Here is a 288358-nt window from a genome sequence, read left to right on the forward strand (position 1 = left end):
GTCACTCAAAGAGCAATGTGCTCACAGGGGTCATAAGGCAGAGCTGTTCCCAGCCTGTTGACTCCAGGAGCATTTGGTCATCCTCATTGACCACTGCTCATCCATCACTTAAAATAAGAACCTTGTCATCTGGATGACATTGGACCTCAAGGTTTTGGAGTCCTTCTGAGTGAAGGAGAATTTGTCACAAGGCTGATGACGACTCCCAAGGAAAAAGCCTTTAAAGCTAAAATATCTAATGAGACAGAAGGCATGTTGGTTCCCTTCTCTCTTAGACACTTTTCCAGCTGTTTGTGTTCTGTGGCATGCAGGCTAGCTGGTCATCAGGATCTCAGCTAAACTGGCACAGAAGCATCTTTGTTCAAGCTGCCATGGATGCTGTGGGTTCTGGAGGAGAAGGGATAGGGTAATTAATCTTGTGTTGTGTGACTCTTGATGGCAGAAAGGATTCTGCCAGAGATTCTAGAAGCTCAATGGGACCTTGACCCTGGCTCAATCCGATGCCCCACCTGGGGGTGTGGCATACTAATGAGGGGATACCAAGTGAGCGGTCACTCACAGCCATGGTAGCAGAATCAGGGACAGGTTACAGTTAAGCACTCAGGGATAGTGTCTTTTTGGATGTGACCATGGTGCAATTTCTGCTGCTTGGATCTCACTTGTTCTTGCCTGCTTTTGCTTTTTGAGTCTGGTTCTTTGTCTTTTCTTTCAATGTTATGAAATCCATCCAAAGAACTGCTTGTCTACTTAAGGTAGTTAGATCTGGCTTATCTTCCTTACAACCAAGACTTCTGATGTAGCTATTGCTATAGCAGTTCGTATTCTTCAGGTCTCAATTCTTTTTTTTCCCCCCATTGTAACTGAGTTTTCTTTTTCTGCACCTGCCTCAAGCCTCAGGGCAGCTCCATCCTCTCTTTATCTCATGCAAATAATCTCCTGAACCTGAAACTGTAACATTTTCTCAATATTTAAGGAACTCTCCTGCCTATTTCCTGGCTCTTTCTGGATATCTGTTCATCCTCAGGCCTCTGCACCTTTGCAGTATTGTTGGTCTTTCTTCCTACAAGGACATTGCTTAGAAGGGTGGATTTTCAAGTCGGAGTGCCTGGGTTCAACTCCAGGCTCTGCGATTTACTTCTGTATGACTTAGGACCCGATTCTTAATTTCTTCATGCCTCAAATTCCTCATCTGAAAAAGGGGCATCATAATAATATGTAGTTCATGAAGTCATGATAAGGGTTAAATTCATGAAGCCACATGAAGTGCTGAGGACAATGCTTGGCACATACTGAGTACTCAATAACAATAGCTATTTTTATTAATGCCTTGTTGACTTGCTATGTGGATTAATTAAGGTTCCTGACACATATTAGGTACTCAGTTGTTGTTCATTTTTGTCTCATCTTCTATCAGATGGACTCTTTCTCATCTTTCACATCTTGTCAATTCACCTCTGTGCCAAGCGTCCTGATCTTACCTGCCTTTGGTTGACTTAGCCCAAAGGAGCAAGTAGGAGTAAGATTAAAGAGATGTGATCTCGGGGTAGAATTTTAGGCGAGAGAGAGAAAAAAAATCTGCCTATCAACTTGGGCTCCCCTGGGATGATGGCATTTCTATTTGGACAGCCCTCTGATTCCATTGTAATGGAGAAAATCCATTAGCAGGTCCTTGTTGTGCTACTATTGTAGAATCAAATCCCAGTCCTCAGAGTATACTGCTTGTTTTCTGGATTTTGTTTGTTTCTTTTATTTCTTCAGTCTTCGTTTTCTTTTTTCTTTTTCCTCTTATTTGGTTTTAGTAAAGCTTGGATTACAGAATTCCAGCCTGCATGGGAGGACATTAAGGACATGAGACTTACACATTTTAAAGGCGGGGCATGGGGGCTGTAAGAGGTGAGGGGCCTTGGAGAGGGGGTGGGGTGGAAGAAGAGCTGAGATCTGCCTAGGAGTGGTCCACCCTTCTTACTCATCCCTGCCCCTATCCTGCCTGTTCTCCTTGCCACCCCATTTCCCTCCCCAACTCTTTCTCTTCCAATCTTTCCTTAGTTGAGAAGAATCGAGCTGGAAATACCTAGTGAAAGGATCATTTCTGCATTCTAGGGATCTTCAGAGAGAGGAATGTAGATGTTTCTAGTTAGTAGTAGGCTAGTGGGAGGAAGAGTTTGAGTAGGCAGTCACATATTTTGAACAAGATGGATTCAGTCTACAATCCTTGTCTGGTTACCCTCTGAGCTGCTGAGCTGGAATACCCCTTCCTGTCTTAGAATTCTCATCTGTGACTCACAGACAGTCTTTTTCCTTTCCTTTTCTTTTTTTGTTTAGGCAGAGTCTTGCTCTGTCACCCAGCCTAGAGTGCAGTGGTGTGATCTCGGCTCACTGCAATCTCCACCTCCTGAGTTCAAGTGATTCTCCTGCCTCAGCCTCCCAAGTAGCTGGGATTACAGGTGTGAACCACCAGGCCCAGCTAATTTTTGTATTTTTTTTTTTTTTTAGTGGAGACGGGGTTTCACCATGTTGGCCAGGCTGGTCTTGAACTCCTGACCTCCAGTGATCCACCCGCCTAGGCCTCCCAAAGTGCTGCGATTACAGGCATGAGCCACCATGTTTGGCCTCCTTTCCTTTTAAAATACTTCTCATCAAGTGCTATTGTACCAATAATGATGAAAACAATAATGATACCAGTGACAAACATATCTTGAGCATTTGTCATATTCTATGCACTTTTCGGCTTTTGCATGCATTATTTAATTTACTGGGTAACACCCTATATATCAAGTCTCATCGTTCCTATTTTGCAGAAAAGGAAACTGAGATTTACAGAGGTTAAATGACTTGCCCAAGGTCACATAAGCAGTAAATCGTAGAGTCAGGATTTGATTCCAAATAAGCTCTTAAGAATCTAACTCATGACAAGAAATTTACATGAAATTTGTACTACGGTTATGTACTAGGTTTGCCTATTTTTTAAAGGCCAGATTTTTTGAACTTGAAGGTCTTTATTCAAACACAGATTGCTGGGCCCTATTTCACAGTTTCTAATTTAGTAGGCCTAGGGTAGCTCAGAGAATATGGATTTCTGAAGAGTTCTTGGGTGATGCCCATCCTACTGGTCCAGAGACCTCAAGTTAAGAACCACCATCCTAGACTCCTAGTAACTGATGATTGTGTGTTGACTGGAAATATTCAACCATAAAGTCTTTGTTAATTTAGACACAACTTATAGGGATTTTCTAATCATTTGACTAGGGCTAAGACAGTTTGCGCAAAAAAGATAAGATCTTTCCAGCAAAGCATCAGCACACAGGGTTACCAAGAAGAGGTTGAAACTGTGAGAAAACAAACTGCCCTCTGGCACTTATGGCACAAAAACAATAATTTATCAGCACATTGTCTCCCTAAGAGGTACTATAAATTGTGCTCTGTTGTGGTGTTAAATAACATTGACCCACAAAATAAGAAAGTTACTCACTTTGCAGTTCTCTTTCAGTTCCAATTATGTCAATGAGAAGGCATCAGTTTTGTGCTATTTCCTTTAATGCCTCTAAAAACACTCTTTAATCTCCCCTTCAACAAAGAGAAAGTAAGCCTCAGGATAGGCAACAGTAACCAGAATTTAATACATTGTTTGTTTTTATTGATGTGCTTTATTTTGCCATTAACTTATATATACCCCATATAAACAGGTTGACACAAATTAGGAAAACAGACTGCCTTGGCTCTGCCATTTACCAGCTGTGCAATTGTGGGCAAAGTTCTCAACCTCTCTGTGTTTCAGTTGCCTCATTTAAAAACTGAAGGTAAAAACAACCTCTGCTTCAATATTGTTATAAAGATTAAAAGAGTTAATATTTATAAAACCCCTAGAAGATTGTCTGGAATATAGAAAGTGCTACATAAGTACTTGTAAATAAATACAAGTACCTGTATTTTTATAGAAGTAAATAATTCACTGAAGTATGAAAAATACTGTCTTAAAAGCAATGAAAGAGCAGAGACAGTGTTCTGGTAACCTGAGGCTGTCCTTGCCCCACCCTGCTCCCCCGCCCCCAGCCCATGCAGACATTGCAAATCCATGAAGGCAAGTTTCTAACTCAGCTGTCAGAAGTCACAGGCCACAGCCCTCCAGGTAGCCACAATAAATGGTTAAATGTTACTTAAGACCAAGATCTGTTTACAGACACTAGTTTGGCTACTGCAGAGCATCTGGGGCAGGGGCTCTGGTTGAGTGAGGGGTGGACCTTGATGGCTCCAGGCAGGGCAACCCCCACAGTGGTGAGACCCAACAGGGAAGCTGAGAGAGTACCACTGAGGTTCCAGCACCAGATTGACCATCATCCAATGGCCAGTTGTCTTCATGACCATGACCAGATTGTTTTCATCCACTGAGGGTCCTTAGGGGAACAGTGATCTGCTCTCCCCTTCAAAGCCAACCACTGTTGAGTCTAAGGATATGGGAAGGATATTGGAAATGAGGATGTTGGGGTCATGAGGGAGAAGGGGTGCGGCATCCATGGTGGGGATGGGGGCTATGGAGTCAGACAGGCACTGAGCTCCATGTCTCTCTGCTCCTCACTAGCCAGCCTTTGATTCAAGACTCAAAAATGAACTTAGTTTTCTCCATGAGCTTGCCTCAGTCAGGCCTTCCCGTAGTTACTGGGAACCTTATTTAATAAAAAGCAGATCTAGACCTACATTCCCAGAGATTCTGATTCAGCAGGATGTCTGCATTTTTAATAAGCACATTAGTGATTCTGATGCTGATAGTTCACGGGATACACTTTTGGGAATCCTGCTTCCGTTTCTTTTTAAAGGAGAATGTTCCTTTGTTTTTACTGTTTTAGGATCATCTGTGTAACTCTTTGCTGCAGCAACAGTCTCTTTTGACAAGAAGAAGTGAAAACTGCTGCCAGATCGAGATGAGTGATGGTGTTGCAAAGAAGGGTGAATTTATAATGTACAGAGAGCTTCAAAGACATTAAGTCACTTTCCCTGTTTGACCTTTTCATTCTTTGCATATTATGAAAAATTATATGAATTATTCTTAGGTTTTGAGCGGAACATTATATGTGCCTAAAATCTTTGGCTAAAATGAATCAGAGCTTTTAGTTTTCTATATTAAAAAGAGAACCCAGTATGAGTTCCTTTGCCAGATTTTTTGAAATAGGAAGCCTAGAGTATTATGCTATTACAAACTGGTCTTTTAAAAACAGTTTTTTCTCCCAACTTCTTACATCCAGTGGAATGTCCACTCCATGGGGCTTCTGACATAGAATAGTCAGTTGCCAAAAAATAACGCTTTGTCAGCCAGAGAAAACAAGGAGGTGAAAAATGCAAGCGGGAAAGCAGGGTATGTTACAATAATCAACAGTGTGAGCTGTGAGGGTTGCGGTGGATCATTGCTGTGCTTGGGGCTTTGGTCGATGTAAAGACATCAAGATGGGAAATCCCTCTGGTAGGGATTTTTTAAATTGTGGTAATATATGTAAAATAACATTTATCATTTTAACAATTTCTAAATATACAGTTTTATGGCAGTAATCACATCCGTAGTGTGTAACTTTCCACCATCCATCTCCCAATCTGAAACTCCAGACCCATTAAACACGAACTTCTCATTCTCCCATCTCCTGTCCCCTGGTAGCCATCATTCTACTCTCTGTGTCTATGAATTTGACTAGTCTAGGTACCTCATGTAAGTGGAGTCATGCAGTACTTGTCCTTTTGTGATTTGGCTTCTTTCACTCACCATCATGTCTTCAAAGTTCCCCCACGTTGCTGCATATGTCAGGATTTCCTTCCTTTTTAAGACTGAATGATATTTCATTGTATGTGTGTATATATATAACTTCTTTCTCACCTCCCCCCTTCCCAGTCTGTTCTGATATTCTACAGCTGGCAAGTGGCTGCTGGGTTACTTGAGTGACACTCAGCAGGAGATGGGCTGAGCAAATGGTTAAACTCCCAGAATCACTGCCTACGCTCTTAATGTTTCTGGAATTTTCTCATGTAGTTCATCGATTTAGAAGTCCTCACATGGACTCCCACAAGTAGAAGTTTAACACATCCTGTAAGTGATTTTTTTTTTTTCAAATTTCAGTTGATTGAGACCTAAAAATTCCTTTAGATGATTTGAAACCACAGAAGAGGATGATTCTGTTGATGCTGATGGGGTTGGAGAGGGTAATGTTGTTGTCAGCTTCAGGCTTTTGCATTAAATGTTGCTCCCTGTGTGTTGCATTTGCTTTGTTTCCAGTGAGTAATCTCAGGGTTGGCTAAACCAAGGTGGAGTGGAAGAGACCTCCTGGTGAATTCTGTTTGATGTTCAAGTAAGAGGCACAGGGTGCAGGCTGATCATTTGACAGATTTATAATGCTATGGATGTGACAGTCACTAGGTAGTGATGCCCTGCACCATAGAGGCAGGGCTTGTTATTCAGCAGTTCATAGAAATTCCACCCCCGCCCCATGCCAGTTAATCTGCAAGAACAAGAAATCAGATGAGAACAGTAGTATTGTATACATCCCACTTTCAAGGTTGTGTCTAAAAGGAATCATTGTCAATCTAGTCCCTTTGAAGGGTGGGTATTCAAAGTTGTAGAACTCTCTGGAAGAGTGGTGGGTAGTCAGACCAGAGCACCGGCTTCAGAGGAGACATTTTTCCTTCTGGTTCTGACCCCTGCAGGTGTCTGAACCTCACTCCTCTCTTTAAAACTGGCCTGCAGCAGCCCTCTCATGGAGTGCCTCCCAGGAGGCTAGGCTGTTTCCGAATTCAGTTTTCGAAAAGGGCTTTGGCAGGAGAATGGCATGAACCCGGGAGGCACAGCTTGCAGTGAGCCGAGATTGCACCACTGCACTCCAGCCTGGGCGACAGAGCGAGACTCCGTCTCAAAAAAAAAAAAAAAAAAAAAAGCGGGGGGGAGCCTTTGAAGATAAAAGGAGGCGTACTCTGTTCATGCTACTTCCCCCCTTAATTTAATCTGGTCTTGCAGCCTCTCCCTAAAACCAGCCTTCCCTCCCGCTATAGCAATTCCAGGAACTGTGGGGCTGGAGACGCCTGCAGCACGGGCCTCAGCCCTCCTCCCGGAGTGGGGCTTTGCTAATGCACCACAAGGATCCCACTCCGCAGGCCCTTCAGCCACGTTTTTTCTCTAGTTCTGAAACCAATCTAGCTGGCTTAGAGCTTCTGTAATGAGGAAGGTAACACTTCATTCGCCCAGCGCTGCCAAGAAATGGATAATCCAGATCATTGAAATAGACTCTTCCGAAGCGCAAACCTGAACGTCTCTTATGATTCTTGTGGGAAGTCTTTCAGAAACCACATCATATCCTTCTGTTCCTTTTAAAAGAGGAGGTGTTGAACACTACTTAACCTTTGCACAATCACTTGCATCGCACACTCATCATTAGGCTGTGCAACATTGCAGTGAGATTGCCCCTGTCGTCCCTGTGTGCTGAGACACAGCTGCCGCATGTCTGCCTGGCATTTTTTGTTTCAATTTGCCATGGGAGAGAAAGGTGGAATAATCAATCAGTTAGCATTATACATGAGAATAAATAAAACTGATGGTGGAGTGATAAAAAGGCAAGGATTCTGAAGTCACATGGCTTCAGGTTTGATGCTGAAGCTATAGTTTGTAAGATAGCATCAGGGGCTAGTTATTTAATCTCTCCAAGCCTCAGTTTCCTCATCTGTAAAATGGGGATAGAAATAGCACCTTTTTCATGGGATTGGTGTGAGGATCATGTGATGTAATATAGATAAGGCATCTGACACACAGAATTGCTAGCTGTCACTAAAAGTGGAGGAGACAAGGGAAAGAGGGGAGAGTGACGGATAATACTCACGCCTTGCCCATACCACCCTGCTCTACCCCTACCCCTCAGTATTCACCATCTCTTCTATGCCAGTCTCAGCTGCCAGCTGCAAGTACCTGTAACTTTTTGTTAAGTGCTTTCTCTGGCTGTTGTCCTCTGCTTGGCCGGAGTTCAGGGAAGGCCATATGTGCCAGGAGCTATCTTCTTGGCTCCCCAGAAGTGGCTCTCTACAAACCGACAGAGGTTGGTGAATGAAAACTCTGGCTCCAGGTGGGGCAGGGGCTGGGGGATGATTCTGAGGCACTGGTGTAGTTCCCCAGCAGGACTAAGTCTCATCTGCCCACAGGGGTCACCTACTTGCAATGCACCTTGAATTGCCTTTTCTTCCTTCCGTGTGTCATTTCCCCACTCACCTCTGGGCTCCCTGGATCACTTCCCAAATAAGCTCCAAGCACTTGTGCCCTTGTCTTAGGAATGGCCTCTAGAGGAACCCAAACTAAGACATTATTATGCCTACTAGATGCTATCTTATTTTCCTCTCCCTCTTCTTTCCCATTCACTTCTGTATGTGGTTTGGATTGTATGGAAGAGAAAAATTTCCATGTTCACACAGGTAGTTACAAATACTAACAATACATATTTGAGATCTTGCTTTGCAATCACAGTATATACTCTTCAGTAAAAATGTTCCAGAAGCATGAGAGATGGGTAATCACTGTTTTCAGAATTGGACCATTAACAGAATCTAATAACCGTTTCCACTCTTCAACTCTTAATCAAGCAAGAAGCGGTAGAACCTTTGAAGAGAAGCACAACCTGCTTGCAGCAGGCAGTGTTAACCTAGTGGGACGGCTGCACAGTTTGCATGGCATGAATGTCTGTACATTCGCCTGTCACTGCACGACTGACTGTTTCACGGTGACAAGGGCAAACACTGGGAGGCCAGAAATGTTAACATCAACAGTGCAGCATGCAGCGCTCCCATTTACCAGTACATTTATATGAAGGTCAGACCTACATAGAGATGGAAGGTGGGTTTTTCCCCCCAAAGTTTGCACAAAAATGAGTTTATGTGGCCACACCAGTTCATGCACTGGCAAGCTCTGATGTGTTAAGATTTAGTATGCCGCCCGAGGAGGCATATGTTCCTTTTTATTACAGTTGTTGGAGTGGTGAAAATATATTTTACAACTCCACCTGCTTGATTAGAGGCGCTTGAACCAGGTTTGAAACCCTCTCATTGTACCACGCAGCCTGCAGAAATGACAGCCCCTTCCTTCCTCCTTCAGTCGAACAGCTCCAGAGGAGACAGATGGACACACAGGCAAAGCCAAACTGCAGAAGAGGCTGGTTGAGAATCACCAAAGTGGCTTAGTGGAATGAACCTCTCTGCCTATCCACTCTGCTCCTGGCAATAAAATCTCGCCAAAATAATACCTGCTGCTCCGTTTCCTGAGCACAGGCCACGTGCCACGCCCTGTGCTCAGTGCTTACGTGCTTCACCTTGCTGTGTGCCCCAAGAGTTCTGCGAGGCAGGAGTAATTTTTAATCACCATTTTATAGAAACTGGAATATGGAGAGATTAGGTCACTTGCCTGAGGTCACCCAGTGACGGAGTGGCAGAGCTGGGCTTCGAACAAGATCTGTCAGACTCCAAAGGTTACATCAAGATCTTGTTTCTGATGGGTCTAATTGCAAAATGTGCACGCTTCCTTCTCCACTGCACAAATTTATTAACTGTTGTTAACGGCACAGATGAGGAAACACTGAAAATAAGAAAATTTCCCCTCTGGGAACAGGGTGTCTTTTTGTTTACATGATACTCATAGGATTCAATAAAAAACTGATGAATTGTGTACAATCATGTTCGCTATGTTTCAAACAAGTCATTCAATGAGCAGACTATACAGTATCTATTTCCGATAGAAGATCAACGTCCCCAAATTATTCTCTTTATGAGTAATTTTTTGGAATTGTGTTTACAATAAATACCACAAAAGACTGGGTGTGGTGGCTCATCCCTGTAATCCCAGCACTTTGGGAGGCTGAGGCGGGTGGATCACCTGAGGTCAGGAGTTTGAGACCAGCCTGGTCAACATGGTGAAACCCCATCCCTACTAAAAATACAAAAATTAGCTGGGCACGGAGGTGTGCACCTGTAATCCCAGCTACAAGGGAGACTGAGGCAGGAGAATCTCTTGAACCCTGGAGGCGGAGTTTGCAGTGAGCCAAGATGGCGCCACTGTACTCCAGCCTGGGCAACAGAGCAAGACTCCTCAGAAAAACAAAAACAAAAACAAAAACCCCCCAAAAAAGCCACTACAAAAATGATCTGATGGGCAGGAGCTGACTTTTACGGACAGATATCCGACTAGTTGGGTTATTTTATTTTTTTAAATTTACTTGCTTTAGAGTCAAATAGGGAACAGCTGGATTTCTCTCTGATGTTTCCAGTGGATTCCCTGGAACAAAGGAGACTCCTCAGGGTCTGGATTTGAAACTAAGACCAAAAGTGCAGTACTAGCTAAGAGATGCTAAGTAGAGAAACTGAGACTCAGAGAGATTGAGTCATGTGCCCAAGGTCCTGTGGCGGCAGAGTGGAGTTGGAACCCAGGTTAGGCAGACCCCCGGCTGCAAGACCTCTGGGTGTTGTACGTGGCTGTCGTGGAGATGGGGGAAAACTCGGGGTGGGTGGGCGGATGTTGGACCAGCCTGGTGTTATGAGTACCTGGTGTGATGCAACATAAGGTGCTCAGATGTCCCATGAGGTTGTATTGCCTAGGATGCTTAGCCTGAATCCAACCAAGTCTGTGGACTAAACTCCCAGCTCGATGGGATTGCCCAGGGGTGGGGGAAAGGAACAAACTCGATGCCACCAGGAGGAAACAATCAGATAAATCCAGAATGTTGTTCTGACAATCTTGGCATTCCCTGAGACAAGTGACCTGAGTTCTTCAAGATTTCAATATCACTAAATAAAATGGGAGGTGGGATTAAAAGAGGCCAAAGAGACATAGTAACTAAATGACATAGGCTGAGTCAAATTTTTTATTAATAGTAAAATGTATTTTGGAGATGTTTAAATGTAGACTGGATATTGGATAACGTTATGGGATTATTGTTGATTTTTCTTAGGTTTAATAGTGGTATTGTTGTTATGTAGGAAAAAATCCTTAGGAGATTCATGCTGAAGTTTTGGGGGTTAAAGTGTCATAATTTTGTCAATATATTTTCAAATGATTCAGGAAAGAAATGTATATGGACATACATACACAAACATACACACAGGTGTGTGTGTATATATATGCATACACACACCACACTTATGTATACATGTATATACATATGTACGTACATACATACATATGTATGGTGTGTGTATACATACATATATAGTGAGAGACAGAGAGAGAGAGAGAAAGAGGAGAATGTGGAAAAATGTTAATACTTGGTGCATCTAGGTATGGATGTTCACTGGGCTATTCTGTAAATTTAACATATTTTAAAATGAAAAAAAATCAGGAAAAAACAGATCTACATGATTTGAATTCTATTTCCAGTGCTAGTGCAGACCCATGCCCTGTGGGATGCATTCCTACTCTGTGTTTTGGTCACTGACCAGTGGCTGATCCACTCAACATCCTCCCTCCCTAACCTGGTTTCAGGGGATGGGATGGGGGGAGGGACCTGCTTTGGAGACAGCTGTTGGTGATTAAAGGGATAGCTGGCTGTCCTTCCTGATGACCAACTGTGACCTTGGCCTATTTATTAAACTTCTGCTTCAATTCAGCAGACACAACCAAAGCAAAACTTCTAGGTTGTTGGCATGGACTGAGTTACCACATCTCCATTTTTGCTTTTTCCTTGTGTAGATTAAAGACATTGTTGGTCTTTAATCTACACAAGGAAAAAGTAACATTAGACCAAAGCATAACATTAGACCTATTGATGATATGGAACTTGAAAGGGGGGAGACTGTTACCTTACGACTTTGACAAAGGTTGGAAAGAGAAGAGCTATGGCACCCGTTCTCATTAGCACCCTTTGCATGGAAAAGGGGAACACGTCTTGTGAATATCACTTATTACTCAAGTGTCAGAACATCTTGCATCCTGGAAAGTTCTAAAACAGACCTGTGAATTGAATAAGGAGATGAACTTCAGGTAAGACGGGAAAGGGTCAGCTTTGTCCTGACACCACTCTTTCCTTCTTTTCTCTGCTGACAATTCCTTGTCATGCACATGGATCACTAGAGGGCAAAGGAGAGAGGGAGTCACTCCAGAATGGAATTTTATTCTTCAGCCGACGAAGAACATCTCCAAAGTAGCCACTCTCTTCTTCCTCTTGCCAGTATCTGTGCCCTTTAAGGTGGCATTTAGTCATTAGCTTCTTGCTTTTTGGATACTGATCTTGCTTTCCTAACTAAGCCCCTGTAGCCTCTATACCTCCTGGGTCCCCCACATATCCCTCAAGGGTGCTTGCCACATGGTAGGTATTTAGCAAGTACTCTGTGGTTGATACAATACATTTTAATGATTCATTCAGGTCTCAGTGACAGAGAAAAACAACAACATCCAAATCAACCCGTCTTACATGAAATCAGGAATGCAGTGGCTCATATGACTGTAAGTCCAAGTATTAGTGGCTTTCCGCACAGCTTGCCTCGGGGACCCATATGGTGTCAGTAGAGCCTAATGTCTCCAAGTCTTATGCCTGCTCTCCTCCACATTAACTTAATTCTCAGGATCTACGTGGTGGCAAGATCCCTGCTCTGGTCCCACATCCTGTAGGGTCTAAGTCCAAAGGAGAAGAAAGAGGGCGTTTCTCAGCAGTAGGAGGAACTCTTGCATCTCGTTGGCTCTAAGTGGGTCATGTGTCCATCCCTGAACCAATCACTGTGGCTGGTTGAATGTCCTCTCTAATTGGCTAGACCCAAGTCAGATACACATCCCTTAAGCCGGAAGTGAGGTCAGCTTCACCGGAAGCATCCGATCTGAGAGTCGGGGTGGGGTTGTTGTCTTAGTCACCTCCTATTCACCTCATTGGCAAGGAAGGGCTCTCTGTCCTAAGGTTATGGAATGGCTGGCACATGAGTCCTGATACCGGACACATGAAATGAACAGCAGTTTTGTTGCCTGGGGGAGGAGGACGCTGTGTGCTATGCAGGGTGACATGGAGGATACACTTGAGAACAGTGAACAATCAGGGTCTGTGAGAGGCAGGCTTTGTAGTATCAAGGGGTGGGGTGACCCCTGGTTTCTTGGGGGAGGACGTGATTGGCCTGTTTGAGTAACTCTCAGGCTGGTTGGGAACGGAAACCTGACACTTGGGATAAGTAGAAACTGCTTCTTGTCCCATTTGTAAGGAGGACCATTTGGCTACGAGACCTTATCCATGGGGGCAGAGTGGGGAGGGAAACTTGTAGTTAGGCCATTCAAGCCCCTCCCAACATTGGACCTTAATTTTAGGCCTTACACTGTAGTGGTCCCCAGAAGAAAATTAGGAACTATTAGCACAAGAAGGGCAAATGGATGCTGAGTTTACTGGAGGAGTAATACGTGTCCACTATCTTTGAGTCAAGAAACCTCAAGAAAGGGGTCACTGGCAGCTGGTCATCAAATGCCATCTCTTTGTCTGGACTGGTCATTCTTATGCTCACCCAGTCTTCGGAGTCTCGCATAAATGCCTCTAGGGTCCTTATAGAGGAGATGAGGCAAGTAAATGTAGATGGCACTGGAAAAGCCTTGCGGATATCTATCCTGGGGAGATAAGTCATTTCTTTTGCAAAGATAGCCTTCGTTACAGACGGTATTTTGAAATGCCAGACTTCAGGGGCACCCTGGATGGGCCCGCTGCCCTGCTCCAGGCGACGTCCTTCCTCTTTCCTCATGTTCAGAGGCCCTTGCTAGGCCGAATATTTTGATAGACAGGGTCAGATACCTGGCTGGACCTGATTCCAAGTCTGATCATGGTAGGAAATCCGTTATTCAATTGGAACTCTTTTAAAAAGTGCCATCTAATGCATCTGGGGCAGTCCTGGAATTGCTGCTGATCAAATTTTAAGGGGGTCACAGGTAATTTGATGTGATAATTATAAAAGCAGAGATTCTTGACTTTTTTTCTATGAAGCTTTCTGAGAATAATATGAAAAACGATGGACTTTGAGAAATATAAACAAATACTCCAAACTTTACAAGCAATTTCTGGGGGCTTCATGTAGCCCCTACAATCCCAGCATTATACATACATTATGATTTGTGAACCCCATAGCTTTGAGAGTCATATTTGGAGAAATTGATTAGTATCAGGTCAGCTAAGGCAAGCTTTATTCCCAGGAGGGAGGCAGCTTTATGTTCTAGGTCTGCAAAGACTCTACATCCACAGGGCAAAAGCTTCGGAAATCGAGGTTGCCTGTGCTATTGGTCATTGGCAGTGCTTCACTGTGTCAACGTATATGTATATCCATCCATCACTGCTCTAAGCAAGTTGTTCCCCAGTAGCAGACTTTTAATATCTTTGAAGGGGAATAAAGAGTAAAAATGACATTTTTAGAAGTTGGGCTCTAAGATGCAGTCTTCATATATATATTAACTTGTGGAATTCATCAATTCCATGATGGAAAATAATATGGGCTGTCTGCTTTAAGTTCAACTGGCAAACAGACTTTCAGACAGGTGAGTTTAACATGACCAAGGATAGCTGCTGGAGGTACTGGGGACCCAACTCTTCCTTTTTTGGACGAGGGAAGAGAGGAGCAAAACAAAATTACATAATGCCCTATTTAGCAGATTCCCTCAGTGCTTGAAGCTCATTCATTTATTTGTTCATACAACAACTATTAATTTTTACTGAATTCTTACTCTGTGCCAGGTATTTTTCTAGGGGACATAGCGGTGAACATGACAAAGGTCCTGTTGTAATGGTGATTATCTTCCAGGGAGAGCCATGTGGTAGGCAGCTGAAACTTGTCTTCCAAACATCCCTTAATCTTCTGGTAACAGCACATGACATTAAAGATCTACCCTTTCTTCACTCTTAATCCTCTTGGTTTGAGGGATGGGTCTCTGACCCAGAGTTAATCCAGTCAGCATAATTGCACTGCAAACTCCAGCTGCGATAGCCACAGGACCCAAGCTGGTCTAATTAGGAAGAATCTAGGGATTTTTGAAGAAGTGATTGGAAAAAAAATGTGTGTGTGTGTGTATGAATATATGTATATATACATTCTTATTTCTTTTTAATTTTTTATCTGCTGAACTTGAACCTGAGAGGCTTTAAGTTGGAGCTACCAGCATCAACTTGCTGCAAAAGGAGACAAAATCTTGAGTATAGAGACAACAGAGGAGTATTGAGTGACATTGGCAAAAATACCGAGGCTTTGTAACATTGTTTGAGCCCCTCTGGACATTGCTGTCCAGGGCAATTTGAGTGGGGGTTTTATCAGTTAGTACAAGAGGAATCAATTGATTCACCTGCCCGTCTGGAAGACTTGGTGAAGTAGTTGTGGCTACAATCACATTCTGTACATCTAGTGTATGCAAGTTTCTCAGAGGACAGATATGCTTGGCAAAACTTTTGCCAGTGAAGGTGGGCCTGGTCCTCCCTTCCCTCCTGTCATGAGCCCCTTCTCCTTACCCCTAACACAACAGCCCATGCACTTTTCTTGCCTTTCCCAGGCACTGGTCCTGCATTCTATTTCTGCTGTCAGAGCAAGCAATCTCTACTTGAATAGTGAGGGCCAGGTGCCTTGGCATATGGAAAGAGCACACAACCTGCTATGGGAAGCCTTGCCCTTTAGTTCCTGCTCTGAAACTGCCCATCTTGGTGGTCTGGGTGAGCCATGTAACTGCTTGAGATTTATCTTCCAAAAAGATAGGTGGAAGTAATAGTAATAATAATAATAACAACAACAACAATAATACTTTCTCTTTTGTATGAGCTCCTGGTTGAGGGTCAATTGAGGTAACACATGGAAGTGTGTTATTAATAGCAAATTAACATGAAAAATAAGATGTTGTTAAAAAACAGTTGAATATATAATTTTACTTGGGAAATTCCACACTTTAAAAGGGGATCTTTGGTGAGGGAAGCCCCTTGATTCCTTATATGAAGGAAGCTATCATGGTGAAAGAAAAACCTTAGTAAGGGTTGATATTTTGAGGTTAAAAGGTTCTTTTTCACTGTCCAGTTATTCCTTGGTTTTGCAGCTGACTTCATTCCAAGGATAGCAGTTAAGACCTGGAGGTTCCTGTTTCATAAATGAGGATATTTTTCTTTTCATTGGTGGATATTTCTGCAGCACTCACAAGGCAAGAAGTGGTGTTGAAAAAGGATGGATCAAATGAACAGCCTGACCTCCCTTGACTCTAACAGGAGTGCAGGTAGGGAGCTGCGTAGAGCTGTCTTTTCCTTCTTCTGAAGATAAGAAAGTGACTGACAGGTGAAAGATACTAGGAAGAAAATTGCTAGTTAATGATGGCTAAGAACTTGAAAGCAAATGAAGAGTCATCCCAGAAGAATAGGCTGGGAAGTATTGAGCTCACAAGTGGGATCAGGTCAGTGGCCAGATTCCTGTTCGGTAGGAATGCTGGAGAAGGGACTCTGGTTTGAAGAGATGTTGGGAGGATGGTATACTGGTTCTCTCCAACTCAAAGATTCGAAGCTCCTGCATACCTCCAGCATTTAGCGTGCATGCAGTGGGAAGACAACATAGACTGTCTTATATTTCTTGATCCCTCTAACCAGCTGTAGCAAGAAACATACTGCTATATTTTGACTCACCATTTGAGGGTAAGCTTTTCTTTCAGAGTGCGTGTATTTCTGGGGAAATAATTTATACTGTTACCTGAGTGTGTCCTTGCAAGGAGCATTTGAGTAGCTTCCAAATACTTCCTGGAAGCAATCTTTTAGTTGGGGTCTCTGTGAGACAAACAGCATTATTTGTGGAGAAATCTAATCCCATGGCAAATAGAATGCTTGGACAAATTGAGGAGCTGGCATGGTTTTCTTGAGGGATTCCACTGAGAATTTACCTCCATATCCTGTGACTTACCTTGTTTTCCCTTTGTTCTTCCTCTTTTTTAAAAAATGAGATGTAATTGACACACAATACAATCACAAATTTTAAGTATAGAGTTAGATGGATGTTGACAAATATATGCATCCATGTCACCTGCATCTTAAGTAGGTACAGAATATTTCTAACACCTCCAAATTTCCCCATGCCCTTTTCTTTTCTCCATCCGGACGTAACTGCCATCTTGCTTTCTCTCACCATAGCTCAGTTTTGCCTGTTCTAGAACCTCATATAAATGAAACTATAGGGTAGAACTTCTTTTTTTTTTTTTTTTTTTTTTTTTTTTTTTTGAGACGGAGTCTCGCTCTGTCGCCCAGGCTGGAGTGCAGTGGCATGATCTCGGCTCACTGCAAGCTCCACCTCCCGGGTTCACGCCATTCTCCTGCCTCAGCCTCCCGAGTAGCTGGGACTACAGGCGCCCACAACCGCGCCCGGCTAATTTTTTGTATTTTTAGTAGAGACGGGGTTTCACCGTGGTCTCGATCTCCTGACCTTGTGATCCGCCCGCCTCGGCCTCCCAAAGTGCTGGGATTACAGGCGTGAGCCACCGCGCCCGGCAAGGGTAGAACTTCTTTTGTGTGTGGTTTTTGTGCTTAAAACAATGCTTCTGAGATTTATTCATGTGTTTTGCATGTATTAGTAACTATTTATATTATTGAGTAGTATTTCATTATATGAATATGCCACTATTTTTCATGCTTATGTTAATGAGCATTCGAGTCATTTCCAATATTTGATTATTATTAATAAAGCTGCTAGAAATATTTTGTACAAGTCCCTTGGCGTTGTCTATCACAGATCAGGACCCAAAAGAGATGAGTGGAAAAAATAAAAAGAATTGAGTGGACCCACACAAATGATCAGTTTTTGCCAAAGTGTCAAGGCAATTCAATGTGGAAAGACAATCTTTTCAACTAACAATACTGAACATCCTTACGAAAAAAAAGAAGAATCTCATCTCTCTTGCATGCCACATGCAAAATTAATCTGAGATATAACACAGACATAAATATGAAAGCTAATATTGTAAAGCTTTTAGAAGAAAACAGGAGAAAATCTACAAATGTGGAGTAGAGAAAGATTTCTTAGGACACAAAAGGTATACACATAAAGGAGAAAATTGATGAATTGGGCTTCATCAAAATTAAAAACATGTTTTTGTTGAAAGGTACTGGTAAGAAAATGAAAAGTTAAGCCACAGATGGAGAGAAGAAATTCATAATATGTATAACTAACAAAGGACTACTGTTCAGAATATATTGTACATTCCTTAAAATCAATAATAAAAAACAACAATCCAATTTTTAAAATAGGCCAAAGATAGGCATAGGTACTTTATGAAAATGAGAATGGCCAAAACACACATGAAAAGATGCTTGACAGGGCACATGGACACAGGGAGGGGAACCACACACAGGGGTCTGTGGGGGTTGGGGAGCGAGGGGAGGGAGAGCATCAGGACAAATAGCTAATGCATGCTGGGCTTAAAACCTAGGTAATGGGTTGATAGGTGCAGCAAACCCTCATGGCACATGTATACCTATGTAACAAACCTGCATGTTCTGCACATGTACCCTGAAACTTAAAATAAAAATAAAAAAAAGAAAAAGAAAAGATGCTCAACCTAATCATCCATCAAGGAAATGTAAATCAAAACCACAATGTCAAAAATCAAAACCAAATGTCACCCAAGATGCAGCTGGGACCATAAAAGAGCACAGGAGTGTAAGAGAGGGAATCTGGGTTCTGCTTCTGCCCCAGATCCTGTCCCTCCCTCCCTGGGGCATCTTGGCAAGGCTCTGGACTTCCAACAAATGAAGGAACAGAACTAGCTGTACATGAAGTACAAAGGTGTCTCTATTTTTTATGTTGTTCTTGCCCTAATATTCCTGGATTCTAGTTACTGCCACAGCATCTATGGGAGGGGTCCTCAACCCCCAGGCCACGACCCCTTAGAAATTGGGCTACACAGCAGGAGGTGAGTGATGAGTGCTGGGTGGGGTGTGAGCCAGCAAGCAAAGCTTTATCTGTGTTTACAGCCACTCCCCATCCCTGGCATTACTGCCCGAGCTCCACCTCTTATCAGATCAGTGGTGGCATTAGATTCTCCCAGGAGCACAAACTCCATTGTGAACTGCACATGTAAGGGATCTAGGTTATGTGTGCCTTATGAGAATCTACTGCCTGGTGATCTGTCAGTGTGTCCCATCACCCCAGATGGGACTGTCTAGTTGCCGGAAAACAGGCTCAGGGATCCCACTAATTCTACATTATGGTGAGTTGTATAATTATGTCATTATATTTTGCAATATAATAATAGAAATAAAGTGGACAATCAATGTAATGCACCTGAATCACCCTGAAACCATCCCCACCACCCTGTCCATGGAAAAATTGTCTTCTATGAAACAGGTCCTTGGTGCCAAAAAGGTTAGGGACTGCTGATCCACGGCAATGAGAATCCTGTTGGAGGCTCCCACACGATTCTTTCTGAATGAAGTAAGGGAAATGATACTCTGACTTTTCACATGATGAATTTGAAAATAATACACATAGTTCCGCACTTAAAGTTTTCTAAGAAATGAAGTACCAGCCAGGCGTGGTGGCTCACGCCTGTAATCCCAGCATTTTGGGAGGCTGAGGTGGGCAGATCACGAAGTCAGGAGATCGAGACCATCTTGGCTAACACAGTGAAACCCCGTCTCTACTAAAAACACAAAAAATTAGCCCAGCATGGTGGCAGGTGCCAGTAGTTCCAGCTACTCTGGAGGCTGAGGCAGGAGAATGGCGTGAACCTGGGAGGCACAGCTTGCTGTGAGCTGAGATCACACCACTGCACTCTAGCCTGGTGACAGTGAGACTCTGTCTCAAAAAAAAAAAAAAAAAAAAAAAAGAAAGAAAGAAAGAAAGAAATGAAGTACCATGTTTTTCCTGAAGATGTTATTAATTCATACATGTTCTCCTTTGAGAGAATGACACCTACTCTAAAGACATGAAATGGTTAATTTACTTTTACTGTGCTTTCCTTCTTCCCTGTAAGTAGGAAAATTACCTTTTATTATTATTATTATTATTATTATTATTATTATTGAGACACAGTTTTACTCTGTCACCCAGGCTGGAGTGCAGTGGCGCGATCTCAGCTCACTGCAACCTCTGCCTCTGGTTCAAGCAATTCTCTTGCCTCAGCCTCCCGAGTAGCTGGGACTACAGGCACCTGCCACCACATCTAGCTAATTTTTGTGTTAGTAGAGACAGGGTTTCACCATGTTGGCCAGGCTGGTCTCGAACTTCTGCCCTCTAGTGATCTGCCTGCCTCAGCCTCCCAAAGTGCTGGGATTACAGGCGTGAGCCACCACGCCTGGCCAGAAAATTACTTTTTATTATGTGGAATTTGGCCTAATGCAGTTCCGCATCAGGTCTATTGCCAATATTCTCAGGGTCTTATAAATATTGCTGCTTGAAAGAAGGTGAAACAAAGGAATATTTAGATTGGTAAAGAGAAGACTGTCTTCCTCCCTCTTGCTCTACGTATCTATCCCTATCTTCTTTTGTAGTTGTACGAGAATTAAAGGGCTATATTGTAGAAGAATAGACATTACATTTATTCTATGTGGCCCCCAAAGCACAATATGGGCCCATCAGTGTAGGCTGGAGGCAAATCTGTTTCTACTGAAACAACAGCTCTCTCTGGAAATGGAATGAGTGGAGTGATTTCTACGTCCCTGGAGGTATCACGCAGATATTTATTGAGACCATTATGGAAGATATTCATGGACCAGGCTGAAGTTGGTAACCTTCTGGAATCCCTCTTGGGTCGCAGGCACATCACCAAGTTCATGCCAGGCTTGGTTCATGCCAAGTTCATGCCAAGCTTGGATATAAAGGAAGCTTGGATATAGAGGAAAGCTTGGATATGTGCACCTCTGTGGATAAGGGTCACTGTGCTGGCTGCCTGTTACCAAGACAGCTCTTAGAGCAAGTGGGTAGGTAGCGCTCAGATACAAAGTATAACTTCTGAAAATGAGATGACAAGAAACTGTTGCAAGTTTGTGTTCTCTCAAGGTGGCTTTGGGTTTTGGAAACGGTCAAAAGTCTGGTCAATTTGGGGTCAGCCTGCTGGAAAAACTGTTCGGGGGTTTTCAAAAAAACTCTAACAACATAAGCAAAACTACAGAGGGATGGAATTTATTTTCTTGGCATGCCCACAAACTCAATATGAAATATGGGAGAGTTCCCCAAAGTGGCACTTTGAAAATGTGTGCAGCCACAAAAGCATTGGAGGAAGCTACACTCGATGAGTATCTAGATTCTGAAGTGATTTTTCAAAGATCAGCCTCACACTTTACAGCGATGGGTTCATCATGTCTTGGTAGGGGGATTGACATGTTTATTCTCTTTCTTACGATAAAGCATTTCTGACGCTGCTGAAGCTCTGACTCACGCTTCCTTCACCAGAGGACTCATCACATTCCATGGGGATCTTAAAAAGACCCAGCAGGGGCTGCCAAGCCTGACACCTGGGCACTCTGGCTGGATCACAGTATCTAACCTGGCTCTGCTTCTTGACTCCCTGTAAGCTCATTTGTCTGCTGGTGCAGCAATATGACACTTCAGGCGGGCTCTACCTGCTTGGCACATGCTCATAGCTGGACAGCTGCTAGAGCCAGCTACCTCTAAACATGTGAAAGGAATGTGGTGGTTGGCAGGGGGCGAGGTGGGGTGGCGGGTGGTGGGAGGTTGGGGTGGGCGTTGCTTCCTGCTTTTTGTGATTTGGGGCACTGAAGATGCCATCTGCAGTACTTTTCAGAGGTATCAGAGCCTATCTGCCCTTCAAGAAGGATCTGAATTAAATTATAGATCCTTCTGTGTAAGAGAGCCCCCAGAGACATCCTGATCCAGGTTTATATAATGAATAAGGTTAGAGCTTTCCCTTGACAGCAGGCTTTGGCAAATGGAAAAAGGGATCATTAGAGGAGATAACAGGGTTGCCAAAGGGACTGGAGAAAGAAGAGACTGGGCAGCTGAAGACAAGCATCAAGGATGACATCATAGCTTTGTTTAAAGCCACCTTCAGAGAACACAAACTTACAACAAATTGCAAGTCTGTATTGACAATTGTAGAAATTGGGCAACCTTATCATGGAGCACCAAGAAAAACTCCCTTTTACTGGTTAATGATCGTGGAGTTGGACAAGAATGTAGGGAGGAACACTGGTTGTCTTGAATCTGCATGGTTGGGGATGACCCCACCATGCAGCACGGAACAGGATGGCCCCTGGTTGTTTACCTTCCCATCAAACATTTTCCCTGCTCCAAAGCATCAGCCCTCTATATGTCGGGCCGTCTCTCCCCAGTCTCGGAAGCTTTGGGTAGGGATGAAGCATGTGACCAGGCTTGAGACAATCAATCCATCATGGTTCCCTGACTACAGTGATTGGTTCAGGGTCGGCAGCAACGATGACATTCTGTGACACTTTTGCTGGGAGTGCTGGGACGTAGGCAGAGGTCTTTCTAGCCAGACTTGAACTTGAGAGGGTGTAAAACTGGAATGCTTGCAGCCATCTTGAAACTACCAGGAGCCTGAGACTGAAGTCAATGCGGTGCAGACAGAGCAGAGAGTTGGAAAGAACCAGGTACTGATGACATTGCTTGCACTCAGAATTCAGTCATGCATGAAGGCTGACCTTCCACTGGACTTTTCAATCATCTTTTCTTAAATAAGTTTAGGTTGAGCCATCTGTTGTTCATCACCATAGAAGCATTGACTGTGACAGTTCCAAGTAGCTGGTGGGACAGGACTAATGCAATGATGTAAGTTGCAAGGTGGTGTGTAGCAGTTCCCTGTAAGGAAATGCTTTTGAAAGAGCCGTCTGAAGAGGGTACAGGCTCCCTCAAGGGTGAATGCCTTCTCAGTGGCAGGATTTGCACCCTGCACTGGATGAGGACTTGGAGGAGATAATGGAGAATAAATTCCAGCAAAATAGGGGTTTAATTGGGCAGTTCTTTAGATTTATGTGTTTCAGAGTCACTTAATGACCATGAAGTGAAGTTACATGCCCCTTCTGACTCCCTCTCCGGGTATCTCTACACAAATAAACTTAGATTCTCACTGTGACCCTGGTAATAGACCCTGATAGGCAGGATTGTCACGACTAGGTCTCCTCCACCAACCTCACCTCGGGATGTTGCTCTGCTCTGTCAGACGAGTCAACTCATTATGCCCTACCAAACCACTTCCACCTTCTGCTCCCTTGCACCTACTTTCTTGCCCCTACCAAGAATTTCTTCCCCTGATTTTTTCTTTCTTTGCCTTACAAAAGCCAGCTCCTTTTTTTTTTTTTTTTTTTTTTTTTTTTTTTTTCCAGATGGAGTCTTGCTTTGTTGCTCAGGCTGGAGTGCAGTGGCACGATCTCGGCTCACTGCAACCTCCACCTCCTGGGTTCAAGCGATTCTCCTGCCTCATCCTCCTGAGTAGCCAGGACTACAGGCGTGCACCACCATGCCCAGCTAATTTTTGTATTTTGAGTAGAGATGGGGTTTCACCCTGTTATCCAGGATGGTCTCGATCTCTTCACCTCATGATCCTCCCACCCTGGCTGGGATTACAGGCGTGAGCCACCGCGCCTGGTCCAAAAGCCAGCTCCTTTCCGTGAGGCTGTGTCCTCAGGCTATCTCAGACGGATGATGCGATTCCAACTTCTGACCTCTAAGCAATCCGGTTCTCTGAAGCACATGTTTGTGACTTATTAATACTGCTTTGCATAGTTCCCTGATGTCTCCTTGTGATCTATCAGCTCCCTGTCTTTTTGAAGGCAGAGATGGATTATGAATCATGTCACCTAGCACACAACTTTGCACAGGCTGCACTCACGCTCAGCGGATGCTTATAGGTAAGTGATGCCCCAATGTCAGGGGCTATTGTCAGTATGCCCTGCTGGAATATGGCCACCTGACAATCTCAGATCCAGATCATCAGAGTTCACTGGGCTGCCTATGGGCTCTCCTACACCACTTTGCCAACCCATGGGAGTCGAGATGTCTAAGGTAGTTGCTGGGCCCAAGTTACAGAGGAGACAGAAACATACCTCCTCTCTCCAAGACCTTCCTACTCTACCTGCACCTGACACCTCGTGTGCCTGATGATATATATGGCCATATATTATATGAATGAATATATCATACATAGCCATATATATATATATATGTTTGAATATATACTTATCCATTTGCTAAGTACCAACCAGGTATTCACAGTGTGCCGGGCACTGGACATAGAATGATGAGGAAAGCAGATGCAGCTCCTGCCTGCGGTGCCTCAGGGCTGGAGTCCCTCCCACACAGAACCTGGGTTGTTCCTACTCCCTCTGCCTCTCTCTCCCTAGCCCCTGAGATGTCTGGGGTCAGGTATCTCTGATCTGCACGTGTTTCCTTTGAAGGTAGGGTCTGTTTGCCCTTTGCTGAGGGCAAGGGCCTCCTCCTAAGTTCTTTCTACCCGCTCCCCCTTTTATCCAGGACTGAGCCGTAGCTCCTCGGTCCCAGGAACCACCTTCTAATCCGTGTCCTCTGCTCACACAATTTTGGCTGGGTCTCTCCTAAAATCCAAGAGAGGCCTGGGCTCCCCAGGAACAACCTAATGGTTATAATCACTGTGTGTTTTTGCATTTTAAATGTCTTCTTGGTTTAAATTAGTGAAGCCAAGAAGTTCAAATTCTAAGAAAAGTAAGATAAAATCCTGACAGCTTTGGGGAAAGCAAATCCAAGCTCCTGCTGGGCTCCAGCTGGAGGGCGTGACCCCTAGGCCTGCTGCGATGCTTGGACTTTTGGCTCTGAACCTGAGGATGAGGCTCTGAAGTTCTACCTGCTGCCTGGCTGACGGCTGGTTGAATGCTGTGTCAGCGACAAGAGACCCTGACCTCCCACACGCCGGCCAGGCACGGTGGCAGGAGCTTTTTCATATTCCACAGCTCAGCAGCCCCAAGCTGCTGGGGGCGGGGGACAAGTAGTGGGGGAGAGAGGATTCGGCCCCCAGGGGCCACCTGGCGCTGGTGGCATGGTGGGGAGCCAGGCTCGCCTTTGCTCTCTCTCTGTGCCACAGCCCTGGACCCTGGCTGGCATCTCCTGAGAGCAAAGCGAAGCCCGCGAGTGATCTCTGGGGGAACTTCCTAGAAAAAAGAATTTCAGGTTCGAACAGTGTAGGGAGGGCCGAAGAGGGAGGAAGGGAGCGCTCCTCGGCAGTGACCGAGGTTGGCCAGGGCTGCCCTGAGCCCTGGAGAATCCCCAGAGCGCTCGTCCACTACATGCCCACGTGCGTGCGTGTGCCAGGGAGCGAGAGCCCGGACAGCGGGTGTCGGAGGCAGGACCAGGAGCTGCAGAGGTGCCGCGGGCAGAGTCCCAGTGAGCGCGCTGCCCGGGCGCGGAGCCCAGGGGCCGCCCACTGGCGGGGGAGGCGGGGAGCGCGCAGGGAGGCGGCGGCGGCGGCGGTGGGGCTTTCCCGGGCTTCCCCTCCCCGGGCCGCGTGTGCCCGGCGCGGGCCCAGGACGCGGAGGCGGTTCCCGGGGAGAGGGAGCCCGGAGTCCCCGAGGCGGCCCCGGCTCCGCACTAGGACGCTGGATCCGCAGCATCGCGAGCGGTCGGCGCGGCTTCCCGGAGCCCCGGAGCCCGAGGCGGGAGGTTTGGGCTGAGCCCTCCCCGGCGCCTGCCCCCGCCCGGCGCCTGCCTCCGCCCCCGCCCGCGGCCTGGAGCGCGCCTCCCTCGCCTCCCAGGGTCTGGCGAGCCGACGCCGGCTGAGCTGCGGGAGCCGCGCAGAGCGCCAGCCGTCGCCGCGGGAGCTGCTCCGGCCGCACCATGCGGGAGCTGGCCATCGAGATCGGGGTGCGAGCCTTGCTCTTCGGAGTCTTCGTGTAAGTAGTGGCGCGCCGCGGGCAGGGCGCACTGACGCGGGGGACCCACCGACCAAGCCTCTCTGTGCCCTAACTTAGTTTGCGCCGCCGCTTCCCACCGGGGCCTGGGTTCCAGGTCCCTTCCCCGCCAAGTGCCCGCAACGTGCCCTATGGGACCAAGAGAGACCCTTCCTCTCTCCTTCCTGGGATCCTAGGCGCGGAGCGACCCCCGCGCGCCGACGCTGAGACCTGCGCCGGGTCTCACCGGGCCCGCGCCTGTCGCCAGCCCCGCACCACCTGCCCAGGGGATCCAGGGCTGCACCTCTGAACAGGGACGCGCACCCTGGCCCGTGTCCTCGGGAAGTTTCTCCTTCTGTGTGATCTTTAAGGCCCACGTTGGAAGTCTTTGCACCTGGCCCCATCTGCGGTTCCTCCCCGCTGTGCTGAGGGACCGGACTCCTTCCATGTCCCCGGCTTTAGCGCCCGAGGTCCTGCGGAGCGTTTTCCCAGCGGGCGTTTGCAGCGCTTCTCCTACTGAGAAACTGTTGCTGCGGAGGCTTGAGAAGTCAAGGGGCTGCAGCTGGGGGTGGGATACACACACCTGGAGCTCTGTGCCCAGTCGATGTCCGCTTTGGGGGCGGAGGCCCTCCAGGGCAGCCGTGAAATGCCCAGGGTGGCTTTGAGCGGCTGGCACTGGGAACAGCGATCCCAAAAAGAGGAAGGAGTGGTGGCGCAGGTTCTTTCAGAGATGTCTGAGCCTGCTCTGTGAGCCCAGGGACCCACCGCTCAATGACCTCCTGGGCCCAAGCTGCAGGGAGCTGTCGCATCTCTCTCTTTCAGATCTGAGCCCAGAACACCAGCTCAGAGCCACCCCACAGCCTCCCGTGAGCTGCTGCCACCTGGGCACCCACACCTGCACTGGTCCCTCCATCAGTGAGCCAAATTCTCTCCCCCTCTCTGCCCATGGATGTTTTCTGCCACATTCTAAATATTAAAGTTGCATGAACTTTTTGGATTTGCCATGCATTTATTTGTTTGTTTTTGTTTTCGTTTCTGGAAAAGCCCTCCCGAGCCAAACAGGAGGCCCTGTCTGAATTTCTGCCTCAATCTGAAGTCGTCCATGGCAGGTGTGCTGTGTCAAAGATGACTTCTGTTCTGGGCAGCCCAGGGTATACACATGGAAAGAAATGCCCTTTCTTGCATGTTTTTCTTTACCAGGGATTAAATTCATCCAGAGTATTTATTCACACCATCAGAAAAGGCCACGAGCTCCCCCAGATGCAAGCAAGCCCCCCTCTCCCGCCTTCTGCCCGAACACTGGTGTTATTCACTGAGAAGAAGGAACGAGAACTTCAGTTGGGTTTTGATGCATTTGGAAAAACAAAACACTTTTCCCTTCTCTTACTCTATTTTCTACCTTTGGAATGTACGTTAAAACTAGTGATTGCTGTGTGATCAGATGGGGACAGTTTCTAATTAGCAGATAGGCTGAAATCTCATTAAATTATTATGTAATAGAAATGATAAGTTTTTGGTGCACAGTAGAATTTAACATTTGTTGGGTGAATGTAGGAAGAATGCTGAGATAAAGTGAGATAGACTCTTACACTATCTCATTATCTGGTTTGACTGCTGCTGGGGGTGCTCAGATAAAAAAGGATCCAATAATGTGTAAAAATATTTGTCGTTTTCAGGTGTCCCTTCCAATATCCCCCCAAATATTTATGAGATGTTTACAAATACACAATGGTCTATGCAGTAAATTTGAAAACTTGGTAATTATTGCTTATGTGCGTCTTGCTTTTTCTAAGGGTGTTATGTAAAAACTGGACAGGCAGTTTATGTTCTGTTCTCTGAAGTTCCCTCTTGTGTTACTTAATAGGGGATCTGCTGTCACACATGGACATTGATGGCATTTTTGGATGATTCCCAGGTTTCTTATCGAATTGCTAACAGTGTGTCCAACTTGTGGTTCTTTTACCTGCAAAAACCAGCTTTGGTATTGATGCGAGCCTCCCTAGGGGGGCAGCTCTTGGATGCTCAGATGCTGTTAATATCAGGCATGTACTGACTTCTGGGAGGACGGCTGGGAGCATGCAGAAACAGATGACCCTTTGTTTTCTCAGATAAGCGTCTGGCACCTTGACAGAGACTGACTTTTGGGGGAAGTTTAATTCTTCCTTTTGCCAGCACTGGAATGATGGCAATATTCAGTGGGTTGTACCCACCTCTGCTCACGAAGATGGTGGTCTCAGCGGCACAGGGGTTTAGAATGTCCCATGGGCAGGCTGAATCTGATTTCTCTGTTGCAGCCAGTGTCCAATTCAGCCAGTATAACGCATCATCTAGTTTTGCTTGGTATTTCTACCCTATTGCTCAGGATGAAAGAATTTTTTGGGGGGAGAGGGGGTATCTTGCTTCTTTGCAAACTTCTGCCGCTGGAGAAACATCACCTGTAGATGTGCCTGTTCTCTGACTACATTTGCTCTGCATGAGAGCAGGGATCTTGCTGCCCGTAGCCCATATGCTCCTCAAAGATTCGAAGTTAGAGCTAATAAAATGCATTTTGGGCCCGTGGGTAGTAGGGATGCAAACTTTTCCTTACTGACTCTTAAAGATCCCATTTTCTGTTTCTAGACTAGGCACAGTGCTGAGGTTTTGTGTATTCAGAATTCGGAGAGGATGCTCTCCAGGCCCTCCCCGCCCCCGCCCCCGCAACCACCCCATAGATGCTCAGTCCTGCCTAAGGACTTCAAATCGTTGGGAAGGAAATTAGTAGAGTAATGCAAATCAAGGCTGGCATATAAAGTTTAACATAACAGAAGATAAATTGGCTACAGGAACCCAGTGTTTAGGAAAAATAAAAGTGAAATGTGAAGTTTTGAGGCTGCATTTAGTACCATGAAGTGTGTGGGCCTTGAGGTCCTATTGCTCTTACTCATGGATTGTGGGCAGAGCAGGAAGGAGAAGCACTTTTGGGCTTTTTCTGTCCTGCTGCTACCCAAGACTCCAGGAGAGATTCTTTTGAGTATTTCTGCAAATGCCAAGGCTAGCAACAGACCTTACTCAGCAAGCACATAGTGTAGAAATGAGATGGCTGGTTAACACCCAGCAGACCAATAGTGCACTACTAGGAGCATGCTACTCACTTTGACCACTATCACCAGTACAATAGCAATCATTTACTGAGATCTCACTGTGTGTCAGGCACCAGTGAAAACTATCTCATATGCCATTTAGCCTGATGAAGGGGGTATATTGATATTTCTTTGTCATAGATGAAGAAACTGAAGCACAGTAAAATTAAGGAACTTCCCAAGTAACAGGGCTAACAAGGGCAGCTCTGAGACCTAAATCTAGATGCTCCATCTGCAAGGTCTGGACTCTCAATCACTTTGCTTCATAAAAAATAGCAGCCAGTTTTGGTCAGTCTAGGGCTTACTGCATGCAAAAGGCATTCCATGTGATTTCTCTTTTAAGCCTCATCTCACTGGATTCTGTTCATTATTCCCACTTTACAAATAAAGAAACCAAAGTTTAGAAAGGTTGAGTAAGTTGCCTGAAGTCACTCAGCTAGCAGGAGGTGTAACCCTGATTCAAACAGGCGGTTGACCCCATGTCCCTGAGTGGTCATCCTCTGAGACAGAAGACATCCAGCTTCCAGACTGCTATGAAACTGGCCACATCCTGTGAGCAATTCCTTCCTTGACTCCTTATCTCCTAGCAAGTGCACATTGCCTGGAGTGATGTGTGGGAAGCTGTCACTCGAGTTCTAAAATCACATGCTAGGATGACACCTCAAAGGTGGAGGGATGGCAGTGGTGGTTCACACTTCCTAAAAGATGGGATTTGATCATGGCATGGATTTTAAGGGTACGATGTGGTGAGTAAATTGCCAGTGAGAACATCAATCGTGGTAGTAAGAAACTAGGGATACACTGCTTTCTTTTGCTGTTTTTGGCCGTCTTCTCCCAGGACATCAATTAGTTCAAGCACTCTGTATTTACAACATTGGAGAAAGGACTCTAGAAAGATGATGACAATCTCATGTGCTGGGCTGGGGGAAAGGTGGTCTGTCTGTTTCACTTGTAGGCTTGAGTTCCTTGGGGTCTTATCTTCCTCTTTCCTTCCTTCCATGTGCCCTTCTCCCCATCCCTCTCTGTCATTTCTGGTGGCTCTCTGTCTGCAGGGTCCCCCCAGGAGCTGCTCAGGATGCCAGGGTGCACAGGTAATGGTGTTTACCTCCCCTTAGATAATCCAGCATCCTTCTTTGAGCTCCTAGGATGCAAGAGGCCTTTGCCAGGCACTGGAGATGAGAGGAGAGAGAAGGCCCGGTGGCCCCCAGTAGCTCACAGTCCAGCAGGGAAAGCACACAGAGGGCCACCATTTATTATTTTCTCCAATGCAATTACTGGTTTTGAAAGTTTTCCCTCCAAGCATTTCTCTTTCATTGTTCATCCACTTGACGGATATTTGGCACCTTCTAGGTGCAAGCATTTGTGATAGTCGTTTCCTTTCCCTTTCATTGGTACGCTTTGATTGGTGTAATTCCAGCAAGACACAGGGAAACTTGGTGCTTTACCTGGTCCAGGTGACTTGCTTGAGGGCACTGGATGTCAGGTAGATTTTTGAAACATGGACACAAACTAACAGATTCATCTGCCCCTAGGAGCCCAGTGTAAGACTCCATGCTGGGGACCGTTGGAGCAAGGTGCTTGGTTTTACTGAGAAGGAGGATGTGTGTGCCAGGGAAGGCTGCCCAGGGCTGAGCACTGAATACCAGGTGTGCAGATCCTAGGCCTAAGGACATTCCTGCAGGCTAAAGGCCCGGAGGTGTGGAGGCATATTTTGGGTGGGGATGAGGTCACCAAGTCTGGCCTCAGTGTGGGTTTTGGGGTAGGTGGGTGTAGCAGTGGCAGGAAGCGAACCTGGATGGAGAATGCAAGTGGCCTCAGGGCCCTGCAGGGCAGTGGTCATTCCCACAGAGGCAAAACTGGGGGAGCCTGGAGGTTTGAAACAAGACCGTACCATGCTCAGATGTTTGCCCTGGGGTGGAAAGGAACCATTTGGCTGGACGCGCAGGCTTTGCTGACCGTGATGGGCTTCGTGGCCACAGCCCTGCTTCATGGCTCTCCAGGACAAGTACTCTCTGCTCTGCGTTGTGGTTAGCTGTCTGCATCTTTAACTTCTTTGCTTTCTCCTTCTCCTAGCTTGGCCTTGGCACAAGCATGGTCGGTGCCTCCTGACTCAGTTTCCCAGGATAATTTTTACAGACCTGAGCATTCTGCATCAGTCCAAAGCAAAGCTACTTAAGGGGCGGATGGCTGCTGAGCACCTACGTCAGGATTACACGGGGCCCAGGTCAGGCTAACTGAATTGAAATAGAGATCAAGGCCCTCAGAATCTGCATTTTGAGCAGGCGCTCCTTCCATCCACTGCCTTTGGGAAATACTTATGTGCAGTCTAGTGAATGGATGGCAGCACCACAGGGTAGAGGCAGCAGGCGGTGGCCCTGGAGAATCCTGTCACTAGAGTGGCCTTTGTAAGAGGGAGGGGGACTTTTTGTGTTCACTGAAGTTTTGGGGTTGATTGGCTACTGTACCATCAGTCCTTTCTATCTAACGAATACGGTCAGAATCATTCTGCTTGCTCTCTAGAAATACGTTTCTTTTTTTTTTTGAGATGGAGTCTCGCTGTCGCCCAGGCTGGAGTGCAGTGGTGCGATCTCGGCTCACTGCAAGCCCCGCCTCCCGGGTTCATGCCATTCTCCTGCCTCAGCCTCCTGTAGCTGGGACTACAGGCACCTGCCACCACGCCCGGCTAATTTTTTGTATTTTTAGTAGAGACAGGGTTTCATAGTGTTAGCCAGAATGGTCTCGATCTCCTGACCTCGTGATCCACCCGCCTCAGCCTCCCAAAGTGCTGGGATTACAGGTGTGAGCCGCTGCACTTGGCCTAGAAACAAGTTTCAAATGAGTTATTTGAGGTAAAGAGCTATAACTAAAGACCTCGGGCTTTGGAGCCAGGCAGGTCTGTGTTTGGGTTTTAGCTGTGCCACTAACTAACAAGTTGCCTTCAATCTCTGAACCTCAGTTTCTTCATGTAGGAAATGGAGCTAATACTTACTTCACTGGATTTTATCAGATAAGGTACTTTAAGTGCCTGTGGTACATATAACAAAAATTAGTAGCTTCTCACCACCCTTGTTAATCCCTATTACATACATGTAGTGTCTAAAAATGACAGCACAGCACAGTGGTTACGACAGTGGCATTTGGCATCAGGTTACCAGGGCTTAAATCCTATTTTGTTTTGTTTTGTTTTATTTTTAATACAGAGTCTCTCTCTCTTGCCCAGGGTGGAGTGCAGTGGTGCAACCATAGCTATTCCCCTTAACTCCAGCCATCTCCTTGGGCCCTGCTCTTATAGGCCCAGAGGATTCTTTTTTTGAATATATAGATAGAGTCTTGCTCTATCACCCAGGCTGGAGTGCAGTGGCATGATCACCACTTACTGCAGCCTCAACCTCCCAGCCTCTCGAGGAGCTGGGACTACAGGTGTGTCATTGCAGCCAGCTGTTTTATTTTTTGAAGAGGCGGGGTCTGTGTGGCCTAGGCTGGTCTTGAACTCCTGGGCTTACGAGATCCTCTCACTTCAGCCTCCCAGAGTGCTGGGATTACAGGTGTGAACCATTGTGCCTAACCAAATCCTGGTTTGCAACTTATGTGCTGTGTGACCTTTGGGAGAAAGTATTTATCCCCTTCTGTCATTGTTTCTCCTTCTGTTCAATGGGAATGTCCATCGTATTCATGAATGTAAGAATATGTTAAAAACATATTTTATTGAAGTATCAGTTTGAATCATATTAAACGTATTTTATTGAAGTATTGGGAGTATTAAATGGGACAGTATCCAGCTCATTGTAGGTGCTCAGCAAATGGTGATGTTATTATTATTATCCTTTTGTCGAAATGAATCCATAATATACGCTAAAGAGAAACACCGTAGGTGTCTAATGATGTTCTTTTTACAAATGATTTGCCACAGGATTTCTAGACAAGAATCAACTCCTGGAAGTGTATTCCTAATGATTCCTTTTAGGCCTCAAAAGGGAGGGATGTATCTTGCCGTAAGTTTGTCCAGTGAGTCAGAACCCCAGAGCTTGCTGTCTGGTGGGGTGGGCCGGCCTCAGCCTTGCAGTTTCTCAGTGGTGGCTTAAATTGCTGGCCCTTTACAACAGGGATTCTAGGAGGTCGAATTAAAGTGCTATCAGCATAGCTGCATTAGATAACATACTGGAAAATGCTATGTTGTGTTCTTAGATGACATAACATAAGGAAAATGCTATGTCCCCATTGTTTTTTTTTTTTTTTTTTTTTTTTTTTTTTTTTGAGACGGAGTCTTGCTCTGTCACCCAGGCTGGAGTGCAGTGGCCGGATCTCAGCTCACTGCAAGCTCCGCCTCCCGGGTTTACGCCATTCTCCTGCCTCAGCCTCCCGAGTAGCTGGGACTACAGGCGCCCGCCACCTTGCCCGGCTAGTTTTTTTTTTTTTTTTTTGTATTTTTTTTAGTAGAGACGGGGTTTCACCGTGTTAGCCGGGATGGTCTCTCGATCTCCTGACCTCGTGATCCGCCCGTCTCGGCCTCCCAAAGTGCTGGGATTACAGGCTTGAGCCACCGCGCCCGGCTATGTCCCCATTGTTAACTTTGCACACAGGGCTCAGTTAGAAGCCACGTCCAGGGGGTGCTTTTCTTCAGGTACCCCCTCAGCCCATCTGTGCATGCTGTGCAATGGTGCCCGAGTGTTTCTGCTCCCCTCCCTGAGAAGGTGTCTGCCTTGTCGTCTGATAAATGGGGCATCCTTCTGTTTGAAATATTACTTGCCACTGTAAAATGAGTTGGCTGTACCCAGAATTCTGAGAATTGATGATGTTTTCCCACAGGGAGATAAATGCTCCCGGCACTGCAAAAGAAATGCATGGTTGCATAACTTGTGGATAAAGTTACCTCAATTAGTTGTAAAGATTATACCTTTTGTGACACATGCAAGGCTCATAAAAGCTCACTACCTCTATTTTTCGATGATAGCATTTGTAAATAGAAACATTATCTTGGTAATAGTGCTTCTTTAAAAATATTATCTTGCTGTTCTATGTGGATGAAATAGAAACACTGTTTTTACAGCGAGGAAGCTCCTTCTGACAAGACTGTTGCCTGCCAGTGGGCCCTCATCATTCAACCAGAAGCCGTGCAGGTGTTAAGAGCAAGGTTGGGGATTCCTGGGATGAGTGAAAGAAGGCTGAGAGGAACTGGGGCTGCAGAACCCAGGGGCAGCTTCATCACAGTCTTTCAATACGTAACTGTGAAACATTATCCCACAGAAAGGAGGAATTAGTTATTCTGTCTCCACTAAAGACAAAGCAAGACAAATCGGCAGAAAAACAGGGCGAGAAGTGGCAGGAGCATTTAGGCTGGTTTCTAGAAAGGTAGCAGTCTGCCAATCAATGCTAGATGTTTCTTTCTTCTTTACCAGAGGGTTTTAAAAAACATATTTTATTGAAGTATTAGTTTGAACCATATGAAATTGCTGATATTTCAGTATTTTGACCCATAAAACCGGGAATTTCATTCAGTTCAACCTAAAATAACATACACAAAGAAATGTGCACTATTTATAATTGTACAGCTGCCCAGAAAACTCCCCAATCTACCAAGCCCCCTTCCACCACCCTGACTTCTAACATCATTTGAACTCTATAGAAATGCAGCCATAAAGTGTGTGTTCTTTTGTGTGACTTTTTTTGTTGAACATGTTTTTGAGATTTTTCTCTGTTGTCGTGGGTGGCGGCAGTTTGTTCATTCTCATGTGCTCCAATTTATTTCTTCGTTTTACCCATGGATATATGGGATAGTTATCATTTTTGCCTATTAAGCGCAATGCTGCTATTGGTTTTTGGTGAACATTTTGTAATTTCTTGTAGGGATATACATAGAGGTGGAACGGCTGGGTTTTTCATCAGAAGTTCTTAAGGAAGGATTTGGCCTCTCTGTCCAGCTATACCTCTGAAAGCAATATTTAGCCTGTATGATGCTGTAATCTCCATCTGCTGAGCAGCTACCTTGTAGAAAGCGTGCAGTGGGCCTGGCAAGTGACAGGGCCTGGCAAATGGGTCCCATTCTGCAGGCAGATGGGCAGCATGGCCCACTTCTGATGAGAAACCCAGCCGTTCCACCCCTATGTAGATCCCTACAAGAAATTACAAAATGTTCACCAAAAACCAATAGCAGCATTGCGCTTAATAGGCAAAAATGATAACTATCCCATATATCCATGGGTAAAACGAAGAAATAAATTGGAGCACATGAGAATGAACAAACTGCCGCCACCCACGACAACAGAGATAAATCTCAAAGACATGTTCAACAAAAAATGTCACACAAAAGAGCACACGCTTTACGGCTGCATTTCTATAGAGTTCAAATGATGTTAGAAGTCAGGGTGGTGGAAGGGGGCTTGGCAGACTGGGGAGTTTTCTGGGCAGCTGTATAATTATGAATAGTGCACATTTCTTTGTTTATGTTATTTTTAGGTTGAACTGAATGAAATTCCCAGTTTTATAGGTCAAAACACTGAAATGGTGAAGACGTGACACCCTGACTCTGCTGATTATAAAGATGTGTCCGAGCCTCCTCATCTGTAAAATGGGGACACTATCTCATCTCCTAGGGAGGTTGTAAAGATGCGGTGATGTGAGATGTGCCAGGTGCCTTGCACAAAGATGGCACATAGTAGGTGCTAAGGTGAGTCTCTTTTCCTTCCTCCACCTGCCTCCTTCCTAGAACTGAGGTGAAGATACAGGTCAATTAAAAGATGCCTGACATCACAGTGTAATAATAATGATGATAAAATAGCGTAGCTCTCAAAACTGCCGGCGAGAGCTGAGCCTTCAACTAGGATTTAGAAATTTCCTAGAAGACATCTGAATCATAATCCAAGAAAAAGAAATTGCTGATATATAAGTGTGTGTAGGTTTTTTTTTTTTGAAATGGAGTCTCGCTCTCTTGTGCAGGCTGGAGTGTAATGGCACGATCTTGGATCTCGGATCTCAGCTCGCTGCAAGCTCTGCCTCCGGGGTTCACGCCATTCTCCTGCCTCAGTCTCTTGAGTAGCTGAGACTACAGGCGCCCGTCACCACGCCTAGCTTTTTTATTTAAAAAAAATTTTTTTTTAGTGTAGACGGAATTTCACCATGTTAGCCAGGATGGTCTCGATCTCCTGACCTTGTGATCTGCCTGCCTCGGCCTCCCAAAGTGTTGGGATTACAGGCGTGAGCCACTGTGCCTGGCCTGTGTAGATATCTTATAATTGACATCTATTGCCACCTTGGTCATAGGAAGGCAGGGAGGTGGAGGAGACACCTGCTAGCTACTAAGAAAGAACACTTTAATGCCTACTATGTGCCACCTCTGTATTTGGCACTTGTCACAATCGTATGCTTTAATTATGACACTTCTCAGGTCCTGATTTACAGAGTTAGGAGTTAATGCTCCCTCATTCAGAGAGCTCTTACCAATTGACAAGGAAAGAGGAGCTCATCAACAGAAAAATGGGCAACAGATATGAGCAGAAAACTAACAAAAGTTCAAAAACTGCCACACTTTAAATCTGTGATTTTTTAATGTTAACTTTTTTTTAAGTTCAGGGGTACATATGCAGGTTTGTTACAGAGGTAAACTCATATTACGGGGGTTTGTTGTGCAGATTATTTTGTCACCCAGGTATCAAGACTAGTACCTATTAGTTACTTTTCCTGATCCTCTTCCTCCTCCCACCCACCACCCTCCAGTACGCCTCAGTGTCTCTTGTTCCCCTATATGTGTTCATGTGTTCTTATCTTCCACTTATAAGTGAGAACATGTGGTACTTGGTTTTCTGTTCCTGCATTAGCTTGCTAAGGATAATGATCTCCAGCCCCATCCATGTGCCTGCAAAGGACATGATCTCATTCTTTTTTGTGGCTGCATAGTAGCTCATGGTGTATATGTACCACATTTTCTTTATCTGGTCTATCATTGATGGGCATTTAGGTCGATTCCATGTCTTTGCTATTGTGGCTAGTGCTGCAATGAACTTAGTGTGTACGTGTCTTTATTATAGAATGTAAATCTGTGATTTCTATAGCAATGCAAGATATGCATCTGAAAACAGCAAAATAACAATGAATATACATTAGTAGAAGCTTTTTATGTGCTACAATGGAAGAATGTGCAGCTATTAAAATTAGTTATATAATAGGTAGTTATTTGTTAACTTGAGAAGGCATCTATGAACCATTGTTACATAATAAAAGCAGCTTACAAAAGTGTGCATGATGCTAGTTTAATGTGGTAATGTAATAAAATCAATTGTGCCTACATCTCTATAAAGATACACAATACAGTTTTAACGGTGGTTATTTTGTGCTGATAGGACTATGTACTATTTGCTTTTTAAATGTTGTTTATGTCTAAATTATTTTATAGTAAGCATTTATTATTTCATACACAATCAAAAATCAATATAGATGTTTTCTGTTATGGAAAGAGGCCAGTGAAATATTCCAGGATAGGGCACTGAATGATTTTTTTGTGATTGCTTTAGAAATATTTAAAGTGACAATGTGTCAAAAAATCAACCTTTCTACATTTTATATCAACTAAAGTATTTAAGAAAAATCAGAAAGTAAAGATTACTATGCAGAATGTATAGGTTTGTGTTTTCAAATGTGATCAGATGCTCAGGTGGAATAGTAAATGGGTACAACTGTTTTGAAGAGCAATATTACAGTACACAAATAGCCATAAAATTATTCCTGCCCTTTGATTTAGAATTCTTGGTAAAAAATACATGGAGGCACTAATGGAAGAGATACCAAAATCCTCATATATAAAGATTCTTTTTGCTGTGTTCCATACAAAACAAAGTAAATGTATTTGTTAAATAAAAATTAAATTAAAACTCAAATGGTCAACATTTGAAGATGATTTGCTAGATTGTGAACACACAGAATATTATCTAGTTATTGGAAGAATCATTTGAAAATCATGAAGAAATGTGGTGAAATTTTATGATGTAATAGTTAAGGAAAAACACTATACAAAAAATATGCCTTGGAATTGCAACTATTTGAAGTATGTCTGATTTGCACAAATACTAGGAAGGATTACACCAAAATGAATGTGATGGAAATGAATGTATTTCTCCTCACTTAAATTTCTTTCAGGATTATAAAATACTTGTGAAAATTAAAGCAATACAAAAAGTGTAAGGCTCCTGGAACCACTTCAACTTTCTTTGCCTATTCTATTCTCTTCACTTTTTATACACATTTGTATATAATTAACAAAACCACTGGAAACACATTTTATTTATGGCTTAATTTTTAAACTCATCTCTTTAAGATATTATATATATGAACACATACTTGATTGTTTTTTACTGGCTGTGTGGTGTTCCATTGTATTAACCTATTCATGGAATCTTAGGGTATTTTCATTTTTTGCTTTGAAAAACAGTGTTGCAATTGTTGCATACATTGTAGTGCACCTGTTCAAGTACTGCTTCATGATAAACTCTTACAAATGAATTTTCTGGGTCAAGACCACATGCATTTTTTTTTAAGAGACGAAGTCTGGCTCTGTCACCTAGGCCAGAGTGCAGTGGTGCGATCTTGGCTCACTGCAAGCTTCGTCTCCCACGTTCACGCCATTCTCCTGCCTCAGCCTCCTGAGTAGCTGGGACTACAGGTGCCCGCCACAAGGCCCAGCTAATTTTTTTTGTATTTTTACTAGAGACGGGGTTTCACCATGTTAGCCAGGATGGTCTCGATCTCCTGACCTCGTGATCCGCCCGCCTTGGCCTCTCAAAGTGCTGGGATTATAGGCATGAGCCACTGCGCCCGGCCCACATGCATTTTAAATTCAGATGAATACTGCCAAATTGTCCACCCAAAGAGCTTCACATACTTACATTTCACCGCCGTGTGTGAAGGTGTCTGTTTTTATGCATCCTTGCCAATGTTGGATGTTTTGTATTTCTGCCATGGCCTGGAATATAACATTTACTTCACTTTGCATTTCTCTATGTTTAGTATTGAGCATCTTTTCACAAGCATATTGGCAATTTGTATTTCTTCAGTGAAATATCTGTATTTTCCTTTATCCATGTTTCTGTTGGATCTCTGAATTAATCTTACTGATGTGTAGGTGTGCTTTATGCCTTATAAATACGGATCTTCTCTTTCATATATTGCAAATATTTTTCCAGGTCTATGGTTGATTTTTGAGTTTCTTTATAATTTCTATTATTGTATATGTTTTAATTTTATGTAGTTAAATCTATGAGTCTTTCTTTGTTTCAGTTTCAGTCCTATTTAGAAAGTCCTTTCCCATCTAAAACAGAAATGTTCTTCTGTATTATCTAGTGTTTTATACTTTTGTTCTTTAATTTTAATTTGTTAGTGGTTTGGTTCTTTATTTGTTACTTGTCCCACTCAAATGGTTTGTTGGTTATGGAATAGTCCATTATTTTCTTGCATCTTATGGGATTGCAACTAAATTCTATTCTGAATATCTATTTGCCTGGTATTGTCTCAAGTAACATTTTAATTATTGTAATTTTATAGTATTTTTAGATATCTGTAGGGAAAATTTACCCCCACTACACTCACCCCACTCCACCCACTGGGAAGGAGTGGAGTACAGTGGTTAAGGTTTCAGGCTCTAGTGCCAGGATACCTAAATACAAATCTGCTACTTACTGGCTATCATTTGGGTAGGTTGCTTTATGTCTCTGTGCTTTAGTTTCCTGACGTTTAAGGCAGATAATGATAGTGCTAAAATAGTTTTATTGTATTGAGACCAGAGACTGTGGCTTGTATGATTTCTATATTTTATAACTGATTATGATTTTCTGTGTGGCCTCATACATAGTCATTTTTTTGGCTGTAAATTTATATAGATTGAACATAATGAATAGTTTGGTGAGTGTAAAGTTCTAAATATAGTAAAAGAAGGTAGCCATGCTATTAAAATTTTCTATAGTCTTATTCTTTTAATTTGGTCTTTTTAATTTGAAGGTATGCTATCTCTGTCAAACAAGAATAATTAGAGCCTTCACATTGTTTTTTGGAAATAATTAATATTTTGTGTTATTAAAACCAACTTATTATGTGTTTTCTTTTTATGGTGCTTTATTTTTATGTTTTATCCCCTTTGTTTCTTTCTTTTAGCTGAATAGCTCAAGCGTTCTTTGCTACCCTCCTTTTTTACTTTAGTAATTTGGATGTCATAATTTCTATGTCTATATTTCTAGTTAGTATTCTTAAATTTTATCTCCTTCTGATGCTTGAGCTTTTATTATTATAAAATTTCTATTTGTCTTTGTATTAATATTATTATCTTAAGGTCTACTTTAACATTAATATATTACTACATTATATTTATTGAGGTTAAAGTCTGCATAGAGTATCTTTTTCCATCCTTTTACTTTCAACTTATCTGTATCTTTATTTTTAACATACGGCTTTCGTAAATAGCACTTAGTTATATCTTTTAACTTTATCTGTCTGGCCAATCTCTGCCATTTAATTGGAGTGGTTAAGCCATTTACAGTTAATGCAATTATTAATATGGTTGAATTTAAATCTACCACCTTTTACTATTTGTTGCATGTGTTCCTTGTCTCTCTTTTTTCTTTCTTCTTTTAGATTAACTAGAAACTTGTTTGTTTTCCATTTTATCTCCTATATTGAATTGTTAGCTATATCTCTTTAAAAAATTTAGTAGTTTATTTCACAATTATAATATGCACTTTTTACTTATTACCACCATCTTCCCTGTGTCATTTATTATACCATTTCATGTACAATGTAAAAATCGTATGTCAGCGTACTTTCATTTCTACTCTCATGCCTTTGGTATATTGTTATAGATTTTACTTCTATATATAAATCTCACAAAACATTTAAATTATTTTTACTTTAAACAATCAACATACTTTGACAGCAATTAAAATTTTAAAAAATTTGCCGACATAGTTATCATTCTCAATGTTCTTTATCAGTTCTGTTAGATTTGGTTTTTCCCTTTGGGATTATATCCCTTCAGCCTGAATAACTTCCTTTAGCATTTCTTATAATGCAGATTGCTGGAAAGAAATTCTCCTGGCTTTTGTTTTCTTGAAATTATTAATATCTTTATTTTGCCTTTAGTTTTGGTTGGATGTAGAATTCTCAGTTGACAGTCGTCATTCAACACTTTGCATTGTCTTGTGGATCCCATTGTTTCTGATGATAAGTCAGCTTGTACTGTTATTGCTGCTTTTATGAATGTAATGCATTTTTGCTCTTGATTGTTTTTAAAACTTTCTGTTTATGTTTTACTTTCAGCAATTTGATTGTGATGTGTCTAGGTTGGACTCATTTGTATTTTTCCCATTTCTTTTCATTGAGATTATTGGAGATACGGTTTGATGTCTTTCATCAATTAAATAGTCCTAAGACATTATTTTATCCAATATTTCTTCTACCCAATTCTGTTGCTCCTGTACTTTTGGTTCTTCATGTACATATACATATATATTAGACTGTTTAATAATGTTCTACAGATCTTGGATGCTCTATTCTATTTTTAAAGTATTTTCCCTCTCTGTGGCTCAGTTTAAGATAATTTCTATTGATTTGCCTTCGAATTCACTAATTCTTTATTCTACTGATTCTACTGTGTCTATTCTGTTGGTATGTTCATGCAATAAATGTTTTATTTCAGATATTCATGAGTTCAGATCTAGAATTTTCATTTGGTTGTTTTTTAGAGATTTAGTTTCTCTGTTGAAGTTTCCGTCTGTTATCCATTGTGTTCATCTTTCCCTGTCATCTTTTAACATATTTATAATGGAAGATCCCTTTGCACCAATTCCCACATCAAGATGATCTTTACCTTTGACCTTCTCTGTTGATGGTGGGTCACGTTATCTCTCTTCCTTTGCATGTCTAGTAACTATTACATATTGGACATTGTGAAACATACATTGTAGAGATTCTGGATTGTTATTTTCCCCTAAGAGTATTGACTTTTGTTTTAGCATGCAGTTAATATACTTTTGGGTCATTTCAGTCTTCAGAACTTTGATTCTAGGCTATTGTCGGGCAAATCCATCTTGTTTTTTTCCCTAGATTGTATCCCTTAATCTGGGATGTGATTTTTTTACTTCTATGGTTTTGCCCTTCTGAGGTTTCAGTAGAAAGCCTAACTTGGATACATTTCAGTCCCAGACTGTATCTCCTAGCACTGGCTAGGTGCTGAAATCTCTGCTTGGCTCTTTAGACTGTGACTGTTACTTTCCACTGGGGGTTCTTGGAGTCTTTTTCTGCACATTGCAATTTCTGAGTTAGCCAAATAGTTTGAAGGAAATTTATATATAGAACTTGGGTTCCCCTTCTGAGGCTGATATGGTTTGGCTCTGCATCCCCACCCAAATCTCATGTCGAATTGTAATCCCCACATATTGAAGGAGGGGCATGGTAGGAAGGAGGTGATTGAACGATGGGGTCAGACTTCCCCCTCGTTATTCTCGTGATACAGTTCTCATGAGATCTGGTTGTTTGAAAGTGAGTAACACTTCCCCCTTCACTCTCTCTCTCCCCTGCTGCCGGGTGAAGATGTGCTTGCTTCCGCTTTGCCCTTCTGCCATGATTGTAAGTTTCCAGGGGCCTCCCCAGCCATGCTCCCTGTACAGCGGAACCATGGACTAGGTAACCTCTTTTCTTTATAAATTACCCAGTCTTAGGTAGTTTTTTTTCAGCAATGTGAGAACGAACTAATATAGAGGCCAACCTCCTTTATATGGAGGTTTCTTCTTCGTTGTACTATGTATTTTTTTTTCTATCTGGTTTATCTTTTTCATAATTTTTTCCCCTTCTTCTTTACTGATTGGTACTCTTTGAGGCTCTTCAACCTGTATATGGATTTATGTTTATGTTTTTATTACTTTCAGTGGTGTTTCAAGAGGGTAGAGAGACAAAATATATGAGTTCAATCAGCCATCTTGACCTAGATGTCTCTTTGAAGAGATTTAACATTTTTTCTTTGACACAGGTTTACATTTTTTACGTACAAAATTATAGTTTTAAAAAATCCATCAATTTTTACTTTTACCATGACTATTTTTATGGTTCTCTGAGTTATCCTTCAAATGGCCTCATTTTGTCTATCTAAAATTTACCTGTTTTACAAAATTCAGCTCAGAATTTACTTTTCTGTGGTGTGTTGTTTGAAATATCAGCCCCGAATTAATGTACATAATACTGATGACAGTTATATAGAAGTCCCACATTTATTTTTATTTATTTTTTGATTATGGAAATACATCATTCCTGAATATATTATGTTTTCATTCATTCTTGTGGGCCAGTAAAAAGATCTTCAGTCATATAATATTAAATTAGACTTTTAAATATTAATGCTTTATTTATGAAAACCCTTGTGAAACATTGATGCTTTGCTTTTATTTATCCTGACACAAAAAAATCTTATTGTTCATTAAAAGCAAACTGGGGTTGTTTGGCTCTAGAGATGATGATATGATAATGATGAGAACAATGGCAGTAATGACTAATATTTATTGAGTATTTTCTATATGCCAGGCAGTGGCATAGTTAAGGCAGTTTACTCCTTGACTATTCAAACAACTCTATGAGGTAGGAATTTTATCATCCTTTCATTTTTTTGGATGAGAAATTCAAAGCTTAGAGAGGTTAAAGATTTCACCCAGTGTCACATTGTTAGTAAATAAGATGACAGTGTTTTGAGTGAAAATTTTAAATTGAGTATTTTATGTCTTGAAACAATTTACACCAGATTTGGATGGGGCGGGGGAAGAAAGGGCTGGTAGTGAGGCTTTCTTATAATTAGATGACCCTAGTGACCTCAGTGAAATCATAGATACAAAGGGGATTGACAATTCCCGAGCAAGCGGAGCTTTGATATTCACCAGATGGCCCCCAGCATGAGTGATGTTATACCCAGCAGCTCCCTGGGGGAATCCTTAGGGATTATTATATCCATTTCCTTCTTTTTCTTTTTAAGAAGATTTTTCTGTTTTTCCCTCTTAGCCAAGGGCCTTACTTAGAGCCTCCTTGTTGTTCAGTGGCACCTCGGTGTCTTGACTTTTGGCCCCACAGGCCTGCGTTAGCATGGGACTTCTTCCCTTCCTAATAATGCATGGGTTCTGCACATTTGGCCTTGTTCTTTTCCCATTCATTGGAGGTTATATGAATGCAGCTGTGTTTCTAGATAGGCTTTGTGGGGCAGCTACTTGGGAGAGCTGCTCTTTATTACAACAAACTCTTGCTCTAAGGGAAGTCCTGGCAGTCCCCTTCTGTGTATTTATCATACTTCTGTGGGATGCATGAGGCAGACGTGTTCACAGGTCCAGAGAACAACATGAGATGATGAGTGAGCCTGGCCTTTGAGTGGTATATTCTCCCGCAATGGTCTCCCTGGCCTGAGGTTTCCTGTGGATTTTGTTCTAAGTATCAGGAAAAGGGATGGAACCTGAAGTTCAGGGGGGCGTGTTCCTGGAGGTGTTTTTTCTACGAAGACCAGCTTGAAAACCCAGAGGGCACCACATGTCACGCTGGGAATAGCTGCACTTTGGGAAAAATATCTGCAGATGGTAACACTGACCTTCTTTGTTCCAGGTTCTTATCCTGGCATGATGTGGGCAGGGGGCACAATGTCCACCACCCTCACTTAAGATAATGTCTGAAATCACTTCCATTCCTCCATTCCTGCAGCCTCAGACATGCATTGATTGGGTCCTATTGTGCCAGGCACTGTATCAGGCCCAGGGAACATGGAGATAAATAGTGGCATGTGCCTGTGTCACAACTGTCCACACGGACAGCAGGACCCTTGGAGATCTGGGCTGTAGTGGAGCTGGGACTTGGGTGGGAAGAATGGTGGCTCTCAGAGCTAAGAGCAAAAAGGGAGTGGAGGACATTAAGGACGCGTTTTGCCTGGGGCCAACTGTGCCCCCCTGTGCAGGCCTTGCCTCCAGCTCTCCAGCCCCAGGGCCAGCTCTTTGGACTCTTTTCCATAAATTATAACAGCTGCTGCTTCTTTTTGTTGTTATTGTTGAGGGCTTACTCTGTGCCAGGTAATGTTTTTGTGCTTTGTGTGCAATTATCTCATCTAAACCTTACACCACCACCATGATGTAGATGCTGTCATTTTTCTCACTTTATAATTGGGGAAACTGATACTCGGGGAAGGAAGTCATTTGCCCATAGTCATTTGTCAATAGGTGGCACAGATGGAATTAGAGTCCAGGCTGACTTTCAACTTCCTTGTTCACATTGCTCTGTTGCTGCAGTTGGGTGGGGTGACACTTTGTCCCCAGCTTTCCACATACTGGCCTGCCCACTGCGGGTCACAACAAACCCACACTCAGATGCAGTCCAGTCTAGTGGTGATGATCCCAGGATCAGGAGCCAGAATTTGTGGGACTAAATGCTGCTTCTACCTCTACTTGGGTTACTCTAACCTCTCCTCCCTAGAAATAGTGCCTACTGGATGGGGTTCTCAGGGCACAGATGCTAGCGGGGTGGTACCTGGCATGCAGGGAGAACACCACAAGTGTAAGCCCTTACATTGCCTTCATAGGTGCTTGGCTAAAGCTTCCCTTACCCTTCTTGCCTCTGTCTTGAGAGCACCATGTTTTTCTATGCCCTCTCCCAATGGTCTTCTTGTCACCCTGACCTTGTCCTGCCTATGAGAGCCACTTGTTTATAAGAACTATCTTAGTTCACCGTAATCTTGGCTTCTTTCTTTAACAAATCAAACCTCTCCCTGGATGTCTGCAGACTTGTAGGAAAATAGTGTCTGCCTTAGAATAACCAATGTAAAAAGCATCAAGAGACTCGGACGAAACTTGATTAATTATCTGTGTACTTTATGCCGAAAGAGTGAATCATGGTCTTCATTTTCCTCTCAAGAATGTGAGCTGCCTGCTTTGAATGAATCCAGAATGGTGTTTCCAAAAAAAAAAAAAAAAAAAAATTCTGCTGTATCGGCATTTGGAATTACTGCCTGAGGCTTTTCTTTTTCTTTCTCAGAGAATCTAAAGGTATGTCAAATAATTCTTGGATTAAATGTAATTATTTCAAGTTAAAAAAAAGCAGAAGAAAATAACTTTGTGAAGATTGTGCTCCAGAAAGAAGTGTTCCCGTCATCAGTTTTGTCTGTCTGTTTCTGAGCAAGGTGCTTTGAAAATCACCCCCCATTTTTCGGCTGGCTGAGCTGGAAATCACAAACTCTTGCCTCTGATGGGAAATCAGAAAGCGGTTCTTGGTCTGGACTGAGCTGGGTCCGATGCCACACTGAACAGAGTCAGGTTCTGTGTAAGAATCAGTGTCAGAGAGAAAGCAGTCTGGGTGTCATTTCCCGGCACGGCCTTGGGCTAGGAAAGCATCTGCCCCTCTCTACAGTAAGTCCCTTGGGAGGAGGGGCCTTGGCTATTGTGTTCACCTTGTCTCTGTCACCCCCGATATATGCCTGGCACATAGTAGATGCTCAGGAAATACCAAGTGAATGAATTGACTGCAGTGAGGGAATTTTAGATCACGCTTCTGCCTACTGGAGGAACGGGCTCTCCCCATGGGAATCTCCTGGGCCTGAGTATAGGAGATAGGGGCCATAGCTTGCCCTGCTGACATGCAGAGAATCTTAGAGGACAAGTTGAGGAGGGCATGAATCACTGAAGGAGGACAATTTTCTTCTCCAGGAAGACACGCAACAAGGAAAGGGTGACGGGTTTCGTTGAGATGCCCTTTGGGTCTGCCACTCCATCAGCTGCCTGTAATGGGTAACCCCTGGCCCGCCCGCATTGCACTTTGCCACTTAGAGGCTGTGCAGGGTTGGATCAAGGAGGGAGAGGGCAAAGGTGACAGTGGGGTAGTGTGGGTTTGTGCACACTTGATTAAATGTCAGGACACATGCCAAGGTTTTCCACATTTTCATTTCTCATCATGACCCATGCCTAGAGCTGACTGTCCCACCTTCTCGTGAGGGGTCCTTAATGGAGTCTGGCCCATTTCCTCAGGTGCATCTTCCAGGCCCAGATACTTAGCACATCTTCCGGGAAGGGAGCTGTCCAGGGTGCCTGCTTTGCCCTCATAGCTGAAACTCACCTCTTCCAAAACCACAGCTTCTAAACAACTTATCTTTGCTGGAATTCTTTCTCTTATTTTAACTCAGCTATTTGGTAAAATTATGAAACAAGCATAGGCTCGATGTAGGAAACTTATATGATACACAGATAAAATGGATAGAAAATAAGATTATTTATGATCCTACTACCCAGAGAAAACCACAGTTAACATTCTTTTGTGTGTGGTCTTTCACTCTTATGCCTGCTCCCATGATAATACATAGTACTTTCTCTACACAAGAGATATGTCTCATCTGAAATAACGTTTTGTAGTCTGCCTTTTTCCCTTGGTTTTATGCCCTCAGCATTTTTCTATGCCAAATATTCTTTCTTGACTTGTTTTTTAAAAAACTGCAACACAGTGCATTAAATGAAAGCAAATAATTTAATACAGCCAGCCTGCTGGTGTTGGACACCCAGGTTTTAGTTGATGTAGTTAACACCGTAATGAACAACCTGGAGCATTCATTGCTGTGCACACCTTTGTATGTTCTTAGGCTTAATTTCTGGATAAGGAAATCCTGAGTCAAGAAACTGGCCAGGCGTGGTGACTCACGCCTGCAATCCCAGCACTTTGGGAGGCCGAGGTGGGTGGATCATGAGGTCAGGAGATCGAGCCCATACTGGATAACATGGTGAAACCCGTCTCTACTAAAAATACAAAAAATTAGCTGGGCATGGTGGCAGGCACCTGTAGTCTCAGCTACTCGGGAGGCTGAGGCAGGAGAATGGCATGAACCTGGGAGGCGGAGCTTGCAGTGAGCCGAGATTGTGCCACTGCACTCTAGCCTGGGCGACACAGCGAGACTCCGTCTCAAAAACAACAAAAAACAAAACAAAACAAAACAAACTTCTCATCCCCCCCCACTGCCACCAGTTTTGCCAAATTGCCCTCCAGAAATGATTTTCCGATTTACATTCCTCCCAGTAGTGCCTGATCTGGCTGGTATCCTCATGGGACCTGCTCAAATGTTCCTTGCTGGATAAACTATCACTGAGCAGCTGTCCCGTGTTCCATTATCACATTCCTCTGTTTTGTTTTTCTTATGGCATTTATTGCGATCTAAAATGATGCTGTCCGTTATTTATTGGTGTCCCTGTTTATCATCTGCCTCTGCTCAGCAGGCTGTATGTTCTGTGGGTGCAGGAACCTTGCCTGTTGGGGTCATTGCTGTCCTGCACTGCCTTCCCACCATTTCCAGGATCTGGCTCAGCATGGTGTGCAGGAGGTGTTTGCTGAATGAATGTTTACTCACACCATGAATAACACTCATATTATCATGCATTTTTAAATAAAAATTGTTGCCTTCATTCTAAAACAAATGTTGTCAAAGATAATTTAACCAATGGCTGGAGATGAAATGGTGACAGATGGCCCTCAGGTAGTCACGTAATTCCTTCTTGTTCTGATGAGGCATGAGGTCCTTTTCCATGAAATAACTGGAGGTTGTAACTATTTTGGTTTGTTTCTTATAGTTTAAAATGTTTTCTCTGTTCTTGAAAGGCTGTGGATGGTGTGCTGTCTAAAGCAAGTTAGTTTCCATTTCTGATTTGCAGCTGATAATCTGATAAGGCCTTGAAAGGAGATAGTCACCTTGTTAAAATTGTATGTAAAGTAAGATCACTCTTATTTCATATATAGGTTTAGCCTGAGTATCTGAACAGCTGCAGGGTTTAGGTGCTGGAGGATTCTGCATGCCTAGACCTTTTTGATTACTGACTTGTTCTTAGAGAGGGACAGTTTTGGTAGTTGAGTTCCTAGTGCATGAGGTTTTACCATTCTTGTTACTGAGTGTGTTGCCCCCTTGAGTACAATAGCAGAACGTCTTCTGATGAATCCAGTAGTTAGAGGCTGAACAAGGAGTGTATCCAAGGATTATTGGCTGTGGATGTGCATCTGGGGCAAGGGTGGGGAGGCTGTCCAGGGCCATGCCTCAGGACCCTGAATCTGACCTCCTCTGTCCGAGGTTTTGATCAGCAACTTGGATAAAGACATAGAGGGCAGTCTTATCAAATTTGCGAATGACAGAAGACTGAGATGCAAAGCTAATATATCGAATAATAGAATCAGGATTCATAAAAATCTTGACAGAGAGGATGCATCTGAAACTAACAAGGTAAATCCTAACAGGATTACACATGCAGCCGGCAGCTCACTTCAGCAGAGCTGGCAGCAGCCGCCAACGATGGGAAAGAGCCAAGGCAGTTTGTGGGGTTAGTAAGGTCCTGGGTTTCCTAAATGTTGATTTTTAAGATTACTTCTTCCTTCTATACTATTAACAGCAGTAGGGCACATAGACCTAAAGGGTGCTAATCTGCCCCCAACACTGCTCCTGCCCCCTCATCTTTCCTTTCTTGCTACAACAACACTCTCCCCACTGTCCTCTGCTTCCTCACCCAACCCATTTGATTTTCAGGCCCAAGTTGGGCTCTACTTATTCTGAGGAGCTTTCCCTAAGTCTCAAGGCAGAGTAAGTTATGCTCTTCTTCCAAGCACTCTGACAGTACCCCGTCTTCCCCATCAGGGTGCTCACCAAACCATGTGACCACTGTCTGTCTGATTGTACATCTTCTCTTTGGATTAAGGACTCCTGGCGGGCAGGTGAGATGCCCCACCCTGAGCTGTGACACAGTGACTGGCACAGACAGATCCCAGTGGACACTTTGGTTGGTGGCATACATTCCTGGAGCGTGGGATGGAGTCTAGGCCCCACACTGTTGGATCTTGTACCTCTGTAGGCCATCCAGGAGTGGCAGCTTTCTAGCCCTTGTGCTATGGAAAGCACATGGTGGAACTGCAGGTGCCTAACCAGAACACGAAAGGACGTGGTGAGGACTGTACCATGTGCAGGCTGTCAAGGATGGAGGGTGTGGACTATTTTGAGGGGCTTCAGAGCAGCACAGGGGACATCAGGCAGAAGGGATAACTCAGTTCCTAGAATGGAAAGGGTTTAAAACCATTGTAGCTCCAACCATCTATGGACTGCTTGCTTGGTAGGAATCATCCATTCACTGCAAATGTTGAATTGTGGAGAGGATTTTTAAATTGGAAGTGGAAGAGTTGAAATATGATAATGGCAACAACAATGTCAACAGCTACCTCTTCCTGGAAGCTCCCTGGGCATCAGATGCTTTATACAACTGGGTCCTTACAGCCTCCCTGAAAGGTGTCTGGTGCTCTGTGACCTCAGTGGGGGAGATAAGGAAACAAAAACCATGATCAAAGTTTCCTGGCCAGTAAGGAGCTGATAACTGAAGCTTGATCCCACTCTGAGGGCATCTGATGCTGAGATTCTACTGTGCTGCTGTTTAGCAACTGATACGGTTTGGCTGTGTCCCCACCCAAATCTCATTTTGAATTCCCATGTGTTGTGGGAGAGACCTGGTGGGAGGTAATAAAATCATGGGGGCAGGTCTTTCTTGTGCTCTTCTCATGATAGTGAATAAGTCTCACAAGATCTGATGGTTCTATAAGGGAGAGTTTCCCTGCACAAGCTCTCTCTTTGCCTGCTGCTATCCATGTTAAGACATGACTTGCTTCTCCTTGCCTTCCACCATGATTGTGAGGCCTTCCCAGCCACGTGGAACTGTAAGCCCATTAAGCTTCTTTCTTTTGTAAATTTTCTGGTCTTGTGTATGTCTTTGTCAGCAGTGTGAAAACGGACCAATACAGTAAATTGGTACCGGCAGAGTGGGGTGCTGCTGAAAAGACACCTGAAAATGTGGAAGCGACTTTGGAACTGGGTAATAGGCAGAGATTGGAACAGTTTGAGGGCTCAGAAGAAGACAGGAAAATGTGGGGAAGTTTGGAACTCCCTAGAGGCTTGTTGAATGGCTTTGACCAAAATACTGATAATGATATTGACTATAAAATTCAGGCTGAGGTGGTTTCAGATGGAGATGAGAAACTTGTTGGGAACTGGAGCAAAGATGACTCTTCTTATGTTTTAGCAAACAGACTGGAGGCATTTTGCCCCTGCCCTAGAGATTTGTGGAACTTTGAACTCAAAGGAGATGATTTAGGGCACATGGCGGAAGAAATTCCTAAGCAGCAAAAATTCAAGAGGTGATTTGGGTGCTGTTAAAGACATTCAGTTTTATAAGGGAAGCAGAGCATGAAAGGTTGGAAAATTTGCAGCCTGACAATGAAATTGAAAAGAAAAATCCCATTTCCTGAGGAGAAAGTCAAGCTGGCTGTAGAAATTTGCGTAAGTAACAAGAAGCCAAATGTTAATCCCCAAGACAATAGGGAAAATACCCCCAGGGCATGTTAGAGGTCTTCATGGTTGGTCCTCCCATCAGAGGCCCGGAGGCCTAGGAGGAAAAAGTGATTTCGTGGGTCAGGCCCAGGGTCCCTGTGCTGTATGCAGCCTAGGGACTTGGTGCCCTGCATTCCAGCTGCTCCAGCCATGGCCGAAAGGGGTGAACATAGAGCTTGGGCCATGACTTCAGAGGGTGAAAGCCCCAAGCTTTGGCAGCTTTCAAGTGATGTTGAGCCTGCCAGTGCATAGAAGTTAAGAATTGGGGCTTGGGAAGCTCTGCCTAGATTTCAGAGGAGGTATGGAAATACCTGGATGTCCAGGCAGAAGTTTGCCACAGGGGTGGGGCCCTCATGAAGAACCTCTGCTCAGGCAGTACAGAAGGGAAATGTGGGGCCAGAGACCCCACACAGAGCCCCTACTGGGGCACCACCTAGTGGAGCTGTGAGAAGACAGCCACATTCCTCCAGACCCCAGAATGGTAGATCCACTGACAGCTTGCACCGTGCACCTGGAAAAGCTGCAGACCAAAGCCTGTACCCCCACTGTATGTAGGAAGTAACTAACTTACTTTTAATTTTACAGGCTCATAGGTGGAAGGGACTTGCCTTGTCTTATATGAGACGTTGGACTGTGGACTTTTGAGTTAATGCTGAAATGAGTCAAGACTTTTGGGTACTGTTGGGAAGGCATGATTGGTTTTGAAATGTGAGTGACTTGTCCTCCTTGCCACATGCCATGATTGTGAGGTCTCTCCAGCCACTTGGAACTGTAGGTCCATTAAACCTCTTTCTTTTGTAAATTGCCCAGCCTTGGGTATGTCTTTATCAGCAGTGTGACAATAGACTAATACAGTAACACTTCAGTGTCTGATGTGTGTAGACTTTTTTTGTTGTTGTTGTTAGTAGCTGCAGACTTGGTGTCTGTCTCATGGAGTCTTCTCCTGGCTCCTCTGTTGATGTTTGTGGGTCAGCAGCTGACCCTTGACTGCCTCAGTGTATGTCCCACTCTGAAAAGTTCCTGCCACCCCAGAGACAGCAAACAGCCAACCTTGTCTGCATGGTTAACACACAGACATTATTCTCTGGTGGACCCTGAGGCAGCATGGAGTGACTGGAGAAACTCACAGATTGAAAGACAGCCATGGACTTGGGTTCCTGTTGCCACTTACTGGCTGCATGACTACAGTTCAACCACTTAACCTCTCTGAACCTCAGCTGTAAAATGTAGAATTAATCTCCAGTTCTGTAAAGCACTTGACCTGGGAGCCCAACTGACAAAGATGGTCGTAATTCCCATCTGCTTTGAGGTTCTCAGCTGTGCAGCTTGGGTTTAAGGTGGTTAGAAATCTGTTGTCCAGATAAGCTGAACATTTCCACAAAAAACAGTTGACTTACAATTTCCACACAGTGTAGGTAACTGACAGAGCTTTCCCTGCCTAGTAGTGAGATATCAGAGCAGAGGAAAAAGAATCAAATTGTCAAACTTTCCTGGCCTCAGGCTGCCCTGCCAGTCTGCTGGCTTCCCCACCCTTGGTCATCCTGCCTATGCATGGCTTTCCAGTAAGTGTATGTGAGTTTTCTTCTCTTTGAAATTATAGAGAGGGATCATTGATTTACTCAAAACATTTCTTTGAACACCTGTTAGACACCAGGCAGAATTCTAGACTCTAGTTATACAGCAGTGAACAAAACAGGTAAAGTTCTTGCCCTCTTGGAGCTCATATTTCTAATCTGGTGAGGAAGACTATGAATAAGCATGCAAGGGGAGATATTGCGTGTTGGATGTTGATGAATGATAAAAAAAATTAAGGGTGTAAAGGACAGGAATGGCTAGTTTGGGTAGGTGTTGCTATGTTATATAGAAATGTCATAGTAAATCTGGCTGATAAGATGCTATTTAATCAGAGACCTGAAGGAAATGAGGAGCAAGCCATGCAGGTGTCTGGGGAAGAGCATTCCAGGTAGAGGGAACAGCAAATCAAAATTCCTGACATTGAAGCATGCTTGGCAAGTTCAAGGAACCTCAGGGAGGCCAGTGTGACTGGAATAGAGTGAGAGAGTAATGAGGACAATAGCAACATTGATTGATTGGAAAGTAGATTCCAGGGCTTGTATCCAGCTGGCTTGTGCATGTCCTGAAGTCCTCACTGTTCAACCCTTGGAGGCAGAGACCGTGGTTCCAACTAAGACTCAGGGTGGGCAAGTGATATGCCCAGGATTCCACCTCCAAGTGGCAGAGCCATGATTCTAACCCTGATTCACATGGCTCCAGAGTCCTTGCACCTTCCATTGTGCTGGGCTGGTGTAGACCCCCACTCCCTCTCTTCTCACCCAAATCACTCTCTTGTTTTCCACGCTCCATCCAGCCTGGAGACTTAGCCCTGCTCCTTCACACCACTCTGTGTCGTATCACTGCCAAGTGGTATGGGGTGGGTTTCTGGAGATTTCATTCTCATCTGTAATATCTCTGAGAAGAGTCTTTATGCAGGTCAGAATTAGAATACATTGGGAATTATTATTTGGAAACAGAACATGGCTTCGGTACTGGCCTCTATTAGGAGAAGCAGGTGAGTAGGCCAAATTACTCTTTTGAGGGCTCTGAGGGTGCCTTTGGGACAGTTGGGCTAGAGTAGTTTGCTAAAGGGCAAATTGTGGAATGTAGTAACATTGCCCCTTGTGATAGTTAATACGGAGTGTCAACTTGATTGGATTGAAGGATGCAAGTATTGTTCCTGGGTGTGTCTGTGAAGGTGTTGCCAAAGAAGATTAGCATTTGAGTCAGTGGACTGGAGGGGCAGACCCACCCTCAGTCTGGGTGGGCACCATCTAATCAGCTGTTAGTGTGACTAGAATAAAGCAGACAGAAGAACGTGGAAGGACTTGACTTGATGAGTCTTCTGGTCTTCATCTTTCTCCCATGCTGAATGCTGCCTGCCCTTGAACATCAGACTGCAAGTTCTTCAGATTTGGGTTCTTAGACCTACACCAGTGGTTTGCCAGGGACTCTCAGACACTTGGCCACAGACTGAAGGTTGCACTGTGGGCTTCCCTACTTTTGAGGTTTTGGAACTCTGGCTGATCCACCACTGGCTTTCTTGCTCCTCAACTTGCAGACGGCCTATCATGGGACTTTACCTTGTGATGATGTAAGTCAATTCTCCTGAATAAACTCTTCTTCATATATGCATCTATCCTATTAGTTCTGTCCCTCTAGAGAATGCTGATTAATACATTCTCTTAGGGGTCTTGTGAGAACTGAGTGAGTTAATGAAGTTAATGAGTGTAAAGCACTTAGAATGTCCCAGGCATACACTAAGTCTTTGGGCATTCCACTGTGGTCACCACCATGGGCCTCGAATCCCTCCAGTGATGGAGCCCTGGAATAGAAGATTCTGTGATTTGAATATTTGACTCGTCCAAACGTCATGTTGAAATTTGATCACCACTGTTGGAGGCGGGGCCTAATGGAAGGTGTTTGGGTCAAGGGATTGGATCCCTTAAGAGTAGATCAGTGCCCTCCTGGGGGGTGGGGTGAGTTCTCACTCTATTAATTCCCATGAGAGCTAGTTGTTAAAAAGAGCCTGACACCTCCCTGCTTTCTCTTACTTTCTTTCTGGCCATGTGATCTCCGCACGCGGAACTCCCCTGGGCCTTCTGCCATGAGTTAAGCAGCCTGAGACCCTCAGCAGATGCAGATGCCCAATCTTAAACTTTCCAGCCATCAGAATTTTGAGCAAAATAAACCTTTTTTCTTTATAAATTATGCAGCCTCAGGTATTTCTCTATAGCAACACAAAATGGACTAACACAGAGGGAGAGAGAGACAGATGAGGGCTCTGCAGTCATGGAGCTTCCAGGCTGGTGGGGATGACCAGCAATGAGCAAGTATCTGTATAAGTGCTACAGGAAATTTCAAGTGTGATGTGCTAGTAAGTGAGCGGATGTTACTATTGTTAACATTTTGGGGATTTTCTTTTTGTCTGTTTTTTTTTTCTTTGCACATGTGCATGTTATATAAACAATAACAACATTAACAAAAGGGAGAGCACAGGATCTGCTATATTCTTCCCTTTTACCTAATAGTATATCATTGCAAATGGTCAGTCACCACATATGGTCAGTGTATGGCTGTCTTAGTCTGTTTTATGCTGCTATAACAGAATACCTGAAATTGGATAATTCATAATAAACAGAAATTTATTGGTACATGTTTCTGGAGATTAGGAAGTCGAAGATCGAGGTGCCAGCATCTGGTGAGGGTCTTCAGGCTGCACTATCCCATGGCAGAAGGTGAGAGGGCAAGAGAATGTGAAAGAGGGTAAAAGGGGGTGAATTTGTGCTTTTATAAGGAACCCATTCCTGCAATAATGGCATTAATTCATTCAATGGGGCAAAGCCCTCATGGCCTAATTACCTCTTAAAGTTCCCATGTCTTAATATGTTGCATTAGGGATCAAGTTTGTTGCAATGGGGATCACCTCTTAATACTGTTGCACTGGGGACCAACACATGAACTTTGGGGGACACATTCAAACCATAAAAATGGAAGAATAATGTTTCCCCAGGGATGTCCACATCCTCATTCCTGGAGCCTGTGAACATATAACCTTACATGGCCAAGGGAATTAAGGTTACAGATATAATTAAGGTTCTATTCAGATGATCTTGAGATGGAGAGATTATTCTGGATTACCTGGTAGGCCCAGTGTAATCATATGAGTCCTTAAAAGATGAAAAGAAGAGGCAGAAGAGGGGGTCAGAGAGATGCAATGTGTGCAGGACTCAACCTGCCATTGCTAGCTTTGAAGATGAAGGGGCCACAAAGCAAGGAATGAGGGCAGCCTCTAGATGCTGGAAAAGGCAACGAAGTAGATTCTCTTCTAGAGCTTCTGGAAAGGAATGCAGCCTTGCTAGCACTTTGACTTTAGCCCAGGGAGATCTGCATCAGACTTTTGACTTCCAGAACTTGTGTTATTTAAAGTCACTGTGTTTGTAGTCGTTTGTTACAGCAGCAATAGGAAACTTATACCATCTGTTTCTAAACTTGTGCCTTCCCCCTAGAGCTCCCTGAAGGCAGGGACTGTGCCTTATTCACTCTGGGACCAAGTGCCTGGCACAGGCTTTGAGCTCAACAAACATTTGCTAAACTCTTTGCACCTACTCAGGAGCTGAGCCTCTGCATTAGGACTGGAGGGGACCCCTTTGTCTCTCTTTTCCATACCCAAACCCCAGTCTTGATATGGCCCACTAGGAGTGGCCTCCAAGGCCTATAGACCTACTTCCAGCCCAGGCCAGCCTAAAGTGAGGGCAAGCCATACAGAAAGAACACTGCCTGCTGCCGTAGCTCTCACCAAGTAGCACCTCCTTCAGAAGGGGAATCCCTGTTAAGTAGAAGGGTTCCTAAGTGGAACTCAAAACATGCACATGGTTTTTGATGCTGGATACTGTGAATTTCTTGCCAGATTTTTACAAAAGAACCATTATTGATTCATTCAGCAGGGAAATAAATGAGGTAGAGACAAAAATCAAAAAGAAAATTGAAATAAAAGAAAAGAACAAGAAAAGCAAAAAGAATACAGTGATGAGAACTGTTCACCTCCTGAGTTGCTGCTTGCCCGTCTCTCCTTGTAAGGTGACTGCAACAGTAGGCCTGCCCCACGCTGGCTGCCCTGAGATTTGTATTAGTTAGCCTAGGGTGAGGCAGGGGCAGTGACGTTTTTAAAAGCTCAATGATCGAGCCTAGTAAGCAGCTGGGGGGGACACCCACTGCTGCACAATATTCTTGCTCTGCTCTGGTCTCAAGTTAGAAGCTCCCAAACCCTAAAACTGAGTGAAGGATGCTGCTTGAAAACCAGCCAAGCAGCCCTCTCATCTTATACATGGAGAAACCAAGATTTAGAAACACAGATGCCAATCCCACAGTCGTGCAGTGTGGCACCTGGTGTCCGGGTTGAGGCCAGGGCCTGCTTCTGTGGATTTATCATGCCCACCATCAATCTTACTAGTGTTGCCAACAGTCTTAAATCGGGACAGCTCCATCAACCTCCATCTGTGAGAGGCTTTCCTCTTATTTATTTTAAGTTTTTTTTTTTTTCCTCCTCAAATGCTCCTTTGAAAGATCTGCTTTTGATGGGAGACATGGACTCGCCCTGCCTCCGCCTCCATGTCCACCGTCCCCTAGATGAGGCAATACCAATTAGCTAGTATGAACATGGGCTCTGGAGTCACTCAGGTGTGGCTCTGAAATTTGGCTGCACTAATACTGTGTGGTGCCTGAAAGCCTCAGTTTGACCAGCTGTAAAATGGGCTTAATACTAGTACATCATTCATAGTGGTTGTGAGGTTGAAAAGACATGGAATACATTGAAAGTGCTCAGAACTACGTGTGACACATAAATGCCAGCTGTTATACATTATATTATTGTTTTAAATTACTACTGCTATAGGGAGGAGAATGTGGTTTCAGGTGTCAGAGTCAGTAAAGAACATCGACAGACATTTTTGCCGTTGCTTACTGGCTTCCTTTGGGATGTATGTGGCGTTGGTCAGTGGTGTCCACTCCTTGACCAGACAGGCACAAGTCCTCTCTTGGGGTCTGGTAACAGTGAGCTTCCAAGTGAATGCATGGTGTGATGAGCTTGTTAGCCTTGGAGCAGAGGCTCCCTGGGCTTTTACCTCTTACCTACCTTGCCCACCTTAAGGTCAGCCCACATGGGCTGCCTCCTGCAGGGGTCCTAGGTGTATGGACAGACATGAGTCCTTGCTTACTGTGGGATTCAGAAGGGGTTTGCTGACTTTTCCTTCACTGTCTCCATTACAGAAACATTTTCCATGCAAGTAATTGCAGAATGAGATAACAAGGAGGAAGATGGGGCAGATGATAATGGATAAACTAAACTAACTTGATTACGATCTTTCCCAAACTTGTTATCCACACTTGCTGTGCTGTGCAAAATCTCAAAAGCCAATTAAGACCTTACAATCACAACTGCAGGTTCCAGAGAAGTCTCCCTTATAAGTCTAGCAGATCTGCCAACAGATTGAGAATGTTGAGAGTAACTCTTCTGCTCTGGATTTTTGTATTTCAGTGAGAATAGGGAGTTTTATTGTTACGCTTTTAAACAAAGCTATTAAACATCCAGGCGGGAGGGCAGCTCTTCCGCTGATGTGGTGTGTAGTGATTTAGGTGAACCTTTGGTATTTTAGAGTGGGATCGTTCTGATTGGTAACATTGTCAATTGCACAGATAACTGATTCATTTTAAGACATGTTGATGCCACTTACAAAATCACAAGTTAAAGGACTTTGGGAAATCATTTAAGTCAGAGAAGCAACATTTCATTTATTTCTCAGCTTACTATTAGCTTCCTTTTATCAGTATTACTTGACCTTTGAATCAGTTTTTTAATAGACAAGATAACCTTATAGGGTCATGGTAAGTGTGAATGAAATAATGAATGTTAAGTGTATAATTCAGCACCTGGAATATAGAAGGGGTGCTGAAACTTTTGGTTTCTCCATTGTTTGGGAGGGAGATTCATAGCATTTGGACAGAAAAAAAACTCTACAGTCATCCAGTCCAGTTCCTTAATGAGAAAAATGAGGAACACAGAAAGAGAGAGAACTGTAAATGATTTACTCAGATTGTTTTAGCAGCTAAGCCAAGAATAGAACGTGAATGTCCTGGCTTCCAGAGTTGGTAGCTGCTTCTTACCTGGTCCTTGACCATTTCCCATGCCAGCAGGAAACCCAAAACTCTCAACCCGGAGGCACCTGGAAATCCAAGACAGGAGAGGGCAGGGGAACTAAGGGATGGAGACCATGATGAGAAAAGGCTCCAGAAGTCAGGGGCTCCCTGGGAGCAGATGTAGTCCCCACTGGAGAAGGACCATATCCCAAGATGGCCTTGTGGGGTGACATTATTCAGGAAGGGTGTGGGTGGAGGGAAGAGGAGCTTGGGGAAAAGAATGAGCAGGGAGAGTGATCAAAGAACAGAAGGGCAGTGCCAGGAGCCCAGAGTCAATGCCAGCCCCCCTTGAGTGGTTTATAAAGCATTTTCACATTTATTATCTTATTTGAAGCCCTAAAACAGTTCTGCCATGTGGGTGGAATGTCAATATGTGCTGAATGAATGAGTGAGTGAATGAATGAATGAATGATGACTGAAAGCTAACATTTATTAAACCTGCTTACTATGTGCCAGTCATTGCATGTATAATAAGCCTTTTACAGGTGAGGAAAGTGAGGCACACAGAAGTAAAGTGATTGGCTAAGGTCAAATCCTAGGAAGCATATTTCAGAATTCATGCTTTTCATTTCATTTAACTATCTTGCCATACTGCAAATGCATGAAAGAAGAGTAGGTGGATGAATTTCCATTTTACCAACAAAGAAGTAGCAACATTGAGGGGCAAGAGGCTCCTACAGTTGTAAAGTAATCAGTGGTCGAGTCACTGCTAGTTAGTTATTTTGATCTCTAGTCCAACATGCTGCTAACTAGCTCCAGCTTGTATCCCACACTACTTGGGCAGGCTCTGGGTCCTCCCACCACACACCGAGTCAAGCTGTTGTCTTCAGCCCACCCATCGTCCCACCCCCACCTCAGTGTGCTCTTGCCCCACATTTTCAAAAATGGTTGTAATGGAAATAGCCCAGGATTGTTGTTAGAAGTCTAAGTTCCAGTTTTGATGCTTGTTAGCGGAGTGACTTTGGGCAGGGCAAGAAACCTCTTTGAGACTCAGCTTCCCTCTCTGGAAAATGGAGATAACAGTGCCTACTTTTCACTTGTAAGGATTGAGATAAGATGTAAGAAGTGTCTAGCAGCTTCCTGGCAGGTAGGAAACACTCAGTAAATTGATCACCTGATCCTTCCCTGCCTCCCTACTTCCTTTTCTCCCTCTAGGTGCCTCTGAAGATGTCTCATGTACTGCATGAATAAGGAGCAGTTCAGGCAGTCTGTGATGTATCAAACCCAGTTCTCAGTGAGTGCAGCAGGGCTGGTATAGCTCCATCAGCTGGGATAGATGATGAAGAATGCAAGGTCTGCAAGTTGATCTTTCATTGGAGAATTGGTGGTGATAGTGGTGGTGGACAGGGACACTCTGACCACACAAATGCTGTGGACCACTTCGTCTTAATGAAACACTTGGCGAATGAGTACCCAGCAAAGGCCAGGATCCCTGAGAATAGACATGCATTTGTTCACAGGGGAGCAGACTTCAGAGAGTGGGACTGAGGGGCCCTGGTGACTGTTAAATACCCACCACTTCCCAGACCAGCTAGCAGCCAGTCTGAGCAGCCGTGAGAGGTGGTGTGAGCACAGGGTCACACTGCACAGCTGGAGTAGGAGTGGGCCACAAACACATGAGTGTGGCAGTCTGGATGGGGAAGACCTTGGGGTGAGCATTTGCCTTGTCCAAAGTGGGCAGCTGCTTCTTAGTTTTTTGGACTGAGTGCTGCCACGGGGAGATGCAGACTCAAGGTTGCCAGATCAAATGCTTCATCAGAAGCCAGAAATTCAGATGTTAATGTAAGAGCTCCTGTTTTTAAAATATTGGCCATGAGTTACATTTAAAAAAAAATTTTTTTTTTTAACATGGAGCAGCTCAAACCAAATATGCAGCAGGCTGCAATTAGTTCAGGCTGCCAGCTGCCAGCTTCCGATTAAAGATTCCATGTGGCAGAGGCTTGGGTCTTTATTGGAACAGCTGACATGGATTTATTTGTTCAGTCATTGATTTAACAAATATTTATTGAGCACCTACTGCATGCCAGGCACTATTCTAAGTGTTGGGGATACAGCTCAGATCACAAGCACACAAGAATGCCTGCTGCCCTTGTGGAGCTGGTGTTCTGCTGTGACCCCTCCATTCTGCCTGGGGGCACTGAATCTTTGCAGTAGTAATGATGATCATGACCCAGTTATCCTCTATCCTCTTCTGCGGGAGACTCAAAGTGAGCAGCTCAACCTCAATCATAAAGCCCAATTGTACCAAACGGGCAGCCATTCCTGGTCCTTGACTCAGGCAGTGGCCGCTGGTGGGGACAGAGACACCACCTTGGAGATGTCTCCAGCTGTCCAAAGTCAAGACCAGTTCTATAGGCCACGTGGGTGAGATGCCTCCATTTGCATTTGAATTGAGAAGTTCAGAGTTTGCAGTACAGGTGGCCATGAAAACATCTACCGATATCCACCATGAGCAAAAACTTTTGGGGCAAAAATGAGGGCTCCTTCTCTGCTTAAAAACCACAGCCCCTACCATTCCTCAGGGTGGAAGGAAGCTCCTGCGTTCTTCAGAGCTCAACCACCAAGCGGGTGAACATGCTGTGGGAAGCTGCATTCCAGAGCCTCATTGAATGCTCATGTGTTTGCAACCCTGTCCTGGATGCCTGCCCTCAGCCTCTCCTCTAATCATGGACTGTATTTGTGGCTGTTTCATCTTACACATCTGATTCCTCTCACCTGCCAGACTATTCTAGAACACAGCCTTGTTCCTCCATGGGGGAACAGTAGGTCAGAGAAATGGTCAGGGGTGTCACGTCAGGATTGTGCTGATTTCTGCCAAGGACTCGGGTGAGATCTCGAGGGAGCAGCAGAAAGGCCTGATGCCACCTGTGCTGCTGCTCACTGGAGCCAGAGGAGTTCAGATGACATTACAAGGATGGAAAATCTTAAAGACACCTCTCAGGCCGTATTTAGGAAAACGTGCTCTCTGTATATTGTGTTTTAATGAAAATGGCAGCTCAAAAGCACCTTCAAACTAACTTCTATCTTTCACTGTTTTCTCCTGAGTGATAAGTAGCATTCTTTCCTGTCCTCGAGCCCCTATCTCTGCTCAGGGTCATATCCTAGAGTCTTGTTGTGTTCTGGTGCAGGGTATGCATAGACTGTCCCAGAGTGCTTTAGGCTCTGGCTAAATTCCTAAACGCTCCTATTTAATCTTGGAATGAACACTTTACTAGGTATTTTAGAGTTAAAGATTAGTTGGAGACTGAGATCTCATAGCAAGGAAATATACACTTTCCCCTTGTCCCTCCTTTGCTAGGTATGTCTTTCTGTGTCTTTCCATGGCTCTTCGTTTGCCTGTGGCTCAGGTACAGCCAAGTGGTCCGTGCACCAAACATCATTTCCCATTGGGAAATTTATTTGGCCAAGAGAGGAGATGAGTTCTGGAGGTCTCTGGGCTGCTGGCCCTGCTGGGTGAGGGGACCTGGCTTGTGCTAAGGTGGATCTGGGCTCTGGGATGCCCAGGAAGCCAGTAGGAGGTGAATTATGCAGGTTTCCCTGAGTCATAACCTCACTGGTCTGGTTCTGCCTCAAGTCACCTGCCACTGTGATGCTCACTTTCACCAGTACCTCATCACTCAAAGTTATTAAGCAGCTGCTTTTGGAGGCATGCAGGGCCACATCTGAGCCAGGGAGAGGGCTCCTCAGTGCCCCAGGCTGCAGGGCACCAGCATCTTTAACCTGAGGCTTTTCTAAGTGGCTCATTTTGTGATTGACCCAACCTCTTTCCAGCTTCTCTTTCCTTTTGTTTCTGATATTTCTTATCCTGCCCTTCCTTTTACTTTGTAATTTTTCTCAGTACTCTTCCCATTGTCTTCACTGAAATCTAGATGAAGCTAAACATTTCCCAATAATAGGCTGTTGCTTTAGTTGATAAAACATCTAATTTTGTAGCATCTCAATGGCCAATGGGCACAGTTGTTTTACGGAACTTTTTGATGTGAAAATTTTTAAATACCCTCCACTAATTATCAGCACTTTTGTTTTATCTGCTTCCCTCTCTCCCTTTTTTGGTGAAGTCTATTAAAGCAGATCCTGGATATGGCATCCTGTCTGTAAACACTTTGATATGGAATTTTAATCTATAAGAACCACAACAAAAAACATACAAGCAAACAAAAATACCCAAGTGATCTCCCATTACTATTGTAATACCTGATGAAATTAATAATAATTTCTTTGAATCAGGATCCAAATAAGGTCCACACATATTTGGTATACAAGCTTTTGGAAACCATTTGTTTTTCATTTAGAATGTTTTGGTAATTAGTATTACTATTAATGCCAGTTGCTGAGTGCCTCTTGTGAGATCTTGACAATTATCTCAAATCTTCACCACCTCCTAGCAGTGTGCTCTGCCCATTTTACAGATGAGCAGGGCAACTTAACTGCTTGACCCAGGTTATGAGGCCTCGACTGGATCCTGCTCTGTCAGCCGCTGCACCCAGGTTTATGTGGACCAGGATTTTCTGTTTGTGTTCAGACAATGAAGACATTTTCAGTCTTCTGTTGTTTACTCCCAAAGGAAAGGCACCCTCTGTAGAAATGTTCGAAAGTAGTTGTACTAAATATTTGGACTTCTGGGGTGATGCATGTGGTTTCTGCACACTGTGTTGCTGCCACATATGCTTACGTTTACACCATGCGCCATAGCAGGCATGTTTGAATGTGTTTTGCTGTTTTTATTATGAGGCAGAAGTGGTTTTGAATACCCTGTTGCTGCTGAAGACAACTCCGGCAGGAAGCGAAGGTATATAAGCACAGAACAGCCTGGCTCTTCACGTCCATTCTGTATTACCTCACTGCTTACTCCTCCCCACAGCCGCTGAGATAGTGGCAGTTATCTCCATTTACAGAAGAGGGCTCAGAGAGGACATATACCTTGCCCAAGTCACACCATGAGTAAGAGGCAAGGGCAGCATGCAGGGTTTTCAACTCCGCAGCTCTGGCTGCCAGCTGTTGTACTTTCAGAGCAACACTGTCTTCCTTGCTATGTCCCCACTTTTGAGGTCCTGCTTCTGGACCTTTCTATGCCAACGTTTTTATACTGAAAAATTCCAAATATTTAGAAAGGTTGAAAGAGTAGAATGATCCCCTATATACTCTACCTAGATTTAGCAATTGTTAACATGTAATCATATTGGTTGGATATCTCTATTTATTGTTTATATATGCATTTTTCTGAACTACCTGAAAGTAACTACTGATATATAAGGCTCCTAAACCCCCCCTAAATGTTTCAGCTGCTTCTCCTACAAAGAAGGCATTCTTCCACATACCCATGTCATTACTGCACTGAAGAAAATTAGTATACTTCCTATCACCTAAAATCTAATTCATTCTTTAATCCCACAATTTCTCCAATCATCCCCAATGTTTCTTTTTAATAGCTTTTGGTTTGTTTTGACCCAAGATTTAGTCAGAGCACATATGTTTCATTTTTGGTTGTTTTGTCTCTTTAGGCTCTTGTAATCTGGAACATTTAGCTTTATTCTAGCTTTATTCCTGGGTTCACCTAATTGTTCATTGAGGGTGTTTGACTTGTTCCTCTTCCCCTGTTGGGTCTAAGGATTTGATGAGATCCAGAGTATGCATGTTTGGGAAGAATGCTCAGTGGGTTGCCATGGCCTTCCCGTCTCCTTGTGTTGGGGGCACAGAAGAAAGGGTCAGTAGTTCCAGTGTCAGGGGCCACAGGTAAAGAATGCAAGTTAGGGTCATTTTTCTAAAAGCTGAAGAAGAGTTGGCATGAGCAGGCAGAGGCCTTGCATTGGGAGCTTTGCTTCACCTGCACGGCCTGTTCTGGTCCTCTCTCTGCCAGTGCCGCTGCCTTCCATGCCCTAGGAGCTGGATAGATGGATGACATCTCCAGGCTTGGGCCACACATTTCCACACTCTCCACTCACCAATCCACACCCATCCCACCCCAGTGTGTTTAGGAGGGTACAGCAGTAAAGTACATGTTTTCATTGTCTCCTATACACCTTTTTGTCGAGGGAGGGATTCCTGCCCTAGGGTTATGAGGACGGTCATACATGACACTCAACACTGGGCAGATGAGATCAACGGCAGCTTATTCCTCACATATACTCACAGCCCAGGGGAGGAGTACACTGCACACCATGCAGGGACACAAGGAACAGAGTGAACAGCCAGGGACTATGGGAGGCAGGCTTTGTAATGTATCAGGAGGGTGGGGTGGTCCCTGGTAATGGCAGGAGGATGTAATTGACTTATTGAATAATTCCACAAGCTAGCAGGAAGCTGAGACTCACTATTCAGAGATAGGCAGAAACTGTGCCTGGTCATGTCAATAAGAAAGGTTATTTGGCTACAGGACCTTATTTGTGAAAGCAGAGTAGGGAGGGGAACTTGTGGTTAGGACATTTGAATCCATTTTTGTTTCAGGTGTCAAGACAAGACATAACATTGGGCCTCAATTTTAGACTTTACACTGCTCAAATTTAACACCTTCATTATTCATTCACTATGTGTACTCATCCTCCTATCCTCCTAAGCACTTCATATGAACTAATTCATTTAATCCTTACACCAACCCTCTGAGGTAGGCGCTATTATCAGCATCACTTCAGAGATGAGGCAACTGAGGCCTGAGAGGTCTCTTGCCCAAGGTCACGTGGCTGGTAAGGAAAGAATCAAAATCCAACCCAGGAGAGCTGCCTGCAGAATCTGTGCCCTCACATTTGAAAAGGGCATGAGATTTAGAGTGAGGGCACGAGGACATGAATCCTGGCTCTGCCTTGGGTTTGCATTTATGCTTGCTAAGCCTCAGTCTTTGCATCTGTTGGGAGGCTTATCACAGAGCAAGAAGAACCATCGCCAAGAGGGGGTGGTAATTCCGGGAGCTGTTCCTGGTCTGGTCCAGGGCTGGTCTCTGCATGCCATTCTTCCTCATCCAGGCGAGTGGTGGATTATTTGATTAAATCAGCTGCTGTAAAGGAAGCCCCTCTTTGGATTATAGGTACAAGAGAGTTGGTGGGAGCAACTTCTTGGGGTCTTCATTTCTTTTTCCACCTCCTTCCCTGTGCATTGTTTCTTTCCCTTCTTTCCAACAAACATCAAACTTTGCTCTGCAAAAATCTGATCTCAGTCGTCCACACTGAGACTGGAGATCGACATGTTGCAGTTCCCGAGTAAGGTCACATCTCTATATCTCTAATTGGGGAAAAGTCTGTGTCTTATTAAAATAATTGCAGATAACACTGAGCTGGTGGGGAAAGCATGTATGTGTGTGTTGTGTGTGTGTATTGTGTATGACTGTGTTGCTTGATTTCCTTAAAAGTCCAGTGCATGTACGGAGGAATAGTGCACCCTGTGCCATATAGACGTAGGCAAGACATCTGACATCTTGTAGCTTCAGTGCCCTCATTTCTAAAATAGGAATAATGGTAATTCCTGCCTTATAGGGTTCTTATGAGGATGAAGTCCTGTTGGAAAGCAGCAAATGAAAGGCTTGGCATAAGATATCTGCAATATCATAACTATGATTATTATTCTAATTGTTAGCTTTGTTTTGGGGGATAGCCAACTACTCCAATTCACAGTAAAGACTTGTCTGAGGGCAGTTTGCTGGCCCACAGGCTCACAGAGATAATCCAGCAACATGTTCTCCCTATAACCACACCCACCCCTTGTTCCCAGGACTAATGAGTAACCTGATACGCCTCCTTTCCTGCCAAGAGTGGAGTGGCCGGCTTGTTCTGACCACATCTGATGCCTGTTTATAAGAGCTTTTTCCTGTTGCCCGAGAGTGGCTGACTAGGGAGGAAAAGTCAATAGTGCAATAAGGAAACATGCTTTCCTTTTGGCTCTCACCTGGAAAACTTTTTTTGTTTATCATGTGTCTTCAAGTGTTGTTATTTTTTTTCTTCAGATCTCAATTGTTGAAAGTGACTTTCTGGGCCATTGTTTGCTCATAGAATGACCAAATGATGCAGACTTTTGTTGCCATTCTTCTATCTGCTCCCTTTCCCCAACACACAACCTCACTACCCTTAGGTGGGGCTTAAAGAAGGTGGGGCAGCCTTCTCACACCCAGCATATTCACATGTGTAAGAGAAACAGTCACCGTTTATGGAGGCTTTCGGTGCTCTAGGTGCTGTGCTGGACCCTAACTTATTACTAAACAGAATGTTCACAATGGCCTTGGAAGGTATGGCAGCGTCTTGGGGGACAGGAGGAAGATATGTAGCTTCAGAGAGGTCAAGTGACTTTTTTCAAGCCACCCTGACAGCAAACACCAAAGCAGGGATTTGGACTAAGTCTAATGATCTGATTGGGTTTATATTTCAGTATAATCTTGTGTTATTTATAGTTGGGGAAAAGGATGGTGAGATCTGGCATCCTAGTACTTGACTTCAAAGTCCCCTGGAGTTTTAACCTATCTTGAAAAAGGCCTGTCATTCAGGCACATGGGCTAAGGGCATTGGCAAATCCATGAAATCTTTTAGAAGCTTATAGGGATCCTCTGGGGCTTTGGGCACTTGACTTTGAATTAGAAGAGGCCCAGGGGGACAGTGGCATCACTGTCCCTTGTCATGGACTTGCTGTTTCTGCTGATGTGATGTCAATATCAGCCATTCCTTTGGATTCCCAACTTTGGGTTGCACCTGTTGCCACATTTGACATGTGGACTGTGATAGATACATACCTTGGAACATCCCTAGAGGACCAGGGTCCTCACAGGTGGCTCTGTTGGGGAGGCTATTTCATGAGACCAACTACTGGGGCACTCCAATCTAGACATCTTCTTAAAGCAGAGTGCAGTGGCAAGCTCATGTGTTCTGATGTGTACAAGGAAAAACCTCAACAACCAATTCCACGATCTGTTGTGACCCAGATTATACAATCTGTAATCTCCATAAGAGTTGGGACCGTATTTGTATTCACCAGTGTTGTAGAACAGTACTTGGCACATCATGGACACTCAGTAAATATTTGTTGAATGAAGAAAACTTTGGCAAAGATGATAGTCCACTTTCTGTCCCCTCCTGTGGCCTTTCTGTGTAACAAGATACGTATCCTGGGTCCTTAAGTCATGTTGAGCTATGGAAACAGAATTAACTAACAAGAGCATGGGAATGAGACAGAGAGAGAGAGAGAGAGAGAGAGAGAGAGAGAGGAAGAGGGACAGAGAGAGAGAGAGAGAGAAAGAGAATGTGTGGGTGTGTGTGTATGTGTGTGTGTGTGTGTGTGTGTGTGTGTGCAGGTGAGCATATGTGAGTGTAGTTCTTATCTGTCATGAGTCTAGATGCTGCCCTATCTAGCCCTAGTCTGGGGATCCTCCTAGGGGCAGGACCATATTCTAACTTGATGCCAAGTCAGTTAAAAGCCTGGAGAGCCCCCAGTGATGCCACGTGTGCCTCTGGAATTGCATCTGCTGCTTGTAGGTGAAGATTCAGGTGACCAAAAAAAGGTATTAGGTGGTGCTTTTGTGATTTAGCAGTGAAAGCCACTGGCAGCCACGGTTTGCTTAAAGGGGAGAGGTGTGTGGTTTTCTGTTATATTTTGCTTTCAGATCACTCTGACTTCAGTTTTCTTCTTGCTTTTCATTCTTAGTCAATGTCAGATCCTCCTTTACCTCTTTTCCATTTTGGTTAATTTTAGTGGATTCTCCCTGCATCTTAAATAATTGCATCCTTTTATTTGCCTTCCACTCACTTAATTTCAGGCAGTGTGTGTGTGTGTGCACACACGTGTGTGTTTATGTGTGTGGGGTGTGTGTGTGTGCATTTTGTGTGTATATATATGTAATTATAAGCTCTATCCCCTTTAAACATCTGAACCACACATGAACAATGCACAAGAGAAAATTGCTTGGCATAAAGTTAGAATTACATCTTTGAATTTTCATCATGAATTTTTTTTTCTTGTCCTGTCTTATGGTGCTGAGTGAATGTGTCTTAAGGTCTTCAAACTATATCATGGGAAAATTAAGGAGAAAATACGTAAAACTGCCCCCACTTTGCCCAGGAGAAATTAAGATATAAATAGATTAAGATAACTGTCCAGATGGGTGCAGTGGCTCACGCCTGTAATCCCAGCACTTTGGGAGGCCGAGGCAGGCAGATAATGAGGTCAGGAGATCGAGACCATCCTAGCTAACATGGTGAAACCCTGTCTCTACTAAAAATACAAAAAATTAGCCAGGTGTGGTGGCGGGTGCCTGTAGTCCCAGCCACTCAGGAGGCTGAGGCAGGAGAATGTCATGAACCTGGGAGGTGGAGCTTGCAGAGAGCCGAGATTGCACCACCGCACTCCAGCCTGGGCGACAGAGCAAGACTCCATCTCAAAAAAAAAAAAAAAAAAAAAAAAAAAAGATAACTGTCCAATTTAAACAGCAAAGAAATAGAAGTATGTCTTGGATTAAAATCTAACAACAATTTACCTGACTTTGGGCAGTTAAAATTATCATTAAAGAAAATAATATGTTTACTTTGGTAGTAACTTTGCTTTTCAATGTAGTAACATTTGACCTGCACAGTCTAGACATTTTATTTTTAGTTTGAATCCCTATTAAGTGAAATGATGTTGACAATAGTTAACAATTCATGAATGCTTGTAATGGGGGAAGTCCGTGATTTTGGGGTTAGACTGGCATGGCTGCTGAACTAGAGTTTATTGATAACAATGAAGAAAATATTGCATTCACACCTATACAGTCTCATTAAATAGCATTTTTCCTTTGAAATGATTCATAAATGCTACCTTGTAATCTGTTAGAATTTGTAGGGCTGTTTATTTTTGGTCATCAAACCTGATGAAGTTTTAGGAGCCTTACTCTACTCTTAAACATATTGTGAGATGCAATGGATAACTAGTGCGATTATCCACATGATTTGAGTACAGAGGGCCCCGAGTTATGTACACAGACACACCAGCTCTTCTATTCTTTTTTTTTTTTTTTGAGATGGAGTCTCACTCTGTCACCCAGGCTGGAGTGCAGTGGCATGATCTTGGCTCATTGCAACCTCCACCTCCTGGGTTCAAGCAATTCTCTTGCTTCAGCCTTCCAAGTAGCTGGGATTACAGGCACGCACCACTACACCTGGCTAAGTTTTTGTTTTTAGTAGAGAAGGGGTTTTGCCATGTTGGCCAGGCTTGTCTCGAACTCCTTGCCTCATGTGATCCACCCGCCTTGGCCTCCCAAAAGCTCTTCTATTCTTAATGAAGGCTTTGCAGAGAAGGGAAAAGGCCTTCACAGTGAGAACAACAGGCCTGACCCTCATCCCCAAAGGACCTCTGCATCCTTGGATCTGTCAGAGCCTTCTGGGCTTTATTTCTGTATTTATTGGAAATAAAAGTAAACTAAATGGTTTTACCCACCTTCTAGTGGTCAAAGAGTTGCTGCAATTTCTTTAACTTTTTCTTAAAAAACTCAAGGACGTCCGTAATTACGCTGGCCAGGAATATACTGACACTTGCGAGCTACTAAGGCTGGCCGGGCTATAGTCCTCTACACTGAATGGCTTCAGGTTTCGGTGCCTTTGAGTTTTCATTTTGTTTTCTATATTTTTTTCTCCCCGCATGACACAAGTGGTGCTTGAGATGATTTTAATGGCTTTGTTAGGTGGGTTTAGATTTAGATTGTACTGGGTTGGTACATAGGCAATTGGGGGTTTTGCTATGCTTTAAAAAAAAAAATGGCAACAACCACAATTACTTTTGCACCAATGTAATACATGGATGTGACCCACATTCTACCACAGTCATGGAGAAGATTCCCTGGGGATCATGTTAAATGCAGACTCTGATCTACTGGGTCTGGGGTGGGGCTGGAGATTCTGCATTTTTAACAAGATCCCACAAGATGCTGCTGCCTTGGACCCTTGTGACTCAAGGTTTGATCTACAAATCGGCAGCATGGCACCCCCAGGAGCTTGCTGGAAATGCTAGCTCTAAGGTCTTTTCTGAACCTGCTGTCTCTGTATCTGCAGTCACAAGCCTCCCAGTGATCCCTGGACACATTAAAGTTTCGGAACCGCCAACGTAACACACTGCTGGAGACCACGCCTTCACACTTTCCCTAGAAGCAGGGATCTCATTTCTTGGATTCCAAACCACTTCCAAAGAGCTTGTGGAAGGATGTTTCCAGGCCTGGGCATGTTCTCTCTTGGGAACACCTTTAACCTCTCCAGGACTTTCCATTCCACTCTGTGCCCTCCTCTGTCCCTGTTAAGATCCTTAAGCTTTATGAAGACCTTGGTCCTCTGCATATTAGCTCCACTGTCTGCGTTCTTTGAGACAGACGCCAGTGGCTGAAGCATGGCTGGAGAAGGGACATCGATCTTTCTTAGTACTGCTGTTCCTAGAGGATATAATTTGCTTGATAAATGGGTTCTGGCTGCAGCTACTCAGGGTGGAGTGAGGGATTGTGCAAAATGCTGGGTGCACCAGGCTTTAGAAAAATTGCCAGGAGGATAATAAAACCTGAAAGACAAACAAGACGAGGAAGGAAGGTGCTCTGTGGTGTACCTGGTCCCATTGCCCTGTGGCCAGCTGTGTGAGAAGAAAAAATAGGAGTCAAGGTTCTGGGGTCTCACAGAGTGGGAGTGTGTGGCCATCACAGTGTCAGTAGCACCCTGTGGGTGGCAGAGTATATTTCAGAGGTGGCTGCAGCCATATCCCTCATTCATCTGCTTTTCTATAGTAAGAACTTGCCACACCCCAGTCAATGGGTGGAGTCATTTCCCCTCCCTGGAATCCAGACTGACCTTAGGATTCACTTCTGACTGGAGATGACACTACACAACTTCTGAGACTAGGTTGGAAAAAGCCATTGAGCTTCTGCCTTGTTCTCCTGGGATACCTGCTGTGGGGGAAGCCAGTAGCTATGAATAATTCTGACCACCCTGAGACCACAGTGCTGGAGAGGAAGGGTTTTTCTAGGGGTGGAGGGATGGGGTTCGAGATCTTTTATTTTCAGAGCTTGCAACAGTTGGTTAGCAACGCTAGCTAAGTTGGTATGATCCGAAGGCCAATCACCTTTCTCTTTAGGCACTCAACCAACAGAATCTCTTTCTTACAAACAAGATCATTGACCAGTTGGGATCTGTCTCAACGTGTGTGTGGGAAGAGGTTCTCTCCCCCTACTTCTCCCAACAAGATTGTTTTATAGCCGAATGAAACTCAAATCCATAATACAGCAACTAGTCATCTCCTGTGTCACTGATTCCCCCCACCCCCAGAATAGGAAGTTGAGGTAAGAGGGGAGAGACTGTGTCCTGTTATACGAAAAACAACAGCAGGGGTTCCAGCTAACAGCCTGGTCAGTGGACAGCCGTTGACTGTGCCCACATGAGAGATGCTAAGTGGGAACTACCTAGAGGATGAGCCCCTCTCAATTTCCTGATCCACAAATTCATGAGCAAAATAAAATGTTTTGAAGTAATTTGTTATGTAGCTACAGAAACTGGAGTATTCTGAAGCTTTGGTTATCAGAGAGACACTACACATTCTTAAAGACATCCTTCAAGCAAAATTTATTTCATTTCACTTCATTTCATTATGTCTTAAAAACACTTGGGAGCAGGGAGTAGGTTGTCACAAAATCAAACAAAGCCCGAAAACCGTCTAATAAAAACATGCGGCTTTAGGCTAGAGTAAAATGATAATAGTAATACAATTCTAGTTTTTGTTTCTCTTCTGTCAGGCCCTACATATATATTCCATCGTTGAACTTTCATTCCAACTCTGTAAGGTGTGTCTCTTTTAGAGATGAAGAAACTGAGGCTCAGAAAATGTTAAATGACTCACCATGTGCCAGAGTTGGGGTTTGAACGCTGCTGGACCTGACTCTAGAGCCTGTCCTGCAGTGGGTGGAAGAGTTGTTAATGAGAAGAGTTAAATTACAGGATGTCCTGTCCTTGGATCCTAGGCTCTGGGACCCTTAGGTGTCATTTAGTTCAATGCTGGGGACTCCTGGCCCATCATAGTGTTTTAAAATCCACATTACCAGACTCTGTTCACGTGGAGTCTTAGGTCTGTGGTAGGGTGTTTTCTAGAAGGTTCTGACCCTTCTCAAATTGAAGTCTTGGATTTAGTTCAGCCTCCCCCATTGCAGAGGCCCTGGGAGAGGAAGCAGCTTGCTCCACAGCACGGAGCAGCTCAGCTGGCGAGCTGGGGCAGAGAGCAGGTTTCTGATGCCCAGAGAGGGTGCTCCTCCAGGCAGCTCTAGAGGAGGTTTGGAAGACTGATAGCAGAAGTGACTTGCACCCCAGTGAGGGGATGCAGTAGGGATTCTGTAATGGAAGTGCTCCAGGTTCAGGGTTGGTGAAGGGTTGACTGGGTTCTGTGATGATGGCACTGCAGGAGTCCATTCAGTCATCTAGCAAATAGCTACCAAGAGATGCCTGTGTGCCAGGCAGAGGCGCTGGGGGCCCAGTGCTGAGCAGAACGGTCATGGGTACCACTGCTTTTCGAAATTACATAAATATACAGACTTTTAGGACTTAAAACGTCACAGAGGAGGCAGGGAGAGAAGGGGAAAGAGAAGGAGGGAGGGAGAGACAGGGAGAGAGACACAGAAGATGGGTGGATTTTAGGTTTCTTAGATACACAATAGAATTGAGAGTCAGGCTGATCAAAGTAAGAATAGTTTCAGTGTCACCTGTTCAAAGTCCCAAATAGATGTTAACTTCCGTGGTCTCTGAGTGCCTACAGTGGCCCAGCCGTGCTACTGGGCTCTGAGGTGACAGCCCTGGAGTGGCTCCTGCCCTCATACCCTCACAGGGGAGCTGAAGCTGCAAACAGAACATACTCGTACAACGTCCCAAATCTGGGATAGAAACCGGGGCTGTGGGACTCCTGATTCTGTCTGGAGACTGGGATGGCTTTAGGTGACCAACTGTCCTGGTTTGCTCAAGACTGAGGGGTTTCCTGGGATATAGGACTTTCAGTGCTAAAACTGGAAAAGTTATGGACAAACCAAGACTGCTGGCCACCCTAGAGGGTTTCCTAGAGGAGGAGAAAGCTGAGCTTCTCCTCCTCTCCTGCTCCCCTGCACTCTTCATCTTGGATCATGGGAATCCTTTTCCCAGAAACCCAAACCAGAAGCCTAGGAATCAGCTTCAGCCACTCCTGCCCACAGGTTCTCCATGCCATCCATTTCCTCTCCAGTCTGCTAGCCTCTCTTGCAGGGACAGCTGCCACAACCTCAGCACCTCCCACCTTGCCTTCTATTCTCTCTTCCAAGTTCCATCCTCACCATGGCCAGGGCCACCATTTTGAATTGGAATTCCCATTCCATGCTCCTTTACCAAACCTCTCCTTGGCTCAAAATCAAAGTCCTCTAGCCTGGCACTCAAAGCACCAAATGACCTGGCTTCTTTTGCCCTCTCCAACTGCATCTGAAGTGGTGCTGAACTTAGTTCCTCAGGTAAAGATTGGCTGGAGAGCTGGGAGGTGGCCTGATGGCTGAGATCTGAAAAAGCAAACCCCTGCATTTCTAACCCTTTCTTAGTTTTTCTCTTGGCAGTAACTGCTTTTCATTGCCCAACCAATGAAGACAGCACACGGGCAGCTGTGCCAGTTACTCCCTCGCTTATGTTCCACCTCAAGCCTGTTTTGTTTTCAAGAGACCACACTGCTGCCCTGGCCTTGCCCCATTCTGACTTCAGTTTCCAGTTTACTTTGGAACCCCAAGTCCTTAGAGTCTTTGTACACACAAAGCTACTCCCTTATGCATGGAATTTGTCCTGGCTGGCAGGTGGTGATGGAAGAGTCTGTAAAGTCTCAGTGATTCTTTCAGTCCTTCCCAAGCCTTTGAACCAGTGAGAACTGACAGCAGGGCCTGTCTCTTTCCCCCTCTGCAGCAGTCTGGATTCTCCCCACTGAGGGTGCATAGTGGGGGGCCTCCTTGGGAACTTCCCGCAGCAACAGAACGCTTAACCTTTATGTACTTTTCTTTTTACGTTTCAGTTTTACAGAGTTTTTGGATCCGTTCCAGAGAGTCATCCAACCGGAAGAGATCTGGCTCTATAAAAATCCTTTGGTGCAATCAGATAACATACCCACCCGCCTCATGTTTGTAAGTACCATGATTTCATGCCTTATTTGACTGCTCTCTCAAAGATGAACCAAATGAGTTTTCATCTTTGCTTTTCTAACCCTGAAGACAGTGAGTGGCCTGAGAGAAAGAGAAGGTGAGCAGCCCATCAAATTAAAATCCAGTTCCTTGTCATGATAGGAGCTGCTTGGTCATGTGAGAAGGACTCTGTTAGAAATGCTTGTTCCCTGGTGCCACAAAGAAATAGCACACGAACATAGATTTAATTCTCTCAGCAAGACAATGTTTACTTTCTGCAGAAAGCGTGCTCATCACAGATGGAACGATGGTGAGAACATGCCTGAACAAAGGAGGCAATTTTTATCCCTTATGCAGCTTGTCCCTGCTACTGTGTCCTGTCTCCATTGGCTGGAGCTGGACCTCACAGTCAAAACTAATACCTGATTGGCTAACAGCTTAAAACTTTCTTAAATAGGTAAAGGCAAGGGAGAATAAAGGAAAAGAGAAAGTTGCTTATGAAGGATTTAAAGAAGCAATAACGTTTCCAAATAAGGAAGGGGCATAAGCTATAAGCTAAGACTTGCCTCGGCCTGTCTAGACATGCCTGAACAAGCCAAAGCAACTAACTGGGCTGAAGTGTAAGAACTAACAGTTGATAGGAGGCTTTAGGGTAAGAAGCTGTTATTCCTAGTGCCTATTTTATTTTAAAACTAAGACGAGCTTTGAAGAGGAATTTTTCTACTTTCTACAAGTCATCGCCCAATATTGTAGAATGAGAAAGGACTTGCTTGTCTGGGCTATGCTGAGTTACAGTAAAGGAAGACTAGAAGCCAGTGATGAGAATTTTCTGTCCACTCTCTTTTTAGGATAAGCCTTGATTCTGCCCAAATGAAAGTACCCAGATAGCTCTGTTAACCTCTTTTCTGGTTTTAGCTGGTCAGTTGTTGGCCACTAATAAGACCACCCTGTGCTTCAACCTCTTGAGAGTGTCTTGTGTCTCTCTCCTTCTAGAATAAATGGGCAAGCACCCATGGAGCTGGTGAATATATTGAGATAAATTTTACCCCCCCCCCACCCCCAATGCCACATGGCAATTGCCACAACCTTTTACATTTCACTGCCTATATGCCAGGCTTGTTGCTGAGAGCTTAAGAAATGATGGTCTAATTTAATTCCACCCAGCATCCCAGTGAGGAAGATGTCATTGTTGTCCACATTTCACAGATGCAAAACTGCATTCCAAGAGAGATGAGGGAACTTGCCCGATGTCACATAGCTAGTGAGCACAGCACCAGGTTCTAGCAGCCAGCTCTTGGAGCTCAGCTCTCAGCCAACAGGCTGCCCTGAGGGTTGGAGGCAGTGTCTGGGACTCCTTGCTGATGCTAATGAAGCCCTGGAGAATTGGAGAATCACCATCCAGCCTTTCTGGAGCAGAGGAAATATTTAAGCTCCTCTTTGTTATGGAACGATAATGTCACTTTTGGATGGGCAGCCTCCCAACAGTTTGAAGGTTGTTCCTGTTGACCTGCCATGGTGTCTCGTGCCTCTCTGGGAACTGCTCCAGAAACTTCATAGACACACAGGGAACATTTTTGTATTTTGAAAGAAATCCCTCTGATTTTGTGGAGGAAATTTTGTTAATTAGTGATGATTGGAAAGATCTGTGTTTTTGCAAACTCTTGGAAATGCCCATAATGCCAGCGAGCATTAAAGTATTATTTTAATTGCTTCTTAATAATTACTTTTCTACTGGAAAGTAAACTGGATTTTTATAAATCTTAGGGAAATTGACAAATTAGGGTTGTTGTGAGTAGGGAATTACTAACACATGGCTATTAAAATCAGGCTTTTTTCATTTCTGCTGTAACTCAAATCTTCTATAAATCCTAGAAATAAAGGAAGCAGTGTATGTGTAATGAGTTTACTCAATGGCTTTAATAGGGAGAAGCTTCTATTTATCAGTTACTCCTATTTTTCATAACATTTTACATTTCATGTGTTGTAAAAACACAATTTGGAGATGAATGTTCATATGGGATGTTGTGAGAAATCTGTGGCTGTGTCCTAGATTTATGAACAATGGATTGTTTTGAAGTCTAGATACAAATGCCACAAATATTCTGGCTACAGGCACAAATAGGATGGAGCAATTTGCATGCTGGTGGTGGTAGAAATTAGTCAGTAGAGGGCTTATTCAGCACTGGGGTTCTCAGAGAACAGAAGGATATTCAGCCACACATACTGATTCATACCCTCTATTCTCCTAATGAAATAAGTTCAACCTTTTATTTCATTAATAGCAGTTGATGAATTTCATTCATTTGGTTGCACGATTTAGTACAATTCCATAATAACACAAGGAAAGCAGTAGATACATTTATAATACCTATAACGCAAAGATGAAAAATATTTTGTCACCCCATAAAAAAGATTTGTTCTCCTGGGTTTTAAGAATTTAATATAAAGCATTGTATTATTTTGGTACTTTAAAACCTTCAGACGTTGGTAGAATAATTGGTAATAGAACATCCATTTTCACTGATGTATAAAATGGCTTGATTTTCTTTGAAAGCTTAAATTTTTTTATTTACTACATAAAAAAGTCCTGGGGTCTCCTTTAATTTTGGTTGGAATGTTTTAATCAAAAGGTGAACTTTCTAACTTTCTTACCAAGGTGTTTTTTAGAAGCAGCTGGTATTGACTTGGATTTCTTTTATTGGATAATTAATGCTTCTAGAGTCATGTGTGTGCAAGTTAGACGAACCAATTGGGCAAATGTAACAAGAAAATTAACAGAATAATGGTTAGGGAATTAAGTGCAGAGTAAATGGCAATAATGTCACTGGAAGCCTCCTAACTTGCACTTTCGCTGTCTGTGGCGCCATTAGCTCAGGTGATGTCTGTCACCCTGAAAGTTGGGTGTAGTTAGAACTGTTTGAATCCAAGAGCTTGTTTCCCTTGACAACCCAGTGTTCCTGTTGACCAGAGACTGGCTGAGAATTCTTTTCAGATGCACTCAGAAGTCTTGCTTAGCATTTCAGGTATATGCCCAAGGCCTTTATGGAAGGCTGTTTCCTTATTCAAAAGAGGTACCGGTTGCTTGCTGAGTGTGAGGGGTTTATCAGAACATTTTTAAAAACCTACTTTTTGTGTAGGACAACTTCATTGGTATTAGTTGTTGCTTTTTGGTACACGTTTTGTTATCTGTAGTAGTTGTTTCTTTGTACATTCAGGGGACATTTTCAGGGAGTCTGCTATGGGTAAAGAAAACCATAGGGGCTATAGTGGATAAGAAGTCCAGTGAGACTTGGGGTGTACCTTCAGGGACCCTCCAGGATCGCTGGTACATTAGGATGGTACTCTAATACAAAATGGAATCTGAAAAGGGCCAGAGGAGAGGCCCAGGTAAACTTCTAGGGAACTACTTCTTCTTCTTCTTCTTCTCCTTCTCCTTCTCCTTCTCCTTCTTCTTTCTTCTTTCTTCTTTCTTCTTTCTTCTTCTTTCTTCTTCATCAGCTACAACAGTAAACATTTCTTGAATTCAGGGGCTGTGCTTATAACTTTATAAAGAACATCTCAGTTAATCTTCAGAATCAAAACTAGGGAAAACAAAACTAGGGAAATTACACAACTTGTCCAAGATTATACATCCGTCAGTGGCTGGACCAGGATCTGAGCACCGGCTGTGAGTGCAAACTCTCACTTGGAGGCACTCTGCTTGATGCCTCTTTGGTGATTGGTTAGGTGGAGAGGCGTGTAAAGGCAGAGAAATGGAGAGTGAGCCCACGTGGGTCCTGTCAATAGAGTCTGTTTGGAGTATCTATGTGTAAGGGCTAAGAATGGGGCATGGATAGAGCTAGACTGAGGATAGCTTTGGATTGGTTAATTACAACCTAATTCAGTGGATGGTTATGAAACACTTGCCATGAGGAAAGATGAATAAGATATGGTTTCAAGTCTAGGGAGGGGCACAGACATGAACACAAGGTGGACAGTGCTTCACTAAAAAGCCTTGAGGAATAGGTAAGACTCAGTAAGGAGTTTAAGGAATGATAGGTTTTGCAAACTTTTTTCCTTGGCTTCCAAAAGAAATCCACCCAAGCCCTATTCTTTGCCCTCTTCTCTTTTTGCTTCGACCGTGATAGGTCCAGATTTATTCTCATAGACTATTACTGATAGATACTGTGTTGATTTGATACCAGGGTTTTCTATTCTGGGATAGGATGCTTCTAAGGAAGACAGAAATAAAGTCATTTTGGGGAGGAAGAAGGAAGAAAAAGAGACAAGGCTGGATCATGATAGACACTTTAATTTTTAGGGTCTTTTTAAGAGTCTTAGACAGCTCTTTTATCTGTGACGGAATGTAATTGTTTACCCACAGCAGGGCCTTTTCCAAGTGTCTGAGTGTCTTAAAGTTGTCTTTATAATCACTTTGCAACACACCTTTCTGTCAAAAGCCAGAAATGAAGGCACTTTGGGCCCACTGTTTTGTTTTGTCTGACGTGAATGAACCTTAGTGACAAGCTCCTCTCTAGCTAACACCCTCACATCAGGGCTGCTCTGGCTTCGATCTCTTCTGGTTGTTAGAAGTCCTTGGCATCCTCATGCCATCCCCCCTCAAACACACTGCTCCACATTTTGTGGTTTCCCGGAAGTGCCCAGGCAGCATGGTGCACGGTGCCTTGCATCAGCACATGAGGATGACCCACTTTCTGGGTGTAGAACTGGCCAGGGATTGGCGCCCCTTCCTGTGTTGATTCATGGGTGGATGCTCCATACCCTAGTTGGTCATTTAGGGTATGGTCAGGGTGCCTGGGAGAATTAGGCTCCCTTTTCTGTCCCCAGCTTCCTTCCTTTACTCAAAGGTGCACACTACTCAGATTTCAGGGTGCAGGTGGGCTTGAACTGAAAATCCTTCAATCCTATATGTCTGGTGACAAGATCCTGATACCCTTTTAACAATCTTTTCCAGAAAATAATGAAATACTAGTCAACAACCAGCATTTGCTGGATGGTAGCTCTCTGTTGGACCCTGTTGGTGGGCAGTTGGTATGGGCTCCATAGTGGCCTACTACGGGTCAACTCCCAGCTTGCCACTCACTAGCTATGCAAATGTGGAAGATCACGTCCCCTCCTAGCACTTTACTTTCTTCATCTGTGAGAGGCGTCTTTAAGAACATGTCTCATCAAGCTGTAGAGAACATCAAATGGGGATGACAGACCTATGGCACTTTACTTAGTGCATGGTACCTAATCAGCATTCCATAATTGCTGGTGAATTGAAATCCTGCGAATAATACCTGTCATAGATATTATTATCATCATACCCATTTTATAGATAAGGAAACAGAATTAATGAGGTTAAGTGACTTGCTCAAGGACAAAGAACAGATAAGTGTCAGAGCTGGGGCTTAAACCCACCTCTCCTTAATCTGAGACCATTCCACACACATTTTTTTTTTTTTTTTTTTTGTACAGAGCTCTGGCTTCCCAGCCTGTGGAACAAGCTACATACAAAACTAGCCACATCCCAGATCCTGCTTAATGATGCATATGCTATCTCTTTATGTGGGCACTGTGCAGTACAATTAGTAACTTTAAAGGTGGTGTTCAATATATAATCTCTGTCAGCCTCATTTTCCCCATCTGTAAAATAAAGCTTTTGGGCTAAGGGAATCACTGAGATTCAAGACTCCAACCCAGGAGCATGGCAACCCAGTCTGGGAGTCTTGTTCCCACTAGCTGTGTGCATTTGTGTGTTTACTGACCTCTATGATTTTTAGTTTGGTTATTTGTACAATGGGAATAATATTTTCCACAACAGAGTAGTTAGAAGATTGGAAAGTGTGAGGTAAGTCCTTAACACATAGTAGGTGCTTAAGCTGTGACAGCTGTCACTGAAATTTCTTTGACTTATCTATGACCTGGACCTGGAAACAAGCCGCCTTACCTTTCTTTTTTAACTTGGAAAAAAGCGTGCACTGTATTTTATTTAATGTTTACTTTCTAGGGTAGGAACTGCTGTAACATTGTGGTTAAAAGTGTAGAACTTAATTTAGGTGACCTGGGTGCAAATCCTCATTTTACCACTTGATTAGTTGTGTGACTTCCAGCAGGTTGCTGAACCTCTCTGTGCTTTAGTTTCCTATTCGTTAAGTAAGGAGCCTTTTCCACCTAGGATTGCCTGAGAATTGAATGAGTTAATTTGCATGGGGTGTCTAGAATAGACCATAGTCCTTAGTAAGTTCTCAGTACACATTAGCCTTTGTTATTCTAACCTAGGTATGTACATTCAGCAGCCCCATACTCATAACAAGTGAGCAGAACTCAAGTCCAAGAAGGGTTCAATATGTTCTCTGAATTCTGCAGCAGTGTTTGTCTGGAATTCTTTGTTTTCTCTCAGGTCTCATTTAATAAGCACTGACCACTCCCCATCTTCCTACCCTGGGCTCATCCTAGGATTTCCTTGGGTTTGATTCTTTTAAAATTAGACATGGAAACATTAACAGAAGAGAAAACAATACCAAGGGAGATTTTGCTTGCTCATGTTTTCCCCCCATCTCTGCCCATGTGTGGAGGTACAAGGGAACATCCCCAACTTATGTCCCTCTGTCCATCGTCATCTGCTCCCCTGGCCCGAGCAGCAGAACCGCAGCTACCAATGGCCTTTGTCCGAAGAGTGGAATGCATATGCACTGGCTTCAATTCAATCTGCTTTGCTGAGTGAAAGTGAGGTGGTGGGGTGCTTACTCTCTTCATTCCTCCTTCACTCAGTTCACAGGTGTTTTGCCCCAGGAGGAGGTTGTTTTCCCAATGTGTTGGCTTCTGAAGTTCACCTCTTAATTCCAACTTTCAGTTAAAAAATGTTTGTATACAAGGGGGTGAATGATACATGTAACTATGTCTCTATCCATCCTGATTCATGGACCCTGCTACCCAAGGATATGGCTGATACATTTCCAGAAGAAGAAATGAGACACCAGGGCCCATTGCTGTTAGGATGAGAGGAGGAAACAAGCCACATCTTGCAATCACACAGTCACCTCTGCTGAAGCCACTCTGGCTGCAGCCACACGGCACTTTGAAGGCTGCATTTCCTCGCCTGGGAAGCTCTTGAGGTGGGGAGGCTTGGGCCCTCCTGGGTGCTTAGCCTTGGCTCAAGAGCAGTTGATAGTGGTCCTAGACACCAAAATACATCTACCTAGGGAAGTTGTAGCATGAGTTAAATTAAGTCCAGCCTTGTTGGGGAAGTAGAGGTGAGGGTCCAATTAGGAAGAGGCAAGTTGAGGCAGGCAACGGTTCTAAAGGAGATCACTGGACCATCAGGCCACTAGCTTGGAGTCATTGAGCAGCTCTAATGAATTCTTCAGCCTGCACACTTGACCTTGATCCTGAGCACCTCCCACCTGGCACCCACATCTCTTGTGTGGGCAGTGACTTTCTGCTCTGGAGTTTCCTTTGGAAGCCTCATTGGGAAAGTCATCCCAACTCAAATTTTTTTCTAGGGTTTCATTATTGCCTAACCTTAGATTATACCAGCTGGGATTGTCTTGAAATATTTCCTTCAGAATCATGTTGTTCTCCTATATAAACGCTGAATTGGTGGTCATTACTGGGCCATCCCCTATTTGGTGAGTTGCTTTCTCCTATTTGGGAGCACATTGCCTGGTCTGTATGCAGTGCTTGAAGGGACAGAAAACAGAAAGGTAAGCTGGTGGGCTTCATGTTTGGATTTGGAGAAACAAGGACTTCTTTGGCCTTGACCATAACGTTGGACTTCAGTAAGTGGTGCTTCAGTTCTTGTTCTTTAAGCACTAAATGCGTGAATCAAAAGTCTAAGGCATAATTCTCAATCATCAGCATCAGTACCATTTGAGATACTGTTAAAAATATACATTTCTAGACCTGCTATATAAGCATGTTTGAGGAAATCAGTACTTTAACAAGCCATGTAGTTATTTAGGTGTGAGAGCTGCCCAATAACTTATGGCAACTTTCACAGACTTACTGGACCTCTTAACTCATGAGTGTTGCCCTTCTGAATAGCCCCCAAGGGAATCCTCTGCTTTCTCTGTAGCGGTTCTGAATCTCCTCTCATGCATCTGCCTTTAGCACCTGAATACCCTCCATGGTGGCAAGACTTGCTTATTTGACTTTTAAACCGTCTAAATCATTCAGGGCCACAGCTGAATTGTCAAACTGGTTACTACCACTTCTGGTCAGAAATAAATGGTGACAGGTAAGGAGAGGGCTTTTTTCATGTCTCATACAAGTGGCGTCTGAAGACAGTTCCCAAAGGGGAGTCCCCAGGATGATTTGAACTCTAGCTGTCTGATTGTAGTAAGGATGTGGAGCATCTCAAATAATTTTAAAAGCCTGCATTCATTTGGGTGAATTCTGTTTTTACAAAAGAAGAGCTCCTGGTCAACATAGTGAAATCCCATCTCTGCTAAAAATACAAAAATGAGCTGGGCATGGTGGTGCACACCTGTAGTCCCAGCTACTCAAGAGGCTGAGGCAGGAGAATTGCTGGAACCCGGGAGGTGGAGGTTGCAGTGAGCGGAGATCATGCCACTGCACTCCAGCCTGGTGACAGAGTGAGACTTCATCTCAAAAAATAAAAAATAAATTTAAAAAAGAAGCGCATCTTCCAGCCATGCCTTAGTCCCATCAGGAAGCCCCTCTCCAAAAAGTGACGGCTTGCTAGAGTGGAGAGGGAGATTTCCAGAATTATGAACACTATTGGTTAACAGTTACATCCCAGCCCTCCCACGACTGACTGGTAGGCCGATTCTGGATTTGTAAGATGTTCAGTCTCTTCTGATGTTGTTATCCTGAGATGTTATAGTCATAAGGAAGTAACATAAATACCTTTTATATGGTTGGTGGAATGTTGAAAAACAATTTACTAATTATGGAAAGCTGGAATAAAGACTCAATATGGGAAGGGAAACATTGTCCCCAAATCCTGGCCTCGCCCCTCTCCAGTTCTGTGTTCCCAGGCGCATCACCTAGTCCTCAAGCCTGGAGGAGGCAGTCACAGAGCTATCATGAGGATGTAAGAGTCTCCTGGACTTGATGGTAACTACCATGGTTTCCACTTCACAGTAGGTTTTGTAATGAGTGTTGGTTGCATCTGAATCCCACCAGTTTAACTCATTAAGTCTGAGTTGAGCATCTATGTGGAGGAAAGGGGATAGAGGAAGGGAAGAGGAGAGGCTTTATGCAAACAGACTAAACTCTGCTTTGCAGAAGAGATAAATATTCAACAAAAGAACACCAAAAAAGAATGAATTGATTGACTCTAAGTGAGTCCCAAATGCACTCGTGTTTCCAGAGAGATGGGAGTGGGAAGCCAAGGGTTCTTCACCCTTCCACAGAGGAGAGCATGAGGGGAATTACTGGCAAACATGATTCATTGTAATTATAGACTATTTTTTTCCATTTAAAAAGTCACTGCTTTAAACATGGCTCTCAGCAATTACAAATCAATTATAACCTACAATCAGATCTTCCATTTTTAAAGTCTGTGTAGTCTCTAAGCACAGACATACATCATCCTTTTTCTTTGTTTGTTTGAGGTCAGGAGTTCAGTAAGATTATTCAACTAGGGAGTCTAAATGAAGCTAACGGGAACTAATTATCAATCAGCCCTTCTGATAGCAAACTGATGTCCTCATAAGGGATTGTTTGTTATTTCTTCCAGGCAATTTCTTTCCTCACACCCCTGGCTGTTATTTGTGTGGTGAAAATTATCCGGCGAACAGACAAGACTGAAATTAAGGAAGCCTTCTTAGGTAGAGTATTCACAGTTCCTGCTTTAGGGAATGGGGCTGGCCTTAATTAGATGATCGCATTTAAGAAATCTCAGTTGCATCCAACTGATTTTTTCTTTTGGTCAAATTAAGCTGGGGAGGAATAACATAAAATAAAGATAAACTTTAAGCCCAAATAAGAGCCAGTGTGCAGTCCTAAATGGAGGATGGTCAGACGCCGCCCGCTGTCGCTGTCCGTTGTGCTGAATGCTCATAACACCCCGTACACACCAGAGAGCTGTGCTGCTCAGGCGCACACTCTGGGCAGCTCTTGGCAGTAGGCAAAGTAAATCTAAAACTTGGTTACCTCCGACTGTCCAGTCTCACATTTTTGGCTAATAGACCCACATTATGGGCAATTCAGGAATCAACAACAGACTCCTCAACCAAACACTGTTGGCTAGAGGCAATAATGGGCAAATGCGGGTGTAAAATAAAATAGATATTACAAACAAACTCTATAACTCATCTGAAGTTTGAAGACATTTTGGTAGTTAAGTGTTCACTATTATGTGAAGAGTGTTATGATCTTTGTCATTGATTATAACATCATTGTTATAAATTCTTCCCAAGCTAAGCCATGTCTGCAGGGCACAAGAGTTTGACGTTTCAGGATTAAATGTGTTTTTCTGGTCTTCATGTTAATCAAATCCTGAGTAAATGACGGCACCAAGAGATAGCCAAAACTACTTGGCTTGTTTAGCAAACAAAATAAACTAGCCTGTAGCCAAGTTTTCAGCTTTTTGACCATGAGAAAAACCAAAAAAAAATCAGGTTGATTTTTTCTTTTTTTGACAGTCACCTAAAAGTTACCCAAATCCTCAGCCTAAATTTTGTTTTTGGTGTGTTATATGGACTTACCATTCAATGGCACAGTAAGTCTGGAAAATGAGAGCCTTCACTTAAGGGTGTGTTTGTTAATTATTGGGCTTTGAGGAAATGAAAATGTAGCAAAATATGGTCCTCCCTTTTTCATGGTAAGGGAGTGAGTGTGAGAGCTGCATCTAGGGAGTGTGGGACAACAAGCAGCTCCTGCCCTAAAGCAGCACACAGAATGCTTCCTATATAACCAGGCTTCTGTTAGGCCCTATCTAGGTGAAAGGAACAGAATCCCTCTCAAATTAGCTCAAATAAATTAGGGGTTTAATTACAGGGCTCTGATAAGCAATCTCACAGACATCCAAGAAAAAAGGGGGAAAAGTTCAGAGGCACCTCACAGGGACTGGAATGGGGAACTGGGCCATCAGGAGGGGAGACCTCCCTCTTGGCTCATGACCACTGCAGTATGCCTTCCCTCTTCTCCTGACACTCCCAGCCTGATTCCTCTGCCTCGACTTTGTTTCTGCTGCCCCATGTCTCTGGTGTATGTGAGACTTGGGCTTGCAGTGGTGGTGGCTTCTGCCCCCAATCTGTCTGCTTGTTCAACTTTGATGCCCACCCACCAAGCTTCACTGTGTTTCTTGGTCCAGACTTCCTGGACAGAGTCTCTGTACTTCCTAGATAGAGTCAGCTCATTTCTCCAGCCTGGCCACAAAAACTGTGAGTCCCTGACCAGCCTGTCGATGCCCTCCCTCAGGTCAGGTGTGTACCGCAGGCTGCCCTTGTATGGCTTGGCCTTTTGGTCACAGGTTTCAGTCTCCTCAGCTGAGGTGGGAAAAGGTCACATTCTCCAAGGACGCAGGTAGGTGTCCATTCACACATGGCTTGAGTGGCCAGGCAGTGTTTGGATGGATATCACCCTAGTCTCCAAAAAGTACTGTTGGGAGCCCTCTCAGTTCACTTGGAAATCCCTTTAGTTCATACTTTATTCTAGTAGCTCCCCTGGCATGGACTCTCAAGATAAGTGGCTGTGGGTAAGAACTGTCTTTCGTGGTTGTGGTTCTCACTGACGGCTGGCTTTTGGAGTAGGGCTGCTGTCATAGCAGTAAGTAGCTCACAGTTGCCTTCTCCAGACTTTTCATTCTGAACGAAATCTCCCTTAGGGTGACATTTCAAAACTGAACATCATACTCTGTCTGCTATATGTTAACAGAGAAGGTGGAATTATTGGATGTTCTGTTTGCCTAAATAAATGACAGCCTGCCCTATAAAAATGATGAACAGCCTCCCATTGTGTGTAGAGGTTTTTTTTTTTTTTAAATTGCTACTTTTAGGAAGCCTTGGAAGTAGGGGGTGGAGATGGGTGATCTTTAAAAGCCAAGGATAGAAAAGTGGGTGTAGATTTTCCAGTGTTGTCTGGAATTCAGGACTCTATCAACCAGGAGGTTTAGTTCTCAGTGCTCTTCTTTACTCAGATGTCTTCAGCAGACTTTAACCCAGGCTTCCAAACCTGGATCCCAAGTGCTGCCCTCATCTCCAGGTAAACAGTGGCCATGTTTGTGCATCTGGCATTGGTTGAGAGGAGTGAGGTTTGCCCCATGCAGCATTGGGCTTTTAGGAATTCAGGCTGCAAAACAGTCAGGTCTGTATACTCTAGGAACCCTGTTATAAAAGCACAATAGTACTGATTTCCTACAGCAACGAAAGTAACAACAAAAGCCCTCTAATCCCCTGGAATGCTTATAACCAGTAGTGTCCTGAGTACAGGCTGCTTACAAGCCAACTCACGGGACACGTTGCTTTGAAATTTTTTATCAGATGCAGTATGGTTTGTCTTTTTGACTCTTCTCTCAAACCCACAGTGCTGTGGGATGCTGTAAAAACAGAACAGCCTTTATGACCAGACCCACTGGGTTATTGTTAATGAACAAGCATTCCTGATGGGGGCCATTTATTTTCCTGTTTGTCCAGCCTTTTATGGGTCTGATCCCAGCACAGCTTTCTCTCTAGTATCAGTGAGGGGCTCCTGCATTGATTCCCAGAGGGTTGTGCTATTCCGATAAAAATATTAAACAGTTTAGGTTCCTGCTATAATGCTGAAATGACTGTGTTAAATATCATCACCAGCTTCCTACCTTTCTGCTTCCTTCAGGTGTTTGGATCAGACAGGAAAATTGCCAATTGGTGGTGGTTATAACACATCCATACATTTTCCAGCTTAGCTACTTCAGACTTTTTAAAGAACGGCTCTGTGCTGTGATAAGCCCACCAGGCTCAGAGGCTGGGGAAGTGATCCATGTGGCTGTGTATGAAGTTCACCAAGATCTATGTGGGGCGATAGGGAATTGGCCAGGGATGCTTGTTCCCAGAGAGGCCATGCTAGGACCAGGATGAGAATGAGTCCAGCCCCACTGGGAAAACACAGCAGTGAGCCTGGCAGGCCAGCCCTAACAGAGAAAAGACCACAGTAATTTCCCGGCAATCTCACAACCTGTTAATTATCAGGGTTTGTGGAGAGAACATGGCAAAGATATTCTAGGGAATTTTTTCTCCCCTCTTGGAGAGAGGCCTCTCCACAGTGCTCTGAGCTTGCCAGAGAGAAGGGGAGCTGGCATTTGAGGAAGGAAGGGTCTATGTGTTCAGAATGCAGTCAGTGGATCTTTCCAAGTTCCCTCATATCAGTTCCAATTTCTGCACCCCCATTTCATGCTCCGTGTTTTAATGGCAGTGCTGTGCTGCTGATTCACGCTCTGCCCTCCAAGTCTGTGGCCTGTCCCTCCTTTCTGCCACACTCGGATATGGCCAGTTGCCCCCATCTCACACGTAGGTGATTTGTTTCCCTTTGACAAAGATGTTCATTTGAATGTGTCCCTCCCATTCTCTCTGCTTCAGATGACTTGTTAAAAACAGGTGGGTTGTGTTCCCATCTCTGTGGCTCATGCTCTTAGTGGTACTGGCCATTCCACAGTACTTTCTGCTCATAGAACAACCTATTTGTCTCTCTCGATGGGCCGTGAATTGCCCTAGGCAGCTCCTTCCCGAAAATGCCCCCATTCACTGCTAAATTCTTATATAAATCTCAGCTAGTATTGAACAGTTAATATTTGCCGAAGGGAAATGGTAGCTCACATGCTTTATTATTCAACAAAGCAGTGGAATGGGGCATCAATAGGTTTTTATTGCTTCTGTGAGGCATTTGACCTTCTATCACATTGATGGTGATGACTCTGCCTTTTATGCACTCTCAATAAACCACAGGAGAGAGGTGCAAGATCTTTGCAGTGAAAGCTCTGTGACTCATGTTACCTGCCACCTTCGGGACAATCTGTGCTGCGTCTGGCAAAGTCTTCCCAAACTGTTTAGAGAAAGTCCCTGTGCTCTGTATGATCAAATAATGTATCCCAGAAGTTCTTGCTGTTTTAGATGGCAAAAAGCACCGCCTGGGCAGACCTTCTCCAAAGCCAGTGAGGCTTTTGGACTCTGCACCTTTGCAGAAACAGTGATTTGTTTGATAATAAATGGACAGCTGTCGGCCGGTGATGGGTCAATAATGAGGTAATTGCTGAGTGGGGACGTCCTTTTCTGCAGTAGGATTCCAGCAGCTGCTCTGATTAGAATTATGTCTGAGAAGGTTGCCAGGAGGAAATAAAAAAAGTTATGTTTCTTGCTACCAGTAAAAGAAATTCTACATGCTGTGGTATTAAATCTGTTCATATCAGGCCAGAAAATGATGGATGAGCTCCTCTGTGATTGTGAAAATTTCAGTCAAGGCGGAGAGATAAATTTCATGACACAGGGGCCTAGAATTTTATGAGTCACTCTCCAAAGTCCTGGCGTAATTATATTTTGCTCTAGCAACCCAAACGTATCTCTGTTTTCAAAGTATTCATGCCTATTTCTATGGTCATTAAATAGTATTATAATGTAACAGTGATGATGATGATAATGATGATGATGATTTTGATTTGAGAGCCTGCTTGCTATTTTTCTGTCTGTTGGTTTTGTTTTGTAGCGGTGTCCTTGGCTCTTGCTTTGAATGGAGTCTGCACAAACACTATTAAATTAATAGTGGGAAGGTAAGTTCCAAGAAGAATGAAATGGTGACTTAGACTATGAAGGTCATCTGTATAGGAAGCTGGGCCAGCAGACACTGGATGGGACAGATTTGAGCTCATCTAGCTCTCCCTTAAACCGTCCTTCTGAGCTTTCCATCCTTAGCACAGATCTTTCCTTTGAATTACGAACTCACTATTTTAGAAAGCAGGAGATCACTAGCAAGGAAATGCCCACTGACCATACTTTCTTGTGGGACAAAGCTCACTGCTGGCGTTTCCAGTTCCTTCCACTGCCAGCCCAAGGCCTCCCCTGACACCCTCTCACTTGTCAGTTTTGGTCTCTAATAAATAAGTAGGATTTCTTACCTATCATTCTCTTCAGGATGAGACATATGGATTGGCATCTGAGCCTAGGCTTACGGCACATTTCTCTTACTGCCCCTGAGAAATGATTTCTGTTTTCCATTTATCTTTCCTTCTCTTCTGACTACTCTGGTGAAGAGCCGGTCTCTGCAGACATGAGCCGTCAAAATATCTGAATACAAGACCTAACTAACTCTAGCTGGCTGTTGGCCTGGGACACACTAGATCCCCTCTCAGAACATTAGTATTTATTTTATCTACTGGATGCAGGCCAGGGACTGAGGGGGCAGGAAATAGATAAAAATCAGGCAGTACGTGGCCTGTTGCTGCTGTATTCCCTTAACTTTGTGTGCTTAGAGCTACCACAGTGCCCTGACCAGTGCTCACTGTCAGGCCTCGGCCCTCTGAGGTTCTGGTGCATTAGGTGGACATCCATACTTGGAGAAACGCTGGCTGAGTACTGGAGAGACAGAACCCCAGCTGTTCTGGTAGACTGCTTAGGCCCTACCTGAGTTGCAGAACTGAAGGACCGGCGATCAGGACTGTGACTTGGAGTGCTCAGAAAGCAGGTGCTGTGTTTCTAACATTAGCTAAGCTTCACCCACGGTAGGTGCTCAGCGAATATTAGTTGAGTATGAATGTGAGGTGATAGGCCATCACCTACCTGTGTAAGGACCCTCATTCGAGTGAGGCAGTAAAGCATGCGGTGAAGTATGTTGGCACAAAGATCCAGGCACTGGTGTTCAGAGCTCGTCTTTGCCACTTACTGGATGTGTGTGACCTTGAGCAATGAAGAGCCTTCATTTTTGCACGTGTGAAATACAGACAGCCCCAGGCTCTGCCTCAGGGTTCTCCTAAGGATTATATGGCACAATGGGTGTGTGGACCTTAGCACTGTGTCTGAAGCCCAGTAAGCACTCAGGACTTCCTTCAGCTGTGATTGCTGCAGGAGGCTTGACTTCAGGCCCAGGGCCACCCCTATGTAGAGGTCTCTTTCCCATGTCCTAGACCAGAGAGGCCAACCTGGGGCACTGTGTCTTCTGCATCATGGAGCTGAATATTTAAGGTCTCTCAGTAAGGCCGGGTGAGGCCTGCCATTTCAGGAAGGGCAAGTGGCCACCCAAATTCAGGATATATGGACACGAGGCGCCTGGAGTCTTGGATCCCAGAGGCAGCCTCTGAAATAGATCAAGCAGTAGAGCGGTAGATAAATAGGATTACTTATTTATCATTCTCTTCAGGATGAGACCTATGGATTGGCATTTGAGCAATCCATGCCAATATCCAACAATAGAGCGGTAGATCAAGACAGGAAGTAACTTTTAGTCTACGGGTGGCATGAAGCCTTCCTTTTCACACCTGTCAAACAAGGAGCTTAAGCCAGAGGACACTGCTTAGGTGCCTCCTGTACGTCATGTCATTTTATCCTTAGGACCTCAGCTTTGGGTCAGTATTGATTTCCCCCTTCTACAGATGTGGAAACTGAAGCTGGGGGAGACCAAGTGACCTTCCCAAGGTCATAAAGCGAGTAAGTGGTACGTGGGAGCGCCAACTCAGATTTTTCTGACACCAAAGCCTGAGTTTTTCCTCAAATGCCTGTGTCTAGAAGATTCTGTGGGGAGCTCCAGTGTTGACGGCCAAGGGGGCTGAGGAAGGAGCTAGGGGCAGTGGGGAGTTGGGGGTTCAGCTTGGGGTCATTTGTGATGGCAACATTTTATATTGAAAATGTCCATGGTGTCTTTTGTAGACCTCGCCCCGATTTCTTTTACCGCTGCTTTCCAGATGGAGTGATGAACTCGGAAATGCACTGCACAGGTGACCCCGATCTGGTGTCCGAGGGCCGCAAAAGCTTCCCCAGCATCCATTCCTCCTGTAAGTTCATGGCTGGGATGCTCTTAGTGCCCCCAGTCATGTTTCCTGCTCACTGTCTTTGGGAATTTAGGTGCAGAGCAAAGCACTTGTATGTGAATGTCAAGCGCAGTTCATTTTTCTTCACTGTACGGCGTTTGGCTTAGAAACAAGATTATTCAACAGGAAGTAATAAGCCTGGAATGAGGCTCTGGAGCTTATAAAACATTGTATGTGTTGCTTTCATGAGCTTGGCAGAGCGTAACATGTGATGCTTTATCCCTGCACAGTACGATTCAGGACAAGGGAATTCTCCATGCTCCCTGGGACCCTCCATTGTTTAGGTCATTGTTCCCTCTAGTTTATTTCTTCAATTGAGGTGTTGCGCATGTGTGTACACAAATATATAGCACATATGTATACATATATAGACATACATATGTACATGCATATACATATACATCTCCCCATACCTCCAGTTTATAGTCTGACTATAGATGTGTGAACACCTTAAAACAAAGACTTAATACTGTGAATCAGAAGCAGTGCAATGTAGCTGAAAAGGACACAGGTCTTTGAAGTCTAACAAACCCTGGCTCTGCCAGGTATTAGCTGGGGGACTTCACCTCCCTATGCCTCAGTTCGTGCTATAACATGGGAATAAGAATGCCTCCTTTATGGGTTGGAATGAGGATTAAAATAAGTGGTGATGATCCCTCCCATTTCTGGAGCAGCAGCTCTGCCAAAATAGTAACATAAATTATCTTATTTAATCCATGCAGTATATGTAAAGCACTTAGTATTGTGACTTTCAATAAACAGTAGTTATCTACGTGATTGTTGATGATCAGAGCTGAAGTTTCCTGAGCATTCTGGCTCATGTCATCATCCATTCATCAGTTCATATTGCATGACTCAGGTGCCAGGCACTGTGCCAGGCATGGGGGATGCAAGGATAAATAAGATGCCGCTCATGTCCTGGGGAGTGCCCAGGTAGTGAGAGATGGTGTATTTAAATTGATGATTCCTGGGATAATTGGAGAACTATGGTCACAAGTGACCATCTTGAATATGACAGGCTCTTCTCATGATGCCAAGTCCTTAATTCTCCCACAAGTCTGATTATTATTTACCTTTAGCAAGCCTGCTATTTTAGCCTCTTTTTTTCCCTAAATACCCGAGACACATCCTACTAATGGCTGAATCAAGAAATAACTGAACGCTGTTTCCTGGAGAGTGGCTGTTGGACATGTTGCTCAAAGCCGTTGAAAACTAGGGCCTGTCAACCACACATTAGCTGGGGGCAGACACTCTAAATGAATCTCTGTCAACTTGCTCAACAACCTACCAGGTGAGGGATTGTCTCAGTTTCACACACAAAGGCAGTGAGGATCAAGCAGGCTTGGTAACTTGTCGAAGGACACCAGCTCTGACAGGAATATCTGTAGGTACCAGCTGGAGGAATTCCTGCTGTCTTGGGACTTTCAATGATCAAATACAACAAAGCATTTACAGTCCATGTTTATTTAAGTAAATAACTAATTTTCTTCTCTAGTTTGTTGGAAACTGTGGTGAGTTGAGTAGTTGCCTCCAAAAAGATACGTTTAAGTTCCAGCCCCTGGAACATGTGAGTGTGACCTTATCTGAAAAAAGGGTCTTGTTTGATAATACTACGACCCTGTAGACTGGAAATTTGCTAAGAGAGTAGATTTCAGGTGCTGTCATCACAAAAAAAAAATAAACCATGTGATGAGATGGATATGGTAACTTGTTTGACTGTCGTAATCCTTTCGCTATGTATATTTTTATTTGAAAGAATGAACACTGATTTACATGCCAAAAAAGAAAAAGGAAAAGGAAAAGGATCTTGGCACATGCAATTAAGTTCAGAGCTCGAGATGAGATCATTTTGGATTTAGGGTGAGCCCTAAGCCCAGTGGCAGGTGTCCTTATAAAAGAAAGGCTCAGCCAGGTGCAGTGGCTCATGCCTGTAATCCCAGCACTTTGGGAAGCCAAGGCGGGCAGATCACGAGGTCAGGAAATCAAGACCATCCTGGCCAACATGGTGAAACCCATCTCTACTAAAAACACATACACACAAATTAGCTGGGCTTGGTGTGCATGCCTGTAATCCCAGCTACTCAGGAGGCTGAGGCAGGAGAACAGCTTGAACCAGGGGGTCAGAGGTTGACCCAAGATCGTGCCAGTGCACTCCAGCCTGGCAACAGAGTGAGACTCCGTCTCAAAAAAAAAAAAAAAAAAAATAAGGCTCAGGGTTCTTGTAGGCTCCATTCCTATGACTTAAGGCAGAACACCCATTTGGAGTTGCTTCCTGCCTCAATATGGTTTTTTCTCTATGAAGTCCCATTTTAAGTGATCACCTGTTTTGGAGGACTTGTAGTTACCAGCTGGAGGAATTCCTGCTGTATTGAGTTACTGTCTCCTTGTTTCCAGGGAGTCCCATGCTGGCATTGTTTAGAGGTACCTGGAATAGTATTCACCTGGGATCAGCTCCCATCTGCTCTCCATCTGTCTCCTGGTAGAGTCATTGAAGTTCTCTTAGCTTTTTTCTTCCTTTGTTCTCTTCTCCTTTCCTTCTCTTCCTTCTTTCATTCCTCCCTTCTCCCTCCTGTCACTTTCTGTCCTCCCAAAGACTTGGTGCTGAATCTTAAGGGGCTTCAGAAAGTAAAAGCACCCAAGAAGTGAAACTCTAAGAAAAACCTTAATATTGGCTTTTAGAATGGTTGGTGGGGGACTGTAGCACAATTTACTGTCTACTGTTGCATTTGAACTTGGGAACGAAATAGCTGTCATGTGAATCTCTCAAGCTGTCAGGCTACTGGACCTCGGAGATTAGAAGCTGGGCCCCACAAAAATGTTGATTTTAGATGCACATCCTCCCTTCCAACCACCAGGAAGCATTTTCTGACATGGCTGGCTTTCGGCTGCGTTGTCAAATGCGTGGCTGACGTCTGATCGGTGCTAGACCAGCTTTTTGGCAGAGGCAATTAGATCCTTTGCTTATGATGCTACTTAAAATGTTACACACTTTTACTCCTTGGCAGACACAGAATTCTACCCAGCCTCTAGGCTTTGATGGTGGTATTTTCGTTTATTTTCTCATTTTTTTTTTTTTAAATGACAGGTTAGTGATTGGCTTGGAGGGAGTGCCATATCCACTTAAAAAAACCACCAGTGCTGTTTTCTGGATTTCTTAGTAGCTAATAGGAAGCCTAGTAGTTGATGTGACTGCATCTCAGAGGGGGTGACCTAAGTGGACTCCCATTTTGATATAAACACTCTTTTATTTTCCTTAAGAAATCAATTTCGTAGGCTGGACTTGAGTGGCTGGGCAGGGGAGTTCTGGACTGAGGGATCGCCTAAGACTAATTCTCCATGCTAGGTAGACGTGGGTTTTGCTTCTGCTGTGTTTGCAGATAATTGGCGGCTGGAATGGAGTCCGTGTCCTCATATCGTCCTTAGAACAGTTGGTTTTCTTTGAACTTAAGAACAAACATTGATTTCTTTTGGAAACAAAGGATCTTGTTCTTAATCTACCATAAGCAGCCAAACAACGCTTGTCTGAAGGGCTTATGTGTCAAACTCTCAGCAAACAGCAGTTCCCCATGGCAGCATTCTTATGGGGCTTGCTCTGTAAGGCAGCCTAAGCCACCCTTGATTGGAAAAGCAGAGACCACAGTTTCAAAGAGCAAGTGATTTTCATCCAACCTAAAAGAAGCTTAGGCTTAAAAGTGGAGAAAGGCAGTGTACCTTCCCATAGTTCTTAAAGCAGGGATATTCTGAAAAGAGAATTTGTCTCTCAGAGCATAATCTCGATTTTTGATTGAGTATTGATTCAACTTCCAGAGAGAGGATAGATTTAAGAGAGAAAAATAGAAAAACCAAATTATTAATGCTACGTCAAGGTATTAAGAAACTTCTTTCCTATGAAGATGGTGGGAATAAATAAAGCATTACTCTCGTCCAGGTGTCAGCGAATGACAGCATGCGGACCAAGTCCAGTGGCTGCTGGTTTTCATAGGTAGAGTTTTACGGGAACACAGAGATGCCTGTTCGTTTCCATGTTGTCTATGGCCTCTCTCACTTTACAATGGCCATGCTGAGGAGTCGCGGAAGAGAAACATGGTCCACAAAACTGAAAATATGTATTATCTGGCCCTTTACAGAGAAAATTTACTAACTTTGCAGTCGTCCCTGCTCCAAACAGATAGTATTAAAAAGCTTTACTAAAGCAAGACGAGTGCACTCAAATTGTGCACATGTTTCCATTTTAAACATTTTAAACTCTATTACAGTGTAAAAAGGGGCAGTTGTTGCTTGTGGAATACAGTTTTTAAATGACAGAGAAAATCTAAAAGGTATTCCTGGCTGATAAAGATTCAACAGGTGCTTCTTGAGTTCTTTCTGTTAGGTATGTACCAGGCTGAGCCCTTGGGGACAGTACAAGGGTGATCAGACATGGCACATATTTTCCTCCAGGATGAAGTCAAACATTAAGTTGTTGAACACCACACTCTGGGATTGGGGAGCTGAGAATTCCAATCAGGGGACACGGAAAGCCTCCAGGGAGGAAAAGCCCTTTATCTTATAGTTTCCCATAAATGAGTACATACAAGTTACATGTTTTGAGATGTTTAGTTATGAAATGTCTTAATTCTATTCTTTAGCTGCATGTAGAATTCTAGGAGGAAAATCATTTCCATGCAGGATTCCAGTTCACACTGTGCTTGAGAAGTCTGACTGCGTTCCTTGCCTTTGCTTTGTTTTTCTTTCTCTGGAAAGTTTGATGGTTCTTTCTCTGTGTCTCACCATCTAAAGTCCACAATGATGTACCTTACCGGGATTTGTTTTTTGTATTTATCGTTCCGCTCACTCTGTAGGTCTTTTAAATCTGGAACTGCATGTACCTCACCTTTGTATCCCCTGTTTCTTCTCCCTGGAATTGTATTAGGCAGATGTTGAGTCTCCTGGACTGATCTTTTTATTATCTCTTCTTTCCTACTGTCTCTTTGTCTTTTTTATTCATCCGTCAGGGAGACTTTAAAATTTTCATCTACTAAAGCTTCTACAGAATTTTTATTATGATTTTTATATTTTTAATTTCCAAGAGCTCTTTCTTGAACTCTGATTAGAAAAATCATTAACATCCTGTTTTTGTCTTTTCATGGATACGTCATCTCTTACCCTGCTTTGTTTGCAGGTTTCACCTGTGCCCTGCCTTCCCTTTATTTGTGTGTTTTTGTGTCTAGCTTTCCTTAAATATCTGGTACCTTTGCTGTATGCTGTTATTTAAGGTTGAATCATAAAGCTAATTGGGCAGGGCTTGTTAACTGGGCTTCACTGAGGGTGAGTGGAGTGAGCTGGGTTTTCATTGGTTGACCTCCAGTGTTAGCATCTGGCCTTTACTTTGAGGCTGTTTGATTCCCTAGAGGAGCCTCTTCATTCTCCTGCCTGTTGTATGTGAACCTGGCATTCTGGAAGCTGTGCAGAAGGGTGTAGGCACTCACAGGTCAGTTCTTAGTCTTTCACATCATCTCCCTATTTTCCATCTGTTTGTTCAACCATGCCCTCTACTCATCTGTGTTTCCAAAACCAGAGCCTCAGATAGTTAAAACTTCTGTCTTCCTCAAGAGTTGGAAAGGGGATGGCTTCCTGGCTTTGAAGGAGGTGTGGAAACCTGGAGCGTTTAGCTTCTCTTTATCGGCACTTTCCACCTATTTGCCTGTTTCTAGCCCCATAGTTCACATCCTGCCTTCTGCAGTACCTGGTGCCTCTAGTTTCAAAGGCACCAGGGCCTTTGCAGGGCCCTGCCTGGTGAATGGGCTGCCTCTCATCAGCACTACCCCCTGCAGGTGTGTAGATTGATCTGCCTTCAGTTCAGCAAGTCAGTATCTACTTTGCCACCTGCTTCCCATCTTCATAGAGTGGTGTAGTGTTCAGGTGCTCCTAGATGGAATGTGTGTTCCTGTTTGCATTAGTGAGGGCTCTCTGGAGAAACAGAACTGGTAGGATGTCTGTCTATCTGTCTGCCTATCTGTAATACCCATCAATCAATCATCAGTCATCTATCTATCTTAGCAATCTGTCAATTGATTGATTTATTTTAGGGAATCGGTTCATGAAATTGTGGTGGCTGGCAAGTCTGAAATCTGTAAGGCCAGGGTGGCAGGCTGGAAATTCAGGTAAGAATTGATGTTACATTGTTGACCCCCCAAATATGCAGACCAGCAGGCTGGAACTCAGGTAGGATTTCTACACTGCAGTCTTGAGGTAGAATTCCTTCTTATCTGGGAAACCTCAATCTTTACTCTTAAGGCCTTCAACTGATTGGATGAGGCCCCTCACATTATAAAGGGTAATAAATCATAACCTCCATAATTGCTTACTTAAAGTCAATTGGCTGCAAACATTCCTCACTGCTAAAAATACCTTCACAGCAACATCTAGGCTGGTGTTTGTTTGACTAAACAACTGGCCACCATAGTCTAGCCAAGTTGACACATGAGGTTACCGATCACACTGTTCTTCCTTTCTTCCCCCATCATTTTAAAGTCACAAATACCATCATGATGCTCTAATGCATTCATTGTAGAGGAATCATTTTTAAGAGAGTTCTTGCTTTGCCTCAGTGTTATTACTATTGATAGCAGAGTCCTTAAGGGTGGAGCATACAGACTATATGGTCTTTTACCAGCTACGTGTCTGGGAGTCTGCTTTTGCTGAGAGTCTAAGTAGGTTTTAACTATGAATTGAGAAATTATCACATGATAGCATCTATGCCAGGTTTAATGCCATCGAGCATGAATATTCAATATTATAAACCAGCTGTTCTTAGAGTGGTTAGGCAGGCCTTTGTGTGAAGAAAGAGGAAACAAGAGAGTAGGGGAAATTGCAAGAATTGTTTGTTTTGCATCATTTGATGGAATGAAATTGCTGTCAAGGGGTTTTGCTGGTAGATGGGAAATTTGAAAAATACCACTCTCTTTTCTTTTAAGAATTGTATAAAATGGCATGGACTGCTTAGGTCATTTGTTCCAACAGGACACATTGGTGGCCATGTGTCTGAGGTCACCTCAACTTGTGTGGTTTCTCTTATAACTTAAAAATGAAAATTCCGGGTTCACTAATATGTCAAGGGATATCAGCGAACTTGGCAAGATCCCCTCAGGGTTTTCTCCCTGAATTTTTATAACCCTACATCTCAAGCTTTCAAGACAATTGCAGAGGTTCTGGGAAGCAACCACAGTTGTTTTTGCCAAATAAAGGAAGACCCCTCCTAGATCCTGGGAGGCTTGCTTTGGGCATGTCAAACCCCTGGAGGGAATGGTGGTTTAAAACCGACAGACCTCTTTGGAGGGCAGTGCTTCTCAACTTGGTTTTTTTGTTTTGCTTTGTTTTGTTTATCACTCCCTCCTCCCCATGGAGCCTTTTTAGATTCTTTTTTTTTTTAATAATTCCCACCATAAAATGTTAATGCCACAGATATATATCTGTTTTATGTCTTAAAAATACAAGCTTTTAGGTTCACAGTCATGTGAAGGGACATCAGCGTACTAGGCAAGAGCCCCTCATTTTTTAAAATTTCCTAATGATTTTTTTCCCTAAATAATTGTAATATCTAAGATTTTAAGATCTCCCCAGGAACCAATTTTCATCTCCTCAGGGGACATACGGGAACGCATGTTCTAGGGCAGTGGTTCTCCACCAGGCAGTTTTGCATCCCCAGGGGACATTTAGCAACGTCTGGAGACATTTTTGATTGTCACAAGTGTGCGTGTGTGTGTGTGTGTGTGTGTGTGCATGCATGTGTAACGGGGGGTGCTATTGGCATCTTGAGTACAGAGGTCAATGCTGCTGAATATCCTGCGGGGCACAGGACAGCCCCTGTGGCAAAGAATTATCTGGCCTCAAATGTGAATAGTGACCAGGCTGAGGAAGCCTGTTCTAGGGTAATTAGGCAAATATATGGAAGAAATTGATCACTGTGTTAAATTCATCCACTCTCCAAATTCCTGGTCTGAATAAGTAGAATATTTTTAGCAATGGATACTGTGTAATTAATTCAAAATACTCTTTCTCAAAGAAATAGCTCACTATTTGATTTCTATGAAAAAAAGATCAGAGTCAGATTAAAGGTTATAATTAAAACCCAATGCAAAGCCAGAAATCATGGCTCATGTCTGTAATCTCAGTGCTTTGGGAGGCTGAGGCAGGAGGACCACTTTAGACCAGGAGTTCAAGACCAGCCTTGGCAACATAGTGAGACCACGTCTCTAGAAAATATTTTCTTGTGTGCAGCAGAGTAGCTCCTTTGCTGAGATCTATTGAAAGTCAGCCCTTAACACAAGGGTTTGTAAAAAAGATAAAAAAAAAGTAATAAAAGAAACAAAAAAATGTTTTAAAAAAGAAGCCAGGGATTGTGGCGCACACCTGTAATCCTAGCTATTCGGAGGAGGGAAGATCGCATGAACCTGTAAGTTTGAGGCTGAAGTGAGCTATGATTGCACCTCTGCATTCCAGCCTGTCTCAAACAAACAAAAACCCAATGCCTCTTTGTTTCAGCTTTTTATTGTACAGCATTTCAGACTATAAAAGACAGCAATGTCTAGTGAATCCTCATCTCCTCCAGGTACAGCATTCTGCCCTTCTTGTATGCTGTCCCGTTTCTTACCACCATTCAATGATGATGATTCTTAATGTTACTTTAGCATTTTAAGGTAAAATTAACATCAAAATGCATAAATCATAACCATTCAGTTTTTACAGATGGACACACTGTGTAACCTATATTCCTATCACAATGCAGAATATTTCCATAACACTGAAATCTCTTTTTTGTCCATTTCCAGTCAATTTTCATCCCCGTGAGGCAGCCACTGTTCAGGGTTTTGTTGTTGTTGTTGTTGTTGTTGTTGTTGTTGTTTTTTGCCTTTTTTAAACTTTAGATTAGTTTTGCCTGTTGTAGAACTTCATAGAAATGGAATCATATAGTATGTGCTCTTTTGTATCTGACAGCTTTGGCTCAGTATGTCTTGAAATCCATCCATGTTAAGTATCAATAATGTATTCTTTTTTATTGTTGAAATGTATTTCACTATAATGAGTATCACACACGTTCTTTATCCATCTTTGCTAAACATTTGGGTTGTTCTAGTTTGTTCAGTTGTGAATAAAGCTGCTCTGAACGTTTATGTACAATTATTTTAGTGGCCGTATGTTGTCATTTATCTTGGCTAAGTATGAATGGTGTTGCTTGGTTAAAAGTGAGGTCTGTGTTTAACATTGGAAGAAACCATCCAGCCTTTTTACTAAATGCTTGTGTCTGTTGGCATTCCCATGGGCCATCTGTGAAAATGCTAGTTCTCCATTATCTTCACCGACATTTGGTGTCATCACTCTTTTCAATTTTAGTCATTGTGGTGGGTGTATAGTGCTATCTCTGTAGTTGTAATTTGCATTTCCCTGATGACTAATGATGCTGTGCACCTTGTCATTTGTATACAGGCTGTTCACTTATCTTACTATATTAATTGGTGGAGTTTCTCCATATTCTGTTTGCAAGCCTTCTGTCAGATAATTGTTCATGCCTATTTTCTTCTATCGATAGCATGTCTGTCATTTTCTTTTCTTTCTTTTTTCTTTTTTTTCTTTTTTTTGAGATGGAGTCTCGCTCTGTTGCCAGACTGGAGTGCAGTGGCGTGATCTCGGCTCACTGCAACCTCCGGCTCACTGCAGCCTCCACCTTCCAGATTCAAGCGATTCTCCTGCCTCAGCCTCCCAAGTAGCTGAGACTACAGGCACATGCCACCACGCCCAGCTAATTTTTGTATTTTTAGTAGATATGGGGTTTCACCGTGTTGGCCAGGATAGTCTGGATCTCTTGACCTCGTGATCCGCCCGCCTCGACCTCCCAAAATGCTGGGATTACAGGCGTGAGCCACCACACCTGGCAGCCTGTCATTTTCTTAATGATGTCTTTTGATGAGCAGCAGCTTTTAATTTTGATTAAATCTAATTTACTACTTTCTTCTTTTATGGCTATTGTGCTCTCTGTCCTAAGAAACCTTTTCCTGCCCTCAAGTTATAAATCTGTCTTCATATGTTTTCTTTAAAACTTTATGGCTTTGGCTTTTATATTTAGGATTTTCTCTAATTTTTGTTTATAGTATGGGGTAGAGTTTGAAGTTCATATTTTTTCATATCAGTATTCATGTATTCAGCACCATTTGTTGAGATTACTTTCACTATCAAATTACTTTGGCGCCTTTGCAAAAATTAATAGTCTATAAGTTTGGGTCTACTTCTGCACTCTGCATACTATTCATTAATCTGTGTTCCTATCCTTATGTAAGAACCACACTACATATATATATATATATGTGTGTGTGTGTGTGTGTGTGTGTATATATATATTTTATTATACTTTTAAGTTCTGGGATACATGTGCAGAACGTGCAGGCTTGTTACATAGATATACACGTGCCATGGTGGTTTGCTGCACCCATCAACCCATCATCGACATTAGGTATTTCTCCTAATGCCATCCTTCCCCTAACCCCTACGCCCCCAACAGGCCCCAGTGTGTGATGTTCCCCTCCCTGTGTCCATGTGTTCTCATTGTTCAACTCCCACTTATGAACGAGAACATGCGGTGTTTGGTTTTCTGTTCCTGTGTTAGTTTACCTAAGAATGATGGTTTCCAGCTTCATCCATGTCCCTGCAAAGGACATGAACTCATCCTTTTTTATGGCTGCATAGTATTCCATAGTGTATATGTACCACGTTTTGTTTATCCAGTCTATCATTGATGGGCATTTTGGTTGGTTCCAAGTCTTTGCTATTGTGAATAGTGCTGCAATGAACATATGGAACCACACTATATTAATTAGTATAGCATTATATTAGATCTTGACATCAGGCAAGATCTTTATTTAATTACATTCATTTGAAATAAATTTTATATATGATTCAATTCACCCATTTAAAATGGTTTATGGTATATGTTTTTAGTATATTGTTTATTGTATAGTCACAGCATTTGCACAATCACCACAATCTAATTTTACAACATTTTTGTCTCTCATAAAATAAAACCTGAATCTATTAGCTCTCTCCCTCCACCTGTTCCCACCTTCTGTATCCCCAGACCTAAGCAAACATTAATTTACTTTCTATCTCTATAATTTGCCTACTCTGGACATTTCATATAAATGAAATAATACAATATATAGTCCTTTGTGACTGATTTGTTTCATTTGGCATAATGTTTTCAAGATTCATTGATGTAGCATGTATTAGTACTTCATTTTTTATTGCTCAATAATCTTTTATTATGTGGATACAGATCACATTTTATTTATCCATGAATCTAAGTCATTTGACGGACATTTGGGTTGTTTCCAGCTTTTGGCTATTATGAATAATGCTGTTATAAAAATAGTATACAAGTTTTTGTGTGGATATATGTTTTCTCTTGGGTATATATTAGATGGGTGCAAAAGTAATTGTGGTTTTTGCTATTGAAGGTAATAATAACTAAGAATGGAATTGATGGACATACGGTAACTCTGGGTATAAATTTGAGAAACTGCCAACCTGCTCCATTACAACTGCCCATTTTATATTCTGACCAACTGACTGACATCTAAGATTTCCACATCCTTGCCATCATTTGTTATATTCCATCTTTTTTATTATAGCCATGCTAATGGGTATGAAATAGTATCTAATTATGATTTTGATTTATGTTTCCCTAATGACTAATGAGGTTGAAGACATTTTCATGTGCTTATTGGCCATTTGTTTATCTTATCTGTAGAATTTTCTATGCAAATCCTTTGCCCATTTTTAAATCCGGTTATGTGTCTTTTTATTATTGAAGTTTAAGTGTAGTTTTACATATTGTAGATACAATACCATTCTCAAACATATGATTTGCAAATATCTTCTCCCATTCTGTGGGTTGTATTTTTACCTCATGGTAGTATTGTTTACAGTAAAAAGCTTTAAATTTTGATGGAGTCAAATTTATCTATTTTCCCCTTTGTTATCTGTGCTTTCGTCATAATATCTAAGAAACAATTTCCTAACCCAAGGTCGTATATTTCCTATATAGATCTCTTACCTCCTCCCTATCTTGATGCTGCTATTACTGTACATATTGTATCTTTATATATTACAAACCCAATAATATATTGTTACAATTATTATTTATATAATTGTATGCCTTTTAAAGAAGCTGAGAGAAAAAAGGAGAGCAAACATATATATTCCTAGAATTTGTTATATTTACTTTCTTAACATATTTGATTCTTTTCATTTGTTCCTGTGGATTTGAGTTACCATCTGGTTTCATTTCCTTAGTCCAATCCGGCTTTGCTCCCACCCACTTCTTTTGTGCTGCTATTAGCAAATATATTATCTTTCCATATGTTGTAGGAACAACAATGCAATTACATAGGTATCGTTCTTTATTACTGCTTTTTAAATCAGTTAAGAAAGCAGAAGAAGAAAGATGCATTTATACTGTCTTTTATAATTACATAATCAACTTTATTGGTGTTCTTTGTTTTTTTGTGTAGGATTTCAAATTGCTATCTGGGATCACTTGTTTTTGGTCTAAAGACTTTAGCATTTTTTGTAAGGTGGGTCTGCTAGCAATGAATTCTCTCAACTTTGGTTTTTTTTTTTTCTCTGGGAACATCTTTATTTTGCCTACAGATTTGAACAATGATTTTGTCTTGATTGACATTTTTTTTCTTTGAGTATATTGTTCTGTTTTCTTCTGGAGTTGTTTCTGTTGGGAAGTGAGCTGTTTATCCTATTAGGGTCCCTTGTAAGTGACAGATCATTTTTCCTCTTGTTGCTTTAAATATTTTTTCCTTTTTTGTCATTTCTTATTCTTATTATGATTTATCTGTATGTGGACCTTTTTGTATTTATCGACTTGGAGTTCATTGAGCTCCTTGGATGTGTACATTAATGTTTATCATCAAATTTAGGATGTTTTCAGCCATTATTCCTTTGCATATTTTTTTCTGCTCCTCTTCATCTCTTATCACTTCTTCAGGTACTTCCATTACATCTACATTAGTATGCTTAAATGTGTCCCATATTTCTGTGAGACTGTTTATTTCTCTTCATTCTTTTTTTCCTTCTATTTATTGGATTCCAAAATCGCTATCAAACTATCTTAAATTTGCTGATCCTTTCTTCTTTGTTTCCAATCTACTGCTGAGGCCCTCTAGTAAATTTTTCCCTTTGGTTATTGTACTTCTCAATTCCAGAATTTTTATTTGGTTCTCTTTTATAATTTGTTTCTTTTCTTTTTTTTTTTTTTTTTTTTTTTTGAGACGGAGTCTCGCTCTGTCGCCCAGGCTGGAGTGCAGTGGCCGGATCTCAGCTCATAGCAAGCTCCGCCTCCCGGGTTCACGCCATTCTCCTACCTCAGCCTCCCGAGTAACTGGCACTACAGGCGCCCGCCACCTCTATTGATATCCTTTTTTTTTTTTTTTTTTTTAACTTCTTGAGAGCAAGGAGAACATTTTATTTATTTCTTGTTTATAAACAATGTATAACGCAGTGCCTTACACATTTTCTTTTTTTTTTCCTAGTTTTTTTTAAAAAAATTATTATTATACTGTAAGTTCTAGGGTACATGTGCATAACGTGCAGGTTTGTTACATATGTATACTTGTGCCATGTTGGTGTGCTGCACCCATCAACTCGTCGGCACCCATCAACTCGTCATTTACATCAGGTATAACTCCTAATGCAATGCCTTCCCCCCTCCCCACTCCCCATGATAGGCCCCGGTGTGTGATGTTCGCCTTCCCAAGTCCAAGTGATCTCATTGTTCAGTTCCCACCTATGAGTGAGAACATTCTTTATTGATATTCTTAATTTGATGAGACATTGTCATCATCCCTTCCATCCCTTCCTTAGGCATGCTTTCCTTTAGTTCTCTAAATAGAATTATAATGACTACTTTGAAGTCTTTGTTAAATCTGACATCTGGTGGCCCTCACAGGCAATTTCTTTTGCCTCCTTTTTCTCCCGGTGTATGATCAGACTTTCCTGTTTCTTTGCGTGTCTCATTTTTGTTGTTGTTATTGGAGACCAGTGAATTTAGTTAATAGAGCCATTCTCAGTACTATTCACCTTGCATTCTAAAGCTTATTATTGTCATTTGCTTAGTGAATGGCTGGATTATTTTAGTGAAGTCTATTTTCCCCACAATATGAGGCCTCTGGTGGTGTTATTATTATGATGTTCAAGTATTTTCTACATTCCCTTGTGATTTCCTTTATCTGTGGGCTATTTAGGAGTTGATTGTTTACTTTCCAAATATTTAAGGCTTCCCTACTTAAGATTATAAATTTTTAATTTAGTTTTATTGTGAATAGAAAACATGATATGTGAAATTTTAGTCTCTTGAAATTTATTGAGATTTGTTTTATTGCTCACTGTATAGTTTATCTTGGGGGATGTTCTATGCACACCTGAAAATTTATTCTGCATCTGTTGGGTGTTGCATTCCATGTGTCAATTACTCAGGATGATGATGTTCAGAGATTTGTGTGTGTGTGTCTTATTCTATCAGTTACTGAGAGTAGAGTTTGATAGTCTTCAACTATGGTTGTAGATTTGTCTGTTTCTCCTTTTAGTTCTGTGAGGTTTTGTTTCATATATTTTGGGACTCTGTTTATAGGCACATTCCTATTTATGATTATCATGTCTTCCTGATAGTTTGAGTCTTTTTTCCAATATTAAATGTCCTCGTTTTTTATCTCTTCCTGTTTCATGATGTGACTTCATGTGGATGCAAAGCCCCTAGGATCATCAATTGTGAAACCTTTTAATAACAGAGTTCTTGTTCTTAACCCTTGGTGATGGAATAGACTTAAATTATAAAGGGATTGGATAACAGCCATTTTGTGTGGTTTTCTTTTATTACTGTTTCAAATTATTGGCTTATAATACTCTTCCAAATTTGAGTTTAGAGATCATTCAAGACATTTCAAAAATAGAAATTAAAAATTACCATGTGTCCTTTGTAATGGACATCTTTTGGGAAATGGACATCTATAAAATATTGATGAAAGAAATTAAAGACACAAATAAATGGAAAGATAGTTCATGCTTATGAAGAATCAATATTGTCAAAATGTTTATATTACCCAAAGCAATCTAGAGGTTCAATGCCATCTTTATCAAAATTCCAATGACATTTTTCACAGAAATAGAAAAAAAATCCTAAGTTTTGCATGAAAAGACAGAAGACCCTAGATAGGTAAATCAATCTTGAGCAAGAAGAAGAAAGCTAGAGGCATCACACTTCCTGATTTCAAATTATATTACAAAACTGTAATAATCAAAACAGTATAATACTAGCATAAAAACAGACCAATGGAATAGAATAGAAAGCATAAACTGATGCATATAGGATCAACTAATTTTTGACAAAGACTCCAACAACACACCAGAGGGAAAAGGTACTCTGTTCAATAAATGGTATTGGGAAAATTGGATATCCACATGTAAAGACAAATGAAATTGGATGCTTATATCATACACAAAAACCAATTCAAAATGAATTAAGGATTTAAACATAAAACCTGAAACCATCAAACACCTAGGAGAAAACATAAGGAAATAAGATCCTCAACTTTGGTCTTCTCGGCAATGGTTTTTTAGTATATGACACCTAAAGCACAGGTTTTTAAAAAAAAAAAAAAAAAAGGAAAAATAAACAAATGGGATTACAAAAAAAACTAACGATTTTGCACAGCAAAGGAAACAATAAACAAAATGGAAAGACAACCTTGAAATGGGAGACAATATTTGCAAACCATATATCAAATAAGAGGTTAACATCAAAAATATATGAAGAACTCATACAACTAAATAGCAAAAAGACAAATAACCCAACTAAAAAGCAGGCAAAAGACCTGAATAGACATTGTCCTAAAGAAAGCTACAAATATCCAACAGATATATTAACAGCACTAATTATGAGGGAAATACCATTCAGAACTATAATGAGGTATCATCACACATCTGTTACAATGGCTATTATCAAATAGACAAGAGATAATAAATGTTGGCGAAGTTGTGGAGAAAAGGGAACCCTTGTACATTGTTGGTGGGAATGTAAATTGGTATAGCCCTTATGAAAAATAGCATAGAGCTTCCTAAAGAAATTAAAAATGTAACTACCATATGATCCAGCAATCTCACTTCTGAGTCCATATCCAAAGGAAATGAAATCAATATGTCAAAGAGATATCCGTACCGTACCACCACATTCATTGTGGCATTATTCACAATAGCCAAGATATGGAAACACCCTGTCAATGGGTGAATGAATAAAGACAATGTGATAAATATAGATATACAATTAAATATTATTCCACTTCAAAAAAAGAAAAGGAAATTCTACTATTTGTAACAACATGGATGAACCTAGAGGACATTATGCTAAGCGAAATAAGCCAGACACAGAAAGATAACTACTGCGTGATCTTACATACATAGATGTGAAATCTAAAAAAGTTGAACTCATCAAAGCAGAGATAAGAAAGTTGATTGCCAGGAGCTGTGGGGTTGGGGAAAATGGGGAGGTGTTGGTCAAAGTGTACAAACTTATAAGATGAATAAATTCTGAAAACCTAATGTACAGGGAGCGAGTATAATTAGTAATGTATTGTATACTTGAAATTTGCAAAGAGCGTAGATCTTAAGCATTCTCACCCCTCCCCCAAAGGTAACTATGTGAGGTGATGGATATGTAAATTAGCTTGCTTGTGGCAATCTTTTCACAATAAATACATATATCAAAATATCACATCGTATGCTTTGAATATATATACTTATTATTTGTCAATTATAGCTCAATAAAGCTGAAAACAATTAAAGATCTGAATACCATGAGCGAGCACTGTTCCACATTGCCTTTTTCTGGAAATTGTCCCAGTCCTGAGCTGGGTATCCATCCTCAGCTAGGGCCCTGCCACAGAAACCTTCTGTTTTGGGTTCAGAACCACCAGGCCCTTTCTTTGTGTGTGTGTGTGTGTGTGTGTGTGTGTGTGTATGTGTGTTTTCAGATTCATATCTAGTATGCATTTTCTTAGAACCAGATGTTTTCTTTTCCCTTTTGGATAGAACTCATAAGCCTGGATAAGTCATTCCCATGGGGGCCTCCACAGCAAACATTTCCTTCCAGGCTTGCTTCCTTACGCCTCCCGGTGGGGCTGGGGCTGCCTCTTTTGGCAACTCCTTGGAAAATGCAAACTCATTTGAATGTTAGCCAGAACAATCATAATTAGGGAGTTAAGTCTGCCGAAGGAAAATGAAACAGATCATTCTATAGCCAAGTCTGTGCCATCTTTGGATGATTCAGACCAATGCTTCTTTCCTTTCATCAACCTTCGGAGTCTGCTAATTAGTGCTAAATAGCACCTTCCCTCTATGCCAGCAGCAGATTTCATACTGGAGATAGAGACATAGAGAAGGCGTTTCATGTTTTTGGAGAATGACATTCTAGAATGATCGTGTCAGGTCACTCCTCAGCTTGAACTCTGCAGTGGCTTCCAGTGCACCTGAGAGAAAACCCAGGCCCTTTCACATGGTCTTCAGGCCCTTGCAAGATCTGGCCCCTGCTGTCTCTTCAACCTCATGTCCTTCTCCCCTCCTCCTTATACATTACATTCTTGCCACCCTGTCCTTTCCATGATAATGCAAATAGCTATCATTTATTAAGGATGTGAAATGTGTCAGGTTTTGTGTTAAGGGCCTTAAAGGCTTTATTTTGTTTTATCCTCAAAATAAATCTCTGAGGTCTTTACTATTACTAACCCTATTGTCCAGTTGAGGAAACTGAAAGAGTGCAATAATTTGACCCCATGTCAACAGCCAGCATGTCACGGAGCTGGCATTTATACCCAGATCATCTGACATCAGAACCCAAACCCTTGATTTCAGAGCTCAGCTCTTGCCAGCAGACTCCACGGGAGATATTGCTTGTTTCCCTCCTTGGCCTTTGCACTTGTCCTTCTCTTGTATTTCCCACATGCTGTCAGAAGCTCATACATACTAATTCCTTCAGCCCTTACTATGGCCCTGCACACCTGTCTGATTTCCAACTAGTGGCAGCTGAACCTTCCTCTTGAGGCTTCTGCTGGCTGCCGGAACCCATGCTGCCTGTGCTGGTGGGAAACTGGATGTGCAGGGAACAGATGCTCAACCTGTCCCCTAGAGCCACTGCTGTTAGAGGCTGAAGGGGTCGGGATATGGTCACAGGTCAGGTCACTTGGAGCTAGGAAATTCTGTGGTCTCTTTCAGCCTCGGTCTAATCAGCTTTATAGGAGGGCTTTAAAATGCCTGTCAAAGAAGGCCTGGTGATCATTGAAAGGGATAAGAGGTGTGAGTTCATTGCACTGTGCCCAGCACACAGTGGGCCCCTTATAACTGCTGGATTCCCTCTCTGCCTTCCCAGCAGAGCTAAGGATCTGAAAGATTAACATGAACACCTGTGAGTTAGGGCCCTTTCTACCTGGAAGCTTGAGGTGGACCTGGAGAACTGGGGACTTGGGGCAGGGCAGAGATAAATGATCACTTTTACTCCAGAGCCTGGACATACCTCAAGTCTTTCTTTCTTTTTTTTTTTTTTTTAAATAAGCAGACATTTTTCAGAAGGTAAAAGTTATTTGAGAGCCTCTTTCTGCTTATTTCTACCAATAAATGGATTCCATTTCAGGCCACAAGTTGTTCTCTTTCATGGGATCTCCCTCATGAGGAACTCTATATAGGAGGAGTGAGGGAGGAAGGACCCTTGCTTTCCTTATATACATTTATTTACTATTAGGTTGGTGCAAAAGTAATTATAAAAACCGTACTTACAGATGCTAGGGAAAACACTTGGTATTTTTGAGTGCCACCAGCTGAGCCTCCCTCCATAGATCCCAAGATGATTAATAAGCTTGTGAAAAAAAAAAAGTCTCCATTTTTGCCCTTTACTAATATGGTCTTTTGGTCAAATCTCCAAATATTTTGTCCTGGAGATCATTTTCCATGCTTTATAAATAAGATTCTAATTATTTTCTATCAAAACTATTTTCTTCCAAAAAAAGAAGAAAAATGACTGCATTTGCTGACTCTGGAGAGAGCGAGGGAGCCAAATGCACAGCTGCCCAGCTCTCGCCAGGGCTCGTCCTGTGAACCCGGGGCTTGTGTCCTCCTGTGGCTAAGGTTTTAGCTGCTAGAACAAGTGACATGATGTTGCCACGCTTCACAATTTGGCCTTTGTCACGATATCTTTGGTAACACTCTCAATACTCTGTAAAATGTTTAAAAAGTATTCATTTTCATTTAGTCATTTAATAATTTGTTCCACACATATTTGCTGGATACCTATTAGGTTTATGTTTGGTGCAGGAGGAAGTAGCAGTGCTTACAGGGCAGGACTGCTGTGAGCCCATGCAATGCCTTATGCCAATTAGGAAAAGGCATCGCATCCTCCTAGCAGGTGCAACCCAAGGTACAGAGCAAAGTGAGAAGAGGCCTCGCTCCTCTGCTGGGCACCCTTGGGCAGTGCACATCCTGAACAACTATTCTTGGCAGCCCTGATGGACAACAATGGACATTACACAAATAATTACAGAAATGGCCACTTAATTACAATCCTGTTATGCGCTAGTATGAAAACTATGTAATGCATGATAATGGTGTCTTTAACATAGACAAATCTGGGACAATTACTTCTGAAGGAAGAATGAGGTGAGAACAGGCCACAAGAAGTGAGGGCGTTTCTGAGCGGAACACCCTCCAGTGCGCTTGCCTGTCATCATGGCACATGTGCAGGTGAGGGAGGTGAGTTAAGCTATGGTGGAGAAGGACCAGACCACATAGAGCATTTTAACTTTTGAGTTTCTGGTCTAAATACCATGACCATTCATTTTTAAATTCTTTTTCTGTATATTCGTAACCAGATATTGTTAAGTGTCAAAAGAATGCCTTTTCAGGACCTCAGCTGGGGCCAAAAACGATATATTTGCTTTTGTAATCATTATTCTACATAAAGAAACTGAGTTACTTCGTATTTAAGTGTGTTTCTGTATTGATGAGAGGAGAATTATTTTCAGACTTAGACAGACCTGAGTTTGAGCTGGCTCCATGACTTAGTAATGATGCAATCTTGGGCCAATTGCTTCACTTTGTGCCTCTGTTTATTTATTTGTGGAATGGGAGTTTCAGTCCTTACCTTTCAGGCTGTGAGGAAAATTAAATGGGATAATGTAGCACCATTCCCTATTGAACTATGATTCTGGAAAGGTCAGAAGCTGGTCCTTGTCCCCAGATGATGGGAGAGCCAGAGACAGTCCTGACAGGTACCTACTGGAATGCACTTCTGTCTCATGCAACACTAGAGGAAGCTACAAATCCTTCAGTCCAGTTTATTTCCCTCCTGAACGGTACTTGTTCGATTATTGCATTCTTAGTGATGCCCTCCATGGCATGTGTTTTGCTGTGAGGGGGGACATGTATTTAGTCAACACATTCCTTTTGGAGTGATTCTCGTGTCTCCACTTATGGTATTAATTTGATTCTGAGTACAGATCCACATGCTTTGGAAACTCCGTGTCTTGCAGTTGTTCAAAGCAAAAATAAAAAATCGAAGACTGTTTCTCTGGTCATGGCCTGCTGTGCATTTAAGAAACATAAAGTGCCATTTAAGTCATTCTTTTTTTTTTTTTTTTGAGATGGAGTCTCACACTGTCACCCAGGCTGGAATGCAGTGGCACAATCTCGGCGCACTGCAACCTCTGTCTCCTGGGTTCAAGCAATTCTCCTGCCTCAGCCTCCCGAGTAGCTGAGAGATTACAGGTGACCGCCACCATGCCTGGCTAATTTTTTGTATTTTTAGTAGAGATGGGATTTCACCATGTTGGCCAAGCTGGTCTCGAACTCCTGACCACGTGATTCATTAAGTCATTCTTGAAAGTCAGTGTGTACTTCAAAGAGCCCTCCCTTGAGTTAGGCCTCTGGAGATGGCCACATGTAATGAGCACAGCAAGGCGCTCTTGCCTGCCAGCCTCCAGCTTGGAGGTGAGGAAGCCTGCTGGAGGTTCATTTCCGGGAACACTGGTTAGTGGTTGCACCCATACCTACAGAGGTCACCGAGGCAGGAACACCCAGGGTGAGGTCAGCCAGTGTGTCAGCCAGCATGGGCTCAGATGCAAATGACCAGAGTCAGAGCCTGATTTTAAACAGTGGGGACAGAAGGTCGGTACCTGCTGTTTTCTCCATTGTATTGTTTTGGATGGTGGCTAAACTGGAAGAACAGAATTAATAGTGAATCACATAATTTATGGAAGCAATTGTTAGAGACACAAAGGAAGCCTCTGGGTACAACTAGGATGGTTGTCCTAAAAAGTTAGAGGCAACCTGGGGACCACTGTTTCCTGGGTCTCTTCCAGTATGTTTATGAGAGATGGGATTTGGAATAGTACAGGGTTGGCCGTGCAAGCTCATTGCAGAGGAACTGGCTGCCTCCCCTAGAAAAGGTGCTATTAGAAGACTTTTGCCCCACATGTGTAAACCTCAGCAAAAAAGTGACCTTGTAAGAGTTTGTTCAGTTCTTTTCTTGCACTCAGCCTGTATTCTCAATTCCACAAGTGCTGCTGAGTAATTAAGTGGGTAAAAGCTTTTTCATGCAGTAACAGTCTCTAAACCCACTGCAGAGTGACTGTTGATGCTTCATTCTGGGCATTTGGATCAATTAGACCCCCGATTGTGGGCAAAAGATGGCTTCATGTTCCAAAATTATTCTATGCATTTGCAACATGTAGTGGGATGAGGTTTGCTCCTCCCAGAGGCAGTTTGTGTCCTTTATTCTTGAGAGACGCTGCTCCAAGAAATGTGTCATAGGGCCCATGTGCATGTAGAAGGAGATTATGAAGAACGTGGTACTCTGTGTAGCCTGATACCCATCCCCAGGACGGTGGGTGAGTGTGGGTGTGGGTGGTAGGGCTGGGCCACCTTGGTAGAGATGAGCAGTAAGGGTCATCCAGCTCTACCAGCACTTGAGACCTGCCTGCCACAGCCAAGTGAATAACATCACAGGGAATAGAGCCGGGGGTCCCAGGGACACCCAGGGGACTAGAGTCAGTGTCTTTAGCACAGGCACCTTTTCAGACCTTCCTCCTCCAGCTGGCATTGTCTAGGGGGTGATGTTGCCTGTGAATGGTAGAGGCAGAGGAGGGGCAGAGCCGAGGCACCTTGCAGCTGCCTGTCTCAGGGTTCCCTGCTGTTATGGTTGGCCTGTTGCTCCCGATAGCTCCTATGGTGGGAAGAGCTGGAGCTTGTGAAGGCCTTGGTGCTCAGGTGAGGGTGTAAGCATTACTAGCCTCTGGCATCAAGTCCAGATTGGCAGATTCTCAATGCAATAAAAAACCACACTCAGCTTGTCATTTGGCCCTGACTAATCTCTGCAGCCTTGTCCACGAGGGACAGAGGAGAGAACATTCCTGAATGTGTAGATTTTTTGGGTGTTGTAAAATATACCTAACATAAAATTTACCAGCTTAGCCATTTTTAAGTGTGCAGTGACGTTAAGTACATTCACAGTGTTGTGCAGCCATCACCACCATCTATTCACAGAACTCTTTCATCTTGCAAAACTAAACTCTGTACCCGTTAAACACTGACTCCCCATTCCCCTTCACCAAGCCCCTGGCAACCACCACTCTGTTTTCTGTCTGTGATTTCAGTTACTCTAGGTCCCTCATATTAATGGAATCATACCGTATTCGTCTTGTTCTCTTTCACTTAGCATGCACATCCTCAGGGTTCATCCATGTTGTAGCGTATCTCAGAATTTCCTCCCTTTTTAAGACTGAATATTCTTCCATTTTATGTCTACATGACATTTGGTTTGTCCATTCATCCAGCAGTGCACACTTGGGTTGCTCTCATGTTTTAGCTATTGCTAATAATGCTGCTACAAACACGGGGGTACAGATATCTCTTTGAGCCTCTGATTTCAATTCTTTCTGGGTATAAACCCAGAGGTGGAGTTGCTGGACCATATGGTAGTTCTGTTTTTAATGTTTTGAGGAACCACTGTACTGCTTTCCACAGCAGCTGCATCATTTTACATTTCCACCAACAGTACATATCCAATGTCCTTGCCAATACTTGTTATTTTCTGTTTTAATTTTTTTTTATAGTGGACTCCCTGAAATTTTGACAGAGCCCCTGGGCGGATGTGTCATCTTCTCTGCCTGGGAGACTAGAGTCAAAGTAAAGTGAAGATGTAGTAACTGAGTTTCCACATTCTCTCAATCCTCCCAAAAGCAAGTCGCCCATTCCTGCTGCTAAGCCCCTCACTACCCTTCCCGCCCCGCAACACAGAGCCCTGGTCAAGGCTCTCATTCAAGGCCCAGCTCACATCCCTGCCTTCTAGGAAACTTCCCCTCCCATACATGGACTCTCCTGCTCCCCAGGCCTCACTCTTCCCCCTTCCACCTCCAGCCAGTGGAGGTTGGAGTGTGAGCCTGTCCTCCCTTCTAGACTACAAGCCCCTAGAAGGCAGGCCTCCCTGCTCATCTCGCCATCTCTTTGGGCCCAGCCCAGCGCTTTGTACATGTTACAGGTTTGGTGAACAGCACAGGCTGAATCATTGAACTTCCACATATAGAAACCAGAAAACCTAGGAAGACTTTTGAATCGGACTGGCAGGAGGGCCCATAGGTTTGAGGCTTTGTGTAGCCCATCTAAGCATAGCCAGGGGATCAGAGTATCAACCAGGGAATAGGATGATGCCCAGGCTGTCTCCGCTCAGACATTTGCTAGGGAAGTCTATGCCAGAAGAAGAGAAGGGTCATTGTCAGGGCCAAGGATTCTCCCTGAGCATTTGCTTTTGGCTGAGGAGTGACATGTGCTTGGTTGATGGCATCAGTTCTGCTTTGAGAAGGCATTGCTGATCAGAGTTCTGGGACCGTCTGTAGGTCTCTGTAGGTCTCTGAAGGTGAGGATCTCTATAGGGCTGCCAGCTTGCCTGCGTGGCACTGTGGCAGACACAAGGAGGCAAACTGGAGAGCCAGCCACTTAGCCAGCACCTGCCATTGGCCAATTCCAAATCCTTTTGCTCTTACCCTTTCCTGGTCCTTCAGGAAACTAAGTCCTGGGTGGTGACCCAAGACTTCCTCTTTATTTACGAAAGCAATTTAATAGGATAAGAATGATTTTCGTTTATTACTGATCTTTATCTTTCCACTACATCGTCGTGCTTTTCAGGGCCAGAGATTTGGTTACACAAAGCCAAGGGATGAGTATGATATTCTGCCTTTACTCATGGACATTCTTGCATTTACTCATGGACATGCTTTCCTTTCATTGTCCTGATAGTTCTTCTGGCCTCTGCTCGCTTTTACCCTCTGGTAGTGGGCCCAGAAAAGGGCTTTGACTCCTTCCCTTCTCTCTGTGTCCCTCCAGGATTTGGGAAGCTCGGGTGATGCTTCTTCCCTGGAAGGGAGGCTCAGAGACCTCACTTGGCCTCTTCTGCTGGTAACCCATGCTCCCCAGAAGTGGGGTTCTGAATGTTGTCTCATCTCACTCTATCCTGGAAGTGGCAATGCAGCCTAAAGGAAGGTTGGATAGGGGTTTGGCTGCCTTCCAGTTTTTTATTTGAATCTGTAATGGTTAATATTGAGTGTCAATTTGATTGGGTTGAAGGATGCAAAGTATTGTTCCTGGGCGTGTCTGTGAGGGTGTTGCCAAAGGAGATTAACATTTGAGTCAGTGGACTGGGAAAGGCAGACCCACCCTCAATCTGGGTAGGCACCATCTAATTAGCTGCCAGCATGGCTAGAATAAAGCAAGCAGAAGAACATAGAAGGACTTGACTTGCTGAGTCTTCCAGACTTCATCTTTCTCCTGTGCTGGATGCTTCCTGCCCTTGAACATTGGACTCCAAGTTCTTCAGCTTTTGGAATCTTGGACTTAGACCAATGGTTTGCCAGGGGCTGTCGGGCCTATAGCCACAGACTGAAGGCTGCACTGTTGGCTTCCCTATTTTTGAGGTTTTGGGACTTGGATTGGCTTTCTTCAGACGGTCTATTGTGGGACATCACCTTGTGTTTGTATGAGTCAATACTCCTTAGTAAACTCCCTCTCATATATACATCTATCCTATTAGTTCTGTCCCTCTAGAGAACCCTGACTCACACAAAATCCTTCTTGAGAATGGAAAATGGATCTGCATCCTACACCTCCCCCATCCCCCAGCCTGCTATACAGCCTTCCTGTTCAGTTCTCCCACACAGTGGCACCAGAAGCCCTCACCTCTTCTCTGTGGCACCTGCCTCGAAAACCTAGGGATCTGCATCACTCAGAATCACTCATCAATTCCTTTAATAACTTGCTGGGGAATTCTAACCTGGAGATTTTCCCAAAGCCTGCTTGAACCAGTTTGCATTTTCTCTCCTACCTATTTGAGAAGAGCACGTTCTTTCTCCTCCAGCATGTACTCTTCAAACCAGTCAGTCTCAAGCCCTCACAGTGCCTGCCCTGGTCTGTGGCTCCTGCTCCTTCCTCCCACGCAGTGCCCTCCTGGCTCTTCTGTATAGCCTGCCCTGCCTGGCACTGTAGGTGTTGAGAAAATGCATCCACATCCTGCCTACCCATCTGTCAGGTCTGGATTCATGTTTCCAAACTTCCTAGAAACCTTTGATTAGCAAAATCCGCATTTGCTTCTCCATGTCATCTATCTTATCTCCTTTGCAAAATGGTTGTTAGGATAATGCTAGAGAATACATGAGAAAGTGTTTCCCACTGTAAACCTGAATGTAAAGAAGAATTAAAAGCACAGTTCTATGATTGTTTTTAGCACTGGAAAATTTGTTATATGCACTGATTCACAGGTGAAATGAATAATAGATGTTCACAAGGTATAGGTCTAACATGTATGTCCAGTGTTTTACTAGAGTTCAGGGACTCTAGGTAGCACTTTTTTTTTTTTTAATAGATGTTCCTGAAATAGTTGTCTTTTTTTTTAATCTTTAAGAATGGTGAACGTAGATAATAGAAATGAGAATTATTTTTCTTTATTTTCTAAAATGAGGCATTCAATAAGAACAAGTCCTGAAATAAATGTTTAGTTAAACCCTAATATTTCTTGATTAAGAAGAAATAAATGCCTTTCAAAGAAAGGCATTTCTTTCAAACCCCTATCCAACCTTCCCTATCCAAACTTTGAAAGCTAATGCTTTCAAAGAAAGGCATTTATTTCAAAGAAATCTCTAGAAATAAGAGGACAAATCATAACCCTATGATAACCTATTATTTAATAAAAAGAAATGGCATGATTTGATCAACACAGCATATTATAAGCTTGCAAGCGATACTTCCCATCCTCATTAATCACACTTTTGAAGTGGATGTTGAAAATTGTGTATGTGTTTAAAAAATTGATATTTTGGAGGAGAAGCCCAGTAGGAGAATGATTGATTATTAATAAGTCAAGAAAGAGCTACATTCCTCTAGAGCTGCATTCGTCAAAGTATTACTTTCTGTTGTTTCCATCAACAATAGTATTTTATTCAGTACAGTGTGAAACTTCTTGACCCATGTGAAAAACTGACAGACATCCTTTCTTATCATAGATTCTTTTTTTCCATCTATCTTTATCCCAGTTTCATGAGGCACCATACCTTTCCAAAGGTTGGCTGCCCCAGTGGTTGTGATAGGATCTCAATTGTTTGTTCATGAAAATGTCATGGTTTAGTTCATAGGCACTGGAACAGAGAGACATGAGTTGAATCCAAAATAGCTTTTTGACTTTGAGAATTGCTTAATTTCTCTAAGCTTTGATTTTCTATTTTTGAAATGAATATAATAATAGTTCATAATATTATTATGAGGATAATATGAAACTTTCCAAATATGCTGATTTGTTTTAGTCACATGCTATTGAATTTCTTAAGAATAATGAATACATGTGGACCATGATGATTGGTGTTAGATTTGGGGAATTAATGTAGATGGCAGTTGTTTAAAATTGCCAATCTTCTTTTTTAACTTTTAGATTTAGGGGTATATGTGTAGGTTTGCTATATGGGTAAATTGTGTGTTGTAGAGGTTCGGTGTACAAATTATTTGGTCACCCAGGGTAATAAGCGTAATACTCAATGGGTGGTTTTTTGGTCCTCACCCTCCTCCCACCCTTCACCCTCAAGTAGGCCTTAATTTTTGTCATATGTGTTTTGTCTTTGTGTTCATATGTACTCAGTGTTTGGCTCTCACTTATAAGTGAGAACATGTGGTATGTGGTTTTATGTTTCTGCATTAGTTTGCTTAGGATAAAGGTCTCCAGCTTCATCTATGTTGCTGCAAAGGACATAGTCTCATTGTTTTTCATGGCTGCATAGTATTCCATGCTGTGTATGTACCACATTTTCTTTATCCAGTCTACCATTGATGAACATTTAGGTTAATTTAATGACTTTGCTATTGTGAATAGTGCTGCAATGAACATATGCATGCATATGTCTTTATGGTAGAAAAATTTATATTCCTGTGGGTATATATCCAATAATGGGATTGCTTGGTCAAATAGTAATTCTGTTTTAAGTTCTTTGAGAAATTGCCAAACTGCTTTCCACAATGGCTGAACTAATTTATATTCCCATTAGCAGTGTATAAGTATTCAGTTTCTACAACCTCACCAACATCTGTTATATTTTTACTTTTTAATAGTAGCCATTCTGACTGTTATGAAATGGTATTTCTTGGTGGCTTTGCTTTACATTTCTCTAATCATTAGTGATGTTGACATTTTTTCATATGCTTTTTGGCAACATGAATGTCTCCTTTTGAAAAGTGTCTGTTCATGTCCTTTGCCCAATTTTTCATGGGATTTTTTGGTTTTTGCTTGTAAATTCATTTAAGTTCCTTATGGGTTATAGATATTAGACTTTTGTCAGATGCATAGTTTGTAAATATTTTCTCACAATTCCAAAATTTTTAGATAAAGTACTTCTGATTCTAGACATGAGGCAGAACGTGGTACTGAACTTGCCCTTGTTATTATTATTATATTATTTAGTATTAATGAAATTGATAAACTCCTAACAAGACTGATCCAGGGAAAATAGAAAACCCACACAGATTAGCAGTATCAGGAAGGAAAGAAAAGCTATTGAATACTTCTAAAAAATCCTAAATACTTTAAAAAAAGGATAATTTTGTAAGCAGTTTCATGCCAACAAATTTTAAAACTAAGTAAAATTATTAATTTCCTTGTAAACCACTGCTAACCAAAATGGATACTAGATGAAGGAGAAATCTAATTTTAATTTAAAACCTTTTCAGAAAGAAAGCTCCAGGCCCAGATGGTTTCACTGGTGTCTTTAATCATACATTTAAGGAAGAACAAATGTTAACCTTACCTAAAACTTTAAAAAAGCCAGAAGAACAGGGAACACTTCCTGACTGACTCCGTAAGGCTATACAGATAAGGTAATAGGATAATCCTGATAACAAAATCTGACAAAGATATTGCAGCCAAGAAAATTATAGGCCAATATTCCTCATAAATATAGACACAGAATTCTCAAATTATCAAGATAAGTCCAACAATACATAAAGAAGAATTAGAACTTATTCTAGAAATGCAGTTGATTTAAAAGTTGAAAATCAGCCATTGCAAGTAAGCACATTAACAAAATAAAGAAGAAAAATCATATAATCATCTCAATAGATTTAGAAAAAGCAACACGTATTCATGACAAAAAATCTGTCATTAAACTAAGAATAGAAAGAAACTTCCCAGTCTGATAAAGGCATCTATGAAAAGCTTACTGCTAACTTCATACTTAGTGGTGAAAGATTGAATGCTTTTCCTTTTTGATTGCAGACATCATAAAAAGATGTCTATTTTTACTGTTTTATTCAAAATTTTAGTGGTGGTCCTAGACAGTACAATTAGACAATAAAATAAAGTAACAGGCAAGGGAGAAGTAAAATTAGTTTTGGATAACATGATTATTTATTTATAAAGTTCTAAGATGTACAAAATGTATTAGAATAAATGAATTTTGCAAGATCATAGGATACAAGGTCAATATAGAAAATCAATTAAATATTTATACAATGTCAAGATGCAATTAGAAAAGAGAGACTTTTAAAGTACTATTTATAGGTACTTAGGAATTAATAAACAAAAACTGTGAAACCTATATTTTTCAAACTATAAAACATTGCTAAAAAATGAAATAAGACTTAAATAAGTGGAAAAGTATACGATATTTATGGGCTGAATGATCCAATATTGTTAAGATATTGATTATCCCTAAGTTTAAGTATAGATTCAACAAAACCACATTTAGATTTTTTATGTAGAACTTGAAAAAACTGATTATAAAATTTATATGAAAATCCGAAGGACCCAGGATAGCCAAACAATTTTCAGAAAGGGGGATACATTTGAAATACTGACAGTACCCAATTTCAAGAGTTCTTATAAAGCTATAGTGATAAAGCCAATGTGGTTATGGACAGATAAATAGGTCAATAAAACAGAATAGAGTCAAGAAATTGACCCACATATATAGTCAGTTTATTTTCGAAAAAGGTGTCAAAGTAATCTAGTGGCAAATGGAAAGATTAAAATCAATGATATTAGAGATTCTGAATAAAAGTATGGGAAAAAAGTAAACTTGACCCCTACCTCATACTATGTATAAAACTTAATTCAAAATGAATCATATACAAAAAGTTCATCTATAAATCATATAGAAGATAATATAGAATAATATCTTTGGTACTTTGGGATAGACAAAGATTTCTTTAGGAGAAACACAACAGCACCAACGATAGAAAATAAAAGATAAACCGAACTTAAGAAAAATTTAAAATGTCTGCTTTTCAAAAGACATTGTAGAAATAAAATGGCAAGTCACAGACTGAAAGAAAATATTTACAATTCATAGGTCTCAAAAGGACTTGTACATTCATATCCACTATATATAAAGAGTATGTACAGATCAGCAATAAAAAGAGCCCAATACAAATGTAGGAAAAAGACTTGAACAGAGACTGCGTAAAGGGAACTGTATATATGATCCGTAAGCACATGAAAAGGTGCTCCATTATTGCTCATTAGGGAAATACAAATTAAAATCACTTCACAACAATTAGAATAGCTAAATTCAAAAAGATCAACAATGCCAAAATGTTGATAGGTATGGATTTAAGTGTAATTCTCAAATATTACTGGTGATGTCTAAATTGTTAACAGCCACTTTGTGAATTGGTTGTCAGTTTCTTTTAAAGTAATCATATACTTATCCTACTACCTAGCAGGTTCATTTCTAGGTATTTGCCCGAGAGAAATAAAAACATACATTCATGAAAGGACTTGTACAAAATATTAATAGCAGTTTTATTCCTAATGATCCCAAACAGGAAACAATCCAAAGTTAATCAATAGGAGAATGCATAGCAATTAAAAGGAACAAACTAGTAACAAATATTGCAACATGGATGAATCTCGAAAACATTATGTTGAGAAAAGGAAGTCAGACAGAAAAGAGTGTAAGCTATAATATTCTGCTTATATGCAGTCCAAGAACAATCAAAACTAGTCTATGGTGTAGAAATTAGAGTAGTTGTCCTGAGTGGGGAGGTCATTGGCAAGGGAGAGAACTGGCTGGCAAGAGCTGTAACAGATTATTCTGAGGTGGTGGAAATGTTCTCTATGTTTATTGAGGTCTTGCTTACATGAGTGTCTATGTTTTGGGGTACTTAAGACCTATGCACCTTGGACACTCCTTCTAATGCTGTTTGTATAAGTTGCTCCTTCTCATCTTTCAGGTTTGTATAAAGTGGAGTCTCCCCTGCTCTCATCAACCATTCTGTTTTTCATAAGCCTATTTGTGGCTTTCCTAACTTTTTTTTTACAATTTGTAATTATTTCTCTCTAAATTCCATAATGCCAAAACCCAAGTCTGTCTTGTTTGCCCCCCAGAACTGAGCATAATACTTGGCCAGACTTGTAGCAGGAACTGAGTAAATATTTGTTGAATTAGTAGCTTCATTATAAAATGCTGAATTCTGTTGCCCCAGGTGGTGATAATGATGGTGATTGTGTTGTTGGTGGTGGGGTGTGTGTGTGTTTGTGTGTGTGTGTGTGTATGTGTGTATGTTGTTTTGTGAAGTCCACACATTTCTCTAAATCCTGGCGGGCCAAATTCTTATTCGTTGAATTAGTAGCTTCATTGTAAAACGCTGAATTCTATTGCCCCAGGTGGTGATAATGATGGTGATTGTGGTGTTGTTGTTGGTGGGACGTGTGTGTCTGTATGTTGTTTTGTGAAGTCCACACATTTCTCTAAATCCTAGCAGGCCAAATTCTTATTCATTGAAAAAAAACTTGTCTTACCAGAGAGAATAAGGCATCGTTCTCTAAACTCAGGTATTTGGCTGCCTATAGTTAGATGACCTTTCTCTGAATCACAGCTTCTTAATCTACCGGATGAAACATTGAAGCCAACATCAGGGTGGTATATCGTCTTCACTCCAGTGGATAAAGTTGGAATCTGATTTGATTCTAATTGTTTTTGACATTATCCATTCTCATTCTATCACCATTGGCCATCAAAAAATAATGTCTTGGGAAGTCTCCAGAATTTTATTTGAATTCGATGTGCATATTTCCTGTGTTTCACATGCACATACTTTTGTGCTCACTCCCAGGAAAGCAATCTGGCTGGTGGGTGAGAAGGACCATTTTGACTGTCTTGACAAGCGGCTTGGCTGCTGCTTTTTGTTTGTATTTGTTTGTTTTTTTTGTTTTAACTGAACTTTGCTGAATCTATGACCTACTTTGGCCCTACGGAACACAAACTAACTTTCACCACTGAGCCTCATTTCTTGCAAGCTGTAGACTTGCATCAGTGATTAGACAGGCATATGGGCTATGCTGATTTACACAGCTCTCCAAGGAACTGAGTAACAAGACTGGAGTTGATGGAATTGATGCAGAAAAAGGCCTTTGGAGGATCCAAGAAAGCTGAGACTCTGCTGCTGACTGATACACCATAGGTAGCACTTCTGCTGTGCTTGAGAGGGGCATGGACATTAGAGTTCTCGACATTCGAGTTACTGTTATCTGATTCTTCTGATTCTTTGTAGTTATGAGATTGCATGGGGAAGCCAAAATCAGCATGATATGAAAGAAAATGTGTAGTAATGAATTTACCACTTCTAAGAGATGCTTTCAAACACTTATTCCTGCCAAATCCTGATGGAAGCCTCTTATTCTTTCTCAGTTACCACTGGTTATTGGTCATTTTAATATGACAGTTGTCGTGATCTGAATGTGTTCCCCAAAATTGATATGTTGAAAAGTAATCACCAATGTCATGGTGTTAGGGGCTGAGGCATTTGGGAGGTGATTAGGTCATAGGGCCTAATGATAGGTCATAGGGTCATAGGGTCCTTGTGAATGGGATTAGTGTCCTAAAAGAAGCCCCAGAAAGCTGTCTTGCCCCTTCCACCATGTGATGACACAGCAAGAAGGTACCACCTTTGAACCAGGAAACAGGCTTCACTAGACATCAAATCTGCCTTAATCATGGACTTCCAAGCCTCCAGAACTGGGAGAAATAAATTTTTGTTGTTTATAAAGTACCCAGTGTATGGTATTTGTTACAGCAGTCCCAATGGATTAAAACAACAAATGGCACAAGGCAAATCACACCAATTTGATGACAAAGTACATTTCTTGAGAAAGAGGCAGGAGGCTTCCAAGCCTCAACTCTTGCCCTCTGCATACCCACAGGCTTAACACCACGTGGAAGCTGCCAAGGCTTATAGCTTGCACCCTCTGAAGCAGCGGCCTGAGCTGTACCTTGGTCACTTTAAGCCATGGCTGGAGCTGGAGTGATCATGATGCTGAGTGCCATGTCCCCAGCTTACTCAGGGCAGTGGGACCCTGGGCCTGGCCCATGAGAAACTATTCTTCCCTCCTAGGGATCTAGACCTTGATGGTAGGGGCTGCCATGAAGGTCTCTAAAATTCCTTTGAGGCATTTTCCCCATTGGCTTTAACATTCAGCTCCTAGTATGCAAATTCTGTAGCTGGTTTGAATTCCTCTGCAGAAAATGTGTTTTTTTGTTTGTTTGTTTGTTTCCTACCGCATAGGCTACCAACTTTCTAAATTTTTATGTTCTGTTTCTGTTTTAAATATGTTTCAGTTTCAGATTATCTCTTGGGGCTCATGCATATGACCATATGCTATTAGCAGCAGCCAGGTTACCCCTTGAATGTTTTGCTGCTTAGAAATTTATTCTGCCAGATACTGTAAATGATCACTCTCAAGTTCAAAGTTCCACAGATCCCCAGAGCAGGGGCACAAGTCTGCCAGTCTCTTTGCTAAATCATAGCATAAAGAGTGACCTTTATTCCAATTTTCAAAAAGCTCCTTATCTCCATCTGAAACCACCTCAGCCTGGACTGGACTTTATTATCCATATCACTATCAGCATTTTGGTCACAACAATTTAACAAGTCTCTAGGAAGTTCCAAACTTTCTATCCTCTTTCTGTCTTTGCCTGAGTCCTCCAAACTCTTCCAACCTCTGCCCATTACCCAATTCCAAAGACACTTCCATATTTTCAGGTGTCTTTATAGCAAAGCCCCACTTCTCTGGTACCAATTTTCTGTATTAGTTCATTCTCAAACTGCAGTAAAGAACTTCCTGAGACTGGGTACTTTATAAAGAAATGAGATCTAATTAGCTCACAGTTCTGTAGGCTGTACAGAGAGCATGACTGGGGAGGTCTCAGGAATCTTATAATCGTGGCAGAATGTGAGGGGGAAGCAGGCATATCTTACGCGGCTGGAGTAGGAGGAAGAGAGTGAAGTGGGAAGTGCTACCCACTTTTAAACAACCAGACCTCATGGGAACTCACTATCACAAGAACGGCAAGGGGGAAATCTGCCCCTGTGACCAAATCACCTCCCACCAGGCCCCTCCTCCAACATTGGGGATTACAGTTTGACATGAGATTTGGGTGGGAAGACAAATCCAAACCGTATCACCCTGCATATGTCCAGCAGCTTCCCACCTGCACGCCCAAGACAGCTGGCTCTGTCTGCCACTTTATACAGGTAGCATATGTCTGTCTTGCCTGCCCCAAACCCACCTTTGAGAATTTTTGGGAATGTTGATAATCTCCCAGTGGCTGTCAGATTAAAGTGAGTGGCAAATGTGGGGAGTGGGGGTGGAAGAGAGTAGGGAAAATACAGGTAAAGGAGAATAAGCTAAAAATACTAAAACCAAGCAGAACCTACATAACAAAATACTTATTTTTACCTCTAGAAAAGAAAATGAAAAATCTGGCTCCATGGAAGAACTTTTACTCCCATAGCTAGACTGAAAAAAAATTGTGTTTGTCCTCTGGTTGGTCTGAATAATGTACAAGCTTACAAATGGCAGGCTGTCCCCAACTTGCTTTTTTCTAGTGTTTAAATCACATTTTATATGTTCCTTGCATTGTGCCTGGGCCACGTGAGACTGTTTAGATAAAATGGACTTTCTTTGGTACCACAGTTTTCAATTTTTCACCCAACTCATCTGGAAAGACTGAAGAGAAATAAGACCAGGGTCTCTGAACAGGTCAGCATCAATACTTTTTAGTTTAGTTGTTCGGTCAGCTACTAAAACTCCGAAATAGCTCTTTGCTGCTCAGCCTGTTATGCTTCTTAACTGTGACCTTGCCAAACACCTTACTATATCAGCACACACTGGGTGCAGAGACAGAAAGAGCATGGGTCTGCCTGGTTTAGTGCCTGCCTGTTTGAATGAATGAATGCATGAATGAATGTCATTTCAAGTCTTGTATCTATCACCTGTCAGCCATGACCTTCAGCAGGTTTCTTGGCATCTCATTCATTCACCCAACAGACATTTATTGATTGCCTCCTGGGTGCCAGGCACAAAATTAAGTTATGAGGATCCCAAGGTGAAAAAGACAGCATCTGTTCTTAAGAAATTCCAGTCTGGTAAGGAGGGATCCTTCCAAGAGAGTAACTGGCTCTGTATAGTGAGGACCAAATTGTAGGGGTGCTCACTCCCTTTATCTCTTGTTTTCTCAGACTGGTGGCTTGTGGCTTGCAGGACTGCCCCCCTCTGCTTTCTTTCTTAGCTAAAGTGGTGAGGCCTGTTAGATCACACACTCCATTCTGTGACTATTGCCAGAGACCCATATCAAAAGCTTTGGTCTTTACCTTCTGGAATTCCAAGTTTTCTTTTAAATGTCTATGTATGTATATTTTAACTAATCAAGATATTTTCCTTTTGTCAGGCTTCTGGTAGCTTTCCTGCTGTTCACGTGTTGCAAAGACTCCTGGAAGTAACTTTTGATCACACTGGGGAGGGTCTGTTAGTGCCCTGGGGATTCATTCTTCTAGTCCTAGATTTTTTGTCTCTCTTAAAGCTGACAGGTGGCTGACATTGTTCTTGATTTTTCTGATGTTTGTTCTCTTTCTCATGTTAGAGATCACAGCGGGAGTGGAAGAGTTGTGTTTAACTTAAACTATTTCTGGCCCACATGTCTGTTTGTGAATGCAGGGAGTGTTCAGATTTATTGGGTAGGAGGCCAAATGATGTGGACAAGAGTGTAAAATTTAAGTTTGCCATTCATGATAGAAGAAATTCAGAAAAAAAGTCCAGTCTCCTGTTGAGTGTAGTAAACTACGCATAGAGGCTTTCTGCTGACTATAGTTCCAAAATACAGCTAGCATTTATTGAGCACTTACTGGATACTAGGCATGCACCAAACGTTCTACAAATGCTGTTTTACTTAATCCTTACAAAACCCCTATGAGATGGATATTTGTATTGATCCCATCTGCAGGTGAGAAACAGAGTTAAGTATCCTGCTTGAGGTCACACAGCAAGTAGTGAATCTAGGATTCAAACCTCGGCACTGAGATGTTACTTTGCATCCACATCTACCTATCTTATATTTAGGCTGGTGCAAAAGTTATCGCAGATTTTGCATTTTTAATGGCAAAAACCACAATTTACTTTTGCACCAGCCTAATACTTAGGTTAAGATGTTGTAATCAGTGAAGAGATCTCCAACTGATGATTCATGCAGCTGTTTTCCTCCTCAAAAACTTTGTAACAAAAGTATTTTATTTTATTTTAATGATTGTGGGGCTTGTTTTATTGCTAATAATTCTCAAGGAAAATAAATAATCCAAGTCCTGGCTTAGCATTTTTCTGAGCCCGGGCGAATCATGCTAACCATCACGACAAATGGCCAGTCTCAGGTGTGTGTTGTAATGAATAGGAGAAAAAGGAATGAAATCTGTCTTTTCACCCTTAAGAAATAGCTGCATTAGAAAAATAAAACAGCAATGAAGCTTGAAATATGTTCTGGTGTAAGATCTGTAACAGGTAACTCAGCCAGTTTCATTTAATCTGAATTTATTCCCATTACAAGCCTTGAATGCTCCTTGGGCTCTCTCTTGCTAAATCGATGTTTTCAGAATTCTCAGTGGCTTGAATTTTGTAATCTGAGAAATCAATCAAGTGCCTCCGGAGAATGCCATGTCTTATTCTACTCTGAGCCTCCAAACGCCTCTTGTAATTAAGTATTAGTTGGAGTTCATTGCACTTGAATAATGAGGTGATGTTTGGGTAGGTTTCCTTTGTTGTTTTTTCTTGAGGAGCACGACTTCTGTTTTTCTGGTTAGCTGAATCACAGTTGTCACAAAAAATGCTATGGAAAGCCTCCCTAATTATAATAGTTAGCATCTCCAAAAACCAAATTCAATACTTTATGGTCATTAGTGTGTTGCTGCAGTCGACATGCGTAGCCCTGGCATACATAGTGTATGCCCTGTGATTATGGAGTTTTACAATTAAGCTTTGACAATGACAAAAGGGCTGAAGGAGTTGAATGTGTTCCTTTTTAAAATGGTCTGACTTGCCTGATGACCAAATGAATGGCTGCATAACTCCTATTATAGAGCAAGCAGTGTAGTCACTAGCTCTTTCTGCATTTGCTCTGCACTATATAATTTCCTTGGCACACCACAGTTGTTTAACAGGGTAAATTAGTTAACAGTGAAATATATGTACAAAATCATACAGAAAAATAATCATTGGCTTAAATAGTATACTTACTATTAAATAATAATATTAATAAATATTAAGTAATAATCATAAACAGACCTTCATGTACCCAGCACTTGGTTTAAGAGGTTGAATTTAACTATACCCTTAGAAATCCTACATTACCCTCCTGGTGGCTGATCCTTCTCCCTTTTACTGTGGCCATTATCTTGAGATTTTCAAAATTATTTCTTTGCTTTTCTAGATAGTTTTACATGCACACACACACACGTGTATACATTCCTAAGCAAATTATTGCTTAGTTTTTCCTGTTTTTGAACTTTACGTAAAGGGAGTCACACAGGGTATGTTTTGTGATTCGCTACTTTTGCTCATTATTGTTCTTTGAGATTCTTCTATTTATGGATGTATGTAGCAGGAACTGATTCATCTTCTTTCTTTTTCTTGAGACGGGAGTGGAAGAGTTATGTTTAACTTAAGCTATTTCTGGCCCACATGTCTGTTTGTGAATGCAAGGAGTGTTCAGATTTATTGGGTAGGAGGCCAAATGGTGTGGACAAGAGTATAACATTTAAGTTTGCCATTCATGATAGAAGAAATTCAGAAAAAAAGTCCAGTCTCCTGTTGAGTGTAGTAAACTAAGTGTAGAGGCTTTCTGCTGACTATAGTTCCAAAATACAGCTAGCATGTATTGAGCACTTGCTGGATGCTAGGCATGCACCAAACATTCTACAAACGCTGTTTTACTTAATCCGTGTCACTTAGACTGGAGGGCAGTGGTACAATCTCAGGTCAGTGTGACCTGCAACCTCCACCTCCCAGGTTCAAGCTATTCTCCTGCCTGAGCCTCCTGATTAGCTGGGATTACAGGCGCCCACCACCACGCCTGGCTAATGTTTGTATTTTTAGTAGAGATGGGGTTTCACCATGTTGGGAAGGCTGGTTGGTCTCGAACTCCTCACCTTAAAGTGATCCGCCCACCTTGGCCTCCCAAAATACTGGGATTATAGGAGTGAGCCACCATGCCCAGGCTGAGTTTATTCACTTTCATTTTTATCTGCCATTCTAAGCCATGACTATACCTCGGTTTTAAAAGAATAATTCTAATGCTCATGGACATCTGAGTCATCTCTAGTTTGGACCTATTATAAAATGTCACCATGAATTCTTTTTGTACTTCTTCCAAATATAACTCTCAGATAAATTCCTTGTGGTAAAATTTTTGGGTCATTTGCTTATCTTCAGCTTTAATAACTAATGACAAACTGTTTTTACACTCTCACCAGCAAGTTACGAAAGTTCCCATTGCCCCACAGTCTTGTCGGCACTTAACATGGTCAGAATTTAGTTTTTGCTGTCTGGAAGATGTATTGGTAGCTCCTGGCAGTTGTGATATGTGTTTTCCTGATGACTACTGAGCTAGATCATTCATTAGTTTAATGGATCTTAGCTTTTCTCTTATATAACATACCTGTTCATGTCTTTTGCCAATTTTTTTCCAAGTAGGTTGTCACTTTTTTCTCATTAATTATTAGGGCTTTAAAAATATTGTGGATATTAGTTCTTTGTTGGTCATACTTGTGGCAAATATCTCCCTTTCTGTGCTTGTCTTTTTCATTTTCATTTTTTTTTTGCCTTCCACAAAAAAGGCAGATGTTTGTGTATTTATTATTTGTTTATGTTTCTTTTATGTATTTATTAATTCATTTATTTTATAATCCTTTTCTTATTAAAGAAAGAATACATACACATTGTAGAAAGTTAAAATATACAGAGAAGCAAACTTTTTTAAAAAGAATTTTACATTCCTACTGCCCTGAAGTCACCAGAATTAATATCTTCTGCAGGATTTCATATTCTGAATTTCATGCGTGTACGTGTATGTGTGTACGGTTGACCCTTGAACAACACAGGTTTGAACTGTGAGGGTGCACTTATATGTGGATTTTGTTTTCAGTGAATATACTGAAAATTTTGGGGGGATTTGTGAAAATTTGAAAAAACTCATAGAGGAACCACAAAGCCTAGAAATATAAAAAAAATTTAAAAAGCTATGTCATGAATGCATAAAATATATGTAGATACGACATCTACATATATCATTTACTATCATAAAATATACACAAATCTGTTATGAAAAGTTAAAATTTATTAGACTTTACACATACAAACATAGGTGGTACGTGGCATCATTCGCAGTCAGTAAACTTGAAGCTGCAGTATTAAATCACAACTGCATAAGATTAACTGTAGTACACGCTGCGCTACTGTGGTAATTTTATAGCCACCTCCCATTGCTATTGTGGTGAGCTCAAGGGTTTTGAATATCTACTTAAAACACCGTGTGGCGCTGATCACCTTCACGTGGGCAATTCATGTCTCCACGAAATTGGCGGCGAGCCATGGTGAAAGTGATTTTTCGCCGTTCTCACATATTTCCCATTGTCTTTGGAGCAATGTTGTAAACCTTGAATAACACCATGGGACTTACGAAGTGTCACTAGTGATGCTGGAAGTGCTCCCGAGAAGCAGAGAAAAGTCGTGACATTACAAGGAAAAGTTGAATTGTACTGAGTATGTACTATAGATTGAGGTCTGTAACTGTGGTTGCCCACCATTTCAAGATGAATGAATCGAGCCTAAGGACCATTGTAAAAAAAAAAAAAAAAAGAAAGAAAGAAAAAAAAACATTTGTGAAGCTGTCACTACAGCTGCATCAACAGATGTGAAAACCTTACACATTTTCTGAAATATTAGGTTAGTGCAAAAGAAGTTGTGGTTTTTGACATTAAAAGTAATGACAGACTGGGTGCAGTGGCTCACACCTATAATCCCAGCGCTTTGGGAGGCCAAGGCAGGCGCATCACCTGAGGTTAGGAGTTTGAGACCAGCCTGGCCAACATAGTGAAACCCCATCTCTACTAAAAATACAAAAATTAGCCGGGTGCAGTGGTGCGTACCTGTAATCGCAGCTACTCAGGAGGCTGAGGCAGGAGAAACATTTGAACCCGTGAGGCAGATGTTGCAGTGAGCCGAGATCGCACCACTGCACTCCAACCTAGGTGGCAGAGTGAGACTCCGTCTTAAAAAAACAAAACAAAACAAAAAAATAGTAGCATTAATTTTAACAGCAAAAACTGCAATTACTCTTGCACCAACCTGTACAAAGTGTGGGTTAACTGACCATTTATATTATCAGCAGGCCTTCTGGTCAACAGTAGGCTAGTAGTAACGTTTTGCGGGGAGTCAAAAGTTATACTCAGATTTTCAACTGCGTGGGGTGTTGGTGCACCATCCCCCACATTATTCAAGGATCAACTGTATATGTAATCAAAAGTAATTTTCAGTCACCAACCTCCAAGTTTTCATTTGAGCAGATTTCCTCTCACCATATAGGTAAACCATCTTCAAATTTTCCCAGTTGGCCAGCAGTCCTTTAGAGCTTTGGTCAAACAAGTATCCAATCTAGGACTTATTATGTATTTGGATGAACCAAGTTCTGAATGTTAAAGTCTGTTTTATCAGTCCTTTGCTTTGTGATTAGTATTTATTTTTTGTATATTTTTAAATACATGTCTGTCAATCCCAAGACTGAGTTATCTTCTAACAGCCCTACAGTTTTGCTTTCTCCTTTAGCTTTATCAGCCAGAATTGATTTCTGGGTATAGTAGCAGTCCAATTTTTTTCCCATATGGATACCAGCACCATTTATTGATGTGCACCGACCAACAACATATCATGACTCCTGCCGTATTTCATGTTCATGTAAGGATGGGTCTTTTTCTTGGCTTTTAAAATTCTGATTCATGGGTCTATTTACTTATTCCTATACCAATGCTGCAGGGTCCTAATCATTGTGCGTTTATATATGCCTTTATAATATGTCTTGACATAATACATTTTATAATAAGGTTTAAATAAGACAAATCTCCATGGGTAGGTTAGGGAAGGTTGGGCTGTCTTTGGATACAAACCTCAGTGGCTTAAAACTCGAAGGGCTTGTTTCTTGCTCATGCTACGCATACAGTTGTGGTCACTCAGGGTCCCAGGCAGAGGCTCTGTTACTATCTCAATATGTTCTTCCACAGGCGAGAAGAGAGCACGGAGAATCACTTATCAACTTGTAATGCTTTCTCCCGGAAGTGACACATGTCAGTTATATTTACATTTCATTGGCAGAGCTACTCCCATGACCACGCCTGATTTCAAGGTTGCAGGGGAGTGTAATCCTTGTATAACCAGAAGCGGAGGATTGTCTACCACATCTCTCCCATTGCTCTTCAGAAGCGTCTTAGCTATTCTCAGCCTTGAGACCCAGCTTGTCAAGTTCCATGAAAACCTTTATTGAGATTTTGATTGGGATTTTAGTGAATCTAGGGTTTAATTTGAGGAGAAGTCATGTCTTCCTTTCCAAGCTTATGGTATATTTGTCTATTTATCTAGGTCTCAATGTCTTTTAGTGGTTTTATCCTTCTCTCTTTAAAGGATTTGCAAATCATTTATTAGACTAATTCTTAGGTTTTTATATTCTTATTGCTATTATAAATTTTATTTTTTAAATTATATTTCCTAGCTAATTATTTTCTGGTATCCAGAAATGCCGGTGACTTTGGTAAGTTAATTTTATTAATGCAGAAATTTTGAAAAACTCTCCTAGTAATTCTAATTACTTATCCATAAATTATTTTGCATTTTCTACATAGAAAATCATACCACCTGCAAATAATGACAGTTTCGTTTTTTCCTTTCTAATTCCTAACCCTTTTATTGAGTTCTCTTGTCTTCTCTAGCTAGGGCTTCTTGTGCGATGTTCTAGAAGTGGGGATAGCAAATGTTTGTGTCTTGTTACTGATCTTCAGGGAATGCTTTAAACGTGTGACCAATAAGTAGGACTTTTTTGCTAGACATTCTTTATGAGGTTCCTTCCATTTCTAGTTTGCTAAGAATGAACTTTGAATTTTGTGGATCAAAAAAGTGATACTTTCCCTTTGATATGTTAATGTGGTCATTTATAGTAATCAATTTAAAAAACATTAAACCTGCTTTAATTCCTAGAATTAACCTACCTTGGCTAAGATGTATTCCCCTTTTACTCAATGCTAGATTTGGTTGATAATATTCTGTTTAAGACTTTTGTAAATATGTTTTGAGTAATACTGGTTGGTAATTCTCATTTCTTGTACCATACCTGTATGGTTTTGGAATCACTGTTACCAGAATAAGACAGATGTACAAAATAGAAGTATGAGACCTATAAAATCCATGAAAATTGTTTAAGATATAAATATACATTTCAAGCTGGGCATGGTGACTCATGCCTGTAATCCCAGCACTTTGGGAAGCCAAGGTGGGCGGATCACCCGAGGTCAGGAGTTTGAGACCAGCCTCGCCAAATGGAGAAACCGCATTTCTACTAAAAATACAAAAATTAGCCAGGCATGGTGGCGGGTGCCTATAATCCCAGCTACTCAGGAGGCTGAGTCAGGAGAATCGCTTGAAGCCAGGAGACAGAGGTTGTGGTGTGCCGAGATCACGCCACTGCACTCCAGCCTGGGCAACAAGAGCGAAACCCCAATTCAAAAACAAAACCAAACAAACAAACAAAAAAGATGTAAATGTATATTTCGGTGAGTGATAGATCAAACATAAATTGGAAAATATATAAGACTCAAATATCATAGTTAACAAGCTTCATAAAATATCCCCTCATTTTTAATTCTTTGTAAAGCGTCTATGTGAGTTGATTTATTTTTTGGGGGGATGTCTGGAAAATGTGCCCATGAAAATTTGGTCCTAGATTTCAAAATATAGAATCAGTTTACCAAGAGCTATAAAACTCTTGAATTTTAAAATATTTTTGTCTTGAGATATTTTAGTAATTTTTATTTGTTTTTAGAACTTAGTCATTTCAATTTATTTCATTGGTCTTTTCAAAGAACTGATTTTTTTTTTTTTTGCTTTGAGCCTCTTTACTGTATGTTTGTTTTGCTTTTCATTATTTTCTTATTATCTTTGTTATTTTTCTCTTCCAATTTTGAATGTATTCTATTGTTGTTTTTGAACTTATTGTTAATTTAAATGCAGCTCAATAATGCTAATCTTGTTTTTCTAACATAAACAATTTAGGCTATAAATTTTCCTTTAAATGTTGCATTAGCTATATTCTATAAGTTTTAATACATATTATTTTCATTAATTTTAATTCTGGATATTTCTAATTTTTCATTGTTTTCTTCTGTGACCCAGAGTTGTTTAGCAGAGCTTTTAAAAAATCCCAAATGTAAGATATTTTTCTTGTTATATCTTCAAAATAGTTTATAATTCAATTGCATTATGATCAGATAGAGATCTCTACAAATAACCAGTCCTTAGATCTTTGATTAGCTTTGAGAATTATCATAAGGTCAGTTTTTATAAATATTCTATATGACTTTAAAAGAATGTGAATTTTTAAATTGTTGGACACAAAGTTGTTATATGTTTATTAGAACAAGATTGTTAATTTGGTGTTCAGATCTTATATGTCCTATCTAATATTTCTGTTTTCTGTTTATTCTTAATTTGTCAATAGCAAAGATGTGAATTAAAATTTCCCACTATTATGGTAAATGTTGTAGTTCTAGGGTATTTGTAATTTCATCAATTTTTTGATTCATATATTTTGGAGTGATGTGTAAACAGTTTAGAATTATAATACTTCCTATTATACCTCCTACTAACTGTGTAAGTCACGATCATCTTTATCTCTAATATTGCTTCTTACCATAAAGACCCTCAAAATCAAAATTAGTATTGATACAGAATTGTATTCATTAATATTTGCTCATTTTTTTCTTTTTTGTGTGTGCCCTATATTTTATGTATGCATTTAAAAATTTTTAAAATAGGGAGCACATTTCAATTCTATTTCTTGTAATTACTCACATATTTAAAGCCTTATTCGTATATTCTTTATAGACTTCTTTCTCCTTTCTTATACTGTTTTTATATCTGAATTCATTATTTTCCTCTTTTAGTTTGAAAGTTCTATCAAACCTCTAGTTTAACACACATAGTTAACGAAGTCTCAGGTTAATACCTTTTCTTCCTTCTGAGCAATGTAAGAACATTAAATTCTTTAACTCTGATCAATAATATATTCTAACTTATTTGATAATGTTATCTGGTATTTTAATTCTAGCTTGATTCTTTCTCCTTCCTCCCAACAAACCACCAACCTCTGCATACTTTCACCCACAGATATGCCAGTATCTTCGCTTAGCATTCCCTCGTGTGTCTCAGCCTTACCACTTTCTGCCTAAAACATATCCCTTACATTTCCTTTGATTTATTTGTGTGTGTGTGTGTGTGTGTGTGTGTGTGTGTGTGTGTGCTCGCGCGCTACATGCTCTGTGTTTTTGAATTTCCTAAATTGTCTTTGACTTCATTCTTGGAAGATGGCCTTATTCAATATGGAATTCTAGTTTGACAGTTACTCTTTCTTTCTGAACTTTGATGATATTATTTCACTTGCTTCTAGCTTTGATTTTTTGAACCTTTTGAAATCATCTGTGAGTCTTAAACTGCTGCTCTTTTGTAGGTGTTCTTTTCTTCCTTTCTGCACGTCTTTAACAACTTGCTTCTTTTTGTGTTGTAAAGTTTTATTATTGCTGTGTCTAGGTGTGGAGTTCCTTTTATATATCTTGTTTGGGATTCACTGGGCTTTATAAATCTCAAGTTTGTGTCTTTCAACATCCTGAGATATCCTCTGCCATTATCTATTGGAATATTGCTTCTTCTCCATTTTCTCTATTACTTCCTCCTCTGATTTAGAACTTCACGTAGACATTTGTAAGACCTTCTCAGCATATCATCCATGTCACTTAATCTTTCCTTCATTATTTTTCATATGTCTTGTTAAATTTTTAACTAAATTCCGGTTAAAATTTGAATCTCTATCTTTCAATTTGCTAATTCTCTACTTAGGTTTGTTTTACGTGCTATTTAATCCATCTATTGAGTTTTAAAGTTTAATTACTATATTTTTCATTTATAGAAATTCTATTTTGTCTTCTTAAAAATCTACTTTATTATTCTTTTATAATGCTTGTTCTCTGTCCTTAGTTTTAAGCTTTTCTCAAATTTCTTCAAGCATATTGCAAATAGTTATTTTATATTCATGCCTTATAACTCTACTATCTAAACTTGTTATGAGTCAGCTTTTCTTATAGGTTCTCATTTATGATATCCTAGATCTTTGTGTTTCAGTTTTCTTACTCTGGGCTTTTAATTTTTCCTAGAAGTTTATTTTTGGGAAATACTTTGATGTCTGGGTTGAAGCTGAATTCCTCCAGAGAGATATTTTGCCAATTGCCTGACAGCACTAACTATCCCAGGACCACTCAAAATTAACTCTCCACTTATGATTTTTTGGAGTCCATATGAGAAGCATGAATTGGATAGCAAAAACCTATGAGAATTGGCTTGTAGTTCTAAAATCTCTCCACATAGCACAAAGATGGAGACAGGCAAGTGTCCCTGCTGTTTTCTTCTGAAGGACAGACTTCTTTTCCTACTTATTCCTTTTTTTTTTTTTTTTTTTTTAAGATAGAGTTTCACCCTGTCACCCAGGCTGGAGTGCAATGGTGCAGTCTCAGCCCACTGCAACCTCCACCTCCACCTCCATCTCCTGAGTTCAAGCGATTATCCCACCTCAGCCTCCTGAGTAGCTGGGATTACAGGTGCTCGCCACCACGCCTGGCTAATTTTCGTATTTTTAGTAGAGATGGGGTTTCACCATGTTGGCCAGGCTGGTCTTGAACTCCTGACCTCAGGTGATCCACCTACCTCAGCCTCCCAAAGTGTTGGGATTACAGGTGTGAGCCACCATGCCTGGCTTTTTCCTACTTAAGCAGGTTGTTTAGTCTTTGGGGTGCAAGATGTACTCAGGGATCTTCTGTTATGTTTTTCATCATGGGCAGTCCTGAGACTTTGTTTCTTCATCCTTATGCCCCAGGGAGACATCAAAGTGGAAGCTCAAGGTCTGCAGTTCCCCACAGACACACTTGGGGTCAAGTGTGGATCTCTGGCTTTCCTGTGTCCTTGCACCCTACGTGTTTTCTCTCCCTTCATTTTTGGGAACCTTGTTTTTATTAATTTTTCTCTGTGTCAACATAGTGGCATGTTTAAAATATTGTTTTAATATTTCATCTAACATTGAATTATTTCAAACAAAATATATAATCTGTGACACTGCTAGAAATAGAAGTCCTAGGTTTGGGAATTATTAGGCATTCTTGTATTTGAAAATGGGAACTAAACTTTGGCTAAGAAATAGGCATGTCTGGGTTTGAGACTAGACTCCGTATTCAATATTTCCAGATATTTGTTTCCTCAGCTTTACTAAAAGTAACACCTTTTATTTGTATGTTGAATTTCTGTTTACAAAGTCCTTTCACAAATGTCAAGTCTTTGGAGAGCTGGCTGAAGCAGATGTTGTTGTGCCTGTCAAGAGAATAGATGAGATTGTTGAGGGGACACCACACTGATTTGGAACCCAAGTCTTTTAATACCTAGAAGAGTTATTTTTGCTTCAATGCCATCTTGGATTAAATTATTTCAGAGAAGTCAGCAAGTGGATCTCAATTTGTTGTCTGGGGCAAGTCAGTGCGTGGACACTATCTTGAGGGAGATCCTGAGCCCAAAGCTGGGTTTTCTTGTTGTTGTTGCTGTTTGTTTGTTGTTTGTTTGATAAAGAGTTCATTGACCCAATTAGCAGTGTCTGCAAAAGTTGCAAGACATGAAAAATGCAACTTATTTGCTTTTCCAGATTTAAAATGGCCTTCCTGACTTTAAAAAATTCACAGTTCTCATATAAACATAAAATATGTCTTTCTAAACTCAGGTGGCATAAGTATTGGAAAGATAGACTTTGCTTATGTCAAGTAATGAGGCTACTAGTTCTATTTATGGTCAGCTTCCTTTGTGGTGTGTGAGATGAGCATGGAATGGTCTTTGATGACAGGGAATTTGTTGCAAGAAAAACTAGAACATGAGGAAATCTTGGAAAGCCACCTCCTCACTGATACAATCACTTGGCGTTTCTCAGACTGGGTTGTGCTACAGTTTTCTTGAGTTACAAAAATAAGGACCTAGCTTAGCTCAGGACAGTAGCTTGACGTCAATCTGCTTCCCTTTTTCCACTCATACAATATTTAATATCTGATTGGGCCATGTGGCCAGCACTCATCACAGACTGTCCCTATTAGTCAGCATTTGAGCCAAACATTTCAGGGGTAGCAGATCTTCTTAATGCAAAGACCATTTATATTCTCTTCTCATGCTGGCTGAGACCCTCACTCAAGGCTGCTAGTGGAAGGTTAGAAGGGTTCTTTTTCTCTAGCAAACCCTGAGACAGGTTGTATAACATCTCATAAAAGGGAGGAGGAATTGAGGCTACGCTTTTAGAAGAGAGCAAGGCAGAAACAGTTATTACAACCTAAGGGCTTCTCCTGAAGTCCATGCACTCCAATTAGAGGATGATCAGATGAGCACACTGGGCAAATCAACGACTACTCTTTGTTGGTGGTTTCTTAAATGTGCATTACTATTCAAATGCCATCATCAAATTTATGCTCTGTTAAGTCCTTTGAAGGTAAACTAAAAATCATTTTTCATTAAAATATCATCTTTATTTTAATCCTGCTCATGCTCTTATCAGCTCCTCTAATGTCATTATGGAAAAAGGCAATTTCTTTCTTTTGAAGGCTTATTTTTATATTTATGTTTCAGATCATTGTGGCGTATAATCAAAGGAAAAGTTATCCTGGGGATTTAGACCTGGAGATTAGGATGTTCAGATATGCAAAACCACTTCCCATCCTTGTGACTGTCAGTAGTTTTCTGCAGTGCAAGGAGTAACATTTATGAGTTCTCATAAGCATTTTTCATCAAGGAGTGTGGGGTGGACAGTGGAGCCAAAGCAGCTTCTGTCATTCAAAAATCCTTAATTCCCAACCAGGTGCAGTGGCTCACGACTGCAATCCTAGCACTTTGGGAGGCCAAGGTGGGCGGATCACTTGAGGTCAGGAGTTCAAGACCAGCCTGGCCAACATGGTGAAACCCCAACTCTACCAAAAATGCAAAAACTAGCTGGGCATAGTGATGGGCACCTGCAATCCCAGCTACTGGGGAGGCTGAGGCAGGAGAATTGCTTGAACCCAGGAGGCAGAGGTTGTAGTGAGCTGAAATCACACCGCTGCACTCCAGCCTGGGGTAAAGAGTGAGACTCCATCTCAAAAAATAAAAAAAAAAATAAAATATAATATAAAAAAAATTCTTAATCCTCCTCTGCTGCTACTTTCCCTCCTTGTAATTGCCCATTACCAGGATCAGTGCCTCCAGCCGGTTGACGAAAGGATGACCACCTTCCTCTCGCTATCATTTTTCCTCCCACCACTGTTCTTCCTCTGCACTTCTTGTGCATTCAGCCTGAGTTGATTCTTTTTCTCAGAACAAAATCCTCTTTGAAAATGCAACATGAGGTAACAAAAGGAGTTTACAGTCTGCTTTTTTCTGTTTGCATTTCCTGCCTCTGACATTTGCTTTCAGACTAATTAGGAGTTTTTGAATTCCTTTTCCTTTTCCCCATTGCTCATTTTCAAACAAGACTGTACAACCCTTTCCATCATGAGATGAAAATCTCACATGGCTCGGTAGCTCAGGTATCACCCTGCCTAGAAACAGGGGACAAAGGACATGACCTTTCATGTCTTTCTGTCCCTAAGGACCTTGGCCTCTTGCCAGAATACTTAATAGGGTCCAAGTATATTTGTAAAATGAATACATGGTCTCTACCATTTACATATTCATTTGGTCATTACATGTCAGGTGCCTCCTATTGTCAGGCAGTGCGTTCGGTCCTAGAGCTTCAACAGTGACCCTGATGGGCATGTCCCTACTGGGGGTATGAAAACAAATAGGCAGTTAGCATTGCTGTAACTGTAATAACGCTAAGAACATCTGTGGTTTTTGCTGTATTTAAAGAGAACTCATAGTTTCTAAAGAGCTGCATCGAACCCATGTAAATGATTTGTACTTTCTGAGCCTCCATTTCTCATTGGTAGAATGGCCTAATGACTATGTCGTTGTGTTGTTCTGGGGATGAAATGAGGCAACGTAATGAGAAGCTTCAAGCACAGTGCCTGGCCCGTGGGAGGCACTCAACCTCTGATCACCTGGCTGTCCTTCTGATGGAATGCTCCTCTGCCTGCTCTGCTTGGCATAGTTTCCTCCTGCTGATGAGGTTGAGCAGGCACTGACCAAGCAGGCTTGTTTCCCACATCCTTTGTTTCAAACGGTCTTGTGGAGATGAACTTACATCCTCTGCAAAACACCCTTCCGTACTAAGGTTTATTAAGCTACCCAACATTGCCCTTCTGCCTCTTAGAGAATATGATACCAACTCTCGGAACATCCCAAAATGGAAAGTTTGTATAGATTGACTCATCAGAGCACAATTGTGTCTTCAGTGCCAGAAATTATCAGCTTGTGTGGAGAAATGTATTATAATTAGCAAAAGTAAAAAAATACAACATGAAAAGCAGGATGTGTCTTCCTGGTTCTTATCTCATTTGTTTTTTAAAGAGTTTTCTTTTTTGGTGCCAGTTTTGTGTTTCTTGCAATCAGTAGGGTCCAAAGATTTTCCACTTGGTTTAAGAGTCAACTGGGGTTGAAGGGAAAACTACAACATTGCACCTAAGTTAGCGCAATGACTAGATCTTTCTTTGCAAAGGGAGAGTTTTGAACTCATCTGGGTTGCTGGAGAGAAGAACCAGTGATTCCTCTTCAGTGTCACCAGGCAGTCAGATAGCCCTGTTCATGGGATGGACCTGGTGTTACCACCTATGTCAGCTCCTTTTATTGTAATGCTTTGCCTATCTACCCTCATTCACAATAGCCAGTAAGCATCACAAGTGTCAGAAACAGGGTGAAAAGCCATTATCTTTCATCTTCTTCCTAGTTTAGACTATCTTTCCTGCTCACAGACAGATCAACACATAAATATTAACAACCAAGAAAACCTGCTGCAAATAAAGAAAACCTGCTACAAGGCTTTGAAAAAGAGGGGCATATGCTCTTCCCACAGGTCACTATGCCTACTTCCTTCCCATCAGTAGTAAAGGTGTGTGTGTGTGGTGGGGGCAGGGGGGAGGTCTGTGTGTCTCCAACTCTGGAGAGCAAATGAACAAGTTTGCCTAGGACAAGTAGACTCTGAATATCCTCTCATCCCACTGGCTTGGGAGTTTTCTACTCATTTCTGTTGTTGGTAATGTTAGCAGAATGTGAGTACATTTGTCCTCTCTCTTATAATCCCCATGTTTAAAAATGTTTAATGCCCTAAGTCTTTGAATGTTCATGTCTCAGTTTTAGTTCTTAATCAAGCAGAAAGCTAGGATTGTGCATAAAGGGAAGACGGGGGTGGGGTGGGGGACAGACACTCACTTGGAATGCAGGTCATTTAACTTGTTCAATGCTAGAATAAAACATTATACAACACCCTCCCCCTCCTCACAGCATGTCAAATGCTTGTTTTCTTTGAGAAGAGAGTAGGATGCCCTATGGCTAGAGTCAGAAAACATGTCTTTGGCAGCCTTCCTGGTTTTTTTTGTTGTTGTTTTTCTTCCTCCCAGTTGACCTTGAATCTGAGCCTTGATGCTTTAGAGTCCTAGGATTTCAGAGTTGGGTAGGAGATGGCTCATGGGAGAGATCACATCTTGGTCCCCAACCCCTTAGCTGCCAGGAAGAGATGGCAGAAAAATTATGAAATCATACGAAGTCAGTATAGGTTGGTAGAGTCTCATTCTTCCTCAAGTAGTTACTGGAAAAACAGGAGTGCAGAGAACCAAGGCTTCCCATAGCTCAGACATGCCCTTGGGCCAGAAGTCCTTTGTCAAAGCATATTATGTTAGTTCAATAACTGTATAAATATCAGTAAGAAAGTGACAAGGATAAGGTTTAGCATGAAATTGGAGCCTCATCGTGTAACTTAGGAAAGTAAGGGCACACAGTGATGTTTAAAAAAATATTCAAAGACCCAGTAGCATGTGTCCAGGAAGACTGGCTGCTGCTGGGTGCTCACAGGATCTAGGCTCTTACATATAGCCTATAAAGATGGCTTGGAATAATTCCTCCTCTTTCTCAAAGAGGCAGAGGCTCCAACATTTTGGAGAGGTCGCAGTGGTGGTCCTGACTCCCACCGTGTGGGAGAAAATACATTTTACCTGCCCTCCAAAGAATGAGTCAGAGCCTGTGGTGCCAATGCTGGCCAAATTCGAGTTCCTGAGACAGAAAGATCAGGAGGAGCCTGAGAATCTCACCTCAAACCATTTGCCCGAGGTCTTGACAGTGGAGGGTTTGCACGGCCCTTTCCCTTCTCCATGCCCTGGATGTGCCCGGAGGTGCTGCAGGCAGTATTGGTTGCTTGAGCTGATGACTCATATGTCTTAAAGTCTCCAAGTCATTTTTTATGGGGACACAGAAATTCCTGCTCAATAGCTGCCCTATGTTCATTGATTTCTTTGTTTGTTGTTTCCCTAAGAGATGCCAGTTTGGCAACACCCAAGGCTGCCTCTCCTCTGATTCAGATCTTGGAGACTTTCATCCATAACCACACAAAGCCCCAGGGCAGTTTTTTTGTGCTTCCCGCATTTAGTGTAATTCGGTGGATAAACTTGCTAAGCCACCTGATTTGAATAAAGTCCATTATTCCTCCTGGAAGAGCTCAGGATGGGGTCAATACCAATGGGAGCCAACTCTCCAGCCTCCTCTCCCACTCAGATACCTCAAGGAAGAATGAAATTAATAGAAGGAACAGAGCAAAGTGGATGAGGATAGAATTTAAGAGGTGGTTGTGCTTGCTAGGATGGTGGCCAAATAGGGCCACTTTGGAACATCACGTAAACCCCTTAATAACCTTCCTCCACAGTATCTATAGCAGGGTTGGGCAATGCGGTTTCTTCCCACTTATTTTTACTTTAAGCAGAATACTTAATATATATTGGCATGGCTCTGATGTTTGAATGCTAATCATTATGCAGAAATGTTTCAATGCACACACCACTCACATTTGCATTTACTTTCTTTTGCTGCATTTTTATACCTAGGATAAACCTGGTTTAATATTCCATTAAATTTTTTTTAAGCCACTGTAACTTTGTTTAATTTGGTTGCTGAAAAAGTTCTACTTTGGTATAATCTTGTGTTTGTAACCAAGATCGCTTTTAAGAAGGCACATTCTTATCAGAGATAATTTGGAAAAGCTGCAGGTTGTTCACTGTTTGGTACTATAGTAATGATTATCTTGAACTTACATTTTAGGGGCCTCCTTGTTTCACTTAGCATGCATCCTAAGTGTTGTCTATGGTGTTACATAATCACGTGGTTTTCTTTTATTTATTTATTTTTATTATACTTTAAGTTCTAGGGTACATGTGCACAACCTGCAGGTTTGTTACATATGTATACCTGTGCCATGTTGGTGTGCTGCACTCATTAACTCGTCATTTACAGTAGGTATCTCTCCTAATGCAATCCCTCCTCCCTCCCTCCACCCCATGACAGGCCCCAGTGTGTAATGTTCCCCTTCCTGTGTCCAAGTGTTCTCATTGTTCAATTCCCACCTATGAGTGAGAACACGCGGTGTTTGGTTTTCTGTCCTTGTGATAGTTTGCTCAGAATGATGGTTTCCAGCTTCATCCATGTCCCTACAAAGGACATGAACTCATCCTTTTTTATGGCTGCATAGTATTCCATGGTGTATATGTGCCATATTTTTTCTTAATCCAGTCTGTCATTGACGGACATTTGGGTTGGTTCCAAGTCTTTGCTATTGTGAAGAGTGCTGCAATAAACATACATGTGCATGTGTCTTTATAGCAGCATGATTTATAATCCTTTGGGTGTATACCCAGTAATGGGATGGCTGGGTCAAATGGTATTTCTAGTTCTAGATCCTTGAGGAATTGCCACACTATCTTCCACAATGGCTGAACTAGTTTACAGCCCCACCAACATTGTAAAAGTGTTCCTATTTCTCCACATCCTCTCCAGCACCTGTTGTTTCCTGACTTTTTAATGATTGCCATTCTAACTGGTGTGAGGTGGTATCTCATTGTGGTTTTGATTTGCATTTCTCTGCTGGCCAGTGATGATGAGCATTTTTTCATGTGTCTGTTGGCTGCATAAATGCCTTCTTTTGAGAAGTGTCTGTTCATATCCTTCACCCACTTTTTGATAGGGTTGTTTGTTTTTTTCTTGTAAATTTGTTTGAGTTCTTTGTAGATTCTGGATATTAGCCCTTTGTCAGATGAGTAGATTGCAAACATTTTCTCCAATTCTGTAGGTTGCCTGTTCACTCTGATGATAGTTTCTTTTGCTGTGCAGAAGCTCTTTAGTTTAATTAGATCCCATTTGTCAATTTTGGCTTTTGTTGCTGTTGCTTTTGGTGTTTTAGACATGAAGTCCTTGCCCATGCCTATGTCCTGAATGGTATTGCCTAGGTTTTCTTCTAGGGTTTTTATGGTTTTAGGTCTAACATTTAAGTCTCTAATCCATCTTGAATTAATTTTTGTGTAAAGTATAAGGAAGGGATCCAATTTCAGCTTTCTACATATGGCTAGCCAGTTTTCCCAGCACCATTTATTAAATAGGGAATCCTTTCCCCATTTCTTGTTTTTGTCAGGTTTGTCAAAGATCAGATGTTGTAGATGTGAATCACGTGGTTTTCATGGTTGCATCATAGTCCATTACATGGAAATGTCACAGCTTGCTTATCTGTTCTTCTGTACTGATCACTTTCAGTTTTTCAATATTTATCAATAACTTTGAGCAGAAAACCTTCTAGATTTCCCTTGTATTTTATATTATTTTCTTAAGATGGATGTTCCAAGGTCTCTTACAAAGAAAATGAATGTATTTTAGGCCAAGTCTTCTCCAAGTGCAGTGTGTGCACAGATTGCTGGTGGATGTTGTGAAATGCAGATTCTAACTCAGTAGATGTGGGCTGGATCTGAGGATCTGCATTTGTCACAAATGCCTGCATGATGCCCAGGCTGTGGCTCAGGGCTTTGGGCAGTCTCTTAAAGTTGCTGGTGTATTGGCATTGAGAATATTTATAATACTTGTTTTGCCAAGTCATTGTGTGGGCTGGTTACCTAGGAGCTCTGCCCCCTCGGAAGTATTTTCTAATCAAGAAGAAAGTTTGGATTAGACTGGTGTCCAGAGGGATGGGGAGCTGTAGCACCTGCCTTCAGTGAGAGCCTCTAAGCTTAGTTGTGGCCGCCATTAGAATCATCTGGGGAGTACACACACACACACACACACACACACACACACACACACACTCTTTCTCTCTCTCTCTCTCTTTCTCTCTCTCTCTTTCTCTCTCTTTCTCTCGGCTCCCTCCAGACCACTACAAACAGAATGGCTGGCAATGGAACCTGGCTATCAGTATTTTTTAAAGCTTCCCAGGTATTAGAGGTGATTCTGTATAGCTCAACAGCTCAACTATGTTCATTGATTTGTTTGCTTCTTTGTTTCCCTAAGAGATGCCAGTTTGGCAACACCCAAGGCTGCCTCTCCTCTGATTCAGATCTTGGAGACTTTCATCCATAACCATACAAAGCCCCAGGGCAGTTTTTTTGTTTGTTTGTTTGTTTGTTTTGTGCTTCTCGCATTTAGTGTAATTAGGTGGATAAACTTGCTAAGCCACCTGATTTGAATAAAGTCCATTATTCCTCCTGAAAGGGCTCAGGATGGGGGTCAATACCAATGGGAGCCAACTCTCCAGCCTCCTGGAGAGTTGAGGACCTCCTGGTTGAGGACCATTGTTCTAAGCCCTTCCCACCTTAAATCTCACTGAGCTCCCAACTATGTTTTATACCTGCTTGGATGTAAAGCTTGGGGCTTATATATGCCACACTCAGACCTCCACGCTTTCAACAATGGATTTAGCACAGCCATGAGTTTTCTTTGCAATTCTGAAAAAATAATAACCATTATTTTGGACAGAAAACAAGGTAGTTGTCATCACTGACTTCTCCATGAAACTCACTCTTTTGTAGCATTTGCTGGTCCCATCTTACTGAATGCCACCATTGTACACTCAGTCTCCCAAGCCAAAAACCTGGGGCTGATCCTAGCCCCTTTACTTTCCCATACCCTTCAGATATAAGCAGTTCTTACAGTCCTTTGCTCTGTATGTACTTGTTTCTTATAGAATGTATCGCATTATATTAAAATTATCTCTTAGTATGGTATGTCCTTCAACTAGATCATGAGCCTCTTGACTCCAGAGATAGTATCTGATGCATCTTTTTATTCCCCACATCTAGTGCAGTGCCTGTCTAGCACAAAGTGGAGACTCCTGAAATAACTGTTGAATGAATGGATGAAATAAAATAGGTTTTGATCACATGTAACCCTGGAAGATTATTCTTATGGTTGAAAGTTTCATAGCAGCCTGGTTCTAGCAGGAGCACAGATTGCCTAGATAGTGCCTGGTGCCAACATGGCCTTGGCCTTGAGGGTGTGCAAGGTGGCAGACGGAATGCCCAGCATGCCCTGACTCCCTGCCACTCACCACCTGCTAGAGTAACACCTGCTGTTTCTGTTTGGCAGTTGCCTTTTCAGGCCTTGGCTTCACGACGTTCTACTTGGCGGGAAAGCTGCACTGCTTCACCGAGAGTGGGCGGGGAAAGAGCTGGCGGCTCTGTGCTGCCATCCTGCCCTTGTACTGCGCCATGATGATTGCCCTGTCCCGCATGTGTGACTACAAGCATCACTGGCAAGGTGAGTCCCTGCCCAGGGCCTGACTAGACCTCACCGTGGTTGCCCCTCTCCTCCAGGGATGGGTGTAGAAATGCACCAGTTGTGGGAAGCTAAGTGCCCATTGTCCGAAACCAGAGGAGCCTGAAATGACAGAGTGGATGTAATTTTGAAGCAAATATGCTGGTTCAAATGAGGTCTGGCCTTCCTGGGGAAAGAATTGGAGGTCTTCTTCCTCCTTCATGCTCCAGGAGACTGCTTGAGTCCTGCCAGAATGTCAGGCCCTTTGGTTTAGAGTCACCCTTGGCCTGAGACCCAAATGTGATTTTCCTGCTGGATCACTTGCCTCAGTCCTCAGACTTAGTGCCAGGTGGTTTTTGGCTTCCTTTGCTTATTGAATCCAGCCTACAAGGACATATTTGTCACCATGGATGCTCTTCTGAAAGGTATATCCAGCCAGGGATTCATTCCAGTAATGCTCCAAGCCACAGCTGCAAGCCTGGGGTGAGGTTTGCCTCTCTCTATATATATACACACATATGTCAGTCCTGGAATATTTGTTAAAAATCCAAATAACACAAAACAAGGGAGGGGCTTGTTCCTGAAATATAACTAAACCATGCCATGTCCTTCTGCAGAGAAACTGCAGCTCACAGTCTGTCTGAAAGGAAACCACCACCTGCCAGAGCACACAGAGAGCCGAGACGGAGGTGATGTCCGCAGGAGGTGTGGCCTCTGGGAAGCGTGGGGTCTAGGGCAGGGTTTCCCAAGGGGAATCCTTGGATCACCTTGATCAGGCTGCCCTGATCTAGAAATTGGACTCTCTAGAGGTGCATCTGGAGCAGTGGTCTAGAATCGTCATGGTTGTTAAGGTGCATCTGGAGCAGTGGTCTAGAATCGTCATGGTTGTTAAGGTGCATCTGGAGCAGTGGTCTAGAATCATCATGGTTGTTAAGGTGCATCTGGAGCAGTGGTCTAGAATCGTCATGGTTGTTAAGCAAGCCTATCATTGCTGATGAAGTCTAAGAAGCACTGGGAAAAAGCTCCACCATATGTGTCAATTTTAACCAAACAAAGCAAAGAAAACGTGCCTGAATCCAGCTTCTTTGGGTGAATGGGCTTCCATGATAGGTCTGTGACCCAAACCTCCTCTCCCTTTCTTGTTTTCCGACTGTTGCTGGGCATTGTTCATCTCCCCCCTCTCTCTGTCTTTGCAGCCAGCTGCCTTGCAGGACTTTTCCTTTTCTTTTTTTCTACCTTTTCCAGGTTTTTTTTTTTGTGGTGGTAATGAGGCAATGGATGGGGACAGAGTTGAGGGGAACTCCTAGCTGAGAGCCCCTCCTTCCTCATCTTCTCTGGAGACCTTGTGTTCTTTTCAGCACTGCCCAGCTTCTCCTGTTCCTTTCTAGTCTCATCCCTACCCCCATATCCTCCTGGAGCTCATGCTCTGGGTGTCCTGTGACCCCAGCCTAGCTTTGAGCTGAAGGGTGAAGGGTATAGGGAAAGAGATGCTGACATGGTTTGGACAGCACAGCAAGTATCAAGTGCTACTAAGGTCTGAGGCCCTCCTGATGGGGGAGGTCAGAAGAGGGTCACAGGTCTGAGCCTGCCCTTGTTCTGTTTTTAATCAATGACTCGGATGAAATGCTGGATGATAAGAAGCCACATCATGAGATGGAAGGATGGAGAGAGTCACTGGGCCAACAAAAACAAAGGCACAGCCCCCCTTGGAACTGGGAATATTTTCCCACAGAATTGTTTTCCACATATGTGGTTAGGGCATTTCCCCATGAAGAATATTATGGGCCAAATGGCCTTTTATGGACTGCTTCTCATTGATCCCTTGTGAGCCAGTTTCTTCTTTGAGCGCAGGAACAATTAATCCCTAAATATTTCACAGAGCTTTTCGTAGATTGAAAGAAATAATGGGTCCAAATGTTCTTTGTAAATGGAAATTTACTACACACATGCAAAGTGGTATCATTGTTGCTTAGTACATTTTCCTAAGGAAGGATGCGTTGTGTTTCCCAAACAACTGACTTGGAGGCAGACATTTTTTTTTGAAACATGATTTATTTGTAAGCTACAAATGCCAGGTTTTCACTTTTATTCAATCACTTTGGATTCGGGGAATGATTTGGGGGTTTCAGAATTGAATCAGTTTTTCCTTTATCTTGGAGTCAGTAAGAGCCTTTGCATAGTACTGACAACCTAAGATGTGAGGCTGGCCTGTCTTCAGCACTCTCTGACTCTACCCTGTTTTGTTCCTCGTTTCCTAGCTGTGGTAGTGTAATGTGGCCAGAGTAAAGGAATGTGGAATCACAGCTCTTGTCTTTAGAGAGTGGTGAATTTATGCTGCAGCTGGTGTACCCAAGGCCTGTTGGCAACTGGGGCTTTGAAACCAACCATACTATCCAACAGGCACAGAAAGGAACTATGAGCAGTCAAGTGAGAATATTCATCCTCTGTGGGCTGTTGGGAAAGCAAAGCAAGAGAATTTATGTTCAGTGATGGTTAAAACCATATTTGGGAATCAAACCAAAACTGCATCATGGTAGACTTCTGCAGCCCAAACTGAACGTGCATCTGTTGGTACAGGTTATTGATATAGCCCAAGGACCAGTTCAGCTCTGTCATTTTCTGTTCAACTTATACCCTTGGAGTCAGCCAGGAGAGGAACACAGCTTCGTTTGGATACTCTAAAGGGCTCTGAGTCAGGCTCATTTTACCTGAGTTCCCCCCTCATGAGGCTGTCTGCCACTGTCCACACCAGTTATTTTCAACTGGGTGATGGAGAGGCTGACTGTACCTCTCAGGGGACATTTAGCAATGTCTGTAGACATCTTTTTAGTTGTCACAACTTTGAGAGGTAGGTGCTACTGCCATCCAATGGGTGGAGGGTTAGAGACTAGGGATGCTGCTGAATGTCCTACAATCGCAAGGCCCCCTGCCCACCAACAAGGAGTTATCCAAACCCAAATGTCAACACTGCTCAGTTTGAGAACCCCTGTTCTACATTGTACCCCAGTTCCATAGTTCTTTTCCCTGTTACATGTTAAGAAGCAGCAATGTTCTGGGAGTGGAAAGTTTTGTTCATTCAACACTCAGTTATTAAGGGAGAAATCAAGGAGCCCTCAACGGTTTCCCGTTGGGAGGAGGGAGGCAGAGTGAGGTCTTCAACTGCAGTGTAGGTGGATGTTTGAGGCAGGATGCCTGATTAAGATAAATAACTTGTTTTCCTTTGGTGAACTGAGCTGCCCAGTGACTGTGGGCGGGGGCCATCCATCATGGTGAGAATTCACATGGAGGCCTATTAGCATCAGCAAAACTCAAGTCCCCCTCATTATAGACTTTAGTTAACAGCATTCATGTTGTGAGATTTTATGACTCCATTTCAATTTTGATTTAAGCAACTGTGCCTAATGTAGAAATACATCCAATTACTCGATTACACATCATATCCAATAAATAGCCCATAATCTCCAATGACTCTCTCTCTCTCCACTATCATGGTTATTTTCTGTTATTGACACCCCCTGGTCTTTTCTGCCTCCCCAGCCCACTCCAAATATACAAATCTATTGTTTTATTAAGTGAGGAAAATACAGAGGCACAGGCCATGGCATAGGAAAGGACACATGAAACATTTAACAGAACTTCCCCAGACACAAAACCAGCTGGATCAATACTAAATCTCTATGTGGCTGATGTGCCCTGTGTCCTTGTGACATTCTGGCTTGCAGGTCAACTGGAAGCTGGAGAGTTTCACAGATGATGCTAACTACAAAGCCCGGTATCCTCTCAAACAGGCTCCCCTTTGTGATTGACAGTGTGTTTAACGGTGCTCAGACTTGTGGAGTCCCCCTGCTAGAGAAAATAAATGCAGACAAAGAGCAGAGCGTGTCATTAAACTGACTTCTGCCTCTATTCACCCTCTTGTGTGATTACAATTCCTCGTACATGGAGGGTTACAGCTACTAGTGGCAGGAATGTGGTGTTTGCTCTATCACTGGACTTAATAATGAGCTCCCCTGACCCCTCAAGTCCCTGCACCTGAAACCAGGCTCTCCCCATGTGACTTTAGGTTTGGAGATAACAGTTTAAACACTTGTTTCTCTAATTATAGGTCATTTGAAGCAGCCCTGGGTCCCTGAGTGGTGTTTCATTATAAGAAAGAACACCCCCCTCTGGATGTAATCTAGGGAAACCGGTCTCAAAGAATGAAACAGTCATTTGTTCCCACCCAGACTAAGGTTGGAAAGTGTCTCGGTCAGATACAGACACAGTTGTCTAACTGAGTTGAAGTTTTCAAGATGGCCATTGCCTTCGCCTGCTTTCCCAGATTGGGCTGTGAAGGGTCTGTGATTTGAAATGAACTAAATGTAGTTACCAAACTTCAGGAGATTACTGACCCTGCAAATGCAGGTGTTTTGGTGGTTGGATATTGTGCTGGACTGTTTCATGTGCACAAAATACTTCTGGCCTCAAGAAGCCCAGGCAGAAGCTATTCCCTTTGGAGAAACCCTTGCTTCAAAGTCTGATGACATTCTATAACTCACAGAACTCTCTCAAGTTCTCCTTCCTTTTGTTACTGATAAACTCAGTAGCCCCAAAGGATGGGATCGTTCCCTGTTCAGTGTGACAGAGACATTACATGAAATCAAAAGTAAGCATCAAGCAGAGTAAGTTTTATTCCATGGCCAAAGAATGGAGAAGTGGGGGCCGGGCGCGGTGGCTCACACCTGGAACCCCAGCACTTTGGGAGGCCGAGGCAGGCAGATCACGAGGTCAGGAGATTAAGACTATCCTGGCTAATACGGTGAAACCCCGTCTCTACTAAAAAAAAATACAAAAAAAGTAGCCAAGTGTTGGGGTCCGTGCCGGGGGTGGTGGAGAATGAAAGAACACACAAAAGACAAAGACACACAGAGAACATGGCGGCCGCGCTCAGAGCCTCCGCCTCACTTTATTTATACTCCATAAACCCCACGTCAGCAGAAAGAATGCAATGCAAAACAAACTTTCTTTTCCTAGATGTAACCTTCTACTCAGTTCTTTGTTTCTATGCTCTTCCTTATCTGCCCGCCTTCTTGGCGCCTACAGGAGTTCATTAAAAGTTCAATTGGAGATACTGTCCTTGAGCCCTATCTATTCTCAGCATACTGTTTTCAAAGGCCCCTGCAGCCAAGCATGGTGGCAGGCACCTGTAGTCCCAGCTACTCGGGAGGCTGAGGCAGGAGAATGGCGTGAACCTGGGAGACGGAGCTTGCAGTGAGCCGAGATTGCGCCACTACACTCCAGCCTGGGCGACCGAGTGAGACTCCGTCAAAAAAAGAAAGAAAGGAAGGAAGGAGGGAAGGAAGGAAGGGAGCAAGGGAGGGAGGGAGGGGAACACAGCTCTCAGATGAACTTCTCAGTTAGTGAGGGGTGAAGGGATTAAAATATAGGGTTTCTCTAACGAAGAGGTCAGGTAGTAGAATCTAGGGGAGGAATAGTCGACTCTTTTTCTGGAAATGGATGGTGAACTCCTGGGAACCAGAGTGCTGCCTTCCTTTTATGGCTTCTTCCAGTTGTTGTCATGGCAATTGTCAACTGTCATGGTGCTAGTGAGAGTGCCATTTAGCATGGAAATTAGATTATAATGAAGCCTGAGGTCTTCTTGAAGTTGTTCTGTCAGCTATCTTGGTTTTACCAGTTTCAGGTAGTCCAGTTACAAAGGGAACTTTTTACCACAGGGGCCGCATTTCTTAAAGATAAACAGAATTAGGGAGGGGTGGAAATCCAGCTATGTCATGTAAGCCTTACATTGAGTAACACCTTCCCCTTCCCTCCCCTCTGTCTCTGTCTCCATCTCTCTGCCTCTGCCTCTTACACACACGCATGCACACATGCACACACACACACACACACACGGCTGAGGGACACACACTGTTAACCAGGCCTCCCTTGTGCTGTCAGAAGCAATCTGTAGATTTTCTAAATGAAGTGACTTGAAAAAGATGCCTTGGAACAATATGATTGTTCCCACCAAAAGCCTGCCAGCCTGGGTAGAACAAAAACACTGAGATTCTCCCTCTACTATCTTCAGCCTGAGTGAATTGATCTCACCTCATTTTCCCTCCACAGTTGGCTGCTCTGTGTGGCAGGGCCCACAGTCACATTTACCACTGGCTGCCAACCCCCGTCTCTGTCTGGGAACCTCTGAGTCTTGACTGCCCATCTCAATCCACCGGCCTCTGTATTGATGCCCAGGAGAGCGTGAGAAGCCTCAGCCCCTGGCTCACCCCTCCCTCCCGTCAGAGTCCACTGCATAGCCTGCTTTCAGCCTCAAGAGAGGCATTCTCAGTCAGGACTTCTGCCGTCTTCCTGCCTCGTGGTGTTTCCCCGTGACGTAATTCCCAGGGAAGGTGGACGTTGCTTGCTCCCAAGTCTCACTGGCATCCTTCCTTTGTTTTACTTTGTTTTACTCAAGGGAACCTGTCTCTTCTCAGCTTTCTTTGGTGTTCTGTGTGCCAGGCCCTGGCAACCACTGATCTGCTTTTTATCTCTGTGGGTTTGCCTATTCTGCACATTGCATATAAATAGAACCACACAATGTGTGGCCCTTTGTGGCTGGTGATGTTGATTCTTTAGTGCCTCTTGTAGATGTTGTTCAGCTCATGTCAGTTCCCCATTTACTGAATAAAAGTCTGCTGAGTTCTGGGAAATAAATAGGAATGAAACATCCCAGAGTCCTAGATAATGACATGTAGTCAGGGAGATAGATTCAGAAACAGGAAACCCCACTGGTGGTAGGTGTGAGGGCACAGAGTGCATAGATGGCAGCCCAGAGAGACAGCAGGGCCCCTGGTCCATGCTGAGGGCTCCACAGAGCCACAAAGGGACATGGAAAACATTCTGCTCCAGCCCACACCAGATGACTGGTCAACCTGTGTCCTATAGTCTTACAAAGACACTACCCCTCTCTTAAAAGATGGGTCTACCTTCAGTTTCTCAGATTTGCCGAATCTCCTTTGTCATCAGCACCTTCACACATACCCTTCTCTCTGCCTGGAAAACCACCAGTGCCCTCCTTTCCTCTACTCCTCAACTTCTCCCGGTTAACTCTTGCTCATCCTTCTGGTCTTAGCCTGAGGGTCATGTCCTCAGCAAAACCTCTGCTCCAGAATAGCCCAGGTCTGTGTGCTGGGTGAGCTCACAGACCCTCACACATTTCCTTCATGGTGCTTATCATAGCTGCAAATTGCTGATAAGGCTGTCATTGTTTAGTATCTGTCTTGCCCCTTTGCTGGAAACTCTGGGACAGCAGGGACTTGTCCCATTGGTTCAGCCTGTGCCCTAGGCTTGGCCATCATGCCCAACCCCTGATACATATGCAGTGCATGTGTATGAATGAATGGCATCAGTGCTACGTAAGGAGACAGAAGTATTTTGTATTCCAAAAACACTGAGATCCATTTATTTCCCTTTTGAGACGTCCAGTTGATTTGGGGCAAAGTTAATCCCAAGTGTTTTTCCCCCAATAAGGGCTTTCTTGTCCCCCACTTGCCTGTCTATCAAGAGGATACGAATGCGATTTTATCAAAATAGCAATAGCCCACTTGAGGCAATTGATGACAAGCTCCTTCATAAAGTAAGTTATTGTTTGGATCTTGTTCACCACCTTTGTAATAAACACAGCCCCAAAATGACTTTGCTGAGAAGCAGCTTGGATAGACCTTTCATTGCCCTTGTTACTTCTGATAACTCCCATAGCACCTGTGATATCACTTTTCACTCATTCCATTAAATGGGAAACAGAATTGGCAGGAATTGTCATTTCCATGCATGCTGCTATGTCAGTAAGTCTGGGAAACATTCTTGGGATGATTTGATGTCTTTTGGTCAATGATCCACCTAATGAAATGCTGTGCTACAGAAAATAGAATGTTGAATGGTGTTATTTGTAGGTTTTACTCTTTGGTCTGTTTAGTCAATGGCTCAACTGCAGATGTTGTGGCTCATTTTAGATGCTAATAAAAATGCCTCATGGGACTGTTTCCTGGGGTTAGAGGAAAAACAAAACAATAGTGCAACTCTAAGACCTTGAACTAGAAAAAGGCCTGACACATTTTATAGGCTGGTGGCCATAAGCTAGTGAAGAGATTCTTCATTTAAGCAACTTCACTTAATCATGTTAATTACACCCTCTGGCCCTGCTCCAGAATTCATGGTACACATGGCTTTACAATTTCTTGGGTGACAAATGTGTTTTTAAGTTCCTTAGAAGTTTATTTACAATGCTATGAAAATGTAGCCATGTCAGAGAGGTGAAATCTGTAAGCTGCTGCGTTGCTGTGTGAGGAGAAGGATGGGGCAGGATGAGAAAGCCTCCAGCAGCTCTGGAGTGGAATGTGAGAGGAATGGGAAAAGGATAACAAGGATGGATACTATGTTTATGTCCTATTTTGGCATGCTCCATGAAATAATCATTAGAAGTAATATATTACTAAATTATCATCACAACTTACTGAGGGAGATACTGAGATCCACATTTGAGAGATAAGGAAACTCAGAGAGGCAAAGGAACTTGCCCTGGTAGGGTCTGCAATGTCAGCCTTAGGATTTCTCAGCATGGAAGATTCTTGGATTGGGGGTGAGGATAAGTGGTGGTTACCTTACTGCAGCCCCAGGAGCCTCCAAAAGGACAAACAGTTCTTCTCTTGGGAATGGATCTGCTGCCTTCTTTTCTTGTTCATTCTTGGTAATGCCTCTTGTTTTCCCTGCTGTCCTCCAATCCCCCCTACTCTGATGGCTGCTCACCAAATCTGAGCAGACACGAATATGTATTCGTTGCCTTTTTGCCAGACAGCTACTGCGCAGTCACACTGTGTTCATCAGTTGTGGACGTTTGAACTAGTATGGGGAGAAAGCAGTGACAATTATTTGGTCTCTCCCTTTGACCAGTTAGAATGACTTTTGTTTCTGATATTTTATCTCAACCAAAGAGAGGATATGACCTATTTTTTTTCTTTTCTTTTCTTTTTTCTTTCTTTTTTTTTTTTTTTAAAAAAGAGATGGAGTCTTGCTCTGTTACCTGGGCTGGAGCGCAGTGGTGCGATCTTAGCTCACTGCAACCTCTGCCTCCCGGGTTCAAACAATTTTCCTGCCTCAGTCTCCAGAGTAGCTGAGATTAAGGTGCATACCACCATGCCTGGCTATTTTTTTTTTTTTTTTTTTTTTGTATTTTTAGTAGAGATTGGGTTTCACTGTGTTGCCCAGGCTGGTCTCAAACTCCTGAGCTTAGGCAATTCACCCTCCTTGGTCTCACAAAGTGCTAAGGGATATGACCTATTTTCTTAATGCACCTTGGTAGAGTCTCCAAATAATCTCAATGTATGACCTCAGTAGGCTGACTCAGGATCAAATTCCTGGAACATTTATATAACAAGGCCTCTTAGGCACCTTGGACTTGTGGTTCCATGCTAATATGTTACTGATGAGGTCATCAAGAGGACCAGAATGGGAAAGGGGCACACCCAAAAACACACAGGACAGCAACCCAATCTAACCCTGAGTTACTATGTATCCATTTCCCTCAACAAACATAATTATGCTGTGAGCGAGGTGTTGGCCAAGGTGTTGAAGGAACCAATAGCCAACCCTTATAGAGTTGAGTCCAGCATTAAATATTAAACAATTTTGTCATTGTTTGCCACTCTAATTGCACAGGGAGTGGGGAGGGGCTAATAACATGTATAACTGGGAGACTTGGTCTAGTCTGGAGGTCAGATGAGGCTATGTTGCACAATGGTATTGAGCTCTGAAGTATGAATAGAAAAATGATATTGAGCTCTGAAATATGAATAGAAATTGATTAGGGGAAGGCATGAGGAGAAGGGATTCCTGGGAATCCAGGATCAGAACAGCACATGTGGAGCCCCAAGAGGAGAAGCAGCACATGTATTTGAGGAACTAAAGGGAAGACCATGGCTTCGGTAGGATGAGTGTAGGGGAAATAGCTGGGATGGTTGGCAGGGCCAGGGATGCAGCCTTAAATGACACAGGGGCTTGGCTGTTCTCTTACAGCAGTGGGAAGGAGTCAGCCAAGCAGGAGAATGGCTGCGCCTATTTGCTCTTAAGAGAACATCACCGCTGTGTCCCAAGTCCAGTTCCAGAGCAGTGTCCTGGGCCCTGGGTCTGCATGCATGGAAAGCTTATGCTGTCATCACGGACATGTCTAAAATAAAAAAGCTTTTCTTTTATTTATACTTCTTTTCCTGCTTTGCTATTGCAGATTAATAAAATTACATGCATGAAATTACTAAATTTGTTTTAAAGGAGATAAAGCTGTTCATTATAGAACTTTTCATGTTTTTCTATTAGCTTCATAGAAACTCTGAAAGTAGAAACAGTTCTATGAACGATACTGAAATATGAAAATATTGTCCCTGTCCTCAGAAATTATCCTGTTAGATCTAGATAGAACCAGGATACCAATAACAGGATCACAAAAAATGACTGATAGGTGCAGTGCACGTTTCTAAGCATTGAGCAGCTTGTTTTCCTGAAAGATACATTTCTTTGACAACCACTCAACATGTCACCTACAGGAGACAGAGGCACATTAGTTTGTGACTTAAACTGAAGTCTCTCTACAGTGTGTTGCTTACTGGGAAGCGTTGGGAAACTTACCACCCTGAGCACTGATCCTTCAGGATCACCACTGGCCCCTACCTGAATGCAGGTGGACACACCCTTCAGCCCATGGGCCTGCTGCATCCTGAAGGCTGGGACCTCAGAGTCATGTGGTTATCGAGCCTGGAATGAACCCGCCAGCGTGTGTGCACAGCACCACGGACCAGTGCAACTACAGGATCAGGACTCCAGGGTTCAAGCCCAATTCTTTTGGGGAAAATGGGGCTGATCCTGCCTGCCTACGGGAAGTCTGTATGGTTCAACAAGAAAATAACTGTGAAAGTGGAGACCCCCCAACGGAGAATGGCAATTCAGCCTGACAGCAACCTTGAAAGAGTTCCCATTTTTTTTTTTTTTTTTTTGGTTAGGGGAGATTTTCCACTAGACTAGAATCTTTTCAGCAAAAATAACCCATAGACAGTTAAAGTGAACACACACACAGATACTAAGCGAGCGTTGTTGGTGTGAGCTGCTTTTATGAGGTCTCTATTGAGAACTACCTGAATGTTCTCTTTGGCAAGGGGCTTCCCTGGGGCAGAGGGCTGGTATTCCCTGCAGATGCACCCTTCTGCCTCACCTGCTCCCCTCTCGCCTCCCAGCTGGTAAGATCTGTAGCTGTTAGAGAATTGAGCCCTTCCTGCCAGAGGTCTGCTGCGTTTGCCAACACAGGCATGTCTTAAAATGTTTTATTCACTTTGTCTGTGACACAGAAGGTTCATTTCATCCCTGGGAAACCACTTACCACGAGGCAGAGACTCTTTCACCTGCTGGATTTTCTGCAGCACACCAGCAATATTACACTGGTGGGAACGTCCTAAAAAAATAAAAAAAATAAAAAATAAATAAAAACAGCACAGTTCCCGAGATATTTAGATCCTACAGAGATGGCTTGAATTTTTCTTCCAGAATTTAGAATTAATTTCAAAAATCAGGGATACAAATTTGAGTTTATGCAATGCTCAGGTGTGAGTTAAAGAAATACAGGGAAGGGCTCAGTATGGAGGTTCACGCCTGTGATCCCAACGCTTTGGGAGGCCGAGATGTGCAGATCACTTGAGGTCAGGAGTTCGAGACCAGCCTGGCCAACATGGTGAAACCCTGTCTCTACTAAAAACGCATAAATTAGCTGAGAGTGGTGGCATGTGCCTGAAATCCCAGCTACTTGGGAGGCTAAGGCAGGAGAATCACTTGAACTGGGGAGGGGGATGCTGCAGTGAGGCGAGATTGCACCACTGTACTCCAGCCTGGGCGACAGAACAAAGAACAGGGAAGAAAGAATCAAGTACTCATTTTTTAATGTTTAAGTGCCAGAAATGATGGCAGTTTGCAGAGGCCACCAGCGTGGTTTCTCTTTCCTTGAGTCTTTCAGGGGGTCCTGTAAGCAAACCAGGTCCTAGAACAGGAAGGAGAAGTGCTTTCTGGAAAATATAACTGGCCACATTTGAACAAATAGTAACCCATTTTTCCCGCTCTGCTGTTTCCTGCCTAGATTCCTTTGTGGGCGGAGTCATCGGCCTCATTTTTGCATACATTTGCTACAGACAGCACTATCCTCCTCTGGCCAACACAGCTTGCCATAAACCCTACGTTAGTCTGCGAGTCCCAGCCTCGCTGAAGAAAGAGGAGAGACCCACAGCTGACAGCGCACCCAGCTTGCCTCTGGAGGGGATCACCGAAGGCCCCGTATGACCAGTGTCCTGGGAGGATGGACGCTAAGCCCTGGGCACATCTGCCACCCTGACATCATAACACAATAGAAATGGTTTTCTGTAGTGTTTTTCATCAGTTGTTTCTCAAAGTCATCGTACTTCTGCTTCTGTTTCACTGATGGTGTTCCTGCTACTTTAAATGTCTACTTCCAACATCCTTGAATTTGCAAACGAAGGACACCAGGAACAATCTCTGAGAGACGTGTGGAAGAGGCTGCGAAGGTGGGGTTTGGGGAGCTTGGCCGATTCCTTTATCCAAAGTGTTTGCTGTAACAGCCACCTTCCTATGTTTTCATGGTTGTAAAACACAATAAAACCTCCCACCTGGAAGAGTTGGTGTTGGCCGCCCAGTGCAACAAGTCATGGAGATGCAGCGGGTTTCTCAGCAGAGACCCAAAGCCAGCTTTGTCTGTAGGTCATTCCAGGTTCTGAGCTTGGAAGCAAAGGCTCAGAACCTTTCTGAGCCATCAGCTTCTCATAGCCCATGTCTCTAAAATAGATTTGAAACTTGGAGTGACAGCTTGAGCATTTCCAGGGCTTTTGAATCATTGAATCTGGAAGCAAATAAAATTAATAACTTCATGCACAGACCTCCACCAAACACAATGAGCGTGAAGATGCATGAGTGCCTGTGTGGGGGATGAGGTCACTGCAGTTGCCTGAGGGTTCATGGGCACAATATCCTTCCCATCTTCCAGTCTGTTTATGGAGCCACTTCTGTAGCTTTGCCTCATACAGTGAATTTTGGGGGCATGGGGGCTTTACTTAGCTCTTCTGCAAGAAGTGGTGTGACTGATCTCACAGATCAGAAACCGCATGCCTGGGGCTCATCTCAAGGGAGTGGCTGAGTGGCCATTGGAGGTAAGAAGCAGCTTCAGGCTGAGAGTTTTTCCCCTTTAAGGTCTGAGTTTTACAGAGCTGTGCTCTAAGGATTCTCCAAGTGGTGGTGTGTTCCTGTTCCTGTCTAGCAGGCAATGTTTCCGCATGATAGGACTCTGGTAGAGGGTACAAGAACAGAATTAGGAATGTGCCATGTCTCTCGCTCAGCTCTTTGCATTATTGAATACAGCCAGTCAGCCAGTCAATATGAACCTTTTTCAGTCTGAGTATACAGCACGCTGCTCCTTGGCCAGCTTGTTTTTTCAAGGCAGTGAACATCCCCTTCATCCAGTTCTGATCGGATGTACCATGTGGTTCTTCAGATTCCTGGGCCTGGGTGCTACGAGGTGATGCATCTTTGCTATCCGGAGTGTTACTTTTTTTTTTTTTTTTTGAGATGGAGTCTTGCTCTGTCGCCCAGACTGGAGTGCAGTGGCATGATCTCGGCTCACTGCAACCTCTGCCTCTGGGTTCAAGCTATTCTCGTGCCTCAGCCTCCCAAATAGCTAAGACTATAGGCACCCACCTCCACGTCTGGCTAATTTTTGTATTTTTAGTAGACACGGGGTTTCACCATGTTGGCCAGGCTGGTCTCGAACTCCTGGCCTCCAGTGATCTCGCCTCGGCATCTCAAAGTGCTGGGATTATAAGCATGAGCCACTGCACCTGGCCAAGAGTGTCACTTTTGGGCAGTTAGCATAACGGACTGCATTTTGAGAGACTTGAGTGGCTGCCTAAATGGTCAGCTAATCAGCACTGGGCTGCATGTGCAAGTTAGAAACATCAGAATATCTTTGATCAGCCATTTCCGTTAAGCTCCATGGGCTTAACCTTGGAGTGCATGTACCACAGACTATGCTCCATGAGCCCCAGTGCAACTCTCTCCAGCGCTGGTCCTTCCAAACTGGCTTTGGCACAGAGTCGTGTGATTATCCCATGGATGGAGTGGGAGAAGGGGAGGCTTGAATTGACTTCCATCCAAAGTCAAGCCATTGATTTTTTAAAAGTTATAGTAGTTACATTGGCAAGCAACTTTGAAGATGAATGTGAGATATTTTAAGAGATAAATCATAGCAATTGAAAAGACATAATTTTAAATTCTGAGCTAAAATTCATTTAAAATTAGAAAATTAAACAATAATTTAACTAAAAACTCTATAATTTTCAAAAAATAAAGCCCCAAATAGAAATGTAGGAAAAGAATCCTTTGCTACTGTTAAGAAAAAAAAAAAAAAAACCCATCCTGATGTGGCCCACTTTCTTATTTGATTCTGGTTTTATCTGAGTTCTGTGACAGAAAGCGGGAGGAAAGGAAAAGGGTTGTACTTCAGTTGATAAAGGCTTAAAATTCTGAACCATAAAGTGTAAATTTAATATAAATAATTAAAGATAAATGGCCAGGAAGTACTCTGCAAAGTAACAACAGAGTATTATTAATGCCGATAATTACACAGAAAATCCTAAGACTGGCCATGTAAAAGCTTTGATTAAAATATCATTAAAACTACAAATGATGTAATAACATGAAGCTGATGGTAGGATCCTCAGGAGTCATAATGAACAGTGTAAGCCAGTTCACAAAAGGCAGGCATTTTTACAGATCCTTATGTTTTAATTTCATGCTCTATTCATGTGAAGTAAATATAACATCACAGTGTACCAATTAAATGGCCATAATGAGAACATTTATTCCTCAACCCCGATTGTTTTTGGATGTGGGGTTCCTAATTCAGTCTCTTTGGCAAAGTAGGTTACACACAGTGTGAAGAGTCCGAGCCCACCCTGGGAGCTGTGGGCTGCCTGAATTTCTTCCTTCATTGAGTAAACTTACTCAGAGTCCATATTAGAGATCGGCAGCCACAAGCTCAGATACCTTGAGGTACTAGGAAGAGAATACAGTGAATGAGGCAAGTGGGGACATTAAGGAATAGTGGAGACTGTGGAGAACTAAAAGCACACACCCTAGGGAAGTGATGCTGACCCTCTTTAGCTGCAGGTCGTTATTTGTCAGAGAGAAAGGCAGGCCCAGTGTTGTCAGATCTGTTTTTTTTGTTTGTTTGTTTTGTTTTTTTGACGGAGTCTTGCTCTGTCGCCCAGGCTGGAGTGCAGTGGCACGATCCTGGCTCACTGCAAGCTCCGCCTCCTGGGTTCACGCCATTCTCCTGCCTCAGCCTCCTGAGTAGCTGGGACTACAGGTGCCCGCCAACACGCCCAGCTGATTTTTTGTATTTTTTAGTAGAGACAGGGTTTCACCATATTAGCCAGGATGGTCTTGATCTCCTGACCTCGTGATCCGCCCGCCTTGGCCTCCCAACGTGCTGGGATTACAGGTGTGAGCCACCGTGCTGGCCCAAACACATATTCCGCCAAGAGAAGTCAAGAATCTTCATTTTATATGAGATTGTTTGATTTTACCTTGGGCAACTGTTTCCACTGAGATACATTAGAATGCAACCAATATACCCCAGTGAAAGAAGCTTAATCAGTAGGGGTTTATTAAGATTAAAAATAATAAGAAATTGAGAAGTTGGTGGTCTCAAAGGCCCCAGCCTCTTGCTCCACCATCTTCAGTATGCCAGTGATTCTCCCCTCATGGTCACAAGGCGGCTGCAGCATCCCCAAGAATCACATCCTCATCCCATCATGCTCAAAGGCAGAAAGAAAGGAGCCCATTCATGTGACAAGATAACTCTACTTGTGGGTCCCTTTATCAGGGAAGAAGTAGTTTCCCAGCACCCCTGAGAAAGATTTCCTTTACTTGCATTAGCTAGAATGATGTTAGATGGCCACCCCAAGAAGTCAGGGGGACTAGGAAGAGTGAATATCCAACATTTTCAATCTCTTTGCAGGAGGCAGATTCTACCTGCTTGGGAAAAGGGTTAAAGAATGGCTGTTGGGTTGACAATAAACAGCGTCTGTGAGAGCACCAAACTTGTTTAATTAAAACACAAAAATGGCACTTCAGTCACATAAAAATGTAGAGTAGGCTGTTTGCAGTCTCCTTTAGGGCTCACATGGCTTCTTAGTGGATTAAAATTTGAGCAGAAGAGCTGGCTTTTTTGTCAATCTATTTAGCTCTATTGAATTGCCCTTCTCCTAAAGAGCTTTTCTAGGTAAAACCGCGGTGCTAGTTGTCTGGGCATACTCCACCTCCCTGAAGGTTCTGGCACATTCCCCTCAGCTTTACCATTTTGAAGATACTGTTCTTTTCCTTAAACTCACTGTTTTCTCACCTCCCGTTACTTATCACTTAACATATGTCCCTTCTTTCCATTTCAGAACGAATGGGTCACATCCACAGTTATCTGCTTCCTCTTCACATCTGGAGTTGACCCCACTTGGGAAGGCTCTTCCTTCCTTAGAAAAACTCCTCACACACAGGACTAGGGTTCCAGAAATGATGACTGGCAAACTTCCCCTCTCCTTCCCCACTCAAACCTACTGGTCAAAAGGGAGACCCCCAGCCTAGGTGACCCAATCTCAGTCTCACTCCTAGGAGCTGGAACAGAGCTGAGCCACCTTAATGGCAGCCTCTTAGAAAGGAAAAACATAAGCCCCTACTTCCAGATAGCCCAGAGTGCCCCATTTCCTGCCTGCCTGAAATGGTTGCTCAGCTCTTCCTTCGGTACTGTGAGCCACCCAGAGCCTGCCAATGCATGCATTTTTCCCCCAACTAGAGCTGCTTTCTGTTTCTCACAACTGAAACATCTTCTAAACAAGAGCTTTAATTTCCTCAGTCCCAGCTCTCCAGATGTGGAAGAGTTATTTCCAAGAGGTGTACAGAGCATCGCAATGATGACACCGGGCTTCAAAGTTCCACTCCCACCTGTCAAAACCGAACTTTCCAAAGGTTAGTTCATCCATCATGCAAACCCCAGGTGGAAATTTCAGAGAATGCCTGGCAGGTAGTTCATCTAAACTGGCATGTTTCCCAAATCTTTAGCATTTAGTGATTCCAAACTCTGGCACACACACAAAACATCCAGCTACAGTAGCATTTCGAGGGAAGCCTGACACAGTGCTTGGATCTTGCTCTCTGTGCCCAGTTCAAAACAAATAAAAGCAAAACAACAACAGTAGCAGCAACAAAGCAAAACCATTTTCCTAAGTTTTACAAAGTAAAATGCCAATTTCAGTGTAAAGTTTACCATGAATGTTAAAGATGTGTGCTTCTTTGGGGAGTAATTTTTCCCTTGCATATGTGTGTGTGTTTATGCTTTTAGAACTTTGATAGGCATGTCCTAGCTCTTCTCAGCACACCATGTGTTTGGGGACATGGGTACCTGCTTTGGTCAAGAAGAGCGTTAATATATTAGAAGATGGCTTTGATAGCCCCTGGCTATAACCATCTTAGACCAAAGGAGTTCAGTCTCAATTAGGATAAATACTTTAATGTAATTTGCACCATTGCTGCTGTCTGGGAGTAGAGGAAATGAAGAACTAGAAATCTAGAAGCAGTTTTTGTGTGTGTGAAGGCAGAGGAAAAGAGCAAGTGGCCTCTTCTTTTCTCAAAGGGAATTTGATAGAACTGGTCCAGCTTTGTGAAAATATAGTACAATACAGGTGTGATTAATAGATTCTAAATCCTCCTCTTACAGATCCAAATGTAAAATAGCATATTAAAGGCTCTGAAAAGTCCTGCCATGAAGAAACTGTCTGACTGCGAAACATGCCCCCCCCCCCAGCTTTTTTTTTTTTTTTTGAGACAGAATCTCACTCTGTCACCCAGGCTGGAGTGCAGTGGGGGCGATCTCAGCTCACTGCAAGCTCCGCTTCCTGGGTTCACACCATTCTCCGGCCTCAGCCTCCCGAGTAGCTGGGACTACAGGCGCCCGCCACCACGCCTGGCTAACTTTTTGTATTTTTAGTAGAGATGGAGTTTCACTGTGTTAGCCAGGACGGTCTTGATCTCCTGACCTTGTGATCTGCCCACCTTGGCCTCCCTAAGTACTGGGATTATGGGTATGAGCCACTGCGCCCAGCGCCACTTTTCATTCCTCAATCACATCTTTTCATCCCAGTGCTTGCAGTGGTGCTGCCATGACTGCTTGCCAGTGGATTTTGTAAATGATCAGGAATAATAATGCTCCCAGTAACAGACAATGAGAGTAATATCTTAACACAACATATGCTGTGTGATGGGTGGTGTCTTTTCTTGCTATGTGGTGTCTCTTCGTTTTCTGCCCTGGAAAGATCCCTAGACTGACATAGAACACAGTCACAGATGCCCTGGGGACATCATACACTGTCCTGTGATGTGATGCTAAACACCTGCTTTCATCCACATACAGGGTGCTCTTCAAGGATGGCACAGAGGAAAGAACCACTTAGAACAGGGCCAGGCAGTCCTGCTAACATCTCTGCCACTTAACCTTGAGCAAACTGCTTCACACCCATGAGCCTCAGTGTCTGCATCTGCAAAACAGGAGTAACACCAACCTTATAGGACCTTCTACAATGGTTTAGTGATTAGGAATGTATTAGGTTGGTGCAAAAGTAATTGTGGTTTTTCCATTAAAAGTGATGATCAAAACAGCAATTACCTTTGCGACAACATAATAAGATATCAGACCATGATAGTTGTGATTATTGCAGAACTCCTGGGGTATCTGAGACATGAATAAAGGAAGCACCTGGCACTAAAACTCTCTTGCCTTAGTCTGTTCAGGCTGCTACAACAGAATATCATAGACTGGTGGCTTATAAACAACAAAACCTATTTCTTACAGTTCTGGAGGCTGGGAAGTCCAAAATCAAGCACCTACAGATTTAGTGTCTGGTAAGGGTGTGCTTCAGGGTTCATAGACCCCTGTCTTTTTATTATGTCCTCACATGGTGGCAGGGGCAAGGGAACTCTTTGGGGTCCCTCTTATGAGAACACTAATCCCATTAATTAGAGTCCTAACCTTATGACCTAATTACCTCCCAAAGGCCCCCACCTCTTAATACCATAACATTGGAAGTTAGGATTTTGACATCTGAATTTGCGGGGGGATGTAAACACACAGTCTATAGCATCTCTGAAGAGTAAACAGCAATTCTGATACAAGTAGGAGAATTTCACTGGCAACACTGTTATGGTAATCAGGTATTAAAACTAATTGAATTATAATTGAATTATAATCTCTCTAATTGCTGCTGCCACCAGTAGGTAATGATACAGTTTATCCTCTTAGGGAGCCAGATTCCCCCATAAGAAGGCTGAATTAATAATACAGCAAAATTCACTATGTTGAGTTTTAGAAAAATTAATATGTCTGAGGGGTATCCAACCTAAGTCAGATGTTGCTCCAGGCACCAGCTATTTGGAAGAAAAAGGCCCATCTGAGCCAAAGCCAGGGCAGGACAAGCAGCTTTAGGGGTGCTAAGGAGTGAGAAGCCTCCATACACCAGGGCTCACTCCTTAGGAGGCCTCCTGAAAGAAGGGGAGCAGGAGAGGGGCAGGGAGAACCTCCAGTTATCCAAGGAAGAGGGTGAGCTAAGCTGATGGATACTTGAATTATTGGAGAAAAGTGTGAAATTAGAAATACCCATGAAAAGACCCAAAGACTTGTGAGCCTCTTAGGGATTGCAGAATGTTTTCATTCACATGGAAACCAATTGGACAAAAAGTGTTCATACCTGTATTCCAGGAGCCAGCGAAGATAGTGTATATGCAGAGAAAGCTTCAGTGAAAGGGGAGTTTTAGGAAATGACGGACCCAGCCTTCCTTAAAAAGAGGAGTCAGATACCTCCTTGCATGCATGTGCATACACGTGTGTACACACATAGAGACACACACACACTAGAAATTGTCTAAAGGTGGATAGCTTTTGTAGCTCTCCCTGGATCATATAAATCATGTTTCACTTGGACTTGCCATTGCCTGAAGCAGACTTTGTAGAACATTCCAAGTTCTATAGAACTCCCAGTCAGCTCTATATCTACACCCTGGAGCTCTAGAAAGATCCCTTCCCAGCACAGTGGCTCACACTTGTAATCCTAGCATTTTAGGAGGTGGAGGCAGGAGGATCACTTGAGGCCAGGAGTTCAAGACCAGCCTGGACAACAGAGTGAGACACCATCTCTATGAAAAAGTTAAAAAAAATAGCTGAGCATGGTAGTGCACACCTGTAATCCCAGTTACCTGTGAGGATCACTTGAGGCCAGGAGCTTGAGGCTGCAGTGAGCTATGATCATGTCACTACACCTGAGCCTAGGTGACAGAGAGGGACCCTGTCTCTGAAAACAAACAAAAACAAACAAACAGAAAAGAATGATCCTTAAGTCACACTCACTGCTGATAGCTTGAGGGTGAACCCCCAAGGCAAAGCAGGGACTGCCTTTTGGGGTTGACCTGATGAATATCATCAAAATAGAGTAACTTCCCACCCTCATAACAGACAAGAGCAAACTCAGCCATGCTTGGGTTCAAATCCAGCTCAGATATTTCCTTGAGCAGATTACAAATCTTTCAAAGATTCAGTGTCCTCATGTGTAAGATGGGTTTTTTTGTGAGGATTAAATGAAGAAGGTAAGTACAGAAAGTGCTTAGTACAGGGCTTGGTACACAGTAAGTGCTCAATAAATGTTAGTTCTTGTGATTAGTCAGTGTGATCTGTCACTGTGTTGTGAGGCATGGGCTGTTCTACATGAATGCAGTTCCCAGAAGAGTGGTGTCTTGAGCCTCTCTCACATGCTGACCATTTTGTTTAAAATCTTTGATAGATGAATTCTACACTCCCTGACCTTCCTTGTCCAGAGGCTTCTTCTTAAGAACTCAGTGCCAGGATTTTGAGTAGCACTGGATATTCTGGGGTCATCCATCCAATTTCCACCACTTTACAGATGAAATGGGAATCAGAGAAGGCAAGCCACCTCCCCAAGGTCACACAGCTTGTGAGAGCAAGTCAACAGCATCCAGGCCTGTGTAATAGCAGAGCCATTGCTTCTTTGGCTCTGCTGAAGCTTGTATTGTGGTATATCTGTGGTGTCGGTTGGCTGTCTCCTGTGCAATGTCAGGAGGACGGGCTGGAGCACCTGGGGACCAGAACCCCTCAGATTCCAGGAGGAGCAGGGAAAGCACAGATGGCCTGGAGAGTCCCAAGGGTGAGGCCAGCAAGTTCTTTCTTCCCCCAGGTGCTCAGAGCATCCTCTGAGTTGCCAGACGGACTCCCAGAGGGGTCAACCGTGGGCCCTAAACCAGAGAATGGCTGGGAAGCAGGCTCTCAGGGGAACTGGGGTCTCACCAGCTCAAGAGCAGGCCAGGACTCCTCAGCACAGAAGCTGGGAATCTTGGGTGTTCAGATCAGCCTGAAAATCTGCACTTGGGAAAAGCCATCTGGCTGGGGCCACCTGCGTGCCGCTGTGACTGGGGCATCCTGCTGCTCTCCTCCCTCACAAGGTGGTGCCATCCGCCTTGTCACTGCTCCTCAGGACAAGCCTGACTGCTCTCCCTCTGGCCATTGAGAATCCAGCTGCTCCATCGTGGTGGAAAATCTTTGATGCTCAGAGTGACACCTTCCACCGCTGGAGTTCTGGAGAGCCTGGTGCCACGTTACAAGCAGCCATGTAACAAGGGCGGGGAGGGGTAGGAGTGGGAGACACAGGTGTGGTTTGGGACAGAATAGGGCCTGAGGCTCACGTATTATAAAACCCCCTTTGCTCTGCCTGTCTCCTTGAATTGTGGCCGGTTTCACATGGGAAGCAACGTGGAGGGACAGAGACAGCAGGTGAGGCCACAGGGCTTTGCATTCCCATCCCCAACAGTCACCAGCGTGTGGCCTTGTGGGTGTCGCTCCCCTCTGTGGAGTCAACTTTGTGCAGTGACCTGCAGAGGCTGGACTGCCGCCACCTCATGCTCCGCCTGGCACGATGGTCGCATGAGACTGAGTGATTTGCGGGTCTATGAGGAAGTGTCCCGCCTCAGAGATGTGGAGGAGAAGCCAGGCAGAGCGCTGCTCATTCCATTTCTTTCTTTTTTTAATCTAAAGGAGGGAAAGGGCTTTATTAACTCAAACAAAGGGATGCCGTACAACTTCCCAACGATACTATGCGGTGATGGCATTAGGTTCCACCTGTTCTTCCATGCTGGGGACAGGGTGTGAGGACTGGCTGCTCTGGGAGACCCTCTGAGCTGAGAGAGGGAAATAGCGATGCTAATAGCTGCCTCTTACTGAGTGCTCACCCTGTGTCCGGGGCTGCACTGAGTGCCTGTGGTGGGTTCTCAGGCACACTCAGAACAGCACTGTGAGGAAGGCACTTTTGCTTCCCCTGGTGTACAGATAAGGACGAAGAGGCACAGAGACGTTTAGAACCTTGACCTATATCACACAGCCAGTGAGCAGATAACCGGGATTTGAATCCTGCAATCTCTCTGCAGAGCCTGCACATTTAACACCACGCACAGTTGTGGCCTGCAGTGAATTTGGTTGTTCTTTCTGCCTGGGGTGGTCAGTTTCCAATCCTTTCCGGATGGAATTCTGCAGCCCAAAGCTGCGTGCTCCCTGCGCAGGCCCTTGTCAGAGCGGAGAAAGATGGCTAAAGTTGTTGTCCTTCTACATTTTTATCTTTAAAACATTGCTGAAATCAATCTCTCTTCTACCGTCTCCAATTTCCTTTGTCCTTACGGGTGGTCTACAACTTTACTATCATTTTAGTGGATGCAAGAGGAGTGGAGATAAACACGTGTTCAGCCTGCTGTCAATCTCTGCAGTGGCTATTTTGTTTCTTAAACAGATGTAATGAGGCATCTATTCCCTGTGTGCCATGTGCCCCTTGAGTGGGGGACATCTGTTTTGAGTTGTCTGTGTCTCCAGCATTAGAATGGAACCTGGCACACAATAGAAGCTCAATTAGTATTTGTTGAATAAATGAATATTAAGAAACAGAAAAGAGCCTTGTTCCTTCCTTGTGTCTCCTTCTTCATGTTTTGTAGTCCACTGGAATCTCATTACTAGATTATTGTTCCAGAAACGTGTTCTAAGGACAGGCATGTGTAGGCAGAATGGAACTGGGAATATAAATAGGAAGTTTGAACCTGGAAAGTCACAAGGGAGATGGAGATTTGGGGAGAAGTGGGAGCTGGGAGAGCAGAAGCTCAAGCTGAAGATCTAAGCTGGGGGTCAGGAGAGCCAGCTGAGAGCTTTCTAGGCTGCGGAGGTCACCACTTTGTAGGGCGGTCGGAGCAGATGGGAGCACAGGTGCTGGGCCCAGTGGACATCAAGGTGCACAGGTGGCCAGTGGATGTGGGGTCCATGGGGGCAGAGGGAAGTCCTAGGATGCTGCAGAAGCCTGAGGCCAGCCCGAGGCCAGCTCTGGGAAGAGGGGGAGGCAGCTGCCATAGGTGAAGGCTCAGGAGGGCACTCAGAGATGGTAACTGAAGGCCTGCTTGCTTCTGCTTCCTCTGCCCAGAACCCCTGAATTTCAGGAAACAGAGAGGATGGAAGGACTTAGGGACTCTGGATAATGAGAGCTGCCGCAGTCCGGGACTTGCTGCATGTTTCCTCTGTGTGCCTGCTGGTGGCCAGCTCCCTCCTCTCCCTGCTCTGTGCTGGTGCCCACAGAGGTGGCACTCCCTCCCAAACCCAGCACAACTGCCATCTCAGCAGTCCCCCAAGAAAGAGGCTGAGATCCTGCCTCAGGGCACCCTGAGGAGTCCACTTCACTCTCCTGACCACCCTGCCAGCCCGGACTCCCCAACCCCATTTCTAGCCTCCACACACTCCCAGCCTAGAATGGGATTTTCTGGGAGCCTGACATATAAGCTGGACTGGGAGAGCTTGGCTGCAGCCTCAGCTCAGGACCACCCCCTGGTGGCCCCCTTGGGTGGGAGCCCATCTCTTGATGGATAGATGAGCGAGCCTGTGTCCTCAGCAGTGACCTGAGCAGCTAGTTGGGGGAAGTGACTCAGCAAACTAGGCCACTGCCAAGTGGCATCAGGATCCAAAGCATCCCCACCCAGTGGCTTCAGTTGTTAAATTACATTTAGCCTAAAGTTGCCTCCGTACATATTTTAAGTTCAGCCTGAAGGTTTCTCCGTGCATAGTGAACTGTAACCTAACTGAATGTGTAAGCAGACTATCACCTGCTCTTTTGCCAATCACAGAGTTCGGCCAATCACAGGCAGCCAACTGTTCAAACCATCTTCAAATAAGGCAGACACCAACAGCTGTAACGAATCGGCTGTTTCCGTACCCCACTTCCCTTTGCTGGACGTCACTTTCGTATTTTTGTCCGTAAGTCTTCTTCCAGCACGTGGCTGCGCTGGAGCATCTGTGCATCTGCTGTGATTCCTGGGGCTACCCGATTCGCAAATCATTCTTTGCTCGGTTAAACTCTGTTAAGTTGAATTTGTCTACGGTTTTTTCTCTACACAGGTTAAGACATAACCTGTGTTTGACCCAGGGGCAACTGTGGGCTGTGTGTGGCAGGCGGCAGGGGCGTGTTGTTCCCTTTCTCCCGGGGGCTGTGTTCTCAAAGGTGAGTTCTCAGGTTGCCTAGGCACAGGTGCCTCAGTATCCTCATTCATGGGATTATGGAGTCCCAGATACCACCCAGAGCTACTGAATTAGCCTCTGGGGACCAGAACTGGAACTCTGTAATGAGCACTCACCCACGCGGATCTCAGGCTCACCTGGTGTGGGAGCTTCTGCCCTCTGTTCTGCCTGCTGGACACGGTGCAGAAGAGACAGTTTTTCCAGGCTGTTCTTGGGGTGTGCTCTATCCTGGAAAGAGGAATCTCGGGAAATGACGACATTTCTTTATGTTTGGTTGATATTTCACAGCGTGTTGTGCGTTCTGGGACCACTATCAACTCATCTGCTTAAACCTCAACCCTAGGGACCTGCCTTGATGGGTCCTTTCCTTGATTCTCTGTTTCTAATCCATCAGCAACCCCTCTGGCTCCTACCTTCAAAGTGGACTCAACAACTAACCACTGCCCCCAGCTCACTGTGGCTACCGTAGTCCACCCCTGTTGTCACCCCTGCTCACCTGAGCGCTGGGATGCCTCCCACCCATCAGTGCCACATTCACTTCCCCCAAATCCACTTTCCACTGCAGCCCAAGTGTGTGTGTGTGTGTTCCTTTTTTATTAAGGCGCTGTTTTCAGAAAACAATATTCACTTATTTTAAGTGTACAGTGTTTGAATTGTGATCCTTATACATAACTATGTAACCACCAAGACAGAAGGCAGTTCCCTCATCCTAAAAGCTGCCTTTTGCCCCTTTGCTCTCCATCCCTGGACCCAGGCAGCCCTAGATCTGTTTTCTGCTGTCTGATTTTTTCCTTTTCTAGGATGATATATGTGATGGTTAATACTGAGTGTTAACTTGATTGGATTGAAGGATGCAAAGTATTGATCCTGGGTGTGTCTGCGGGTGTTGCCAAAGGAGATTAACGTTTGACTCAGTGGGCTGGGAAAGGCAGACCCACCCTCAATCTGGGTGGGCGCCATCTAATCAGCTGCCAGCGAATGTAAAGCAGGCAGAAGAACATGAAAAGGCGAGACTGGCCTAGCCTCCCAGCCTGCATCTTTCTCCAGTGCTGGGTGCCTCCTGCCCTCGAACATCAGACTCCAAGTTCTTCAGTTTGGGGACTTGGACTGGTTTTCCTTGCCCCTCAGCTTCTGTCCCTCTAAAGAACACTGACTAATACATAACTGTGTAATCACCAAGACAGAAGGCACTTCACTCATCCTCAAAGCTGTCTTTTGCTCCTTTTCTCTTCATCCCTGGCCCCAGGCAGCCCTAGGTCTGCTTTCTGCTGTCTGATTTTTGCCTTTTCTAGGATGTCATATAAATACAATCATACATGATGTTGTCCTTGGGTTTGGATTTTTTTCTCATTTAAGATTCATCCACATCACTGTATATTTTCATCTGGGCTCTCTCTCTTTTGCACATCAAACTGTTGCAAAACTGCCAGGTTCATCAGCCCACTGTGCAGCAACAGGCCAATACTCAGACAGCAGGATTTGCAGCAGAGAAAGAGTTTAATAATTGCAAGGCTGCTGAACAAGAAAACAGGAGGAATTCCCAGCCTCAAATCTGTTTGCTGAGGAGTTCTGGGCAAGAAATTTTAAGGGGATTGTGGAGGATGAGGGGCTGGAAAATACGGGGTCATCGACTGGTCCGGTAAAGGAGTGAAATTATCAGGATGTGGAAACTGTGTCTTCCAAGAGTCAGCTGTTTAGTGGGTCCTTCAGGGCAGGGGGATGGATAGTTTTGTTAGTTTGCAGAATCTAAAGGAGAAACGCTTAGATTTTATCCATAGAACAAAGAGCCTTGTGATGAGGGCTACCTTATCCTGGGGTTGTGAGCAGCAACCTGCTACAAGGAAGTGGGCCCAAGGGCAAGCTGGCTTAGTGATTTCTGCTGATTGTGTTGCTAGCCTAGTTGAATTTTACTTTTTTCCTTTAATCAATTTTATGAAGTTTTTTGGGGGACGGTTTCAAAACCAGCTGAGTGGTTTCTGACTGCGCTCCTGTGCCTCTGCCTGGATAGCTCTCCCTCACCTAGTTCTTTCTCCTCCTTCAGGCCTCAGACTCAATGCCACCTCCTGAGTGCTGCCCTCACTGTGATGGCACCCCCTCTCCCCCAACACACACAATTAGTTTTTATCATATTTTCCTAAGTTCCTTCATGTCACAGTTATATTTTTCATATATTCTTATGGGTAGAATTGTCCCTGTCCCCAAAATTTGTATGTTGAAGTCCTAACCTTCAGTACCTCAGAATGTGACCTTATTTGGAGACAAGGCCTTTAGAGAGATAATCAAGTGAATACGAGGTCCTTAGGGCAGGCCCTCACCCAGCATGACTGGAGTCATTATTCAGAAGAGGAGGTTTAGACACAGATCTGCACAGAAGGATGGCAATGTGAAGACAGCCATCTACAAGCCAAGGAGTGAGGCCTGGGACAGATTCATTCTCCTCACAGCCCTCAGAAGAAACCAACCCTGCTGACACCTTGATCTTGAACTGCCAGCTCCAGAATCGCGAGACAATACTTTTCTGTTGTTTAAGCCACCTAGCTTTTGGCACTTTGTTACGGCAGCACTACTTTACTAATACATATATATTTTTTCCTTTCTGCCCTCTCTAGATTGCAAGCTTCATGGGAGCAGGGATCCCCTCTGTCTTTCATAGCCCTGTCCCTAGAGGGGGTCCTCAATATACTAATATTACCACATTAATGAATGAGTACATCATGTTATTTCATTGTTGCCATTATCCCTATAAGGTTGGCTCACCAAGTTTAGGTTCCTTACCCAAGTTGATGGCTAAAACAGAGAACTCTTGAAACCTGGAGCTGTATCATTCTAATTATGCCACAGTTCCCTGAGGGCCTTCTTATATTAGATAAAATCTGGAGACAAATTCTACTGTCTTTTCCTTCTTATAGGATACAGAAGGCTTGTTCTTCTAAAAGTGTTTCAGGAAGTTCAAAGCTATCTCATTTGGGCTGTGGGGAGAGAAGCAAAAACAACAACAAATCAACCAAACCCAGATACCCTGAATGGCATTATTTCCAGTAAACAAAGCAAACCAACAAAACTCAACAAAAACCGTCTTCAGCTTTTTTAACCTAAGTATTGGCTATCATACTCATTTATAAAGCAGACACCCCAATCCATTCTCATATGATATTATTTATTCCTATGTGACTTACAAAGATCTTTCAAGAAGCTGTCAGTTGCATACTTGGAGCTGTAGGCCCATTGATTAAAACACACCAGCAAACTAAGAGGCATTTGCCAGAATGGCCAGAAAAAAAAAGAGGCCATGGCAGCTTTTAAACCAACACCAGACAGGTTATGAGAGATCAAATGCATGCAGAGAGGTGTTTGGGGATGGAGGGTGGGCAAGAGATAATAAACACATTACTTCTTTGAGTGACCAGATACCTGGAAGCAGGTTTGCAATATGATAGCCCACTCCATTAATTTGTTTTTCCCAAGGGGCCTAAGTAGTATAGTTATTACTTTAATTTGAAATGAGTTAAGTTTCGGGAATGATAGCATATTTAATGTACAGCTGGGCACTGGTGCATTCTAACTCTGGCTGTGTTCTCTTTCGTGGTTTCGTCTTGGTCTCTCTATTCTTGGGGTGTCTTTTCTCTGTCTCTTTACGTCACAGTGTGTTTCTGACTTCTCTGCTCATTCTTCTACCAGCACCTCTCTGCCTCTCTGTGTGTCTGTCGCTCTGTTGTCTCTCTCTGTCGTCCTGTCATATTATCAGGCTGCCTGTTTGGCTGTAGTAGAACTTCATCAGCCTCCCCTACACTGAGAGCAGAGCTCTTTTGTGGAACACAATAGCATTCAGGAGAGAGAAAAATCTCTTTAAGTGTGCAAATTCTGTCTCATTATCCTGAGACTGGAGGGAGGAACCTCTCAAGCTTTATCATTTCAGTAAGAAAGAAAGACCTTTGACATTTTTACAATTATCTTCACTCTCATGTCTCCTTGTCCCCCACACCAGCTAAAAGATGGGTCAGTAGTGCTGAATGCTCACTGGCTGGTCCATGGAGGGCAGGATCATTTATTGAGATATTAATTCAGGTTCTATCTTTGCTGCTGAAAGAGAATAAAGAAGAACGAGAGGTTTTGCTGTCCTGTGCTCTGGGTCTCTCCCTCCCCCAGGTCCTCAGCTGGGCAAGGAGACAGGGAGGGCCTATTATACATGCTTTTATACACACACACACACACACACACACACACACACACACACACACACAAAATATATAAGCTTAATCTCTTCCTTTGGTTGAAAAAGTATAGCTGAGTAGGTGAGAGTCATAGCTCTAGAATTATTCAAATCATAGCTCAAACACAGGTTCACACTCACAGATTTATATCCCAGCTGTGCTATGTGGCCTTGGGTGAGTTACTTAGATTCTCTTACCCTCAGTTTGTTCATCTGTAACATTGTGATAATGAGGAAGTTACTATGAAAATGAAATGAATAAATCCATTTAAAATATCTAGAAAAAGTGCTTGGCCCCTGACAAGTACCTGAGAAAGTGGCTCTTATTTTCACTAATACTTACTGACTAATCTTGGAGAAGGAAATTGTTAGTGATTACCCACCGTAAAGCTTTGAACTGGATGACTTCGGAAGTTCTATACCTCTCTAAATACCATGGACAGGGGTCTCTCATAAGGCCTTATACTCTTCTCTACTTTTGACTAACAATGGGTAAAAGCCATGATTAGAAATTGGACTGATAATACAGTGGCTTAACACTTTAAAGAGAAAGATCTGGGGCTCACAGAAGACCGACCAATGATCTGAGTCATGTGGCAAAGAGCACATAGGGCAGGGTTCAGGTTAGGTATGCTGTAGCATTATTAGCACAGTTCACAAACTCTTCTTCCTTTGGGACACTGGTGGCCACCGTAGGGAATGCAGTTTACCTCCAAGAGAGTGACTAACTGGACAAATAAACAAGAAAAGAAAAAAGGGAAGACATTGAAACAAAAAAGTTGGCTTATCTGACTTATAAAATAATCTGCTAGAGGGTGGCTGATGTCTTCACAAAGCCTTTCCGTTGCATGAACTCCGGGCTGCTGTTGGGAGGAGCATGTTCAAGGGCTCCCTGGCTACCATATCTTTTGACTCTTTGGGAGAGAGAAGGGGCAAGGCCTTCAGATCGGCCTAGAGTTTGAGACTGAGCTATTTGAAATAGTGGGAGGAAAGAACAGTAGCTGTCCTGAACATGCAGAAAGTCTTGACTGATCAGTATCCACAGGGCAGACTTTCAATCCTGTTAATCCCTTTGAGAAGGATTCTGCAAGCTTTACTGGGTAGTGGACCCAAGATGGCTGTGTGATCCTGGACGAGCCTCATCTGTAAAAGGGCAGCAACACCTGCCCTACCTAACTCACAGAGTGGCTGTCAGACTCGTAGAAGACAACAAGTGAATGCGTGGGGACCTGACCAGTTGTAATGGCACAAATGGGAAAATGCTTCCCATTCTCTTTCTTTTTCCCTCATTCACATATGCCCCCCTATCTGTAGTCAGGCACTTGTGGTATAATAGCTTGGTCAGGAGTAGAGTAGGTAGTCATGATCAGGGTGTGGAGGTTAAAATGTCACCTTTGCCAATTGCAGCCAAGCCTATGGCCAACAGCCAGGCCTGGCCTCCTCCACTTGACGCCAGCCTGCTGGTGAGAGTCATAAGATCTCCTTGCTTTGCAAACATCATCCAAAATTCTTCCATCAGTTGACATCACCATCTGCTGGGGTCTTCTCTCATGGGAACTTCTGCTCAGAGAGGGAATTGCTATGAGTCAGTAGGAATGACTAACAGAGATTCCAGAGAGAAGACACTGCCAGTTCATTAAAGAAATGAATACATCAGTTAAACGGCTCTTATCTGCTCTCTGTGACTTTCAGAACAACTTCTCCCAGTTGTCTGACATTGAGAGTAACAGAACACTTGGGAGAAGTATCAACATAATTAACAAACTTACACATAATGACCCCTGATACTTTTAACAAAACATAAAATAACCAAGAAATGTCTACCATTTTATAAGTTCACACTGGAAACACACCTGATATAAATAATGAGTCAGAACAGTGGTTTCACTATTAAAAGTCAGCCGGTTTCATTATTAAAAGTCAGCAAAGAAAACACAAAAACTTGCAGGCTGAAAGAATAATTAAAGGCGATCACTATAGATTTTAAGCATTATTAGTTCTCAAAACATCTGACTGGCTGATGATGAAGACAAATTATTTCTAATTGTCCTTGATAATTTCATGCTTTTAAAATCTCATGGCAAGACCAACTTGGGAGCCATAGTCCTCAACCATGGGCATGGTCAGAATGATGGCTGGTAAGAGCAGAGCCCTAATCCATTATAGAATCTGTTAGCCTACGTGGATACATATGGGATGATGACTACTGAAGCCATGTTTAGCATTGTATCTAGGAGTTCTTTGCCATCTGTAAACCGTGACCCCTCCCTTCATGCAGTTTTTTAACCTGAGGTGGTTACCTGTTTTTGTTTGCTGTCCTACACTCCTGGCCCCTTGATAGAATTCAACTGTTCTTTGAGAATGATTCAGTCTTCCCCTGATCAATGACCCTTCAAGTGATCAATGTAGGACTGACCCCACCTCAGCTTCAGAGATGAGCATGTGATGCACCTGGTCAATGAGAAGAACACATCTCTCTGACCATAGTGATTGGTTAAGGGATGAACATGTGGCCCACAGCTGACCAATCAGAGCTATCGAGACTCAGTTCAATGGTTTCAATGGGAACCATTGAAAAAGAGAAACTCTGTTTTGGCTAGAGTTGCTGTGAGGGTGGAATGGTGAACCTGGACAGCTGCAGCCATCTTACTGCAGAAGGTGCTTCTGGGTGGATCCCAGGCAGTGGAATCAGAGGCAAAACTTGGAGGGAGTGAACTCCTGAAATCACCTGGGTTCTGAACCCAGCCATGCACGAAACCAGCCCTGCCCTGGGCTTTTCAGGTACTTGAGCCGATGCATTCTCTTTTCCTCTTCATCAAGGTTTGGTTAGAGTTTGCATCCCACGCGACTGAACAGAATGGACATTGCTCTTAGCAAGGGACAGTAACCATGAGTCCAAGTCCTGAAACACAGGTGGGGCCCACTTCCTCCCTTCTCACTGGTTTCCTTCCTCCTGAGTGGGGTCTAACTGCCTATCTGAGCCTGGCATTTCCTTCATGACAGTTTCATTTGCTCCTGGACGGTTCCCTTGCTCACCGTCAGCCCTCGGGCCAGCTCTAACACTCAGTTTGTCCAGCTAATGTTAGGAACCTGTAAAGAGGAACTCTATGTTATTCAACTTTCTCTCTCATTAGCACGCTGTTTTCCTGTCCCCGGTGATGCAGGCTGAATGCAAAGCAGCAAGATGTGCTAGTTTGAATTCCATGGCCTTCCTTCACCAGCCTGAGTGTTTGTGTACACACAGCTGGGCTACAATGTCAGTTTCTGTCTGATGGCTCAGAGCCACAATTTTACCCTGTTATTGATGCCCATTATGTCATTTTAGAAAATGTAGGGATGTGACTGTGCAACTTATCTGAGTATCTGTATATAAATAAATAAAAGTACATTTAAATCTGTCCTACCTTTGATGTGATCTGAGGGAAAAATAAGGTCTTTGTGTTTTCCATAAAAATAAGAGGAAAGGGCTGGGCGCGGTGGCTCACACCTGTAATTCCAGCACTTTGGGAGGCCGAGGCAGGCGGATCACGAGGTCAGGAGATCGAGACCATCCTGGCTAACACTGTGAAACCCTGTCTCTACTAAAAATATAAGAAATTAGCCGGGCATGGTGGCGGGCACCTGTAGTCCCAGCTACTCGGGAGGCTGAGGCAGGAGAATGGCGTGAACCCGGGAGGCAGAGCTTGCAGTGAACCAAGATCACGTCACTGCACTCTAGCCTGGGCGACAGAGCAAGGCTCCGTCTCAAAAAAAAAAAAAAAAACCAAAAAATTAGCTGGGCGCAGTGGCGGGCACCTGTAGTCCCAGCTACTTGGGACGCTGAGGCAGGAGAATGGCGTGAACCCATGAGGAGCTTGCAGTTAGCTGAGACTGCACCACTGTACTCCAGCCTGGGCGACAGAGCGAGAGTCCATCTCAAAAAAAAAAAAAAAAGAAATAAGAAATAAGAGAAAAATAGGTTCATACACCATCAGTATCACAAGCAATAATGAAACACATGAAATACCATTTGAAATTATTTTTACAATTACAATGTCAGTTTTCCATGAAGAGTTGTAACAACTGCCTCCTCTCTCAAATGACATATTCACCTATGGGCAGATGGGGAGTTTCTAAGATCCCAGCTTATGTTTATGAAAAGAGAAGCACCACAGTTTAGTGAGCAAGGAGGTTACTAAGCTTGGTGTGCTCTCAAAGGCCATGTCTGTACTGTGTGTGATGTTGTGGAGGCTTTGGACACCCATCAGCAAGTTTTATGTTAATAAAATCTTTTTTTCTTCTATCAGCTGCTAAGACCAAAAAGTTTGTCATCTGAATTTAACCAAGTAATTGTCTTGACTCTCAGCTCCATTTTGTGCTCAGAAGAAAGCAGTTGTGTCATGAAATGGAAAGGTGAGGTCTAGCTCCTGCAGACCAGTATTGGCATTCTGGAAAAAAAATAAGACGCCAAAGATAACTTTTTACCATGATTTCATAGACAAATAGGACCTGAGATTTTCTTTTTATGGAGCAAGAAAGCAGTGCTTATGAGGAGAAGATTTGAGTCTAGTACTACCAGAGAGACTTGTGGAGGCATATGATGGTGTTTCTGAACAATGTTTTTAAATTGTATATGTTTTGTAATAGGAAGAGAGAGAGAGAGAAAGGGAGGGGAGAGGAAGGAAAGAAGAAAATGAGAGGAAGGAAGGAAGAATGGAGGAAAATTTCTTTTAATCAGAGATGGATCACGAGGTCAGGAGATCGAGACCACAGTGAAACAACGTCTCTACTAAAACGACAAAAAATTAGCCAGGCGCGGTGGCAGGTGCCTGTAGCCCCAGCTACTCGGGAGGCTGAGGCAGGAGAATGGTGTGAACCTGGGAGGCGGAGCTTGCAGTAAGCCGGGATCGTGCCACTGCACTCCAGCACTCAAAAAAAAAAAAAAAAAAAAAAAGAAACCCAGAGAGTCAGAATTCTAGTGCAGTGTCATTGGCTACTTGGGGTTTGACAGGTCGTTGGGAGTGGCTGCTGGGTTTGAGCAGAGTATAACACATCAAGAGCTATCATACGCAAAACTCAGTAGGCTTATTTCTTGCATGGCAGAGGAAGGATTAGAACCAATGAGTAGGAAAGAGACTTTGGTTCAGTTTTAAGAACTTTCTTAATAGAGAAATGGGCTTGCCAGTGAGTAGTGAGTTTCTTGTCTGGAGACTTTCCAGCAGAGACGAAACACATATAGGGTATGTTGACAAGGAAATTTAAACTTTGAGGAAAATGTTAGACTAACTACTGAGATTCTATGTTTCACATTTGACTCTTAGAAATTAAGCAGTCATCTTAATAGAATACCTGAAAGAATCTCAAGCCATTGGGAACAAATAACCCTTAGACTCATGCAGAGTTCAGAAGAGAAAAAAACTATGGCAGCAACAACAAGGCACAAACCAAGTTAACACTTTGCACCAATGAGGCAATTACTTCCCTCCAAAAACTCCACAGGGAACAATAGTAGGTAGAAGTTAAATCACAAATACTTGCCCTCATTATCTAGGAAATAACTTGAGTTGCACTTCTAATTCGCATCTGTAAGCAGCCCTGTGCTGTCAGTTCTGGATAACTCTCAGAACCTAGTAAGGTGATTATACAAGATGCTCAATCCCATGGTCATTGTTGGCCAGAATACTGCCACCCACACAATGACATGAGTAAGAGGCACTGCAGAAGCCACTTAAACTCCAGGACATACATCATAATAACATTGGGAGCTACTGTGTAGTTCTGCAATTCAGTGAGCTTCAGCATATTCTGAGAATGAACAAGCATCCTTCTTACGGTTAGAGTTGCTTTGGCACCTAACTCTCCATGTAAAGAGCCTTGTGTGTGGGGGCAGAGATTTTTGCATTTAAAATAAAGGCTTACATTTGCATTGATCACATTTATTATGAAGCTAAGTCAAGCCTAAGTAACTGTTTAAAAGTTCTGATGGAAAACATTTTCTCCTTCCACCTGTTCTTGGGGCAATATATTCTATGGACGTGGTGACTGCTACTTTCTTCAGGTTGTGTTAGGTAGCTATTTATTAAAATCATTGTTGTAGAATGTTGGGTCACTTTTTAATGTGCTTATTAAAGCCAAGGAAATAATTTAGCATAACTCCCCAAGCATATGAGAGAAAACCAAGGCATCATCCAAGTAAGAGTCTCAATTTTGCATTTTTCTGCTTCCTTCTGGGAGCTTGTCAATATTTGCTATGTGTTTTTCTCACTCTTTTACTTTGAAATCACCATAGGTATGGGTTGGGGAAGTGAGGATGAGAGACGCTTTCAAAAAGTTCATATGGGTTGAAAAGGAGATGGGCACATTAAGTCCCTGGAAGGAATTCATCGAGTATTAGTTATTTTCATGTGTCATGGGTGAGAAGCTTTTCTCCTCTCATCCAAGCAAGCCCAGCCTTTGGCTTTTCCAAGGCAGAGACTGTCTACTGATCTCTAAGGACTTCCTGTAGACATCTTGTTAATTAGCTGTTAAGCACATTAAGTGAGAAATAAACATAAGTGACTTCATATTCAGAGAGTTTGACAGGGATAAAATCAATTGCTAATTGAGAAGAGGAATTTGAAAAAGAGGCAAAAATATACCTAAGGATTTTGGTTTTGAGTTTCTGTTTCTATAGCCTAATTTTTCTCCTGGTTGTATAGACTATCATTTCTTGTTTCTTGGCCTGTACAGTAATTTTTAACTGGGTACTGAACACTGTAAATTTTACTTTGTTGAGTATTTGGATTTTGTTGTCATCCTTTAAAGAGAGTTAGACTTTGCTCTGGCAGAAAGTTGTTATTTGAGCATCAATTTTTCTTTTTGAGGTTTGTTTTTAAGCTTTATTAGAGTGGTCCTAAAGTAGTCTTTAGGGCTAGTACAATGGCATGGCCCTCATGAAGTCTCTACTAAATACTCTGATTTTAACCAGGTCTCTCTACTCTGATTGGAACTAAACTATCTTGCAACCCTGCATGAGCTCTGGGAATTGTTCAGCTCACAGCTTACAGGTAGCAGTTCTTTGACCAGTTCGATGGAGTTTTACTCTGAAAATACACAGCTCAGTTTTCAACCAGAGACCCATAGAGATACCCATGCAGATTTCTGGAACTTTTTCTTTGTGTAGTTTTTTCCTCTCCAGTATTCTACCTCACAAAGCTGCCGCAGTCTCTCTAAACTATGATCTCTGTCTCATCAATTCACCGAGACTGCTGTGTTCTCCTTGGCATCGCTCTGGGCACCGAGGCCTGGAAGGTGCCTCCAGGCAGAAATCTGGGGCGGTTGTGGGGCTCACCTTGTTATTTATCTTCTCTCAGGGACTATGGTCTTATGCTACCTGTTGTCCAATACCCGAAAGCAGTTTGATATATTCTATTTAGTTTTCTAGTAATTTATGGCTGGAAAATACATCAGCTTCCAGTTACTCTGTCATGGCCAGAAATGGAAGTTCTTAGTTTCCTAGTCTTTGCATACACGTGTTGCACTGCTTCTGCTGCCAACAGTTCATCAAAAATTACATAGTTGAATGGAAACAGGACCTGGAGGTTGGGGTTGGAGAGGAGATTGTAACTCAGTGGCATTCATATAAATAAGTCCCCCATGGGGAATAATAATAGAGATGTGTAGTCTGGGCATGGCCTGGCTTTCCCTGTCTAGGACTCTCATACCGATAACCCTCTTAGCCGGGCTTAAACACTTCTTCCTCTTCCCATTATCAGTACTGACCCACCGTTGACCCAGACTTACTTTTGTTTATTTTTTGTTTTGAAGCAGTCTTTTATTCTTTTTTATTTTAAACTTTTATTTTAAGTTCAGGCTACACGTGCAGGTTTGTTATATAGGTGAACTTGTGTCGTGGGGGTTTGTTGTACAGCTTGTTTCATCACCCAGGTATTAAGCCTAGTGCCCATTAGTTATTTTTCCTGACCCTCTCCCTCCTCCTTTTTTTGAGGGATGACAACAGTTGCTAATCTTGATCTAGTAAATGAATATGGACTGTGTATTTTCCTCCCAAGATCCTGCATCCTTCGCCTAGACAAGATGCACATGAATAATGATATCTTTGTGCAGGAGGGAAGGACAATGGGAGTGACTGGTGTTTGATGGGACTTGTCAAATTATGCCAAGCAAGCAATTGTCTATGGCTAGTGAACACCCTCAGGCCTAACTCCATTGCTTTTCTTAGCTAACTCCTTCCCCAGTCTCCCAATCAGGAAAATCCTACTTGACTTCTCCATCTGCTTTTTTAGCCTTCAAGCTCAGCTCTAGCCTATCTCCCCTATAGGCTTGTTATATCATGTGTGCCAGGATGCTTACTTGGATATATGGTTTCTTGCCAGCATGTATTTTGTTCCTGGAGTTTATTCTTAATCAAGTGGGTGGGCCACTGAAGTGTCATTCTCTCTTATGTAAGCTGGGGCAGGAACTTGAAAATTGTTTGATGGAGGAGAATAAAGGGAAGTTTGCTGAAAGGATTAAAACAAGCCTGAGGAAATGTCACACAGCAGTAAAAGTAATAAATATTAATTACAGTCAAATTGAATTGTATGACGACTATTAGTTGTTTGCAGTTTCAGCTGCAAATGCTGGATTCCTTTGATCTTTCTGAGGAAGGTAAATCCTGGTTCCATCTCTAGGTTGTATTTTCAATTCTCAAGGGTGATTGAAGAACATTATAGCATATTCACATTAAGAAAGCTTGCCAAAGCTTTTCCCTGTACATGGGGGTAATACCTGTATTTTCACAAGGTCTGATACTCAGCTAATGTGGTTCATAGATATAACTGTCCTGAGTTTGAAACCACAGAAGAAACAGAAAAGATCCCAGAATTTTGCTTAATATTTTGTATTCCACCCAGACAGAAACCTTACAAAGATAACATTTGTAGCAGTTAATTTGATTTTAGCAATTCTGACTTTCAGAATTTTGATTTAATAAGCCTCATAGGGTCCACCCAAATGCTGTATCTACATGTTTGCTTTTGACTAAAGATGTCGTAGAGATACCAGGGGAATGTCTAAACCTGAACTCTTGAAGGAAAACTAGATGCAGGTTAACCGGCTATGAAGGCTCTGTGTGATTCTAATTTCTGACTCCAGATTTTCCATCCTAAGAAGTAGGCTAAAATGCACATGCTCACATTCACACACATGTCACACACCACCACCACCACCACCATCAACAACAACAACAACAACAACAACAACAACAAAATTCTCAACTTTTGTAGCTAAAGGAATAGTTTGGTCTTGCCGGACTCTTCTTTTTCCCCAGAACAATGGAGACACCTGTATGCCCCTAATCCATCATCAGCCATCCACACTGCCCCTGTGAAATGTCCACTTTGTTTTACAGGGCCCTTGTGACTGAGGGTTGGGATGTTGCCTTTGCACTTGCTCTATTGCTCAAAGTATATCCTCTAACAGCATGAGTCTTCAGTCACTTTATTTCTTTGAAAGATGTTGCCCTGTTCTAATATGCCCTGCAGGATGCTAGCTGCTTGCTGGAAGGGGCTGGCTGAGGCTGCTGGGGCTGTCTCCTTTTTCAGCATGACCCATTTTCATCTGTCTTTTCTTTGGCAGTTATTTTCTTGCTCTAGGCTGTCCCAATGGGAGGGGAACTTATTAAATCAACTTTATCAAAGTATAATTTATACCAATGAAATGCACAGGTTTTAAGTGTACAGTTTGATGAATCTTGACAAATATATACAGTGGTCTAACTGCTACTCCAACATAGAACATTTTTATCTCTTACACCAAGAACAAGCAATCCCCCAAAACCACATGTTCCCTATATCTTTTGGGCCGAATATTTTCTAAGCTCAATGCATACCCCAATTGTGCTTTGGCACTTAATATAAATCCACAAAAACAAAGTATAAATTTATATACCAATGAAATTCACATGTTTTTTAAGTGTACAGTTTTGATGTACTCTTGACAAATATAATACAGTTGACAACTGCACCTCAACATATGAAAAAATTTTTATCCAGAAAGTCACTTGCACTCCTTCAGAATTAATCTGCATCCCACAGCCAACCACTGATCCAATTTCTATCACCATCATAAGTTTTGCTGGTTTTAGAATTTCATATAAATGCAATTAATGGCATACGTTCTTTTATGTGTGACTTCTTTTGCTTAACATGTCTGTTAGGATGATCTTGGTTGTTGTGTATAACATCAGTTATTTTATTGCTGTTACTTTTTATGGTTGAATGTATTCCATTGTATGAAGATATAAACAGTTCTCCTTCACCTGTTTGTAGACAATAAGAAGTTTCTAGGTTTTGACTACTATAAATGAAGCTACTATGAATGTTTGCTTTTAAGATTTTTGTTGAAGTTTGTTTTTATTTCTCTTTGGAAAATAGAGTAGAATTGTTGGTCATCGGATAAGTATAGGGTTGGCCTTATAAAAAGGAAAAACTTCTAAACAGTTTGCAAACTGTACCATTTCACATTCCTACTAACAATGTATGAGAATTCAAGTTGCTGCACATCCTCAGCAACACTTTATCTTGACAGTCTTTTTAAATTTTAGTTCTCCTAGTCGGTAGGTGTTGCTGTATCATTGTGTTGTTAATTTGTACTTCCCCAATGACCAGTTATATTGAGTGTATTCTCATGTGTCTATTGGCCATTCTTCTGTGTGTGGCTGTTTTCAATATTTTACCAATTTTTAGTTGTGTTGTTTCTTTTCTTATTATTGAATGGTAGGAGTTCTCTATATATTTTAGTTACATGTCCTATTTCATAAATAGGTATTGCAAATACTCTTTCCCAGTCTGTCATTTAACTTTTCATTTTCTTAACAGTGTCCTTTGAAAAATAGAGGTTTTTAATTTTGATAAAGTGCAGCTTTTCATTTTTTTTGTCCTTTATGGTGTTTTTTTGTGTTTTGTCAAAAAAAATTGTCTTTTCTAACATACTCTTTATTCTATCTTGTTTTTCCTTAGAAGTTTTGGTTTTTGCTTTTGCATTTAAATATATGGCCCATTTTAAGTTACTTTGTGTATAGATACGTATTATATATTGTATATAAACATATATTATATATTGTGGGTTTATGACATAGGATAAATGATAAAACAACAATAATGGAATTGGGGTATAAGAATATACGGTTCTTAGGTTATACTTGAAGTAGTGTAATGTTGGGTTATTAGTTAAAGACATATATTATACATCTTAGAGCAATCACCTTAGAAAAGAGATAAAGATAATAAGCTAATAGAGGAGGTAAAATGAAATACTAAAAATACTCAGTCCAAAAGTGGGTAGAAAAGGACAAAAAAGAAAAACAAGATGGTATATTTAAACCCAACTATGTCAATAATTACATTAAATGTAAATGGCCTAAATATTTCAGTTAAAAGGCAGAGATTGTCAGAGTGAATAAAAATATAAAACTCAACTATATGCTGTCTTCAAGAAATTCACTTTCAATATAAAGGCAGATAGGTTAATAATAAGATATGTAAAATATATATGTAAATATTAATCATAAGAAAACCGAAGTGTTCATGTTAAATAGAACAATGATGAAAGAGTTAATTCACTAGAAAGACATGTCAGTCTTAAATATGTATGCACCTAACAACAAGTTTAAAACACATTAAGCAAAGGTGATAGAACTGAATGGAGAAATAGACCCACAACTATAACTAGAGATTTTAACACTCCTCTTTCAATAATTTATAGAACAAATTGACTAAAAACAAAATTAAGTATGAATATTGGATAAAGGACATTTGAATAACACATATCATGGTCAATCAACTGATTCAATTGACATTTATAAAACACTCAACCCAACAATAGCATAATACATATCATTTTCAAGTGCACATGGGACATTTGCCAAGATAGACTATATGCTGGGCCATAAAAGAAGTCTTAATAAATCTAAAAGAATCAAAATCATAGAGTATGTTCTGTGACCAAAATATAATTAACTTAGAAATTACTAACAAAACATATCTAAACATTTTTCAAATATTTGCAAATTTAGAAACACACCTCTATATAACCCATGAGTCACAGAAGAAATAATAAGAAAAATAGAAACACTTTAAAATGAATGAAAATAAAAGCACATCATATCAAAATTTTTAGTAGAAAGCTAAAGCAATATTTAGAGGGAAATTTATAATTTTAAATATTTATATTCAAAAAGAAGAAAGATATAAAATCAATTATTCGTTTTCAACTTAAGATAGAAAACCAAGAGCCAAAAATAAGTAAAAGAAATGTAATAATAAGGATAAGATACTAACTTATTAGTAAGATTTTAAATAAGTTTTAAAGGTTCATCTATGTCTATAAGGCCTTGCACATACTAGGTGACTTGTAAGTATTTTTTTCCAGTTGGAGTAAAGCCTTTTTTTTTTTTTTTTTTTTTTTTGAGATGGAGTCTCGCTCTGTTGCCCAGGCTGGAGTGCAGTGGCCGGATCTCAGTTCACTGCAAGCTCTGCCTCCCGGGTTTACACCATTCTCATGCCTCAGCCTCCCAAGTAGCTGGGACTACAGGTGCCCGCCACCTCGCCTGGCTAGTTTTTTGTATTTTTTTAGTAGAGACGGGGTTTCACCGTGTTAGCCAGGATGGTCTTGATCTCCTGACCTCGTGATCCGCCCGTCTCGGCCTCCCAAAGTGCTGGGATTACAGGCTTGAGCCACTGCGCCCGGCTGCCTTCTATTTTCTAATATAGGGTTAAACGCAGTGTGGCTTAGTAGAAAGAACATAAGTTAAAAAGTATGGGCAGTTTAGAGTTTAAATATCAGCTCCCTCATTTAATAATTGCATGGCCTTGGACAAGCCATTTAATTTCTCTGAGCTATAACAATAGCTACATTTATTGAGTACTTACTGATGGTATGCACCTTATATGTATTAACTTATTTAATTATTATAACAACTCCATGAGGTAGGTACATTTAACATCCTCCTTTTAAAGGAAATAGTATCTCAGATGGTTTACAAGCCTCTCTGAGATCACAGAGCTAGGAGATGGTAGCATTGAGATTCAAAGACAGGTTTATCTGACAGTAGTCTTATGTACTATTCCTGAAGATCCAGAAAACTTCAGTTTCTTCATCTGTAAAAATAAAGTTATTGATGCAAGATTGACTGAAGGGGAACAACAGGAATGGAGAACACACAATACACAGGGTCTGGCTGTGTACCGGGAGAGGGCACAGGGAGAGAGGGAGTGGAATGTGCCCCACTACTCAACTGCTACTCAACAGAGCAGTTCCAAGATGCATTTCAGCACTAGGGCCTGCGGGGAGAGAGGTCAGGAACATATTATATTGCCCATTGGTGCCATCTACTTTACTGTGTCTAGCTTACAAGGCCAAGGCAGGTCATATAAATGGGTAAAGTGGTAGGTAAGGTGGGCCATGACAACGAGTGATGAATCTTCTAAAGCATCAGCAGACCCTTGCCTCATACTCCCTGAGGCCACACTGAAATGTGCACCCAGCATCACCAGAGCTTCTGAGTTTTCAAGAGATGCCAGTAATCTGGCTTTTAAGTAAAATCTCTCAATTTTTAGGTATTGACTCTTACTTAAACTTTTTAAGGAAACACTATAGGGGCTGAATAAAATATATTTGCTGGCTTGCTTTAGCTAATGATGGGCAGTCCATAGTCTTGGGTTTACACTTAGTGTGTTTTTTAAAGGATATTCCAATAACCAGAGCAAAAGTGTTTTTCTTATATTTCAAGTTCTTTTGAGTCACAATTCCAAAGTACTATATGGACATCAATAGGTTGTGACTAATATTTATGTTGGAATGAAAAAAGAAAACTGTGTGTGTGTGTGTGTGTGTGTGAGAGAGAGAGAGAGAGAGAGAGAGAGAGAGAGAGAGAGAGAGAGAGAGAGAGAGAGAGAGAGAGAATTTCTTAAAAGACTCCAAAGCAGCAGACAATGTGGCTAATCTTATCAGTGGGGAAAAAAAAAAAAAAAAAAAAAAAAGACTTAGCATCTCTGGGAGATACTCCTTTGGATGGACTCACCCTTGTCAGGTGAGAAAAAAAAAGTGATAGCACAGTTTTTCTCTTACCTACAAGGGGAGAATAGAGAACTTAGCAGATGAATGATGACCAACTGAAGAAGGCTCAGGGTAACATCACAAATCCACAATGCATCATATTACTGGGTAATATTGTTGCTGTGAAGTATATGTGACTAGTTGCCACCTGTATTTAAAGCAGTGGAGAGAGAGGTGTTTTCCCTTTCTTTAAAAGAAGCACCAAAGAAGGAAGGAAATAAAGAACAGATTACATCTGTGCTTCTCTAAATTTCATGTGCACACAGATCCCCTGGGGAATCTCATTAAAATGCAGATTCTGAATCAGTGGCCGGAGGGCAGGGGAGGGCCTGGGAATCTGTATTTCTTACAAGTTCCCAGGTGATACTGATGCTGCTGGGTCCAGGGCCACATTCAAAATGACAAGAAACTAGCCGATGTACTAAAGTGAGTGCAAAAGTAATTGCGATTTTTGCATTGTTGGAATTTGCTGTTTGATATTGGAATACATTCTTAAATCAAGACGGTTAAGTTATACATCATTTTAATGGGATTTCTCTATTTTTTTTTTTTTTTTGCTAATTACTTATTACTTGCTGTTTATTTTATTTTATTTTATTTTTTTATTATACTTTAAGTTCTAGGGTACGTGTGCACAACGTGCAGGTTTGTTACATATGTATACATGTGCCATGCTGGTGTGCTGCACCCATTAACTCGTCATTTACATTAGGTATATATCCTAATGCTATCCCTTCCTCATCCTCCCTCCCCACAACAGGCCCCAGTGTGTGATGTTCCCCACCCTGTGCCCAAGTGTTCTCATTGTTCAATTCCCACCTATGAGTGAGAACATGCAGTGTTTGGTTTTCTGTTCTTGTGATTATTTGCTGAGAATGATGGTTTCTAGCTGCATCCATATCCCTACAAATGACATGAATTCATCCTTTTTCATGGCTGCACAGTATTCCATGGTGTATATGTGCCACATTTTCTTAATCCAGTCTGTCATTGATGAACATTTGGGTTGGTTCCAAGTCTTTGCTATTGTGAATAGTGCTGCTGCTGCAATAAACATACGTGTGCATGTGTCTTTATAGCAGCATGATTTATAATCCTTTGGGTGTATACCCAGTAATGGGATGGCTGGGTCAAATGGTATTTCTAGTTCTAGATCCTTGAGGAATCGCCACACTGTCTTCCACAATGGTTGAACTAGTTTACAGCCCCACCAACAGTGTAAAAGTGTTCCTATTTCTCCACATCCTCTCCAACACCTGTTGTTTCCTGACTTTTTAATGATTGCCATTCTAACTGGTCTGAGGTGGTATGTCATTGTGGTTTTGATTTGCATTTCTCTGCTGGCCAGTGATGATGAGCATTTTTTCATGTGTCTATTGGCTGCCTAAATGCCTTCTTTTGAGAAGTGTCTGTTCATATCCTTCACCCACTTTTTGATAGGGTTGTTTGTTTTTTTCTTGTAAATTTGTTTGAGTTCTTTGTAGGTTCTGGATATTAGCCCTTTGTCAGATGAGTAGATTGCAAACATTTTCTCCCATTTTGTAGGTTGCCTGTTCACTCTGATGGTAGTTTCTTTTGCTGTGCAGAAGCTCTTTAGTTTAATTAGATCCCATTTGTCAGTTTTGGCTTTTGTTGCCATTGCTTTTGGTGTTTTAGATATGAAGTCCTTGCCCATGCCTTTGTCCTGAATGGTAGTGCCTAGGTTTTCCTCTAGGGTTTTTTATGGTTTTAGGTCTAACATTTAAGTCTCTAATCCATCTTGAATTAATTTTTGTATAAGGAGTAAGGAAAGGACCCAATTTCAGCTTTCTACTTACGGCTAGCCAATTTTCCCAGCACCATTTATTAAATAGGGAATCCTTTCCCCATTTCTTGTTTTTCTCAGGTTTGTCAAAGATCAGATGGCTGTAGATGTGTGGTGTTATTTCTGAGGGCTCTGTTCTGTTCCATTGGTCTATATCTCTGTTTTGGTACCAGTACCATGCTGTTTTGGTTACTGTAGCCTTGTAGTATAGTTTGAAGTCAGGTAGCTTGATGCCTCCAGCATTGTTCTTTTGGCTTAGGATTGTCTTGGTAATGCAGGCTTTTTTTGGTTCCATACGAACCTTAAAGCAGTTTTTTCAATTCTGTGAAGAAAGTCATTGGTAGCTTAATGGGGATGGCATTGAATCTATAAATTACTTTGGGCAGTATGGCCATTTTCACGATATTGATTCTTCCTATCCATGAGCATCGTATGTTCTTCCATTTGTTTGTATCCTCTTTCATTTCATTGAGCAGTGGTTTGTAGTTCTCCTTAAAGAGGTCCTTTACATCCCATGTAAGTTGGATTCCTAGGTATTTTATTCTATTTGAAGCAATTGTGAATGGGAGTTCATTCATGATTTGGCTCTCTGTTTGTCTGTTATTGGTGAATAGGAATGCTTGTGATTTTTGCAAGCATTGATTGATTTCGTATCCTGGGATTTTTCTGAAGGTGCTTATCAGCTTAAGGAGATTTTGGGCTGAGAGGATGGAGTTTTCTAAATATACAATCATGTCATCTGCAAACAGGGACAATTTGACTTCTTCTTTTCCTAATTGAATACCCTTTATTTCTTTCTCTTGCCTGATTGCCCTAGCCAGAACTTCCAACATTATGTTGAATAGGAGTGGTGAAAGAGGGCATCCCTGTCTTGTGCCAGTTTCAAAGGGAATGCTTCCAGTTTTTGCCCATTCAGTATGATATTGGCTGTGGGTTTGTCATAAATAGCTCTTATTATTTTGAGATACATTCCATCAATACCGAATTTATTGAGAGTTTTTAGCATGAAGGGCTGTTGAATTTTGTCAAAGGTCTTTTCTGCATCTGTTGAGATAATCATGAGGTTTTTGTCTTTGGTTCTGTTTATATGCTGGATTATGTTTATTGATTTGCATATGTTGAACCAGCCTTGCATCCCAGGGATGAAGCCCACTTGATCATGGTGGATAAGCTTTTTGATGTGCCGCTGGATTTGGTTTGCCAGTATTTTATTGAAGATTTTTGCATCGATGTTCATCAGGGATATTGGTCTAAAATTCTGTTTTTTTGTTGTGTCTCTGCCAGGCTTTGGTTTCAGGATGATGTTGGCCTCATAAAATGAGTTAGGGAGGATTCCCTCTTTTTCTGTTGATTGGAGTAGTTTCAGAAGGAATGGTACCAGCTCCTCCTTGTACCTCTGGTAGAATTCGGCTGTGAATCTGTCTGGTCCTGGATTTTTTTGGTTGGTAGGCTATTAATTATTGCCTCAATTTCAGAGCCTGCTATTGGTCTATTCAGGGATTCAACTTCTTCCTGGTTTAGTCTTGGGAGAGTGTATGTGTCCAGGAATTTATTCATTTCTTCTAGGTTTTCTAGTTTATTTGCATAGAGGTGTTTATAATATTCTCTCATGGTAGTTTGTATTTCTGCGGGGTCAGTGGTTATATCCCCTTTATCATTTTTTATTGCATCTATTTGATTCTTCTCTCTTTTCTTCTTCATTAGTCTTGCTAGCGGTCTATCGATTTTGTTGATCTTTTCAAAAAACTAGCTCCTGAATTCATTGATTTTTTGAAGGGTTTTTTTGTGTCTCTATCTCCTTCAGTTCTGCTCTGATCTTAGTTATTTCTTGCCTTCTGCTAGCTTTTGAATGTGTTTGCTCTTGCTTCTCTAGTTCTTTTAATTGTGATGTTAGGGTGTCAATTTTAGATCGTTCATGCTTTCTCTTGTGGGCATTTAGTGCTATGAATTTCCCTCTACACACTGCTTTAAATGTGTCCCAGAGATTCTGGTATGTTGTATCTTTCTTCTCATTGGTTTCAAAGAACATCTTTATTTCTGCCTTCATTTCATTATGTACCCAGTAGTTATTGAGGAGCAGGTTGTTCAGTTTCCATGTAGTTGAGCGTTTTTGATTGAGTTTCTTAGTCCTGAGTTCTAGTTTGATTGCACTTTGATCTGAGAGACAGTTTGTTATAATTTCTATTCTTTTACATTTGCTGAGGAGTGCTTTACTTCCAACTATGTGGTCAATTTTGGAATAAGTGTGATGTGGTGCTGAGAAGAATGTATATTCTGTTGATTTGGGGTGGAGAGTTCTGTAAATGTCTATTAGGCCCCCTTGTGCAGAGTTGAGTTCAATTCCTGGATATCCTTGTTAACTTTCTGTCTCATTGATCTGTCTAATGTTGACAGTGGGGTGTTAAAGTCTCCCATTATTATTGTATAAGAGTCTAAGCCTTTTTGTAAGTCTCTAAGGACTTTATGAATCTGCGTGCTCCTGTATTGGGTGCATATATATTTAGGATAGTTAGCTCTTCTTGTTGAATTGATCCCTTTACCATTATGTAATGGCCTTCTTTGTCTCTTTTGATCTTTGTTGGTTTAAAGTCTTTTTTATCAGAGACTAGGATTGCAACCCCTGTCTTTTTTTGTTTTCCATTTGCTTGGTAGATTTTCCTCCATCCCTTTATTTTGAACCTATGTGTCTCTGTGCATGTGAGATGGATCTCCTGAATATAGCAAACTGATGGGTCTTGACTCTTTATCCAATTTGCCTGTGTCTTTTAATTGGACCATTTAGTCCATTGACATTTAAGATTAATATTGTTATGTGTGATCTTGATCCTGTCATTATGATATTAGCTAGTTATTTTGCTCATTAGTTGATGCAGTTTCTTCCTGCAGAGTGTTTTCCAGTTTGGTTCCATTCTCCCTGTCACTTTCAGGCACACCAATCAGATGTAGATTTGGTCTTTTCACATAATCCCATATTTCTTGGAGGCTTTGTTCATTTATTTTTACTCTTTTTTCTCTAAACTTATCTTCTCACTTCATTTCATTCATTTGATCTTCAATCACTGATAATCTTTCTTCCAGTTGATTGAGTTGGTTACTGAAGCTTGTGCATTTGTCACGTAGTTCTTGTGTCATGGTTTTCATCTTTATCAGTTCGTTTATGGACTTCACTGCATTGGTTATTCTAGTTATCCATTCTTCCATTCTTTTTGCAAGGTTTTTAGTTTCTTTGCACTGGGTACGTAGTTCCTCCTTTAGCTCTGAGAAGTTTGATCGACTGAAGCCTTCTTCTCCCAACTCGTCAAAGTCATTCTCCGTCCAGCTTTGTTCCATTGCTGGTGATGAGCTGCATTCCTTTGGAGGGGGAGATGCACTCTGATTTTTTGAATTTCCAGCTTTTCTGCACTGCTTTTTCCCCATCTTTGTGGTTTTATCTGCCTTTGGTCTTTGATGATGGTGACGTACTGATGGGGTTTTGGTGTGGATGTCCTTTCTGTTTGTTAGTTTTCCTTCTAACAGTCAGAACCCTCAGCTGCAGGTCTGTTGGAGTTTGCTTGAGGTCCACTCCAGACCCTATTTGCCTGGATATCAGCAGCAGAGGCTTCAGAAGATAGAATATTGCTGAACAGCAAGTGTCACTCTCTGATTCTTGCTCTGGAAGCTTTGCCTCAGAGGTGTACCCAGCCGTGCGAGGTGTGAGGTGTCAGTCTGCACCTAGAGGGGATGTCTCCCAGTTAGGCTACTCAGGGGTCAGGGACCCACTTGAGCAGGCAGTCTGTCTGTTCTCAGATCTCAACCTCCATGCTGGGAAAACCACCGCTCTCTTCAAAGCTGTCAGACAGGGACATTTACATCTGCAGAGATTTCTGCTGCTTTTTGTTTAGCTATGCCCTGTCCCCAGAGGTGGAGTCTACAGAGGCAGGCAGGCCTCCTTGAGCTGTGGTGAGCTCCACCCAGTTCGAGCTTCCCAGTGGCTTTGTTTACCTACTTAAGCCTCAGCAATGGTGGGCGCCCCTCCCCCAGCATCGTTGCCGCCTTGCAGTTAGATCTCAGACTGCTGTGCTAGGAATGAGGGAGGCTCTGTGGGCGTGGGACCCTCCGGGCCAGGCGTGGGATATAATCTCCTAGTGTGCCGTTTGCTAAGACCCTTGGTAAAGCACAGTATTAGGGTGGGAGTTACCCGATTTTCCAGGTGTTGTGTGTCTCAGTTTCCCTTGGCTAGGAAAAGGAATTCCCTTCCCCTTTGCACTTCCCAGGTGAGGCAATGTCTTGCCCTGCTTCAGATCTTGCTGGTTGGGCTGCACCCACTGACCAGCACCGACTGTCTGACACGCCCCAGTGAGATGCACCCAGTACCTCAGTTGAAAATGTAGAAATCACCCATCTTCTGTGTCACTCACGCTGGGAGCGGGAGGCTGGAGCTCTTCCTATTCGGCCATCTTGGGTACCCCCTCCCCCTGCCACTGTTTATTTTAGACTGTTTATTATGTTTATTATGGAAACGATGTTAGACAAAAATCAAATTCAAGCAGTTTTCTTATTTGAGTTCAAAATGGGTTGTAAAGCAGCAGAGACAACTCTGAACAACAACAACGCATTTGGCCTGATAACTGCTAACGAACATACAGTGCAGTGGTTGTTCAAGAAGTTTTGCCAAGGAGACAAGAGCCATGAAGATGAGGAGTGCAGTAGCTTGCCATCGGAAGTTGACAATGACCATTGAGAGCAATCATCGAAGCTGATCCTCCTTACAACTGCACAAGAAGTTTCAGAAGTCAACGTTGACCCTTCTATGGTCATTTGGCATTTGAAACAAATTGCAAAGGTGAAGAAGTTCCATAAGTGAGTGCTTCATGAGCTGAGCAAAAATTAAAAAAAAAAAATTCATTGCTTTGAAGTGTCATCTTCTCTTATTCTACATAACAAAAACAAACCATTTCTCAATCAGATTGTTACATGTGACAAAAAGTGGATTTTATATGACAACTGGCAATGACCAGCTCAGTGGTTGGACTGAGAAAAAGCTCCAAAGCACTTCCCAAAGCCAAACTTGCACCCCCCAAAAAAGTCGTGGTCACTGTTTGGTGGTCTGTTGCCATTCTGATCCACTACAACTTTCTGGATCCCAGCGGAACCATTACATCTGAGAAGTGTATTCAGCAAATCCATGAGATGCACTGAAAACTGCCATGCCTGCAGCCAGCATTGGTCAACAAAAAGGGCCCAATTCTCCATGGCAGTGCTCAAGCACACATAGCACAGCCAACACTTCAAAAGTTGAATGAATTGGGCTATGAAGTTTTTCCTCATCTGCCATATTCACCTGACCTCTCGCCAACCAACTATCACTTCTTCAAGCATCTCTACAACTTTTTTCCAGGGCAAATGCTCCATGATCAGCAGGATGCAGAAAATGCTTTCCAAGAGTTTGTCAAATCCCAAAGCAAGAATTTTTACACTACAGGAATAAACAAGCTTATTTCTCATTGGCAAAAATGTGTTGATTGTAATGGTTTCTATTTTGATTAATAAACATATGTTTGAGCCTAGTTACAATGATTTAAAATTCACGGTCTGAAACAGCAATTACTTTTGCACCAACCTGATACATTGTGAATTCTAATGATAGAAGGACATTTAGAGATCATCAAGGATGTCCAATCTGAACTAAAGAACTCCTTCCATTCTCTGCTCCCCTTCCTCCCAGGAGCTCCTTGTTTTGGTGATGGCACAAACCCCAGGCATCTCTGGTTGAAACCTGGGACCTGTTTAGGCTCTTGCTTGTCTCTCACTCCCAGTCCTAGCCCCTTCACATGGCAGCCCAAGTTTAACCCCTTGCCTCATTTGTCAGTTCTACTTCCATAGGGTCACTGTATCCACCCTTATCCTCCCCTGCCTCCCCTTGACCCCTGCCTCTAACATGGGTTTTGTGCTTCCTAAATGGCCTCTTTGCTGCCTGTATCCTCCCTATACTGTTTATTCTATGCAGAGCTTCCCACATACCTCTGCTCACTGCAGTCTCTTGCTCAGGAGTAATCAATGCCTAGCTTCTCCCCTGTCTTTTCTACCTCTGCCTTGCACAAACCTGCACCCATCCCCTCCTCCCAAACCCCCTTGATGAACCCACTATCTTTTCCCAAGCTGTTTTTTTTTTCTCTAGAGCACATACTACCCTCTCAACTGTCAAAATCACACCTCAAGGACTAGCTCAATATTGATGAGAACTGAGAAATATATTTTGTACTCTTTTTTCATAGTTTTAAGTTTCTGCTGAATGTGCCTTAAGACTGTGCTGTTTTGTTCATGCTGAACCATTGCTTAGAAATTTCTCTGTGACCTATTGTCACTACCAGACCCAGAAGACAGGCAAGTGCCCATTTTGATAGCTAGAGGCATCCTGCCTAGAAAATTCATCCTTCCCTGGGCCTCTCCTTTCTACTCCCTCCCCAGAGCCTGTTCATTTGATCACCCAACAGGAAGTGATATGTACACCCCCTTTATAATTATAGCATTTCTCCTTCTATCCCCTAAAATAATAGTTTCCTCATTTCCATCCTTCTCTGAAACACAGAGCAATAGCCCTGTATTCATCTTCCAAAACAGCAATACTTGTTTCGTTTTTTTAAAACTGGTCCTCCCCCATGTCTTTCTCAGTCTACTCTTTCTCTCTCCTCCTCCCATCTCCTCTTCTAAATACAGCCAATAGACTTCTCAGTTTTTCTTCCAAATGTCTTCGGTCCCTACCTCTCAGAAGAGGAGCCACTGTGTCCCTCTGGAATGCCTCCTTCTAAAGGAGCTTGTGTCACTTCTTATCTCCCCTGTAACTAGTCATTAACCTCAGTGTTCAACCAACTTCTGATAGCAGCTCCTGCTAATAACCTGAACTTCATCTAATACCTACTATGTGCCATGCATTCTGCAAGCATCTCTCATTTTCATAACCTCACAAAATAAATATTATTTACTATCCCCATTGTACAGAATGGAACACTGAAAACTCACCTGTTTAAGGCGTACAAGTAGAAGATGGCAGAGGTACAATTCAAATCCAAATCCAGGTTACTCTGATGTCAAAGCCAGCATTCGATGCCACTCCCCAAACCATGTCACCAGTTACCCTGTGTATTGATTTTCCTTGGCTGCCATAACAAATTTCCACAAACTGGGCAACTTAAAACAATAGGAACTTATTGTCTCAAAGTCTTGGAGGCCAGAAGTCCAAAGTCTAGGTGCCAGTAGGACTGGTCCTAAGGGAAAATCTGTTCCATGCCCCTCTCCTAGCTTCTGGTGGCTGCTGGCAATCCTTGGTATTCCTTGTCTTGTCCACTCATCGCTCAAACCTCTAGCTCTGTCTTCACATCATCCTCTCCTCTGTTTTTTTTTTTTTTCTCCAATTCTCTTCTATATTGAGTATGGTTTCCCCATACTGTTCTCATGGTAGTGAATAAGTCTCATGAGATCTGATGGTTTTATAAGGGATTTCCCCTTTCACTTGGCTCTCTTTCTCTCCCACCTGCCACCATGTAAGATGTACCTTTCAGCTTCTGCCATGATTCCGAGGCCTCCCCAGCCACATGGAATTGTGAGTTCATTAAACCTCTTTTTCTTTACAGATTACCCAGTCTCAGGAATGTGTTTACCAGCAGCATGAAACTGGGCTAGTACAGTTGTCATTGGATTTAGGACTCATCCTAATCTGAGATAATCTTATCTCCAAATCTTTAACTTAATCATTCTTGAAAGACCCTTCCCCCAAATAAGGCCACATTCATTGGATCCAGATAGACATGTCCTTTGAAGAAAGGGACATTTATCTCACTACATCATGTAGAGAAAAATCAGCATGAGAAATCAGCTCTGATGGAGATGTACGAGGAGATTAATGTTTTCATGCCTGTTAACACAGCATCCATTCTATAGCTGGTGGATCAAGGAATTATTTCTATTTTCAAGCCTTATTATTTAAGAAATATCTTTTGTAAGGCTGTAGCTTTCAGTGGATAGTGAGTATTCTGATAGATCTGGGCAAAGTAAATTGAAAGCCTCTGGAAAGGATTCACCATTGCAGGTGCCATTAAGAAGATTCATGATTCATGCAAGGAGGTAAAAATAGCAACATGAGCAGGAGTTTGGGAGAAGTTGATTCCAACACTCACGGATGACTTTGAGGGGCCCAAGGCTTCAGTGGAGGAAGTCACTGCAGATATGGTGGAAATAGCAAGAGAACCAGAATTAGAAGTGGGTCCTGAAAATATGACTGAACTGTTGCAATCTCATGAAAAAACTTTAATGGGGTAAGGAGTTGCTTCTTATGGAGGAGCAAAGAACATGGTTTCTTGAAATGGAATCTAGTCCTAGTGAAGAGGCTGTGGACTGTTGAAATAACAACTAAGGATTTAGAGTAATACATCTACTTAGTTAATAAAGCAGTGGCATGGTTTGAGAGGACTGACTCCAATTTCTAATAGAATTTCTAATACTATGGGTAAAATGCTAACAGCCTTGCATCTACAGAGAAACCTTTCATGAAAAGAGGAATCAATTGATATGGCAAACTTCACTGTTGTATTATTTTAAGAAATTGACAGGGCCACCCCAACCTTCAGCAACCAGAACGCTCATCAGTCAGCAGCCATCAACATTAAGGCAAGATCATCCACCTGCAAAAAGATTATGACTCACTGAAGGCTCAGATGATTGTTAGCATCTTTTAACAATAAAATATTTTTAAATTAAGGTATGCAGATTGTTTTCTTCAGGTATAATGCTATTGCACACTTAATAGACTATAGTGTAAACATAATTTTAATATGTACTAGGAAACCAAAAAAAAAGGTGTGACTTGCTTTATTGCAATATTTGCTTTATTGCAGCAGTCTGGAACTGGATCTGAATCATTCCAAGGTGTATCTGTATTTTTCCATGCCACTGTTACTGCAGCTCCAATGGCTAATTTCCAAATCTCTGCATGGAAGTCACAGCCAGAGTGTACCCTGGATGTCTGTGCTGCTGACAGAATGCTCTCTGCCCCATGCCACAGCAGCCAGAGGAGGGTTGTGGCCCACTGGGGATGTTACAGGAAATATATCCCTCCCCAGGTGCATGCTGCTGCTGGATTGATTCTTCCAGTGTGACTATAGCTGGAGTCAGTGCCTTATAGATTGTTATGAAGTCAGACCCTACAGAAACATCTAAGTTTGGTGGCAGAACAGAGACGGACTCAGCAGCCTGGGCTGCATAGTGAAGCTGTTCCCTTAAAGGTGTCATGCCTGTGTTCTGTGGGAAGGAAAATTGCAAGGGGATATTCTTATAGGGTTATCTCTAGACCCTTCATCACCTCCTGAGGAGGGCAGCTGTCCTCCTGAAGGCTACAGGAGTCTGAGTTTGCAGGAGCCAAACTGTACTCCAAGAAGGAGAGAAAGATTTGGGACTGATATCCATTGCTAAGACCCTACCAGGGTTAGAACACTGAATACTCCTGTACCAGTGGGATGCCAGTAAACAGTCCCCAGAACTCACTGCCTGCATGTCATTCAGCCACTAGTGGCTGAACCTCTGACCCAGTAGGGGGCCTTGGGGACCCTGATCATGTGTTCTGGAGGGCACCTGTTAGGACTAGTTGGTGCTCTGTAGTTGCTTCCTAAATATTTTAATATCACCCTCGAGGAACAAGAGAAACAGGAACCAATGAAACTTGAGGCTCCCTGGGCAGCAGGCAAGAAGGAGAATTACCACCGGTTCCAGCCTAAAGTTGTGGGGAGGAACAACATGTCGATGGTGGTTTCTGAGCTTGTGTGCCATTTGATACAGCTTCTGTTAAACCCATCCCACTTGATCAAGATTCTTGCTGAGGGGCTGTGAGAGGGCTGAGCCCTTGGCCAAGGCAAAGTCAACCTGCAGGAGCAAGGAGAACAGCATGCATTGGGATAGATGTCTGTATGCTGAGGTGCCAGGATGTCAGTGGGCTCAGAGCCCCACAGCCCTTCTTGACTTGGGAAGGGATGTATTCCTGCTGGTAAGTCCAGGGGTCAATGGTACAGCCAGACACACAAGTGCTGAAAGTGGCAAAATACAGCTTGTGCTTATCTCCTTTGCTGTGTGGCTCATCAGGAAGAGGGCAGGTGTCATATTAGCCATGCTTTTTTATAAAGAGGCAAATTCTCTGATGGTCGCAGGGACTGAAGCAGTAGCTTCTTGCAATGCTCTTTCCACTGGACAGCCTACCCTTTCCATAAGGAGGACTTCCTGTTTCTGCCTGTTTCTGGTTTCCACAGTCAACAATGTTTTGCCCAGGATTGGGTTTTGCTTTGCTTCTGCTTTGAGCACAAGCTCAGAGACTATAAAGGTGAATTAGACGCTGCCTGTGGCTATGCCAGCCTAGTCGTGGGCATCAGCAGGTTCTTCAGGGACAACCCCTTTGTGGTCCAGGGCATTCTGTTCCTCCTGCTCAGTTTCTCTTCCATATGAAGGGTTTATCTCATCTCTGTTTTGTACCTGCCTGCACACTGGGCTGGACTTCCTTCCCCGACTCACAGAAGAGCCCCTCTCCCAAATGTGACTTAGAATGTGTTCCCTGTTTAGTGGTCAAGCTCTCCTTGAAGTGTAGTAAATTCTCCCTTTCCATCCCAAGTTTTCTGTCTAAATCAGATGTTGAACCCCTCATAGTTACCTTTCCAGAGTTCCTTGGACCTCCATTTTCTAATCTGTAAAACAGAAGGAATCAGGCCAGATGAATTTCAGATATTCTAGACATTTTATCACATGTTACACTTTGCTAATAGGTGCTAGCCCACAAAGCACATTTATGCAAGTTTTAATTAGAAGCCTCTTCCTCCAAGACAGAGTGTATTCCAGGACCATGGCTTAGTGAGCAGAGCAATGGCTATATTCAGCCTTTCCTTATACTTTTGGCCAGGTATGCTTGTGTAGTGAATAACCTGCACAACCATACTGTATGAGTCTGTTCTCAAGCTGCTAATAAAGACATACCCGAGACTGGGTAACTTACAAAAGAAAGAGGTTTAATTGACTCACAGTTCAGCATGCCTGGGGAGGCCTCAGGAAACTTACAATCATGGCAGAAGGGGAAGCAAACATGTCCTTCTTCACATGATGGCAGCAAGGAGAAGTGCAGAGCAAAGGGAAAAAACCCTTTATAAAACCATCAGCTCTAATGAGAACTCACTCACTATCATGAGAACAGCATGAAAGTAACCACCCCCATGATTAAATTACCTCCCACCGGGTCCCTCCCACGACATGTGGGGATTATAGGAACTACAATTCAAGATGGGCTTTGGATGGGGACACAGTCAAACTATGTCACACACACATCAGCCTTGTTTTCCAAGTATCAGGAGGATATACAATTGCAAAAAAACAAGTAGAGCATAGTCATAGTCTATATTCAGAACAGTGGTTCTCAAGCAGGGCCAATTTTAGCCCCTTTCTCCAGGGGACATTTGGCAACCTCTGAAGACATTTTTGGTTGTCAAAATGAAGGGATGGAGTGGCAGGGGTGCCAATGGCACCTAGTGGTTAGATGCTGCCGCTAAACATTCTGTAATGCACATCACAGCCCCACCTAGAAACAAATAATTATCCAACCCTAAATATCAACAGTGCTGAGGTTTAAAAACCCTAGATGAAAATACTAGCCATGATAATAGACATTGCACAAACAAAAATAAAAACTTAAGCAGGAAGTAGGAGGAAAAGTTCAAATTGGGAGCAACTTTAACGGATATTTCTGAATAATGGTTTTGAATCTGTCTCTTTCTATGCCTGTTTGAACTATATGTCTGCTTACTGCAATAGCTCCACCTTTGGCAAGAGCACTGAATTCTCATTGGAGAAACAAAGAAAAAGCCTGAAGCATATGGCTCCTAAGGGTGGTTCCTTCAGTTCTTTGTTGTACCTTTCCAAGCTTAGAGAAACCCCTTGCTAAATTGCAGGTTCAAATTACAAAGAAAAATTTAAATTTTCATGCAGTGAATTCAACTATAAATTAATCTACAACTGAGTCTACAATTTGAATGTTTATTCTACACAAAAGTACTAGGTAAAACGTTATTTAAAATCTTTATTATATCTTTAGCTTTAAACAGTGATAGAAAAGTTATGACCTTCAGAAGATACTAAATAATTGCAATATTTGGTGTTTTATTATTGAAATTACATGTTTACATAAACAGAAATATAGATTAAATAGAAATTCCAACTGTAAAATGGAAAGCAGATTAACTGCACACTAGTTTTGTCCCTATTGGTCTTAACTTGAAAGAGAATTAAGAATCAGTTTTCATTTAGGATGTGGAAACCTGCACATAACGATGAGAAAAAGGCAAAAAAATCTACAGCAATTGTAAGTTTTCTTGAGCCATTTAGAAGGCTGAAATCCAGGCAAACAAACCAAATTCCAAAGAGGGATAGGCTCTATTAAGGGGTGAAGAGACATACAAACATTCACCTTACACAGAACATGGGAGAGAGAGGTGGCTGCCATACAGATGTGTAAAAAGAAATCAGCTAACAGATGTTAAAACTATTAAAGGCTATAAAAGAAAATACAATTTCAGGACTCTCTGAATTTATTATGCCAAGGGGGAAGTTAAGCTCTGGAGACTGAGTCACAGAGCATGTTTGCTATTTTGCTTCTTAGATTATGGACTATCTCTCTTCCTCATTGTTCTTGTTCTGTGAATGACTAGGAGAGACGAGAGAATAGACCCCTCACCTCCCAATCATCTATCTTTGTTAAAGACTCACTGCCTGCTTTTTTTGTCCTTACCCAACTCAGACCAGATGGGGCAAAAGACTCCAGGACTGTAACATCTTTGGTGTGGAATGTCAAATATACCTTTTCTTAAAGAAAAAGATCACCTTGACTGATTAGATCATGATAACTATGCATTAAGCCTTACATAGAAAGATACAGAAATTCTGTTAAGCTTTCCTAAACTTTATCTATATAAATGATTCCAAACTTCTACACTTTGGAACACTGACTTCCATTCTTTTGAATCTCTGCTTTGTAGCTGACCGTCCTTAAACTTTGTGCTTGTGTAAACTCTCTTTAAACTAGATTATGACCCTTTTGATTATTTTAGGTTGACAAAGCCACGTGTGGGCTAGAATGTCAGTTTGGAATAACTGGGGGCCCAGACACAAAGGAAGCTCAGAGGCACATGCTCTTCTCCACATGGCTCCACCAGTTACTGAGAGAAAGATATAGGGTGGGAACCTGGAGCGAGCCCACATTGGTGGAGTAGGTACTGGGGAGTTCTCTGTGGCTGTAGGGAGAATAAACACAATCCTCTCCCCAGCGCTTCTCTCCTGGGAAAGAAGCCTTGAACTGCTGGGGCAGAGGCAGCAGACTCTTTCCCCCAAGGCACAGGCCAAAGACGGGTGTGCTAGGGAGGGTCAAAGCAAAATCTCCAACCCCCAGTGGAAGGGCAGGAAGCTGTGTTGGACCCAAGATATCCTACTGCCGAGGAGGGGCAGGAAACTCTGGCCCAAGTCCAAGCTCAGGTACAGAGCAGTGTTTGGCTGCCATGGGGAGGAGGGATGAGAATGCTGAGCAAGCCTCATCTCCAGACCCAGGCACATGGTGCCTGCCTAAGACTAAGGCTAAACCAAAAGAACTGAGAACCACCTCTCTTCCCTTGCCCCTGTACCCCAATATAGGCCCAGCACTGAATAATAGGCCAGAGTCATCTGCCACTGGGATAGGGGAGCTAAGAGCATGGACAGAGGACTCTCTGTGGCATGGGTATGCCAGGCTGGCTGTGTTGGGGCTCAGAGAATGATACCCCAAAGTATGGTGCTTTGGCATGCTGAGTACTTTTTAATTAAAGGGAATTGGAAGGTGTTAGAAGCTGCCTCGGAACCAAAGACCTTCTAACCTTCTCCTATTTCTTCCCTCCACCCCGAAACCCTAAGCACAGTAAGGGGCATTCTCTAGAAGTTTCCTCATCTGAATGAGAAAAATTCTTCCAAAAGAAATGCAGTTGTCTTAAAACTCCCTCCCTAGAAACCTTATCAAATCACCAGGGAAGATGAGCTACTAGAGAAGAGAAAAGACTAAAAGTCATCACCACATCCAGGCAGACTTTTCATCCGTTCTTCTGAGGGCAGCTCTGAGGCATTACCTGGAAGATGTTATCTGCATAAGACAATCTTTGTTCATAGGGAAGTTCTACCCCTCAATTTCCCAAAACGTGTTGCCACCTTCCCCAGAACTCAGAGGAACTTTGTCCCAGGCCATTGTCTATTCTTTGGGCTCATTGGTTTTCCCTAAAAATAATTCACTACCCCTCAAAATTGCCTACATTCCCCCATCTTCCTCCCCCTACGAAGATGATGGTATTTAAGCTTCAGCCATCTGGCCCTTCCTTGAATCTCATATTTTGTATGGCCCCCATGCATACTTACATATTAATGAATTTGTATGCCTTGTCTCCTGTTAATCTGTCTATTGACAGTTCATTTAAACAGACTTGATCCTTCAGAGAGGCAGGAAAAACTCTCTTCCCCTCTACAACAGAAAGCTGAGGGGCAAGCAGGAAACCTGGGAAAGATTCTGGCACCTTGGCACTCACACTAAGCACAAGATAACATGATTCCCACCTCTAGAGGAATTTGAAACCTGTGGTCTATTGAAGGTAACAGTGGCAACCACAAAACCCATACCCAGCTCAACTACTGACTAGATAACCTCAAACTCTGACACTAATGCTCTCACAGAAGAAGATATTGGGATCATTTATAGAATAAATACTATTTACCTTCATCTCTGCTGTCCTGTACAGTCACAAATTATAAGATATACAGAAAAGCAAGGGAAAAAATTATGAAGAGACAAAGGCTATCAACAGAAACAGACTCAGGGATGACTCAGATGTTGAGACTTTGAGATAGAGACCATAAGAATTATGATTAATAAGTTAAAAGAGTAATAGAAAAGGTAGATATCATGCTTGAACAGATGGAGGATTTCAGCAGAGGGATGAAAATGATAGTTAAATGGAAGTGTTAGAAAAAACACATAAAATCAAAAATGAAGAGAGTCAATAGGTTTTTTATCCATGGGGACATCTGCATATAGATTCTTTAAGGGAATTGAAGCTTCACTGAAATATTCTTATGACATAAGGATAATTATATACATAATAAAATATATATAGAAATTAGAGTTCAGCTGACAACAAATAATTTTGTATCTCCAAAGGATTTGAGATATTAAAAGCAATTATAGTTCTAAATAAGCCTGGTAATTGGAACTAAGATTCTATTGTAGCAATGGGAGGGAACTTTCCTAACCTGAACAGACATACTAATGAGAGGGGAGATCTCTGAGGCATAACGCTCAGGACAGTCAGAATCTGATAGAATCACAAATGGTATTGAGTTGGCTCCATAATTTTATAGGAAGAAAGAACAAACTTTTAATATATGTGTAAACCAAAAATAAAATTCTAAGCCCTTCGAATAACTGATGGACCCTCTCCTTGGCCCAGGGCATTCTAAAGTTAACCTGAAAAGCTAGTTCAGGCCATGATGGGAAGTGGGAGTTGGACATTCTTCATTATACCTTCCTCCCTTTGGAATCCAGGCACAGTTGACCATTATTAACATTAAAACAGAGATCTTAAGACTAACGAAACAGACTTATTTTGTAGCAATAAGATACCAAATTCCAGCCTGACTCTACTATAGCATGACACCACAGATAGCAGGCCCTGAAAATAAATCAAACTATTTTATCCAAAATTATATTTCTTTGACATATTTTGAAATGGCCCTGCAAAGATGACTCTTGTGGGGGAAAATCTACATTCTGTAGAGAATCCCTGTTTCTTTCCAGGTTGTTTCCCTGATCCAAGAGAGAATTAACTAAGACTCTGGTACCTTTTTAGGTCTGAAAAGAGCTCTGACGCCTGCTACCTGAAGGCTTCATCTATATGATAAAACCTTAGTCTCTGAAACGCCTAATTTTTTTTTTTTTAGTCAAGCTCTCGTTCTATTGTCCAGGCTGGAGTGCAGTGGCACAATCTCTGCTCACTGCAACCTCCACCTCCTGGGCTCAAGCCATCCTCCCAACTCAGCCTCCTAAGTAGCTGGAATTACAGGTGCACACCACCATGGCCAGATAAATTTTGTATTTTTTGTAAAGGTGGGGTTTTGCTATGCTGTCTAGGCTGGTCTTGAACTCCTGAGCTCAAGTGATCCACCTGCTTCAGCCATCCAACGTGCTGGGATTACAGGCATGAGCCACCATACCTGGCCCAAAACCCCTTATCTTAACCCAGACACTCCTTTATATTGATTATTGGTCTTTATAGAATAATTCTTTCAAACAACTGCCAATCAGAAAATCTTTGAATCCACCTATGACCTGGAAGCCCCCACTTGCAGTTGTTCTGCCTTTCTGGAACAAACCAATGTACATCTTCTAGGTATTGATTGATGTCTCATGTCTCCCTAAAATGGATAAAACTGAGCTGTAGCTTAATCACCTTTGGTACATGTTTTCAGGATCTCCTGGGACTGTGTCACAGACCACTGGTGATTCATATTTGGCTTAGAATAAATATCTTAAAATATTTTACAGGCTTTGACTATTTTTGTCAACATATGCACACCCCAACTTAAAAATAAGCAGTATTTCTACAAAACTATCTTGATTTTTGTGAAAAACAAATGATGTCAAATAAAGAAAGAGTTGATCATTGATAGGTTTGGGACACCTCCAACTTATACATTTGAAAAAGAAAAAGAGGGATAGAAAGGTGTAACCTATGGTCCCAGTCATTAAGCCAGTTGTTGTCCAGAAAAGGGTATAAAATTTCCTTTGATTTTGCTTTAACTTTTTATTAACCTATAGTTTACATACATACACATAGGATATGTATCTGTAACCTGTACTTTACATACACATATCCTAAGTGTACAGCTTATATAACTTGCAAACTGGAAACACCCTTGCAACAAGTTCCAAAATCAAGGAACATAACATCAGCTTCTTTGAATTCTCCCTCATATTCCCTTGAAGTCTCTACCTTCTTCCAAAGCTAGCCATTATCCCTATATTAATTAGCATAGATTACTTTTGCCTGTTTGGCTCATGTGAAAATGGAATCATACACTGGTACTATTTTCTGGCTTTTTCTCCTCTGCATTTTTGTGGGGTTCACTGATGTTGCTGTATGTGGTTGTAGTTTATTTGTGCTCATTATTGGTATAGTACTATATTTTCTTGTTGACAGGCATTTGGGTTGTTTCCAGCTTAGGGTTATCATGAATAAACTATGAACAGTTTTTTACCAGGCATTGTGTAGGCAAATGTTTTCTTTTCCCTTAGATTAATACCTATGAGTTGAATTGCTGAGTCATAAGGTATATGGATGCTGCCAAAGTGTTTACAAAAGTGGTCATAACAATTTCCATCCCACTAGCAGTGTGTGAGTTTGCTGTTCCACTAGGGATATGAAATTTTAGGCAGCAGCAAAAACCACAAGCAAATGTAAAATTCGTATTGTTGTACACAGACTGTGAGAACCATAACTGTTCAGAAGGAATAGGAATTGGTGAGAGCAGAAGCATGGGAGAAGTTCTTCGTGGACAGAGGATGGGATGGATGGGCTGAGGGGCATCTGTGAGACAGCCTTTGGTTCAAGGCCAGGTTCCATAACTGATCAGCTGCATAACCTTGGGAAAGTTACTGGATCAATTTGAGCTTCTGTTTTATCATCCGCAAAAAGGGGAAAATAACAATCCCGCTATCAGGCTGAAATGACATTGTGCATGGAGGACACTGAGTATTGTGGCTAACACATAGAAACTTACTATTTTATTACTATTATCAATAATAAAGTGGACAAGAATTTGACTTTGCAGGATGGTTGGGACTGACTCAGTGAATGGGTGGAAGAGCTCTTTGGAAAGGGGAGAACAGGAAAGAACGAAGCAGGGGCTGAGCTTGGTATCTTCACAAGCTTAACAGAGGCAGGCCACACACCCAGGGACAATCCCTTGTCCTGCCTGTTTGTGTTTGTGTTTAGCATGGGGTAGCCTACTCCTGGGAGCCTCTGTGAAGTCTCCCACCCGTTTGAATTAGCACCCAGAGGGTACTTCTCTGGTTGTACTTAATTCTCTTAACTGAAACTGCTGGGATATTGGTCTCTCTTTGTCCAGGAAAGGGTTGACTTCCGTGAGGACAAGGCTTGGTGACTCACTGAAAACCATGGGCCTCCATCCCTGGAAGAGGAATATTGTTCATTCCAACAAAGGATTATTATAACACTTACCATATGCCCGTCATTATGCTTAGAGACCTACAGTGTCGATGAGGAGACCTGTTGCAGTGTTTAGAGGTCAGCAAGAAGAAATTCAGTGTATGGATCCAATAACTGAGCACAGGAACTGGCTTCTCCCATGAAGTCATGAAAATTTGCATTAAAATAACGTAAAGAACCGAATCAAATCAAGAAGAAAAGTTTTAATGACATAAGTTATGAATGATAAAGTGCAATTTATGCCGTTTTGCACCCCTGATCCAGGTTAAAGTCCACCCAAAATAATAATTTCTAAGTAAAAATTAAGGTAACAAGCATGGGTCAGATTAGATACTGTGGCTTTGTAATACAATTTATACTTCTGTTTTATGTTCTTCTTTAGCCACCTTAGGGTAGAACAACTGGAATCATCTCCCCACCCACAGCATTCATTTGACTCCACTTTCCATTCCTGGACTGCGCTTTGGAACAGTTGCACTGCGTGAGGGTGAGGAGGAAGGCGTGATGTGAAGGGGGGGAATGGATTAGAAATGATGCACTCCTGCACATTTGAAAATGAAATATTCAGTAACATCACAAAACACCTGATCTTTAACTTTCCCAGGGAACCCCCTTAAGGAATCCAGAAAACTCCTGTAGATCTTTAGGTCATCTTGGGAATCAGGACATTTTTCTTAGAAGCTTAAAACCACCTTGGAATAGTCAGAAAGCACCAAAGAAGTTCAAAGAAGGAGAACTGGGGTTACTGAAGTGAGAGGAGGAGGTGAGACTAGTACAGGCAGAAATGAGCAACTGCAGGGCAGGGCCGGAGGCCGGCCAGATGCCGGCAATCATGGCCTGCGTTTCTTAAGAGGCCAACCTGGAGGAAGAAACCTTTGTTGTGTAAAAAGTAGCCTTTTCTCTGCCAGGTGCGGTGGCTCACACCCCTAATCCCAGCACTTTGGGAGGCCGAGGTGGGCGGATCTCCGGAAGTCAGGAGTTCAAGACCAGCCTGACCAACGTGGTGAAATCCCGTCTCTACTAAAATTACAAAAAATTAGCCAGACATGGTGGCGGGCGCCTGTAATCCCAGGTACTCAGGAGGCTGAGGCAGGAGAATCGCTTGAACCCAGGAGGCGGAGGTTGCAGGGAGCCGAGATGGCACCATTGCACTCCAGCCTGGGAGACAGAGAAGGAGTTTTTTTGAAACTCCGTCACACACACACACACACACACACACACACACACACACACACACACACACACACACACGAGTAGCCTTTTACTAAAGAAATGACCTCTTGATTTACAAAGCATGACATCAAAATATTCCTTAGAGTTGAATGTCTTCCCACAGAATATTTTGCCAGGTATTCCTGTTGCTAATTATGACGGCCTTGAAAGTGCTCCTCTCAGATCCCAACTTCGAGGAGCATAGCTGGTGATGGTCTCCGCTGAAGCCCATCCCGCCATTAGCATCACGCTCCACACGCTGCTCACGACCAGTGACTGGGCTTGGTAGGAATTCTAAGGAAAGTTCGTTCGGGAGAAACAAGAATCCTCCCAAAAGGGACTTGGACTCGAGGGCGCCCCCTGGGCTTCACCAATGTCTTAGAAGGACTCTGCCCTCTAAGACTCTCCCCAGCCTGCCTCGACTCTCCCCAGCCTGCCTCGGCTCTTCCCTGCATCGTCCACTCAAATCAGACCTGCATCTGATCCCGCAACTCTCCCAGACTCCTCCAGCTTCCCGCCTCAGCCTCCCACTTCCCCCGCAATAAATCTCTTCCACATCCATCCTATGTTGATACCTGCTTCTCGGAGGACCTAGTGAACTAACACAATAATGAACTTTCTGAAAGTATCTTTGTTTGCATTTAATTGTGCATGAGGTTCTTTATGAGGGAGGCTGGTGATGTGAGATAGAAAAAGCTTCATTAGGAGCTGGGGCTTGGCTCTGGCTCCTTCCAGCTACGTGGTCTTAACATTTAGCCTTGCTCCCTAGTTAGACCTCAGCTTTTTACCAGAAAAATGGAGATAATAAATTACCTGCATCATAAAGTTATTGTGGAGATTAAGAAGATAGTGAATTCAAGATCTCAGTGCACATAACAATAGCTGCTATTTACTGAGTGCTTTCGATGTGCTTTTGATATAACTCACTTAATCCTAGCAATTTCCATATGAGATATGTACTTTACTCACAAGAAAACCAAGGCATAGAGTGGCTAAGAGGTAGAGTGAGAATTTGAACCCTTCAGAGTTCAGAGCTTCAGAGCTCAGGCTCTTTCACTATCACCCTATGATTTTCCCCAAATAGCACATGCTCGGGGAATGACTGTTGTGATTCCATCATTAAATCCAATATATATTTTTCCACTTTCTACCCCTGTGACCTTGGCAAGGGTCTTCACCTGAAGACAGTCTTGTCGTTTGGTGAAGGTGAAGTGAGGAAAGGGATGTAAAACACCTGTGGTTGGTGCTTAGTAGCTGTTCACCTGAATTTTAGCTAGGATTATAATTATTATTAGCTTCGAAATGCTAATTCCTCTTTCTTTGTACACTTAATGGGTACAGTAAAGGAGCAATGGGTTGGTTGTTCCCAGCTTTCAGATGTGATGTCTAAATGAGAATTGAAATAAACCATGAAGGAGCTGAGTTGCAAACACTTCTCTGATGACTACAGCAGGTGAATAATCAGCTCTGATATTTGATCATACCCTTTGCAATCCTGAACCCCTTTGTAGGTCCTTTGCCATATCCTCTACTTGTTTCTCTGTAGCTCAATCTGCTGCCTGCCCAGGGCCATCAATAATAAACGTCCCCACAGACAGCTGAAGGACATTAAAGACAGATGGTGATGGATCAGAGCACTCGTCAGCCACTGGGTGTAGACTGTATAAAAGGCTGGGTCCAGAGGCCACCATGATCAACCTGCAACCTGGCAAGAAATGGGGTCAATTCCATAGACAGCAGTTGTCAGGGAACCCAGGTGAGTGCATGGCTGCTTCATCTTTATGTACTTGTTATAGCACAAATGAGTCTATTTCCTTTCTTCCTAAAATAGCAAGGAGAAAATAGGAAATGCGTGGTACATAGTTTTTTTCTCTTCTCTCCATCTGTGTCATACTTTATTAACAAGGTCAAACCAAAATCATACAGATGTTCTGGGACATCTCAGGTGAATCTGTTAACAGGGTAACTTTGTTCTTGCCATTGCCATTCTCCACTCCCCTTGTCATTGCCTGCCCCCCCCACCCATACTTCTCATATAGCCTCTTTCTGAAGAATGTGCCTCAATTCTTATTTCGCTGCTTTGCTTACATCAGTAGTCACCTGGGTTTTATGACTCACCCTTTCAGGGTTCCATTTGATTAATACTTAATATGTGAATCTCATATAATTTGTGCAAACATATGAACACCTGTAGTGCTAGACATATGGAAGGACACAAATAAAATGTGGTCCTTGCCTTGCAAAGACTAATGCTGCAGACCAGTGTTTCTCACTAAGAGTACATCTGAATTACCTGGAGGACTTGTTCAAACACTGACTCTTGGACTCCAGAGTTTTTTATTCAATTGACAGGCAGTTGGGTCTGATCATTTTCATGTCTAACAACTCCCCAGGTGGTGCTGATGCTGCTGATCTAGGAACCACATTTTGAGAACACTGATCTAGCCTGAGACACACGTGTCCATAGGTATTGAGATAATTGGTACAATAGTGGTTGTGTTGCTATGTTGATGGAGGCCAGTTTCTTAATGGGTCATCCCAGAGAAGACGGCATCTTTGATTGCTCACAGGTACCTTCTAGGCATGCAACAATGGAGAAGTGGTTTTCATGAGGCACATCGAGGCACTGTGGCAAATCAAGGTAGAGGGGTCTGTGGATGGGCCTTAACTTTGGCATCCCTGAGAACCACTTGTTGACTGACCCCATGACCTTAGCTTGTACTTGCCCTGACTCAGGGCAAGAAAGGGGTGTTTATACCAGAAAATACTTGGTCTCCTCATGTTAGGGAATAATTCATTTTTTTTTCTTTTTTTAAGTGAATGTTTCAAAGACATTTGTGCCATTTGACAGATATTTCAATAAATAATGACAACACCAAGGTGAAGACACTCATGTTCACACAACCAACACATAACAAGTCATTGTCCAGAGGAGGTGTGAAGAACAAGGGGAGGAGATGGTTCCTGCTCTCCGGAGCTCTCATCATTCTCATTGAGGGGCCTCTAAGGAGCCCTAGGATCCACAACACAAGGAAGCAGCTGAGCCATGCCTCATTTATTCATTTGTTTCTTCATTTCCTCTATAAACAGCATTGTATTATTATTTTAGGAACATTATTGAGTCCCTGACAGAGGAATTGGGAATACAAATGAATGAGACTCATTCCTCTAATACTATAATTCAGATTAAGCTTCTGGGTAAATTTGGTGGGTTTTTAACATGCATCTATGACTATTCCTCTTGAAACAACACTAAAATGACAGAAAAGGGATATTTTAAAAATATAAACCCTCAAGGACAGGGAGGATGAGAGATGAAAATAGCAATGAAAATTTGGTAGCTGGGAAGCAGACAGACAAGGGTAAAAACACTAATCTGGATCCTAAACCTGCAATGGAAAGACTGAAGCCAACTTGCTTTCCAGAATTCCCTAAAGGGCCTGCAATTACTGCAATGGTATATCTGTAAGTGGAGGTTAAGGGAAGGAACTAAAATAAGAACGGGGAAAAAGTGGCATCAGAAGTGATTGGTTCCCAGGTTTCTCCTCTCCCTTCTGGAAGACTAGTTTTCCCTCCCTCTGGAGAGGATAAAACAGGATTTCACAAGTGGTTGGGCACAGGAGTGCCATACCCAAAATAGAAAAAATAAGCACTGAATACTGAATGCCAAGTGTCCAGCCCTCTCCCCAAAGTTGACTCCCACAATGCTGGTGGCTAGGAACCTGCCTCCCCGCAATCCTCACAACAAAGCAGAAAATGAGGAGAGACCTAAATATCCGTTCATCAGAGATTCTACAAATTAAAGTTCCCACCAGTTCACAGCTTTGAAGTTTGCAATCAACCAGCTCCACACATATATATTTGAAAGCGGGGGACTGGAACTCAGAGGTTCCAGTCCCCCGCTTTCAAATATAAACAGACAACTAGGGATGGTCAGGCAGCTGAGGAAACCCTCTAACATGGAAGATGGAATTACAAACAAAACAAACTTTGAAGAAACAAGGTATGAAGGGAAAAGGAAATTTCAGAAAATCTGTACTAGGTATCCTCAGAGATACAAAAGAAGACATGGTAACAATGAAATAAGAACAAGATGTCATTAGAAGGAATATTCCATCAACGATAACAGTGCAGCAACAAAACCACTAGATACTTAAAACGTAAGAAAAATATAATGTACTATAACACTTGAAAGATGAAGACCCCAGAAAGTAGAGTATAAAAAGACAAACAAAAATAAGGAAGAAGGGATAAGACCCCAAGGACCAACCTAGAGGTGCAACATCTGAATCATAGGTCTAGGAAGAGAAAAGGAAGAAAACAGGAGGCAACCATCTTTTTATGAAATTATTTAAGAAAATTTAGCAGAATCTGAAGAGGCCCACTGAGGGCTCAGCACCATGGATGAAAATAGACACTCACTACTGTACATAATTGTAAACATTTCAGAAAAATAGGAACAAAAAGATCTTACAACCTCCAGAGAGCAAAGCCTGTTCACATGTGAAGGGTCAGGAACCAGAAGGGCTCTAGCCTCTCTAAAGCATCACTCAAAGTTAGAAAGTAATGGAAGGACCATTAAAAATCCCAGAGGGATGGCCAACATGGTGAAACCCCATCTCTACTGAAAATACAAAAAATTGGCCAAGCGTGGGGCACACGCCTGTCCAGCTACTCCGGAGGCTGAGGTGGGAGAATTGCTGGAACCTTTGAGGCAGAGGTTGCAGTGAGCCAAGATTGCACCACTGCACTCCTGCCTGGGTGACAGAGTGAGACTCTGCTGCAAAAAAAAAAAAAAAAAAAAAAAAAAAGACCAGAGGGAAATGGTCTCCATAACAGATGCTGTCAGTATCCACCTGTATTCCCAGCAGTCCCTGAATCTGTGCACGATGACCTGATGGCTTGCAGGACAAGCATCTGTAACTCTGGGACACTCTGAAGGAAAGTGAATGCCCCAGGAGCAGGAGCAGCCACAGTCTTTAACTGAGGACGGGCTCTCTTGCCCTTCAGGTGAGGCATCTCTGAGGTGTGCTCTATTCAGTCTCCCAGAGGCCCCCAGCAAGACTGAGGCCCAGTTGCCCACAATGGTAACCTGTTCCTTCCTGTCCCTGTCTCAATTCCTCATTCTCCTCTTGATGCTCCCAGGATCACCTCCCAAATACAATAATTACCCTAACTTCCTTGTCTTGGGATCTGCTTCTAAGGAAACCCAAATTAAAACACCTGCTAAACTATCAAGTGTCAGGTTAGAACAAAGACATATCCAAACATACAAAGTCTCAAAGTTTACATTCCAGACGCCCTTTCTGGGAACATTTCAGAGAACGTGCTCTACCAAAATGGGGCCATAAATCACGGATCTAGGACGCAGTATCCACTGCAGGAGAGAGGTGAGGGGATTCATGAAAATGATGGTAAAAGGAGATGCCAGGGCGGTAGCTGGGTACTAGTGCACAGGGCCACTGGTCCATCCGGGAGCACAGCTGAAGGCTCTGGGAAAGAGCTTCCTTAGGAAGATGAACTTGAAAGAGTACAAAATGCATCTAAACTTCTTGTGAGGATATTCAGACAATTGTTTGTGAGTTTGATCTTAGTAATAAGAACATAGTGTACTATGCAAATGTTTAAAAAGCAACTCCAGGGAATAAACAACTTAGTTATGTTACGATGTCATAATATTGTAAACACTGGATATTGATCCAATCAAAATCACAATATGGCTCTACTGGGAGAATGGGAAGTAGAAAGACACACATGGGCAGGGACTAAAGTCCTGTCTTCCCTAGTGTAAAGTCAATTAAAAATGCCTTTAACTGGCTGGGCACTGTGGCTCTCACCTGTAATCCCAGCACTTTGGGAGGCTGAGGTGGGTGGATCACCTGAGGTTGGGAGTTCGAGACCAGCCTGACCAACATGAAGAAACCCCGTCTCTACTAAAAATACAAAATTAGCTGGGTATGGTGGTGCATGCCTGTAATCCCAGCTACTCGGGAGGCTGAGGCAGGACATTCGCTTGAACCTGGGAGGTGGAGGTTGCGGTGAGTCGAGATAGCGCCATTGCACTCCAGCTTGGGTAATAAGAGCAAAACTCCATCTCAAAAATTCCTTAAACTGAATTAAAAAAAAAGAGGTTAATTCAAATCTGCTATATAAAGATATGAAGTTGAAAATGAAAACACTCAGCAGAAGGGGATCAACATGGCTTGCCCAGATGAACAAGAAATGGCAGAAAACAGGGATCAAAGGCTTTCTACAACAAATCTTGAGCAGTTTTGCTCTTTACACTGTGTGTTTGCCTCCATGCAAACAACCCAAACCTGCAATACAATACAGAACAGAACCTCAGCTGGAGAGTCAGCTTTCAGGAAGCTCTGCTTCCAGAGTCTGACTTATATACTATTTTCCTGTGCCTGCCCCATGTGAGGGACGTTGAAAACATAAGGCTCATCTTGGGTTTTCTGGTAAGTTTCTCCAGTTAGATTCTAAGCGCCTTGAACTCAGGGACTCAGGAACTTTGCCAATGCAGTTCCATGTGCTGAGCGCCCACAGTCCCAGGGCCTGGCACACAAGGGGTGCTGCACTGAGGTTCATTGAATGCAGTAAAGGAAAGAAGGAAAGATGTCCCACTAGAGAGCCGCAAAGGCAGTGGTGATGCAGGGAGCAAGGGCTCAGATTAACCTGAGGGCAGTCTGGAGGTTTTGCAGGAGGACTGGGTGAACTGGTAAGGTGGGGAGGGGCACACCCAGGCAGGTAGAGCAGCTGTGCAAGTATGAAAAGGCGCTGTGTGCAAGCGTGTGTCTGTGCGTGTGTGTGAGCACGTGCGTATGCTTAGAGAGTGGAGTGGTCCAAAATGAGACTGTGCTTGTGAGCTGAGGTCAATAGAGACTCTTTGGCCACTCCATGTGTCTTAAGAAGCCAGTTGGCCTCTTCACGCCTAAAGGCGTTCCTTAAGCTAATTCTTCATCATAATCACCAGGGGAGCATTTTTAACATACTCCCGGGCCTCACTCTGAGAGATCATGAGCCACAGGTCTATGACTGGATCCAGGAAACTGCATTTGTCAGAAGATTCCCCAGACCTCAGTGGGTGAGCCAGCCTTCAGGACAGGCTAGGAAAGAGGAGAAGGTGATGAGGGAGGGAGAGCTCAAGGACCAAATCTGGGCTTTTGAGTCCAGAGTCACACTGAACTTTTCCTGAAATCCAAAGTGAATGCATTTTAACCTATTCGAATAAGAACAGAATAAATAATGCCTTTATGTTGATTTGAAAACAAATACTGCAAAAGAGTTACTCTGTGAGCCTTTTATTGCCAAATCCATGGAGTTATTGCTGAAACGAAGTGCTTTAAATATGAAAAGTTAAGATTGATTTCCAGATGGCCTACTTTCATTACTAGAATTTAATAGGACCTCTAATTTTCTTTCTTCTGTATATTAGTAACAGTGAGGTAAGTCCTAAGGTGAGCTAATGCATTTCACACCTAATATGTGACATTGGTACTATTTAAAATATCCAATTTTTTTGAGTGAGAATGCTTTAAAAATACCCCAAGGAAATACTCTTCCCTAATATGCATAGTGTGATTCCTATCATGATGTTCCTTTATTTCAGTCTTATCTTACTTCAGAATCAACCGATATCCACTGAGTTCTTCCTCTCTGCAAGGCCTGGGTTGGGGAACAGGAAGCTGAACTGCTGTAGGGAATATAAGAAAACATGAGCCATGAGCCCTGTTCAAAAGAAATTTACCAGCTGGCTGAGGAGATAAGACTAAAACACATGAAAAAATGACTAAGGACTTCAGGCTATGAGCAAGTGAGAGGTATAAGCAACACAAGCTATAGGAATTCAGATGGGGGCCAGGAAGAGCTATGGGCTCAACTGGTCAGGGAAGGCTTCATGGAGGAGGTGTGATCTGGGCTGGCCTTGAAGGCTGGGTGAGATTTTACTAGACAGAGTTGAGAAGAGAGACTCCTGGGGCAGTGGGTACGAGAGAACCTAAGTCCAGATCGGGGAGGATGTAAGACACATTCAAGAAGAAGGCTACATAGAGGTAAAATACTTATCTGGGAATTATTCGAGGTGAAGCTAAATAAAATGATTAGGGGGTGAGCCTGGGGGACCCTGGATGCCAAGATTAAAACCAGTAGGCAGTAGGGAGTGGTTGATGATTTTTGATTTGGTTAGAGAAGAGGCAGATGAACATAGAATTTTGGGAATGCTAATTTGGAGAAGTGTTCAATGAATTAGAAAAACAATGAGACCAGTTCTGAGGCTGATGTGATAGGTAAGTCCAAGGGAATGAGATTCTGAATTAGGCCATGGGATTGGCATTGATTTTTTTTTTTTTTTAAGAAAGGTGGCAAGAAACGTTGCAATGAACAACTAAGCAGACTCTATAGCAAGCTATGGTTGGCAGAAGGAAGAGGGGCGGCAGCCCCACACTGAGGTTTTGCATGGGAGCCATTGGGTGAGTGATGGTGTTGCTGGTAAAAAATAGCAAGGTCTGGTGGGGATGCTGGTTTAGAGAAAAAGAAGGCTTCTGTTGCGAGCATGTTGGTGTAAGCAGGCAGCAGAGAGAAATGAAAACAGGCAACTGGAGATGGGGGAGCTTTGTTTTGGAGAGTATTTGCAACTAGTTATCCCCACAGAGACAAGCTGAAGTTGAAGAGTGAAGAAGATTCATTCATTGATTCACATATTATTTAGCAAATATCTGTTGTGCGCCAGCCACTTCTAAAGGTGCTGGGGATCCTGGAAAGCACATGAATCTCTTGTGGAGCTTATATTTTGCTGTGGGAAGCTGACCATAGACAGGCAATTTTACAAAGGTCTTGCTACAAATCGAGTATGTGTCCCCTCCAAAACTCATGTGGATGTTTAATCCCCAATGTGACAGTATTGAGAGATAGGGCCTTTAAGAGTTGACTGGGTCATGAATGAATTAGTCCATTTGTGGATTCATGTATCAGTGGGTTAATGGATTAATGTGTTATTATGGAAAACGGACTGTTGGTTTTATAAGAAGAGGAAGAGAGATCAGAGCTAGCATGCTCAGCCCCTTCATTCTGTGATGCCCTGCACCAATTCAGGACTCTACAGGGAGACTCCACCAGCAGGAAGCTTCTCGCCTGGTGCAGCCCCTTGACCTTGGACTTCTCAGCCTCCACAACAGTATGAAATACATTCTTTTTATTTATAAATTGCCCAGTTTGAGGCATTCTCTTTTTTAAGCAGCAGAAAATGGACTAAGAGGCCTGGAGGAAGAAAACTGCAAGAGTGAGTGAGCAAGCAAAGAGTCTTCTTTGTTTAGGGTGTGGGAAAAGAAAGCAGAAGCATGATGCAAGCCAGAATGATTCTGAACTTTCACAAAGAGAAGAGGAATCAAGGGCAATCTAAACTGTTGCCTATCTGGGGCCTCTCTGGGGCCCTGCCTGGTTGTCCCATGTACTTTTAGGCAGAGGCCATGTAGTTTCAGAGGCAGTTGCCAGCCCACTTATTTTGAGGCAGTTCCAACCTTAGATTGTGAATTAACCAAGGAATCTGCATGACTGATGTCTCCATGCAGGCCTCCTCAAAGGGCTGGAAAATAAAATCACTGAAGGACAAGCAGTCGATATCACTCTCATGCTTTTAAGGGAACCAGTTGGAAAAATAAATCAGTTAGTGGTGTTCTCACATTAATTCCCCCTGGGGTCCAATGATTTCTTTAGAATGCCTGCGGTCGCTTCACGATGAAAGCCAAGCTCATGTTCCCATCAGCTAAATGAGGCCTCTCATTACATAGCTCCTGTTGGAGGGAGAATGAGTGACGTTGATGTGACTGATACATATGCATTGGCTGATCAATAATAATGGCAGTGAGCTGAGGGTCTTGTATGAATTTTGCATGAACTCACAACAATGTGAAGAATCAGTGATGGATTACAACTCTCCCCTTAGTTGGCCAACCCTTACCAGGCTCATTGGGCACACTGTGTAGCAGAAGAAAAGGGATTCCTGGGGACTTCTAGAGTTTCCCTCTTTGCAGCCTGTGTGTCAGTTCTTCCCCTCACATCTCTCATATGGTACTTGGCCCACAGTAATGCAATGATTACTTTCCTGGCTTCCCTCCTGGTATTGGAGTTCTTGAGGACAGAGACTGTTTTATCAAACTGTATGTCCTCAGTACTTAGTACAGTACATAGCATAGAGCACAGGTGCTCACCAAATGTCTGTGGCATATGGAGCTCATCTGGATGTCCCTCATGAAGGGGAGGGATGTGGAGCAACTGTAGATACTGTTAAGTGGTCACACCCATCAAAGGAATCCTGGAGAATAAAGAACCAGTTCTTCGTTTTAGATTCAAGAGTTACATTCCAGCCCACCTGGAGGAATAGGTGAAAGAGAATGTGCACACATTGTCTAGGAAAATCTCAAATTTTGTGCAGACCTGAGATAACTCAGTCTGCAAAGTCCTGCCTGGAAAGGAGTAGAAAGACCAGTAAGTGAATGGAAAGACCATGCATGGAATAGGTTCAGTCTGCTGGGCATAGCAGGGCCAAACACCACATACAATCCAGTGACACCAGGGATGGCGCAGGAGACTGCAGGATCCTCTAACTGCCCTCTTGTTTGATACTGTAACTCCCTTCTCTAATACAAAACTAGCCTTGCATGAACTGTGTGCTTCTCCCACCCTCAACAGGCTCTTGAGTTTCAGGAGATTAATGAGGATGGTGAGAAGTAAAAATGATGGAGACCTTGTGGAGGGAAGGCAACAGCTCATTCTTGGCACCAGTTAGAGAAAACCAAGAGGACAGTAGGGGAGAGCCCTGGGGACTGGAGGAAGGCCTGCCTAGAAAGTGATAGTAGGCTCACTTAGGTTACCAAGGAGATTTCACAGGGCTCAGGTACAGAATCGTGTTTCTTTATTTTCTATATTTTATGTTGCTTTAACATCCTGGGGCCTTGCAGACCTGAGGAGGGACTGCCCCTCCCAGGGTTAGCTAATTCCTCGAGATAACCAATGACTTGCCTTTGAGCACATCTTTGACATGAAAATCAACCAATCTAGAGCCCAGACACCCAACCAGCTCCTTTATCTACCTCACACACAAAGCTGATATTCCCACGGCTCTAAATCACCCCAGAGCCCGGTACTGGATAACTGGCGACCACCCCTATATCCCTGAGCCAGCCAACATTATTCAAATTAGACAAACCTAAGTTACATATCCCATTTGCTTTTCCAAGGAAACCACAATAAAGGCCATGCTCATACCTTCTTTTGCTTCCTTCTGCCTCCAGACCCACCCTGGGGTCTGCCACAGGTGGCCTGTATGGTATGGGGTGCCCCCTGTTTCTAGGGATCCGTGAGAATAAAAACTTTTTTTCACAATTGTCATTCTCGTGTCTGCATATCTTACTATACCTGATTAAGACAAATCCTTGGTACATTTTAAAGCATGTGGCAAAACACACAGTTTCCTGTTAGGGATTTAGAAGAAAAGAAAAAGAATCCCGTGCCCTTTCCCCCAAAGTATCTTCCACCTTGTGTCTTGGGCTCAGTAAAGATGCAGGCCAATTTACTGTGCCTTCTGTATTCACTTTGAGGCACCCAGATTCTCTCATTAGTAATATATTGACATATTCAGAGTATTGTATGTAACAAAGCTGATACGTGGATGCTAGAGGTTTTAGAAAGTTATTTTTAGTGGTTGACATTTAAAAACGAAACAATGGATTCCTGTGTAATGATATGATGCATAGTTTGGATTATTTGCTTCTAAGTAAACAAAAACAATTTAAATAACACAAAAGAAGGAATGGGTTAGGAGCTTCTGTACACTGGAAGGAGGGCATTGAAGGACAGTGGAACAAAGAGCCTTCAGCAGGACAAAGGGCACAGCTCAAGGGTCTGGGAGTAGGAATCCAGGGGCTGTCTTTTGAGGGTCTGTTCATCAGAATGACTCAGCCCCACCTGCTGTCCTCCTGTGGGGTTTTACCCCAAAGTCAGGACAGAGCTGGTGGCTTGGCTCAGGTTGGATGTCCCTTTCTTGGTCCATGGAAGAGGTCATTGTGGTTGACAGTGCCCTGGGCCCATGTCAGGAGGCCGTCCTCCCAGTGGAGAGCCTGGAGAAAGTGTGAGGGTGTGTGTTGCAAGGCGGGAGCTATGGTCCTATTGGCCTGGGTGCAAAACCTAGATCTGCACTGGTTGGCTGTGGGTATGTGGTTTTTGTCTTCCTGTGAGATGGAAATGCTAGCCATCCCACAGGGTAACAATAGGATATATAGTTTGTAATCTTTGCTTATAAGTGAGAGAAACCAATTTAAATAAATTAACATGAAAGAAGAAATGGGCTAGGAGTTCCTAGCTCGTGGCCACCCTGAGGGTTAGTGTGAAAATTACGTGAAGACTATGCATGTCAAATGCCTGCTATAGTTCCTGGCATAAAACAGACACTCAAAATGAAAGCTTTTAATCATAAGATAAAAATCATCCATTGATTTTGGCCTCAATTAGGCCAAACTCCTCATTCCATATGATTTCTGACCAATCAGGAATTTTTGCTTTTCTAACTTGTTTTAATTTTTAGAGTTTAATTGTAGCTTCCAAGCACACTCAGGGCCACAAATAAAGCATTTTAAGATTCTTCTAAGTCAAAATGTTTAAGGTGATAAAAAGGCAAATTGTACTCTCCTGGTCATTAGATGACTTATACAGTCCAAGAGCTTAGTCTGTTTTTCTGGCCACTCTCCTGAGCCCTAACCCCCAGGGTGGCTCTTGCCACTCTCCTGCTGGTGACTTCAGGCACATCCTCCCTTCCCTGGGCTTCAGTTTCTTTGTCTGTAAAGTGAAGGATTTTTAACTGGATAGCTCCAAATAATGACCAACATCTTTACGCTATTTTCAGATTGCAAAGTTCTTTGATATCTATTATGATATTTGATTCTTCAAGTGTAACTCTTAATCGCTGTGTGAACTTGATAGACATCTTTGCAATCCACCATTGATCAGTGGAAACAGCTGGTGTCTTGCTGTTCTGATGGTCCATATGGATTAGTGCTGTTCTCCATAGATCTGCAGATACAACAGCCTCATCTCAATCTCTTAGAAAAGTAACTGAGGCAAAAAGAAGCCAGGCATGATGTCCTAGAGAATAGATCTGAACTAATTAGCTTTCCATGCATGCCTTCATCAGGAAACAAGGCACAGTTGCAATATCTTAGGAGCAAGGCTCTTCCCTCTGTCCCCATAAAAAGTAATATTAATGGGTTCATTCACAGCAGGGTCTGTTTCATTCTGTAGGGTGGAGGGCATGTAGCACCCCACTTCTTGTTCTTCACCAAAGTTAGACTTACCTAGTAGCTTTGTATATTCCTAAATTGGTTTAATTGTACTGGTGGTGAATGGTAGTGTGAACTTGCCCTTGGAGACCATCAATATCGGATTTGCACAGCTCATAGAATGCCATAGTGGACAAATATTTCCTCCTTTGTGATCCCTGGTGCCTGAATGCTTCCTCCAGTTCTTCATATTAATTGATTTTGGTTTTACCTATCGTTATTGTTTGAAGACATTTCTCATTCTCCTACTTAATTTGGTATGTGTGTGTGTCACGGGGTGGGGGCTGCAAGTGATTTCAGAGATAATCCACTGCTTTATTGACACAAGTTAATTGAATCCCAGAGAGGTTAAGTGAATTGCTCAAGGCCGCGGGGCTCCGAATTCAGATTTCTGACACTCATCCAGAGCCCTTTACACTTCACCACTCTGCCCAGAAGAAAGACTGCAGGAACATTCTTTTATGACCTCGGGTGTCATTATTGTGAACAAACAGTGACAAAGAGCCAGAGATGCAAGAGTGGAACGGTGGTGGGAGGGAGTGGGAAGGAGGATAACATTACAAAACTAGATGCAGGTTATAAATTATAGTAGGGAAGTCGACAGTGTTCTATATAAAGGCTTACTTTGTAAAACTGAGTTCCCTAAACAGCAGCATGGGATAAAAAGAACTTCAGCCTCAGATTTCTTAAATTTCCTCAATGCTTTTCTATCTGTTTCTGGATCCCAACAACACATTTTTAGGCACATATGCTGTTTAAAACTAGCTAGCAAGACACTAGGCTGAGTTTGTGTAAGCTGCTTTCCTGACATCCTCATAGAGATGTATTTCTCTCCTGGGCTAGCATGTGGGTTTATCACACAGCATGCAAGAAAGCTCCAGCAGTCTCTGTGCTAGTCCTTCAAAAAAAAAAAGAGACAGACAAAGAAGAGATGGGGTTGGAATGTCTTTCTCTACTCAGGCCTGTCTGAGTGCTCTGGCTCAGTGGGGACATGCTTTGGAGAGGAAGGGCAAAGGAAGAAAACAAGAACAAGTACTTGGCCGGGCACTGCGGCTCAGCCTGTAATCCCAGCACTTTGGGAGACCAAGGCAGGAGCATCACTTGAGGTCAGGAGTTTGAGACCAGCCTGACCAACATGGTGAATCCCCATCTCTACTACAAATACAAAAATTAGCTGGGCATGGTGGTGGGCGCCTGTAATCCCAACTACTCGGGAGGCTGAGGCAGGAGAATGGCTTGAACCCGGGAGGCAGAGGTTGCAGTGAGCCAAGATTGCACCATTGCACTCCAGCCTGGGTGACAGAGCGAGACTCCATCTCAAAAAACAAAAACAACAAACAAACAAACAAACAAAACAACAAAAAAACAAATCCTCCTTTTTGTGCCCAAGAATAGGGCATATTGCACATGGGAAAGGTCCTGAATGGGGTTCTAATACCTTCATTATGAGAGAAAGCTCACCACCCAGACAAGGCCTCATTCCCATTCCTTCCTGTATCAGCTAAAGCCCCCGGGGAGTTTAGTGATCCTGGGTACCTGAAATCAATCTTGGCACCACTATTTATGATGCATTGTTTTACAATGACTACCTCTATTTTACTTGACCTCTATTTTGTTATATAGCATAGAAAATTAGCCTGATGTGAAACTTCAAAGGTTTTGTGTCTCTGAAGAATATGCCACTGACGATCAGACCAGATGTGGCCTCACCTCAGGGATGGCATCTGTGTGTTAGGTGACGACCCCTGTACCACTCAGATGGTGCCCCAAACTTTGGTCCCAAACTCAAAACAGAAGAAATCTCCTTTACCTACTCCATGCCCCAGAGAAAGCCCTTCTGGGCTGCTCTCCCTGAGCCCACCCAAGGCAGAGAGATGGTTTAAGATGGCTTCCAGAGCAAGCTTTTGCAAGAGGATTTGGGCCTGTCCACCTGCCTGCAGCTAATGGTTTACTGTTCTTCTCTATGACTGCCCATAAAAACAGATGTGATTACAGTGAAAGAATGCCTGGTGATGAGGAGAGAAGCTGTACACTCTTCAGTTGACTGTGGTCCCTTGGATCTCTAAACTGGCCACAGAAGGTTGGAGGGAGGAAGAGAAAGGGAGGTGAGCCAGCCCCTTGGAAGGTGGGATTCCCTAGGCAGTAAAGGAGCTGGAAATCTGAGGCACTCCTATTACCCTCTGTTGGCTTAGGTGCAGCATGACTTTCTCTCTGGGGCAGATGCTGGAAGTCCTCCTTTAAGAGCTGTGGCATGAACACATCTGGTCACCTCAATGTGGCTTCTTTCTGTGGGGCATTTTTTTTTCCTTTTAGGAACTGCAGAGGAGCCCAGGTTTACAAAAGAAATAAATTACTTTTACTTTTCACAAAGTATAACCTTCTACAACCAACACAAATGCTTAAAGACTGAAATCAGGAAGCACTGAAAATCAAGCTCTTTACACTTGAATACTAAATTCCTGCCTGGACACCACTTGAAACCTCACTTTAAATAAAGCCCTTTATTTAGGGTTATCCAGCCTGCTGATAGGGAGGCAGTCAACCTTTAGGAGAGGCCACTCCTACCCAGCAAGGCCCTTTCCATTATTGGCTCTTTTTTATTATTATTATATCCCATTAATGGAAATAATATTCCATTATTTCCATTATTCCTTTCCAGCCACAGAGATCCTCTACACAGGGCTGTCTGCATAGGGGGCACCACTGACATCGGGATACCATTTCTTCTTCCTACCCCTCCCAACCACAGCCAGTGCAACATGGTCCACTCCAGTGGCAGTGTGGCCTGCTAGAGAGATCACCAGGTTTGGAGTTCCATATTCTCTACTCACTGCCTGTGGAACCGCGGGTGAGTCACTGGCTCTCCTTGAGCCTCAGTTTCCTCCTCTACAAAGTAGGAGCAACATATATACCTTGCAATGTTGTGAAAATTAAATGAGATCATGGATATGAAGGCAGGCACAGAGTCCCTGCTCAATGATTGGTAATTCCAATTGTAATTGAAAGAGCAGGGATTGGTAAGCTTTTTCTGTAAAGGGCCGGATAGTAAACGTTTTAGACTTTGCAGATTATACCACCTGTCATGACCACTCAACTCTCCCTTGTAGAGAAAGCAGCCGCAGACAATATGCAAACAGGTGGGTGTGGCTGTGTTCCAGTTAAACATTATTCACAAAAACAGGCAGCCAGAGGATTTGGCTCCCACAGGCCACCCTGACCTGGAAAATGAGAGTCTAGGAAGGGAGAGACTAGGAAGAGAATGTCAGATTGTCAGTGGCATGTTCTTTAGAGACACAAAACCTTCAAAGTTTCACATCAGGTTAATTTTCTATGCTGTATAACAAAATAGAAATCAAGTAAAATAGAATTAGTCATTGTAAAAGAATGCATAGTAAATAATGGTGCCAAGATTGATTCTGGTGCCCAGTTAATCTCTAGCTGTTCTAGTCACCCCAGCTACAGCCTCAACCCTATGCAGGAGGCCACCCCAGGTCATCCTCCAGGCAATACCACATGACACAGACAGGTCATCCCTATCACACCTGCTCAAGTTCCTCATCCACAGAATCATGAGTAAAGGTATGGGTGTTTGGGGCATGACTTGTGTGTTTGTTTAACCATGCAATAGATAACTGACTCCATTCATTGATTGAAAAAAATTACCTGAAAATCCAAATTTTCAGCTTCTCTTGGAAATTCAGATGCTCTGGCCAAATGAACCACTATTTGCACAGGGCTACAATTTCCTGGACCCAAGTATCACTGGTCATCTTTAGATGAGGTCTGTAGTCTCCAGGTGGCCCAGCCCCACCCTGTGGTCTCCTTGGTGTCACTTGCTGCCTGTCCTCACACTTACAGAGCTGTTTTCCTTGCTCTTGGCCTGCCTCATTCATTTATGCAACCTGATTGGTCCTTAAAGGCATTTGAGTGTGCTACCCCCAGCTTAGATGGATGGCTCTTTTTGGGCCATGGGTCCCCTTGATCTTTTTGATTGCCACCTGATCTATTCCTGCATGCCTGGCCTTGGGCTAAGCACTGTGGCAAAGACAACTAGCTGTCATCAAAAATGCACACTCCTCTCTCCATCCTGGGAGGCAGCTGACCTGGGATGCATTTCCCAGCCTCTCTTACAAACAGGTGTGCTCATGAGCTCAGTCTCATCAATACGGTGAGCTGGGTCTTATGTGCCACTTCCAGGACCAGGGTTTTAAGTGAGTGTTCCTGGCCCACTATTTCTTTCTCCTTACAAGGTTTAAGTACAGACTCCCTAGATCCTAAGGAATGGCAGGATCATAGCTCAGAAAGAGACTGGGAACCTAATTGTCACCTGGAGCAATGCCGCCTGCTGACCACACACTCCCACATCAGGATGATGTGTGAGACACAAACTTTCAGTCTTTGGACATTAACATGTTGGAGTTTGTTTGTTACAGCACCTCATGTTAACCCTTCATGCATGCTGTCACACTTAGTCTTCACAATAAGCCCTTTTCTAGGAAGGTGTTTCCTCCCCATTTTACAGATAAGATGACCAAATGAGAAAGCAACTTGCCTGACTCCCTAGTGAGAGGCAGAGAGGCAGAGGCAGGGTTTGAATATAGGTACAAGTGAATTCACCATGAAACTAGTGAAGCTTCAGCTTCAGGGGCCCTTGCTTATACTACTTCCAAAACTCTGGAACACGTTCATGTGGTCATACATTTTCGTAAAATTTGCACAAGTAAAGTATCTCGTTTGCAGTCAGTTAAGATTACTGTCTCTTTCCACTTCAACTTCCCGTCCATCTGCTTCACTCTTACAGGTTTGACTTTGCAGTGGCTGTTGGTATGTCTGGGGTCTAACTAAGGGGATGACGAATTGGGTAGCATTTGGTTTATCAGTGGCAGATTTGTTCATGGTTTGCAACCACTTCTGTATAAGGTTATTGTTTGTTCTCGAGATGTAAGCATGACTTCCAGGAACATTCCTACCACTAACTGTGCCAACGCACCTCAAACCAGGACAGGTTACATCTGGTATTTTACACCAGGAATAAAGAAGAGAAGAAATGAAACTTTATCTGTATGATGCTATGAAGTCGATCTGTGGAAAATTCTTCCAAAAGTTACATCTCAAATCAAAAAGAAAATGATGGAATTTTCCCAAAATAACAACAATCCTAAAAATTGTATGGCATTACAAATGACAAGTTGTGAACATAAATGTTTCTAAGTTATCAACAAATATAAAACAAATGTTGGTCAATCATGTTAGAGCAAAGGCTCAATTAGCTTCCTATTTTACTTCATCCAAAAATGTTACAAAGGAAATCAGAGAGTAATTAGCCAAAAAAATTACAAAAAAAATATAGAAACCAGGCAGTGGTTAATGAAATTATCATACTATTTTATCAAGATCTTGACTGCAATATTTGTCAAATTTATAAAACTTGAAATTTACTGTAACTCCTTTTTGCATTCTAAATAAGTTTTATAATCACGTTTTTTGTTCTTTTTTTCTTGAAGGAAGCTCAAAGATTATATGAGCTTTTGACCCCACGAAACTTGTACTGCTTGTAATCTAGGAAATCTGAATATAAAGTACACATTGTTGATAGCAGGGCTGTGCCATGCCAGAGTTGATCACAGTTATGGAGCCTGGCCCTGGAAAAAGCACGCTTTCTCACGCTCACCTGCAATTCTCCATTTGATTTCATATTTACAGACCAGCCTCTGTCTCTGATGCTAATTTGAACGCTTCTGGCTGAGTTGACTGCACACTCTGTTCCTACATTTCCAAACAGTGCATTACAAGATTATTGATTTTTTAACACAACTTTGTTTACTATCTCCAGAATTTATGAGGTACTTGCTAGAAGAAATTTGCTCTTCATGAAGGGGATTGCCTTGCGCTGTCTGGAATTTGTGCAATCTCAGGGCTGTTCAGGGAGACTCACCAGCAGCAAGGAGGCCTCTGGGAACTTCCTACTTTCTGCATTTCCTATGCCTCAAGCCTACCTCGAACTCCCAGGTTTTGCTGTCATTGGTCATCTCAATTGCAAAGGAGGGTGTGGCAGAGGAGGTGTTAGGCATGTGGGCCCAAGCTGGCTTTCCCATCGTTTATATTTTTTCTTTTCAAATTTATGATTACTGAAGTAATTTTTGTGTGTTTGGTCATAATTCTGTCATCTTTTACTCTAGCTTTCGGGGTTATTTTTGGATGGGGAGAGATTCTGTTTGGTTTTACTTCCTTGCTATGACCTTGATTTTCTCATCTCCAACATGAATATCATGGTAGTTTGTTTGCCTTCATTTTCTAGTGCAAATGAAAGTTATAAACCTGATTTTAGGTATTTTGAAGAATATTGAAACTACAATTTCTGTAATTATCAAAGTCAAGAGTGAAATTGTGCCTTCTGACTTAATCTAATATAAAGGAAAAACTAAAGAGGCATTTTCTCACTCCGGTTAGGTTTTGGGAATATCGTGTAGAGATGAAGACTCTTACTTTGAAGGATATTTGTATTCAAACTTCTCACATTCATTCTTTGAAAAAAGTTGTTTTCATAATTACTTGAGCCACTTGTCTGAGCTTTCTAGAGTTCATCATCTTTGCTTCTAAGGGCCTGAGATAAAGCACTTTTAAAATCTAGGTTTCTAGAAATCTCTTTCTCAGAGCCAAGAACTCGGTGGCATCCTATTAGGATTGCCATTTTCTGTATTCATCCTATAGCTGTATGTTCGTGGTCTTCCCCCGGGGAAATGGGTATTGTCCTGCTTTTTAAAGGACTCTTTCAAAAATGTAGTCACAATAAATGTGGCACGTAAAGTTTTGGGATCCAACTTACGTGAGTATTTAGAGTAATCAAATTCATAGAGACAGAAAGTGGAATGGGGGTGCCAGGAGCTGGGGGCAGAAGAGAAGGGGAGTTGTTTAATGGGTGTAGTTTAGCAAGATGCAAAGAATTATATGAATGGATAGTGGTGATGATAGCACAATAATGTGAAATATACTTAATACCACTGAACTGTACACTCAGAAATGGTTAAAATAGTACGTTATATGTTATGTCTATTTTATTACAAGTAAAATTATTTAAAAATCTTTATAGGGTCAAATATCTAGGGATAATACTTACTGAATTTGCGTTAGATTTTTTTTACCTCATTTTTTTCCCCACTGAGTCTATTGGTGACTTTTATCAAAGATTTGGATCCAGTAGGTCTAGAGTGGAGTCTGGGCATCTGTGGATTTTTAAAAGAGATTTGGGTAATTCTGACTCTCTTTATTGAAATCTCTATTCTATTATCCGATTGCAAATGATACCTTTTGCTGACTTTCTGTCTCTTACTCAATGATCAACTCTTTGAGAACAGATAAATATTCTGCTCACCCCTGCACTCCCTACAGCATCTAGCAAAGCTCTTGTAAACAGAAGGTGTTCAATAAATAGCTATTAATTGAGATGAGAGGAAAACCTAAAGTATAAATATTCCATACACGGTGGTGTTACCCATTGACTTATCAAAGACGACCATCCTCTCTAAGCTCTAGAAAGTGTTACCTGCTTGATTTCCTGTAAGACACTAGGGAGCTGTGCTCTGTGACCAGGTTTCCTTGGACTCTCAGCATGAGTTCTAATCGACACAATTAGAATCATCAGATGCTCTTCTTAAGTGTGCAAACTCACATGAAAGAATAGTTTTTGTTTTATAAAAGTTTAGAAAAGGTAAAAGAAAACAAGAGTCTTCCCCTCTTATCAGGTTCTTCAGTACCTTGGTTCTCTCTAGTCTAAACAAGAAAGGTAAGTGCCATATGATGAGGGTGTCAGATAAGCACAACTCCTGCTGAGGTGTCCTATGCTGTGTGAGACAGCCAAGGGCCCTGGATGCCTGGGGACAATGATGAAACCAGCAGCATAAAGCCAGATTTGTGGACAAGTAAATCGTTTATATCAGGATTTCCCCTGTTTGTTATAGAGAAGATATTTTCAAAAAGTAAACAAGGACTTCTCAGTTCGAAAAATGCTCCTTTATTAGTCTGTATTCCCAATTTTTCTGTGATAAACATGTTATACTTAGAAACAGAAATAATCACTATTTACAAATCAGGATCCCTGATTTCAAACCTGTAAGACATTTGTTATGAGTTGGAAGGTTGCCCATCTTTTAATGCCCAACTGAGAATAACCAACTGGATTCTTTAAAAATTATTAGGGCCATTAACTTTGATTTGACTGTATAAGAAGTAATAAAGCTCAAAACCTTACCTGACTAGGGACTAGTTCATCTATTAATTCATTCAGCTAATAATTATTGCATGCCTACTGTGTGCCAGGCACTAGATGAGATGCTGCTCATCTTTCAGTGAACAAGATTATCCCAATCTCTAAAGACCTTATGTTTCTGAGAGAGAGACACTAAATAATTTTTTAATGAACAGCGTCATTGAGACATAGCTTACATAAAATAAATTGCACATATTTAAGGTGTTCATTGTGATGAAATTTCACATGAAGATACACTTATGACACCATCACCACAATTAAGATAGTGAACATATCCAACACCTCCAAAGGCTTCCTCTTGTCCCTTTGTAATCTTTTCCACCCACTCGTCTCCACTTCCCCATTCTCAGGTAACCACTGATCCACTTTTGGTCACTATAGACTAGTTTGCATTTTTAAGGAGTTTCTATAAACAGAAATCAGAGAATATGCCCTCTTGTTGTCTGGCTTCTTTCACTCAGCATAGTTATTTTGAGCTTTACCAATGTTGCTGAAAATATCATAAATTCATTCCTTTTTATTGCTGAGTAGTACTTCATTGTATGGATAAACTACAGTTTTTTTGTTCCTTCACCTTGATGGACATGTAGGTTGTCTTTAGTTTTTGGCTATTTTAATTAAAGCTGCCATGAATATTCATGTGCAAATCTTTATATAAATATATTCTTCCATTTTTCTTGGATAAATGCCTAGGAGTAGAATGGCTGGATTACATGATACATGTACGTTTAACTTTTTAAGCAATTGTTTTTCAAAGTGCTTTTTACTGTTTTCACCCCCACAAGCAGTGGATGAGTGTTCCAGTTTTTCTACATCCTTCTCACTAATCGGTATGGTCAGTCTATTTAATTTTAGCCATCCTAATAGCATGTCATGGTATTTCATTATGATTTAATTTGCATTCTAGTTACTGATAAACATGACTAATATTTAATACTACAAGTATTATGAGTTTGTGTAAGTGGGAAGCAAAATCTCAACTACATGAGTACCTTTTCTCTAGAATACTGATTATTATACAATTCCCAAAGTCCAACACATATCTTTCCAGTGGATCTAGCTTTTGTGTGAATCTGACAGTCACTTGAGTAATAATGTGATATTTGGCTACTCTCTGCCTCTTCTGTAGGCAAATAATCTCTGTTTGGATATGAATATGCCTGAATATTTCTCTGAACTGGGTCATTTTCAGCCCAGTGAATTTGCGGGTGTTTAATAAATGACTAATCTTTCCCAGCCCTAATCCTGCCCCTCACATTCCACTTACACCAACCTTTCCCAAGGAATGAGTTCCTCTACAAGTGAAATGTTCAGAGCCCTTTTCTTTAGCTTGCACAAAGATCAAGGTGAAATCTTGCTTTTGTGGCATTTGCTGTGGTTACATAACAAGATCGCTGGCCCCAAGACAGAGCTGAAGGGCGTGAGGAATGTAAAACTTGAGTCCTAACTCTGGGACTAAGAGAAAAGGGATGCAGATATGGCTCACCCTGCCAGATGCCTCCAGGCTCACACTGCTGTCTTGCAAAGTGGCTCAGCTCCTCCGTGGTGCAGGGCCTTGGCTGCTTATGAGAGGGAGCAGGATGGGATGACTTTGCTCTTTGAGTCTGAGACGAGGAACCAGATTGCTTGGCACCCTGGGTCTTTCTTTGCTCCAATATGAGTTTCTACAACTAAGAAAGAGAAAAAACAAAAATAAAAACAAAATATAGCAGAAAGCGCACTCTTTAGTTTACTAGTTTTATGTTTCTACTTAATCTTCATAGTTGGTTATTCCTTAGTCAAAATGAAAATTCCATTTCTCATTTCTTCAGATATTTAAAATAATTCCTTAGTTGTGGCCAAACAGATTAAAAGAAAAAGAAAACATTAAGTGAATATCCCTTGGTGATATTTGCAGGAAAAGTGAAGACATTGACTATTGCCAAGAGCCATTCCCAGCTACCTCAGGAAGATAAGCGAAGGTTCTCAGCAATCAGGGAAATTAAAACACTTCTCTGCAGAATTATCAGCCCTCACCTTTTCTTTGTACCAGGCAGTTTAGTCTTGACAATCCCTTGCATTGTACCTTCTCTGCTCCCCCTAGCCCTATTGTCTTATCTCTTGTACCACCTGAATGTCGATGATAACACTGATTTTATTGGCTTTCAATATTTAGGGTCCTTTATCACTGATTTAATGTTGCAATCTCTTTGTCATCCCTAAGAATATTCTACTGCAAGTATTTGTTGTTAAAGTTACAAGTCTAAATTAATTTTATTTGGAACTTACTGGTAAGTGTTGTGAGATGGCTTGAGACAATATAGCATCCAGTCATGAGACAAATTTTTCCTGAAAAGAGGATCAAGTTGGCCTAGTGTAGGCTTGGGGTCTGTCACTAGTCTCATGCAGTAGCCAGGAGGAGCAGGGAGATGTGGCACAAATATGACCACAGGGACCACCTTTGCATGTCCTTGAAGAAAGGGGAAGAGTACATAGTGGACACTCCAAACCTGTCTGCTATGTGGAGAAAAAGAGCAATGGATCCCAGCTCCACTTTTCAAATAAGACTAGCTCACCTACTGACTTGCATTCAACACAATTCTGTGACAGCAATGTGTACCACTGGCATCATCCCAGTTACCATAAATGTTTATTGAGTGACAGGCCTGGTGCTAAGTATCTATGAGCATTATGTTTTTCAATTCTCATGCAACCCTAAGAGACAGATGCTATCATTATCCAAATATCATGGATGAGGTTAAGTTACTTGCGCAACATGATACAACTGGTTAGAGGCAGAACAATTCTATCCAAATCCATCTTGCTCCAAAGCACAGTCTTGAAGCATCATGCCGGGGTACCTCTCATAGCTTTCTGATGATTCCTTGATAGATCTGTTACATCCTAATAAGCCAAATGTCTCTCTCCATCTGACTATGATCATCATTCACTGCAAATGTATTACATGTGGCTTCAACTGACTTCTCTAGTTCTTGCTTCTCTGCCTTAAGCACTGATTTTCTAAGGACCATAATTCTCCTACAGAGATTTTGCAAATCACATGATAGTCTTTTCCCAAGGTTCAGAGTAAACACAAAGAAAAGAAATACCCAAAGCTGCTTTCTAAGACTCTGACAATAATCTGCAGGAGATGTAAATTCTAAGTGACTACCGTCTTCAGCAATTTCTAGCACAGTCTCTGGGTGTTTAGCCAATTCAAAATATTAGATGATAGTGTCCTCACTATGTTATAATTTTTTCAAATAATGTCAAATGCCAAAGCTTTCATTTCCATCTTAATTTGTTCTGTAAATGGCTCTATTTAATTGTTTGCCATTATCTTTACTGATATCACTTTTAAAATTTTAGTATCATTTTAGGGACACAGCTTGGTATTGGCTATAACACGATTTGCTCTCTCTCTGAAGAGGGACCACAATTATTTGAGATGTGTTCAGGCGTCTACCCTCATTTTATATTATGAGGAATATTCATGAGTATGCTATCAATATTCAAACAGGACACATTAAATTTTGCTTCTGGGGAAAAGCTGTGTAAGGGTCAAACATAAAATTAAGATCTTGCCTGCTCTTTAGAAGAATGATGTTTATTTCTCCCATGCAAGAAAGACTCCAGATGGTAACCAAGATTTGCAAAAGATGAAACTGTTCCCCAATTCATTTCTTACAGGCTGATGTTGAGCTCTCATTAAGTCCTAAAATGTTAAAAAGATGCCTGTTCCGATTCCTTGAAGACTTATGATACTACTGCCTGATGTCCACCTTCTTCTCCCCCAAATGTGAGAGGAGTAAATGAATATTTTCTCTGCTGAAGCATTTAGAATGGGTAATTGCTTTCATGCCAGGCATTTTTGTGAAATCAAATAGTAAACAGGGTTTTAAATTCTGTTTCCCTCAAGTTGCATGAGCTTAAAAAATTTCTGTGGAGAATTTTATTTCTTGTGCTGCAACTTTAATAACTCCATTAAGGCTCTTGCTTTCTTCCTGATCCCCAGCTGTGTATATTTGGGTGTGGAATGTAATTTTCTCTGGCTACAGCTAGAAGGAAGCTTCTTAAAATGTTCAATTTCTTCTAAAATGTGAAACACAATCAAGTTTCTCCTGGGAAAATAATGAGCATTTATTGACTAATTCAGGAGTCTGCAGACTTTTTCTGTAAAGGGCCAGATAGTAAATATTTTAGGTTTTACAGATTATATGGTCTCTGTTGTAAGTCTCATCTCTACCTATGTAGTGTGAAAGCAGGTATATAATACTAAGTGAGGATGACTGTGTTCCAAAAAAACTTTACTTGTGGACATTGACATTTGAATTTCAAATAACTTGTACATGTCATTAGTATTATTTTGCTTTTTTAATCAACCATATAAAAATATAACAACCATATTTTGCTCAGAAACCACACATAAAACAGACAGCAAGTTGGATTTGGCCCATGGGTCAGTTTGCTGACTTGTGCACTAATTTATTAAGTCAATAAATTTTTTTGAACATCTACTAGGTACGGTAAGCAAAACAGACATAATACTTGCCCTTACACTGCTTATGGAAGAGAAAACTATTTGGAAATACTGAAAACAAGAACATTTTCAAGTTTGGGAGAAATGACAGCTTGCATTTATTTAATCATGTCCTAGGCAATGCCTCCAAAAATCTTGACCATAGGCAGTTCTGTATAGTTATGTCTGAGTATCGCTAAAAGCTGAGGAATATTTGACTCAAGTTGGCTTATAGCCCCATGTGGCAGGAACAGAAGCTATTTCTCAGTCTGTGAAATGCAGGGACTTAATTTCCCTCAATAAATTCACATTAAAGATGGTACGCTCCTTGAGAGTAGAACATTATACTTGATCTGTATCTCTGCTGTAAGCACAGGTCAGCCTAATGGAAAAAGATTCATGTGTAAAAGCACTCAGAGTTCCTTAGAACTGCAACTGTCTAATATGGTAGCCAGTTCTCATGGTGTCTATTTAAATTTAGATTTGAATTAAATGTAATTACATTTAAAATCTATTTTCTTTTTGCATTAGCGACATTCAAGTACGCAATAACTGCATGCATTGGATGGTGCAGATGCACGTTTCCAGCATCATAGATTGTTCCCTTGGGCAGAGATGCTTTAGAACATAGAGATCCTTTTCTTCCCTCTGCTGTTGCACCCAAGCAAATCATCATGAAACTATGAATTCTGTAATATCATCCTCCCTTGGCAAATGGTGAAGAGGTATTTTGGAATACAAGAATGAAGGTGGTTGTACAATCAGATGGCAGCAGCAGTGTGTGATAGTCATTGAACCTCCCTGAATTCCCACATAAAAGTAGATAAGAGAAACTCAACAATCATCGAGAAACTCATAGTCAATATTTACAAAACCATTAAATGATTGGGTATCCCTCACAAAACCCAAGATACAAATAGGTGGGGATGAACCTCCAACAGTCAGGGAACCTCTACATGGAAAGAAGTGGAGGGAAGTAAAGGGGCATTTGAAGCCATGAATGAGGACCCCAAATACCCAGAAGATATTCACAGCAAAACAATCTTGCTAATTTTTGAACAATGAATAAAACTGGGAGTAAGTGAATGGAAGAATTCCTTAGCAAGTTCTGAAAGGGGATGAAGCAGTCCACATGAATTTGAATTTTAAACTGACTGGCCAGGGCTCCTTTCTGGGACAGAAATTCATACCAAGGGCAAATATCTCAGAATGGAATCATTCCCAGCTAAAGTAAGGTAGGAAACAACACCGGGAAAATTTAGAAAGTGAGCTATCATATTTTTGCACACTTGAAAACAACAACAAGAAGAATAGCATTAACAAAAGCCCAGGAGAGGAAACTCTGAGGAGCTAGAAAAGTTATTCTGAATGTTCCCTCCTTCAGGATAAAATAAACTCATATAAAAATAAGCAGCAAATCTAATTCCAGGTCAGAGTTATAATAAGAAAAAAATGAGAATAAAGAGATGAATAAAATCCATAAGACAATGAAAGCATGCTGAAAAACCAAGCCCAAAAAACTAAACTACTTTCAAAATGAACAAAAAGACATTTGAAAAATGATACCTAACATGAAGAAACAATATAAATTAAAATCACAAAAACTCAGAGTGGATGCACCAAACTCCACAAAGAATTAGACGTAAAATTTTAAAATGTGCTTTAAAAATTAAGACTAAACTTAACCCATTGATGGCTAGTGTTCTTACTGGAATGCTAAGTTTGTAGGAGTTATTTATATCCTACTGCTCAAAGTCATCGCCAAGGTCTGATTTTTCACACAAAAAATTTGCAACCTCCAGCATAAATGGGTTAAGGAATACAAAACTGAGTGATTTTTAAAACCAAAAAGAAACAAGGAAAGAAATCAAGAGAATTCAAGTGAAGGTCACAGATATTGAAGATGGGCAAAGAATATCCAATGTGCAGACAATGGGCTTCTTAGAAAAGAAAATGAAACGAGAACAAAACAAATATCAAACCAAATTTGGAAAACATTTACTGAATTAAATATCTAAAGCTACCTAGTTTTGTAAAACCCTAACTACGTGATCATATCAACACAGAATGATCAGTGTCAAAGTATACGATAATGAAATGACTAGACTTTTAAGAAAAAAAAAAAAACCTTTGGGCATCTAGACAAAATGAATAAATGATTTAGAGAAAGAAAATGAAGTGATTATCATACTTTTGACAGCAATACTTTATGTCAGAAGAAAATGGAGAATATACTCAAGGAAAGAAAATGTGAGCCAGGTGTTATATCCAGCAACATCGACTTCAAAGTATAAAAGGTACAATGTATTATCAACAAGAAAGAACTCAGTTTATGTGATTTTTCTTGAAAAATATATAGTAGAATGTGAACTTCAGACCAACGTATTGGTATCTGCATATTGGATATTCTTTGCCCATCTTCAATATTTGTCACCTTCACTTGAATTCCCTTGATGTCTCTCCTTGTCTGTTTTTGGTTTTTAAAATCACTCAGTTTTGTATTTCTTAATAATTTTAGTCTTCATTTTAAAAATACATTTTTAAATTTTACTTCCAATCATTTACCTAAGACTGGTGGTGAGCACTAAGTATATAGTACTTTGTGGAACTATAAAACTACATAAAGTTTAAAAAGAGTATAGTGTGTATAGCTCTCTGTATCTGTACACATATAAGTGTGTATATATATACACATATATATACATGCTATGGCAATGTAGATATGATACAACTATTTTTAAAGAGAGGGAATAGAGAGAGCATATGTAATAAATTCTTTAATAATTTTAATAAACATATTACAGTTATAGTATTTGTATTATCATTGTTATTCTGAAGCTATTAGGCATATATTATAAAATGAAGCAAACAAGTAATCCCTTGGTTTTGAGAATTTCATCAGGATTCTCAGGGTGGAAAAGAAGAGATACAGATATGATATACAAAAGGACACTCTAGCCCTGCATTTAAATTAAAAATATCTTATTAACTCATGAGATTTGTATTAATAAAACTCAAATACATACAGATAAACAGAAACATAGAAATATACACATACATATACATATATCCCAGTTCTTTGCACTTAAAAGACTAGAAACAATATCCTACCTGCTGATAGTTTTAAAATACCATTTTCTATCAAAAGATATCATGGCTGGTCCCAGGTCTGAGGCAGAAAAAGGGCAATATCCTGGAAACCATTGACACAGCAGATGGCAAGAAAGTTATTAAAGACTACTAGCATCATATCAAAAGTCAACTTGAGTAGATTCCCACTTGCCAGAGATAGCACAGTTATTACTCCAATGAGGTTAATAATTGCAATGGATTAAAACTTATTAAATATTTAGGGTTCATAAATTTATAATAATAGTTTTAAGGAAACTAATTGATCAACTTCACAGATTTTCATTATCTTGCAAATTGAAAAATAAAGGGAAAGAATGGTGCTTTTTTTTTTTTCCTGTAAGAACTATACCACTGGTTAACCAAATAGTAGGTGAGGGAAAGCATCTCTGGATAAAAACACTCCAATTAAAAGAAAAAAAATGATGAAATTAGAAAAACACCATTGGACGGGCGCGGTGGCTCAAGCCTGTAATCCCAGTACTTTGGGAGGCCGAGGCGGGTGGATCACGAAGTCAGGAGATCGAGACCATCCTGGCTAACATGGTGAAACCCCGTCTCTACTAAAAATACAAAAAACTAGCCGGGCGTGGTGGCGGGCGCCTGTAGTCCCAGCTACTCGGAGGCTGAGGCAGGAGAATGGCGTAAACCCGGGAGGCGGAGCTTGCAGTGAGCCGAGATCGCGCCACTGCACTCCAGCCTGGGTGACACAGCGAGACTCCGTCTCAAAAAAAAAAAAAAAAAAAAAAAGGGGCGGAGCAAGATGGCCGAATAGGAACAGCTCCAGTCTCCAACTCCCAGCGCGAGCGACACAGAAGACCGGTGATTTCTGCATTTTCAACTGAGGTACTGGGTTCATCTCACTGGGGAGTGCCGGACGATCGGTGCTGGTCAGCTGCTGCAGCCTGACCAGCAAGAGCTGAAGCAGGGCGAGGCATTGCCTCACCTGGGAAGCGCAAGGGGGAAGGGAATCCCTTTTCCTAGCCAGGGGAACTGAGACACACAACACCTGGAAAATCAGGTAACTCCCACCCCAATACTGCGCTTTAAGCAAACAGGCACACCAGGAGATCATATCCCACACCTGGCCGGGAGGGTCCCACGCCCACGGAGCCTCCCTCATTGCTAGCACAGCAGTCTGTGATCTACCAGCAAGGCAGCAGTGAGGCTGGGGGAGGGGCGCCCGCCATTGCTGAGGCTTAAGTAGGTAAACAAAGCTGCTGGGAAGCTCGAACTGGGTGGAGCTCACAGCAGCTCAAGGAAACCTGCCTGTCTCTGTAGACTCCACCTCTGGGGACAGGGCACAGTAAACAATAACAAACACAGCAGAAGCCTCTGCAGACGCAAACGACTCTGTCTGACAGCTTTGAAGAGAGCAGTGGATCTCCCAACACGGAGGTTGAGATCTGAGAAGGGACAGACTCCCTGCTCAAGTGGGTCCCTGACCCCTGAGTAGCCTAACTGGGAGACATCCCCCACTAGGGGCAGTCTGACACCCCACACCTCACAGGGTGGAGTACACCCCTGAGAGGAAGCTTCCAAAGCAAGAATCAGACAGGTACACTCGCTGTTCAGAAATATTCTATCTTCTGCAGCCTCTGCTGCTGATACCCAGGCAAATAGGGTCTGGAGTGGACCTCAAGCAATCTCCAACACACCTACAGCTGAGGGTCCTGACTGTTAGAAGGAAAACTATCAAACAGGAAGGACACCTACACCAAAACCCCATCAGTACATCACCATCATCAAAGACCAGAGGCAGATAAAACCACAAAGATGGAGAAAAAGCAGGGCAGAAAAGCTGGAAATTAAAAAAATAAGAGTGCATCTCCCCCGGCAAAGGAGCGCAGCTCATCGCCAGCAACGGATCAAAGCTGGACGGAGAATGACTTTGACGAGATGAGAGAAGAAGGCTTCAGTCCATCAAATTTCTCAGAGCTAAAGGAGGAATTATGTACCCAGCGTAAAGAAACTAAAAATCTTGAAAAAAAAGTGGAAGAATTGATGGCTAGAGTAATTAATGCAGAGAAGGTCATAAACAAAATGAAAGAGATGAAAACCATGACACGAGAAATACGTGACAAATGCACAAGCTTCAGTAACCGACTCGATCAACTGGAAGAAAGAGTATCAGCGATTGAGGATCAAATGAATGAAATGAAGCGAGAAGAGAAACCAAAAGAAAAAAGAAGAAAAAGAAATGAACAAAGCCTGCAAGAAGTATGGGATTATGTAAAAAGACCAAATCTACGTCTGATTGGGGTACCTGAAAGTGAGGGGGAAAATGGAACCAAGTTGGAAAACACTCTTCAGGATATCATCCAGGAGAACTTCCCCAACCTAGTAGGGCAGGCCAACATTCAAATCCAGGAAATACAGAGAACGCCACAAAGATACTCCTCGAGAAGAGCAACTCCAAGACACATAATTGCCAGATTCACCAAAGTTGAAATGAAGGAAAAAATCTTAAGGGCAGCCAGAGAGAAAGGTCAGGTTACCCACAAAGGGAAGCCCATCAGACTAACAGCAGATCTCTCGGCAGAAACTCTCCAAGCCAGAAGAGAGTGGGGGCCAATATTCAACATTCTTAAAGAAAAGAATTTTAAACCCAGAATTTCATATCCAGCCAAACTAAGTTTCATAAGTGAAGGAGAAATAAAATCCTTTACAGATAAGCAAATGCTTAGAGATTTTGTCACCACTAGGCCTGCCTTACAAGAGACCCTGAAGGAAGCACTAAACATGGAAAGGAACAACCGGTACCAGCCATTGCAAAAACATGCCAAAATGTAAAGACCATCGAGGCTAGGAAGAAACTGCATCAACTAACGAGCAAAATAACCAGTTAATATCATAATGGCAGGATCAAGTTCACACATAACAATCTTAACCTTAAATGTAAATGGACTAAATGCTCCAATTAAAAGACACAGACTGGCAAACTGGATAAAGAGTCAAGACCCATCAGTCTGCTGTATTCAGGAGACCCATCTCACACGCAGAGACATACTTAGGCTCAAAATAAAGGGATGGAGGAAGATTTACCAAGCAAATGGAGAACCAAAAAAAGCAGGGGTTGCAATACTAGTCTCTGATAAAACAGACTTTAAACCATCAAAGATCAAAAGAGATAAAGAAGGCCATTACATAATGGTAAAGGGATCAATTCAACAGGAAGAGCTAACTATCTTAAATATATATGCACCCAATACAGGAGCACCCAGATTCATCAAGCAAGTCCTTAGAGACTTACAAAGAGACTTAGACTCCCATACAATAATAATGGGAGACTTCAACACTCCACTGTCAACATTAGACAGATCAATGAGACAGAAAGTTAACAAGGATATCCAGGAATTGAACTCATCTCTGCAGCAAGCAGACCTAATAGACATCTATAGAACTCTCCACCCCAAATCAACAGAATATACATTCTTCTCAGCACCACATCGTACTTACTCCAAAATCGACCACGTAATTGGAATTAAAGCACTCCTCAGCAAATGTACAAGAACAGAAATTATAACAAACTGTCTCTCAGACCACAGTGCAATCAAACTAGAACTCAGGACTAAGAAACTCAATCAAAACCGCTCAACTACATGGAAACTGAACAACCTGCTCCTGAATGACTACTGGGTACATAACGAAATGAAGGCAGAAATAAAGATGTTCTTTGAAACCAATGAGAAGAAAGATACAACATACCAGAATCTCTGGGACACATTTAAAGCAGTGTGTAGAGGGAAATTCATAGCACTAAATGCCCACAAGAGAAAGCAGGAAAGATCTAAAATTGACACTCTAACATCGCAATTAAAAGAACTAGAGAAGCAAGAGCAAACACATTCAAAAGCTAGCAGAAGGCAAGAAATAACTAAGATCAGAGCAGAATTGAAGGAGATAGAGACACAGAAAACCCTCCAAAAAATCAATGAATCCAGGAGTTGGTTTTTGAAAAGATCAACAAAATTGACAGACCACTAGCAAGACTAATAAAGAAGAAAAGAGAGAAGAATCAAATCGACGCAATTAAAAATGATAAAGGGGATATCACCACCGACCCCACAGAAATACAAACTACCATCAGAGAATACTATAAACACCTCTACGCAAATAAACTGGAAAATCTAGAAGAAATGGATAATTTCCTGGACACTTACACTCTTCCAAGACTAAACCAGGAAGAAGTTGAATCCCTGAATAGACCAATAGCAGGCTGTGAAATTGAGGCAATAATTAATAGCCTACCAACGAAAAAAAGTCCAGGACCAGATGGATTCACAGCTGAATTCTACCAGAGGTACAAGGAGGAGTTGGTACCATTCCTTCTGAAACTATTCCAATCAATAGAAAAAGAGGGAATCCTCCCTAACTCATTTTATGAGGCCAACATCATCCTGATACCAAAGCCTGGCAGAGACACAACTAAAAAAGAGAATTTTAGACCAATATCCCTGATGAACATCGATGCAAAAATCCTCAATAAAATACTGGCAAACCGGATTCAGCAACACATAAAAAGCTTATCCACCATGATCAAGTGGGCTTCATCCCTGGGATGCAAGGCTGGTTCAACATTCGCAAATCAATAAACATAATCCAGCATATAAACAGAACCAAAGACAAGAACCACATGATTATCTCAATAGATGCAGAAAAGGCTTTTGACAAAATTCAACAGCCCTTCATGCTAAAAACGCTCAATAAATTCGGTATTGATGGAATGTACCTCAAAATAATAAGAGCTATTTATGACAAACCCATGGCCAATATCATACTGAATGGGCAAAAACTGGAAAAATTCCCTTTGAAAACTGGCACAAGACAGGGATGCCCTCTCTCACCACTCCTATTCAACATAGTGTTGGAAGTTCTGGCTAGGGCAATTAGGCAAGAGAAAGAAATCAAGGGTATTCAGTTAGGAAAAGAAGTCAAATTGTCCCTGTTTGCAGATGACATGATTGTATATTTAGAAAACCCCATTGTCTCAGCCCAAAATCTCCTTAAGCTGATAAGCAACTTCAGCAAAGTCTCAGGATACAAAATTAATGTGCAAAAATCACAAGCATTCTTATACACCAGTAACAGACAAACAGAGAGCCAAATCAGGAATGAACTTCCATTCACAATTGCTTCAAAGAGAATAAAATACCTAGGAATCCAACTTACAAGGGATGTAAAGGACCTCTTCAAGGAGAACTACAAACCACTGCTCAGTGAAATAAAAGAGGACACAAACAAATGGAAGAACATACCATGCTCATGGATAGGAAGAATCAATATCGTGAAAATGGCCATACTGCCCAAGGTAATTTATAGATTCAATGCCATCCCCATCAAGCTACTAATGAGTTTCTTCACAGAATTGGAAAAAACTGCTTTAAAGTTCATATGGAACCAAAAAAGAGCCCGCATCTCCAAGACAATCCTAAGTCAAAAGAACAAAGCTGGAGGCATCACGCTACCTGACTTCAAACTATACTACAAGGCTACAGTAACCAAAACAGCATGGTACTGGTACCAAAACAGACACATAGACCAATGGAACAGAACAGAGTCCTCAGAAATAATACCACACATCTACAGCCATCTGATCTTTGACAAACCTGAGAGAAACAAGAAATGGGGAAAGGATTCCCTATTTAATAAATGGTGCTGGGAAAATTGGCTAGCCATAAGTAGAAAGCTGAAACTGGATCCTTTCCTTACTCCTTATACGAAAATTAATTCAAGATGGATTAGAGACTTAAATGTTAGACCTAATACCATAAAAATCCTAGAAGAAAACCTAGGTAGTACCATTCAGGACATAGGCATGGGCAAAGACTTCACGTCTAAAACACCAAAAGCAACGGCAGCAAAAGCCAAAATTGACAAATGGGATCTAATTAAACTAAAGAGCTTCTGCACAGCAAAAGAAACTACCATCAGAGTGAACAGGCAACCTACAGAATGGGAGAAAATTTTTGCAATCTACTCATCTGACAAAGGGCTAATATCCAGAACCTACAAAGAACTCAAACAAATTTACAAGAAAAAAACAAACAACCCCATCAAAAAGTGGGCAAAGGATATGAACAGACATTTCTCAAAAGAAGACATTCATACAGCCAACAGACACATGAAAAAATGCTCATCATCACTGGCCATCAGAGAAATGCAAATCAAAACCACAATGAGATACCATCTCACACCAGTTAGAATGGCGATCATTAAAAAGTCAGGAAACAACAGGTGCTGGAGAGGATGTGGAGAAATAGGAACGCTTTTACACTGTTGGTGGGATTGTAAACTAGTTCAACCATTATGGAAAACAGTATGGCGATTCCTCAAGGATCTAGAACTAGATGTGCCATATGACCCAGCCATCCCATTACTGGGTATATACCCAAAGGATTATAAATTATGCTGCTATAAAGACACATGCACACGTATGTTTATTGCAGCACTATTCACAATAGCAAAGACTTGGAATCAACCCAAATGTCCATCAGTGACAGATTGGATTAAGAAAATGTGGCACATATACACCATGGAATACTATGCAGCCATAAAAAAGGATGAGTTTATGTCCTTTGTAGGGACATTGATGCAGCTGGAAACCATCATTCTTAGCAAACTATCACAAGAACAGAAAACCAAACACCGCATGTTCTCACTCATAGGTGGGAACTGAACAATGAGATCACTTGGACTCAGGAAGGGGAACATCACACACCGGGGCCTATCATGGGGGGGGGGGAGGGGGGAGGGATTGCATTGGGAGTTATACCTGATGTAAATGACGAGTTGATGGGTGCAGCACACCAACATGGCACAAGTATACATATGTAACAAACCTGCACGTTATGCACATGTACCCTACAACTTAAAGTATAATAATAATAAATAAATTAAAAAATAAAAATAAAAAAAAAAAAGAAAAACACCATTTAAAAATCCCCACTCAACAGATCTAGGCATTGTGAATTAATAGCTACTAACATCACAAAAAGAGACAACTAGATATTGTTTGCCTCCCAGTGACAGAACACAACATACCTTTAGTCTTGTCAATGAGATCAAACTTGAGTCTGATCAAGCCTTTAGATCCCACTGCAGTTTGAAGGAAATATATAGGAAAGAGGGACATATGGCACTGCATGACGAGTATTAAGTCAATAAGATTTAGGCTGTTGGAAACTACAAGTTATATGACCTGTGTTTTTCAACACATGAACATAAGGAAAAGAAAGGGATGGAGGTAACCCTGGATATTAAAAGACATTTAAATGACAAATAATTTTTTAAATGGCAAGATGAAACTAGTGTCTGTGGATACATGCTGGGGTGAAAAATCAAAAAAGAAACCCAAGGAAGTGACTACTATAAAAGTCAGAGTGGAGGGAGGTATAATTGGGAAAGGGCTCAAGGAGGAGCTCTGGGATGGCTGACCAAGTTTGATTTCTTGACTTGGTGGTTACAGGATACTCACCATAGAAAAATGGATTGTTTCTAGACCCAGCAATCCCATTACTGGGTATATGCCCAAAGGATTATAAATCATTCTACTATAAAGACACATGCACACCTATGTTTACTGCAGCACTATTTACAATAGCTAAGACTTGGAACCAACCCAAATGCCTATCGATGACAGACTGGATAAAGGAAATGTGGCACCTATATACCATGAAATACTATGCAGCCATAAAAAAGAATGAGTCCATGTCCTTGGCAGGGACATGGATGAAGCTGGAAGCCGTCATTCTCAGCAAACTAACACAGGAACAGAAAACCAAATATCACATGTTCTCACTCAAAAGTGAGAGTTGAACAATGAGAACGCATGGATACAGGGAGGGGAACGTCACACACTGGGGGCTGTCAGGAAGTGAGAGGAAAGGGGAGGGAGAGCATTAGGACAAATACCTAATGCATGCAGGGTTTAAAACCTAGATGATGGATTGATAGGTGCAGCAAACCACCATGACACATGTATACCTGTTACATGGCACATGTATACCTATGTAACAAATCTGCACATTCTGCACTTGTATCTCAGAGCTTAAGTAAAATTTAAAAACCAAAAAATATCTTAAGGAAGAAAAAAAATTCATTGAATTACATATTTGTTTTTTGTATTTTTCTGTATCTGTTTTGATTTTTTTAAGGTGTTGATAGAATTTAGTTCAGAGAGGCTGGTTTAGCTGATGTCAGGACAGGGTACGCTGTCTTATTTAGTCCCAGTTAAAAGAGACACTAGGGGAGGTGATCAGGCTTACTATGTCTTAAAAGATCCCCCAAAGATTCTAATGCACAGTCCTGGTTAAGAAGGACTAGCCACATGGTAGTTCTTGAAGCATTGGACCAGCAGCTTCAAAATCAGCTGGGACGACTGTAAAAAAATGTGTTTTCCTTACTTGAGAACTTGCTAGAAATGTAAATTCTCACACTCCACTTTATGTACTGAGTCAGAAACTCTGGGGCCCAACCATTTGTATTTTAGCAAGCCCTCCCAGTGATGCTGAGGCAAGCTCTAGTTTGAAACCCTCTGCGCTACCACAAACAGAGGCGCTTTCTCCAGATTGTCAAAGGCTCAAACCTGGACTGGAATGAAAAGAGCAAAAGCTTTAGAAAGTGCTAGGAGTGGCCATAATTTTAGATTGAATTCATCTATACAGAGAGGTCCCCTAAACTTTTTTCCCGGGACAGTTAAGTACCAGAGGAAATGCAAATGCATGTTTGGACTATTTTTCAAATTGTGACAGTCTGATAGGTCCTCTCAGCTCTGATAATGCAATATACGGAGATCACGATTATTACTTTAGAGCAGGCCTATCTTCAACTGTAAGCTGGTTCCATTACCAAACCTTAATAGATCTTGATGTTAACATTGCTGGACTTTCTGTGTAAATTTAATAAGCAGAAATAATCCTTTTAGATCCACTCAACAATAGCAGCCACAAGAAAAAAAAAAAAAAAACCATGAATCTGTGTGTGTTGAGTTGAGTTCTTAGAGCACAGCCATCTCTCGACCTGTCAGGAGGTAAGCACAGTGGAAATGCATTCCCCACAAGCTTGGGGACTCATCCAAGAAAGCCATTTCTTTCTTATTTGTAAATTCTGGGGCCGGTTTTCTGCAACCTTCATCTGAGCAATATGTTAAAAGTCTAAAAATTGCTGTTCTCAAAGTACCTTCTGGAAGACGTGGCTCTGAAACTGGGAAACTTCATTCTGTTTGATTATTTGCAGAGGGAGATATTTTAGAAGCGACGTCAGGGGAAAAGTAGAATTATTCCCCGTGGATTGGCCTTGGCTCTCGGTAGCGGTTCACTAGTGATGATTAGACATGCTGTGTTGACGGTGCACCAGGCGGGCGCAGGTTTTATGCTGTTTCTCCAGGACAGGGAGAGATTTACATTCTTCCGTCAGGAGGCAAGAACTCTTCTGAGTTGCAGTTCTCTTTCCCTCGCTGTAGCCTGAGTCAGAGCACACCCAGGCTGCAGGTTCCAAAGCTCTGTTTAGTGCCAGTGACTTACTACTAGCACCTAAAGGCCCAGGGGTGCTCATTCCAGAAAGGATCATAAACGAAATCTGGGAGAAAAGTGACTTTCTTCAGAAACATCCACGCTTTTGTTTTTTGGTCCCTGATACAAGGACACCATGGTCTGGAGTGCTAAGATTCCACTAGCATCTGTGAACATTAAGATGGACAGAGAGGGTTTGTGGCCACAGGTATCTCGCAATCTAGTGAATAGACAGACAGATGGTGAACGAGGACAGTACAACGTGATGAGTAGTCAGTGGTGATGTGTGCCTTAGCTCAGAAAGAGTGTAGAAGAATCTTTCTCTGGGGAACCAGAGCAGGCTTCACAGAGAAGTTAGACTTTGAGTTGAAGTGTGAAGAATGAGGGATTTTTTTGGAGGGGGAGGGGAACAGGTAGACAGCTAGTGGGAAGTTGCTCCAAATAGAAGGGTCAGCCTTGGCAAAGGTTTGGAGATGGGGAGCAGCATCTAACCCGCTGGCTCTGTATTCTCCATTGTCGCTATAAGGTGGAGGCCAGTAAAGACAATGGCTGAGCAGGTCTGGAGCTGAGTCAGAGTTAAGTTTTAATCCAGCATGCGAGGGGAGAGCCTTTGAAAAATTCTGATCAAGGAAGAGTGTACAATTAGTAGTTATCTCAGCGTTATTATTACTATTTACATCTAGTGTGTGCTAAACACTGTACTCAGGGATTCTGTTGAATCTTAAAATAACTATGAAATAAACATTGGTCTCTTCATTCTACATATGAGGAAATAATTTCAGAAAAGGGAAGCAGCTGGCCTAGGATCACAAGTAGGAAGTAGCCAGCTCCTGACTGAGACTTAGGTGGGTCTGACTCCTGGAGGCTGAGCTCAGAAACCCTTTGGAAGTCTGGATTATAGATGGAGGGGGAGAGGCTGCAGGAACTGCTCCAGAGGGTATATGGTAGAACCGAATTAGAACTGAAGATGCCCGAATATAGCATTTTTCAATAAAAATTACATATGTCTGTGTTCCTATTTTGTTTGGGTTTTGGTCTTTAATAGCCTCTTTATGATCAAAACAATTCCGTAGGCCGGGCACGGTGGCTCACGCCTGTAATCCCAGCATTTTGAGGGGTGGAGGCGGGCGGATCACGAGGTCAGGAGATCGAGACCATCCTGGCTAATGCAGTGAAACCCCGTCTCTACTAAAAATACAAAAAACTAGCCGGGCGTAGTGGCGGGCGCCTGTAGTCCCAGCTGCTCGGGAGGCTGAGGCAGGAGAATGGTGTGAACCCGGAGGTTGCAGTGAGCAGAGATTGCGCCACTGCACTCCAGCCTGGGCAACAGAGCGAGACTCTGTCTCAAAAAGAAAAAAAAAAAAAAAAAGAACAGAAAACAAACAAACAAACAAACAAAAAACAATTCTGTAGATGAAATCTGTGCATGATTACTTGGATATTTGCTATATCTATGTTCCAGCAACCCTGGAACAAACTCAAACATTAGATTCATGTTCATTTCAAACTCTGCCAATTTGGAATTTTCTTTCTTTCTGCCTGGACTCTGATAAGCGGCATGTATAACTTCTCCATAGCCAACTCTGATACCAGGGCCTTGAAAACATGGATCAATTTTCATTCTAGGATTTATAAGGTGGCCCCTTATAAATTAATTTAACCCAGAGATAGCTACTTGCTGCCAAAATTATAATTTAATAGTGAAAAGGGGATTCAAAAGGCCTGGGGCCCTGGCACTGTCCTTTACCAGTCCTGTATCTGCAAGCAAATTGGAAACTCTTTGAGTTTGTTTTTTTGTTTGTTTGTTTGTTTTTGCTTTTGTTTTTGTTTTTTTTTCCTTCAAAATGGAGATGAGGGCCCTTGCGAAGGTCAGGTAAAGTCACATTCATGGACACATTTCTTGGTCTTCTACAGCTGTGCCAGATCACCTCATTCTCACACAGTACCAGTGCCTTGCTTTGTCTACTTCCTCAGAGAAGGGAAGATTCCCAGATGGCCTGCCCTCATTTATCCATGGAGTAAGTAGCCCATAGTCTACATCACAGATGTGAATTTATAGCCTCTGCAAAGACAATGGAAACTGGCAACCAAATGCCTAATTAAAAAAAAAAAAAAAAAAAAAAAAACAAGACAAAAACCCAAACAATAGCCCATGAAGTGAAACAACAGGGTAAACAGCAGTCAGGAAGGAAAAAGGAATGAATTTGAGGTTATTAGGCTGGCTGTTTTTCCCAAATCACAGAAAACAATTATTCCATGTTAAACTGTGCAGAAATTATACCTATACTGCTCATTTATTCATTAATTTATTCATCTATCCATCTAATCTACCATATGCCAGGCACTGTGCTAGCGCTGGAGACTCAGTATGAACAATAATCTAATGGAAGATTCAATTGTTGATCAAGTAATTACACAAGGTTTATATAAATAACCATGAATTGTGCTCTCATGTCAAGTTTTTCTGAGCTTTAAGTGCATGTGGGGAAAGTAGGGAGGAATTCAATCTAGACTAGGAGAACTGAGAAAGATCTAAAGAGTGGGAAGTAGCTGAAAGGTGCCCCGGTCAGGTGGAGAGGGAAGGTTGTTCCTTGCAGGTGGAACCATGTGTGCCAGTGCCCTGTGATGAGAGGACTAGCAGTAATTGGGAAACGTAAAGAAAGTTTGAATGCAAGGAGAGAGATAGGGAAGAGTGGGATGGGAGAAGAGTCTGGAAGGCAGGTGGGGGTTATTCTTTGAGGGTCTTCTGACCATGTAAGAATCTGGGTCTTTGGATTAAAGCATTATTCTCAACCTAGGTACACATTGGTGTCACCTAGCAAGCTTTAAAAATCCTGAATCCTGGGACCAGCCCTCAGAGATTCTGATTTTAATTAGTGTGGGTACTGCCTGGGTATCGGGATTTTAAAAGGTGCTCAAGTGATTCCAATGTAAAGATGGATGGATAAATGAATGAATGAGTAGCATGGATGTGATTTCTGCATAGTTTAACACGGCATAATATTTCTGAAACATGCTATGTTTGTGAATCTTCACTTCTAATTCAGTTCTGCCATACCCCTCTATGAGGGAGTACCTGCTTTTCTCTAGCCTCTCCCCCTCCATCTATAACCCAAACTGCCAAAGGGTTTATGAGCTCAGCCTCTGAGAGTCGGACCCACCTGGGTCGCAGTCAGGAGTTGGCTGCTCCCTAGCTGTGTGATCAATGGCTTGAGAGCCACTGGATGAAAACATTTTACATGCATATATATCAACTGATTTCCACTTTGAAAGATCAGTCTGGCTGTGGTGGAGAAGGGAAAGACAGGGCAGGGTAGATGTGATGGGACTCTAGTGAGCAAACTAGTGCAGCATCCTCAACCCTTGGTTTACCAGGCTCTGCAAGGGCGTTTCATTGTCTATCACGGCAGCACTTAAAGTTTTACTCTTGGGCTTGGAAACAGTTTGTCTAGAGCTGTTAGACACTCCAAACAGGTAATTTTGCTTTTTTTTTTTCTTTTTCTCCTTTTATTTTAAAAATAATCCCAATCTGCTTTCTTAAAATGGAAACAAATTGGTCTAATTTGTGCTCCTTGGGACAAGGCAGAACCAGCTTTCTCCCTCTTCTACATGGCAGCCTGTCAATAATGGAAGATGACTGTGGTACCCTACAGATACCTTTTTCTTTTTTTTTTTTTTTTTGAGGCACAGTCTTGCTCTTATTGCCCAGGCTGGAGTGCAGTGATGTGATATCGGCTCACTGCAAACTCCGCCTCCCAGGTTCAAGCAATTCTTCTGCCTCAGCCTCTTGAGTAGCTGGGATTACAGGCACAGGCATGTGCCACCATGCCTGGCTAATTTTTTTGTATTTTTAGTACAGATGGGGTTTCACCATATTAGCCAGGCTGGTCTCAAACTGCTGACCTTGTGATCTGCCCACGTAGGCCTCCCATAGTGCTGGGATTACAGGTGTGAGCCACCGCGCCTGGCCAAGATACCCTTCTTTAATACTACATGCATGGACTTATAAACTACTTCTTATGCCATGAATTCTAGATCTCTTTGCCGAGTATATCCTAATTTGTCATTAACATGTCCTTTTAAAAATCTGTTACTTTTTTGCTAAATATGGCTTCTCTTTCTGTTTTGTTTTATTAAGTCATTTTGATTATTACAGAATATGCTAACAGAAAATACTGTGCCAAGAGCAAAGCTTTGATTTATAAAAAGGATCCATTTGTCTTTTAAAACAAGTGATATTTAAATGACCTATAAAAAAGCACTTAAATTTTACTCTTGGGCTCGGAAACAGTTGAAGTCAGCATTTGAAATTCTAACTTTCTTATTTGTTCTGTTAGTTTAATGAATATAACTTTAGGAAAAAAGTAGAAGCTACAGGGGACTTTCCCTTTTATGTTTCTCAAAAATTTTAAATTTTTCCACTGAAGAATTTGAGAATTTGACTTAGCACGTAAACAATCTTTTTTCTGTCTCTAAGTACTGAAAAGTAAGATAAATCAGCATCACTACCATCTATTAAGTGGTTTCTGTAGCTGGTATGGAGCTCATCAGTTTGCATGTTGGGCATCTCATTTAATCCCCATCACAATTCAAGAGAGAGGTGTGATCGTTATCTCTGTTCTCTAGATGAAGGATGAGGAGTTAAGAGCTTGTCCAAATCATACCAGTAGCACCCCTGATTTCTGCCTCTACAGCACAGCATGGCACGCTTTTGACTCCCATATTCAAAAGCAAGTTTATGCCTTGACTGAAGAGTAAGGGCCGGGGGAGGGGCCAAGAATGGCTGACTAGAAACAGCTGTGGTCAGAGGCGCCCACTGAGAAGAATGAAAATGGTGAGTGAATCCGGCACCAGCAACGGAGGTCTCCAGGTTCTCTCATTTAGACTAACTAGGCAGTTGGTGCAACCCAAGAAAAGCAAGGAAAATCAGGGTGGTGAAGGCCCGCCTGGGGGCCACATGGGGCAAGGGGAGCTCCCAACCCCCAACCAAAGGAGGCAGTGTGTGATTGTGCTACCCTGCCTGGGAAACCATGCTCTTCCCACAGATCTGTGCAACCCGTGGGTCAGAAGAACCCCATCATGAGCCCATGCCACCAGGGCGTTGGGTCCCAAGCACAGAGCTATGCAGATTCTCAGTGGCCACTTGGCTGGAAACTGCCTAAGAGTACCCAGTTCCCAGGGGGAGGGGCAAGCTCCATCACTGAGGTTGCCTGCTGCCTAAGACAACGAAGCTCCCAGGTGGAGGGGCAGCAGCCATTACTGCAACTGCAGTCTGCCATTTTTCCCCTGCTGGTGTCAGGGAGATTGGATGGTTTGGACCCAGGAGGAATTCCCCACAGCGCAGCACAGTGGCTGCGGCAGATGGTGGCCAAACTGCCACTTTAGGCCAGACCCTGACCAATCCCTCCTCACTGGGTGGGGCCTCCCTGCAGGAATTTCAGCAACTCCAGCCAGGGATTTAGGGACAGAACTTTGATCTCCCTGGGACTGAGCCCCTGGAGGGAGGGGTGGATTCAGTTTCCATAGATCAGCAGACTTAGTTTTCCCCCTGCTGGCTCTGAGGAATCTGGGCAGTCTGGATGAGTGGGATTTCCCTACTATAACACACTCCCTCCACCAAGGGGCCGCCAGAGTGCTCCATTAAGTGGGTCCTGGATCCCATGCCTCCTGACTGGATGAGACCCCCCAGTAGGGGTTGCCAGACACCTTATACAGGAGCATTCCTGCTGGCATCATGTTGGTGCCCCTCTGGGACAGAGATCCCAGAGGAAGGAGCAGGCAGTGAACTTTGCTGTTGTTTAGCCTCTACTGGTGACACCTCCAGGTGCAGGAGGGACTCAGGAAAATAGGGTCTGGAGTGGATCCACAGCCAACCACAGCAGCCCTGTGGAAGAAGGGCCTGACTGTTAAAAGAAAAACAAACAGAAAGCAACAACAGCATCAACAAAAAAGTCCCCACAAAATCCCATCCAAAGGTCAAAGCTACATAAACTCATGAAGATGAGAAATAATCAACAAAAAAACACTGAAAACTCAAAAAGCCAGATTGCCTCTTCTCCTCCAGATGGTTGCAACACCTCTCCAGCAAGGACACAGAGCTGGGTGGAGGCTGAGATGGATGAATTGACAGAAGCAGGCTTCAGAAGGTGGGTAGTAATGAACTTCACTGAGCTAAAGGAGCATGTTCTAACTCAATGCAAAGAAGCTAAGAACCATTATGAAGCAGTACAGGAGCTATTTACTAGTATAACCAGTTTAGAGAGAAACATAAATTATCTGAAAAATGCAAGACAAGAATTTTACAATGCAATCACAATTATCAATAACCAAACAGACCAAGCAGAGCAAAGAATTTCAAAGCTTGATGTTTATTTTGCTGAAATAAGACAGGCAGACAAGGTTAGAGGAGAAATAATGAAAAGAAATGAACAAAACCTCCAAGAACTATGGGATTATGTAAAAAGACTGAACTTATGACTGATTGGGGTAACTGAAAGAGATGGGGAGAATGAAACCAAGCTGGAAAACATACTTCAGGATGTCATCCAGGAGAACTTCCCCAACCTAACAAGACAGGCCAACATTCAAATTCAGGAACTCCGGAGAACACCAGTAAGATACTCCATGAGATGATCAACCCCAAGACATATAATCCTCAGATTCTCCAAGGTCATAAAGAAGGAAAAAATGTTAAGGGCAGCCAGCCAACAAGAAAGGCCAGGTCACCTACAAAGAAAAGTCCATCAGACTAACAGCAGACTTCTCAACAGAAACTGTACAAGCCAGAAAAGATTGGGGGCCAATATTCAACATTCATAAAGAAAAGAGTTTCCAACCTAGAATTTCATATCCAGCCAAACTAAGCTTTATAAGTGAAGGAGAAGTAAAATCCTTTTCGACAGGCAAATGCTGAGGGAATTTGTCACCACCAGGCCTGCTTTTCAAGAACTCCTGAAGGAAGCACTAAATATGGAAAGGAAAAACCATTACCAGCCACTGCAAAAACACACTGAAGTACAAAGACCAATGACACTATGAAGCAGCTATATCAACAAATCTACAAAATAATCAGCTAGCACAATTATGCCAGAATCAAATTCACACATAACAATATTGACCTTAAATGTAAATGGACTAAATGCCCCAATTAAAAGACACAAAATGGCAAACTGGATACAGAGTCAAAACTCATCAGTGTGCTGTATTCAAGAGACCTATCTCATGTGCAGAGACACACATAGGCTCAAAATAAAGAGATGGAGGAAAATTTACCAAGCAAATGCAAAGCAGAATAAAAGCAGAGATGCATTCCTAGTTTCTGACCAAACAGACTTTAAGCCAACAAAGATCAAAAAAGACAAAGAAGGGCATTATAAAATGGTAAAGTGATCAATTCAACAAGAAGAGCTAACTATCCTAAACATATACTGTAATACCGTAGCACCCAGATTCATAAAACAAGTTCTTAGAACCTACAAAGAGACTTAGAGTCCCACAAAATAATGTGGGAAACTAATGCTCCACTGTCAATATTAGACAGATCATTGAGACAGAAAATTAACAAGGATATTCAGGACTTGAACTCAGCTCCAGATCAAGTGGAACAGATAGATATCTACAGAATTCTTCACTCAAAAGCAACAGAATATACATTCTTCTCAGCACCACATGGCACTTACTCAAAAATTTTTTACATAATTGGAAGTAAAACACTCCTCAGTAAATGCAATACAACTGAAATAGTAATATGTATCTCTCAGACCACAGCAAAATCAAATTAGAACTCAAGATTAAGAAACTGACTCAAAACCACACAACTACATGGAAATTGAGCAACCTGCTACTGAATGACTTATGGGTAAATAATGAATTTAAGGCAGAAATCAAGAAGTTCTTTGAAACCAATGAGAACAAAGAGACAACAGAGCAGAATCTCTGGGATGCAGCTAAAGCAGTGTTAAGAGGGAAATTTATAGCACTAAATGCCCACATCAAAAAGCTAGAAAGATCTAAAATCAACACCTTAACATCACAACTAAAAGAACTAGAGAACCAAGAGCAAACAAACCCCAAAGCTAACAGAAGACAAGAAATAACCAAGATCAGCATGGAACTGAAGGAGATAGAGACCCAAAAAACCCTTCAAAAAATAAATGAATCCAGGAGCTGGTTTCTTGAAAATATTAATAAAGTAGACCACTAGCTAGACTAATAAATAAAAAAGACAAAAGAATCAAATAGACACAATAAAAAATAATAAAGGGGATATTACCACTGACCTTACAGAAATACAAACAACCATCAGAGAATACTATAAACACCTCTATGCAAATAAACTACAAAATCTAGAGAAAATGGATAAATTCCTGGACACATACACCCTCCCAAGACTGAACTAGGAAGACCTTGAATCCCCAAATAGACCAATAACAAGTTCTGAAATTGAGGAAGTAATAAATAGCCTACCACCACCACCAACAAAGCCCAGGACCAGACAGATTCACAGCCAAATTCTACCAGAGGTACAAAGAGGAGCTGGTACTATTTATTCTGAAACTATTTCAAAGAACTAAAAAGAAGGAACTTCTCCCTAGCTCATTTTATGAGGCCAGCATTATCCTGGTACCAAAACCTGGCAGAGATACTACAAAAAGAGAAAACTTCAGGCCAATATCCCTGATGAACTTCGATGCAAAAATTCTCAATAAAATACTGGCAAACCAAATCCAGCAATGTATCAAAAAGCTTATCACCATGATCAAGTCAGCTTCATTCCCAGGATGCAAGGCTGGTTAAACATATCCAAATCAATAAATGCAATTTATTACATAAGCAGAACTAAAGACAAAAACCACATGATTATCTCAATAGATGCAGTAAAGACCTCTGATAAAATTCAACATCCCTCCATGTTAAAACTCTCAAAAAACTAGGTATGGAACATACCTTAAAATAATTAGAGCCATTTATGACAAGCCCACAGACAATATCCTACTGAATGGGCAAAAGCTGTAAGCATTCCCCTTGAAAACTGGCACAATACAAGGATGCCCTCTCACACCACTCCTATTTAACATAGTATTGGAAGTTCTGGCCAGGGTGATCAGGAAAGAGAAAGAAATAAAGGGTATTCAAATTGGAAGAGAGGAAGTCAAATTGTCTCTGTTTGCAGATGACATAATTGTATATTTAGAAAACCCCATTGTCTCAGCCCAAAAACTCCTTAAACTGATAAGCAGCTTCAGCAAAATCTCAGGGTGCAAAATTAATGCAAAAATCATAAGCATTCCTATACACCAACAATAGACAAGTAGAGAGCCAAATCATGAATGAACTCCCAATCACAATTGCTGCAAAGAGAATACTACCTAGAAATACAGCTAACAAGGGAAGTGAAGGATCTCTTCAAGGAGAACTACAATCCACTCCAGAAGGAAATAAGAGAAGACACAAACAAATGGGAAAACATTCTAAGCTCATGGATAGCAAGAATCAATATCATGAAAATGTCCATACTGCCCAAAGTCCCAAAGTTATAGATTCAATGCTGTTTCCATTAAACTACCATTGACATTCTTCACAGAATTCGAAAAAGCTATTTCAAAATTCATATAGAACCAAAAAAGAGCCTGTATAGCCAAGACAATCTTAAGCAAAAAGAACAAAGCTGGAGGCATCATGCTACCTGACGTCAAGCTATACCACAAGGCTATAGTAACCAAAACAGCATGATACTAGTACAAAAACAGACACATAGACCAATGGAACAGAATAGAGATCTCAGAAATAAGACTGCACATCTACAACCATATGATCTTTGACAAACCTAAGAAACACAAGCAATAGAGAAAGGATTCCCTATTTAACAAGTGGTGCTGGGAAAACTGTCTAGCCATATGCAGAAAATTGAAACCGGACCCCTTTCTTACACCTTATACAAAAACTAGCTCAGGATGGATTAAAGACTTAAACATAAACCCCAAAACTATAAAAACCCTAGCAGAAAACCTAGGCAATACCATTTAGGACATAGGCATGGGCAAAGATTTTATGACAAAAATGTCAAAAGCAACTGCAACAAAAGCAAACATTGACAAATGAGATCCAATTAAATAAAATAGAGCTTCTGCACAGCAAAAGAAACTATCATCAGAGTGAAGAGACAACCTACCGAATGGGAGAAAATTTTTGCAATCTATCTATCTGACAAAAGTCTAATATCCAGAATCTACAAGGAACTTAAATTTACAAGAAAAAACACTCATTAAAAAGTGGGCAAAGGACATGAACAGGCACTTCTCAAAAGAAGACGTTTATGCAGCCAACAGACATGAGAAAAAGCTCAACACCATTGCTCATTAGAGGAATGCAAAACAAAACCACAATGAGACACTGTGTCATGCCCGTCAGAATGGCAATTATGAAAGTCAAGAAACAACAGATGCTGGTGAGGCTGTGGAGAAATAGGAACACGTTCGTGTTCTTGGGAATGTATATTAGTTCAACCATTGTGGAAGATGGTGTGGTGATTCCTCAAAGACCTAGAACCAGAAATACCGTTTGACCTAGCAATCCCATTACTGAGTATATATTTCCAGAGGAATATAAATAATTCTATTATAAAGATACATGCACATATATGTTCATTGCAGCACTATTCACAATAGCAAAAACATGGAATCAACCCAAATGGCCATCAATAATAGACTGAATAAAGAAAATGTGGTACATATACACCATCAAATACTATGCAGCCATAAAAAGGAACGAGATTATGTCCTTTGCAGGGACATGGATGGAGCTGGAAGCCATCATCCTCAGCAAACTAATACAGGAACAGAAAACTGAACACTGCACATTCTCACTTATAAGTGGGAGCTGACCAATGAGGACACATGGACACAAGGAGGGGAACAACACATAGTGGGGCATATCACAGGGACATTGGGAGAAAGAGCATCAGGATAAAAAACTAATGCATGGGGGGCTTAATACCTAGGTGATGGGTTGATAGGTCCAGCAAACCACCATGGCATACATTTACCTATGTGACAAACCTGCATGTTCTTTATGTGTGTCCTGGAACTTAAAATTAAATTAAACTAAATTTTAAAAAAAGAGTAAGGGCCAGCTTGCATCCATATTCTTTATAGGAACTTTTCTCAGTGCTCCAGCCTGAGTGACCATGCCCTTCTCTAGATTTCATAACACCTGTCTATACTAGAGGAGGCAATTATGATGGGGACCTATTATTTCCACCATTACTCATAGTTATTAACTACTAAATTATTACTTAACTCCTTATCTACGTGTGGATTTTTTTTCTCCACATGGACTCTAAGTTTCTTGGGGAAGGATTGTCTGTTACGAGTCTTTGCTTTCCCATAGTGCCTAGCATATTGCTCTGTCCATATGCAAGACAACCAATTTAATTGAGATAATGAATAAATAAATTAATAAAGAGCAGCCAGTTATTTTGGAAAATGAAATATATAATATCTTTTAAAACTCCCTGAAAAGCTCAGAGCAAAGAGGAGAAGGGGCTAAGTGCATAGGCACAGGAGATGCACACTTCTGGGCTCAAGTTCCAGCCCTGCCGCTGGCCAGCTTTGTGACCTCAGGCAATGTCAGTCACCTCATCTGTAAAATATGGATAATAACTTAATACCCAGACTAGAGGATTGTCATGAGTGTCAAATGAGATGATATGTGTAAATCCTTTAACCTAATTCCCGGCCTATTTACATAAATCACAGCTATTATAGTCAGACTAGCTCTTATTATTGAATCATGCTTTATTACATATCAAGAGCCCTTCTGAATATTGTCTTGTGTAATTATTGACAGATGTTTAATGAACACAATGATGTGGTGGGTGCACAGTAGCAAATACATAGGCTTAGTCCCTGACCCCATAGGGCCTTTGTCACATAAACAGTGAAATATATAGGACAGCTATATTTCTCCCCATTCTACCTACGAGAAAGAAGGACAGAGGGGCATGACTAAGGCTTGTCATTTGGTGACCTGATGTTCAAGCTGTACTATTTCTACGGGCTATGGTTTGAATGTGTCCCCTAAAAGTTAATGTGTTGGATGTGTTGGAAACTTAATCTGCAGTGCAACAGCTTTGGGAGGACTAATGCAAGGTGTCATTATTGTGAGAGTGAGTTAGTCATCACAAGAGTGAGTTGTTATGAAGCAAGTCTGACCCCTAATATCTCTATCTTTTGCATGTGTTCACTTGCCCTCCCACCCTTCCACCATGGGATAGTGAGCAAGAAGGCCCGCCACAGATGCAGCTGCTCAGTCTTGGACTGTCCAGCCTCCAGAACCATGAGCTAAATAAACCTCTATTCTTTATAAATTACTCAGTTCATGGTATTCTTATAGCAACAGAAAACAGACTAGGATACTGCCTCATAAGATGTTCTTGCCATGACAACCAGGTGGATTGTGAGAGGAATATTCTGTGAGCAGGGCTGTTTCCAAACCAGGGAGATGGTGTTCATTTTAAATATGTTCATGTGTATGGATATTAATTTAGCTATAGCCATTAGCTTTGATTTGTCTGATGTTAAATAAACCTGAACAGACATGATACAGTATAAAATTAAGTACAGTTTGAGTCCTCAGTATATTTGCTATTAATGAGTAATTATGAATATAATTCATAAGGACTACAAATGTATAATTTGTATGTACATGCCTATGTCAGGATTGGTAGAAAATGTGAAATATTAAGTTACACTGCTTAAGATAGTCTATTACAAGTCTACTGATGAGGTCATTTAGTTTAATTGCCTTTAAGAAGAATCTCACTACCAACATCATCTCCCCATCACCATCTGCCCATAAGATATGCCAAGTATCTGTTTGAATCCCTTCTTTTTCAAACTCTTAGTTTAATAATGAATTAAATGTGTCTGTGTTCCTATTTGGTTTAGGTTTTGATCCTTAATAGCCTCTTTATGATCTATGCAATTCTGTAGATGAAATCTACCCATGATTACATTGAATATTTGCTATAGCAATGTTCCAGCAACCCTGGAACAAACTCAAAATTTAGATTCATATTCATTTCAAACTCTGCCAATTTAGAATTTTCTTTCTTTCTGCCTGGACTCTGAGGAGAAGCATTTATAACTTCTCCATAGCCAACTCCGATACCAGGGCCTTGAAACTATGGATCAATCTCGAGTGAACATTCATTCTAGGATTTATAAGGTGGCCCCTTATAAACAAATTTAACCCAGAAATAGCTACTTGCTGCCAAAAATGTAATTTAATAGTGGAAAGGGGATTCAGAAGACCTGCGGCCCTGGCCCTGTCCTTTACCTGTCCTATAACTGCAAGCAAATTTGAGCTTGGTTTCTCTGCTTTCAAAATGGAGATGATGTCTCAGTGGGCCCTTGTAAGAGTCAGATACATGGAAATGTTTCTTGGTGTTCTACAGCTGTGCTGGATCACCTAATTCTTACACATTACCAATGCCTTGCTTTGTCCACTTCCATAGGGAAGAGGAGGTTCCCAGATGACCTACCCTCATTTACCCAAGGAGCAAGTAGCCCATAGTCTACATCACAAATGTGGATTTAGAGTCTCTGTAAAGACAATGGAAACTGGCAACCAAATCTCTATTTAAAAAAAAAAAAAAAAAAAAGGCCAGGTGTGGTGGCTCAAGCCTGTAATCCTAGCACTTTGGCTAACACGGTGAAACCCTGTCTCTCCTAAAAATACATAAAAATTAGCCCGGCATGGTGGCAAGCACCTAGGGAGGCTGAGGCAAGAGAATGGCGTGAACTTAGGAGGCGGAGCTTGCAGTGAGCCAAGATTGCGCCACTGCACTCTAGCCTGGGCAACAAGCCAGACTCCATCTCAAAAAACCAAAAACAAAAAACCAGGCCGGCATGGTGGCTCATACCTGTAATCCCAGCACTTTGGGAGGCCGAGGTGGGTGGATCACCTGCGGTCAGAAGTTTGAGACCAGCCTGGTCAACATGGTGAAACCCCACCTCTACTAAAAATACAAAAATTTGCTGGGTGTAGTGGCACATGCCTGTAATCCTGGCTACTCGGGAGGCTGAGGCAGGAGAATTGCTTGAACCAGGGAGGCGGAGGCTGCAGTGAGCTGAGATTGTGCCATTGCACTCCAGTCTGGGCAAAAAGAGCAAAACTCTGTCTCAAAAAACAAACAAACAAGAAACAATAGTCCATGAAGTGAAAGAACAGGGTAAACAGCAATCAGGAAGGAAAAGAGAACTTACTTGAAATTATTTACCTGGCTCTTTTCCAAAATCACAGAAAACAGTTGGGAAAGAACCTGAGAATCGAAATACCCTCCTCCTTCCCAACTCTCTCCTGTGTATGTTGAGATTTATGGATTTAAAGGCTGTGTAATAGAACATACACGGTCAAGTCTTCATGGGCAAACCGTGGCTTCACTTCATGACAGCAGTAGGGTTGGCAGTGAAGTGAAAACATCAGCAAAACATTTCCCTTAAAATCTATTCATGGGGACACTAACAGGGCCATTCTACGTAGCACATTCTTCTATGTGTGGGGCAAAGGCCACAGATTTAGAGGCCACAACATGAGCATGGCTGAGACCCTGGAAAGAAAGACTGTGCACAGGTCAGAGGATTCAGGCATCCTCGATCATCAGAAACCAATGACATTTGTCTGGGGTTAACCCAGAGTGAGGCTAGCACCGGCCAAGTGGAACATCCTGAGCTGTTTTGTGGCTCTCAGGCTGTGGCCTAGTTTGTTATATGTCTCAAAATAAGCACCTTGACCTCTTTTCCCTGTGGTGTTTTATTTTAATATGGTAGTTTAACAGTTATTAATATGAAAGTATAATATATGAAGGAAATTTTTAAAACTGTAGAAAAGTAAAAAGAAAAATTATTTGCATTATACTATAAGCCTTTCAGCATTTTGTTCTCTTTTCTATTTAGCCTTTAAAATATGCAGAGGTTTTAAAATAAAACTGGACTCAGTTTGCATTTTCAGTGTTCTGTTTTGATTTTTTACTTATCATTATGTCGTGGACATTCTTTTAAGTCATTAAACATTTTTCAGAAATAACATTTTTAATGTATCATAGGGCTGCTTTATGATGGCTGCCAGTGTGGATTATGAAAGCATTGTTCTTAGGACAAGACTATTTCCAAACCAGGGAAATGATGTCCATTTTAAGCATGTTCATGTACGCAGATGTTAATGAAACTGTGGCCATTAGCTTTGACTTGTTTGGTGCATAATACAGGTCAGATATCCCTTATCTGAAATGCTTATGAACAGAAGTGTTTGAGATTTTGGATTATTTTGTTTTTTGGAATATTTGCATTATATTTACTGGGTCAACATCCCTAATTGAAAAATCTGAAATGGCCTTTGGAGCATTATGTCAGTTTGCTATATGTCAAAAAGTTTCAGATTTTTAAGCATTTCGAAATTTTGAATTTTCAGATTTGGGATGCTCAACCTATAGTCCATTGCATGACTATACTGTATTTTTATTAATCATTTCTCTCTATCATGAGTTGTTTAGATTCCTTCATCTGTTTCTGTACAAATAAACACTGCTATGTTTTATTTAATATTATAAATAAAAGTGAAACAGATTAGTTATTGTTATTTCTAACAGTGGCATATATTTTAAATATGTAAAAGTAGTAACAGTGTGACTTGATGCAAAAATAAGCCAACAGAGTAAGGAAATAGAAAAGACAGCCAAGGAAAAGATCCTAATATATATAATGTATTGAATGATAAAAAATGTATCACATCAAGGTTAAGAGTTAAAGCCAGTAAAATTTTTTTTAAAAAATCACAAATCAGTGGGGGAGTGATTATTGAACAAACAATGTTGGGAAAACCTAACCTCATACTATATCAGCAGAATAAATTCTACATGGAATAATGAATTAGATCATAAAATTGAAATCATGAAAATACCAGAATAGGGCCGGGCGCGGTGGCTCAAGCCTGTAATCCCAGCACTTTGGGAGGCCGAGACGGGCGGATCACAAGGTCAGGAGATCGAGACCATCCTGGCTAACATGGTGAAACCCCGTCTCTACTAAAAATACAAAAAACTAGCCGGGCGAGGTGGCGGGCGCCTGTAGTCCCAGCTACTCAGGAGGCTGAGGCAGGAGAATGGCGTGAACCCGGGAGGCGGAGCTTGCAGTGAGCTGAGACCCGGCCACTGCACTCCAGCCTGGGCGACAGAGCGAGACTCCGTCTCAAAAAAAAAAAAAAAAAAAAAAGAAAATACCAGAATAGAACCTTAATGACTAATTGTTCTTAGAGTTTAAAAAGACTGTCAAAGCAATGAAAGAAATAAAGAAAAAGTGATACATTTGCCTCCATAAAAATATATAACTTAGGCCAGGCACAGTGGCTCGCATCTACAATTCTAGCACTTTGGGAGGCTGAGTTGGGTGGATTACCTGAGGTCAGGAGTTCAAGACCAACCTGGCCAACATGGTGAAACCCCATCTCTACTAAAAATACAAAAATTAGCTGGACGTGGTGACACGTGCCTGGAATCCCAGCTACCTGGTAGGCTGAGGCAGGAGAATTGCTTGAACCCAAAAGGCAGAGGCTGCAGTGGGCCGGGATCACGCCACTGCACTTTAGCCTGGGCGATAGAGCAAGACTCTGTCTCAAAAAAAAAAAAGTAACTTAAAAGAAAGAAATGCATATGTATTTTTTTGCTTCTGTATGCATGGTGGATGAGCAGTAGATAAAACAAATTCACTCTTCTAAAGGAGCCCACATTAGAATGGAGGAAGGCAGGCAAAAATAAATATATTCAGAAGAATAAAATAGGGTACTGGAAGAGAGAATGAGGATGCTTATTTTCCTTTCTCAGTTGTAATCATCTGACAGGTATAGATCCTGACTTTAATTGTATTTGTAACTACCATCAAGTTTTTTCAGACAGTCTTTAAGTTACGGTCCTGTAATGATCAAAGGCAAAAATGAAGTACTGCCTTTCATTTCCCGTTTACTATGCTTCTTCCTTCTCTCTATTCTTGTCCTCTGTTAATATAGGTTGTCATTGTATACATGTATTACATTATAAAATTATTGCTTTTCTTTCCTTTCAATAAATATATTTGAAAATTTTATTTTTGTAATCAGATTTTCTTTTGAATTTAACTTTTAAGCTAATTTTAGGATTTACTACAGACACATTTTTCCCATTCTAAGTACTTAGCTTTTATTCTTATCATGCTTAAAATCGATGTACATCTTCAAGTGTTCTTTTTTCACCAAATAAGTAAAGATATATTTTTTCTGAGTTCTTGTCTTTGTGGTAATGTCTTTCTTTTAGTTTTTCACATAACCAGCAACTTAGCCTTGGAAAATCCCTGGGAGCAAATCCTTTGTCCTCATATCTCCTTAGTTGTTACTTCTTTGTGTTTTAGTCTTTAGCATTACGGAGGGAAAAAAATCATACCAGTTCCTTTAGAGGTCATCTATTTTTCTGTTTACTTTTATTTCTAATTTGATTTGTTTTCTTGTTTTAAACACTTGTACAATTTTATATCTATTCTTGCAATTCAATAAAGGGCCAGGATATTTTTAAACATGAGTCTATTTTTATTAACATTACCTGACACATGGCAAATCTTCTCTATATAAGTATATATTGTCTTGCACCTCAGGGAAGTTTGTTTCTTTTTACATCTTTATTATTTTAGTTTTAGGGTTTTTTTTCTTCCTTTGGAAAACCTGTAACACTTTAGTTCAGTCTTATTCATTACCTTCTGCATCTTGTATCTTTTCTTTTATTGTTTTGGTATCTTTGCCTTTTCCTGTGCTTTCTGGAAGAGCAACTCACTTTCTTCCTGAATATCCTTGATTTAGTTTTTATGTAAATTTTGTTCTTTCTTGCCTCCAGTTCAGGTTTTCATTAGACCCTTCCGTTTCCTTCTTAGTTTATCTGATTAACCTTGCCTCCTGAGCTTATTCCTCCCTGCGGCATTCTATTTCTGTTTCAAAAGGCCAAGTAATTTTATAAATCATTAAATATGTCTGATAAATTTCTAAAAAGGTGTTTTGATATCAGGAGTGAATCAGAGTGATGCATTTCCTTTGGGCTTTCAGAATGATTTTTCTTCTTACTCATTTTATAGCTTAAAAAAATTGTTGGGTCTTACTGCGTTTCTTAATTTCTCCTGACACAGAGAGCTAATATAGGGCTGGTGTTCTACAGACAAGGCCTGTCCTGTCTTGTCTGCTCACCTGGTATCCCCCACACAGTACATGGCCGGACACATAGTAGGCACACAACGATTATCTGTTGAGTGAATGATTGGCTAGGGAAAGCAATTCAACTAGTTTTCATCTTAGACATAGGCTTTTAAAAACCTTGTATAACAGAATCAAAATAAAGGAAGGGAATCTTATTGCTTGGGTTGGAGGGAATTTATCCCTCAGCTAATGGCTCAGTGAACACAGCAAACAGGGTGATTTTTCACCATCATCTTGCTCGGATGTATTTGTCTATACTTTCCCCTGTCCATTGCCAAGAGACATTAATGAATCTTTCAAAAGTCTGGACCATATGTATCTTCAGAAGTGTCTGCCCTGCACAGCCTGTGGACAATTATTCAAGTCATTGGAGATAGCTGGCCCAGTCAGGAAGGCCGTCTTCCTCACAACCAAGGCTTGGGTTTGACACCTTGTACTTCCGGCATAAAGAAACTCTGTTTGCTTCAGGCCCCAAGGCAGACACAAAACAAGCATTACCCACAAAGGGCAGCTGGGAGGCAGTTTGTCTGTTATCTGTGAGGAGGACAGAAGCTCAAGCTACCCACAAAACCTGGCTGGCTCATTTTATTAGATACCCCCACCCCCGCCGCCTCCCCCCGACTCCCTGCCACTTCCTGACTCTCTCTCTGTCTCTCTCTCTTACATTTCTCATCGGAGCCCTGCCCAGGAAAGTCCAGAAGGAGGCATACACATGCCTAGTGGGACTTGTATTGTAGTGACCATTACAAAGAAATGTTTTAAAGACTCTCTTAAGGGAAGTAAAGGATTTTGCAGAATCCCATTTGCAGGGAAAGGCCTGTTCTGTGCCGGCACCTGATGCTGTGTTTCTTCTAGGCGCCTTTGAAGGGGTCTCTAGAGCCCGTGAAGAAGGCACATCCGATGTGTGAGAGGAATCAGAGTGCAAGAGGGTGCAGATGTCCGGGAGGAGCCTCTAGAGGGAAAAGCAACCTGCATCCTAGCTCCACAGATGTGCAGCCTCCCTGCCAAATCCTGGAGCTGGCTTGCCATTTTGTCTGATGAATAACGCAGGGTTCTCCAAAATAGTTTTGCTCTAAAGATCGATGTCCTCACCTATGAAAACAGAAACCATGAGCAGCCTTGTCTCCAACCAAAGATAAGACATTTCAGGATACGAGAGGGCACACGACCCCCAAGACTGAAAGAAAGAGACTTGTTGATGCCATGTGGGAGTATACTTCATTTGGTAATTATCCTCTCCCATTTTTCACCTCAAGTGTTCTGGAAATGGATGGAGTCTGCAGACACTCCAGCTGATTTCCTAGTGGGTTCAAAGGAGTAATCCTGCAGAGCTCCCTGTGAATGCCACAGCAGGAGTGGGAGGGTCTCCGGCAATGTTTGTAATACCTCCTTTGGATGTTGATTCTGCCTAAGGTGCAGGATGTTCTGCAGTGGAAATGGATTGGCTCCCAGCTTTGCTCAGACCTTTAGACATTATTCTCTCAGACAGATCAGAAGCTACAGTCAAGTCAGAATGGGAGGGAATGTGTCTGGGTGCCAGGTCCAGCCATTAGGGCCCTTCTCAGCATGACTCCATGCTTTCTTCCGGCCTTAACTCCCAATGCTCCTTTATACATTGCCTTAAACTACAGTAAAACTCAGGAGCTAAGCACAACCTTACTTTTCAACTTCCATTTTGAGTAGGGTGGAGAGAGACCTTCACTTGTTGCCTTGGCCTGGAACACCCTCTACCTCTTCCCCACCCACCCATCAAAATATTTTCTTTCCACCATTACAAACTTTAATAAATAGCCTGGGTTTTCCCAGACTAGTCTCACCTGCATACGGATAAGGGTTGGTTTTCCTCATCATTTGTTTCCTTTGGGAAAGGCTTGACACAGAATTTTAAATTCTGTTCTGCTCACATTTTACATGCAGTGGTGTGTCCATCCTTGTCATTTTTACCTTCTCAATACAAACCTTATGTACTTAGAGACTGAATTAATAGCAAGCTACATCTAAAAATAAGAGAAATTAAAGCTCAATATTAGAAGACTTTAGGAATAAGATAACCCTTTTAATAGCACATTGCTGAGCTTTTACTAAACACCTATTACTGTGTTACTATTATCTGTGTTATTATTTTTCTAGGTAGGATTAATAAAAATGCTGATATCTGTCCTGACAAGAGCAGAGGGAAGAGTGTATGCTTGAACCGTCTTTATGTTAAGAGCACAATAAAATTCATGGCTTATAGTTTCCAAAATATTGCCATGCTCATTCTATGAACTGATTCCATAACCAAGTCTGTTGCTACCCATTTCCTTATACCTCTTGCTCCACCCCGGCTCTTCCCCTCCTTTCCTAGGCCACGCCCATTTCTCTCCAACTGTTCTTACAGTTGTGACTTCCTCCCCCAACTCCATCCATTTTCTCATTGCAGCCAGAGTGACTTTCCAACATGCAATAACTCTGTCTTCTGTATGGCCAGCCTCGTGTTAATACAACTCTCTACTGCAATACAGTGAATCAGTTTCGTCTGTGCAGCAGGCAGGAAGAACCCATTGGCCAGGTACACAGTTGGTGCTTAATATATACTTATTGAACAAAAAGGTACATGAATTAATATATAAATATGTGAAAAATAGCTTCCTGGCTGGGCATGGTGGCTCACGCCTGTAATCCCAGTACTTTGGGAGGCCAAGGTGGGCAGATCACCTGAGGTCAGGAGTTTGAGACCAGCCTGGCTAACATAGTGAAACCCCATCTCTACTAAAAATACAAAAATTAGCCAGGCATGGTGGTGGGTGCCTGTAGTCCCAGCTACTCAGGAGGCTGAGGCAGGAGAATTGCTTGAACCCAGGAAGGGGAGGTTGCAGTGAACTGAGATCACGCCACTACACTCCAACTTGGGCAACAGAGCGAGACTCTGTCTCAAAAAAAAAAAAAACAAACTTCCTGAGGTGGGCAAAGCAAATGCTATGATTTTTAGTCTACTAACCCACAACCAGCAGGCCAGGGGTTTTGCTGAATGTCATGCAACTTCTATGAACAGAAGAAGCTTTAGAACCCAAGATTTAAACCTCTTAGATTGGTGAGTTTCCTTCCACATCTTCTTAGATCAGAGCAACATTTACTTCCACTTTTCTACCTTGGCTGTATGTTTCTCCCAAAGTAAAAGAAGGACACTGGAAATAATTCTACCCTCTCCTGTGAAGACAGCATCAAAGTTGTCAGGAGACCAAATTCGTGTAATATGTGATCAGTCAATGAGTTATCTCTACTGTTTAGGAACAGCATCAACAATGACGCACTCGTTCCAATGCATCTTTTTTGTGTGTCTGCAATGCATTGTACTAAGTCTGTGCTTTCAAATCATGTTTTTAAAAGTTGTCACTCTTTTATTTTAAAGTTGTCATTCTTGTCTCCTTGTAAGACTTTTGCAAGTGTCATTTCTTCTGCTTGAAATTCAGCCTCCCTATTGTATATTTTGGCTTTTGAGTATTTTTACATCTTATCACATCAGTGTCAATGTCTTAACAAAGCACATCAGCCAGAGAGTGAGTATTTGAGCATCTATTCAGAGTCAATGCCATGCCCACTGTTGTAAAGAACGTGAGAGATACCGAGATAGCTTTATCATCAAATACTGGACCACTCAGGACTGGAAGTTAACTAATTTCTAAGTAATTGCTCAACCAGAGATCTATCAGAAAAAGAAAAAAAAAATGACCAATTGTTGAACACATTTACAAAGGTCTTACAAGTGAGACAGAAAAGACAACTTTTAAAAACACGATTTTTAAGCACAGACTTGGTAAACTGCATTGCAGACACCCAAAAACGATGCATTGGAATGACTGCATCATTGTTGACGCTCTTCCTAAGCAGTAGAGGTAACTCACTGACTAATCACATGTTACATGAATTTGGTCTCCTGACAATTTTGATGCTGTCTCCACAGGAGAGGGTAGAATGACCAGTTAGAATTCCCTTCCATCGGCTGGACATGGTGGCTCATGCCTGTAATCCCAGTACTTTGGGAAGCTGAGGCAGGCAGACCACTTGAGGTCAGGAGTTCAAGACCAGCCTGGCCAACATGGTGAAACCCTGTCTCTACTAAAACTATAAAAATTACCCAGGCATGGTGGCGTATGCTTGTAATCACAGCTACTCAGGAGGCTCACTTGAACCCAGGAGGTGGAGGCTGCAGTGAGCCAAGATCGTGCCACTGCACTCCAGCCTGGCTGGCAGAGTGAGAGTTCTCCATCTCAAAAAAAAAAAAAAAAAAAAAAAAAAAAATTTTGCTTCCACCACTACCACCACTATAGACTTGATGTGATGAGGGCCCTTCCCAGTGATGAGAGGAGGACTCAGGTCTCTAAGAGAAGTGGATTTCACAGGAGGCACAGCAGGACTTGGCGATGAGCTATAGGTGCAGAGCTGAAAGACCGGGACGGTCTGTGTTGTCTGTCAGGCTGCAAGCTCCATGAGGGCAGGAACTGAGTCATTTCTACTGACCATTGCATTCCCAGTACCTGGCCCAGGCACACTGCATAAGGGGCACTCAATATATATTTTCCAGTGAAGAAGCGATTAAGTGGACATTAGGGATGAGAGGGGTCCCAGAGAGCTCTTATGTTCTAAATATGTGTAATGGGAAAAATGGTGGTGCTATTTACTGGGAAGTAGAATCTGGAACTGGAATTGAAATGGAGCTGGCTTTGGAGGAGAAATGACAAGGTGCACATTAGACTCAATCTGGTGATGTCAGGTTATCTGTGTAACCAGGACTTCCAGTCCCCAAACAAGGTAGACAGGAGGCAGGTAACAGGTGAAGGAATAGCATAGTCAGAGTAACACTTGAATGAAAGTCAGGAAACCCAAATTTCATCTCTGTCTTAGCCACCAATTTACTTCCCTTTTCTGGATGTTTGCTCATCTATACAATAATGAGGTTGTATCAAACAAGTGCTAAGGACCACTTTAGGACTAGAATTCTAGATCGTAGAGGATTCTATGCTAGGCAGGCTATGGTGAGTGATGCTCAGGATGACCCTTCAGAAGTAGGTGATGGATGAGTTAGACAGGTGAGTGTAATGGTGACCAATAGCAAGCTCAAACCCACGCACGGTGGGACCATGAACAGTTCCCTCCCCTGGTGGTTTCTTCTAGGCAGAGCATCATGGAAGCCCTGAAGGCTACAGATCATCTAGGCCAGGATTTTTCCACAAAGTGTGTTCTAGAGGTGAGGTGTTAATGAATGTTTATACACACTTAAATGAGGTTCTATGCTCAAATAAATTGAAAACTACTATGTTAAAAGGCGTTTTTTTTTTTTCCTGGACTTTTAAAATAGCCCTTAATATGCTCATTTTCTCTCTAGGATGCTAATATACTGAATACACTTCCTTTAAAAAAAAAATGAAAGATGTTGTAATCAGGCAAATCTCAGCATGCAGGATGGGGCAGCTGACTCCCCACAGCCTTAATGAGAGCCCTTGATGACTCTTGTCAGTGCAGTGAGATGGCTGCTGGTGGAGCCACTGAGGATGAAGATCAGGAGAGAAAGCCACATACTGTCTCCTGGACACCAAGCGCCTCTCAAAGGCTAAAGGAAGCTTCCGTCGTTCTGGTGTGCATATCTGCCCCTGTATCCCAAGAAGAGATCTGAGCATGTGGGTGTTCCAGCTTCCAAACATACTGGGCTCCCACTGGTGAGATGATATTAGCTACTGACTCATATTCACTTCCACACCCATGTTCTCCTCACTACCAAACTGCCCCTTTGCTCATTTCTCGTTCTGTGGGCACTTACATTTTTGTAGCACGAAGTAATGAGGACTCTGAGGACTTCCACTTCCCAGAGCCAGGATTAATTTAAAAGTTTTGTCACCAGGCAGCAAAATTCCAAAGATTACTGTGCACTTGCATTCAGCTGGAGGCACGCTCAGAAAGCGTTCTTTTGTCCCTTTAGCACGTGTGGCAGGGGCGCTGGTTGGGGCTGGACATTTACTTGCTGTTTGATTGCTGACTGTATCACTGTTTCCTGATGATTTTTGGCATGGGATAAATGCTGTTAGTCAGAAGCAAAACTTCCTCCGTGAGAGCTACTTGTTAAGTCCAACCAACAAGCATTGGTCAGGCACTTATTGAAGTGGATCCCTGCTAATCTGTCCCTCTCCCACTGTATGCAATTCCAATAGCTACTTATCATCATTCCCATAGAACTCTGAGAGGGCAGAAAGCCTATGGATACAAGATTTTCTCTCTGAAAGTGCAAATTGCATTTTTAGAGAGAGACAAGCAGCTGTGACATCCTGGGTGGGACACAGAGGGTGGGTGGAGGACTGTGGGAGGAAATGATATGCATGCCCTGAAATGGTGTCTGATGTTGCTCCCGAATAGTGAGAGGATTTGTGTTAGACATGGCTCCCACTCATCAACTGTGGTCTCACTGAGGGGATAGCATTGTCTGGTTCATCTGTGTCCCCTGGCCCCACCACATAGTAGGAGGTCAATAATTTTTTTTGAGACAGAGTCTCACTTGCTCCATCACCCAGGCTGGAGTGCAGTGGCGTGATCTCGGCTCACTGCAAGCTCCACCTCGCATGTTCATGCCATTCTCCTGCCTCAGCCTCACGAATAGCTGAGACTACAGGTGCCGGCCACCACACCAGGCTTTTTTTTTTTTTTTTTTTTTTTTTTTGTATTTATAGTAGAGATGGGGTTTCACCATGTTAGCCAGGATGGTCTCGATCTCCTGACCTCGTGATCTGACAGCCTCAGCCTCCCAAAGTGCTAGGATTACAGGCGTGAGCCACCATGCCCGGCCTGAATTTATAATAAAACCAGCAATGTATAAATGTCTCCTTTTCTTCACATTCTCAACACTTGTTATCTTTCATCTTTTTGATAACAGCCAATCTAATAGATGTTATGTAAAATCTTATTATGGTTTTAATTTGCAATTCTCTGATGATAAATGATGTTGAGCATTTTTTTTTTTGGTGTATCTGTTGTCCATTCTTTTGAGAAATGTCTACTCAAGTCCTTTGCTCATTAAAAAAAATTTAGAGTTGAGGGTACATGTACAGGTTTGTTACATGAATTTATTGCATAATGCTGGAGTTTGGGAGTTAGTGAATGCAGAGCCTAACAGGTAGTTTTCCAACTCTTTCCCCACCCTTTTGGAGTCCCCAGTGTTTATTGTTTCCATTTTTATGTCCATGTATACCCATTGTGTAGCTCCCACTTGTAAGTAAGAACATGTGGTATTTGATTTTCTGTTTCTGCATTAATTCACTTGAAATGATGGCCACTAGCTGCATCCACGGTGCTGCAAAGAATATGATTTTATTCTTTATATGGCTATAAGGTATTCCGTGGTGTATATGTACCACATTTTCTTTATCTAGTCTACTGTTGATGGGCATCTAGTTTTGTTTTCTTGTTATTGAGTAGTTTAAGTTCCTTGTACATTTCAGTATTAGCTTCTTGTCCAGAGAATAATTTGCAAATACCTTCTCCCATTCTGTGGCTCGTCTCTTCACTCTGTTGATTGTATCCTTTTCTGTGCAGAAGCTTTTTAGTTTGTTGAATCCCCATTTGTCTCTTTTTGGTTTTGTTGCCTGTGCTTTCGAGGTCTTATCCAAAAGTCTTTGCCCAGACCTATGTCATAGAGATTTTCCCCTGTGTTTTCTTCTAGAAGTTTCATAGTTAGGGTCTTACATTTAACTCTTTAATTCATTTTGAGTTGAATTTTTAATAGAGTAAAATATTAGGGTCTGATTTCATTCTTCTGCATGTGGATATCTAATATTTGCATTACAATTTATCAAAAACTTTCCTTTCTCTATTGTGTGTTCTTGCACCTTTGTCAAAAACCAGTTGGCTGTAGATGCATGAGTTTATTTCTGGGTCTTCTATTCAAGTCCATTGGTCTATTTGTCTGTTTAAATGCCACTACCATGCTGTTTGGATTACTATAGCTTTGTAGTATATTTTGAAGTCAGGTAGTTTGATGCCTACAGTTTTGTTCTTTCAAAATTTCTTTGACTATTTAGGACGTTTTGAGGTTCCACACAAAATTTTGGATTATTTTTTCTATTTCTGTGTAGAAAGCTATTGGTATTTTAATAGGAATTGCATTGAAACTGGAAGTTTTGGGGAGCACCATGGATATTTTAACAATATTGACTTATCTAATCTGTAAACTTAACACATCTTTCCATTTATTTGACTTCTTCACTTTCTTTCTTCAATGTTTAATAGTTTTCAGTGCAGAGCTCTTTAACCTTGTTGGCTAAACTTATTCCTAAGTATTTTTTGGTAGCTATTATAAATAAAATTGCTTTCTTGATTTCTTTTTTAGATTATGTGCTATTAGTGTATAGAAATGCTACTGAATTTGTATGTTAATTTTGTATTCTGTAACTTTACTAAATTTGTTCATTAGTGCTAGTAGGTTTTCAGTGGAGTCTTTAGGGTTTTCTATGTATAAGATTATGTCATCTGCAAACATGGAAAATTAACTTCATCCTTTATAATCTCTCATGCTTTTCCATCTCTCATGCCTAAGAGAAAGAAATAAAAGGCATTTCTCTTGCTCTGGCTAAGACTTCCAGTACTATGTTAAATAGAAGTGATAAAAATGGACATTCTTGTTTTGTTCTAGATCTTAAAGGAAAAGCTTCTAGCTTGTCTCCATTCAGTATGATATTGGCTGTGGGGTTGCCATTTATGATCTTTGTTGTATTGAGGTACATTCTTTCTATATCTAATTTGATTGGAGTTTTTATCATGAAGGATGTTGAGTTTTGCCAAATGCTGTTTTTGCATCTATTGAAATAATCATATGGTTTTTGTTTTTCATTCTCTTAATGTGGTGTATCATATTTATTGATTTGCATATGTTGAAATATCTTTGCCTCCATTGGATGAATCCTATTTGGTCATGGGAAATGATCTTTTTAATGTGCTTTGGGATTTGGTTTGCTTGTAGAGTCATGCATTGCATAACAATGTTCCAGTCCATGATAGACTACAAATATGACAGTGGTCCCATAAGATTATAATGCCGTATTTTTACTGTACCTTTTTATGTTTAGATACACAAATATATACCATTGTGTTACAGTTACCTACAGTGTTTATTACAGTAATAATATTTGTCACCTAGGTGCAATAGACTATATTGTGTAACCTACATATGTAGTGAGTTATATCATCTAGGTGTCTTTAAGTACACTCTATGATGTTTGCATGACAATGAAATCATTGAACTACATATTTCTCGGAATGTGTCCTTTTTGTTAAGGGATGCATACTGTATTTTGTTGAAAATGTTTGCATCTATCTTCATCAGGGATATTGGCCAATAGTTTTCTTGTATTATTGTGTCCTTGTTAGGTTTTAGTATCGAGGTAATGCTGGCCTCATAGAATGAGTTTGAAAGTATTAATTCATCTTTAATCTTTTGAAATAGTGTAAGAAGAATTGTATTAGTTTTACTTGAAATGTTTTGTAGACTGCAGCAGTGAATTCTGGCTTCTATCAGGTTCTGGGCCTTTCTTTGATGGAAGACTTTTTATCGCTGATTTAGTCTCATTATGCATTGTTAGCCTATTCACACGTTCTCTTTCTTCATGATTCAATCATGGGGGGTTGAATGGGTCCAAAAGTTTATCCACTCCTAGGTTATCCAATCTGTTGGTATTTAATTGTTCATAATAGTCTCTTATTATCCTTTGAATTGCTATGGTATTAGTTGTAATGTTTCCTTTTTATCTCTGATTTTATTTATTAGAGCCTTCTCTCTTTTTTCTTAGTTATTTAGACTAAGGTTTGCCAATTTTGTATTTGCAAATAACAAATTCTTCATTTCATTGATCTTTTGGATAGTTTTTCATCTGTTTTATTTATATCTGCTCATATCTTCATTTTTCACTTTTTCTCTTAATTTTGGGTTTAGTTTTTTCTAGCTTTTTGAAGTACAACGTTAGGTTGTTTATTTGAAATCTCTTTTCTTTATTGATATCAGCATTTATTGCTATAAGCTTCCCTCCTAGAACTGCTTTTACTGTATCTTACAGGTTTTGGTATGTTGTGTTTCCATTTTCATTTGTTTGAAGACATTTTTAAATTTCCCTTTTAATTTCTTCATTGTCCCATTGGTTGCTCAACAGTATATTGTCTAATTTCCCTGTATTTGTAAAACTTCTGAAATTCTCCCCTGTTATTAATTTCTCCCCTGTTATTAATTTTTTATACTATTGTGGATAGAAAAAAATAAATGATATGATTTCAATCTTCTTAAATTTGTTAAGACTTGTTTTGTGGCCTAACATATAATCTATCCTGGATAATGTTCCATGTGCAGTTGGGAAAAATGTATATTCTGCAGCTGTTGGATAGAATGTTCTATAAATATCTGTTAAGTCCTTTGGGTCTAGAGTGCAGTTTAAATACAATGGTTTTTTTTTGTTAATTTTCTATCTGGATGATCAATCCATTGCTGCAAGTGAGATGTTGATGTCTACTGCTATTGCTATATTTCAATCAGCCTGTCCCTTCAAATCTGTTAGTATTTACTTTATATATAGACTGTTTCTGATCTGTGATGATTTGACTTAACAATTTTTTGACATTATGATGGAGTGAAAGTGATTCACATTCAGTACACTCCTTGTCTAATGATGGAAAATATTGTAAGTAAAAAACATACTTTCAACTTACAGTATTTCCAGTGTATGATGGTTTTATTGTAACTCCATTATAAGTTGAGAAGCATTTGTATTTAGGTACTCTGATGTTGGATAGACATAGTTACAATTAATATATTCTCTTGCTGAATTGACCCCTTTTATAACTATGCAATGGCCTTCTTTGTCTCTTTTTACAGCTTTTAATTTGAATTCTATTTTATATGATTTAAATATAGTTACTTCTGCTCTTTTTTGGTTTTCATTTGCATGGAATATCTTTTTCCATCTCTTCACTTTCAGTCTGTGTGTTCTGACAGGTGAAGTAAGTCTCTTGTAGGCAGCATGTATTTGGGTCTTGTTTGTTTATCCATTAGCTACTTTATGTCTTTTATTTGGATAATTTAATCCATTTATATTCAAAGTAATTATTGATAGGTGAGGACTTATTGGTATCATTTTGTTCATTGCTTTCTAGTTGTCTTGTAGATCTTTTCTTCCTTTCTTCCTCTCTTACTATCTTCCTTTGTGGCTAAGTGATTTTCTCCAGTATTATGTTTTGATTCCTTACTTTTCATTTTTAGTGTATCTATTTTAGGTTTTTGTTTTGTGGTTATAATGAGGCTTACAAAAACCATCTTATAGATATAACAGGTTATGGTAAGCTGATATGAAATTAACTTTGAGTGCCATAAAAATTGTCTACATTTAAAACCACTCACCACATTTTGATCTTTTACTGCCACAATCCCATCTCTTTATACTGTAGGCCACTTAAATCATTTTAGTTTTAAAAATAGTTTTATCTTTTAACCTTCATACTAAAGGTATAAGTAATTTAAACATCATTGTTACAGTATTAGAGTATTCTAAATTTGACCATGTAATTACAGGTACTAGTGAGTTTTATACTTTCCAATGTTTTTTGTATTACTCATTGGTATGCTTTTCTTTCAGCCTGAAGAACTACCTTTAACATTTCTTGCAAGATGCATCTTGTGATGAACTCACTCAGATTTTGCTTGTCTGGGAAAAATCTTTCTTTCTCCTTCATTTTTGAATAACAGCTTTGATGGACAAAGTATTCTTGGTTTGAAGTTTTGCTTTTTTATTTTGTCTTCAGCACTCTGAAAATATTATTCCATTCTCTCCTGGCCTGTAAGGTTTCTGCTAAGAAATTTGCTGATGGTCACATTGACACTCTTTTGTATATGATATGCTTCTTCTCTGTTGCTGCTTTCAGAATGTATCAGATTTTTTTTCTTTGACTTTGATTTTTCTTTTTCTTTGAGACAGGGTCTAGCTCTGTCACCCACACTGGCATGCAGTGGTGTGATCATGGCTCACTGCAGCCTCAACCTCCTGAGCTCAAGCAATCCTCCCACCTCAGCCTCCCAAATAGTTGAGACTACAGGTATGTGCCACCATGCCCAGGTAATATTTTTATTTTTATTTTTTGTAGAGGTAGGGTCTCACTATGTTGCTCAGTCTGGTCTTGAATTCCCGGGCTCAAATATTCCTCCTGCTTTGGCCTCCCAAAGTAATAGGATTATAGTCATAAGCCACGGCATCCAGCCCTGTCTTTGATTTTTTTATTTTTATTTTTTGTTGTATGTCTTGGTACACTTGTCTTTTGGCTGAATTTGGAGACTTCTGCTTCTCATTTCTGGGCATTTGCATCTATCCCTAGATTATGGAAATTTCCATCCATTATTTCTCTAATTCTTTGTAATGATTCTCTGATTCTTTGTAATCCCTGTTCCCTTGTGTTATTGTCTGTGCATTTGAGGAAACAGGCCTCTCTTCTGACATTTACCAATGTCCTTTGGCCAGGATAGAGCTTTCCTACTTAGTCTAGCCTGTGATTATTTGAAGGGCCTGCTGATGATGACCCCAGGCAGGCAGAACTTGTTATGGGTTCTCTAGACGGCTGGGCCACTGCCTTTGCTCTGATGTCAAATGGGGCTACTGGCTGGGCTCCAATCACCAGTGAGACCACCAGCTGGCTCTACTATCAGGCAGAGCTGCTGGCTGGGTACTGTGATGGCCTCTGGCCAGGCCTGTCACAAGATGTGTTTCCTGGCTGGGCAGTTCCAGGATTTGGGATCTTTAGTTGGACAAGGCTGCAGGTTGAGCTTCAAGTTTAGAAAGAGTCACTTCTCTGGATAGGCAGAACCTGGGGTTATGTTTCTTAGAGATACCAGTTGAGGATTGTGTCCTTGTCTATGTGGAGCTGTGGGGTGGACTTTTGACTGAGTTGAGTCGCTGTTTGACCTCCTGGATCAAGCAGGACTGGCCTCTACATTTCTTTAAAATGCATGGAAGTAGGAATTTCCCTATCTACATCAGGTTGTTGAGCCAGGTTTTTGGCTGTGTTGAGCCACTGCTTATCTTTCCAGGTCAAGCCATTCTAGGCCCTTTGCTTCTCTGAAATCCATGAAGGTGGGAATCTCCCTACCTGGATGGGGTCACTGGGGTGGGTTATGAAGCTGAGTGGGAAAACTAGTAGAGTAGGGGCTCAAGCAGGACTGCGCTTCCCACCATCCTTCTGAAGCAAGTAGCTCAGCTTGGTGGGGTGCACTGTGAGGTGGTCTGATACCTTTTATCAAGTGCTACATCTGGCAGAAACACAGAGGTACCACCAAGATCCATGTGCTGGTCACTTTCTTTGTTTCTACCTGACCCATGAGTAATCAAGCCATGCTATTTCCCCTAGTGTTTCCCATGAGGTGAGAGGAGAGTGGGCTTCCTGGGAAGTGCCTCAGAATTCTAGGGAAGCTAGATGACTGCCTTTGTTTCTCCTTTCCCCGTGTAGAAATTGTGAGCCCAGGGAAATTCTCTTCATCTGGCATCGTGGTGACTTTAGGGAGGGGGCAGGAGTGGCATGGTCACAGTGAACTCACCCTTCTAATTTGAATTTGCTCAATTCTGCCAATGATGTGAATGTCACAGGCTTTTTTTCCAGATTGAGGTTGAGGTTTTCAAAAGGAAGAGGAAATAGAATAAAATGTATTCTAAGAGGATGAATAATCTGATGCTAACTCCTTCCTGAGGCTGGTTTAGATCTAGATTGCAGTTGTCAATCTAGATGCCTTGGTCAGAAGGATCTTTATGTAATTTAAACATGTCCTCTGTTCTCAGAACTGAGATAACCAGTTTTACATCTTCTATTTCATAAGAAAAGTGGAAGAGGTTTGTTGAAGTTTTGAAAAGGATATTCTCATCTGTGGATAGTTGCTAGTAGAACTTTCTGTGGAGGAGAAGAGTGGAGTCCGATAATTCCCATTCTGCCGTCATGCTTATATCATTCCCAAAGTACTGATTTTTTTTTTTTTTTTTTTTTTAAGACAGAGTCTTGCTCTGTCACCCAGGCTGTAGTGCAATGGTATGATCTTTGCTCACTGCAACCTTCACCTCCCTGCTTCAAGTGATTCTCCTGCCTCAGCTTCCTAAGTAGCTGAGATTATAGATGCCTGCCACCACACCTGGCTAATTTTTTTTTTTTTAAGTAGAGGCAGGGTTTCACCATGTTGGCCAGGCTGGTCTCGAACTCCTGACCTTGAGTGATCCGCCTGCCTTGGCCTCCCAAAGTGCTGGGATTACAGGCATGAGCCACTGTGCCCAGTGCCAAAGTGCTGAATATTTTTACTGGTATCACCTTCTGAGGGTAAGGGTTCTCTGGTCATTTCTGTGCAGCAATTTTCTGCTTTAGCGGATTGAAGAAGAAATTTTGATACACATATATCTCTGCATTTTAATATCAGAGCTTATATCCTATTCAATTCCTACTTCAAAATGTATTTTATTCAAGTAGATCCTGCCAAAATGTGTTACATTAATTTATCTTTCTGGATGGAGGCGTTGCTAACAGAGCAATTATATATTTGCCTAGACTAAACATTCATTTCATTTCCATCAGGAGTCTCTTCCACTTTGCTTGTGAAATAGAAGATGTAAAATTGATTATCTCAGTTCCAAGAACACAGGATGTGTCTAAATTACATAAAGATCCTTCTGACCATGGCATCTAGACTGACAACTGCAATAGTAAACCAACCAGGGGAAGAAGTTAGCATCAGATGATCCTCTTCCTATTATAAACGTTCTCATGAAAATGAGTTTACTGAATCTTAACATTAAATGTGCCCTCTTTCTTATTATATGGGATTTTCATGACAAAAAAATTAACAAAATGAAACATAAGTCAAGTATATACTCTTGTTTCTTAAAATAATAAGGACAGAAAATAGTATAGGTTGATTCAGTTTTTGAGACCTTTTGAATTACAAACAGAATCATCAATAGAAAAATTTGTATAAATAGTAAAAAAAAATTAGTTGGGGGAAACAATATAAAATCTCCATTTCATACTTGTCATACAGTTGGCGAATTGTTCCGTAAGAGTAACAAAATTAAACTCAGGAAAGTAGTTGGCAGTCAATATTTCTCTGACCCCTGCAAGTTGTGACTATAATAAAATAAAACTTGACTTTTTGTTATTACTGCTTAAAGATATTGAATACAAACTGAATATCATCTGTCTTTCTCAAGTGATGACACTTCTCTAATATTTAAGCCCAGAGGGCATTTAGATGATGTTTTAGTCAATAATTTAACTACATACTCATATGTAAACTAAAATTGTGAAGAAGCCAAACTCATACATCTTCTACCCACTTTCTAAGTCTAGGGCAGCCTAAGCCAGAATTGGAGGACATTTTAAATTGGGTGAGGTTCTGGAATATTTGTATTGGAAGAAGTTCAACTTTTTATTACCTGTTGGTGATCAGAAAAGCTGTGGGTCCTTCCCAAGCTACAGAGCCATCCACAAAGCGGGAAGAAATGAATCCTACCACAGTACTCAGAGGTAGTAAGTAGACTAAAGAATAAAGTTGCTTTTGGCTTGCTTTTAACCGAGTCTGGCTTATTAAATTAATTCACTACACAGGCAAATTATTTAACATAGAGTCAGGCATATATTTAATGATCAATAAAGTTTAGTGATTGTTATGAACACAGTATAGTGTATATCTCAGTAGCTCTCTAGGTGGTTTTTGTTTGATTGGTTTAGTTTTCGTTTTATGTTGTTTTCTATAACTGTGGGTTCTGGGGAAGGAGGCACAGTTCATACTCTTTCTTATTAGTCAGGACAATGCTCAGGTATGTTGCTGTAACAAATGATATCGGTGGCTTAAGCCAATTTCATTTCTCACTCATACCTGCCAAGTATGAGTTGGTAGGAAGCGTAAAGGCTCCCCTGAGTTTCTCAGAGACTCAGGTTGACAGAGGCTCCACCACCTTGTGACATTGCCAGCTGACAATGGCTTCTAGGGTCTCTGAGAAAGGACAAATAAGGTGCTGGATATCTCACAGTCTTAGGTGCCTCAAGCCAGAGAAGACACCTGCAACTTCTCATCACAGCCCATTGGCTGGAAGCAGTCACTTGGCTTGGCATATCCTTTTCATGTGCCCAGGAAGGAGAGAAGAATCAGGTGGAAGCAAACCCTAGAAGATTCAAATGCAGTGTAATCTCCCAATGAAAAGATTCCCCCAATTGTTCAAGTGTTATATCTTATGAGATTGGAATCCCTTCAATAGCAAATATTTCTTTTGTTTCTTCCAAGAGAACTATTTGACTTATATGACTGTTTAGGAAAGGAAGTGATCTCCTTCTACTAATTGACATGGCTTAATTCTGTGGATCTGGGATAAAGCTCAGGCATTTAAACGTCTCATCAGGAAGGTGTTGGCTGGATACTCCATTTAAAGGATGTCTTCCCCATAAGCCCCTCACTGTTGATCTCTTTCTTAGCAACCGATTTGCTTCTTTCATAGCAACATCACAATGTGTGACGATTTTACTTCATTAGAATTTTAAGTTTTGACTATTTTCCTCATGACACTGAAGGTTCTAAGAGGTTAGCAATGATGTCTGCCTTGGTTACTCTTTTGCTCTTAGCTCCTTAAACTATGCCTCTCAGGTAGAAGGAATCAATATGTTATTTGCTCAATGGATGAATAAACAAATGACTGTTTTAAAACAAGCTTTCCAGGTAATTCTGATGCGATGTGTCCATTGGCCACACTTTGATAAATACTACAGTATATTTGCTTTTCCCTTTTGGAAATCAATAATCCTCAAGTTAATTAAATTTTATTTGATTTGATGCAATCCACATTTACAGCAGCACCAGAGGGCAGGGACTACTACTCTGTCAACCTCCTAAAGAGAGAGGATCTAGCCTCTCTCCCCAACCCCAATGCACTCACTCATGCAATAGTCACAGCTTAAGCACATATACTCCAACTCATGCACCAGCATGACAACTGTAAATACTTGTCAAAAAAAAATTGTGGCGACTTGGCATCATTCTCCTTTCCTAACAGTGGCACGGAGTTTTGGGGATAGGAAGGCTGCTGTCTCCACACTGGTACGATCTACTTTGAAAGGACCATGAAGGCACCATTTCTGTAACCTCAGTGCAGCCTCTTCATCCAAACAGGCCACTTGGACTCCCTTCCCTTCCCTAGGCCTCTACATCTTGAGCTGAGTAATGCGAGGACAGAAAGAACCAGCCAAGACCCTCCTCCATTCCAGCACTGGTGTCCAGTTGAGATGGCAGAGGAGTTCTTCCTGCCTTGTCACCAAGACTTCCCTGCTTCATACCTTGTCCCTGTGCTTTTTACTAAACCCAGACTTCCATCTTTCATCCATTCTGCCTCTCTCTTTCTCTCTGGCAGGGGTTTTAGCTAGCCACTCAGCATCCTTCTGCCTCAGTCACCACCCTGATTTAATTGGGAGTAACAATATGCTTCCCAAAAGTGACACTTCGCCTGCCACATGCCACAGTTCTAACTGATGGGACATAAGCCAGAGTTATTGAGTATATATTCTAATCGAGTTTCTTGAAAGGGAAGACCTGCCTCTCTTGAGTATTTGCTACTCAGCCTAATTAAGGAAGGGTCCCTGGGCGAGGACAGATGCTATTCCTCCCTCCTAGCCATGGCTGCGTAGGCATGTTCCATCATGAGAAATGGATTTGAAAATATTAATTTATGCAACAGATAATCTGATTCATTACATTACAAAGTTGTTTCATTTTACCCAAAATACTACTCATTTGGTTTCTTTAAATATCGTGTATCCCTGCCTAACTCAGTTATATTTAAAATAAAATTTCAAATACTTTTTATTTCAGTGCTACATAGTGATTAAGAACTCAGCTGTGGACACAGGCAGAGCTGGATTTGAATTTTATATCTGCTATTTTCCCCAGGCAAATAATACAGCCATGCTGAGCTTCAGGATCCTTATTGAGAAAATGGGAACAAAAATGCCATCACTTTAGGAGGCCCTAGGAAGGATGAAATGAGATAATGCTCATAAAATGGGAAATAATGCTAGCCATCATTATAATCAGTATTATTGATCACAAAATGCGAACTCTACATTGATCCAGCCTGATGTATGCACTGAGAGATTCTCTGGAGAGAATCCAGAACAAGGATTCCATTCCTTGTTGTGCACCAGCAAGGACAGTATTAATGGTGATGTTCAAGTTCCTATACGTATTTTCAGAATCAGACTTGAGAAATAAAGACATTTACTGCTATTGCTTTCAAATCTTTAATTCTGACTGCTCTAAAATTCTGCAAACATCTTTGTCACTAGAACTTCCTATTAACAGTATTATAACAGTATTATAGTCCCGGGGAGAAGTAGGTTCATTATTATTTTTTACACTGAAATACAAATACAATAAAATGTACCAACTCTAAGTACATCAGTTCTATGAGTTTTGACAATTGCATAAATCTGTGTAACCACAATCCAAAAAAGATATAGGACATTTCTCTCATCCTAGAGAATTCTATCATGCCTCTTTCCAGTTAATTTTTCTCCCGAAGGCAACAAATTTCTGATTTGTATTTTTATTTATTTGTTTTGACTGTTCTAGAACTTCATATAATATGCACTCTTTTATTGTCTGAATTCTTTCCTGCAACACGTTTGAGATTTACTCATGTTGTAGTCGTATGTGTCAGCAGTTCATTTGTGTTGTTGTTGTTGTTGCTGAGTTGTGTCCAGTTGTAGAGGATATGAAACAATTTGTTTATTGATTCTCCTATTAGTGGACATTTGAATTATTTCCGCACTTTGACTATTATGAATGTATTTGTACAAGTCTCACTGTGTTCAAATATATTCATTCACTTCTCTTTAATGAATACCCAAGAGGAAAGTTTTGATAACATAGATGTATACTGAACCATATTAAGAAACATCCAAATCGTTATACAAAGCACACATACTGTTTTATATTTCCACCAGGAATGTGTGTTCCAGTTGCTTCCTTGGTCTTGACAG

At 42.0% G+C, this 288358-nt stretch overlaps 2 protein-coding genes across 6 annotated transcripts; both read left to right on the forward strand.

Moving 5' to 3' along the window:
* The first annotated feature begins 25347 nt into the window (after positions 1-25347).
* PLPP4 (phospholipid phosphatase 4) lies at positions 25348-165459 on the forward strand. 5 transcript variants are annotated; one of them, XR_007728767.1, is made up of 8 exons: positions 25348-25793; positions 75006-75114; positions 84800-84890; positions 89740-89803; positions 91893-92017; positions 147822-147992; positions 160135-160576; positions 164971-165459. XR_007728767.1 is itself a non-coding variant. In XM_050803999.1 (7 exons), exons 1-7 carry the CDS (start codon positions 25738-25740, stop codon positions 160332-160334), a joined length of 816 nt encoding a protein of 271 aa, XP_050659956.1. In that variant the 5' UTR covers positions 25348-25737; the 3' UTR covers positions 160335-160699. The 5 variants fall into 5 exon arrangements, 4 of the variants coding, with proteins under 4 accessions (XP_050659956.1, XP_050659958.1, XP_050659959.1 ...); XM_050803999.1 differs by lacking the exon at positions 164971-165459 and having other exon boundaries at positions 160135-160699; XM_050804000.1 differs by lacking the exons at positions 25348-25793; positions 75006-75114; positions 84800-84890; positions 164971-165459 and having other exon boundaries at positions 91928-92017; positions 160135-160699.
* Positions 165460-168860: 3401 nt separating this feature from the next.
* On the forward strand, positions 168861-171108 carry LOC126962689 (uncharacterized protein encoded by LINC01561-like). Its single transcript, XM_050804009.1, has one exon. It carries the CDS (start codon positions 169061-169063, stop codon positions 169679-169681), a length of 621 nt encoding a protein of 206 aa, XP_050659966.1. The 5' UTR covers positions 168861-169060; the 3' UTR covers positions 169682-171108.
* Positions 171109-288358: the final 117250 nt, after the last annotated feature.

Source organism: Macaca thibetana, chromosome 9 (genome assembly GCF_024542745.1).
Source record: "Macaca thibetana thibetana isolate TM-01 chromosome 9, ASM2454274v1, whole genome shotgun sequence".
In the NCBI taxonomy this organism is placed as follows: Eukaryota; Metazoa; Chordata; class Mammalia; order Primates; family Cercopithecidae; genus Macaca; species Macaca thibetana.

What these genes read in the sequence shown, in the direction of transcription:
- PLPP4 (XM_050803999.1), top strand. Translation starts at nt 25,738, where the DNA reads ATGCGGGAGCTGGCCATCGAGATCGGGGTGCGAGCCTTGCTCTTCGGA. An exon ending in TACCCACCCGCCTCATGTTT is followed by an intron (nt 75,115 to 84,799) that starts GTAAGTACCATG and finishes TATTTCTTCCAG; the next exon opens with GCAATTTCTTTCCTCACACC. An exon ending in AATTAAGGAAGCCTTCTTAG is followed by an intron (nt 84,891 to 89,739) that starts GTAGAGTATTCA and finishes TTTGTTTTGTAG; the next exon opens with CGGTGTCCTTGGCTCTTGCT.
- LOC126962689 (XM_050804009.1), top strand. Translation starts at nt 169,061, where the DNA reads ATGAAATGGGAATCAGAGAAGGCAAGCCACCTCCCCAAGGTCACACAG.